This window comes from Pelodiscus sinensis, chromosome 8 (assembly GCF_052426305.1).
Source record: "Pelodiscus sinensis isolate ZL-2025 chromosome 8, ASM5242630v1, whole genome shotgun sequence".
NCBI lineage: Eukaryota > Metazoa > Chordata > Testudines > Trionychidae > Pelodiscus > Pelodiscus sinensis.
The window spans coordinates 71,583,674-71,836,250 of record NC_143059.1 but is presented as its reverse complement, the minus strand read 5'-3'; the positions used below and the strand labels follow the sequence as shown (position 1 = coordinate 71,836,250).

The window sequence follows — 252,577 nt, the reverse complement described above, 5'->3', positions numbered from 1 at the left end:
CAGCTGGCGCTGCCTTTCAGATCCAAGGGTGGCCAATTCATCCGCTCCGGGCTGGAGCAGACTAGGAGATGTGGGGCGCGGGCGTCGGGCGTGTGCCATGGCTCCGCTCAGACCAGCCGACCCGGAGTGCGGCCAGCTCGGATTCTACAAGCCACCAGCCTTCCCTTCCCCCTCTTTGCTGCAGCAGGAAGGTGGGAGAGGCAGGACTTGGCAGGCAGCTGGGGCCTGCGGGTTGAGCCGGGTTCTCTTGGCTTCTGCTGGAGGCCGGCACTAGCCATGGGCCTGGCCCGCCCGGGACCCCAGCCGCCTCCTGGGAGGAACGTTTCAATTGCCCTCCCGGTTAGCTGGGGCCGTGCTCCTTGCGGGGGAGGAAGCAGCCGGGGTCTGGGCTCGCCTGCAAGTCCCAGGGCTTGGGCGGCGCCTGCCCTGACCCAACCAGAACCGGAGCCAGAGCCTGGCTGGGTTTGGACTTGCAGTTCCCGGGGGGGGAGGGGCTTATGGCCCCGCCGGTCCCCGAGTAGCAGGCCAGGGCCTGCAACTGCCTCTTTCCCCATCATCCGCCAGCCATGCGAAGGGGACACTGAGCGCGTAAAGGGGGCACGCGGCCGTCACGTTGAATCTTCCCCCCCCACGGGAGGCGTGTGGCTTGTCCCCATTGGCCAGTAATGGGGAGGAGGGAGGAAAAAGTTCCTACAGCAGGGCGTGGGGGGACAGGGTTATACCACCGGAGTGGGGGGGAGGCTCAGCCGACTGGGGATTGTGGTCGTCTCTCCCCCTGCATTTGAACATGTAGACGTGGGCCACAGGCATTTTCTGCCCCCCCTTGTTGAGCCGGGCCCCCCGCTCCCCAGCCGGGCCTTTCGCCTCTTCCTCTGGCTCCCAGGAGGTCACGTTGCGTAGGGGGAGCTCCCCGAGATCTAATTGTGTCTTACCAGGGCTGGCCCCGGGGTGCTAGGCGCTGTACAGACGCCCACTGAGAATTGGTCCCTTCCCGGCAGAGCTAACCCCCCCACACACACTAGTCAAGGCGGGGAAGGGGGGAAGGCCCCGCTTTGCAGAGCCAGGTGGACCCCAAGTCTCCTGTGTCCCCGTCCTGCCCCAGACGGCCGGTGTCTCGGCAAGCCCTGATTGCCAGCGGGGCAGGAGGGACGTGGCGTGAGACCCCCCGGCAGGGGGCTTGGGGCCAACACTCATGTTTGAAAGGAACAGCCGCGCAGCGCTCCGCGAAGGGGGGTGGGGTGTTGCAACCCATGGCCCGGTGCCTACAGCCTTCACTGCTCTGGCCCGGTGCAATCCACATTCCTCAGCTCTGTGTCATAGGCCCCGTACTGAAAACAGCCCATGGGAGTCCCCTTTTCGCACACGCAGCCGGTGCTGTGCCTGTGAAGGAAAGATCCCCCCCCACCACCACGCACACACACTCCCCAGTGGCTCCCGGACCTTCTGGGTAATCGTAAGGTACAGCACAGAGACCTGGGATGTTCTAAGCCCCCGTGGATTTGCTACAGGGACATTCTACCCATTTTACAGTTGAAAACACTGAAGGACAGAAATTAAGTGACCTGCCCCGGCCTTTGAATCACCTTGGCAGAGTCACCAGGATCTCACCTCTCTGCCTGTTTCTCTTTTGATCAAATACGTCTCCCCCCTTTTTAGCAGCCGGTCACAAGTGGCCACGAGTTTCTTTGAAGTCAGTTCGCAGAGGCTATCGAGAGGAGTTTTGGGGGAGGGGAGGTTTGCTCTGTCCATCGGGTCTCCAGGAGCGACAAAACAGGTGTCTGTCTTGGACAGAGCCACTTTTTGAAGGGTGAAAAGCGGCCGCGGGTAACGCTGCGATAGACCCCGCCAATTAAAAGTGGTATTGGCCATAACGCCTTCCAAGCACTAATGACGACGGATGCTCACGAGGGTCAAAACGCTCGTGCCGGTGGCGTTTCCTTTCCCTGTCGCCCATGGACCGCAGCTTGGCCCCCCCTTTGAATTTTCCGTCCGGGTTTGCTGTGTGCCACTAGCAGGAGTGCGACAGCGGGAACTTGAAACGCGCTAACTTCAAACTGGAACTACGGGGTGACGCAAGATGGTGATACTGGTCCCTTCTGGCCTTTAAAATCCACGGACCAAACATTTCTGGCCAGCCGTGTGGACTGCCTGGGGTTTTGCACAGCTAGTGACAGGGTTGTCTGTATCGACGTGCCCATCCGCGTGAAGACACGGCTAAAAGCCTGATCTGCAGCCCGCCCTCGCTAGGCAGGGACGTGTCGCCTGGGAAGAGCACGTGGAGTTTTGTACAAGTTCCTTACCAAAAAAAAAAAATCTGCCAACGTCTCAAACGGAGGTGTGTGTTTTTCGCCCTCCAGTCTGGGCCTTTATTGCCTCGCAGGCTGGGTTCAGACCGTCCCGCGGGGGGAGGGGGGGGTCTCTGAAATGCACAAGCGAGCCCAGTTGGGTAACCCCGCGGCGACGGAGTCGTCTGCCCTGCGTCACCACAGCTCCGCTTTCCGCTGCCTGGGTTTGCACGCGGGCCGGCTGGGCCTTGGGGAGCCGCTGGAAGGCTGGGAACGCCGCGGCAGCGGGGGGGCAAACCGAACGTCCCAGCCGGGTGGGGCAGCACGCTCCCAGATGCTGGAGTCTACAGCGAAAGCTGCTACCCGTCGTAGACACGGGGTTGGGGGTCGCTACAGCGTAACCACGGCTACAGCCGGACTCCAGGCAGTGTGTCCTCTGGCGGCCTTGGGCCCGAGCCAGGGTGCTCCAGACATGGCTGCTGGTTTGTCTTAGGCCTGTTGGGAAGCAGAGCACGGCCAAAGCCGCTCCAAGGGATCCCAGACCTGCTGGAACGCTGCAGCCGGACCTGGGCGGGAAGCAGTAGGACTCCAAACCGGGAGTGTTGCGCGTCTCCGCCAGCTCCAAGCTCCCTGCCTGGGCGACGGAGGGAACGACGTGTCGGCTTGTCGGCCCAGCTCCAGGAGGGTGCGTCTACACAGCGTCTTTATCCCCTCACAACGGGGTGCGGGTCTGCCCCGGCTTCGGCCACAGCCACGGTCCCGTCAGGACTGACCCATCCTGCTGCGGGTGGGGCTACAGGGGCTGTCCTGCCATGCGGGGAGCAATGGCTAAGCCCCTAGGACAGAAACACCGAGACGGACGCTGGGTAGTGAGCTAGGCTTGGTCCCAAGGGAGGCGGCGGGGGGGCTAACACCCCTCCCCTGACGCCCGTAGCTATGGCGACATATGCCCCTTTGTGGACACGGCTGTGCAGGCAGGAGAAGGCGATGGTGGGCAGAGTTAAGGGTGCTGGGGGAATTGAAAACCCTCTAGCACATGGATTCCCAAACTGGGGGGCATGAAGAAATTCCGGGGGGGGGGGGCGCAAGGTGACCCAGACCCCCTCCCTCCGTCAATCTCCCCCATAAGTTTTGCTGCTATTTTGTTTTTCGTCCCCGGTCAGTTTCTTTCTTTTTTTCCCTCAACAAATTTTGCTGCTACTGGGGAGGGGGGAGTGAGGGTTTCTCAAAAATCGAAAAGGGGGCGTGATGCTGAAAAGTTTGGGAACCCCTGCTCTAGCAGCGTATGCTGTGTGTGCACGAGGGGCCCGGGATGTGGCCCGGCCAGCGATCGCTACGGCAGGAATGAAACGAAGCTCCCCGTGCAGGGAGGACGTGACTCGGGGGTGGAATCGGCCGCGGGTTGTCCTGCCGCCCCATGCCAGAGCGATCGGCCGTGGGACCTTCCTGCCCTGCCCCCGCCCTTCCCAGCGAGCAGCCTGGCATCTCCCGCCAGGCCCATGCCCGCCAGCACCCCACACTCCTATGCACCGTCTGTGCGTTCGGGCTCGGGGGGCCAGAGGGAGGGGAGGCCGCAGTAGCGGCTCGCAATGACCCCTCCTTCCCAGGACCAGAATTCACGGCATGCCGGTCTGGGCGCTGCACCGGTTACTTTAACACAGGCGGGCGGACAGGAGGCACCGAAGACGCTCGTTGCTTTACAGCCAGGGCGCTGGCTGCCCCACGGCTGTGGCGGAACCATCTCTAGGGTGGCTACACCGAAGGCCAGCGATTAACACTCCACCGCACTGCCAGGGCAGCCCCTGAGCCGGCTTCTGCTCTCGTTCACACGGGTCAAGCCGGAGTGACTCCAGTCAAGGCACGTGACTCTGAATGGAAGCCGGGGTGAAGCCGATCCGGAGCTGGCCCTTTGTGGCTGGCGATCCCCGGGGAGATGCAGCTAATTCTGGAGTGGAACGGGACTGTCCTTCCTGCCCTCGAGCCCTCCCTCTCTGTTCTGCCTGGCGCTGGCTTGCGGCGTTGGCTCCCCTTCGCAAGGTTGCTGCAGCTGAAGTCCTCTGTGTCACTGTTGCAAGGTGACTGTGCTGCATTGGCATCGCTTCCTGGCGTGGAACGAGCCAGCCTCACCGGCCAGGCACATCAGTGGGGTGCTGCCACCCAGCCCCAAGCCCTGCCCCCCTGCGCCACAGCCTTTCCTATCTCCAGCTGGGCACAGGGCCGGGCGAGCGCACCGGGGAGAGGAAAGCTGTGGTGCACGGTGCTATTGCTAGAAAGTGCAAATGCCACAGTCCAGCTAGGCCCCTGAGCTGGGCTGCTCTCAAGTTCTAGGGGACTCGCCCCCGCATTCTGCTCTGGGGCCATGGCTGGGCCACGTTCGGGTCAGAGCCGGGACGTGTGCAGCCAACGGCCAGTGCGCGCACCAGTGTCCGTGGGCAGCCAGCGGGGTGCGGCAGGCATGCGAGCTGGCATGACTCATGGACAGTGAAAACACAGTGGCACGGAGACTAGGGGTGCCAAATGGTTTAACCAAAAATACTGACCCCCCCCCCCCCCCAAAAAAAAAGACACCAGGAAAAAATTCAGTTAAGAAAAAGAAAGGGGGAAACCAAAGTTTTTTTTTTTTTTTTAAGACCCCAACAACAGTTATTAAAAAACCAGCATGGCCCCTTTAAGAAGGCGTTTTTGCTGGCGGCCATCTTGTTTTCCTACTCCAACCACAAGACAGCTTCCCTGCGGAACCAGGTAAGCGGGGCGAGTGGGAAGCCAGGGGCTGGACCCAGTTGCTGAGTGTTGTAGGGTTGTCAGGTGTCCAGTATTTTCGCCTCCTGGCTGGGAAAAAAAATCAGAAAATACTGGACATTTTAGGACATTTTAGGTGTCCGGTATTTTCTGAATTCTTTTACCGGACAGGAGGCGAAAATACCGAACTGTCCAGGTCAATACCGGACACCTGGCAATCCTCACGGAGACTAGGGACGCACGCAAGTCCCCCCAGCTCTGGCCAGGCTGGTACGGCTTCTGCTAAAGCCGCCCCTGGAGATCTGCTGTCGTCAGCCCAAGCTGCGCAAAGCTGCCATCGTGCCACCGATGGCACCTGGCCAGGTGGGGTTTTGCCCACAAATGTTTATGCCCAAATCAAGCTCTGAGGTTCCCTAGGACCCCACGTTGTTTTTGAGGATACAGACCAACACGGCTCCCCCTGGGACTTGTCGCCACGCAAGGCCCTGCAGTTAGCCGGCGGCTGTGGGAATCCATCAACTTCGTGGAAAAACTGGCACAGTTACGGACTTAGCACGGGTCTTAGAAGGTAGCTCCCTGCTCGTCATGGGCCAGGGTATTTCTGCCTGCCTCTGGCAGCTCCACACCAGGCCTCTGACAACGTGGGGCGTTTGCCCACGAAGGCTCATGCCCTAATAAATTGGTTAGTCTTTAAGGTGCCGCAGGACTTCTCGCTTTTGCCGACTGCACCATAGCTAGGACCTGTGGTTGGGAACGAGCCAGGGTCGGAGAGCTGAGTCTAAGGCCTTCCTGGCTTGGGAAGCTTTCTGCACTGGAAACTCTCCTCTGTAACCCGAGGGGGGCTGGTCCGAGCCAGCTGGGCGCTGTCTGTTGTGTTATTTCCTTCTGATCCTGGTCAAGCTGCTGTCCTGTCTGGTGAGAGGCCCCACGCTGGATCTCAGCACCATCGACTGAGACCAATGTGAACCTTTGCCTGCCAGCTGGAGGGACTAACGGAGGCACAAGCTGATGGAGGTGGAGAAGGCTGTGGTCTTCCTCCCCAAGCGGTGCCCTCGCAGAGGGAGGGAGGGGCCTGCTGGGCCTGAGGAAAGCCGCACCGCTGAGGCAGAGGAACCGTATCACAGGCAGGGAAGAATTTCTCAGCCTTCCAGGGGACGTGCTCGGGCCCGCTCAGCCCTGCCAAGGAGTTGTGGCTTCGGCGGGCAGGTCTGGCGGGACGGATTTGGGTGCTTCCTGGTGTAGCAGCAGCGAGTGTTCCCGTGCCAAACGAGGGCCGAGCATTTCCCTGCTTAGCACAGAACGTTTCTGTCTCAACTCCTTCCCGATGGAGGGCTGGGTTTTTTGGAGTAAGTGAAACCCACGCATGCCTGCGTTCTGGCGAAATCGTCAGCTTCTCCTCACACCGCCCAAATGCCCCCAGGGCAAAATATTTCCATTGGGGGTTCTGCTCAGCCACCCCACACAATCAATTGTTTGACAACCCTTCTTCCTGTAGGCCCTTCTGCTGAACTACATCTCCCATGATGCCCCACAGCCAGGAACACCACCAGAAGGGAAGACAGGTGCATCGTGGGAGATGTAGTCTAAGCAGGGAGCCCATGAGGTACCCCAATGAAAGGGGAAAATTTCAGTTTTCAGCCAAAATATTTCCGTTTTTCACTGAAAAGTCTAGATTTTCAATAGAACCCTCCCCTTCATTTCTCAACCGGCTTTATCATGTAGGAAAGCTTCGTATGCGGCATCGACCACTAAAGCGTCTGCGCGCTCTACGTAGCGCCAAATCCAGAAAGGTGCCGAACTCCCAGCAATCCTCATCGCCTTTGCTTAATCACTGCCTAAGCCCCAGCACTAGGCTTGCCAGATGCTTTCAACAAAAATCCCGAACATGACAAAATTGGTTGAGCCAAAAAAAAAAAAAAGTTGCTGCACCTTTAAATGGCCCCACGCTCCTGCCCCACCGGATGCGGCAGGGGACAATTGTCCCTGCTGGGCTTCTGTCTGAGGGAAACAGGAAATATCGGACAGGGGGACCTGAATACCGAACTGTCCGGGCAAAAACCAGACACCTGGCATCCCTACCCAGCACCTCTGGGCTTTAAAAACTACGAACGTTTTTAAAAAATTGCTCGAGTTCCAGCACATCTTTCCTGGCCGATTAAGTAAGGCTCATCATGACCTTTCAAGAGGGCACCCACCTTCCCTCTGCCAGGTGGCACAGGAGAAAGAGCCCCGCCTCCTTCCAAAGCCCCGCCTCCTAGCTGCAGGGAAATCCACTGAGCATGCTCAGTAGGACCACCCTGGCTTTAAAAGGGAAGCTACAAGCTCAGAGGGCTCCAGAGAGAAGACGGCTCAGGGAAGGAAGGACAGTGCCTGCCGCTCCACAGCAAGGAAGCTCTGTTTTGTAGGGCCTGGCGTGTGTTTCCCGTAGCTTATACGTGCAGCCCCACGTCTCGGGGAGAAGCCGAAGGAAGGAGGCGAGATGGGAACGAGAAGAGCGATTGGAGACGACACAGCTGGCTTGGGCCCCTCCAGCGTGGAAACTGCTGTCCGGCTGGGGCTACTCGACGGGGGGAGGCCTTGTGGACTAGCTCCCCGTGGGCGCGCTGTTCTGGAACCCCAGGGACTAATTCTATTCCAGCCTGTGTCCTGGCTGAGAAAAGACCCTCCTTTCGGCACTCCCCGCGCCCACGTTTGCTGCTGGTAAGGATGGGGAAGGGCCCAAGGCCTGGGTCCAGCCCCTGAGTCTTGGGGCTCCCTCCCGGCATTGGGGAGCCCATGCTGGTGCTCCAGACCCCCACTATTCCCCCATGGGCCTGGAGCAGACACAATCTACTAGCCTGGCCCCCCTCGGCTCGGGTGTGGGAGGGGAGCGTGGGGAGGGGCTTTCCCCTCAGGCGGGGGACACGTCCGTGGGGGTTTGGTTTGGGGGTTTTTGCTTCTCGCTGGTGTGCGGCCACAGACTGATTTTTCAGTGGGCTGGCAGCCCCCTCCCCCCCCCGGCTGCTGGACAGGGCGTTCCCAGCTAATGCACCCATCCTGCAGAGTCACACCACCCGTCCTCTGGCCAGGCAGGCCTGCCGATGGGGGGAAGGGGACAACCGCCCTGGGGCCCAGCGTTTACACTGCAGTGGGACTCAATAGGGCCCCCCAGCTGTTGCTACAGGGGCATCCGGAGTCCTGGGCCCTTGGAATTGCCACCAGAGCGCCATGTGGCGCGTTCCAGGCAGCGCTGAGCACGGTGGGGGGCAGGCCATGGTCTGGGCGGGGCAGAGGGCTGGCTGCCTGGCCCTGCTCTCTCCACCCGAGGCCACTGTTGCCTCCACTAATTGTTTCCCTTTGTCTGACTCCTCCCTCCTGCGCCCCGAGCAGAGTGACCCTGCTGGCTAAGCGCGGGAGCATGGGAAGGGACGTTCCCGGCCGCAGTGTCGGAATGGGGCTGGGAAAAGGCAAAGTGAGCTGGGTCCAGGGCTCGCAGGGTCTGACTCTGTGGGGGGAAGGGGCTTGGTTCCCAGGGGTTCCACTCCCCGCCCCCCATTCCTCCTCCCCACAGCCGGGGCCAGCAGGCGAGTGAAGATGGCTGCCTGCAGTCGTGGGCCGAATTCTCAGCCGACACAAAGCAGATGAGCTGCACTGATCTCCGTGTGTCGGATCCGTCGGGTTACAGCTGCTGAGAATCTGGCCCCTGGCCTGTGGGGCTTGGATCTCCACAGGCCCTGGGACCAGCGACCAGCTGGAGCCCGGACCCAAGCCATGCCAGCCCAGCAAGCCCCTGTGCCGTGGGGAGTCTCGGGCTGCCATCTCCACCCGGCTCTGACCCGGGCCTCTGATTTCTGGCTACTGACTCCAACCACTAGGTGAGACTGCTCCATGCCCCGGTCACCTGGCACTGGCTCTGGGGGGGAGCCAGGTCTGAAGCAAAGCCCTGGTGCCCGCCAGCTCCTGACGGTGCAGGGGCAGGGCCTGCCGATGGGGGAGGGGAGGAGGGAGAGCATTGTTGGGGGGGAGGGGGAGAGAACCCACCCTGGCCCCTTCCAGCCTGCTACAGCTCCCAGGGGCTGGCCCAGCAGAGAGGAACCCCTCGCCTTCTCGGACCCCCCCCCCCTCGGCTCTGGGGGGCTGGAGACGGGCCCTAAGCCAAACCCCTTTTGGGAGGGGACCCAGGGTGCCAGGCTGGGGGGATGCAGGCTGGCCGGCAGGGCAGAGCACTCGGGGGGGGGGGGGGCCCTGGGGCGCTGGGGATAAGTGTGTGTGTGGGGGGGGGGAGTGTCATATGGGAGAGCAGGGGGAGCTCGTTGGGGGAGGAACACTGGGGTGGGGGGCGGCTGCAGGGCGAAAGCCCACGTTTGGCTTTGGTGGGCGCATTGACGCAGCGAATACGGCTTCCCTCCCTGGGTGGGTGGTTGTGGCCTTGTAGGGACCAGCAGGAAGGGAGATTTCACCCCTCCCCTCACCTGTCCTTGGAGTGTCTCTGTCTAGCTGCCCCCCACCCCCGGGCCCTCTGAGCTGCCAGCTCTCCCCTGCACTGAATGCAGGAGACGGCCATTAGTGTGGCTCTTTGGGGCGCCCGGGGTCCGGCAGGGGCAGGGTCCCTCCCAGAGGTCCCTCCGAGGGCCCGTTGTCTGCAGAGAGCTGGGGGGATCCTGCCTGGCCTCCACGGCTCGGCCACGCACGTCCCTCCAGAGCCCTTGTCCCTTGGTTAGTGCGTCTGTGAACACAGCTGTGTTCAAACCACACCTCGTTCAGCACCCCCTGCCCTGGAGGGGGAGAGGGCCCGGGCTGGGTGCGAGGGGCTCTCGGGGGGGACCCCGTCTCTGACACTTTGGCCCCCGGCAGCAGGAGGGTGGGAGCTGCCCTCCAACAAAGATCTCGGCCCAACCTGACGGACACAGAGCAGGGGAGACCCTGAGGTACGAGGGTTCCGATTCAGCGTTGTCCTTGCTGGACTTGGCGGCCGGGACGCGCTGCCAGGGGCTGGGTTGCCAGACAGTCTCACAAAACAGACCGAACAGGGCGGGGAAAAAACTGGTTGAGCAAACAAAAAATAACCCCAAAAAAAGAGTCACTGTGCCTTTAAATTCCCCCCCTCCGACTCCCACCACATGCGGCAGGGGAAGACTGTCCCGAGAGGCCTTCCAGTCGAGAAAAATAGAAAATATCGGACATTTTACAGGGCTGGTATTTTCTGGGGTTTTTTACCGGACAGAAGCCGCAAATACTGGACTGTTCGGATCAATATCGAACACCTGGCAACCCTAAAAACCTGGCTGCAGGGGTCACTCTGGCTTGGGGGTGAGCCGTGTACACGGTTAGGCTTTCTTCTCCCCGGTGAGCGGGAGCGTGGAATAGTGAATCACACGCCGACGCACCAGGCCCGGCAGGCACCTAGAGAGCCGGGGCTGAGTCCCTGCTTCCCCCCAGCCCGGGCGCTGTCCGTGGATTCACATCGCTTGTGGCACCGCGGCTCTCGAACGCTGCCGACAGACAAGCCCCAGCGCCCCCACCGCCGTCTGGGCGAAGAGACCAGTTCCGGCTGCTCGGGGCGCGGGCTAAAGACGCGCCCCCGGCCCTGGGAACATGGCCCTGCCCCTGTGGCCGCCTCCTGTCACGAGCCTGGTGCGCTGTGGTGCGTCGCAGCGTGCTCGGCGGCTCGACGCACCGCGTCTCGCTTTACGCCACAGGAGCATCTGGGCCTCGTGGCTGCAGAGACCAGCTTGGAAATGTGCCGCGGGGAAGCCTAAAGGCTCAGAACCCAGATGGGCGATAAAGAAAAGAAAGATCTGAATTTTATTTTTGAGGCTCTGAATTATGAGGCTGCCCTGTCACTGCCGTCGGGGCCATGGTGGGGGGCATAGGGTAACACCCCCCCTCCGCAGACCCTGCTCCTTCCCTTCACCCACTCCACCACTTCCCCAAGCCCTGCCCTCGCTCCTGCTCTGCCCGCTTACCTCCTGCCAGGAGCAACACAACCCAGGGGGCTTATGTGGCCTGGTGAAATGGCAGCAGGGCCCCTCCACTATTGACAAGCAGCCTGCTCTGTTCTGCCCTCCCAGCTTTCGGTGCTGGGAGGGAGACAAATTGTTCTCCTTGGTCTCTGAGGATAGAACAAGAAGCAAGGGGCTTAAACTGCAGTGAGGGAGGTTTAGGTTGGACATGAGGAAAAAGTTTCCCGCTGCCAGGGTGGTTAAACACTGGAATCAATTGCCCTGGGGGGTTGTGGAATCCTGGTCATTGGTGAGTTTGAAGAGCAGGTCGGACAGACATCCATCAGGGATGGTCTAACGCTCAGGCCGGGCTTGCAGGGGACTGGACTAGAAGCCCCCTCCAGATCCCTTCCTGGCCCTTGATTCAATGATCTAACGCTGCCCACCGTCCCTGGCGTCTCTCCGGCAGGGAGCGTGGGCTCTGGATTGGGCTGTGTCCGGCCAGCGAGCCCAGTGGGATGCCCGGGGGCGGCTCAGCCCTACACGATGGATTGCAGGAGCACCTCTGGGACGAGGCGCGGCACGAAGCTGCTGCAGAATTGGCGTCGGAAATGTAATTTTTTTTCCCAAGCAACTTTTTTTCAATGGAAAACTTTTGGTTTTAATGGGGGCGGGCGGAAGGGGGGAGGGAAAGACTTGTGGGGGAGGGAGGGTTCAGCACCACCGGGATGCAGTTTTGCAAGGGAAAGTCGTGCCGCGGGTGCTGGATATTGTCCTGGTTTCAGTATGATCTTAATCTCTGCCAGCAAGTGACCCCCCCATACATTATGCCTTGTTGGCAACACTCCCTCCCCACCCCCTTTTGTACCTGGCATCTGCCGCTGCCTTCAGTGCATGAGTGCTTTGAGGGGAACACGGCCCTGGCTGGCCGCCTTCCTGTTTGCACTGGAAATTGCAACCTGGGTCCAAGCCGGTAAGAGCCCGCTGCTTTGACGGATGGCACCTCGTGCTGCCAGGAAGATCGCAGCACATCATAAAGCTGGGCAGAGGCCCTGGGCGTTTAATGGCAGCGCTCAGCGGTGGCAGATGCCAGGCACCCAGAGGCTGTCCAGGGGACGTAACCGAATATGCTCCGTTTGCGTCAAGCACACGTAGACGCTGCCACGAGGCACAAGGTGCCATGACCCCAGCAGTGGGAAATGACCTGTCCACGGGGCACTGGGCTGGCAGGCTGCCTCCCAAACAGCTTCTTTCCGTTGCTCCGTGCGCCGCAGCCCCACTGAGGACGGGGGGGGGAGGGCGTTCGCCGTCTTCCCAGAAGCTCATCAAATCCAGGCTCTTTGGGATCAAGCAAGCCTTCCCTCCTGCCACCCCAGCTCGCTCTTGGAATAGGTGGGAGACATCTGAGCCGGGTGCCGCTGTGGCGTGTAGCCTGGAGAAAGAGATCAGGGCCAGGCCATAACCAACACCTTACCATGCACCCAGAGGCCAATGGGCAGCCGGTGCAGATCACTGCGGGCTCCCAGTGAAATTCCCTGCTCAGCTGCACCAGCTTCAACCTCCAAATGGTTCTAAGATGCAGCATCGTGCACTAGTCTAACCAATGGTCCCTCGAATTTTTTCAATTTGCGTGCAGAATGAATTTTGTTATGTGCCCAGGGGCATGTGCAGATGTGCACCACACATGCTGCTGGCTCCATATGGATGTTGTGGGCACTCTACTAGTCAGCTGGCTGGCATTTGAATTTCTCCTGGGTGGCCGCCCAAGTGCTCAGCTCTCAGGGAACACTAAGTCCGACCCCTGACCAAGGCCGGGATGACGGTGGCCGGGGCTGCAGCCAAAAGCTGAGGTCGCAGCCTCCCAGCCTGAGGCAGAGGGGGAAAGCTGCCTGGGTCACTGCTGTGATGTGAGCTGTACACAGCAACTGGGAGGGCTAGGAGATTCACCGTGGTGACCGATGGAGGCCACATTCCCTCAGTCACTATTACTTCTGCCATCTCCAGCAGCTTCCCAACACACTCGCGTCCCCTCTGTCTTCAGCTTCCTCGTTCTCAGCCGAGCCCCAGTCTCAATGGGACGCCGGCTGAACAGCATCGTCCGAGCCACTCCCGACTGCACGTCCGCATCACCAACCTCTTGAATGCTTCCTACGCGATTAATTCTGCTCAGTCCACGCTGCGTGAGCAGGCCGGAGACAGAACCTTCCGCTCTGCCCATAGCAGGGAATCTTCACCCAACCAGCTTGCTCTCCTCTTGTCCTTTGCACTGTCTCGCTGGCTGACCATCTGTGGGCAAAGAGTGTGATTGCCAGCTGCCTGTGAAAGCTGAACCCCGTATTGCCCTCGCATGGCAGCACAAACAGCCTGAGCCTCCCCAAATCCCCGGACACACCCGGCACCGCCCAGTCACGCCACAACATACACGTCACTCAAAAGAAGGGAAATGAAAAAGCAAACTCCTTCGCTTGTTCTGCTTCTGATTCCAGGGGAAGAGAGCGCCCTGAAAGGAGGCAGCCCAGAGTCAGGAAGGCAGATCCGAGTGGGCCACGAGCAGCCTCTAAAATCTGACCTCAACCAAACATAATTCATTTAGTGCCTCGCTCATCCTGCTGCAGCCCACATCTTGCCAAAGTTTTGATGAATGACCGTGATTTTTTGAAATGCTTCCCCGTCGGCCAATACAACGGACTCTTCCTTCCCCGTTTCTGGCTTTGACTTTGATGCACCCACGCCAGCAAATGGGCAAAAGTTTTGGGCGGAACCAGACATCAAACCAAACAGTTTTGGTTCCCTGCTGCTGCCACGCCGCCCCTGTTCTGAACTCTTTCACACCAGAGATGACTGAGCGGTGCTTTAGTTTTCCCCAGCAGTGTCTGTTTCTAGCTTTGCTGTGATTTTAAAAATCATATTCCCTCGTAGGCTCCACCTCAGGCCTGACATGGCAGCTTAAGAAAGCTGAAAAGTGACATCACAGCCAAGCTGTTTTTCGCTATTTACGCTCTGTGTTCACTTTTGGCATGTCTCCCAGTCAGGTCAATAGGTGAACTGAGTTTAGTCAGTTTCACCTTGTCAGTTTCAGCTCGGGACTCCGGCACTAGCAAAAAGCTGTGGGGTTGGGCTTGTTCACCTGGCAGGGGAAGGTTTATTTGAGCCGGTCCTGAGCCTCTCGTTCCCCTACGCTTTGGTACTGGGGTGCTGATCTGATCCTGGGTAAACACAGCGCAGCAACTGCCTGGGGGCCGCACGCTCTCCAGCGTACCACTGTGCTATTGTACCTTATGCTGGGGAAGGGATTTCGTGAGCTAAGCCGCAGGCCTGAAATACCTAAATGCCTGACAAGCTCCGCCTCAAACCCCCAAAGTCTCCACTGAGCCCTTGCTCTTCCCAAGGTAGAAAACCATGACTAATGAACCCTAGTGTCAGCTGAGACCTGTTGCGTGGCGCCCTTGGTCACCATAGGCTGTTTGGAATGGCTGCTGCACTCCACCCCAGAGACGGCTGCATTTCAGCAGCCCTTGGAAAGCTCGGTGGAAGCCCAGAGGTGAGCCGCATTATCATGGGAACACATCATCCGTGCTCCCTGTAAGCCGAGCGCTTGGGTGGGTGCTCAGGAGAGATTCCAGCGGATCAGCAGCATGCCCACCGCGAGGTTTGTGTGTCTACTGGTGGGTACATTTGCACAGTGCACAAAATTTATTCCGCACATGGGTGGAACAAATCCGCACAGAGGGAACAATGCTCATAATGCTCCTGGGCCACAGGCTTCTTCCCCTGGGGTCAGTGACAGCTGGGGGTGGGGGTCTCTATTTTAGGGACACGTTTCTTCTCTTCCTACGTCACTTTTAGCAGGCAACAGCCAGCGGCCTCCCCTCCCCCTAGTTCATTGATCCCTCTCATCCATCATGGACGTGTCTGTGGGCCCCGCTAGCATCATCCTCCATTCCCACATGGGAGCCGTTCAGCCCGCTGTTGGCTCACAGCACTTTGAGGGCCTCGGTGGTTTTATGATGGCGATGGAGGGTCTCCTGGCTAAAGGGTGGGACGGGTGCAGGACGTCTGCGTTCTATTCCCAACTCTGTTGTCAGACCGTAGTCACGTCCCGCGCTGCCCCGTGCCTCGGTTTCCCCATCTGTGAAATGGGGGTTCTGCTTCCAACCCGCCTCGCCTGGGCAAGGAGAAGCTCAGCAGGGTCTGGAAAGCAGCTGGATGGTGCTAGAGCAGCATTCACTATTGCGTGTGATCGGCCTGCTGGCACCCTGGAGTACAGCGTCTAGCGCCTCCTGGCAGAAATCCGCCCACCCTCCCATGGCTGCCAAGGAAGTCACTGCAGAGCTAAGGCCACCCCTGCCTCCATTGACCCCGGGGGGAGTGTTGCTTTGATCCCAATGGAAGCAGGACCGAGCCCTTAGGTTGCTACTGAACGCAGTGCCTGGCCGGCTGCTGCTGGGAGTGTAGGGAAGGAGCAGAAACAGACTCATGGATGGAAAATGCTCCTGGCTGCCTCCCCAATTCTCTGCTGCAGACACATGTCCGTGGCCCGCCACAGAGCTGGGCTCTCCTTGGGGATGTCACCAGAGAGGGTTTCAGTCCTAAGAACGGCCAGGCTGGGTCAGACCCAAGGTCCATCTAGCTCAGTGTCCTGCCTTATGCCAGTGGCCCATGCCAGGTGCCCCAGAGAGAGTGAACAGAACAGGGAATCCTCAAGTGATCCCTCCCGTCACCCATTCCCTGCTTCTGACAAACAGAAGCTAGGGACACCATTCCCGAACATGTTCTGGCTAATAGCCATTGAGAGACCGAACCTATGTATCTAATGCTTTTTTGAATCCTGTTCAAGTCCTAGTCCTCACAACATCCTCTGGCGAGGAGTTCCGCAGGTTGGCTGTGCGCTGTGTGAAGAAAAACTTCCTTTGGCGTGTTTTAAACCTGCTGCCTGTTCATTTCATTTGGTGACCCCTAGTTCTTATGTTATGGGAACAAGTAAATAACTGTTCCTTATTCACTTTTTCCACACCAGTCATGTTTTTATAGCCCTCGATCACATCCCCTCTTAGGCTCCTCTTTTCGAAGCTGAAAAGTCCCAGTCTTTTGACTCTCTCTTCACATGGCACCTGTTCCAAACCCCTCATCATTTTTGCTGCCCTTTTCTGAACCTTTTCCAATGCCAATGTATCTTTTTTGAGATGAAGTGACCATATCTGTACTCAGGATGTGGGAATATCATGGATTTATACAGAAGCCATAAGACGTTCTCTGTCATATTCTCTACCCCTTTTGTAATGATTCCTAACAGGTTGCAATGTGTTTGGAGGCAGGATAGGAGCAGTCGCGTCGTTGGTTAATGGGTGGGGGCCCAAGCCAGTTCTGTGTGGGTATGTCTACACTTTATTCCTCTCTCGCTCTTGAGGCTTGCAAATACAGACACTTGAAACTGCAAATGAAGCAGGGATTTAAATATCTCACACTTCATTTGCATAATTGCATTATGGCGCTATTTCGAGAAAGAAAACCGGGCTATTTCGAGATAAGCCCTTCCTTCGAAATAACCCTTAAACCTCTTTTTTTTTTTGAGGAGCAAGGGTTACTTCAAGGGAAGGGTTTTATCATGAAATAACCCCTTTTTTCTCTCGAAATAGCGCTATTTCAAAATAGCGCCATAACGTGATTATGCAAATGAAGCACGGGATATTTAAATCCCCGCTTCATTTGCAATTTTGGGTGTCTGCATTTGCATTCCTCTCGAGCGAGAGAGAGAGAGGAATGAAGTGTAGACTTACCCTTTGGTATTGTCAGGAGAAACCCCTAACTACGGAACCCTGTCCTTGTCTATGCCAACTCCACCTGGCAAAAGGACGACGTGGAGATAGCTAGATTAACTTGCTAGCGAGTGTGCCTGAGGCCGGCTGGCAGACAGACAGACAGTCTAGTCAGGGCTATAATGAAGTATTTGGTGACCACTGACTGCATCATTTGGCTAACGATGCTGAGCAGCCTGATCCTGTTTCATCCCCCCTCTTTAAATCTCCCCACCTCAGACTCTCCCGATGCGCTTTAGCTGCTGCCCAGGTTTTCAGGGAAGGGAGCTGCTGTTGCTTTTGTCACCACTCAGGGTACGGCTGTACCAGCGTGAGAGGTGTAATTTCCAGCACACCTGCACCGGCGCTGAGCAAATGTGCTAAAAATAGCCACAGCACTGCAGCTGTCCAGGAAGGAGCTAGCCCCTTCCACTCCTGAGTACGGGCCTAGGGGCTCGGCCAGGATTTGAGGTGGGGGGCTTGTCGGAGGCCCCAGCCCTGCTGCTGTTTTTAATGCACGCGTTGGCTCACAGCTAGCTTTGTACGCCTGCTGGTGCAGGAGTTCCACTGCAGACACATCCTCAGCCTGGCTGCAGCCCATCTGTGCATCTCCAAATACCGCCCCCCCACTTGAATGGTTTAACCCTCCCGATTCTCCCCTCTCCCCGGCAGGTCAGGGGATTCATCCCCATTTCACAGTCAGGCAAACCAAGGTCCCAGGCGAGCACATCTCACAGAGCCATTCCCCAGCCCTACACAAACTCCACCCCACTGCACCGGGGCTTTAGCTTCTGCAGATGTGACCAATTTGTGCCCAGGCTGATCGGCTCTCCCCGTTCTTGGCCTTTGATCTCCTGGGCTCCCCCGGCGGATGGGAAAGCAGGTCTCCCGCGTCCCTGGGACTCTGAGAGGCACTGGCCCGGCCTTGCCAGGAGCTTGTTCTGGCGTCAGGAACGTGACTCAGGCTGGTGGGATCTTCAGTGGGTCCCTCATCTCTCAGCGTTTACAGCGGAGGAGGCTCCGGCCACTCAGGCACTTGTCAGGGGTTGGAATCGAACAGGGGGGAAATGATGAGCACGGTGACTTCCAAAGAGACAGGGTCGGCCAGCTCTGCCCTGGCAATATGGCTCCCACGGAGACAGGGTCACCCGGCCCCGCCCCAGCAACGTGGCTCCCAGGGAGACAGGGTCACCCGGCTCTGCCAGGCCCTGGCAAGGTGATTCCCCGAGCAGATGGGGCTGGTCCCACCCACGGAAGCCCACGGCTGCTCGCTGTGCTGCCCTTAAGCTCTGCCGACACGGAGGATCTCATCTGGGACCAGCTCCGTGGATCCCCCAGGCAGGAGCTTGGCCCAGGGAGGGAGACGGCTCTGAGCAGGGACCAGGGCGTCTCAGCGCCAGCTGGCTCAGCCTAGCGGGAAGCAAGGCCCTCGCGCTGGCCAGGGGCAGACTCCCTCTTGCCTCCCCGGCTCTCGTCCTCAGGCCGGGTCTCAGCGGTGGGGAAGGGATGGACCCAGTGCAGGCTCCGGCCAGCGCATGGAGACTGCGTCTCTAGAGACAGCCAGCTGGCAGGCTCGCCCACCTGCTCTCCGGCAGCTGCCTCTTTCCATCACAGCCCCATCACTAGGGCCCTCAGAGCGGCTGTCGCCCCCACGGCGGCGTCAGGAGCAGCGCTGGCGGCCGGCGGGGGCAGAAGAATGGGATGGGGAGAGTGGGGATTAAAGCAGCTGTTGTCTCCTGCCGACGGATGTGGGGAGGGGAATCTCTCACACCCCCTGTGCCCTGCAGCGTTAACTCACCGGTGCCTTTCTCACTGAGCCACGCGGGCCCCCATGGCCAGTGTCTGCAGCTGCTGCATGTACATGGCAGCCTGGGCTGAGCAGGAGAAGAGGCCAACAGCTGCAGCAGCGAGAACAACTCATCGCCTGGCCTGGCAGTACCTTCCTGGGGGCTCTGACCACGCTGCAGTGCTGAAAAGGGAGCTGCTAAGGCCAGACGGGAGGCTGAAGAGGGATTGTAGGAAAGGCCGGAGGAAGGTGGCAGCAGGAAATTAGGTTGGCAAAAATAACGAGCCCAACATTTTGTGTGTGATGAAAGGGAACTAGGTCCCCCAAGGCAGGGAAAACAGTGCCACAAGCTGTTCAATGAAACGCAAGCTGCAGCCGGTATGGGGAAGCCTCAAAGGCCATGGAGCTCTGTAGACTCAGTCGAAGAAACACTGAACGAGGTGACACATGGAACGGCAGCGGGGGGAGAGGAGATAACTCTCGCTGTGATCAAGGCAGTTGGAGAGCCTGGAGCCCAGGAATTATTAAGAAGGGGAGAGAAAATAAGACCCAGAATATCTTACTGCCCCTGTATAAAACTATGGGACGCCCACATCTGGAATACTGTGTACAGATGTGGTCTCCTCACCTCAAAAAAGATATTTTGGCCTTGGAAAGGGTTCAGAAAAGGGCAACTGAAATGATGAGGGGTTTGGAACGGGTCCCATATGAAGAGAGGTTAAAGCGACTGGGACTTTTCAGTTTAGAAAAGAGGAGACTGAGGGGGGATAGGATAGAGGTCTATAAAATCATGAGTGGTGTGGAGAGGGCCGATAAAGAAAAGTTATTTATTAGTTCCCATAATAGAAGAACTAGAGAACACCAAATGAAATTAATGGGGAGCAGTTTTAAAACTAATAAAACGAGCTTGGGACCCTCAGTGATAAACAGGCTGGGGAGGGCGTGTTTGAGGTGGGCTGGCCATTAGATAAGAATGGGAGAAGAATGGCCAGCAAGGAAAACCAAGCAGGAAGACGGAAGCAAGAAAGGACCCAGACGATGGAGGGTACAATGGAAAGACACTGTTGACCTATTAGTGCTCACACCAGGGCTGAGCTCAGCGTAACAGTAGCTCTCAGCGGTATAACATTTTTCACGCTCCTAAGTGATGGAGCTAGATTGACCTATTTTTTAAGCATAGACCAGACCTAACTCAGATAGATTTTCATTCAGCCCCAGGAACAGAACTCAGTACCTTGTGTTCAATGAGACAGAGGCCCCACCATAGGAGCGAAAGGGAAATCTCCATTCACACTAGCACTGGTTTCAGGGACTATAATGGGCCTTAGGACAACATGCTCTCTCTTTCACACACCCACACATATTGGTTGCCATTCCAGAGAGCTGTGTGGTGCACACAAACACTACATGGCAGCTTGCAATTTCCAAATTCTCTGGTACTCTAGCAGTGCCCGTGGGCTCTGCTCATTGGGTGGGGAACAGCCAATGGCTACACGCCTTGAATGACCTATAAATTCAGGCCACGGAGGCCTTTTCCTTTTTTTTCAAAATGGCTGCCATCGAGACACTTTGCTAGCTCAAAAGGCTGAGGGTACAAAGTAAGTCAGTCATTTTAAAGTGGAAATCTCCAGGTCCTGAAATAAATTGTGTGTGAGAGAGAAACTCACACATCTTCTATTTTGCCACGGTCCACGCCCATGTGGAATCCAGTCCGTTCTGTCTTGGTATCTATAGTTTACTCCACTCCTTCGGTCTAGAATTTAAAATCGCACCACAACCCTAGCCCAAAATTCTGAGCTCATTATGGGTACCTCAGTCCCGTTAGTATGAGATATGATGGGCCAAAGCAGGGGAGGAAACACAGAACTGGGGTCGTGGCAGAGACCTAAAAGAGGGAAGCTGTTTTCTCCAGTATTTTGTGGCTGCTGGGAAGTTCTGAGCACTTTCCAGTCTCTGCTTTTGTCTCTCTGAGCTGGGAGCTACAAAATCTTTGCTTCAGAGGGGGTAGCCAAGTTAATCTATAACTGGAAAAACTTAAAAACAACCAACAGTCCTGCAGCACCGTAGAGACTAACAAAACATGGAGAGGGTATCACGGGCTTTCATGGGCACAGCCCACTTCTTCAGATGAGTGGTGTTATGTAACATCTTTGCTGTTTGATTTAAAAAACAAACAAAACAACTCCTCTGTATTATGCAGGTCAGACGAGGTGTCTGCAAAGTCCTTTCTGGCCTTGGGATCTGTGAAACGAGTGAATGGCTAAATCTCAGCAAATGTGCTTTGAATTTACCTCTCAAACAAATTCCTTTCAGGTCTGCCTTGTGCCAGATCAGCTGTGTCTCCCAGGCCGGTGAGTCGGCTGAGTAAGGCGCTTCCCTGCCAAGGGTAAGTCTTGAGGATTTTCCCCAAACCTACTAGTCAGCAGTTCTCTAAGGCGTTTCCTTTCAATAGCCATACGGTGACACAATGGGTAAGAAGCTGATCCCAGATTTGCACGTGACTGTCTCTGTGAGCTGGGATAAGTCGTTTCACCCAGCTGTGGGGTGGGTGCAGGGTGCTAAGAATGGACCTGTCAATGCAAGTACAGTGTTTTGAAGATGTAGGAGCCGGGTGACAGGATCATGTCTGCATCACTCCCTTCTCCCACAGGCTCCCTCTCGGCGGTGCTCAGGCGTGTACACTCTGTCTCTCTAGGAGCTGCAGCTACACGTTCTAAGTCTTGGCACCGCCGCAGCGAGCGGGGGGTCTCTGTGGAGGCCTGTGCCGCTGAGGTTGAAGGTTGAGAGTTCTCTTCCGGGGTGCTACGCGGAGGCAGGGCAGCAGAGCGGCTGTCTGGCCATGCAGGCAGCAGGTGCTGGTTTGGTCTGTCTTACACTAGTGTACGGTACTAGCAGCTTTACCTGCCGTTGCTTGGATCTGTAACTCAATGAAGCTTTTTTTAAACTTAATTTAAGTTTTGGAAATGAACCATGTGTGCCATTATTGGATTGAAACTACGGTGATTTCAAAACTTTTTCTGGGTTTCTCTTTTCTGTCTACTTCATGTATGTATTTTGAGTTTTCTATTTAATCTGAGGGCCGTACGCAGGAATTTCAGGGTGTGTGTGTGTGTGCTTTTTTAGTAAACGTGGACCACAAGGGTGTGAATGCACCCCCTCTGATCCCCCAAGTAAGCAGGGAAATCAGCCCCAGCCTTCCCCTGGCTGGTCACAACATGGGGGAGGGAGCTTTGAGCAGCAAGTTGCTCCTGCCTTCCCGTCACCAGCCGGAGCATGCTTACTTGGGAGGCCATGGGGGGTGCTTTCACGCCCTTCGCGCACACCCCTGCATATGGGCCTGACTCTACTACATATTTTACAGCAGGGGCGGGGAACCTTTTTTGGGTCAGGGGCCGCTGACCCACAGAAAAATCAGTCGGGGCCCACACACACGTGAGAAGCAACCCCACCCCCACCCCACAAAAAAAATCCATTGACATTGTCCCTGACTGAAAAGGAGAAAGACACTCCCTACATTCCCCTCACACACTAGAGCCTGGGGGGGCCCAGGCTAGTCGATTTTGTGCGCTCCAGCCCTGCAGTGGGGGAAAGGGAGATGGAGCATCCAGACCCGGGGCCTGAGGTTCCTCACTCGTTTTAGAGAGTTTATCTCTTTGATCAAGAACTCTCCTCCTCCATAGTAAGAGCCATTCCAGGGACATCCTGTTTTCCTGGCACCACCAAACCCTTACGTTGCTTTAAGTTATGATGAGAGGAAGCTGCATACGGAATTGGGTGGTCCTAGCTCTCACCCTTTAGGAGGCGTTCTGGATCAGACAGACAGACAGACAAATGTTCTAGAATATGTAATAGATCACAGAATGCCATTTGGAAAGTAGAAACTACCTAAGACTGGATTAAAATGTCAGGGGATATCGCAAGAGGAGCGGATGGATCCGTTCTGGTGTAGCCATTAAAGCTTTGCTTTGGAGTTGTTTAATCATTTGACTTAGGCTTGGCAGAATTCCAGCTTAATTTTTTGTATATAATTTCAGTGGATAATATCAATGTTTACTTCTTTAAGGATTGGTTTTTTATTTTATTAATTTCAATGGTCAGCTGTGCAAAATTTCAGGTGTTCAGCATTTGTTGATATTTCTGTCTAATTAAAGGTTGCAGGACATGAAGGGCAGGTTGGCCAATAATCGTTTAATGACAGTCGATGTGGAGATTCAGAAAGGGGAGAGCGTTATACCCTGTTAAAATACGAACTGTTGACGTCACACATCACATATACAAAGTAAATATCCTGACATCAAATCCTAATAAGATCTCAAGCAGCATCTTTCTTACTTTGCCTACTAGTAAATGATGATATTTTTCTAGGGAAATGTTTTTGGGGGGATTGTGCACGTACAGTGAAATTGACGTTTATTGGCATGTATAGGTAAAAACTGACTCTTCTCAGCCTAATTATACCTTGTACATGTCCCGCTCCTTTTGACCCAAGTATCACAAAGCTCTTAGCAGATAGTAAAGTCCCACAATTTGTTGGGAGGTGAGAATTCTCTCCCTCTCTCAGATCAGACACTGAGTTTACTCCGATTATAAACACTCTTGGGGAGGGACTGCCTTTTATGCTGTGTTTGTACAGCGCCCAGCACAATGGCGTTCTGGACAGGGACTGGGGCTCCTACAAGCTACCACAATACAAATCACAAATAGTCGGGGAATTCGGAATACAGAACCCAGCAGTGCTGGCTGCCGGAACTTACTGCTCTAACCCTTAGATCATGCTGCCCCTCAGTTTGACTCTGTTTTACATAGAGGCAAAATAAGTGTGCAGTGGTGTTGCATTCTCTGTGGGGCTTGCATCCCAGCGGAGAAGAAGTCTTTTCCACTACACCGGTTCGTGAGACCTTTTGCTTGTAAGCGCTCCTCAGCTCTGCTTTACGTTGTGCCTCGGCTACCGTTTTCCCAGGGTGCTGGCAGGAAAAGAGAGGGTTGGCAGGAAACCTGACATGGCATGTTGTTTTATTGATGGGTTACTTTGTCGTGATGGGGCTTGGGGGGAGGGCGGGTTAGAAACAGAGCATCAATAAACGGCTCGCGTTGTGGACGGAGAGAGACGGATTAGGAGCCGGGTGAAAACGTGTCAGAATGCAGAAAGAAAAATGAGCCGCCGGCTGAGCCAAATTGGTGTCCGATGAAGGCTGCAAGGCCTGGTATAAGCAAAGCACTTGGGCCTGGTGACACTGATCGAGAGAGACTGATGAAAAACAGCTGGATCTGGTTGCAAACATCTGGGGAACCAGGGCTGGTGTGAGGGAGAAATCTAATAACTACAGTGGCTCTGGCTGCTACTTCTCTGTGTTTTACTTTGTGGCTTTGATAAGTCGTCATCAGGCGTTTAATTAAAAAGATAAGAACATAAGAACGGCCATACTGGATTGGAACAAAAGTCCATCCAGCCCAATATCCTGTCTCCCAACAGTGGCCAATGCCAGGTGCCCCAGAGGGACTGAACAGAACAGGGAATCCATCCCCCGTCGCCCATTCCCAGGTTCTGACAAACAGAAACTAGGGACACCATTCCTGTCCATCCTGGCTTATTGCCATGGATGGGCCTAATCTCCATCTAGCTCTTTTTTGAACCTTTAAAGACTTCACAACTTCCTTTGGCAAGGAGTTCCGCAGGTTGGCTGTGCGCTTCATGAAGAAAAACTTCCTTTCATTTGTTTTAAGCCTGCTACCTATTAATTTCATTTGGTGACCCCTAGTTCTTGTGTTATGAGAACAAATGAATAACCTTTCTTTCTTTACTTTCTCCATGCCAGCCATGATTTTATAGACCTCTGTTATATCCCCCTTAGTCCCCTCTTTTCTAAGCTGAAAAGTCCCGGTCTTATTTAGCTCCCCTCATACAGCAGCTGTTCCAAACCCCTAATCATTTTGTTGCCCTTTTCTGAACCTTATCTTTTTTGAGATGAGGCGACCACATCGCTACACAATACACAAGACGTGGGTATACCATGAATTTATACAGAGGCAATAAGATATTCTCTCTCTTATTATCTATCCCTTTTTAAATGATTCCTAACATGTTGCAATTTGTGTGCAGGCAGGATTGGAGCAGTCACTTCTTTAGTTAGCGGGGATGTAAGTGTAGTTCTAAGAGACTCTCCCTTTTCCCCTCAATTTGGATTACATGTAAAACTTTGGAGCATTGCGGACAAAGGTAACTTCCTGAAGCTAGTGCCTGAGAAACCGCGCAATTGACGCAGGATTGGTGAAATGCAATTGACGTGGGGCTGGCGGAGTCCAGTCCAGCTCTGAAGCCCAAGCTGATTCAAGTCGGTATAAACCAGATGGGCTGGTGCCGGGAAGGGCATTTTCTTTCTCTGAGCATCTCCAGACTTCGGAACTCACTTCTTCCTCCTACTCCAAAATAACTGGTGTGTGATCATTTCTGATCGGTTTTTTTCAGGTGTTTGAAAATGGGCAGGGGAGGGGATATCATAAGGGTGGAATTGTTGGAAAAGGAGACGAATGTCTGGGTTTCAAGTTGTCTAACTGGTACTGAAATGATCATTAGGGGCGTGTCTAGACTACAGGGTTTTTTTGGGGGGGTTTTTTAAGTGGCCTTTTTTCGAAAAAACTTCCCTTGCGTCTAGACTGCTGCCGTGTTCTTTCGAAAGTAAATCGAAAGAACGCGGCAATTTTTTCGACCGCGGAAAACCTCATTTTACGAGGAAGAACGCCTTTTTTCAAAAGTGCTCTTTCGAAAAAAGGCGTTCTGTAATGCAAACTGTGCTTTTTCGAAAGAGCATCCACACGGCCTGGGTGCTCTCTTTCGAAAAAGCGGCTCGCTTTTTTGAAAGTACAGGTTGTCGTCTAGACGCTCTTTTTCGAAAGAGGCTCTCCAAAAGTATCTTTCGAAAAAGCCTCTTTCGAAAGAGGTTTGCCGTCTAGACGTAGCCTATCTGTATTGCTGCCTGGGGATGTACTTTTAATCTATGGCAAAGGGAATCTGGATAGAAGCCCTTTCACAGCCTTTGAGTGAGTCTAAATAAATCCTTGTTTCTTAAACTGTATTCTGCGGAGAACTCACAAGTGTGCCGCAGGAACTGCTTAGACGCAGCGGGTGGTGCGAAGAGGCGAGCGAGTGGTGACACAGCAGGAAATGAAGCGGGCTACCCACGTTCCTCATATGCTTCTGTGCCCGGCTTGCCACCACCTGGGAAAACTCCGCACCTTGGCTGCGCCCTTGTCAGAAGGAAGGAGTGTTGCAGGCCCAGCAGCAGGGCCGGCTCTAATTAGCTATCTCTGATGCTCGTCTGGGGATCCTGCCTGCCAGGGGACAGAACTGCCCTAAAGCTGCCACCCCGACCGGATCTTTGCACCGCTGCCTTTAACCCTCGCTTGTTACCCAGGACAGCTGAGGGAGGCCAGCACCTTCCACCGTCTCGCACAGACAGGGCCCTTCCCTTCAGTATTCTGTGTCAAAAATAACAGAGCCAGGGGCTAGAACTATTGAAGGACAAAACATTAAGCAGTGAGAGACCCACTGTGAATTGGGGGGCAGTGTAAGGCCCTCAGTGCCCCTAATGCTGGTGTGACTGCTATGGCTGCTGTCAGTCAGCTGCTTGACATTAACCCGTGCTTGATAAGGTGTTGCATTTATAATTTCCACCAATATGAGTAAACAGAGTAAATTACATTTCCCTATTGAAAAGGCAGAAATCTAGAAGGCTTCACAGGGCAGTGAGCAAATATTGTTGTTGTCAGTAAAAGTGTTGTATGGTGTTCAAGGGGCAAGCTTTTTTTTTTCCCCCCTCAACAAAAAATCCTTGGTATTCCTCATAAAAAAAATGATTGTTTGGTGTTCCTCGGTCTTCAAAAGTTTAAGAAACACTGAACTAAACAGTCAGCATAAGGGTGGGGAAAAGACGTTAGATGTAAATCTGATTTCAGTGTCAATCTAGAGCAGGGGTTCTCAAACTTTGTGATACTCTAAGTTGCTCACGACCCCCCTCTAAGTTGCTCGCAACCCCCCAGGGGGTCGGGACCCACAGTCTGAGAAACGCAGACCTAGAGGATAATGTTTGCAGCCCCAGGATGGAATCTTTCCATTCATTTCTAGTCCCTGTCAGTTGTATCGAGTCCTACCATCGTTGGTGGTTTTCTTGAAGCCCCGACGTCTGGAAGCAGGTTATGGCCTGACGTTTTCGGCTTCTGTTAACAAATAAAAGGAAATGCCCAACAGTGACCCCTTGGCCCCTGCTTGTTAGGAGAATTGATGGCGAGTTGGGGTGGATGCAGGTATTACCGGGTGAAAGTCTGTGGCCTGTGTTATCTGAGAGGTAGGAATGTAACCGGGTGACCGTTAACTGGTGAGCATCACCTAGGTGATGCTAACAGGTAACTGGTTAACCAGTGGCCCAGCCAGGCTGGAGAAGGCTCCCTCTCCCCCGTCCAATGTGGGCAGGGGGGCTGCTCCAGACCAGCCAGGCCCACGGCGCCATGGGAGCCCAGTTAAGCAGGTAACTGATTACATGGGATTTTACATCGACTTGGTCTATGAAAATCAGGAACTGAAGGGAGCGCTTTGAAAGCTCCTCGGCAGGCCCCGCTCACGTAGCTCATACAATGCCCTTAACGTGCACGTCGATCCCCGGGGAAGTCGCCCGGCTTTGTTAGAAACGAAACGCCCCGCTGAAATGACGGGGAGCAGATTTAGATGTCACCCCCTTCAGCACTTACATCGTCCTCATCGATATGGGAGCCTGGCTCGGGGAGCTGTTTCGGGGAACCTCCTCGGCTCTTGGAAATGACAAGGGAATATTAATTAGCCAGGGTCTGGGTTGTGTCTCATAATGAATAAATCAAGAGCCTCGCCGCAGAAGATAAATCACTGTCTGGGAGAAAAAACCAGAAAATTCCCCAGATTGTTTAGTGCTTTGTACAGCACCTTTCAAAAGGCTTTGTGGATCTAGAAGGATCACTGCAGCTGCCTCTGGGGGTGGACACCACAGCTGCTTAACAGCTGATAGCCCCACAAATGTGTTCCTATTTAGATTAAGACCCTAGCTAGCGGCCCCAGTGGGGCTCAGGGCCCCACAGCTGTGCACTGACCCGACAATGATACGATCTCAAGGAGAAGCCTTCTCTTTCTGTGCTCCAGGTCCCCCAACGTCCATCTCCTAGCTGTTCAGTGTTTTGCTGTCCCATTCAGCATGCTTACTGGCACGTCTGCTCCCTTCTGGGCTACTGCGATTCCTGTCCTTTGATCCTCTTCTTCCCCCACTTTCCGTTCTGTTTTTCTCCCTCCTCCCTGTCTCTGTGTCACTCCTGTCTTCCTCCTGCATTTCCTCCCTTGCGGGCCTCTTCCCCGCCCGTTCCAACGGCTACACCGAATAGTGACTGTTCACATTGCATGTGTCTTCCTCAGACTTGAGTGTTAACGTTCCACCTGGGGTCTGGCCCATTCACACCTCCCAGAGTTGTGGTTTCAGGCTGCCTGCAGACTCAGGCAGACACAGCTGCGTCCACTGTGCTCTGATCACACGTTCCAGGTTTAACTTGGTGAGCTCAAGTGATCAGCAGTGGGATGGTTAACGAGCTGAGTTTTAAGTGATCGCCAGACAGTTGTTGCCAGGTCGATATCCCTTTAAGACGAATGGAAGAATTTCCCACTTCTTCCACCGGTGGCTCTAGAAACATGGAGCCCGGCCCGGCCCTACAGAATAGGGGCTGGGACTCTGTCCTGGAAAGCAGAGACTCTGAGAAGGGTTAAAGATTTTAGTCAGTGGTTCTCAAACTTTTTGGCCCATGGCCCACCCCGCTCAATGCAGACCTTTCCGCAGGCCACCAGCCAACCGCATGACGAGAAAATGGGAGCAGGAGCAGGCTGGGGGTGGGGGTCTGGCCAGGAGGTTGGGCGGATGGGAGGTAGGGTCAGGGGTGGAGGTACGGGGACTTGGTGGGAGGTGTGTGGGTGAGGGGGCTCAGGGTCCAGGGATGGGGGATCTGGGTATGAGAGAGATGGGGGGGCGCTTAACCTGGTTCCATGTCTCCCACTGCTCCCATTGGCCATGATTCCGGCCAATGGGAGCAGCGGGGAAAGCCTCCAAGTGATCAGTTTCCTGCACAGCTGTTCCCCAGCTGGAGGGAAGGCAGCAGCAGTGCACAACGCCACTTCCTCCCACCCCAGAACGGCTCTGGCTCCTCCTCACTGCCCCCCCCCCAGGAAGCTGGAGCTGGCACCCCAACCTCACAGCCGGGGGCCCTGGGGCCGGAGTGCCGGAACAGGTTCCCTGCTGCAGGGAGGGGGCGAGCCCCAAACCCCATGATGGGCTGAACTTCCACGGAGCAGTAACCCAGCGCTGAATGAATCGGGGGGGGGGGGGGGGGGGCTGCCATTCAAATACAAACATCCTAGACAACAGGCTGGGTGTCACCAGGAGAACAGGTTTGTTGGACAGGAGTCACCTGCTAGGTCTGTGTTTGCGCCGATGCTGCTCAGGGACTCACCTGACAGAGGGGCTGGGAGGTTGTAAGAAGGCAGGAGTCACTTTGCGTGGGGCCTGTGGCCATTTTCATCAGCCCAAGCAGCTGGCACCTGATAAGGGGAGAGGGAGCCCCCCCCCCGAGACTTCCCAAGCAAGGGTGAGCGAGCCACCGGCACGGTGTGATGGGGGTGTGGTTCGCTGCGTGATCTGTTCTCTCCGGCCTTCCTCTCGCTTAAGCAAAGCGCCGTGGTGCGTTCGACCCCTGTGCAGTCTGGGTCCGTGTGCGCACCCGTTACGTGCCACACCAGCTCTGTGCCCAGGGCCCTCAGGCATGGACTCGGGGCAGCACACGGGCCTTGGGCAGTCTCCGGAGGCTGACAGCACACAGGGCTGCCCGTCTGGTGCATGCCAGAGGGTGACGAGCTCCGTGGCCGTTCTGGTGTCCCCGCTTCCAAAGAGATACTGGCATCTGGGGAAAGGGGGCAGAAAAGAGCCCAGGAAAACGATGCTAAGGGCGGAAAAGAAACCCCTCCGAGTGGGAGACTCCACAAGCGCCGTCTGCACGGAGCTGACCCACGCGCAGATGGAGAGGTGACAGGGTGACAGTGAAGTCCCTTCCCAGAGAGGATCTAGCGGAGAAAGGCAGAAGACGACCCACCGGCTGGCCGCGGAAGCCAGAGACGTTCCAGGTAGAAAACCAGGACGTGATGCAGGGGGTTCGCGATGGCTTCCAAGGCAGCCCAGATGCCTTCGGCAAGATGGGCTACAGGGAAACAAGGGACTGGGCTTGCGTCATAACCATGAGGGCTGGCCAGCACCTGGGGACTAAGGGGTTAACTATGTGGCCTGTCTCTAGCCAGGTATCTGGTCAGCCAATAGCAATGCAGGAAGGGATTTCAAACTGGGACAAAGGAATTTTTAACGTTTCCCTCCTTTGTCTGGGTCAGAGCAGTTTCTTCCATGTAACAGGGAGATGGGAAGGCCTGTCTCTCTCCCAAGAATGGACTTCTTCTATGTGTACATAAGAACATAAGAACGGCCGTACTGGGTCAGACCAAAGGTCCATCCAGCCCAGTGTCCTGTCTGCCGACAGTGGCCAGCACCAGGTACGCCAGAGAGGGTGGACCGAAGACAATGATCAAGCGATTTGTCTCCTGCCATCCTTCTCTAGCCTCTGACAAACAGAGGCCAAGGACACCATTTTATCCCCTGGCTAATAGCCTTTTATGGACCTAACCTCTATGAATTTATCCAGCTTCTCTTTAAACTCTGTTATAGTCCTAGCCTTCACAGCCTCCTCTGGCAAGGAGTTCCACAGGTTGACTACACGCTGTGTGAAGAAGAACTTTCTTTTATTCGTTTTAAACCTGCTACCCATTAATTTCATTTGGTGTCCTCTAGTTCTTCTAATTAGGGAACTAATAACTTTTCTTTATTGGCCCTCTCCACACCACTCATGATTTTATAGACCTCCATCATATCCCCCCTCAGTCTCCTCTTTTCTAAACTGAAAAGTTTAGTGTAAGTGTAAGTAGGGCAAAGTTAGCGAACCCGTCAGGTTTTATTTGTTTCCGGGTTTGGGAATGTGGATCTGATGTCTGAGCTGTTAAAAGTGGGTTTTTCCTCTCTAGGATTTGAGCCCATGGCCGGATCCCCCATGAGTATATCCATTGGTGGCCCTTGCCCTCTAGCCACCTTGATTACGCTTGCAACGGTAGCATTGCTTTGATAATAAAAGTTTTTCCCTTTTTCTAATTAACCAGTATTGATTCATTTCCGTGTCCTGGAAAATCTGTCTGTGGGTATCTGCATGCCTCTTTTTTGCTTTTCAAAGAGCTTGAGGTACCCCTGAGGTTTTTAAGGAGGTTTCCCCAGTGATCTCTTCCCTGGTTTTTTTTGGAATACTTGGGTGGCGGCAGCGGGTTTTTTCTCCCAAGTCCGGGTATTAGGATTTTGGGGGAAGTTTTTGTACCAAAGCCTGGAGAGATCAGGTTTTGGGGGTGTTTTTGCAGGTCCCCAGTTTTGCATTTGTCGTGCTAAAGTGGGGAACAGCCTTGACAGCTCGGTCCGGAGGGAAATGGGCTGATTGAACGGCCTTGTCTGCCTTTGATCTCTACGAATCACTTTCTGCTCGAACAACTCCCTCAAGGCCGGTCATTTTCTTCTGCTCCCTCCACCCCAGGGAAGGTTCATCGCTCTGCTGGACGGGGGATTCCAAGGGCTCCGCTTGCAGCCAGTCCTGGACTCCTCTCTGCACCAAAGCATGGAAAATAAAGCCTTGTGCAGCTTAACGGTGCCCATCTCGCTGCTCCTCTCCATGCCGTCACGGTGCGGGAACCCCGCTGCTGGGGTTTGCACCCCTTCTTCCCCTGAGCGCCAAGAGGAAAAGCAAGGTGGCGAAGTTCTGCCTGCGTCTCTGCTCTGGGCAGGCGGCGCGAGGTTCTGGGGAGAAGGGCCCATGGGGTAAGCCAGGCCTGCCCGCTCCAAGGACCGTGACGCAGCAGCTCCGCTCAGTTGCTGGTGAAGCGCCGTCCAGCAGGAACGATGGGGGAGAAAGGAGGGCGGCTTTTCTTGGCTACGTGGCGCCGGCCTGTCAGCGTGATTTATGTTGCAATTTGCATCGCTTTGCATAATGTGCCCATAATGTACTTAGCACTCTGGAGTGTTGTTTGAACACCAGGAAGAAAAAGGCCCGAACTTCGAAGGCCTGATTTTCAAACAGAACTGAGCCAGGCTGCTGACGGGGCCCAGAGACGGATGGATCATAGGGAGGAATTTTATCCCTCCCTGCATTGGCTGGGTGGGCGATGGGGCTCCTGTGTGAGAGAATTGGGTTCTTGATTGTTCATTGCAAGAGCTTTTCCTGTCTTAAGCCTCCATCTCTCCTTGTACTGGCTGCTGTAGACGCAATGTTGTGGACAGATGCTTTGATCTGGCCAGTCCTAGGTCCTCTCCCTATTATTTATTTCTAGTGCCTAGAAGACACGACTGAGATCAGAGCCTCCCACGCTTGGTGCTGCACGAACGCAGAGGAAGAGACAGAGGAAGAGAAAGGAGCTGGCTATTGAAGTAGCAAGACAGACAGAGGATGGGGGCAAGACAGCAGATTGTGGTCCCCCATTCTATAGCTGGATTAACCGAGGCACAGAGAGATTAAGTGATTTGACCAAGGCCAGACTGTGAGTCAGTGGCAGAGTTGGCAATGGGACCCAGGTCCATCGAATCATATAACACTAGAACTGGGGACCCTGAGAGTTCACCTAGTTCAGTCCCCTGCATTCATGCTCCCACAGACGTCCATGCAACCCTGTGGAGTACCAGAGTCAACCGGGGCACCATCAGCGGTCGATTTAGTGGGACCTTACTAGACCAGCTAAATCAAACCCCGGAAGATTGATCTCCGGAACGTTGCTCTCTGGGTAAGTGTAGACCTGACCTGAGTCTCTCTGCAGTGTGGGTAGGACCAGGCAGCTCTGTGTCTGACCAGCACAGGCACCGAACCTGAACAGAAGTTAGAGATGCTTCCTCCATTGCCTGGCCAGAACGAACCCCCAAAATAAGTAGTGCCATCTGTCGACAGCAGAACAGCTCTCCAGAGATGGGCCTCTCTGCACCAACTGCGTTCCGAGAGGAGAGGCTGAAGTCCTATCACGCGGGACCCTGGAGTCCTGTATCTGTTGTACATGAGATGTGTTGAGCCCCCCAGGTCTGTGCTGGCCTGAGAGTGCCAGAGCACCCAGCGTGCAGAGCTAAGATGTCACCTTAGGAATCACATCGGCAGTTATGCCCCCACGCTGACGGGGCCCAGAGACTGCTGCCATAGGGATGGGGAATGCCGGATCTGATCCGCCCGCCCGTATCGGCACAAAGACGCTGTTCGCTCCTGGTGGGACTCATCGCAACAGAGCTCCATCTGGTTAGCGTCACACAGGGCTAAGGGGGACTCGGTCGGTCTGTAAGTGCCTATGGGGGGACCAGATATTGAATCAAGGCTCGTCAACCTCTCCCAGCAAGGCAGCCCCCGAGCCAGAGACTGAATAAATTCAGACTGGAAGTAGCATATCCCTGCAGTGCGGCTGGGAATGGCCCCGGGTCACTGCCCGTGTCTCCTCGGCCTTCTGTGGAGCACACCCCAGGCTCCAGAGACCGACAGGTGAGTGTCTAACCCATCTCGGGGCCATGGCCAGAGAGCAATGGCATCTGTGAATGGATCCCATGCCCTTGGCTCCCACACGATGGCTGCAGAGTTTGGTCAAAGCCTGGAGAATATGTGACTTTTGCATGTGAAATTTCCGAGGCTCTTTCGTGTCTCTGTGAGCTCCAAAGCAGCATACAGAGAAGGACTGGGGGGCATACCTAGAATGCTTGTTATGCACCCCAAACCGTCATTCGTTCGGTTGCAACGCCAAGCCCTCGAATGCTTGGACATGCCCAAGTCAAGGCCGCCTGGATCACCTTAATTCAGCCCCCTGGCGCACGTGCACTCTGACAGTCTGGAATTGCATGATCACAGCGTTTTCCAGGGCTCAGGGTGGCCAGTGCTCCCTCCGTGAGCAGCTCTTCGACATCTGGCCTTTTCCCCATGCGGTGTGTAGCCCCGGCCTGGCCGCACACTGCTAAGCCCTGGCTCTGTCGGTTTGTTTCCTCCTGCACGTTTCTCCGGGGGAAGAAGCGGGGCAGGGGAGGTCCCTGCTGGAATGCCTGGTTTTTTAATATCGCCACGCTGGCATCCCTACCCGAGCGGCTGGGCCGGTAAAGAGGGAGGGTGGGGCCATGGGCTGGGTCAGAGGAACTTAACCTGGCCTATGCTCCCTGCCCCGTCCCTTCCCTCTGTCCCCATCCCAGGCCTGTGCGTGCCCCACAACTAGCTTCTCATCCCAGCTGCATTCTCCTCCCCTAGCCAGTCCTAGCCTTCGGCTTCTCTCCCAGCCCCCTGCCAGTCCCAGCTCCTCCTTCAGTCTCTCCCGACACGGACCTCTAGACCCCCCCCCCAATATCACATCCTCCTCTCCCCACTGGCTGCCTGCCCCATCTTCCCTTGCCCCACTAGCCCCAGGGTCTCCACGCTGGCTCCTTAGCCCATCTCAGTCTCCCCCAGCCTGCCGGCTCCAAGTCACCCTCCTCCATTTTGCTCCCAAGCCTCCCATCCCTGTTTCTTTGCCCAGCCAGTCCCAGTGTGACCCCCTCCCCCAACCTTCATCCAGTTCTTCCTGCCCTCCCCTGCAGGCTCCTCCCAGGGTGCTCCCCTCACCTGCCCTTCACAGGTCCCTCTCCTGCCTCATCTGCCTTCAGATCAGGCCCTTCTTTCTCCTCCTCACAGCCTGGGCACAGCAGGGCCCTGCTCTCCGGATGGTGCCCGGCCCTGGTACAGCCTGCAGCAGCTGCAATTGCAGGGACAGTCTGACCCAGCCCCAGGTCGGGGTGTGCCCAGGGGGACAAAATCATCAGGGAACCAAGCTGCTAAAATCTGAGCCCTACTGGGCATGTGCAAAATGCAGCATTGTCTGCGGCGGGAAACAGGCTTGGCAGAACTCCTTTTTTTTTTTTAAATAATTCCAATGGCAAATACTGGTATTTTAAGCATTTGCCCCCATTTCGGTTGATTTACATTTTCACCGTTGCTCAAAGCGACGGGCTTTAGGCATTTTCATTTTTATATTTACCTGGGTAAATTTCCACTGTGTTGCGATGGCATGGCGTCGGCTTGCCTTTGTGGGGGGATGGACGAGGACAAGCCGGACAGCGTAAATTAGTTAATAACAGGAAGTGTTGCGATTCAAAAAGTGCAAGCTTTCTAACCATCGCATGTCACAAGAGCCCAAGTGAATATCCGGAAATACCTCTCCAGCAAATTTCATCTGAGTAAGTGGGTTTTGCCCACGAAAGCTCATGATACCATCTATATTTTTCTTATTCTCTAAGGTGCAATAGGATTACTCTTTTTTTAAATTACAGACTAACACGGCTACCCCTCTGAGATCCTTAAATCAGCATCCTCAAAGAGCATTTTTCTTACTTTGCCTGTCAGTGAATTTCTATGATTATTAATGGAAATATATTTCTTTTGTTGGTCTGTGCATGTACAATGTAATTGATGTTTATTGACATTTACTGAAAACACCAAATCCTTCCAAACTTCCTATTACTTGGTTAAATTTGGGCAGATGTTCATGGGAATGGTAAAAACACCGCTCTGACCCCTTCCAAAATGTCAAATCCCTGAATCTCTCTAGCATGGGGCACTAGATTTTGTAAAGAAAGATTTCAAGAATTATATCAACCTGGGAGAAGCCCTGAATTTTCCTGTAACTCGGTTCCCAGAAATGACTCGGTTCCCAGAAATGACTAAACCGTTTTAGCTAATCTTAAAATATATAGTTAGACACTAAGCATAGAAAATTTCAGCCTGAATGTTTCCTCTTTGGCAAAGTTATAAGCAATGAGGCAGATACTTAGCATAGAAAATTTCAGCCCAAATTTTGGCAAAGTTATAAGTAACTGAAAACAGGGACTTAGAATGGAAAGTCTCAGGCAGCTTTAACAAAGAGGCGCCCAGGGCTGTCTATAGAAGTGGCATCTGTATATTTGCGATGGTTGGTGCTCTAAAGATCACAGACGGCTGACAGTGCGTTTAGGAAATCCTGTGTTGTTCATAAATCTGTCTGTCCCATATAGCTGCTATTGTGTGTGGTAAATTGTGTATAGCCCTTTAGCTGGAGCTCTTCTGGGATCTTTGGTCTTTCCTTCTAACACACAGAGCATCGGTCATTCAGTACTCATCACAGCATTAGTTTCCCCAAGCTCTTCTATCAGCAGTTGGCATCTCCTGTCCATGTGCTGCAGCATTGCAGTGGCCATTAGGGAAATGCTGAAGTCATACCGAGACAGTATAGAGAGAAAGATTAAGTGGAGTCACGGTAACTTTTGGTGGGAGCGGTGGGATTGAAGAATTTGTATTGTCTAGCTCCCCTCTTGGCTTTGTGGATATTGGGCTCGGCCCATGTTTGGGATGCTTCTGGAGAACAATAGCTCCTGATCCCTGGCCTCCTTTGTCCCTGGCTTGCAGCACTGGGAAATGCCATTCTCCAGAGGCTAAACCCTGACGTGTCAGGTGACTTACATCTGCGCGCACGCTGAAAGACTCTGCAGCTGTGGTGACTTGCGCCAGACAGTGGTGCTCACTGGGTCATTGTTCCTGGGCCAGAGACCTGCTACCATGCCCCTCCCTTTGATCCGGTGCCTTGTGTGTGATCGGATCCCGCACGACTCGTTCCACATCACCCTCACAGGCACGTGGCGGGGGCACGTAATTGCCAGGACTCAAGGGAAAGATGCTCATTTAAAGGACCCGCACCTCCTGTCTTTAGCACGACCCGCCACACAAGCAGCGCGCGGCCGAACCAAAGCATCCTCTGTCTGACGTAGAACATGACACGCAGGGATGTTCTGAGCGGTAGGAAAGAATGGAGGAGGCCAGTCCACCCCCAGGGAAGAGCTGAGCCCAGGGAAAGCTGGGGGCGGCCGAGCTGCAAACACTCCAAGAATTTGGAGCACGGAAGCACTAACTCAGCTTAGCGGAATCCTCCAGCACTGGAGCTGCGGGGAGACGGGTCCCTCAACGAGGGAGCATCGTCTCCACCAGGACCCGGAGCCGGCTACTCCGGAACAAGGAAGGCGCAGCACCGAGAAGCCGGAAACTGATTTTCTTTGCCCTGACCTGCTTTCTCCTCTTCATTCCCCCTGTTTTTGCCTCTCTCCTTCCCCTGGCTGCTTCCTTGGCTACATCTGGGCCTGGAGGTAAACGTCCTGGTTGCCGTAGAAACAGGGATGAAGGACACACTTCAAACAAAGCCAAGGGAAGCTGTTCTGCCGGATGCTGGCCCAGGCGTTCTGCTGCGGGATCCAAGGATTCCAGGGTTTGCTCCCTGCTGCCTAAACAGCTGGCCAGTGGCTGTGTGCTGGCCCCGGACAAAGCGACAACTCCAGGGGGCTGCTTGGCGCAGCCATATCCAGGCAAACAAGGGCTGGGCCTGCATTGAGCCTGCTCCTCCCGGGAATAGAGTAGGAGAATGTGGGACTTTGAGTGGGAGCCCTGTCCACACTGCCTGGGTCCCCGCCCCCTCCCTTCCTTGGGCAGCAGCATGGCCTAGTGGTCAGAGCAAAGGGGCCCTTTGCCCAGGGTTCAGTTCCAGACTTTGGCAAGGCCTTGTGGCAGGGCAAGGGGAGAGGAATGGAGGCACCAAAGGGTTTAAATCCTTCTTTATGAAGCTTCTGGACCAGCCTTGGCCTGAGGTGGCCTTAGCCCAGGCTGCCCTCCAGTAACAGATCAGTCCTGTGCCTGGTCTGGCCTTAGCCGGGTTGCCCTCCAGTAACTGACCAGTCCTGCGCCCGGTCTGGCCTTAGCCGGGCTGCCCTCCAGTAACAGACCAGTCCTGCGCCCGGTCTGGCCTTAGCCGGGCTGCCCTCCAGTAACAGACCAGTCCTGCGCCCGGTCTGGCCTTAGCCGGGCTGCCCTCCAGTAACAGACCAGTCCTGCGCCCGGTCTGGCCTTAGCCGGGCTGCCCTCCAGTAACAGATCAGTCCTGCGCCCGGTCTGGCCTTAGCCGGGCTGCCCTCCAATAACAGATCAGCCGTGTGCCCGGTCTGGCCTTAGCCGGGCTGCCCTCCAGTAACAGATCAGCCGTGTGCCCGGTCTGGCCTTAGCCGGGCTGCCCTCCAGTAACTGACCAGTCCTGCGCCCGGTCTGGCCTTAGCCGGGCTGCCCTCCAATAACTGACCAGTCCTGCGCCCGGTCTGGCCTTAGCCGGGCTGCCCTCCAGTAACAGATCAGCCGTGTGCCCGGTCTGGCCTTAGCCGGGCTGCCCTCCAGTAACAGATCAGCCGTGTGCCCGGTCTGGCCTTAGCCGGGCTGCCCTCCAGTAACTGACCAGTCCTGCGCCCGGTCTGGCCTTAGCCGGGCTGCCCTCCAATAACTGACCAGTCCTGTGCCTGGTCTGGCCTTAGCCGGGGTTGCCCTCCAATAACAGACCAGCCCTGCGCCCGGCCCTGGCACCACCAGCTGTGCTGAACGAGCTGGTGCCCACATGCAATGGACAGCTGGGGCCCCAGACCAGGCTACGCTCCTGCTGCCGGCTAGCCCCTGGCCACAAGCCGGCAGCTGCCAGGCTGCCTGCATCTCTCACCGAGGGCACCGCCGCAGCAGCTGGTGGAAGGTGAACTCCCCGGGGTGCCCCGTCGGGCAGCGTCCGCAAAGCGGTGCCGCTCGCTGCGGGAGCCGCCGTTCTTTGCCTTCGATCAGGACGCTCCGAGCCGGAGTCGAAAGCCCCGACGGGGTAACTCCTCCTGGCACAAAAACTCGTGCCTGCAAACGAGGTCACGCCAGCCGGGCGGGGCGCGCGTGCGGCGGGAAGAAAAGCAGCAGCTGCGCTCTCCAGTGGCGCTGGAGAGGGGGATAAATATAGAGCGCGCCGTGCATGTGTACAGCCGCGGCCAGCTGTTGGGCCGTGTGTTCATTAGGGCCGACTGTTTCGGAGCGAGCGGGAGGGGCGGGCCGGGGGAGGGAGCTGAGCGTTCCATTCAGAGGCAAAAGCGGGGCGAGCAACTGCAGCCGCCCCCAGCCCCGGCAGCTGGGCCTCGCTGATTGCTCCTGAGTCAGCAGCTTTCCCCCGCCTGCCTCCGAGGCGGCTTCAGCTCGGGGCCGGGCTCCCAAGCGGTAGATCCGTGAGCCGGCGCACGAGGAGCTGCGGGTGGCTGGGCCGGCGCTCTCCTGGCACCTGAGACTAACTCTGAACAGCTAGTGCGGAAGAGGACGGGGGGAAGGGAGTGTGGCCTAGGAGTCAAAGCGCCAGGCGGGGATGTGGCCGAACCTGGGCTCTGGGCCTGCCTCTGCCGCTGAGCAGCTTCAGCTCTCTGGAAAATGGCGGCGCCTGGCTGCACGTGCTGTTGGTGGGCTCAGTGCCGAGAAAAAGTGTTTCAAGAGGAGTGAAGGGAGGCAGCACCTGGGCCTTGAATGAACTGGCCCTCTCTAGAGTGGGACTGGAGCGGTGTGTCCTAGCCCCTCTACTGCTAGCAGCTTGTGGAGACTTCCCCCTTAGCTCCAGGGCATTCTGAGGCTGGAGGGCCTGTGGCCAGGGGGTGGCTCCAATCTTGTCTCACGGAGGTGCTGAAGGAGGAAGGGTGATGAACCGTGGGGCCAGCCTGCAAAAAGCGGGGGGCATGGCAGAGCGGGGCTCCAAAGTGACCCTAGACACCTCTGGAGCTCCTAGTTTGAGCGAAGGGTCTGCCCTGCTACAGGCCTGGGAGGGAGCGGGAAGGGAACGGAAGGGAGGGGAGGGAGGGAATCCAATGCACGTTCAGGTCAGCGCCTGGGGACGGGGAGAGCTGAAGAACGATGCTGGCCCAAGAACAGGTGGAGCTACGCTGGCTGTGAGCAAATTCAGGTGGGAAATCAGGAGGGGTGAGGTCTCCTGCACAGGAGCTGGGGGGCAAACGTGATTGGTCAGCAGGACACACCACCGAGCGTGGATGGAGTTGCTTGTGTCGCGGGGGCCTTGTCTTTTATCCCTAATGCTCATAGAATCATAGAATAATAGGACTGGAAGGGACCTCGAGAGGTCATCGAGTCCAGCCCCCCGCCCTCAAGGCAGGACCAAGCTCCGTCTACACCATCCCTGACAGATGTCTATCTAACCTGTTCTTAAATATCTCCAGAGAGGGAGATTCCACCACCTCCCTTGGCAATTTATTCCAATATTTGACCACCCTGACAGTTAGGAATTTTTTCCTAATGTCCAATCTAAACCTCCCTTGCTGCACTTTAAGCCCATTACTCCTTGTCCTGTCCTCAGAAACCAAGAGGAACAAATTTTCTCCTTCCTCCTTGTGACACCCTTTTAGATATTTGAAAACCGCTATCATGTCCCCCCTTAATCTTCTTTTTTCCAAACTAAACAAGCCCAGTTCATGAAGCCTGGCTTCATAGGTCATGTTCTCTAGACCTTTAAGCATTCTTGTCGCTCTTCTCTGTACCCTTTCCAATTTCTCCACATCTTTCTTGAAATGTGGCGCCCAGAACTGGACACAGTACTCCAGCTGAGGCCTAACTAGCGCAGAGTAGAGCGGCAGAATGACTTCACGAGTTTTGCTTACAACACACCTGTTGATACAACCTAGAATCATATTTGCTTTTTTTGCAACAGCATCACACTGTTGACTCATATTCAACTTGTGGTCCACTATGACCCCTAGATCCCTTTCCGCCATGCTCCTTCCTAGACAGTCGCTTCCCATCTTGTATGTATGGAACTGATTGTTCCTTCCTAAGTGGAGCACTTTGCATTTCTCTTTATTAAACCTCATCCTGTTTATTAAACCTTATCCATGCTTCAGGGCTGCAGCCGATCGCCTGCAGGGGTCAGGAAGGGATCTCCTCCCGGCTCCACTGTATCCTGGGTGGATTGTTGGTCTCCTTCCTCGGAAGCACCAGGCTTGGAGATGGAAGATGGGTGGGGAGGGACGTGAGGCGGCACTGAGCAGTCGCGCTTAGGTGCTTGGCTGCCTGGTTCTTGCTCCCATGCTCACAACGCTCTGTAGCGGGGTTGGGAAGGAATGTTCCCCCGGGCCCGACCGGCAGAGCCTTGCTACGTCTCTTGCGGGACGATCGCAGCGTGGCTCATTTAATCATTTCCCTGCTACCATGGGCACCGGGAGTTCTGCTATTCGCTGCCTGTGGCACACGATAGTCTAAGCTCCTGGGAGCTACAGCACTGCGTCTGCGTCCACGCGCTGGGCTGGGCTATACAGGCGGTCAGGACCAGCGGCGTGAGGGGGCACAGGCCTGTGGTCAGCAGGGGAGGACGGCTGCATCCCCAGAATGCCGGCCGGCCTGGGACTGCCAGGCATGGCGAGACTGGGACCATGCCCCGTGTTGCTGTGGCCCACATGGCGCGAGCTTGGGCCGGCCGGCGCGGCTCGGCACCCTCCCCTGCACGATGCAAACTCTCCTCCAGTTTTGTGACCGGACCGGACAGGGGACCCACCCTGAACACCAGGCCTGTCCAGCAAACGGCCGGCCGGGTGGCTGCAGGGGGAGTGGGTAGGCTGGGGAGGGCAAAGCACCCGTCAGCAGCAGTCAAGCACCAGTGCGTTGAGCTGGCCGTTCTTAGCCCCGGCAGCAGCCGGTGGAGGGCTCCACTCCAGATGCTGGGGACAGTGCTGGAGGAAGAGACTCGGCCAAGCAGGGACTCCCTGCTGCAGGTGCCATGGCTGGATCTTGCCCAGAATGGGGGGCTGAGCCCAAAGGGTCAGCCAGGAGGGCAGTTTTCATGCATGGGGTAGGCACAGGCTGTAAGCTCAGGAGCCGCGGGTGAGGGTTATTGGCCAGGCGGGCAGTCCCAGGCAGCGGGCACAGACTGTGGTTCGGCCTGGTGCAGTTGTGCAGCGGGCATGGTCTGCGCCAGGCTCAGGGCTACCAGCCTGGCGCTCACCCATCAGCGGGAAATTCACTTTAAAATGACTGAAATGAACAGCAGAAAATCCACGGGGGCTCTAATCCCCCCCCTCAGCCCTCCGATTGGCCTAATCCCCCGCCTCAAGCCCTCGAGGACGTCACGGAGCTGTGTCTGCCCTCACAGGTGCGGGGGGAGGCGATTTAGGACGTAACACACGGTCTGAGCATGGGACAGCTGTCTGGGGCCAGCGCGTTAGCCACCAGAAGCCCTGCTTTGTAGAGCCCCATTGTAGAGAGGGAGCCGAAACCCTCTTGGGGCAGCACCTGTCTATCTCTGAGGAGACATATGGGGAGAGGGGAGCTGCTCCCTCTTTGTGTGATGGACGTGCCGGCTGTGCCCCAGGGGGCAGAGTCGGGGGCTCGGATGGGGAGACGTCTCTTCTTCTCTCCCCGCTGGTCTCCAGGATGGCTCACGATGGCTTATCAGCAGAGACCTGGGCTTCTGCCCTGCCCGGGTGCGTGACTCTCACTCATGTCAGTGGGCGCGTCCCCGCAGTGGGCGTTGGCCCAGCCACTCGAGCGAAACAAGTCACTCAATGAAGTAGCAGGCTCTCAGCTGGTCCCTAGAGGGGGACAGGGCTCTGCTCACTCAGCCACCGCTGTCCTGCTCTTGCAGCAAACGTCCTCTCTTCCTAAACGCCCTGTTCCTGCAGCCACAGGATTTCAGTGGCGCCAAGGCCCCCGTGTTTCCCCCGTAACGTTGGCGTGCACCACGCCCTGCCAAGGAGCGACACGTAGAACTCTGCCCCGGATAGTCTGGTCTGCCCCCATATCGCCCCAGACGCCCTTTCACGATGGGCGCGTGAATGGATCCTCAAGCGTCTGTAAAGCAAGAGGGTGAATGGGGCAGAGCAAATAGTCAAGGGAGCATGTGTGTTTTACAAAATTATGTGCACTAGGCTCTTGTTTGGGATACTCTCTCCAAAGGTTTTCCTAAGGGGGCCCTTCACCCTGGGACTGGAGAGCCTTCTGCCAGAAGCAAACGTACGAGTCTCTGTCTTCCAGCTTTGTGGGATGGACCAAGCTTAAATCCAAGATTGCCGTGAGGCCAGGAGACTGGACTTGAGCTCTCAAGGTCCCTTCCAGTTCTAGTGTTCTAGGATTGCTGATGCATGCTTGCGGGAATGTTCATGTCTCCCTTCACCCTCGTCCCTCCAAAAGACTGTACCCCCAAAAGTGTTGACCCCCCCAAAAAAGAAGTGCCAGAGACCCCGCAAAATCCACTAGGGACTTGGCTATTGATTTTACATGGAAGACGCCCAGCTGCTGTGGGGATGGGCAATGCTAGAAAGCCAGAGGATCGATGAGTCAAAGAAATGGGTTTGCACGTAGTTGTGAACACGAGGACTGGCTGCCCGCATTTGCCACCATACGTCCTCCCTCTTTCGCCACCAGCTTGATTGCCCCAGCCGAGTGAAGCCATCATGTGCTCTCTTCGCTGCAGATAGTTGGGACCTCCATCTTGGGCAGGCCTCTTGTCACGGAAGAGCCAGCCCAGGGAAAGACAAACTGAGGCAACCTAGACTGCCATGTGAGTGAGCAGGCCAGCTGTTGGATTCCAAAGGCCCCGGTCCCCCCCCCCCCCCCCATGGTTCTGAACACCCCTCCGGAGCACAAGCCAAAATAGCATTTAGTTGACAAGAGCGCCACTGAAGGACAGGGTTCAGATGATGTTCCCTCTGCCGGCTGGCAGTTGCACAGCAAAACATCGTAAGGTCAGGCCTTGAGGGTAAAAACTTTTAAAAAAATCTCTCCGCTGAGACAGTTATTTGCAGAACGTTCCCTGACAGCTTGTGATGTAGATCAGATTTTGGCCCTAAGCTTCTTGACAGCTTTCCTTTCTTTTAGGGGTATTTATACAGCACCATATCTCGTTACCCTCATTTATACTCTGTGCAGGGCTGTCATGTCTGACTGTCATGGAACAGGTCAGGGTGCTTTACAAAGAGAAAACCTAGGGCCAGTGACTCCTCTGTAGGTCAACTTTCATTTTATTATGATGGTCAGGGACAGAGATCTCTACCACCAAGTTAAATGTGACAGCCGCATATGCGTGGGTGTTTGTGTACACACACGTTTATGCTATTCTGAGAACAGAAACCCTTTAAAGCCACACTCCAGCTTTAGTGCATCCTGGCTGCAGATTTTACCAGAGTTTCATTTCCTACCAGAGCTGGAAAGGGAAATCAGTGAACAGATTGCAATAAAAAAAAACCCTCATAACAACCCTAAATGCAGCCAACTCAGCCTTCAACTGTGATTTAGCTGTGAGCCAATCAAAAGCTTCCAGCTTGATCCCATTTCCACTTACCAAAAAACACCCCCCACCCCCTTAATTGCAATTACTTGGTTGGCGTAGCAGCGTGGCAGTTCACTGGGAAAAGCTGTTGGGACCGATTTGAAAGCAGCATCGATGCTCATTACAAACAAACCTTTTGGCTGGTGAGCTTGCCGCGAGTTTTGGATGAAATGAATTAGCGAGGTGTCTGTTTAGTGAGGCTGGGAGAGAGATCTCCAGCACTTGGATCCCAAAAGACTCCCACGTTCTGCTAAAGGTTTTAGTCAAGGAGAGCGGCACGGTATAAACAAGAGAGACATGTTGGCTAAACAGCAATGGAAAACATGTTTTTATTCCTCCTTCAGCCTCTGGGTTGTTGGTTTGCTTTTTTTATTTTTCCCCTCCAATACATTCAGCTGCTTCTAGAGCACTAAATTCGTCTTGTAAATGTCACAGCAAGGTTTCTGGATGTAAGGTAGCTGTGATTCGCTGTATGAGACACATGCAAGGTCACACGCAGACCTGTCGTAAATTACATCAAGGCCTACTGCAAATAGCAACAGGAGACTGGAAAGGCAGAGAATAAGGCTGGGGGGAGACCAATATATAACATTGTGACAGGTCAAACAACTCCTGGAGTGTTCACTTGTCATAGAAATATTTTCACATCCAATCCATTAGGCAAATCGGATGTGAAAGCATTTCCTAGTTTCTTTTAAAAATATCAAGGAATAGTTTAAAAAAAAAAAAAAGGCTAAAAAAATAGTGTGACCAGCTATGGTTGCTTTTTCCAGTGGTATGCCAGTCTGCTAGCTATTCAGAGTGCAGAGGGAAATATATACTCAACTTTTGAGAAAACTTTGATTGCTAAGGTCTCTCCTTTGCCTGGAGTAGTGTCGCAGGAAGAGATAAATTCCAGTTGTTTCACCAAAAAGAGTCAAATTTGGTTTTATTTTAAAGTGTTTGAAACCAAACTATTTTCCGTTTTTCAAAAACATTTTTAATCGTTTTGATTATTCAAACTATTGGTGAAATTGCTAACCTTTTTGATATTTTCAGTAATACTTTTTTAAAGGGCATCTTTGAGGAAAAAAAGCCAACCCCATGAAAGTTCAATGCCAATTTTCTTAAAAAAATGTAGGGTTTTCAGAGGAAGAAGACTACTGGTTTCAAAAATTGTGAGGCAGTCTACTAATACTTAATGTCTAATTCTTTGATGAGAAGAGGCAGAGATGAAATGTTGAAGGTATTCTATAAATAACAGTGTTCTTTACAAGTGAAGCCTTTTGGATTGCCTGAAAAATAAAGACCCAACACAACTCCAGACCCTTGGTTGAAAACAAAATATAACCTCAAAACACTCTTGTTGTTTCTACTAAATTTTTATTTATTGACAAAGACATCTAAATTATACACTGAATTTTACAACATGACCAAATATTGCAAATACTCCTTCTGAGCAAATTCAAAAAAGGAACAAACTATAGAGCACGTATAGGTCAGATTGTACCTGAAATAAGACAGAATAGGACAGCATATCCTGTATGCTGGGGGAAGAAAATGCATTTTTGCATTTGTACGGAGCCAAGCACAATGTGGTGTGATCCTGAATGAGGCTAGCAGGTATTATTGTCGTACAAATATATTTAATGGTGGAAGCAAAGTGATCACTTGCAATTAGAAAGAATACAAATATCCCTAATGTGCAAAGAACAGAGTTAGAAAACGGGTAAAAGGAGAACTTAAGATGTTTCAATCCAGTGTTATCCCAGAACTATTGATGTTCTAGCTGGAGGCTGAAGCACTTTCCCCTTCTAGGAAACCAGACAGAGATAGCAGAAGACTCTAAACTATCAGACAAAAGCTTTAGCATGATCCAATGGCTGGTGCTTGAAGCTGGACAAATTCAAACAAGAAATAAGATACACGCTTTCAACAGGGAAGATAATTAATCATTGGTACAGCCTTCTAAGGTAGGTGGTGGTTTCTCTGTCACCTGGAGTCCTGAAATCAAGGTTTGATGTCATTCTAAGAGAGACAGTCTACTTCAACCACAAGTCATTGAGCCTGATGTAGAAATGACGAGGTGGGAATTCATGACCTGTATACAAAAGATCATCACGGTCTCTTCTGGCCTTGAAATCTAGGAAGCTACAAAATCTCTGACTAAGCTCCACCCATGTCAATGAGACAGATTGTTTCCATAGAAACATACTTAAAAGGGGAAAAAGCAGACAAGAGTCAGAAGGACAAACTCTAAACATCATAATTGGCATAAATTGAATGTGACCCTGGCGAGCGCAATAGAGGGTTTTTTTCCAGCGACAGCAGGTGTTCCGGATGGTTGTAACCAGTCTTATGCTTTGTGTTTGGACAGGTGGTGTGCAGGGAGTAGGAGAGCTTTGCTTAGCTGATCAGGACTGTAAATATGTTAAAAGAAGAGATGGCAGGTGAATTGTGTCTCAAGTACTTTTTAATTCCCATCCGGTGGGTGCATGGGGGCTTGTTTACCACAAAGGAAAGCTGATGGTCACGAGTATGGGATGGTCTCTATAGGGGCAGGGACATAAAACTCTTGTCGTCCCTTACACTCCCGCATTCTCTCCATTATTGCCTCAACGGCTGACTTTTGTCGGCTGGATTTGAGCAGGGGGCATTGTGAGTAGATGCCCGCACCAAAGGTGCAAGTATACCTCTCAACATGCAGGCGCGTCTAATGATCCATAAGCCAAGGACCAATCAAGTCAATGTCCTCCTCAAACTTGGGACTGTAGGAAAAAATTAAGTAGTACAATTTCCAAGTGCTTACGTGCTGGGCTCCCAAAAAGAAGGAAAATCTTTTCAAATGCATGATCGACTGCTCCTTAGATGAAAAGAAACAAGTTTTGTGCTTGTTCAAGACGTGATCAAAGAGAAAGGAAAAGCCTCGCTCAAGGCTTTCTTAAAGCAGCAGGGAGCTACGGTCACAGTACATAGCAGTGTGGGGGTGTTATTAAAACTCTTGACATTTAGGGGTACGGAAGCATTTCAGAAACTCTACACTTACAATGCAGCAAAGGTGACTGATTTCAAGGCTGGGAGCCTGTATTCGAGAGCTTTGCATTTAACCACTTGAACAGCATCAAGTCACTCTTTGTAAGAGAGCTGCGATTGTTTACAGCAGGTGGATGCGCTAACAAAGAGAAGGCGTCCTTTCAGACCCGTGCGATGCATTCCTCTCCGCGGCCCCTGGGAGCGTGGGCTGCAAAGAGTCCTGCAGTTCCGGATAAGGTACAGCTGCTGGAGAATTCCTGAGCAAACAGATCTGCCTCCTGGCGCCTTGCTCACCCTACACAAAGCTGGAACTACGTCCCTTTGCGTATTTAGCTTTCGCTTCGGAATTCACTTGGGCCCGTTTCATTCCCAGTCTTTGGTTTTTAAACCGGGGCTTGATCCCTTCAATCTCCTCGCCATTCTCCTTCCGGGTTTGGAGACAGATGGACTCCGGCTCTCCAGAAAGCAGGATCACCAGGGTACGGGCAGGGCAACCTTTTCCCACACTGTCCGCCAAGCTGTCTCCTAGCAACGAGAGGGCAGGGCTTTGCGGTGGTCATTCTTTGGCCTTTGTGCTCAGACTGTAAGCAGTGCTGCCAATCAGGACAGTGGATTGTTTTGAAACACGCTGTATGTTAGAAACTGGCTGGACTGAGAGCCACCAGCTGCTTTTTGCTCTGGACACAAGAGCTTTCAGGTGCCAATGACTCTCTGTCGGTGTGGGCTGGATTTGAGCTGGGCCCCCATAGGTGAAGAGCAAGCATCCCTTGCTACCAGTTAGCACCCTCCCCCACACACCGATTTGCACTGACCAGGCTGGAGGATTTATACATACATGCTCCTCTCCCACTTCTAGGGAGGGTAGCTGCTGTTGCTGGGTAAGACAAAGGTCCTTTCCAGGGCTTTGGGGGCAGGGGATGACGTGAGAATTCCACCCACACTTGCTACGGAAACACCGGATTTGTCACTGGGGACTAGCTTTGAATGACAGCTGAGAATGACCGGGGGAGGGAGGGGGTCAGGGCGTGCTGTGATCATCTCGACTATACAGAAGCAGAAGCAAAACACAATCCCCCAGATCCACGGGAATCCTCTAACCTCACTCACAAGCTTACTCTTGTTTAAAAGCACGGTCTAATCAGAGACGTGTGGAGACAGTTAATACTATTTATACCAAGGGGTGGGGGGAAGTACAACTCCTTTATTGGGGAACATAACTGCACTAAAGAGCAGGTAAAGGCCCAGTTCCAGCCCCGGCTTTAACTGTTGTTCCCTTTAACAGCTGTCGCTGTGCACGGATGGAAAAAAACATTTGGTCGGAAAGCAGCACATTAGTGCTTCCAGGAGACAATTCAGCTTGCCCGGCTCCTCCATTTCCCTGCCGCTCGGAGGGTTATTTCTTCTTAGCAGTGACGTTTTTACAGACCCAGTTCATGCCGTCCTTCGGACCAAAGGTGAAGACAGAGAAAGGCAACAACGTTAGTCAAGAAAGGGAACGAGGGACTCTCCAACCCTAACAAGCCATTTTTCGGAAAAACACATCGTTTCTCGCTTCCTCCTCCTCCTCCCCTCCCCTCAACTGCTCCACGTAAATTGCAAGTGTGGCCCTGTGCAGGGACTCTTGGAGCAGCTCGGATTTGGTCAGAGAAGGGACTTAGTAAAAAGGGTTGAATTCTCACTCCATTGGTGTGTCTGAGGAAGTTCTGCTACAACGGACCATTACAATTCCCTCAGTCGTCCTGTACATCGATTTCAGAGGACGCTTGCTCTGTCGTTAGTGTGATGTTCAGAGTCAATAACCTGCCGGGCCACAGACTTCCTGTCTCTTTGTATCTCAGTGTACGATGGGGATCCGAGCCCTGCTCTGCCTCACAGGGGCCCGGAGAGGAGAAATACCGTAAAGACTATAAGGCACTCGGATGCAACTGTAATGGAGGCCATACCTTAACTAGACACAAAAAACAGGACTGTGTATCTCCTGGTTTTTGTTTCAGCTGCACCAGACTAACACGGCTACATTTCTACCACTTAACTAGACACATTTGCCCATCTATGCAGTGGGGAGCATAATACTTCTCTATCACGCCAGGCTGCTGGACTCCCTAAGTTACTGCCCACAAAGCCAGCTGGGATCTGTGAAGGGCCTGCATCGTTGGCCCTGCTTGTGCTGCTGTCCTAAAAGCCCTGTCGAGCGAGGAGCGTGTGAGCTGGATTCTCCTCGCCATGTGCACCCTCTTAACTCCCCACTCAAGTCCAAGTGCAGAGTGGTCAGTCAGCATGATGGATGATGCTCAGAGCAGGGAGTAGCCAGCTGGATGTTCAGGCCCTACGACTGAAAACTCATTTTTGGACTCGTCCACTGAGCAGATAGGATCTGGGGGCAGCAGAGGGAGGACAGGGAGCCCCAGAGTCACTTTGCTGGCTAACACTGCTCCTTTACATTCGTTAGACCTTAAAAATACTAGAGCAGCCTACTAGTGACTTTCTGCATTGCCCAGTGGCAGGGCTGTGGGGCATTTCCTGCTCTTTTCTGCCTCAGGCCAGCAGAGTGGGAGTAAGAGGGCAAGACCCTGATCTTCCCAAGCGTGATGTCAGAGAGAGATGGGTGAGGGCTTCTCTTTTAATGTACTGGACCAGCATCAGCTGGGACAGAGAAGCATCTGAGGTGACACAGAGCTCTTCTTCCAGAGGATCTCCGTCTGAAAACAGAAATGTACCCTGGTAGCTGTCTCACTGGTTTTCTAAACTGACCCTTGTTGCAGTTTTAAATTAAAAAACAACCACCCAGCGCTGCATCAATGTACCCTGGATGTGTACGTGCGCGCATGCGCACACACACACTCACTCTCTCTCTCTCCGGGAGGGTCGTTTTCTTTCTTTACCACTACCGCAGAGGTCCGTGTGCTCAATAACTTGCCACAAATCCTCTGCCCAAGTGGGAGAAGTGTAAAGTAGATTCATTGTCAGGCTCAGTAGCGTTGTTTCCCCGTCAGTAACAATGTACGACCTACGTGTAAGACACGTCCTGCTTTAAGCAGTCAGTCGAGAGGTTTAAAACGTGCCACGCTGGAGAGAGCATCTCAAGGTACACGATGCCGTAGGTCTACAATGGCGCTACAAGGAGAAAGGTGGGAGCCCTCGGCCAGGCTGTGTGCTTCAGGACGCGGCAGGATTGCCTGCCAAGGGGAAACAGCGCTCCCAGCCGGCTTTCGGCTTCCCCAGCCTCTGAAGCCATCGTCCCCTTTGCACACTTCATGGCACACCCACCAAGCAGCGCCCCTCATTTACTGTGAATGTGGGTTTATTTGCTGAACCAGAACAGCTGAGACAGCTTAAAATAATAAATATCAGCTGACCCCCTCTGCTATTCAGCCCAGTAATCCCATAAACAATACCGCCCCGCAAAACAACAAACCTGCATCCTATCTCCCGGCTAATCTGTCCAGAACCTGAATTTACAGTGATTACAACTCGGCCCGTTGCCGCGAGGGAGCTCAGGGAGGGGGAATCGGCCCCTTGAAGCAGGGGAGAGGGGAGGGTCATACAGCAGAGGGTAGGAAGGGATTTACCATGGCTGGGGGCTAAGCTGCAGCCACTGTAGAATGACAAAGCACTCAGAGAGGGTAGCTCCAAGAGCATTGGAAATACAAGCCTAGGCCACCTTAATGGATGAGGGTTACCGGGTAAGAGTTAACCAGTTCCTGGGAGCAGCCCTCCAACCTTGGCTCGCCACGGACAGAGGGCTGCTCCAGCCCCATGGAGCTGCTGGCTCCCAGCCCACGCTCAGAGTCGGCAGTCTCAGGGAGGGGGCAGGGAAGTGGCTGCGTGGGGAGGAGAGGGCTGCCAGCTCCCAGCCCATGAACCCACACAGGCTGGAAAGCAGCAGCCCTTCCCCTCCTCCGCCGCTTCTGCCCAACTCAAGCAGGCTGGGAGCCAGAAGTCCCCCTTCCCGCTGCTGCTTCCACCCCTCCCCGAGACTGCCAACACCCAGCTTGTCCTGCCTAAGACACGGGGGCTGCTCCAGCCCGGCAGACTGTAACGCCCCCCCCCCATTTAATCAGTTAACTGATTAAACTTAACAGTTAACCGGTTAATTAATTAAAATGGGATTTTACATCCCCAGTAGATGTTTGATATAGAAGAAGCAATAATAATATAATTATCTGATCTGCAAGCATTCAAGATACCTTAAATGTTTCTAATGCAACTTGATTGTGCCTGGCATCCATGTCTCAGATAGTATCCCAGAATGCTTTGCAGAGAGGTAAATACGGTAGAACCTCACAGTTACAGACACCTGGGGAATGGAAGCTGTTCATAATGTTGTAATTCTGAACAAAACATTATGGTTGTTCTTTCAAAAGCTTACAACCGAACACTGGTTTGGGACCAGTTTTGTTCAGTAGCTTCATCAACGATTTAGATGATGGCATAGAGAATATGATTAAGTTTGCAGATGATGCCAAGCTGGGAGAGGTTGCAAGTACTTTGGAGGACAGGGTCATAATTCAGAATGATTTGGTCAAACTGGAGAAATGGTCTGAGGTCAATAGGATGAAGTTTAATAAGGACAAATGCAAAGTACACCACTTAGGAAGGAACAATCCGTTTCATACATACATAATGGCAAGCGACTGTTTAGGAAGGAGTACTGCTGAAAAGGATTTAGGGGTCATTGTGAACCACAAGCTAAATAAGAGACAACAGTGTGACGCTGTTGCAAAAAAAAGCAAACATGATTCTGAAATGCATTAACAGGAGTGTTGTGAGCAAGACATGAGAAGTCATTCTTCCTCTCTACTCTTCACTGATTAGGTCTCATTTAGAGTATTGTGTCCAGTTCTGGGCACCATATTTCAAGAAAGATGTGGAGAAATTGGAAAAGGTCCAGAGAAGAGCAACAAAAATGATGAAAGGTCTAGAAAACATGAGCCATAAGGGAAGACTGAAAGAATTGGGCTTGTTTAGTTTAGAAAAGAGAAGACTGAGAGGGGATACGATAGCAGTTTTCAGTTATCTAAAAGGATGTTACCAAGAGGAGGGAGAAAAATTGTTCTCCTTGGCCTCTGATGGTAGGACAAGAAGCAATGGGCTTAAACTGCAGCAAGGGAGGTTTAGGTTGGACATTAGGAAAAACTTCCTGTCTGTCAGGGTGGCTAAACACTGGAATCAATTGCCTGGGGGGGGGAGGAGTTGTGGAATCTCCATCACTGGAGATATTTAAGAGCGGGTTGGATAGATATCTATCAGGGATGGTGCTTGGTTCTGCCACGAGGGCAGGGGACTAGACTTGGTGATCTCTCAAGGTTACTTCCAGTTCTGGGTTCTATGACAGACGCACTACAGCTTTGAAATATTACTATGAAGAAGTACACTGCTTTCCCTTTATGCTTAACACTGTACTGTATTTACTTTTTTTTTCTTTGTCTCTACTGCTGCCTTATTGTGTACTTCTGGTTCCAAAAGAGGTGTGTGATTGACTGTTCAGTCCAAAATTCTTGTGTTTGTAATGCTGAGGTTCTACTGTATCATGGAAGGGAAGAGAAAGATTTAGATATGGGACCAAAAAAATTCAGCCAACATTTGAAATGGTAAGGAGAGCTGCTAAGGTGGAGAAATCCAGGGAGGCTGTTACAGATGGGAGGCAGCATGGCTGGAGAAGGCTTTTGCACTAACAATGGAAAAGCAGGTGGGGGTGTGTGGAAGAAATGGGGGTATGAAAACAGAACCAAGTCCATGGAGGATTGAAAAACGAGAAGAGAGCTGGAATCAAATCCTTTGTGACCAAAAGTATCTCATTCCAAAATCCTTAGCATAACTGCAAATGCCAAATCACATTGCTTCAGAAGAGTGAAAAGTTAAAGACCCTTGTGACCAAATACACAAGGCACAAACAACTAACTTTGCCCTCTTCTAAAGCAGTGTGACTTGGCATTAGCAGTTATGCTAAGGATGAACGTGACTACAGTAGGGCTATGTCTACACTGGCGGGTTCTTGGGCAACAACAGCTGTTCTTGCACAAGAACTTATAGAGCGTCCACACTGCCCACCTGCTCTTAGGCAAGAAGAGCTACAGTAGAGTGTAGGTAGACAGGGTTTCTTGTGCAAGAGCTATGCTCTTTTCTAACAAGCATAAGCCCTCTTGCGCAAGAGGGCAGTGTGGACGAACGGCAGGGGTTTCTCGCGCAAGAAAGCCCTATGGCTAAACTGGCCATCAGAGCTTTCTTGCGCAAGAGAGCATCCACACTGCCTTGGATGCTCTTGCACAAAAGCACATGGCAGTGTGGATGTGTTCTTGTGCAATCTGATAGCTTTCTTTGATAGGATAACGAGTCTTGTGGATAAGGGAGAAGCGGTGGATGTGGTATACCTAGACTTTAGTAAAGCGTTTGATACGGTCTCGCATGATATTCTTATCAATAAACTAGGCAAATACAACTTAGATGGGGCTATTATAAGGTGGGTGCATAACTGGCTGGATAACCGTGCTCTTAGTTATTAATGGTTCACAATCCTGCTGGAAAGGTATAACAAGTGGGGTTCCGCAGGGGTCTGTTTTGGGACCGGCTCTGTTCAATATCTTCATCAACGATTTAGATATTGGCATAGAAAGTACGCTTATTAAGTTTGCAGATGATACCAAGCTGGGAGGGGTTGCGACTACTCTGGAGGATAGGGTCATAATTCAAAATGATCTGGACAAATTGGAGAAATGGTCTGAGGTAAACAGGATGAAGTTTAATAAAGACAAATGCAAAGTGCTCCACTTAGGAAGGAACAATCTGTTTCACACACACAGAATGGGAAGCGACTGTCTAGAAAGAAGTACGTCAGAAAGGGATCTAGGGGTTATAGTGGACCACAAGCTGAATATGAGTCAGCAGTGTGATGCTGTTGCAAAAAAAGCAAACATGATTCTGGATGCATTAACAGGTGTGTTGTGAGCAAGACACGAGAAGTCATTCTTCCGCTCTACTCTGCGCTGGTTAGGCCTCAGTTGGAATATTGTGTCCAGTTCTGGGCACCGCATTTCAAGAAAGATGTGGAGAAATTGGAGAGGGTTCAGAGAAGAGCAACAAGAATGATGAAAGGTCTAGAGAACATGGCCTATGAAGGAAGGCTGAAGGAATTGGGTTTGTTTAGTTTAGAAAAGTAAAGACTGAAGGGGGACATGATAGCCGTTTTCAGGTATCTAAAAGGGTGTCATAAGGAGGAAGGAGAATCCACCAGTGTAGACATGGCCTAGTAGTATTCCCTTCCCAAGCAGCTATTACATGTAACGCCATAGAGAGGAGGAATTAGAACCCTTTGGATTTTTCTGTCTCTACTCATTTACCAACACTGAATGAACATCAATAAACAAAGATACTAAACATTGAACTGAAGGGGAAAAAAATCCATGCACCTTATTGAATAATTCCCCTCATACCACAGAGCCCTTGTTACATATTCATGAGGGCTACAATGCTGGAGAAGGTGCACTGCAAAGCATCTCATAGAATGAGAGGGATGAGGCTACTTTCCACATGTGGGCAATGTATCTTGTGCATGGCAGTCACAGGGGAGGGATCCTCTGACGGGGAAATTGGTGGTACTACAGGATTATTAAAGATGCATTTCTCTTCTAGGGTGCATCTACACTACACCCGTAGCTCAAAATAAGCTATGCACAGTGTGACCTACGCAAACTGTGTAGCCTATTTCGAGTCAATTTTGAAACGTTATTCTGTAATTTGGCGATGTCTACACAGAGAAACGTCTATTCCGAAACGTCCCTTACTCCTCATGGAATGAGGTTTACAGGGATGTCAGAACAGTGAGCCCGCTGTATTTCAAAATAACGGGCTTGCTGTTAAGATACAGGATAGCTATTTTCACTATCCCAAAATAGCACTGCCGTGCAGACGTAGCCCTAGACAGCTGGATTCAAATCTTGCGTTTTGGTCACAAGAATGAATGTGACTGGTTCTGTCTGCACTACAATCCGACAACATCAGAAAAGCCAGAGTGGGTCAGACCAATGGTCCATAGCCCAGTGTCCTGTCTGCTGACAGTGGTCAATCCCATCAGGGAATGAGCAGAACAGGCAATCACGTCCCCCACTCCCAGCTGCTGGCAATCAGACTAGAGACACCCGGAACATGGGTTCGCATCCCTGACCATCTTGGCTAAACACCACTGATGGATCAACCCTCCATGAACTTTTCTAGTTCTGTTTTGAACCCTGTTATAGGTTTGGCCTCACCACAGCTCCTAGCAATGAGTTCCACAGGTTAACTGTGTGCAGGTTTGTTTGTTTGTTTGAAACCTGCTGCCTATAAATTTCACGGGGTGACACCCCCCTCCCTGCCAATTCCTGTGTTACATGAAGGAATAACAAACACTTCCTTATTCATTGTCTCTATGCCACACACGAATGTACAGACCTGCCATATCCCCTTAGTTGTCTCTTTTCCAAGCTGAACAGTCCTACTCCTTTTAATCTCTCTTCATGTGGAAGCTGTTCCATATCTGTCATTTTTGTTGCCCTTCTCTAAATCAGTTATAGGACTAGCTCGCTCTGAGAGCAGCAGCATGGGCTAGTCACTGGAGAACAGAGTACACACCCAGGGATCTGGGTGCACTGGTATGGCCCATGCTGCTAGGGCTTCACTGCTGTTGTTACTTGGAGCTAGCAAGATCAAGCAATCTGGGCTACGTCTACCGAGGCTGCAGGCACCCCTCTGACTGCAGAGGAGACAGACACTGCAGCACGGCACAGCGTGGCATGACTGGGAGTCTCTACTCAGGACAGACCAGATGGTGGAAGAGTCATGGGGGGTTTCAGGCCAGAGGTGAGCTGTGTTGGCAGATCTGGAGGGGGGAACAGGACTAGAATAGCCGTAGCTGCTGCAGGCTGGGATTGGCTAAGCTAGATGCACTTGGGATCAGATCCTTAGTTACGAGAGCAAAGTAATAAGACTTCAAATACAAGTGAACAAGTCCCTCCCTCCCTCCTGACATCTGCTCCCCAGTGATCAAACCAGAGATCAGGAACTACTACGAACTTATGATCCCTAGCTATGGTCTGAAGAGCTATGAGGCTACATCCCTTCACATAAAGGTGGGGCTGGCCATAATCAATTAGGTCAGGGGAGTTCAAAATTTGCCATCTTGGATGTTTTCAGCACACTCCTTATTTCAAAGGTCACTTTTTCCTCTGTCCACGCTGCTAAGATTCTGCCCAGTACCTAAGATTTCCAGGCTGCTGCTTCTCCCATCATGTTATAAGAACGGCCATACTGAGTCAGACCAAAGGTCTTTCTAGCACAGTGTCCTGTCTGTCAACAGTGGCCAATGCCAGATGCCCCAGAGAAAGGGAACACAAAAGGTAATCATCACATGATCCCTCTCCTATCATCCATTTCTAGACAACAGGGGCTAGGGATACCATTCCTACCATCCTGGCTAAGAGCCATTGATAGACCTAACCTCCATGAATCTATCTAGCTCTTTTCTGAACCCTGTTAAAGTTCTAGCCTTCACCACATCCTCTGGCAAGGAGTTCCAAAGGTTGACTGTGTGCTGAGTGAAGAAAAACTTCCTTTTGTTTTAAGCCTGCTGCCTATTAACTTCATTTGGTGACCCCTAGTTCTTATTTTATGGGAATAAGTAAATAACTTTTCCTTATTCACTTTTTCCACACCAGTCGTGATTTTATAGACCTCTGTTATATCCCCCCTGAGGCTCCTCTTTTCTAAGCTGAAAAGTCCCAGTCTTTTGAATCTCTTTTCATATGGAACCCATTCCAAGTGAAGCAGCTGTGTATTTTTTGCCTCAATGCAAATGTCTTTTGAGATTCCTGTAACCTTGCATTCCCGACACAGTTCCCTCCTTGCTCCCATATTAAACACCACAAGCTCTCTGCTCCTAGCTCCTCTGTCCCTTCTCCCCTGCAATCCCTATCTTTGTCCACCTGGCATAGCTACTGTTATCCCAAGGGATCTGCAATGCCACTGAAAAGTTAAAGTTGGTTAAAACGTGGCAGTGTCCCTGTGCTCACTGGTCTGCTAAATCATCTTTAAAGCAAATTCAGGGCCTATTTATGCAGCACATTATATTGGCAGGGGCCACTGTATAGTACCCCTTGCCTGTGTGGATAGATCAAACTGCAGTATAAACATGCTGCAGTACTACAGCTCAGCCCCCAGCTATCCAGGAACACAGATGAGGAGGGGTAGAATCCTAGAACACCAGAACTGGTAGGGACCTCGAAAGGTCATCGAATCCAGCCCCCGCCCTCATGGCAGGGCCCCAGTACCATCTCTAGACCATCCCTGACAGGTGTCTGTCCAACCTGCTCTTAAATAGCTCCAGAGATGGCGTTTCTACAACCGCCTCAGGCAATTTATTCCAGTGTTTGACAATGCAGGGTACTTTCACGCACAGACTGCAGCTATATACTCTGTTCTCACAATGTATCTCCTAGAGCATCTAAATGCCAACAGATCACAGTTGTGAGGCCCTGCTTCTCTGGCCCTTCAGGTGTTTTGTCAGCAGAATCAATTACCACCTCTTACTGGATACCGTACATCCTAGATGTTGTCAAGTTCTCCATGGAATATAAACATGTGCTTTCGTGTGCAAACCGGGTGAGACTTTAGGCCAGAACGTGAGACTGAGCCCAAATCGCTTCTGCCTTTGCTAGCTCTGAATGACAGACAAAGCCAGGGCCTGCTTCAAATGCACTCAAGAGTGTAATGGATGTACCTCTTCTTTGAACAATGCCATGAAGTCCCACTGACACAACGAACCATGTGCCCAGAGTTCTGCTCAGCATGGCGAGGAGGTAATGAAACTCGCTCTTTGGAAGAGGAAACAAGCTGGCAGTGTGGGGACTAGGTGCAGAGGGCTTACCTGTGGGTTTCTCTCTAACCTAGTCACCTTTACTCATAGCTTTCCAGGGAACCAGCTGTGACCTCTCTCAAGTCCCAAAAGGTGAATGTGAAAGGACAAGATGACAACGTGCATTCCCTTCTTAATTAACATTTTTATTAAAGAACCTATTTCAAATAATAGTTAAATTCTCTAAATTTATATCATTCCATTAACCATAATCTAATCTCATTAACCTTGAAATCCCCAGTCTTAACTACCCAATTCTATACACCATGGCGCTATCAACTAAACTAATTAAATGACCTTCAAACTGTTTCCCCTTCGGTTACCGACTTTATCCTTCCTCACTGTTCTTCCTTGGGGCCCTCGCACAAACCTTCCCTGGAACTCAGTCCCTGCGCACGCTCATTCCAGTACAAAATCCACTTGTACAATCTTCATTGACAGCAAAGGCAGCTTGTTCTCTTGGGTTCATTCTAAATACCTGATGTTCCTTGGCTTCCAGTATCTTCCTTTCTTTTTCTGTCACTACTCTACTTTCTCAGAGAGAGTCTCAAATAGTGCATAGGGATCTAACACTATCACTCCCTTTATGACAGCGCGGTGCAGAGAGGCTCATGCATTTAATCCCAACTCCTTAAATAGTTCTTCTTTCCTCTCCCCCCATTTTGAGGGTGTGGCCTGCCTCTGTGGTTTTGGGACAAACCCAGAGAGACACGAGGCTAAGGCAGGATAAATAACTCCTCCCCTCGGCTGAGTCAACTGAGGTCTAAAATCCCTGCTCTAGTTATGTTTCCAGAAAAGCTGTCTTGTTCAAAAAGTTTAGTGGCCAATGCGAGAGCCTCGTGCTGCCTGGTCTGATGGAATTTGGGTCTCCATGAAGGTGAAGTGCTGTCTACTTGTCTAGATACCTATCTGAGGTACTTACATGGCCTCCATCATCGTAACTTGTGAGCATCTCATGGTCTTTAGTAGATTTCTCCTCACACCACCCTGTGTGGTAGGGCAGGGCTGTTATTCCCACTGTAGAGGGGAAACTGAGGCACAGAGAGGCTAAAGGATTTGCCAAAGTCACCCATAAAGTCTGTGCTGAAGTAAGAAACTCCCAAATCCGAGGCAAGTGCTCCAACCACTGGGTCCTTCTTCCTCTCTGAGCTGGTGGGGCTGGCTTGTCACTCTACAAGCTCTAGGGCAGGTTATGACTTGCCCACACTCCCTGCTGGATAATCATTGCTGTAATAAACTGCCACCTTTTCGAGTATCAGAAGAAGGGAGTGTCAAAGTAAGACAATTTCATTTTGATTACGATGGTGAACAAAATCTTTAAATCTGCAGATACTTAAGGATTTGGCTCCTGCCCTCTGCTATTCAGATATAAACACAGGAATGGACTTTCCTTCCACGTCCTGGGGTGTATTAGACTTTACAAGATACACACAGGTGCACTGTACATATCTAAAGGCACAATGAGATGCAGTGGACAACTGGAAAGCATTAAATTCTTCCACACCCAATTGTGTTTACAGCTGCTGGGCCGGCATAGCTATGTGCTGGAGAAATGACCAGGAGCACCAAAGTGGGAGAGGGCCGGGAGCAGGGGGTGGGGGTGACACGGGTGCATATAAACATTTGAAATATAAGCTTGTCTCCTTTTTGCTTTATTTCTTTATTTGGGAGTATTTCATGTTTGAATAATAGCTATTGTGGGGCAAAAACTCATTAGGAAGCCGCAAGAAATCCAAGTCACCTACTGAAATAGTATAATGTTATAATAGCTTGTAGCAGCACCACTTCAGAATAAAGATTACAGGGCTGAAATGTCCCACTAGCTTGGCTGCAAACACAGCCAAGTTTATAACTTGGCTAAATAAATACAAGCTCTTAGAAGGCCTATACTTTGGGTACTGTAAAGACAGATTTTGTTTTAATTCTAAGGAGAAGAGACTTGTTGAAATGGAAACATTCTCCTGCAGGGTTTGCAACTCAAACATCAAGCACTGTACTAATGCAGAGGTTCCCAGCCACTGGTCTGCAGACCACTGCCGGTCCACGACCTGCTGGCTGCCGGGCTGCGGCAGCTGCTGGAGCTCAAGCCGGCTGTTAGTGGCAGCTCAGCTCCAGCAGCCTCCCTCTCCGCGCTTGGGTAGGGAGGGGTTGGAAAGGAGGAGGGAGCGTGTGCGTTGCCAATGACTGCTCCCTCTGCCCATGCGGTTGCTTTTGCTGCCTGCAGCGCTGGGGCTGAGGCAGCAGCAAGAGGTGGAGGAGAAGGTCCCTTTCTCCCTCCTCGGTAATGGTGGCCTGGGCAGGGCTCTGTGCAAGACACGCTTGGGGAGGGAGAGGGCCTGCCTACGCAGCAGTAACAGCCACGATCCCTAGGCGGACAGCCTTGCTCTGGGGAATGCTGGGGGCAAAGGAGTGCTCAGTGAGGGCATAGTGGGGTCATGGGGTAAGAAGGTGTTTGCATGGGCTGTAGGGGTCAGAGGTTAAAAAGAGTCAAAGAGCATGGGGTTTAGGGCTGGGGGTCAAAAAGTGTTAGGCACTGGGGAGCAAGGGGTGGATGGAGCTCGGCAGTCAGGTTGCATTTTATTTACATATTTGCATATTCATTATTTGTGCAATGAATATGCAAATAAAATATTACCAGTCTGCCAAAAGTTTGTGAAGGGGTTTGCCAGTCCCTGGCATAGAAAAGGTTGGGAACCACTGTACTAATGCATGAAAACCATGAAACTGACTAAACTTAAGTACATTACCATGTTGTAGGACCTGGTTAGGACAGTAGCACGGACAAAGTTAAAAACACATTTCAGCCTTGAGCCAGGTTAGAACATAAGAACGGCGGTACTGGGTCAGACCAAAGGTCCATCTAGCCCAGTAGCCTGTCTGCCGACAGTGGCCAGCACCAGGTGCCTCAGAGAGGGTGGACTGAAGACAATGATCAAGCGATTTGTCTCCTGCCATCCCTCTCCAGCCTCTGACAAACAGAGGCCAAGGACACCACTTTATCCCCTGGCTAATAGCCTTTTATGGACCTAACCTCCATGAAATTATCTAGCTTCTCTTTAAACTCTGTTATAGTCCTAGCCTTCACAGCCTCCTCTGGCAAGGAGTTCCACAGATTGACTACCACTGTATAAAAGTTCTACCATTACAAGCAGGCCCCACCATCCTGTAGCTCTTCTGCACTGTAGACTGCACTAAAGTGAAACTGACCAGTCTCCCTCCGCTGTCTGAGCAAAATGGCATCGGCAGCAAAGTAAATTTGACTTGGAAAGTTTTGCGCTGTAGTAATCTTGAGGGAACAGCGCAGGCAAGGGAAATGGTTCATGAAACGATTAACCTGACAGTGTCTCTACAATAAATAAGGGCCTTCCTCTGATCCTTTGCTTTCTGAGGAACGTTTGTGATCACTAGCTCCCCACACGAGAGCACAAGCCTCTTCCTGCTCAGTAAGGTGTGCCTCTCTTATCACCTCACCTGCACGCCTTCTCCTGTGAGGGCCGAACAAGACTGGATCTGCCAGATTCTGTCCCGGATAGTGTGTAGGTTCAGACCCTCCGCGATCTCTGAAGCAGGGGCAGCCGTAAGCAAATCTTGCTTGTTAGCAAATATCAGCACAGGGACTCCGCTGAGCTTTTCTTCATCCAAGAGCTCAGCCAGCTCCTAGGTCATTTAAAAGGGAGAGTGGCAGGGGGAGGAGGAATGGGAGGGGAAAAGCATTTAACCACCAGAGGTTGACCATGTCTGTAATTAAAATTATATTTAGGCCAGGGCAAATGTTAGAAGTGAGTGTTCCAGAGAAACTTAGATCCTATTACAAAAAAGCAAGAGAGTATACAATCATCTGTACCCAAGGTTCAGAAACAAGTTCTTTCAATTACAGGTTACATAATTTCAAACTGAGCTGAAGACTTAACAGTCATCTTAGAGGCTACAACTCTCCTTTTTGCCAATCCCTGCACTCTGGCGACCATACAAAATACAGCAAGCACCAGATCAATCGGCAGTCTCTAGCAGTCTGCTTTGAGTTACTGCCTAACTCACCCTTGAAATCAGGTGGCTGTCTCTAATCTCTTTGAATCTCTGTGGTGACGTTCGTAACAAGTTTGGATTTTTGTTCCAAGTTTTATGAACTGTAACTCATAACAGAGAATTCAGAAACAAAAATCGCCCCCCCACATGGAAGCTATGTTTACCAACTTAAGGAATGCTGAAAGCCAGGCTGGATGATAGGTTTTATTGTCCAGAGTTTCATTTCACTTGCATGACATGTTGCAGAGTATTTTGTAAAACACTGGGGAGTGGATGACTTAAGAGGGTGGGAACGAAGGTTTTTACCTCTGTGTCACAGCCTAAATCCCCTGCAGATCCACAGGGATCAAAAGACTTTAACGTCTGATGGTATGAAATGAGGGCAGCTTCGTGTCACTTCTTAACCGACAAGTGACCATGTGACAAGCCCAACAAAGCTGGCACTACCTGGCACCCGATATGGCAGTCTTGGCAGAGAAGCCAAGAACTGAAAGGGTGTGGAATTTAGCAAATCTAAACCACTAGAGACTACCCTTGTTTGAAGGAGGAAGAGAGATTGAGATCTTACACTGCAGTGCAAGAACGAGTTGCATCACAGATCAGATTCTAGGCCAAAAAAGCAAATTGCTTGCTTGTTTTGAAAACCAGGATAAAACAGAATTGAGTTCTAAAGCTTTTTAAATGTTCCTAAGAAATTGATTCTTTGCGGTCTTGTTTTGGCAAGATTCAGAAGGACCTCAAAAGGTTTAGCCTTTCAATGTGGTTCCATTTGTTCTGGTAGAGGATACCCAGGGTAGCCGCTTCATCAAATTAATAATGTGTACTGATGATGAAAGGAAAGCCCCACTTGAAATGCTAATTTTCCCACCCAAACAACAAAAGTACCTTCCTGACTTACATATGCAAGAGGCATTAATTAATGTTACTGCAGAGAGAGTGGGACATAAGTTACTTACCTGACCAGTTTCTTCAAACCTCTTTCTATCTGCACTGTCAATGACGTAGATCTACAAAGGAAGCAGGTAAAGGAGCTACTTTATCTGGAAGACGCTGAAGGTGTAATTAATAGTCTATGTAAAACTGAATTGAACCCAGTACCCAAGAGTAATTCTTACCATTTACACAGACATTTCTTTAAAGGGTTGCGCGAACATTAACTGCCCCTGCCTACACCCCAGCAGGTAGAGAACTATCCCCATTTTACAGGTGGGGAGAAAAGAGTTATGACTTGGCCAAGGCAAGAGAGGGGGTTGCTGGGACCAGAGCTAAGGCGTCTCTGCCTCCCAGCCCTGTGCTCAGTACAGTAATGCCTGCTGCCTCTCAGTGGGGATGTGTCCACTTCAAGATAAACCACTGCTGTAACTGTGCTGACAGCAGAGAGATGAAGTGAATTGGTCATGGAGGCTGAATTTCCTTCCAGGACAGGGCTGAGGCTTTGGGAGAGGGGGCAGTGTGAGGGGAGCATACACCTCTACTGCTTTATCTTCTCCCCGCTTGCTTCATGGAGAGGACAGTCAGCCTGGCACATTTCATCTGCACTGAATTAGTTTCCTTCCTTGCGAGACTAACCTGGTTTTGAATGCTCTGGAGTGACTGCAAAGCGGCATAACCAGGGGAGGAGTTTTTAGCTCCACACAGTCTTGCCGGCTCATGGAAGTTCTTACCAGAAAGGCATTTAGTGAAGCCAGCTGTTCCCATCCCTCTGAACTATGCCCTGTTCATTGCTAATGTGATTGAAACAGCCCAGTTGTTTAAAACAATAGACAGGCCTAAATCAATGTGGAGTCTTAACGTTTCCATATAACGTAACACAGGAAGGATTACACCGACCAAAATCAACCTCACCCAACCAATGACTTTCCAAGGAAAGTGAAAAGAAACTCCTTGGTGGGTCAGATACTGGTAGAGGTGAGTACGTATGACATGAGAGCGGGGGTCCCTGGCTGACTGAGAGTCCTGGCAACGAAACAAGGGGCCTTTCATCTCCAGGTCACTGATATGAATTCGTCCCTAACCAGGAGTGACAGAAAGTGGTTAGCACACCGTCTGATTGCTCTTCACTGGAATGGGGACAGCTGTCCATAGTCTCCCCCCCGCCTCTCCAATCACACCATAAATGATGCTCTTGCTTACAATCTCAGACAGAGACCCCATGCTTTCAGGGCAATTTAGACTAAATATCGGGGGAGGGGATTCCTAAAAGCTAAATTGATTAACTCGTAGAACAGTCTGCTAACATAAAAGCATAAGAACGGCCTTACCGGGTCAGACCAAAGGTCCAGCTAGCCCTGTATCCTGTCTGCCAGGGCTACATCTACATTGGCATGATCTTGCGCAAATACTCTTTAACGCAAGAGTTCTTGCATTAAAGTATTTGTGCAAGAGAACGTCTACATGTACCTTTGCGCAAGAGATGTGCTTTTGCGCAAGAGCATCCGTGCCAGTGTAGACGCTCTCTTGCGCAAGAAAGCCCCGATGACCATTTTAACCATCGGGCTTTCTTGCACAAGAAGGCTTATTCCTGAGCAGGAGCATCATAGTTCTTGCGCAAGAAGCACTGATTTCACACATTAGAACGTCAGTGTTCTTGCACAAGACCTTCCCGCCAGTGTAGACAGGCAGCATGTTTTTGCGCATAAGCGGCCGCTTTGGCACAAGATCGCGCCAATGTAGACACAGCCCAGGTGTTTGAGGAAACAAACAAAATAGGTAATCAAGCAATACATCTCCTGTCTTCCATTCCCAGCTTCTAGCAAACAGAGGCTAGGGACACCGTCCCTGCCCATCTAGCTAATAGCCATTGATAGACCCATTCTGTGAACATATCTAAGGTTGTTTTTTTTAAAACTATTATAGTCTTGACCTTTGCAACATCCTCTGGCAAGGAGTTCCACAGGTTGACTCTGCATTGTGTGAAGAAATACTTCCTTTGTTTTTTAAACCTGCTGCTGATTAGTTTTATTTGGTGACCCCCTGATTCTTATATTTCTAGCCAATTAGCCTGTCATAAGACAGGATTTTCAGGTCTCTCCTCCATGTCGGTCTCCTCTCCTGAGCCTCCGGTCTCTCACTCCATCTCTCTCTCTCTCTCCCCTCCTCCTCCTCCTGCCTCTCTCTCTGTCTCTCTTTCTCTTCTCCTCCCCCTCCTGCCTCTCACTTGGGGGACTGCAGAGTCCAAACAGCTGTTTGGGCTCCGCACTCCCCATGCTACATGGGGAGTGCGGAGCCCAAACGGCCACTTGCGCCACTTGCTCCCACGTGGCGGCCTGGCTGAGCGGTGCGGAAGTCAGCCAAGTGCCTCGGAGGGAGAGGAAGGGGGGGCGGGGCGGTGACGTGCGGCGTGATAGCAGCTCCAGTCCCCGCCCCCTGGCCATGTACATCACCGCCCCGCCCCCCTTCGCCTCCCGCCATGGTGCTCGACTGACTTCTGTGCCGCTCAGCCGAGCCGCCACAGGGGAGCAAGCACTGCAAGCAGCCGTTTGGGCCCTGCGCTCCCCATGCAGCACGGGCCGCGCAAAGGGAACAGCCAGCATTTCAGGCAACACCGCTGCCCAGAGGGAACAGCCAGCATTTCAGGCAATACCGCTGCCCATAGGGAACAGCCAGCATTTCAGCATTACAGACTCACAGACATTGGGCTACTATATATATGATGATGAGTAAATTATACTTCCTGATTTACTTCTTCACACCAGTCATGATTTTAGAGGCTTCCATCATATCCCCCTTAAGTCATCTCTTTTCCAACCTGAAAAGTCCCCATCCGATTAATCTCTCTTCATATGGCAGCTGTTCCATACCCCTAATCAATTTTGCTACCCTTTTCTGTGCCTTTTCCAGTGCCAAGATATCTGTGAGATGGGGTGACCAGAACAGCACGCAGTGTTCAAGGTGAGGGCCGACCATGGATTTATACAAAGCAATATGATATTCTCTGTCCTAGTCTCTATTCTTTTCCTAATGATTCCCAAAGTTCTGTTTGCTTCTTTGCCTGTGGAAGGCTGGAGTTAGTCTGGATTGAATATGCAGTGAGGAAAACGTAGGTGCCTGCCAGGGGAAGAGGTAACTGATGACCTCATATGTTTTTTCTCTCTTTACTGTGGCTTCATGATCCTTACAAATCAGAGCTGATGTACACTGGCAGAAGGCAGCACATGCATAGGCAGCTCGCGGTGCTGCTGCCCATAGGTAATGAGTTTGGGACAGCAATATGGCCACCCTCTGACCCGGAAGAGGAAGTGCCCTCTAAGACCCCTTGGTGGGCGGGTCCAGCCACCCCTAGCCGCACCCACACAATGCCAGTGGGTGGGACTAGCAGTATAAGAGCTGGAAGCTCAGTCAGAGCTGGGCAGCTGACCAGGGCAGACATTTGGCTCTGCCTCCAGCCTTGCAGGACTCGGCTATGCTGCCCCCAGCTGGAGGACTCGGTTGGACTGCCAGGACCCCTGCTCACTCCCGATCCCTGGCGCAGGACCCCTGCTGGCCCCCGAACCGATGGATACTCTGCCAGAACCTCCGTCACCAGCAGACTCACCGGAGCAATGCCAGAGCCTGGTAGGCCCATGGGGGAACTGGGAAGGGGCCCAGGAATAGCTGACCCTAGGATGGCTAAGGGGATGGAGGCTGGGTGGGCAGCGCGTTGTGGCCTGGAATCCTGCGGACTCCTCGACGTAGTTGGTGTGCAACGGCCTGGATCCCCGCCGACTTAGTGGCTGCAAAGCCGCCACCATCAGGGGCCTGGGCCAGGACGCAGTGGTGTGGACAGGCCTGCATCCCCCCTGCCACCTCACCACTGGGGTGGCGGGTTCCCCCTGCGGCCTGAACTTGTGGGCCCTGGAGGGAGTCAGTGAGGTCTCTCGCTGATGGCGGACCCTATACACCGTACTATACTGGTCCAGGCTCAATCGATGAGCTGAGGGATCTGGTGTCATTTCGGTATCGTTCCTAAGCACTAAATGAAACATTATAAATGCTAATAAAGAGCCATTAAAATGTCACTGACTGCTCTCCCCGGGGAGGGGGCCACGTCTTAGCTACTGTTGACGAACTTGTTAAAGTACACAGCAAGGAACAGCAACAGCTGCCACCTAGGATGAAAGGCTAGCTGTTCAGCCATCGCACACGGTAGGACCAATCTCCCGTTTAAGATAGGAAGTGAAGACAACCCTATCCAGCCAACAGTGAGGGAGTTATGGGCTAGAATGTAATTCTCCATACTGAAATGTGGGAAGGGCACTGGGGCTGACACGCCTTGCTCTTGACGAAAGCGTTATGGGATATGTAGCGAGAACGAATGCTCAGGAACCGCGCCTTACATCTCACCTGAAGGTTGACCCCCTCCAGCACCAGAGTGCCTGGCCCTGTGCTAGGGCATTAGCTCGGTGCTCCCTACCCCTCACCAATCCTTTATCCTGCACCACCTGGGTTTTCTCTGGGGGTCCCCTGCCAGCACTTGACTTGTGAGCTCCAATTAGATTAGTGTGCGGTGACAGGACTGCGGGCAGTGCCCCACTGCCCAGCACAACACCAACAAGCTCTGTGCAGAGTGCCTGCGTCCAAAGCAGAAAGCCACATGTGACGTCGCTGCAGGTGCGTCTCTAAATACGCAATCATCCAAATAGATGCACCTTCTTTGACTGGGTTAAGCGTCCAAATATCACAGGTGTGTAGAGCTGGAGTAGCTCCCATTCAAACACACCTGTGCTGATTTGAATGTGCAATCACTTCATGGCTTTCAAACAGCTCTGGAGGGTCCTCTCCCTTGGTGCAATGCAGTTCTGAATGGAGCAGAGGCAGGAGTCCTGGGATAGCACCTTAACTTGGCTCCAGTCCCGGCACTGCCCATCTGAGCTGGTTACTGGAGCGGTAGCAGGGGCTCTGTGGCCCGACTCCAGTTTGAATGGTCTCTGCCAATACGATGCCAGCATGGGCGGAGGGAGAAAGACCCTCACCTGCATTTCAGATGCTTTCTAAAGGCCACGGACCAATATCATGCCTGGTGTAAGTGGGCTGCAACTTCCATGCAAATGGGTCAGGAAGTGGCTGCTACCACCTGCTGTAGGACTCCCACTGTCACACCCAGCAGTGTTAAAACTGGTCCTTCCCCCTACTACAAAGCAGTTTCCCTGTTGTATTGAGTAGGCTGGGGGGGGGGGGTTCTTTCTGCTCCTTCAGGGTTAAAATTCTTTTCTTTTCCCCTCTCCCCTCCCTTGTAGTAAATGCAACTACAAGGTTGTTTATTTGCAGTTACAAGCTCGGCAAGGGAGGACTGGGGACGGCAATACGCCCCTGGAGACTCTGTAGCTATCTTCACTATGCGCAGACTGAGTGTCTGCTGTAGCAGTCAAAAGCTCTCTGGCTGCTGCGTTGTGGTGCTGACTTTTGCCTGCTTGCAGAGTGCTTGTCTCTGTACACCCAGCTTCACAGAGAATCCCTGACTGAGCAGTCGTGATCATTTTATGTCCGCCCTGTCTTGTGCCTTGACTGCCCTTATAGGGGCTCGCTGACTAACTTGGCCCTGCTGGTTTTGAGTGCCCGTAATGGAGAAGGGACCTCCCCCCCGTTCAGCCTTGTGCTGGCAGGTTTCTCTCACAGTTCCCTCCTTGTGAGGTCTTGCCCTCGTGCTTGGGGCAGGCAAACGAGCAAGGCTCTGGTGATGGCTAGCCTAAAATGGAACGACTTCCTTCCCTGCACAGTCGCCTCAGCTCATCCTCCCATGCTTTCAGCAGTTAGTCTCTCTACTCCGAGCTGCCTTTTTATGTCAACGTTGGCCCCCTCACTAGGCCTGAAGTCTGCCCTTGTTACAGTGCTGCTGTGGAGTCTGACTGGTTAGTGTCAGTGTTGTGTATTTCATTGTGCAGTGGCAGTGTGTGTAGCGCCTAGAGCAGGGCACGCCACAGGCGATTAGCAGCCCACTCCTGGCTCTCGTCTTGACTTTGAATTATTATTTTACATTGCGGTAGAATCACTCTTAGGAGCTGCTGTCACCAACCAGGACCCTCCTGTGCCAAACCCATATCTAGACGAGAGCCCCCCAAAACTTTCAGCCTAAGTAATGTACGACGTGGGAGTGTTCACAGGCAGGTCACAGTCAGTTTCCCCATCTGTAAAACCATGATGGTGGCAGCGACTTCCTGTTGAGATGAGTTGCCCTGGCAGAGGGGGGTGAGTTAGAGCTTGGACTCTGATTTAACTAGGGGTAGAAATCACCTACTTGGCAAGTGAGGCTGGAGCTAGTCACTGGTGTGCTGACAGTTCTCCACTGCCTTCCCACCCCCAAGGACTGACAGACAAGTTATCTGGCAACTGATACAGCACACAACCGAGGGACACCCTCTCAGGCCTCTCCAGCTGAATGCAGAAACAATGAGCGCTCAGCAGGGGGGATGCTCACCCCCAGGAGAGACTAACCCAGGTGCGACACCTGAAATAACTGTGCAATGCCAACAGAGGCTCAGAGACCGAAGCACTGGGTTTGGATTTCCTAAACTCACTGGCCCCACAGCTTCTGTTACTGGCTGGGTCAATTCAGCTCTGAACCCTTCTGTGTGCCCTACAGCTGGGCTGTGTTTTTTAGATGTTATCTCAAGATCAACGGCCCCTGCTGATCTGTTCAGACAGATCCTGTGGAACTCTTGGGAAAAGTGAAAGATTTGCCCCAATATGTCTGGCCAATATTCCCCCCCCTCCTCCCCTGTTGTGCAGGGTTGTGTGTGCCAACTGGTCGCCACCCTCCACTCAGAAGTGGCTGTATTTTGTATATATTCTGTACAGCGCTCTAGCATTAAACGTGTCCCAGCCTGCAACTCTAAAGGCCCTTATCTTGACACAGGTAGGGAAGGACAGTCTTCTCATTAACGTTCCAAACTCTTCCTGCTTCGCTTCCACAGAATTCCCTGACTCACCTTGGGCAAGTCATTTAACTTCTCCTGTGCCTGGGTTTTCCCCATCTGTAAAATAAGGATAATGCTGCCCTCCCTCACAATTTGAGGCCTCATTAATTAGTCCCTGTAAAATGCCTTATTAGTCTCTAATAGACGTTGCTACAGATGTGCCATGTATATGTTATTAATAAACATTATGCCATTAACACCAGAGGGACTTGTAACTGAACATGTGTAGCATAATGTGTTGGGAAAGTAAAAAATAAATCTGAATAATTTCTGCCAATTCCACTGTTTTTTTCCCCCAGGGTTAGGACAAAACTAAGCCATCAGTCTTGCCAGTGGGTTTGGAATAATGAATGTTATACCAACAATGGTGTTACTGAGGATTCGGGCATTTAGCACTGCCGATCTTTCTGCCTGAGAACTTGGAAAGCCATTGCATTCGCAAGCATTCAGCCTTGGCCGATACTTACAAGAACATCAGTGTTTTCAAAGTAGTTCCTCCAGTACGGCCTGATTTTCCTCTGTCCACCAATGTCCCACACGTTCAGCTTAAAGCCTTGAGACTGTACACTTTTAATGTTAAAGCCCTGTAACGAGGACAAGGAAAACCACAGACTGAGTTAACCCAAAGCTCGGGATCGTATTCTGGAGCGTGCACCATTAGCAGCGTCTGTCTCCCACTGCTGAAAAGCAGAGGAAGACTGTTCAGATAGATCGGCTATGAGAGAGGTGAAGAGGAAAGAGAACAGCAGCCTCATGCATATCAAGCTTGCATATGTTCCTGGATCAAGAGCTGACACTGTCACCGTGACACAGACATACGCTGGTAATGCCTCTGGAGTGCTCAGAAGGGTGGCTACAGCTAGAGGTGAGAGAGAGATCTGATAAGGAGAAAACAGAGGGCACAGTGAGAAGCAGGCTTGAGCTTGTGGAAGCTGAGCACACAGAACAATTTAACTCCAAGCCAGAGGACTCTGCTTCCTCCGACACAACGCAGCGACTAGCACTCAGCTGAAAAGAGCAACAGCTGCATGTCTGAAGGGGCCGTTTCATGCAGCAAAGCTCCCCCTGAAAGGGTGTTCAACTGGAAAAACAGGATGTGGTGTGGCCTGGCAACGTGCTGCCACAGGACTCAGGGGATCAGAGCTTGGAATCTGAGCGTGGGCTTTTGCTCTGGGGTGTCAGGGGCTGGGAATGCTGCAAGGCAGGGCACTCGGCTCCTCGGGGAGGGGGAGAGAAGAACACCTCGTGCAGCTCTCTAGCAGCCTCCTCTGGTCAAGTCAGGCATGGTGCTCATGGCTTTTTGGTCTGAAGGGACACAACTGTCCCAATAGGGAGCCTTGAAGCGAGGGAGTAAGAGGCAACAACTAGGGATGCTGCGAGCTGTGGGATTTGGGGAATGCCCTGAGAGAAAGGAGGTGCATAGTGCAGCACTTGTACATTTCTCTCTCTCCACAGTTGCTCCCTGTTTGTTCAAACAAACGAGATCAAAACCTGACTTCTGTTACCCAGGTAAAATCCAAGTGATTCCACTGAACAGCCTGGAGTTAGTCCAGATACACAGCAACATGCCTGAGGTCAGAGTGTGGCTCAAAGGATGCAAAACGTACATTCTCCAGCTACATACTGACTGGGGGCTGGATTGCTTTGTGCAGCCAAAAACACACCCATATACAGAGTTCATCCCTTCTAATTCAGTTCTGTGTGCAGCCTTCATAGGCAGCGCTTGTATCTGAACTAGGGGCTAGGATGGCGTGCTGGATGGAAACAGAACACACAGCAGCCTGCAGGCCCACGAAGAGCTGCCTTACCTGTGTCGGTGTGATGTGGCTGATGTCTTCAGATGCTAGCTGTTTCAGGAGTGTGGTCTTGCCCGCATTATCCAGTCCCAGGAGGAGGATTCTCACCTCCTGGTCTGGGGCACTCTTCAGTTTACGCAGAATTGACAGTAAACCCTGCGGCAGCCAGAAATCCGAGAGGTTATTCCCCATGCTGAAACTGGCCTCCTCCCTCTGCTTCACGGTACGTGGCAGCAGATCCCACCACCAGTGCGGACAGGGTCTGAGGACTTATCCCATTTATTTCATTCTTCCGTGTTCTCTCTGTGGCCCATCCCTGCATGCAGCATCACCTTCAGTCTAGGAGCACACTGATATCTCTCAGCATGTCCGCTGAGGAGGTGGGGGCATTCAAAGAACACCACTCAAATCCTGTAGCCCATTTAGTATTCACCATGTCAGGGTGCATGTCCCAAGGATGAGGTACATTAACGAGCTGCAGCCAAGCCACCAGGTGATCTGTATGGTCTTTACCACCAACAAAGCCCCATTAATCCCAATCTCCCTCTTTCTAGGTTGCTTTGAGCTCTTCATGGCTCTCTTAGCCAGGAACACCCCTGATTAGCCAACACCCCATTTACCTGTCCTCTAAAACATGCTGGGCAAATGAAATGTGCAGTTCAGGTTTCTGAGGCTGTAGCGGCTAACAAAGGTATCTCAGATTTCAGTACCTCATGGCCGAGGGAAGCAAAACAGACCTCAGCCCCCCCCCGCCCCCCCCCAAGCTAACACTATCCTTCAGGATTAGGAAATGAAATCGGCACATTGACTTCTTTGCAATGCAAATCACTAAAGTAGCTGTGCACATACATAAGCACAGCCATACTGGGTCAGACCAAAGATCCATCTAGCCTAGTATCCTGTCTGCAAACAGTGGCCAGCACCAGATGCTCCAGAGGGAGGGATCACCACAGGTAATCTTCATGTGATCCCTCCCCTGTTACCCACCTCCAGACAAAGGCTAGGGACACTATTCCTACCCATCCTGGCTAATAGCCATTGATAGACCTAACCTCCATAAATCTACCTAGCTCTTTTTTTAACTCTGTTAAAGTCCTGGACTTCACCACATCCTCTGGCAAGGAGTTCCACTGGTTGACTGTGCGCTGAGTGAAGAAAAAACTTCCTTTTGGTTTTTTAAACCTGTAGCCCATTAATTTCATTTGGTGACCCCTAGTTCTTATATTGTGGGAATAAGTAAATAACTTTTCTCTATTCACTTTTTCCACACTAGTCATGATTTTATAGACCTCAATCATATTCCCCCTTAGTCTCCTCTTTTCTAAGCTGAAAAGTCCCAGTCTTTTTATTCTACATGTACATAACACAAGCCTTTGCTGGTGCCTCTGCTCAGACACCTCTACTGCTATGCATAGCAGTCAGCGGAACAGCATTCAGAGTGCTGGCATATAACTGAGGAACACTAATTACCCTCTTTTGAATCTCTGAGTCAAACAAGCACAGCTAGGGTTGCCAGGTGTCCGGTTTTGAACTTTCAAAGTATTTGAGCTTTCTGTCTGGGAAACAAATTGAGAAAATAGAAATGTCCGGTGTTTTCTAAATAAGATGTAATGTCAATTGTGATGTCATGTCACATGTGTCTGGTATTTTTGTTGAAACCATCTGGCAACCCCATGCACAGCAAGACAATACAGAAGCAGTGAAGCAAGTTTGTATGGGACCTATCACCAAGGAGCCCCTGGGGAATCCTCGTTGCTATCATATAATCAGCAACTCCCCCTCCGGGAAGTATCTGGAGGAAATGTCTCTTCATCCCTTTTGGGTCATCTGGTTTTCAGTCCAGTCTCAACTAGTCAGATGTGCCCATAAAAAACAAACAAACCGAAAGAGGCACCGATTGGCAGCCATGTGTGCTCTGTGCTCAGGCTTATAGGGGCCTGGAGCCAGGAACTCACAGTCCAAATCCCTGCTCAGACCCAGATGCCCTCCAGGCACATCATTGAACCTTACTTTTCAAGAGGGACGTAATGATACTTGCCAAGCTCACGGTGGTGCTAGGAGGATGAATTAGTGAGGTTGTAAAATGCTTGATCGATGGGAAAAGGTCCCAGTTCTCAATACTTTTGTGGAGGAAAAGGACACGATAGGCCACAGAGACTGTTCCTGAAGGTGGCTCCCTCTATGTCAGGGTTGAGCCTTGGTATGCTTATTGGCTAACTGGCCAGCAGGACCCTAGCTGTGGTGGGCTGCCCAGGGCCAGAGCAATCACTGCCGCCCATGGCCACAGCAGGGCTGGGAGAAGAGCAACCCTGCCTCCTGGAGCTGGCAGTTAACCAGTTGAGCAGATCGTTTAATTGGTTAACTATTGGGGGGAGAAGGGGTTCCAAACCTAGTTGAGACATATTGGCTAAGGGCAATGAGAAACTTGCCCTGCTACTGTCTCTGTACTACCATCCTATTCTGTCGAGAGAAGACTTTAGGATCCAGTGAAATTAGCTATCAGCACTTTTCTTTAGCAAGCAGCCTTTTAATATAGCACTCCTGTACCAGTGTAGGTGTATTGGTGTACAGTACTGAACTTCAACCTCTTAAAACACCTTGGCTGAGCACTTCCACCCTCATGCAGGGCAGAGTAGTGTTATTAATAAGCTCCAAAGGAAGATCTCACTACACATCATCCCAACTAAGCTTCTGATAACACTAGAAAACCAATATATATGACAGTACCTCTGCCCACCTTCACTATGGGCATTAATTGAACATCAGTCAGCTAAATTATCTGACAAGTAATAAATGAACATATACCATCCCTTGTGCAGGGGGAGTTTGAGGAGTAATTATTTTAAAGTGTTTTTGGATCCAAGTGGAAAGTTAACAAATGTCAATCCCAATTCTGTGCTTTTAAGAAGTGACAGCATAATGCTAAGGCTGAGCAACAGTCTGGAAAGGCAAATAAGATTGAAATCTCACCCTTAAATGCTACCTTTTTGTGCCTGTGCCGATCCTAAATTGTCAGTTAATAAAGCTGGAAATGTATACTACCCGAAGACTGTGTTATCTGTCTATATAGTTTAGAGTGTGTCTGTGGGTCTATTTGTCTTCCTAAACTGTACGAGCTAGGACCACCAAATGTAGCATGCAGCTTCCTCTTACCCTGACTTAACCCTGACCTTGGTTTTGGTTGTGCCTGGAAAATGGGACTGTTTCCCATAAAATGAAAAGTGAGGGGACAGAGAGGAGGAACACGAAAAGGGGGGGGCACAGAAAGGAGGGATGTGATACTGAGAGTGGCCACGGGGGGCAGATAAAGCATCAAGAGAGTATCTAGCAGAGCTGGAGCTCCACCATCTTGCCAGCCACCAAACTGGGCAAGGGAGGGCCACTGGAGGGGGGGAACCCCTGGAGCCTGACCTGTCTCTCCCCCCCCCCCCCCCCAGACAGCTTGCAGGCTGCAGGAGGAACCTGTGGCTCTTAGTACATTTAAAAGGCAGAGGCAGCACAGCAGGGAACCCCAGACGAGTGGGGGACTTAAAGGCATGTCAAAGGCAGAGGTGGCACAGTGGGGAAGTCCAGGCGAGCAGGGACTACTCACCCCGGGTTCCCACTGCACTGCCTTGGTCTTTGAAATGCCTTTGAGTCCCCCACTCACCTGTGGTTCCCCGCTGCGCTGCCTCTTAAATGTAACAGGCTCTTGCTACATTTACAAGGCAGAAGCACAGCAGTCAGACCGGCATGAGCATTGCTTCAGTCCCCACTCGCCCCATTTCCCGCTGCGCCTCTACCTCCCTTGCCCCCCTACAGAGAAGGTGCTGGGGGGAACCGGCTTTTAACACAGTGTCAGCAAGGGGGCGGGGGGAAGCGACTAGTTGACTCAACTACCCAATAAGCCTATCCTTACATCCCTAGCCTCAACTGGCCATGTTTTCCTGGTGCAGCCGCCCACTCTGGTCATTCTGCATTCTAACCATCCCCCAAATTTGCTGAATCCAGTGGTCACTGCAGAGCATAACTGTCCCTGCTCTCAGACCCCTCCCGTTCTGTGTAGTGGAAAACAATCCGATTCCAGGCACTTCCTGTTTTCCGGGCACAGCCAAACCTTGGCCTTGCTTTAAGTCAGGACAAGAGGGAGTGGCCCTAGATCTTATCGTTTAGGAGGCATTCTTGAACAAATGGACACACACGCACGCACAAACTCTCTAAAATATATATATCTATCTATATTAGATTGTAGCATTAAGATTCTGATAGGACTTCTTTTTACTTGGTGCTGCGCAAACATAAAGATAGACACACTCTAACCCCCAAAGAATTTACAATGTAAGATGACTAGGGTTGCCAGGTGTCCGGTATTGACCCAGATAGTCCAGTAGTTTTGCCTCCTGTCGGGTAAAATTAAAAAAATATCAGACACCTAAAATGTCCCATATTTTCTGATTTTTTTTTTTCCTGGCCATGAGGCAAAAATACCGGGCACCTGGCAACACTACAATATACTTGGCAACTGGGCCCAGCCCCCGGCTTCCTCTCCTCCCCTCCCTCGCAACACCCCCAGCCCTCCTGCTTACCTGGTTCCGCAGGGAAGCTGCATTCTGGCTTGATCAAGAAAACAAAATGGCCACCAGCAAAAAGCCTAAAGACCAAGGGGAAGCAATGCCTCCTCTGGGTCTTAGTGCTCAACCGTTCCCCTGTTCCTATCTCTATTCTGACTTGGCAGGCACTCTGAAAGGGGCTATGCTGTTTTAATGCTGTTTTTTATTTATTTATTTTTGCTAAACTTTGCCCCCCCCCCCGAATTTTTTCCCTGGTGGGGTTTTTTCTGGGGGGGAGGGGTATTTGGTATTTTTGATTAAACCATCTGGCAACCCTAAAGATGACCCGGGCATCAGTACCGGGCAAATTAGTCGAAACAATAGTAAAGAATAAAATTGTGAAGCATGTAGAAGAACGTAATTTGTTGGACAAAAGTCAACATGGTTTCTGTAAAGGGAAATCCTGTCTTACTAATCTATTAGAGTTCTTTGAAGGGGTTAACAAACATGCGGACAAGGGGGATCCAGTAGATATAGTATACTTGGATTTTCAGAAAGCCTTTGACAAGGTCCCTCACCAAAGGCTCTTGTGTAAATTACATTGCCATGGGATAAGAGGGAAGGTCCTTTCTTGGATTGAGAACTGGTTAAAAGACAGGAAACAAAGGGTAGAAATAAATGGTAAATTTTCAGATTGGAGAGGGGTAACTAGTGGTGTACCCCAAGGGTCAGTCCTGGGACCAATCCTTTTCAACTTATTCATAAATGATCTGGAGAAAGGGATAAGCAGTGAGGTAGTAAAGTTTGCAGATGATACCAAACTGTTTAGGATAGTCAAGACAGAAGCAGATTGTGAGGGACTCCAAGAAGATCTCACCAAAATGAGTGATTGGGCAACAAAATGGCAAATGAAATTTAATGTGGATAAGTGTAAAGTAATGCACATCGGGAAAAATAACCCCAACTATGCGTACAGTATGATGGGGGCTAATTTGGCTATGACAAATCAAGAAAGAGATCTTGGAGTTATCGTGGACAGTTCTCTGAAAACTTCCACGCAGTGTGCAGCGGCGGTCAAAAAGGCAAATAGGATGCTAGGAATTATTAGGAAAGGGATAGAAAATAAGACCCAGAATATCTTACTGCCCCTGTATAAAACTATGGAACGCCCACATCTTGAATGCTGTGTACAGATGTGGTCTCCTCACCTCAAAAAAGATATTTTGGCCTTGGAAAGGGTTCAGAAAAGGGCAACTAAAATGATTAGGGGTTTGGGTCCCATATGAGGAAAGGTTAAAGCGACTGGGACTTTTCAGTTTAGAAAAGAGGAGACTGAGGGGGGATATGATAGAGGTCTATAAAATCATGAGTGGTGTGGAGAGGGCTGATAAAGAAAAGTTATTTATTAATTCCCATAATAGAAGAACTAGAGGACACCAAATGAAATTAATGGGTAGCAGGTTTAAAACTAATAAAAGGAAGTTCTTCTTCACACAGCGTGTTGTCAACCTGTGGAACTCCTTGCCAGAGGAGGCTGTGAAGGCTAGGACTATAATAGAGTTTAAAGAGAAGCTGGATAAATTCATGGAGGTTAGGTCCATAAAAGGCTATTAGCCAGGGGATAAAATGGTGTCCTTGGCCTCTGTTTGTCAGAGGCTGGAGAGGGACGGCAGGAGACAAATCGCTTGATCATTGTCTTCGGTCCACCCTCTCTGGGGCACCTGGTGCTGGCCACTGTCGGTAGACAGGATACTGGGCTAGATGGACCTTTGGTCTGACCCAGTAAGGCCATTCTTATGTTCTTATGACCCATGGCAAAGGGTGAGCCAAGTACTCACACTTTCAGATTTATTCATCCACATGCTGATAACTTAAAAAATACATGTTTAATCACATCACTAGTAACAAACGTGTATTGTCCACACTAGAATTTACAATAATGAAACAAAGGCTAAGGCACAAAATGAGTTATACCTACCACGGCAATCAGACACACAACCAGCAATAAGAAGGTTTTCTTAAACACATCAGGAGCAAAATAAAGATGAAAGAAAAGTCCAGGTCCTCTATTTAGCAGAGAGAGAGTGCTAATAACTGACAACATCTAGAAGGCTGTGGTAGTTAATGCTGATTTTTCTACTAACAAAGATGGTGGTGACCAGATGCTCAACACAATTAATATTAAGAACAAGAGGAAGGAATAGAAGCCAAAATAGAGAAAGAAAAGGTTAAAGAATATTTAGATAATTAAATGTAATCAAGTTGGCAGGACCTGATGAAATTCAATCTAGGACCCTTAAGGAATTAGCTGAAGCCATCTTGGAACTGTTAGAAATTATCTTCTAGAACTCAGAGAGAACTGGTGGGATCCCAGAAGACTAAAGGGCAAACATAGGACTTATCTTTGAAAAGGGCATACGATGGGCTTTACTAACTCCACATTGGAGAGCAATGGTTAAGTTTGCAGGGGACATGCCGATACCTTACCCGCATGACCACTAGGCAGCATGTTGGGTGGCGATGCATCTTTTACAGGGGAAGAAAGAGGACACAGGGAATTATAGGTTAGCCTAACTTCAATACCTGGATAGGTACTAGGGAGGTAAAAACCCCTTTAATTGGTTAACTGGTTAAGCAATATGTTTAACCGCTTAACCAATGTAAGGGTGAGGGAACGGGCATGGCCACTTCACCCCAGCAGCAGCCCCTGGTTGTGGTGCGCCCAGATACAGTGGGGACAGAGTCTGCTCCAGATGATCAGAACAGCCCCTGTCCATGGCAGGCCCCCCACAGGGCTGGAGCAGTCCCTGCCCATGGCAGAGAGTAGAGAGCTGCTTCAGCCCCCACCAACTGGTTAAACATTCACATCTCTAATAAATACTGGAACAAATTATTAAACAATTAATTTGAAAGCATCTAGAGAGGATGGTAGGGTTATAAGGCATAATCAGATTCTACAGAATAAATCAACCTCCTTTTCTTCTATGACAGAGCTACTGGCGTACAACAAATACAAAACAATACCTCCTGTCACTGACGTGTTCGTCTGACAGCGGGACCTATGAGATGTGCAGGTAACTCGAGTATTAGCCAGAGTGGATTGCTGGACCTACCACTGTCTTGGTCAAAGTTTGCCCTTGCCAAAAACATGCAAAAACTAGTAAACTAAGTATCTAAATGTTGCTTGGCTGAAAGATCTGTCAACTGCTAAACTGTTCTCCACACAGGTAACTCTTCAAACAATTAGTGATGACTTATCTGCTGAGAGGTTATAGAATCCGTAATGCTGTAGTGGGTCTGCAACATTTAAATGAAATGCTATCCCGTGGACTGACAGGATGATGATGCTGAAATATGGAATCTTTGTGATGCCAAGTACATGACATGCTCTTAGTTGACCCGTTCTTTCAGTCAAAAAAGACCAGATAGAAAGTTGCTTGCAACACAGTCAAAAACAACAATCTCCAAATGTAAAGGATGTGAGTTGACTGCAAAGCAGATGAACAGTGGAGCCTTGCTGAAAAACACGACTGTGTTACTAGCGTTCTAACACACTCATTTCCATTCATGAATGGGGTGAAGCAAGGAGGTGTCCTCACTTCTGGGCTTTTTGGTCTATTTTTCACGGTGATGCTGGAGGAAGCCCTTCATGGCTCTTCAAATGGCGTCTTGATGCACTGGCAAGCTCTTTAATATCTCTTATCTATGAAGGTGACCAAAGCGGTGATCCAAGAACCACAATGACTGTGCCTTGTTGGAACACGCAGAAGGAGCACTAGAAGAGCCTACAAACTACTTTGTGGGAGTAGCTCATAATTTTGGCCTTTGCATCAGCTGGAAAAAATGGACATTATGTACCACACAGCTCCACAGTTATCTTACCGAGATCCATCAATAAGCTTACGAAGTACCACGTTCCAAGCCACTAAATGGTTCACTTGTCTTGACAACACGTTAAACCAGGGGTCTCCAATCTTTTTATGCTTGAGATCCCTTTTTAAATGTAAGTGCAATCCAAGATCTATCTGAAACCCAAATACCCTTGCCCTGCCTCCTTTGTGCCCTTTCTCAGAGACCCCGCCCCTGCTCACTCCATCCTCCCTTTCACTAGGCTGGGGCACAGGGTTGGGGTGCAGGCTCTGGCCTTGGATTTGGTGTGAGAGGGATTCTGAGCTGCAAGCAGTTGAGGTGTCGGAGGGGGTTCTGGGAGGGCATTTAGATGCAGAGGTGCTCGGATCTAGGGTAGGGGCATGGAGTGTAGGAGAGGGTTTATGATTGGGGTAGGGTTTCAGGATGTGGGCTCCAGCTGGGCCCTCTTTACCTCAGGTGGCTCCTGGGTGGTGGTGCAGTCGGGCTAAGGAGGCTCACTCCTGCCTTGGCCCTGTGGGGAGGGGCAGATGAAGAGCCGGCACTTGATTGCATCTTGGCCAAACCAGTCAAGATCACCTGTCAAAGACTCCAAGATCTACCGGTAGATCACGATCTACTGGTTGGTAACCACTGCGTTAAACAATGAAGCCACAATCCATCACGAAGTGGATGTGCAAATTAAGAAAGCCACCACTGCAAAGGTGCACAGAATCTGTCTGCATTCAAAAATCAAAGCATATAGTGCTGTTGTCCTATGACATTGCTTTATGGGTGTGAAACATGGACATGTTATCAATGGCACATTAAAAAACTTGACAGTTACCATCTGACACACCTCCGATGACTGTTGGGCATCAAATAGCAGGCCTGGGTGTCCAACATGGAAGTCCTGGCAAAAACTGTTCAGTCAGTACTGAGGCTCATTTGATTTGGGTCCAGCTTAGATGGACTGAAGATGTAGCTCATACACCTGAGACCCAGCTATCAAAAACACTTCTAGAATATGAATTAAGCTCCAGCAACAGTAAGAACGGAGGGTGGATGAAATGCTTCAAAGATATTCTAAAACAAAATCTGCCCAGGACCGATATTTCTGACTTCATCTTTGAGCAGTTGGTGACTGAGTACCTCAAATGGCACTATGCCATAAGGTGGGTGCATGTGACTTTGAGACAAACCATGTTGCATAGCTGCAAGCACAGCAACTGGTACAGAAACAATGTGTTGCTTAAACAACATAATCAGGCAAATGGTTCTGTGGTCAGTGCATGAAATGTTTTTCCTCAGTTGGTCTACGGTGCCCTGCAAAGAATACCCATGCCCAGACCCTGCACCCTAAACTCCTTCACATACTCCTCTCTCAGCCAGACCCTGAACCCCCACCCCACTCCTGCACCCTCCCTTTTTTTAGACCCTCCACTTCCACCTCACTCACTTCCCATCCAGACCTCCCAACCCTCAGCCCACTGCTGCACCCAATCACCCACAGACACCCCCACGCCTGCTCCTCTACCCAACCTGGCCAGTCCCCCACCCTGCTTCTGGCCAAATGCAGCACCCATTAGGGATGTTAGATAGCGTGTAACTGAATAGTCATGTTACTGCATCAAATTTTAGCAGTTACACAACTATTCGATAGTCCCTGGAGATGGGTCCAGCAGCCAGTGCGCTCCCGGCCCCATTCTCGGGGATCATAGAATCATAGAACACTAGAACTGGAGAGATCATCAAGTCCAGTCCCCCGCCCTCATGACAGGACCAAGCACCATCTAGATCATCCCTGTCTAACCTGCTTTTCAATATCTCCAGTGATGGAGATTCCACAACCTCCCTAAGCAACTTAGTGTTAAACCACCCTGACAGTTAGGAAGTTTTTCCTAATGTCCAATCTAAACCTCCCTTGCTGCAATATAAGCCCTTTGCTTCTTAACCTATCCTCAAAGGGCAAGAAGAACAATTTTCCCCCCTCCTCCTTGTGACACCCTTTTAGATACAGGCAGTCCCCGGGTTACGTACAAGATAGGGACTGTAGTTTTGTTCTTAAGTTGAATTTGTATGTAAGTCGGAACTGGTACATATTTTGGGGGGGGACGGAGAGCTGGAGTTAGGTGGAAAAGACCCTAATTCTCATACAACTTCCTTATTCTAAGAAAAACACATAGGCTGTGTCTACATTGGCACCCTTTTCCGTAAAAGGGATGCTAATGAGACCAGTCGGAATTGCAAATGCCGTGGGGGATATTTAAATATCCCCCGCGGCATTTGCAATTCCGACTGGTCTAATTAACATCCCTTTTACGGAAAAGGGTGCCAATGTAGACACAGCCATACTGCTTTGATATGAAGGCTTTTTGGTTGATATTTTAATTAAAAATTGATCATAAGTTTCAGTGTTTCATGCTATATCCAAATCTTCCTTTTGGGGTACCTGAAAGATCCCAGTTATTCATTTAATAGTCAGAATCTTTGTTTTTTATAACTCAAAAAAGTTTATTCAATGCATATTACTGTTCCAAATAGAATTTGCTACAGATGGTTCAGTGAAATGGGTATTAAGTGTAATCAATAGTCATTGGAGAGCACAGTGAAATATTGATACAATCAAAGCTGTTGTTGTATTCTGCTGAGCAGAAAATGGAAATCCCTTCCTGTGAAGAGTGTGTGTGAATTTATTCACAGGATTAATTTTAAAGAAAAATTCTGTGTTGGGAACAGGAGTTTAGCCACAGGTGGGTCCTCATTGTCCACTCACCCACTTAGCAACCAGACCCATCCCCTCGGGGCTTACCCTGCTCTGCTCCAGCCAGGGTGTGGGGTTGGGGATTATCCCCTCTTCCCTGCTCCTCCCCATTCTTGCCCACCCACACCACTGGGTAATTTTTCAGCTTCACCTCTGCCAGGCTGGAAGGGACTTGTTAATTTCACGTGACGCTAACAAGATACTTGCAGCTCTAGTGCTGAAGAGGGAAAGAGCTGTTGCTCCCAAGGTGGGGACTGTAACACAATGGGTCTCACTGCCTGCTGCTCCTGCTGTTCCCTAGGACATTAATTTTTCCACTCTGGGGTGCCCCCTTTTGGCTGGTGTCTTGTTCCCCCCAGCAGACCCGCGTCCTCCGTGGCGAGAAAAGCCGCTCCGCGTCACCCTGGTCTGCTGGGGGGAAGCGCCCCCCGCGCCGCCAGAGGCGGCGACAGTGGGGGAGGCACCCCACACTAGCTGCGCCCCCCCCATTTGTAACTAGGGATCCGACGTAAGTTGGATTGATGTAACCCGGGGATTGCCTGTACTTGAAAACTGCTATCATGTCCCCTCTCAGTCTTCTCTTTTCCAAACTAAGCCCAATTCCTTCAGCCTTCCCTCATAGGTCATGTTCTCTAGACCTTTCATCATTTTTATTGCTCTTCTCTGGACCTTCTCTAATTTTACTATTTCTTTCTTGAAATGTGGTGCCCAGAACTAGACACAATACTCTAGCTGAGGCCTAATCAGGGCAGAGCAGAGCGGAAGAATGACTTCTCGGTCTTGCTCACAACACTCCAGTTAATGCCTCCCAGAATCATGTTTGCTTTTTTTGCAACAGTGTCACACTGACTCGTATTTAGCTTGTAGTCCACTATGACCCCTAGATTCCTTTCTGCAGGACTCCTTCCTAGAGAGTCGCTTCCCATTCTGTATGTGTGAAATGGAGACAGCAGAGGCAGCAGCGTGGAGTGGCAGCAGCCCCTGTTTACAAGGAGCTCATACCCCCACAGAGGCTGCTACCACGGAGCACCGGCTCCCACTTGACTCCCATCCCACCTCTGTAGGAGGCAGCAAAGTGGGGCAGGCGGGTCCGCAAAGCCAGCACACACAGAGAGCTGGCTTAAAAGCTGGCTCCTCACACATATCGGCTCCCACCTGCCCTCCCCACCCTCTGTGCTGCCGCCTCTCTATCAGAGGCAGCAGCACAGCCGTAGGAGGAGAGCAGCCTTAAAGCCAGCTCCCCAAGGGCACCAGCTCCTGCCTCCCCACCCTGATGCCTCTGATACAGAGGCAGCAGGGACAGGGGGGGAATGTGTGTAGTCGACAGGATTAACCGATAAGCCCAGGCTTATCAGTTAATCATGTAGTCAGCTACACATTGACATCCTTAGCACACACACCCTTTTGTACCCATTTTGCTATCATGGGGGGGAGGGATAGCTCAGTGGTTTGAGCATTGGCCTGCTAAACCCAGGGTTGTGAGTTCAATCCTTGTGGAGGATAGCAGGGTAGCCAGTTTAAAACTAATAAAAGGAAGTTCTTCTTCACACAGCATGTTGTCAACCTGTGGAACTCCTTGCCAGAAGAGGCTGTGAAAGCTAGGACTATAATAGAGTTTAAAGAGAAGTTGGATAAATTCATGGAGGTTAGGTCCATAAAAGGCTATTAGCCAGGGGATAAAATGGTGTCCTTGGCCTCTGTTTGTCAGAGGCTGGAGAGGGATGGCAGGAGACAAATCTCTTGATCATTGTCTTCAGTCCACCCCCTCTGGGGCACCTGGTGCTGGCCACTGTTGGCAGACAGGACACTGGGCTAAATGGACCTTTGGTCTGACCCAGTACGGCCGTTCTTATGTTGAGGCCATTTAGGAATCTGGGGCAAAAATTTGTCAGAGATAGTACTTGGTCCTGCTGTGAAGGCAGGGGACTGGACTCAATGACCTTTCAAGGTCCCTTTCTGTTCTAAGAGAAAGGTAATCTCCATTTTTTTTTTTAATTTTTAAAATTTAGCTGCTGGTCCATGGAAAGGTCTGCACTGAGCAGGGTGGGCCACAGTGCAAAAAGTTTAAGAACCACAGGTCTAGATGAAATTAGGGAGGTTCGATATCAGGTAACTGAATAGTCGTGTAACCACATGAATTCTTATGGGTTACACGACTATTCCATAGTCCCTGGGGCAGGGCCGGCAGCCAGTGCACTCTGGCCCACTCCCAGGGAGCCCCCTGCCACCCTGCACTGCTGCCTCTGTATTAGAGGCAGCAGCGCAGGGTACCAGGCAGGAGCCAGAACGTGAGGGGATCCAGTTTAAAAAACAGCTCCCTGCGCAGATCGGCTACCTGCTGCCCCATGCTGCTGCCTCTGATACAAAGGCAGTAGCGTGGGGTTGGCAGCAGCCCCTGACAACAGAACTCTGAGCTCCAGGCTCGCCGTGGACAGAGGTTGCTCCGTGGGATGTGAAGCAGCCTCTGTTCGCGGGAAGCTCAGGCCTGCCATGGACAGAGGCTGCTCCACAGCAGTCTCCCCTGCCCAGCATGGGGTAGGGACAGGTGGCACTGTGGAGCCAGTGCTGGGGGGAACTGGCTTTAAAGCTGGCTCCCCCAAGCACCAGCACCCCCCTTGTTGCCTTTGTTACAGAGGAAGAAAGGGGCGGGGAGAGAAATGTGTGTAGTTGACAAGATTAACTGATAAGCTTAGGGTTATTGGTTAATTGTATAGCTGAGTACATGTTGACATCCCTAGATGAAATTATTATAAGGTGGGTGCACAAATGGTTAAAAAACCATATTCAAACGGTAGTTATCAAAACTGAAGGGTGTATTTCGTGGGGTCTACCAGGTGTCCGGCATCTGGTATTATTAAATGTTTTCATAGATGACTTGGATAGTGAAGAGAAGAGTAGGCTTATAAAACATGTAGATGACATTAAGCTGAGAGGACTTGCAAGCACTTCAGAAGATAGGATTATAATTAAAAATTACCTTGACAAAGAAAAGAATTGGTATGAAATTAACAAGATGAAATTCAACAAAGACAAGCAGAAAGCACTTCATTAAGAAAGGAAAAATCAAATGCACAACTACAAAGGGGGGAATAACTGGCGTGGTAGTGTTACTGCTGAAAAAGATCTAGGGGTTATAGTGGATCACAAATTGAATACAAATGAATAATGTGATACAGATGCAAAGAAGGCTGATATTCTGGACCGCATTAAAAGGAGTGCTGTACATAAGACATGGGAGCTAATTGTTTTGTCCCTCTCTATTCAGCACTGGGAGGCTTCAGCTGGAGTACTGTGTCAATTCTGTACCCCACACTTTAGGAAGGATGTGGAGAAACTGGAGAGAGTTCAGAGGAGAGCAAAAAAACGATAAAAGGTTGAGAAAACCTGACCTAAGAGGAAACATAAAAAACACTGGGCATGTTTAGTCTTGACAAAATAAGACTTGGGGGTGAGGGGCAATTACAGTCTTGAATATGTCAAGCACCCTAATAAAGAAGATGGAGGTAAATTCTTGATGAATTAGAGAGGATTCAAAGAAGAGCCACAAGAATCAGTAAATAATTAGAAAACCTCCTTTATAGGCTCAAGGAGCACCATCAATTTAGCTTAATAAAGAGGCAGTTCAGGGGGTGACTTAATTATAGTCAATAAGTATCTATGTGGGGATCAAATATTTATGAATGGGTTCTTCAGCCTAGCAGAGAAGGTCTAACAAGATCCAAAGTCTGGAAAAATGAAGCTGGACACATTCAGACTGGAATTAAGGCACACCTTTTTAACAGTGAGAGTAGTTACTGAACTATTTACCAAGGGTTGTGGTGGATTCTCAGTCACTGACCATTTTTAAATCAAAAGTGAATGGTTTTCTAAAAGATGAGCGGTAGGAATATGTGTGTGTTGAATTTAAAGATAGAAAGGTTCCTAATTTAGGCCTGCTCTGGGATTTTGGGGGAAATTCTAGGCCCTGTGTTACAGAGGAGGTAAGACTAGTTGATCACAAGGGTCCCTTATTGCTTTAGAATCTATGAATTGTTCTCTATGACCACTGGAGGCAGGAATAAGAAGTTACGGGTTTAACCTGCAGCAAGGGAGATTGACATTGGATATTAGGAAAAACTTTCTAACTATAAAGGTGGTTAAAGCTTTTCAATAAGTTTCCAAGGGATGTTGTAGAATCCCCTTCATTGGAGGTTTCTAGGAACAAATTAGACAAACACCCGTCAGGGATGGTGTATGTTTACTGGATCCTGCCTCATCATAATGGACCGGACTTGATGATTTCTCAAGGTCCCCTCCAGCCCTATGTTTCTCTGATTCTGTAAATCAGTGTGTTAGTGTACAACTTAAATAAGCATAGATGTACCCAACATGAATGCCAACTCTCTTTTATGCACAAATTCTACTTCCTTAGAAGGATAATGCTGCTAAACAGAGACACACCCACATTTCCCACCATTCTGCTTATTATTTATGGGCTTGATCTGAAGCACACTGAAATCAATGGGAGTACTTACTTTAGGGGGCTTTGAATCAAGTCCTATTATCGTGGTTTACTGCTCAAGCTAATAAGGCTGATAAAACGTTAATCCTGTTCACAATACTGCTTGCTAAGAGTACAGCAATACATTCCCAGAGCAGGCCACAAACTAACTAACTCACTCTCTCTCTCTCTCTCTCTCTCTCTCTCTCTCTCAAAATACTTCTCAGGAGAGGAATGAAAAACAAATGTTAATAGATCCTCTCCTACTGCAGAATGACGAACTTCCAAATTAACACAACAGTCTACAAGAAATAAGATCGGCATCATTCCATATTCTACTCAAGTGACACTTCTTGTTACATGGTTGATCGCAGGATTATCTGGGTTAGCCAATAGAGAGGGGGTTATTTATAGAAATAAAAGTATTCTTTGAGGTATTAAGTAAGCTGATTTAGAAGGCTAGAAGAAAAGCAAACCAATGTATGGCTGTGGACTCTACTTCAGTAGCTCTCTTTGCATATATATTATATGACTCGTGTGCAGTTAAAAATTGCAGTCCAGTTTAAATCAAGACACTAACTCTAGTGTCTACCAATAATTCAAAAACATTACTGTTCTGAAGTTATATCTAATTATTCTGATGCTAGTAAACAGCTATTTAATACCCAGGAAAAGCATCACTCAGTAAAATCCATGGGGATTTTTATAAATTCAGCTTTATAAATATTTGATACATGGACTAAAAAAGTATTAAGTGCTCCTTCATGGTTTAGCAGACTAGAAAAAGTAACAATTAATGTACTAGCTGCATGACTCCAGAATATGGCAATGACACATGCAGATGGACTGATTGTTTTACTTGCAAACAAAATATCTGAATTAACTTTTGAATGGGAAAACCATAAATGTGGGCAGTACACAGCAGTGTTATAGATATTGTAGTAGAGTTATGGATGTTCCAGGAGGCAAAGCAAGGATGTTACAAAAGCAAACTCTGAGTTACATTAGTGCCAGGGCAGCTGGGCTGGTAGCGCAAGAATTGAGATGGGTGATGTGGGAGGTTCCTAGGTTCAGGAGCAGAACAAGTCTTCAACTGGGATCAAAGCACATTGTCCAGAAGAGCTGCACTGACAACTTGTTAGGAGCGTGAGGGTTACATGTAATTTGCATAGAACCGAGCAGATTGCAGCATTTTCAATATGGTGGGCATAATTGTGGAAGCCACTCAGATAGTGAAGCCCTGTGTGCCAGGATATATGGTCTCGACAGGCAACACCCTTGAGATGAGGGTGGCCATACCGGGCAGTTCCAGAAGTGACGATGTGTATTAAGCAAACACAGTAGTCTGTTTTAGTCTTTGATTGAGTTGTACGAGAGACCAAAATACACACTATCTTCCAACAGGAGAGTAACACTCGGAGGCCACCAGTAAAATAGCTACATTTTCTGGAAGCTGGGTGGAGATATTAAAAAAGCAAACAGAAAACCACTCGGCCATTGCCAAGAAATTCAAACCCATTATTAAATACTATATATACTGTTGGGTGGCAAATACACTCAAAAAGCAAATTAGATAAGAAAGAAAAGTTATCCATCAGCATCCTTCAGAGAATACAAATATGTGGTTTTATGAAAACATAAATTTCTAGATTGAAAACCTCCACTGATTTTTGATTATAGCTACGTGCGCTACATTTGTTTTCTTAATTCACAGATATAAAAATACAATGACATTTACAGTCCTAAGTTCTGGCAGGTTTATGAAGCTTTAAATCCAAGCTGTGTGGATTTCCAGAACTAGTTGGTGCACGCAACCACATCCTGTGCCATAGAGGCTGTTGAAAGAAAAATTCACATTTACAGGCCAAATTAGAGGTTGGTTGGGGGGAACCAAGCATTGAAATAAACTGCAAATTTAATATCAGAGTTAACAATACAAACTATGTAACGGAGAGAGCTATTTCACATTATGATATGGACTAGAAATAGCACATGGAGCCTGCCAGACACTCCAGAGGAGAGTCTTGCCCGAATAGGAGGAGAAACAAATATCTGCTCTTTTGTTGTATTAGCCACAAAGCTCGGATGATGAATTTAGATTATAAATACGGTGTAAACTGCCTGCAGATGTTTACCTAGTAAATGTGGCATTTAACAAAAGATCAAATACATTTCTACTGAACTACAGCGCTGCTGAAAAGATAATTCTCCTAGCCAACAGCTTGACCATGCCCCCTCCCTGCCTTTTGTTTGCCTCCCTTCACTGGCATGAAACATACGCTACTCCTCGGTACTTTCAAGACTTTGCAGCATAACCCCATCCTACCTATCGTCGCCCATTCAGTATCAAGATGCTGACTCGATAGGGCCACGATAAGGTGGGTGCATAATTGGCTGGATAACCGTAGTCAGAGAGTTGTTGTTAACGGTGCTAAATCCTGCTGGAAAGGGATAACAAGTGGAGTTTCTCAAGGGTCTGTTTTGGGACCCGTACTGCTCAATATCTTCATCAATGATGTAGATATTGGGATAGAGAGTACCCTTATTAAGTTTGCAGATGATACCAAACTGGGTGGGGTTGCAACTTCTTTGGAGGATAGGGACATAATTCAAAATGACCTTAGCAAGTTAGAGAAATGGTCAGAGGTAAACAGGATGAGGTTTAATAAAGAGAAATGCAAAGTGCTCCACTTAGGAAGGAACAATCAGTTCCATACATACAAGATGGGAAGCAACTGTCTAGGAAGGAGCATGGCGGAAAGGGATCTAGGGGTCATAGTGGACCACAAGTTGAATATGAGTCAACAGTGTGATTCTGTTGCAAAAAAAGCAAATATGATTCTAGGTTGTATCAACAAGTGTGTTGTAAGCAAAACTCGTGAAGTCATTCTGCCACTCTACTCTGCACTAGTTAGGCCTCAGCTGGAGTACTGTGTCCAGTTCTGGGCGCCACATTTCAAGAAAGATGTGGAGAAATTGGAAAGGGTACAGAGAAGAGCGACAAGAATGATTAAAGGTCTAGAGAACATGACCTATGAAGCCAGGCTTCATGAACTGGGCTTGTTTAGTTTGGAAAAAAGAAGATTAAGGGGGGACATGATAGCGGTTTTCAAATATCTAAAAGGGTGTCACAAGGAGGAAGGAGAAAATTTGTTCCTCTTGGTTTCTGAGGACAGGACAAGGAGTAATGGGCTTAAAGTGCAGCAGGGGAGGTTTAGCTTGGACATTAGGAAAAAATTCCTAACTGTCAGGGTGGTCAAATATTGGAATAAATTGCCAAGGGAGGTGGTGGAATCTCCCTCTCTGGAGATATTTAAGAACAGGTTAGATAGACATCTGACAGGGATGGTGTAGACGGAGCTTGGTCCTGCCTTGAGGGCGGGGGGCTGGACTCGATGACCTCTCGAGGTCCCTTCCAGTCCTATTATTCTATGATTCTATGACTCCTGCCTCTGATCAGCCCATGGTACAAGCCTCCATTGTCCATTTGTTAAATTTCAGGACAAGCATTTTTGTGCTTTCTTCTAATCAGACTTAGGAAGATTTCCTGTAAACATCTGCAGAGCTACCTCATTCGCCTTCTTCAAAACCCTCCTTTTCCATTATGTCTACAAAAGTATTGACCACACTTTTAAGTTGTGCCAAGATCACTGCCTTCCATGCTGACCAGCATTGTCTCGTTTCCCTGTACTCTCCCACTGGTCTATCTTCATCTGCGGTCTCTTATTTTAGGCTGTAAGCTCCTAGTTCCTTCCCCTATCTTTTTGTTCTGTGTTTGTACAGTGCCTAGCACAGTGGGGTCCTCACCCATAACTGAGGCTCCTGCACTCTGCAGTAATGAGTAATAATAATTCTAAAATCATTGCTTAAGACAGAGGATGCCAGTAGGAAGGTTTCACTGCATTTATATAGTATTTGCCAGTTCGGATCAAACAAATGGTCTACTGAGTCTAATATGCCATCAGTGGTGGCTAGTAGCTGATGTTTCATTCTTAGTTCATTGTGTAATTCTGTACACAGCGTGTGAGGGTGCACACTTACTGCAGCCGATTAGCTGATGCCCTGAAGAAGTCTGATTACCTTTCTCTTAGCCTGCATAACTATCGCTGTTATATAAAAGCACTAAACTTTTTTCAAAACAATGGAAGCATCTTAATCTATTAAGCACAGGTTATTCAGTACTACTACTAACACAGGCAAAATTAACTCAATTACTTGTTATGCAAACTCTAGTCTATGATATCAATCAATGCATACATTTTCCCCCTTGCATTTGCTGGAGTCAATTCACCTAGAATGTTTTTCCCGCTCAAATCCACAGACATAGTTTTCTTGCAAAAGTGGTCCTACAAAATGTAATTAAATGTCAACACAGATGTTGGAAGCTGTTAATCTTTTTCCTTCATCGTTTGTCAGCATATCCCAAACTTTACAAAGCAGAAGTGCAACTTTGTCAGCAACCACTGCCCAAGTGAAAGTGTAGTTTGTGGAGTGCTACACTGCATTATGTAATTGCCCTCATCTTAAAGCAGATGTATTTCCTGCGATGAACACTGTGTCTAGTATGTAAAGCTGCCCCACCATCAACTAACCAGCAAAGGAGCAGAGTCCCTACCTAATCTTTGTCTCCACACCTTTTATGATAGGTCAGGGTAAAGCATTGCAGGCTAGAATGGGTGAGGAATATAGCATGCAACATCATCACAGTAAAGATGCTGCATGTGCTATGTTCCTAGCGTGCTATCCTTGTAGCTCCACAAATAGGGGAAATATGGTTGCCCCTTGCCCTGGACCAATATGTGCAAAACTAGGCCCACATCTCTATGGACCAGAGGACTGAATGCAGCCCCCTATATGTAGGGTTACTGGAAGCTGTTCATCCCTTTGTCCCATTGTCATAAGCTTGTCCCTTTAGTTTCTGCACACAGCCAGCAAACCCACCATCCTGCCCTAAGGCTAGTCCTCCTGCCCCTGCACACAGTGGGATGGGATGCTTCCCTGCAGCAGTTGTCTCAGCCCCTTCCCACCCTCGCCCCGTATGCCTGAAACTTCTGAGTGCCTGCCTGTCCTTTCCCTTTCAAGAAGGCTCCCAGGCCGGTTCCCCATTCCTCCCTCCCTCCCTCTTCATAGCACTCCAGCACCCATCCTACCCTCTTCATCCAGGCCTGGCTCTCAGAACCCCAGGCCCCAACACTGCTTCCTCCCCACCCAGGCTGACCCCTCCAGTCCCTTCCTCATCTAGACTGGACCCCCATCCCTCTCTCCATAGCACCTTAACCCCCCGCCCCATCTCATCACCACCCATCTCTCCCCAGCCTGGCTGTGACCCTCAGATCCCCACCCTCCCCCCAGGCTCAGTCCCAACACCCCAGTCTCCCCTTCCCACCTCCCCCTGAGGCTCAGTCCCAACACCCCAGCCCCCCCCCTCCCCAGGCTCAGTCCCAACACCCCCTTTTCCCCTTCCAGGCTCAGTCCCAACACCCCAGCCCCCCTCCCCCCAGGCTCGGTCCACACCCCAGCCCCCCTCCCCCCCAGGCTCGACCCCAGCCCCCCCCCAGGCTGGGTACCAACACCCCCTCCCCCCAGGCTCGGTCCACACCCCAGCCCCCCTCCCCCCAGGCTCGACCCCAGCCCCCCCAGGCTCAGTCCACAGCCCCCCCCCCCCAGGCTCGGTCCACACCCCAGCCCCCCTCCCCCCCAGGCTCGACCCCAGCCCCCCAGGCTCAGTCCACACCCCAGCCCCCCTCCCCCCCAGGCTCGACCCCAGCCCCCCCAGGCTCGGTCCACACCCCAGCCCCCCTCCCCCCCCAGGCTCGACCCCCGCCCCCCCAGGCTCGGTCCCACCCCCCCCCCTCCCCCCCAGGCTCGACCCCAGCCCCCCCAGGCTCAGTCCACACCCCAGCCCCCCTCCCCCCCAGGCTCGACCCCAGCCCCCCCAGGCTCGGTCCACACCCCAGCCCCCTCCCCCCCCAGGCTCGGTCCACACCCCAGCCCCCCTCCCCCCCCAGGCTCGACCCCCGCCCCCCCAGGCTCGGTCCACACCCCAACCCCCCCTCCCCCCCAGGCTCGACCCCCGCCCCCCCAGGCTGGGTCCACACCCCCGCCCCCCCTCCCCCCCAGGCTCGACCCCAGCCCCCCCAGGCTGGGTCCACACCCCCGCCCCCCCTCCCCCCCAGGCTCGACCCCCGCCCCCCCAGGCTGGATCCACACCCCAGCCCCTCCCCTCTCCATATCACCCGAGCCCCCCCAGCCAGGCTGCCCCCCGCCCCTCCCCCACACGGAAGGACCCTCCCTGGCCGCACTCACCATCCTCCGCGCGGCTCCCGGGTTACCATGGGCAACTGCGTCATGCGCGCCGCCCCCTTCGTGCAACGTCACTCTTCTCTGCGGCACGCACTAGCGGCAAGGGGGCGGGGACAGACGTAAGCCCCGCCCCCTGGCGATTCCCCCCCCCCCCTTCTCCCCGAGCAGGGCGGCCCCTGTCCGGCGCATGCGTCTTAAACCGCCTTGGCTCCCAGGTCCCATGCTGACGCGAGCAAGGTGGGAGCATGGCTCTGATTGGCTGACAAGGGCCACGCGTTAGGGAGAGGGGCGGTGAAAACCACGTGTGCCGGAGAGAGGGAGAGGGGCGCGTGCCTGGGCTGCGGAGGTAGGGAGCAGGGAAGGAGCCTAATGGGGAGGGGTTTAGAGGGAGAGCGGTGCACTGAGGGGGGGGGGGCAGTGCAGGGCTCAGGGGTACTGCACTGCAAGGGGGGGTTGCAGTGGTGGGCAGTGCAAGGCTGAAGGGGCCTGGGAGGGGGGGGGGGGCTATGCGGGGGGGGGTGGGGGGGCTGCACTGGGGGTGGGGGGGGGCAGTGCAAGCATCAAGGGGCTTGGAAGGCTGCAATGGGGGCTGCAGTGGGGGGCAGTGCAAGCATCAAGGGGCTTGGAAGGCTGTAATGGGGGGGGGCAGTGTAATGGGATAGAGTGCAAGCCCCAGGGAGTCTGAAGGGGGAGGGGAGCCCAATGTCCTGGGGACTGCAGTGTAAACCTCGGGGTCTGAGAGGGAAGTGTGGTGAAATGGGTGGCTGTGTGCCCCGGGGGGGGGGAGGTGCAGCGTGTTGGGTTGTAGTGTATAAATGGAGGGGTCAGAGCAGTGTTTTGGGGGGGGGGCGGTGCTGACTATAGCCCAGAGGGTCTGAGAGGAGAGGGAGGGTGAGCGTGAGCTGCATGCGGAGGGGATGTTGTCGGACAGGGAATGGGGTGTATAAATGGAGGGGTCAGAGCAGTGTTTTTGGGGGGGGGGCGGTGCTGACTATAGCCCAGAGGGTCTGAGAGGAGAGGGAGGGTGAGCGTGAGCTGCATGCGGAGGGGATGTTGTCGGACAGGGAATGGGGTGTATAAATGGAGGGGTCAGAGCAGTGTTTTGGGGGGGGGGTGGTGCTGACTATAGCCCAGAGGGTCTGAGAGGAGAGGGAGGGTGAGCGTGAGCTGCATGCGGAGGGGATGTTGTCGGACAGGGAATGGGGTGTATAAATGGAGGGGTCAGAGCAGTGTTTGGGGGGGGGCGGTGCTGACTATAGCCCAGAGGGTCTGAGAGGAGAGGGAGGGTGAGCGTGAGCTGCATGCGGAGGGGATGTTGTCGGACAGGGAATGGGGTGTATAAATGGAGGGGTCAGAGCAGTGTTTTGGGGGGGGGGTGGTGCTGACTATAGCCCAGAGGGTCTGAGAGGAGAGGGAGGGTGAGCGTGAGCTGCATGCAGAGGGGATGTTGTCGGACAGGGAATGGGGTGTAGCATAACTAGGAGGGGAGCACAGTGCCGAGTCCAGGGTCTCCTGGGAAAAGAGCAGAGCAGTGCAGCCTTCTCCCCTCCCCCCTCCCCCCTCCCCGGAGTGCTCAGAGGCGAGGGTGGTGCAGTCCGATAAGCACATCGTTGGCAGAGGCGAGGGGGAGTGAGAGGTGAGCCCAGACAGATGGGGGGGGGGGTAGAACCCGGCAAGGGAGCCAGGGGGGTGAGCCAAAGGGGTGCGGTGTGATGTGGGCAAAATGAGAGGTGGTGTCCTAGGAAGGTAACTTGGGTCGCTGTGTTTTGGACAGACCAGTGGTGGTGATTAGGGATGTGAAGGCTTAACCAGTAAGACTTAATGAGTGAGGGTTACTGCTTAAGGTTAACTGGTGGGATGGGGGCAGGCTGCAGGCAGGGGCTGCTCTGGCTGGGTTGGAGCAGCCCTGCCTGTGGCTGAGTGGCTGTGATCCAGCCCAGAAGCAGGAGTGACCTGCGGGGGAGGGGTGGTGTCCCCGCTTCTCCCTTTAATTGTCTAATCAGTATATTTAGGACGCATTCAAGGGTTAGGTCTTGGAAATGCAGCAGAGGGAGAAGCTGTACGCTCTACGGTGCTGGGTTTGGCCAGTGCCTGAGTTGATGGGTGGGGCCTAAGTGATTGACAGGGAGCAAGCAGGGATTTCCTCTGACACACTGTACTTGCTGTGGCTTGGGTCATGTCACACTGCCATGGGTGCCCAGCTGCAGCCTCCTGCAAGGAATCGGAGGAAGAGGGAGTGTGCTAGCCTGGGCTAAGCAGTCGGGTGAGGGGGAGCCTGGTTCTGTGGTAGGGACTGAGGGCAAAGACTGGCCCCGAGGCTCCTTGAAACCCTGCAAGCAAAGTCCTCTGTTGCAAGAGCAGGAATCTTTTCAAGCCCAGGCCAGCTGGAAGCATTGACTGCCCTGGGAATATGTGCAACTGGTGACTCTCTAAGCATGCTTGGGGTAATGAAGAGGCATTGGTTGGGAGTGGAGCTGCAAGCTCCAGGATCATCTGAAATATCTCATAAAGTGAGACTCTGATACATTTAAAAGGCAACTCTGCTGTAGAGTTATCTCCCGGGTCTAACTGTGGCTCTGGAATTCCCCCCTTCCCTCCGCCCCTCCATGGTCTACTTGATTTAGCTGACTAAAGGCCATTTAACATCCCTATTTCTGACAGCCTGGCTTTATTTAAATCAGTGTCCTGAAAAGGCAGCCTCCCCTGCACTCCACACAGCTGTTTCAAGCTCTGTTAAGTTAGTGGCATTTTGATCACATCAGCTGCTTGGTGGCATGTTTCTGCTGTGTCTGCCGTAACTTTGCCGCATCTTCGCGGGTGGTGAAATGTTGGTGTGAGCCAGTTTCTCCTTTGGTGGAACTGAAGGGAAACTTCCTTTCCTGGCTTTGGACAATATGTCCCACGGCAGCTGTGAAATCCTCACCTGAGTGCTCTTCCCCCCCCCCCCCCCCCGCCCCCACCCCCGATTCCTCTACTGGGAGCCACCCACTCAACACCCCTTCCTCTCTGCTTGCTGATCTTTTTAATATACAAGAAACCGGATATTGAGTTGGATTATGATGCATCTTCTGTGGCCCACAGAAGGGGAAAGGGGGAATTTCTAACCTCCAGAGGGGAGAAGGCGGCTGCTACCCAGAACTAGGTAAACCTAGACCATCTGTGAAACATGACTTTGCCAACCTGGTCTCTCAAGCCTCCAGTGATGGGTTGTGGAATCCCATCCTTGAAAACCTCTCCCAAAGTTGAACTACTCGTATGGTTAGAAAGCTATTCCTAAAAGCTAACGCAACAAGGACGAATGCAAAGTACTCCACCGAGGAAGGAACAATCCTGTTCACATGTACAAAATGGGAAGTGACTGTCTAGGAAGGGGCAGGAAAGGATGTAGGGGTCATAGACCATAAACTACATATGAATTAGCAGTGCGATAGGGCTGCATAAAAAAACAAACATCAACCTGGGCTGCATTAACAGGAGTGTTGTGAGCAAGACACGAGAAGTCATTCTGCTGCTCGACTCTGCGTTGATTAGGTCTCAACTGGAGTATTGGCCACCATTTTTTGAGAAAAATGTGGCGGAATTGGAGAAGGTCCATAGGAGTAATAAAAATGATTAAAAGTCTAGAAAACCTTACCTATGAGCAAGAATTGAAAGAATTGGGTTTTAGTCTGGAAAAGAGAAGACTGAGGGGACATGATGGCAGTTTTCAGGTATCTAAAAGGGTGTCATGGGGGGGGGGGGATTGTTCTCCTTGGCCTCTGCGGACAGGACAAGAAGCAATGGGCTTAAACTGCAGCAAAGGAGGTTTAGGTTGGACATTAGGAAAAACTTTCTGTGGGGGGTTAAACACTGGAATAAATGGATTAGGGAGGCTGTGGCATCTCCATCTCTGGAGATATTTAAGAGCAGTTTATACAGGCATTTATCAGGGATTATGTAGATGGTGCTTGGTCTTGCCTTGAGGGCAGGGGACTGGACTTGATGACTTCTCAAGGTCCCTTCCAGTTTCAGTATTATGAGTCTAAAGCTCCCTTCCTGCAAATAATGCCAATTACTGTTTGCTCTGCCTTAAGTGGGCTTGGAGAACAACTGATCACTGTCCTTAATGTACTGAAGACTGCACAAGGTCCGGGCTCAGTATTCTTTTCCCAACTTTTGGAACCTTTCCTCACAGGTCAGGTTTTTCCAAACCTTTTATCGCTTCTGTTGCTCTCCTCTGCGTTCTCTCCATCTTTCCTAAAGCGTGTTACCCAGAACTGGATGCAGTACTCTACCTGGGACCTCCCCAGTGCTGGCCAGAGCAGAGCGAAACACTGACCTCCTTTGCACGCAGCCCACAATGTTGCCTTTTTTGCAGCTGAGTCATACTTGAGTTTGTGATCCACTCTAACCCCAGATACTTCTCAGAACGGCCACCACCTAGCTAGTTGTTACTGCCCGCTTTGTAGCTGACTTTCCCCTCTTTGGAAGTGAAGTGCTTTGCGCTTGTCTTTAAGTGAGTGTCACGCTGGTGAATTCAAACCAACTTGTCAAGGTCAATTTAATTGAATCCTGGCCTCCAAACGCCTGCCAGGTGATCTCCGCCTGTTTCGTAAAGATGCTCTCCTCTCCATTAGCCGAGTCATCGGTGAAAATATTAAATCGTGTTGGACCCAGGACTGACCGCAGTGGAATCCCACTAAATACAGCCTCTCGGTTTGACAGCAGACCATTGGTGACTGCTCTGAGTTTGGCCTCTCATAATCCAGGCAGGGAGACGTGGTCTGGAATTCTAGAAGAATGGCATGTGGTACTTTGTACACCCTTCCTTCCCGATGGACCTGAGCCAAACACCATTGAAATGAACATGAGAGCCCTGTTGACTTCAGTGGGCTTTGGATCAGGCTCCTGGGCAATAGAATGCCCAAGGCATGTTGAGAGAGAGATGTCCATTAATAAAGGGAGTTTAATATTTATTCAGAGGCCAAGCACAGCGCTGACCCCTGTAAGCTTGTCTCAGCGTGGCGGGTTGTTTCCTAGCCGTGCAACTGCAAGTCACATTGCCATGCACAGTACAAGGTCCTTGGATTCTCTACGAAGTGCTGATTAATAATTAGGGGCCTTCATGGGCTTTTAACGTGGGTCGCCGTGATAAGCAAGACTGGAAAAACAAAACGTTTCTCCTCCCCCGGCTCGATGTTTCCCCCACTGGGACCAGATTCGGTGCTGCACGTTTTTCGAATGGCTTTTTAATTTTTTCCAGCTGTGCCCAGGGTGCTCAATGATCTTGCCGGGGCCAGGTGCTCAACCTGCTTCCTCCCAGCTCTCTGCTTTGGCCACTGGACTGCATTGCTCCTTCCCCAGGGAGAGTTAGGTGCATCGCATCTCTCCTGCCGTTGCCTTGGCCGAGCCCTGCCACTCAGAGGTGGTTGGCCATTGGTGGCTCTGCAGGAAGAGGAGGTGGGAGGCAGCCTGTAGGTGAGAGATTCTGTAGCTGGCTGGCTGAATCAAAGCCCCTGTAGCAGTGGAAAAAAGAGCCACCGGGTACTTGCCAGTGATGTTCTGGAAAGAAGTCTCGGGCTGTGTTCATCATCCCTTGCTAGTAGCCCGTAGCAGCTGTCTCCTCCCCTTCTGATGCCCTCTTCTGCAAAGCCTCCAGGCTGATCAGGATCCGAGGCAGGACAGCAGCACTGGGCAGCTGCTGGAGTAGTGGATGGTCCCAGTGGCCAGAAGCCTGTCCATTTCAAAAGGCACTTTGGCACCTGGAGAAACAAGCGCTGTGGAGTGCACAGGTCGGGGATGGAGTTGGGATGGCGTGTCCGCTGACGTCAGCCAGATTGCCCGGTTTGGCACTCGTCTGCAAAATCGCTGGTTAGCTCCCATGTGGGAGCGAGGAATCCTATCCGCAACAAGGCCACTTTTTTTGAAAAAACCCTCTAGCTAGACACACCCTCAGTGTCTTAGATTCCGGGTTTTTTTTACTATTTAATACACTTAGGACATTGCTTGTTCCGTCCTCTGGTGAAATGAGCAGGCTGTGCAACGTGCCAGAGTTCATATCGTACCAGCAGCAAGTTGGAGAGTTTGGAGGCCTTTAATCCGATAGCGTCAGTGATGCACGTGGAATGTGGACAGGCCTGTTGAAATGAACGCTAAGCGTTAGCAACCGTAATGTTGCATAAAAGCACGGGGGGGGGGGGAAGGAGTGTGGTGCGCAAATGTGCATTTTGTGGTATCGGGGAAGTAAATATTGTGTCGGTGAAGGCTGCCTTGTGGCTTTACTCCCCTGCTGGGCAGTTGGGAGTCAGCAGGACAAATACAGCTGGTCCCGACTTACAAACGCGTGGACGTATGACCAGCCACACTTACGACCAGTGGCCCCGACTTATGAACGGTGATCCGCTCTTACGAACAGCGCGGTCCCATTGAAATGAATGGGGTCCGACTTACAAACGCATTGAGTTACGAGCAAGTGCGAGGAACGTAACTCATTCGTAAGTCGGGGACCGGCTGTATTTATTTAAGGCAGACTGTATTTTTCAGGGGAACTTCCATCCTCAGGTCCGTAGAAATAGCACGTCTCTGGTGTGGCTGTGGCTCACAGGACACAGGGCTGCGTGTGTGGGCCACAGTGGTAAATACTGAGAAGCGCTGGCGTAGCAACGCGCCTCGGTGGCCCGTTCTCTCGCGGTGCGATAGGGGAGGTCCAACTCTGAGCACGTGACCTCACGCTCCTCTTAGAGAAGGAAGCTGGCTTCTGAATGGCCAGTGGCCACAGAAATGCTGGAGCCAGAATCAGCTAGCAGGGCCTGGCCACCATCGTGGCTTGGAAAGGCAGCGTGGGCTAGTGGTGGGAGCAACCACTGAGGCCTAATCTCACGCTGGCCCCGGGACGAAGGACACACACACACACACACACACACACCCGTGTCTCAGGCCGTTTGGTGACAGTGCGCTGGCTGCGAAGGCAGCTTGCCTGGCAGGACTCGAGGGGGATTGGGAGACGCTTTCCTCTTAAAAATTCTCCCCTTTCTCTGTCCCCTCCAGATCGGCGCTAACATGATGAGCAGCCCGGCCAGCTTTAGCATTGATGCCCCGCGCTGGGACCAGAGCACTTTTGTGGGGCGCCTGAAGCATTTCTTCAACATCACAGACCCGCGGACGGTGCTGGTGTCAGAACAGGAGCTGGACAGGGCGAAGGTGCTGGTGGAAAGCTGCAGGTAAATGGCCGGGCAGCCCCTGGGTCGGAAGGAAGGCGGTAGACTGTTTGCAGCCTGCCCTGGCTCCGTGGGCGCATCGTGCGGTGGAGCTGTTCTCTCGTTCAGCAGTGGTATTGCACCACAAGGGGGAGACACGCTAGCATGTGCTCATCGGTGAACCGTGTCCTCGGGTACCCGTTAACATCCCTTGTAGGCACGTGGCGGTGTGCGCAGGTGATCTGGTAGGCTGGGACTGGCAGGAGTGTGGTGATACTAGGTGGTGAGCAGCCAAACTCCCAGGACCTTGCTCTTTCTCCAACCTGCAGGGCGGGCCTGGTACCCCCAGGCACCAGCCAGGAGCAGCTGTTCTATGCCAAGAAACTCTACGACTCCGCGTTCCACCCCGACTCCGGTGAGAAGATGAACCTGATTGGGAGGATGTCCTTTCAAGTGCCCGGGGGGATGGCCATCACTGGCTTCATGCTGCAGTTTTACAGGTAACAGGTGGGGGGAGGCATCAAGAACCTCTTTCTCAGACCTCTGGGAAAGCTGCCTGTGTTAGGACAGCAGTGAGCTATTTCGGACTGGGTGACATCGCTCCCTCCTGGGGGCAAAGGGCGGGGACAGAGTCATCAGCACCAAAGACCTAGTGTCAACCCACCATCCAGCCACACAGCAGCGTAGCTACCGCAGGAATGGGCGTGGTATCAACGCCTCGACAGACGGGAGATGCGAGGGTTGGGCCAACACTGTGACATCTCTGCCGGAGCCCTTCTGGCCACACGGCTCAGCATCCTTTGTCTTAGACCGTTAACACAAACCTTACAGGCAAGGCAATTTCCCCAGGATTTCCAGGACAGTCCCATGTTTGACCCGACCCCTATCCTGAGACCTCGGTGGCCTTTGTGTGTGGAGACAGATGGGCCAGCGTAGCCCACGTCATCCGTTGCTAGAATGTTATTAACAGGCTGTATTCCTAGCGCTGCGTGCCTGCTCTGACCTTCGGGCTAGCCTCAGTCCTCCACCCGTCCAGTTCTTGCCTGATCTATTGATCCTACATTAATTCTATTGATTACATAAGAATTCCGTAGTAACACACTGTGATTTCTAGGTTCGTGTCCCTCGATCAGGCTCAGGCTTACCAAAACTGCCGTTCAGTTGGGAACCCAGAAGTGCATGGCTGTAACCAGTGCTTTTTTTTGTGTCTTAAAAAATAAATAAAGGCGCCGGTACTTCAGGGGAAAAGTTGTTGAGCTCTGACTGGAGGTGCCGGTACTGTGTACTGGGCAGTACCGTCACCAAAAAAGCACTGGTGGTAACATTCCCACTTAAGAAATATCTTGTGGTTATGTCTACACTCGTGGCTTCTTGCGTGAGATATGCAAATGAGGCTAAGCATGGACTATCACTGAGCCTCATTTGCATACCTAGTGAGCCGCCATTTTTGCAGAAGAGGCTCTTGCGCCAGAAGGAGCTGTCTACACTGCCCCTTCTTGCGCAAGAAAAACCCTCTAGTGCAATGCCAATATTCCTGAAAATAATCGGCGTAGCGGCATTGCGCAAGAGGGTTTTTCTTGCGCAAGAAGGGGCAGTGTAGACAGCTCCTTCTGGCGCACGAGCCTCTTCTGCAAAAACGGTGGCTCACTAGGTATGCAAATGAGGCTCAGTGATAGTCCGTGCTTAGCCTCATTTGTATATTTCTCGCGCAAGAAGCCTGTGTGTCTGTAATCGTCGTATCAATGTAGGAAAGTTGCCAGTGCTCCGGCCTGGCCCAGTAGTGGAAGATGATACTGAATGGCTACGTCTACACTGGCACCTTTTCAGGAAGGGGCATGTAAATTTCACCAGTCGTCGTAGGGAAATCCGCGGGGGATTTAAATATCCCCCGCGGCATTTAAATAAAAATGTCCGCCGCTTTTTTCCGGCTTTTAAAAAAGCCGGAAAAGAGCGTCTAGACTGGCCCCGATCCTCCGGAAAAAGTGCCCTTTTCCGGAGGCTCTTATTCCTACTTTGAAGTAGGAATAAGAGCCTCCGGAAAAGGGCACTTTTTCCGGAGGATCGGGGCCAGTCTAGACGCTCTTTTCCGGCTTTTTTAAAAGCCGGAAAAAAGCGGCGGACATTTTTATTTAAATGCCGCGGGGGATATTTAAATCCCCCGCGGATTTCCCTACGACGACTGGTGAAATTTACATGCCCCTTCCGGAAAAGGGGCCAGTGTAGACGTAGCCAATGTGTCTGAGTCTGTGTGCTTGCACCATCCCATACAGAAGGGCTCAAAGTGTTAATCGTCCTCCCCTCGGATCATCACCAGTGACCGTCGTCCTAGTGTGGGCCCAGAGTTACCTCTCCCTCGGCATGCCGGCCGGATATGACGTTTATAAAGTGCTATGCTGACACCACGGTGCTTAATGTGTGTTCCTAAGCTCTTGTGCTTGACTGATGGCCATCTCGTCAGCCCTCCTTGGTGTAATAGCTTATGGTCTAGGCCTGCTCCTGGTTAGCAGCTTCTGCAAAGTCTTTTGGGTCTCCTGCCTTGTTTCGTTAAGCATGGCACTGAGGCCTGCAAGGTCACCACTTTCCTGCCCTAACTTGTGCCTGTGCTTTGCCCAGCAAACACCTGCAGCGACACAGCCCCGCATTGTGGCTCGCCCTGTTTCTTCCTCCACCATTCCTGTGAATCGCCAGCCCTTCCCTCCTGCCCTCCAACTGACACACAGCAACACACACCTTGCTCTTTCCAGTGACGACAACCGTTTGGTTGTGTGTGTGCTCCTGGGGGCGGCCTGTGAGCCTAGGCAAACTAGCCGGTCGCCTTGGGCGCCGCCGGCCTGGGTGCCCGGTGATGACGTCACGGCCGTGCAGGCGGGCGCGCCGAGCGCGCCTTCCGCGTGGGGCGCCAGCTGCTGCAGCCAGCCTCGGGCCGCTCCTGGCGCTCCCCCTGTGTGTGGCAGTGGCTCTGTGCAGGTGGCCGGCACAGCAGACTGCGAGAGGGCCCCCAAAGACCACAGTCAGATAAGGATCAAAGGCACCAGGCTTATTATTAAATGAAATGGGCTCCAGCTCCCTGGATCAGAGGCCTGTGGTTCTGCTTGTACCTACGTGCCCCCTGACAACAGACCCGGCTCAGTCAATGGGAGGTCCCGCTGCCCCCTAGGCCAGACAAAGACAGCCCCTCCAAGACCCACCGTTATGCACAGGTACAAGCAAGTTACACCTCACTCCAGACGTTTCCTCAGTACCTCCCACCCCCTTGCACCTGGTAGTTTGATCAAATCCTCTCTAGCCAGCGAGCTGTCGTGTTTGACCCTGTCCTGATCCTGGGTCAGTAGGTCCCTGTTACGTGTGGGGCGGCGGGAGGGTACCAAGATGCTTCTTAATGAGATGTTGTTACCGTGTCTCTGGAACGTGCGTACGGCCTGGGACTGGTACCGGTGAGTGTCAGCTCTATCCATGCCAGATTGTGTTAGCAGGGCCTGTCTCTTGCTCACAGCTCCGCTTAGCTTGATAGTAGCCAAGTCTTGACTGTTGTTACCCAGGTGTGATACTCGGGCTTGTTTCAGGCCCTGCTCTTACTACCGTCCCCGTAGAAACCTGGAGCTCATGGAGGGAATGTGTCCTTGCTCTGAGGTTACAGCAAGTGAACTTCCTTGCAGCTGTTTCTGCCGTTCATCTTTTTGTGTTGGGGCTGTTAGTTTCTAAGGGGAGTGAAAGGCAGACTGGTCAGTTTCACTCTCCTGCCTTCTGATCCGTTTCACTGTCCAGTTCCAGCGCCGCATGGCGGGTTAGTGGCCTGCAACCCAGCAAGGAAATGTTAAAATCCAGTGCAAAGGCACCGTTTTAAAGTCCTGCTTACATTTATTTTGTTTGATTTTTAAATCCCTTCTTTCTCCCCCAGATTCTAACACATCCAAATATTTGAGCAAAAAATGAGTCCTTTGCCCAATTAAAACCACTTCTGTCCTTTGCTTCTCTCTCCTTGTTTTTCTTCTTTGTCTTATTAACAGATTCTGTTGTTGATTAAAGTCCTTTAATTATTAACCCAGAGCCAGTCCTGGGTGCTCTCTGCACTTTTTTTTTTTTTTTTTTTAAAACTAGCCCCTCCTGGTTCCTTTGTATCCTCTGAAATCCCAGATCCCACCGCTGCCAGCAAGGGCTAATGTTGAGGAGAGGCCGTTCCTAATCTGTAGCATGTTTCCTTTCTTGCCCTTGAAAAAACCTCCCTGTTCTAGTGTGGTTCAGTGGAATTAAAAAGGTTCCCCCATATTTGCCTTCCTCAGTGTCCCCCGTATCTCATTCGAGGAGAATATTCTAAGAACATACGAACAGCCAGACTGGGTCACTCCAAAGGTCCATCTAGCCAAGTATCCTGTCTTTCCACAGTGGCCGATGCCAGGTGCCCCAGAGGAAATGACAGATCAGGGAATCAAGTGATCCCTCCCCTGTCACCAGTCCCAGTTTCTGACAAAGGCTAGGGACACCATTCCTACGCCTTCTGGCTAATAGCCATTGATGGACCTAACCTCCATGAATCTATCTAGTTCTTCCTGAACCCTGTTAAAGTCCTGGCTTTCACAGCATCCTCCGGCAAGGAGTTCCACAGGTTGACTGCGTTGTGTGAAGAAACACTACCTTTTCTTTGTTTCAAATCTGCTACCAATATTATTTGGTTCCCATACAACAAACTAGGGGTTACAAGTAACTAACTTCCTTATGTCTGGTGTGGAGAAAGATCTATACTATAAGCATTTATTATCACATTCCCCCTCCTTATGCTCCTCTTTTCTGAGCTGAAAAGTCCCAGTCTTATGAATCTCTCCTCGTTCCGAACCCCTCATCGTTATCGTTTTTGTTGCCCTTTTTCTGAACTTTGCCAAGATATCTCTTTGGAGATGAGGCCTCCACATCTGGACTCAGTATTCGAGATGGGGGCATACCAGGGATTTATACAGAGGCAATAAGGTATCCTCTATCCCTTTTTAAATGATTCCTAACATGCTGTTTGCTTTTTTGACGGCTGCTGCACACGGAGTAGCTGGTTTCAGAGAACTATCCCGAGTGACTCCAAGGTCTCTTGCGTGGCTATAGCTAAACTAGTCCCCATGATTTTATACGTATGGGTGGGATTCTGTTTCCGGTGTGCTTTACTCTGCTTTTATCAGCATTCACAGTCACTTGCCGTGTTGTTGCCCAGTCGCCTAGTTTTGCGAGATCCTTTGGAAGCTCGTCGCAGCCTGCTTTGGACTGGCCTGTCTCGAGCAGTGCAGTGTCACGGTGGCAGCCAGCGGTAGCTCCCCGGCCTGTGGAAGGGGCTAGCTCAGCCCTGTGACTTGGGGGGCAGAGGGGGACATGCACGGGCTGAGCTCTGGCGTCTGCCCCCTCAGGACGGTCCCCGCGGTGGTGTTCTGGCAATGGGTGAACCAGTCCTTCAACGCCCTGGTGAACTACACCAACAGGAACGCAGCCAGCCCCATCTCGCTCACGTGAGTATCTGCTCCCGCCTCGCCCCAGAGCCCCCAGGCTTCTCACCCGGGTACCCACCCTGTCACCAGGCGCCTGCTGTCCGCACACTGCCCTGGGAGGTACCCCTGCGGCGCAACCCAGCCCGTTCCCTGCAGGCTGGGTGCGCTGGGCTGCTCTCCGGGCCGTGGCATCGCTCCGCTGTCTGTGCCCTGGCGCAGAGCTGCTGTCGCCATGCCCAGGACCAGCCCCACGGCAGAGTCAAAGGCACGACCTAGATTCCTCTACCTTCAGCGTCGCCTCCCACAGGCCCCTAGACACACCCAGAGGGGCCCCCCCCAAGCTCTGCGTTAGCAGGAGGTCATCAGCTGGGACCAGCAAGGGGGGAACAGTCCTTCCGCCACCCCCATGGAGGGGACCATCGCGCCACCTACTGCTCCCTGAGGTCACTAGCCTGGTTGAACCCTTCTGCTGCCGTGAGAACTACCACGCTGGACGCCCGGTGCCACCAGCCCCTCATCCTGCCTTGTGACACCAGGGCACTGTGGTCCCCCAGGTCCATTCGGCTCTGCAGGGGCAGTGATCTGCCCTCGTGCCCTGTATCGCAGAGCGGCATGTGCCAGGGCTGCTGCCCTCTGGGGGCTGTGGAACGCACCAGCCTTCCTAGCGGAGAAGGCACGAGGGGAAACTGAGGACAGTGGGAGCGACGGGGAGTTGGATTCCCAGCCGGGGCACGTCGTGAGCTGCAGGATTTCAGCTCCTTGGAAGGATGCTCTGGCGTTCACAGAGGGTCGGCAAGCACAGTCCACGCGCTGAGCGGTGTAATATCGACCCATTTCACAGAGGGGGTAGCGGAGGCATGGGAAGATGAATCAAGCTGGGAACTGAACTCCGTTTCCCTGCCTCGCAGTCCTGTGCCTTAACCACTAGGCTGTGCTTCCTGCCTTAGGCTTGGGTCGCGGCCAGGTGGCAACGCTCCATGGGTGGGAACCGCAGCCCTGTGGGAGGGCGCTCCAGTCCTGAGCCTGCCGGGGTGTCCCATCCTCCCCCAGGCTGCGCGCTGGTTCAGGCAGCCTGGGAAATGCTGAGTTCGAGTTTTCCCTCCTGTCAATCGCTGTCTAGGCAAATCGGGGTGGCTTACGTCACCGCCACGGGCACGGCCCTGGCGACCGCCGTGGGACTCAACCTGTACACCAAGGTACTGGGGCGGGGGGCGGGGGGAGGGAGCTGAGGGTGGTGTCGCCATGGAGGGGGGGGTCTCTCTCCTTCTCCGGCAGTGCCAGGGGGCAGGAGATCCGCACCGGCCGACACCCTGTCGCCCCAGTCTCCCCCACAGCCGCTGGCGGGGTAGCGTCCCCAGGTGGCGGGGCAACCGATGGCCCTTGCGATCAAGCCGTCGCGCCCGGGCCGACCCGGTTCCAGAAGCCTATCCTCCCACGGCTTCCTGCAGGAGCGCCCGTTCCCCGTGGACGAGCCGCGGGCCGAGGTCCGGAGAGCTGGCGTTTCCCGCCCCTGCAGGAGCTAAAATCCCCCCCCCCCCCCTCCAAGGCAGCTCTTCTCCATTCCCGTACGAGGCCCTTCCTCCCGTCCAATAGCATGGCCCCGATGCCTCGCCCCACCTGCCCTGGCACTAGTCCCTCGCACGCTGGGAGGCGCTCGCCCCGATGCCTCGCCCCACCTGCCCTGGCACTAGTCCCTCGCACGCTGGGAGGCGCTCGCCCCGATGCCTCGCCCCACCTGCCCTGGCACTAGTCCCTCGCTCGCTAGGAGGCGCTCGCCCCGATGCCTCGCCCCACCTGCCCTGGCACTAGTCCCTCGCACGCTGGGAGGCGCTCGCCCCGATGCCTCGCCTCACCAGCCCTGGCACTAGTCCCTCACTCGCTAGGAGGCGCTCGCCCCGATGCCTCGCCCCACCTGCCCTGGCACTAGTCCCTCACTCGCTAGGAGGCGCTCGCCCCGATGCCTCGCCCCACCTGCCCTGGCACTAGTCCCTCGCTCGCTGGGAGGCGCTCGCCCCGATGCCTCGCCCCACCTGCCCTGGCACTAGTCCCTCGCTCGCTGGGAGGCGCTCGCCCCGATGCCTCGCCCCACCTGCCCTGGCACTAGTCCCTTGCACGCTGGGAGGCGCTCGCCCCGATGCCTCGCCCCACCTGCCCTGGCACTAGTCCCTTGCACGCTGGGAGGCGCTCGCCCCGATGCCTCGCCCCACCTGCCCTGGCACTAGTCCCTCGCTCGCTGGGAGGCGCTCGCCCCGATGCCTCGCCCCACCTGCCCTGGCACTAGTCCCTCGCACGCTGGGAGGCGCTCGCCCCGATGCCTCGCCCCACCTGCCCTGGCACTAGTCCCTCGCACGCTGGGAGGCGCTCGCCCCGATGCCTCGCCCCACCTGCCCTGGCACTAGTCCCTCGCACACAGCCGTGCCACCGCCTCTCCTGAGAGCCTTGCTGTGGAGAGAGCAGCAGGTTTCTCCGGAGATCCCACTACCACACCTGCCCTATTAGGTCTGTCCGGTGCTCCCTGCAAGGCCCTGGCTGTGGATTTCTCCGGCCCTGCTAGCGGCATCTGGCAGCAAGTTACCAGCCCGCGGTAGCAGGGGAAGTGGGTTTAATAAGGCAGTTGGGTCTTGGCTTTTTCCGGCTTTAGCGGCTGGGTCTGATTTGGGTGGATGGCGGCAGCTGACGGCCCTGCAGGGTGGAGGGTTTCGTTGAAGGCCCAGCCTGTGCGGCAGCAAGCAAGCGTCCCCTACGCACGTCTGCTTCTGAGTCCGGGAGGTTCACCGTCTGAGTCACTCCTCCCACTGCGCTGTTGAGGGCACCAGCTCTCCCGCTGCATGTGGCCTGCTGGCTCCCAGCAGGCTGAGGCCTGGCAGCTCGTCTCACATAGGGGCTGGCGAGGCCAGTTCCAGGACTCTTGTGATGGCCGCGCTCACCTCGGTCTCTTTCCTCCCCTAGAGAGCCCCGCCCCTCGTGGCACGCTGGGTCCCGTTCGCAGCCGTAGCCGCTGCCAACTGTGTGAACATCCCCATGATGAGGCAACAGTAAGTCTGTCTCTCGGCTCCGGCCAGCGGGGCCTTACCAGAAACCACACTAGGACGGCGGATCTGGAGCTGCAGGCAGAGATGACTTCCCTGGGCTGGCTCCTGTAATCAGGAGAAGGGCAGTGTTAACAAGTCCTGGCAGCCAGGACTCCTGGGGTATGTCTAGACTACATCTCTCTGGCGCCAGAGGGATGTCAATTAGACATACCGACATTGCTAAGGAAGCGGGGATTTAAAAATCCCGTGCTTCATTAGAATAAAAATGGCCGTTGCTTTTTGCTGCCGCGGCACTTTGTCGCCAAAAAGCGGCAGTCTAGACGGGGATCGGCTGGCAAGGAAAGCCTTTTGCGACCGATCCTTCTGCCTCGTGCAATGAGGTTTACAGGATCAGTCGCACAAAAGGCTTTCCTTGTTGGCCGATCCCTGTCTAGACTGCCGCTTTTTGCCGGCAAAGTGCCGCGGTGGCCATTTTTATTCTAATGAAGCGCGGGATCTTGAAATCCCCACTTCATTAGCATTTTCAGTCTGTCTAATTGACATCCCTCTAGCGCCAGAGGGATGTAGTCTAGACATACCCCTGGGTTCTGGTCTTGTCTCTGTTGCTGGGTGGGCAGGTCGCTTCCCCCTCGCTCCGATAGGGCGGATGGCCCTGAGCTAGCGGGCTAATGTCTGGACAACTCCTGCCATGGTAGGAAGCCTGAGGAACGCGCTCAGCAGCACTCCCAAAAGCCAGCATGTGCCTGCGCCGTGGGGGGAGCTGCCCCCGGGTTCTAAACTCCCAGCAGGACCGAGGAGAGATGAGAGGCCTGGGCAGCATCTGCCTGGCTTTGTGCCCAGGGCTGCGGGGTGGGCGGGATTATTCTGGGCCCCACAGCGGCCCGGGCGTTGAGTAAGGACGGCCGTCACGGGGCCGTTTTGACCACGCTGGCTGCATTCCTGAGACGGGGAGGTGCTATTCCCAGCAGCCCCCCATAGGTGGCAGCAGTGCCCAAGGTGTTAATTTCACCTGCCCCCCCTGTGCATTTCCCGCCTGGAGAAGGGCAGCCTCGGGGGTTGGCAGTAAATCCGCTGGGAACACCAGCCCATCGCCTGACCCCCCTCCAGAGCGGTGGTGCGACACCTCGCCTGACTGGTGTGTTACAACACCGCTGGGTGGGGCTCGCTCGAGGAGGTTGCCGTGGCTTTGTTCTCCTTCCACCACAAAGGGGTGGGCCGGGAGCGGATGAAGCCCAACCCAAGTGAGCTATAGTGAAAGAAACAGCCCAGCACGCTATAGGGGAAGGGCCATGTGGAAGCACCAGGCATTGGCCCGCTGCCTGAGGACGGACCCGGTGGGCCACGGCCTGCGTCGCCAGGGCAGAACTCCACGTCCATCGAATCCTGGAGCTGGAAGAGACCTCAGGAGTCACCAAGTCCAGCGCCCGGCCCAAAGCGGAATCAACCCCAACTCGATCATCCCAGCCAGGGCCTTGTCCAGCCGGGACTGAAACACCTCGGGGGATGGAGATTCCACCCCCTCCCTCGGGAACCCAGCCCAGCGCTTCCCCACCTGCCTAGGGAAATCGTTTGTCCTAATCTCCAACCTCGACCTGCCCCACTGCGACTTGAGCCCATTGCTCCTTGTTCTGCCCCCACTGAGAACAGCCTCTCTCCATCCTCCTTGGAACCCCCTTCAGGAAATTGAAGGCTGCTCTCAAATCCCCCCTCACTCTTCTCTTCTGCAGACTAAACAGACCCGACTCCCTCAGCCTCTCAAGTCACGTGCTCCAGCCCCCTAATCATTTTGGTTGCCCTCAACTGGACCCTCTCCAATGTGCCCACTTCCTTTCTGTAGTGGGGGGCCCAGAACTGGACACAATACTCCAGCTGTGGCCTTCCCAGGACCAAATGGGAACTTTCCTCTGAATTATAGATTCCCAGGCCGGGAGGGGCCTCGTGGAGCTGCAGGCAGGCCCTGCCGTGTAACAGGCCAGGGACTCTCCCAGGAAGAACTGTGCATTAGAGTAGCGCCTTCCAGTTGTGCCGGGCGAGCTGGGTGCAGGCTGTCCGTGCCATGCTCTGCTAGCTCCGTGCCGGCTCGCCGGGGCTGTTGCACTGGGGTTATTGCTGGCACTGCCAGCCGGGGGCACGGTGCCGTCCCAGGGAAGCAGATGATAAATGAGGGGGTCAGAGGTGACGGAGGGGCACCAGGGAGCCCAGTCACGGGCCAGGCCCCCATGTGCGATGCACCGTACAGTGACAGAACAGACAGGGAGACGCGGCAACCTCTCTGTGCCTCGGTTGCCTGCATGGATCTCGGCCGCCTGGCGGAAGGGCCCAAGTCTCTCGCCTCCCCTCACTCGGATCAGACGGCTGCCCTTCCCACAATGCACTGGGCTGCCCGATGGCCCTAGGGGCTGGGGTCAAGGCCTGTAACCCCCCCGGGAGCTGATTTCGGAGGTGTTTTCAGCCCCTTGCGCAAAGGCAGCATGGGTGTGGGAGGGGCCGATGGGCTATTCCGCACTGTGGGGGAGGCCCCCCCTGTTTCCAGGGGGGAGTGGCCCAGGAGGCTGGGTCTGAGGCACTCATGGCTCCCTGTCTGTGTTTAGGGAGCTCATTCATGGGATCGTGGTGACGGACGAGCGGGACTGCGAGCTGGGCCGTTCCAGGGTACGTCTGGGGCGGGGCAGGGGGGCTGTTCCGTCAGCCTCTGCTGTGCTGGCGTGGCCCCGATTCTGCGGCACGCAGCCCGGACTCGCGGCCCCAGGGAGCCTGTTGCAGCGGCTGGGGGGCGAAACCCCGCACGGGTCAGAGATCCCAGGCTTGCTGCCTTGCTGCCCTGGCCGGGCCAAGCCTAACACGTTTGCTCAAAGCACGTTACCCCTTTGGAGGGTTTTGGCTGACTCTCCGTCGTCTTGCGTTCAGGTGGCTGCAGCCAAGGGGATTACCCAGGTGGTGGTCTCCAGGATCGCCATGGCAGCGCCGGGCATGGGTGAGCCCCCACGACACCTCCCCCACAATCCGCCACCGAGACAGCCTGCCCACCAGTCGGGGGGCTGGCGGGAGACGGGACAGGGCTGGGCTGGGAGCCAGCTGGCCGCAGAAAGGCAGTGCCCAGGCAACCGACTGAGGGTGTGCCGGGGGTAGAGCAGAGGTTTGGGAACTGCTGATGTCTGGGGGCTAGTCCCGGCCCTGACCCCAGAACCTCTGCCTCAGTTTCCCCATTAGTACGGTGTGCAGCATACCTTCCCTTCAGGGTGGCCTGTTCCTGTCTGCAGGGCGCCCCGAGCCCCTGTGATGGAAGGCACGGCATAGGCAGTCCAAGTGTTGCCCCGTTGGTCTGGAGGACTATTCCCTTCTCAGACCCCTGGGGAATTCCCCCCCTCTTGTTCCTTAGTTCCCCCCCCACCCCCACCCCACACGCACGACTTGGCCACTGGGGGTGGAAACCTTCCCCTTGTCCCAGCGCCCCTCTGGTCCCTGCCACTGGGGGTGCTGCAGAGCGATGGGAGATGCCCCGTTCCTGTCCCTGCCGTGGTTCGGTGCGGGGTGCTCGGTCGGAAGGCAGGCCGGGGATGTTGGCCCTCCCGGGGCAAGCGCCCGACGGTGGGAGCAGGGGGCTGGTGGGTCTGACACAAAGGGCGGGGAGGCATCGGGACGCCCTCCCGTCACGGCTCTGTCCTGGGGCGTGGCGCTCTCTGGGCAGCCCCTGGCTCTGCTGGCAGCCAGCTGGGCTGACGGGCGCCTCCCCCGCTCTCGTTCTGGCTAGTTCTTTTGCCGATTCTCATGGAGCGGCTGGAGAAGTTCCCCTTCATGCAGGTGAGTGGTTGGCTGGAAGGGGGAGTGGGCTGCGTCTCTCCTCCACTCGTGTCCTGTCCGCCTCCACCCTCGGGTGGCCAGACTGCTCCAGGGCCGTCCCCCCCCTTTCCCTCAGGCCAGCCGGGGGGCTGGGTGCTCATTTGTGCCCTTTCGTAGAATCCCAGGACGGGCAGAGCCCTCTGGAGTCACCGAGTCCAGCCCCCTGCCCAAGGCAGGACCAGCCCAACTCAATCATCCCCCTCCAGGGCTTGGTCCAGCCGAGACTCGCTCACCTCTAGGGATGGAGGTTCCACCCTCTCCCTAGCGAACCCAGCCCTCTGCTTCCCCACCCGCCTGGGGAAATCGTTTGTCCTAATATCCAACCTCGACCTCCCCCACTGCAACTCTTTCCTCAGCATCCCCGCCCCTGCTGAGTGACAGGGGCCCTCTGGGGCTCCGTGTCCCCAAGGGAGCCCCCAAAAGCACGTGGGTCTAAAGGAGATGAACAAAGGACTTGCCAGACTAGATCCAGTTGCAGATTCTCCCTCCCCCCCATGTTGGGCTCCTCGGGGGAGGCAGGACGTGGGCTGATGTTCCAGGCTCACCCCTGGCCTGCTCTCTTGGCAGAGAATTCGGGTCTTCCATGCGCCTCTCCAAGTGCTGCTCGTTGGGGGCTTGTAAGTATCGCTCTGCTCAAGCCGCCGCCCTTCCTCCGTTCCGGCCTGGCGGCGGCGGGGTCTAGCCTCTACGTGAGGCAGCGCTGGGGGACAGAACCCAGCAATCCTGAAGCCGCCCCTTGCTCTAACCACTAGCCGACACTTCCTCTGTAACGCAGGCCCCAGTAGCAGGGGAGGAGAGGCTGTTCACGCCGGCGGTGCTGAGTGGCAGGGGTGCAGCGCCCCACTTCACTCCAGCACGGGACCTTCTCCTTGGGGTGGAAGTAGAGTCCAAGGGCCCTGCTGTGCCCGACCGTCCCTCCCCCGTGCTCTGCTCTCTCCGCTGCTGGGGAGCATACCGGGGTCTCTGGAGCTCCGCAGGGCCCAAGCAAGGCCCACTGCTCTGGACGCTCCCAAGGGGTGTCTGGGGTCAGCCCCCGGTGCTCCCCAGCAGAGCCTCCGAGCTGCCCTAGCTCCGGGGGTTGCCAGCACTCGGGCGGGCCGGGCCTGCGGTAATTGACAGAAGCGTCTGCCATTGGGGCGGAGGCGTGAGCCGGATTTGCCGGCGGTCGCATCCCGCTGGGAGTGACTCCGGGAGCACGTCCCCGCCGGAGCCTCTGTGCTAACCGTGGACGCCTTCAGCCCAGGCGCGAACAGAACTTGCCCCCACACCGAAGTGCTGTTCTCCTGGGACACCCCCCCCCCCCCCCGCGCTCTACGGGGGGTGGCCTCGCTGGATTGCCCACCCAGCACCAAATCGCCCAGCCTCCTGGCGTGCCACAACCCCACACGGGCCCTTTGAAGGGAGAGCGGAGTCGGGTTTCCCCGGGCTCCTCGCCTCCTGAGAGCTCAGCTGACCCACGGGGTCTGGCGCTCGGCCACGGGCCCCCAGGGGAGGTTGCGGGGCTGTCGGTGTCCCCGTGGGCTGGCGCTCGCTACGAGAGCAGATGTTGAGTTTTCGCCGGTAACTCGTGGCTTTCTCTGTCCTGCAGCCTCCTGTTCATGGTGCCGGTTGCCTGCTCGCTGTTCCCACAGAGATGGTACCGGCTACGTTGTTCCCTCCTCACTTAGAACCCCAGAACCCTTCCCTTGCTCCCCTCCGCGCTCCCCAGGGTCATGGGAAAGGCCCTACCTCTCCCCAGGAGCTCAGCCTCCGCTGCCCTGCCTTGCCAGCGGGTTCGACCTGTGCACAGCGGCTGATCACCGCTCGCTGTCCTGAGTGGGGCGGGGGGAGCCGAGTCCCCATCACTCGGTGCTCTGCCCCGGGGGGGGCTGGACTCCCTGGGTCTGTGAGCTCTGCCTGGGGGGGGGCGGGATGGGGCTGGACTCCCCGGGTCTGTGAGCTCTGCCTGGGGGGGGGGGGGGAGCGGGATGGGGCTGGACTCCCCGGGTCTGTGAGCTCTGCCCAGAGGGGGCGGGATGGGGCTGGACTCCCCGGGTCTGTGAGCTCTGCCTTGGCTCAGCTGGTGACTTGGTCCCATGGCCTGTTGAGATCTGGCTGCGGAAGGCCCGGCCCAGCCGCAGGGCCGGGAGGACTGGTGCAGAGCCGTTGCCAGCCTGACACTCCATCTCCTCTCCTTGCAGCTCCCTGGCGCTGTCTACCCTGGAGCCGGAGCTCCGAGCCTCCATACTGGCCAGGCGCGGGGACAACGTGCCTTACGTCTATTTTAACAAGGGACTGTAAAGGGAGCCGCCCCGCCCTGCCCTGCCCCGCGCTCCCTGGGGCCCCCTGCAACTGGAGACGAGCTCGGGACGTACCAATCGGACCCGGATCCCCACACACATGCGCGCGTGCCACTGCCAAAATATCCAGGGGGCAGATCTGGGGCTGGCTTCCAGCTCCTCTTTGATCTAACCCTGTAGCTCCTGCCACCCCCCCCCCCCCCAACTAGATTTGGGGCCTGCCTCGGAGTGACGGACGCCTGCTCAGGGCACTGCCCCTGCTGTGCTGGTCCTGGGGAGCAGACACAGAAAATCTCCCTCTTCAGCACAGCTGCCTCTGGGCAGCCCTTCCGCACCGCTGGCTAATCTAGGGCAGAGCGCTCCTGCTGCCTTACCCCTCCCCCGGGCCTGACTCATAGACTTTAAGGTCAGAAGGGACCATTATGATCATCTAGTCTGACCCCCTGCACAACGCAGGCCACAGGATCTCACCCACCCCTCCTAGAATAATCCTCTCACCTAGATCTCTGATATTGAAGCCTTCAAATACTTTGAAGGCCCCAAGCTGCAGAGAATCCTCCAGCTGTGACCTGTACCCCATGCTGTGCCATGTGTCACCGAGTGTCTGGGTCTGATGGCTGCCGGGCTTCCAGCCTGGGGCACAGCACATGGCTGAAGGCTCTTGCAGCTCTCGGCCCTTCTCTCTGTTCCCTCCCCTGCCCGTGCGCCCCCAGTCGCTGGGCGACCCACACATGGTGCTATCTCCCTGGTGTTCCAGGAGGCAGGAGGGGCCCTGCCCTTCCTGTCGTGGGTCAGCTACAGCACAATCGCCCCAGCGTCGGTCCCGCTGCTGTTACATGTGGTCAGAATTTGGCCCCCATCTTTACCCACCTGCCTCCGCCAGCCCCCAGCCTCTTCTGACCAAATAACTAGCGAGTAACCAAACGAGGTTGCAGCCTTAATCAACTGTCCTGGCCTTTGTCTAACGACGTCAGGCCAGATTCTCAGCGTGCGAGCAGTGCACGCAGATACCTGCCCACGCACAGCGAGCACTTGCACACGCACAGGGACCAGCGTGTCTGGAAGTATTCTAGGTTCCAGATTTGTTACTTTACAAGCCATATAACGGACAATGAAATGCCCTGACGTTTACATGCTCTGGTTCTTTTAAATCCACCGGGCTATTGCCTGTAACTGGAAGAACAGACAATCCCCATTGTTTGTGTAGGTCCTACCAGCACTCGACACAAGCTACTCTTGGCTCTGTGCAGCTGGAAGTACGGATTGGGGGCAAGGTGCAATTGGTGTCCATTTCCGCTCCTTTTAAGATGTGGGAGGGAAAATTCAGGAATCACAAGAAAATGGAAGAGTGAGGACATCTGAATTTTAGCTTTTGAAAGGGAGAAGCGGTTACAAGTAATGGAGAGCTGGGAAAAATAAAATCCGATGATTGTTAAAATCGCCGCCAACCCTGCTGTTGTGTTTGCCATGGACAACAGCCTGAGCGCCTTTCAGTTTGGAGTATTTTGAAGATCTAATGTTGGGCATCCAAATTCTGCCCTGTCGTCCGTGGGAGCCGCAGGGTTTGAGTTGGGTCTTGGCGAAGCCAATGGAGTCACTGAAGGGGTGCTGTTTTGATCGTGCTTCCCACCCCAAAGCACTTTACTAACCGATCCAGAAAGACATCCAGGAGCGTATGCCTATATCCTAATGTTTCACTTCACCCAGCACTGAAATGCAGCCACCTCTGGGGTGGAGCATGGCAACTGTTCAGTAGCAAGGAGCAGCCCTCCACCACAGGAACTGAAAAATGATGCCGTGTTGAAACCAATCAGCAGGAGACAACGTCAGCGCCTCTGGGTGGAGTTGAGCTCTCGCTGGGGGAGACTTGTCTGTGCTAGGCCTCCTTGGTGAATGTCTGTTACCATAGTGGCTAGGAGCTCCGCTTGGGGACCAGCATGGTGGGGTGCTAGGCCCTGTACAGCCACAGTCTAAAAAGACGTCCCTGCTGCCTTCTGGTGGTGCCAGGCAACACGCACATGATTATAATTAAGACATTTTGATTTGGCCTCCCTGTTCTGCGTTCCCCTTGTGGGGTTCGAGTCTCCCCCACTCTTGTCTGTCCCCAAACCCCAGTTTACCCCTTTGCACCCAGTAGTAGTTGCGCAGTTTATTTTTATTTTTTATTATACGGGCACCCCGGATGGGTGCCTAACCGTACAAGGCCGGTTTAGCTTCCGGGGTACCAGGGAAAGGGGTTCGGGCCCTCCCTCTCTCCAAACCCCAGCCCAGGGCCCTGAGGTAAGGACCTAGGTGCCCACTCAGTGAAGGGGGCTGTAACTCCTAAACTCCCCCACTCACGGGTCCAGGACCCTGCCCTGAGCCACTTCCCCAGTTCCGAGTCCACGTCCGCCCGGTGGACACGGGTTTAAGCTCACCCTGGTTGTCCACGCATCGCTTGCTCTGGCGTCCGCCTCCCTCGGTCTCCGGTCTCGTCGCTCCTCTCCTGCAGCTCCTCCCCCGCTCGGGCTTCCTTAGCCCCTTTTAAATATCCCGCCATGGCGCCCGGGACTCTGCTCCCCCAACGTCCACGCTCCCCCCTCCTGACGCATTTGGATGACATCCTGAGTGACGTCATCCCCGGACAGCTGATGGGCCATGTCCCCCTCTTGGCCACCCGTGCTTCCTCCCACAGGGCCCCAGCTAGGCTTCCTCGCGGGTTCCTATCCCTGCTCCACAGCTCCCCAGACTCCCCGATTGGGCGTTCGGGGCGGGGTTCTAGTGCGGGGCGGAGGCGCCTCGTCACACTCCCAAAATTAGATGCAATTGCTAGGTAGGATTTTTGTTCTTTTCCTTCTTAAAAAGAGAAAACTTGTTCTCCTTGGCCTCTGAGGCTAGGACAAGCAGCAATGGGCTTAAACTGCAGCAAGGGAGGTTCAGGTTGGACATTAGGAAAAAGTTCCTACCTGTCAGGATGGTTAAACACTGGAATAAATTGCCTAGGGAGGTTGTGGAATCTCCATCACTGGAGATATTGAAGAGCAGGCTGGGGTTGCGTAGGCAGGAGGGGTATCTGCCATGACGACTGTTTGATAGTTCGGTTATTGTACATGGGTGAGGGCTTAAATCCCTCCTAGGGACCACTTGCGAAGTGCGCCTGTCCCTGTGTTGAACCAGGCTGTGTCTCCGACACACAAACGCGGCCTGGAGTTCTGGCTGCCAGGAGAGACCCAGACCGGCCTTTTCTGCTCATCGGTAGAACTCTCCAGGTGGCACTGGAGCCTCGGAGCTAATAATCGGGCTGTCCTGGCCCGAGTGGCGCAGGGTCTCGGCCACGGCTGTGCGAGCTGATCTCTTGCCGAGTGCAGACCGGACTCCCCAGGACGTGAGAGCAACACGCCCTTCTGACTAGCCTGGCACAGCAGTCCGGGCGGGCCGTTGGCGATGCCCCCAGCCTGTTGGGAGATGAAAGCTGAAACGGCCGCGTGGAAGCAGTAGCTTCCCTCCGCAGTTGGGGACTTGACCACCAGCGACCGGGCTGTTGCCGAGGGTGATCAGCCGGCAGGCCCGTGTGCTGGAGATCAGGGTGAACGGAAAAAGGCTGAACTCAGCAGTTAAGAGCGTTAAGAGTTACCCTCCCTGTGTCAGTAACGGTCCCTCCCCCTGCTCTGAAAGCCTCCCGCCCAGGCTGACCCCCCAGGCCGACTGAAGAATCCCCGTCCCTTTCCCTCTTGGCACAATTGCCCATCTCTTCCCTCCTCGGTTTGTCGGCATCCTCCCCCTTCCCCTTCCCACCTGCCTCACTCACCGCTTCCCTAGTGGAGCCAGGTGTAACGGCGAGCTGACCTCTAGCCGAGTGAAGACTGGCCACACACATTCCCCCACCCTCCTGCCTTAGTGTGACCAGCTCCCCTTGGCTCCCCATTGTCCTAGGCAGAAAGACCAACCCGCCGGGCCTGCTTGGAAGGCCTTTAGCTCATTCACCTCGATCTCTCTGCCCTGGTTTTCTTTTGCCTCCTTTCCCCTCCCCTCTGCCACCGTCTCCAGGCTCAGGGCCTCCTCCCCCTACCTGCCTGTGACCATTGTCTTTCCCCCTGCAAATCAGCCCCCAAGCTCCCGCATCCCCGACAAACACCCTGGTGAAGTCATTAGGGTTGCCAGATGGTTTAACCCAAAATATCAAACTCTTCCCCCCCCAAAAAAAGAAAAAAAAACAACACTGGGGAAAAAATTCTGATGGGGGGAAAAAAGGAGGGGATCAAAGTTGCTGAGCCAAAAAAAAAGGACCCTGAGAGTTATTTTATAAAAAAAATTTAAAAACAGCGTGGCCCCTTTAAGAAATGGTTTTGAGGCTTTTTGGTTGCAGGCAGCCACCTGCCATCTTGTCTCCCTGCTCTGGGCCAGACAGCTAGTCTGCCCTGCTGTATAACACAGGCTGGAGCGTTTAACCCAGTCGCCCTGAGAGTGCAGAATTATTTGTGCTCAGCAAACGCCCGTCTCCCAGCAGGCCAGAGCTGAAGACAGCGAGAGCCGGGGAGTCGCTGCTTCTCTTGCTCGTTTGTTCCAATGCTTCTAACTCCTGCTTCTCATTTTATCCAGTGCCCAGAGATTTGGAACAAGAGGCACTTTCCGGCTAATCCGTGGCTGGACTCAGACTCAGGCATGATGTAACTTGTGAGTCCCTCATGGAGGTTGTGCTTGTAGGTGAACCTGTGAGTCATTGTCGGCTGTTCTCCACACTCAAACTGCCCTTTAGCAACTGCGGTAAACTTATCCTCCCCTGGGAAAGCCATGTATGTTGTTTTTTAATTGATGGAAAGGGCCCACGTTAAGGAAACTGAGTAAGTAAACTTAGATTTGGAAAAATTAGTTTTTTATTGCTCAGTGTCAGCAAACGTCAATTTCATTGTAGACACACAAAGAAACAGTATTTCCATCAATAATACTACAAAGTCCCAGAGAGGGATAGTAAGAAAAATGCTGTTTGAGATCTTAGCTGTCAACTCCAGTGATTTAGAATTTGAATTAGGTTTGGTGCAAATGGACGGACTAGTAAAAACAAGCATGACTTTCTGACGTAAGAATATTCCCTTTGGATATTTTGACGTGCTCTTGATAGTTTGTTTTAACTGTCATGAAGCTTTAACTTTTTGAACAGGCAGCAGCTTTAAAACAAAAGGAATTTTTTTCTTTACTCAGTTCACAGTCAATCTGTGGAACTCCTTGCCAGAGGATGTGGTGAAGGCTAGAACTTTAACAGGGTTCAAAAAAGAGCTTGATAGATTCATGGAGGTGAGGTCCATCAATGGCTATTAGCCAGGATGGGTAGGAATGGTGCCCCTAGCCTCTGGAAGTGGGTGACAGGGGAAGGGATCACATGGGGATTACTTGATGTCCCTTTTGGGCATCTGGCACTGGCCACTGTCGGCAGGCAGGATGCTGGGCTAGATGGACTTTTGGTCTGATCCAGTATGGCTGTTTTTATGTTCTTATGAATCTCTGTGTCACCTGTCATTAAGTAGTCATCTCTCCCCTGCACCCCAGAAGACTGCAAATAGAAATTTAAACAAGTGAAAACAGAAGAAATTGCTTAACCCGCACTCTCACACAACTGCAATAATTTACATTTATACAAATAAACCAGTGATATCTGTTGACATTATCAACAAAAACTGAATTCTACCAAGCCCCAGTTAAATGCATCTAATACATTCTCTGGGGCGTGCACAGCTCCCTCACCAAGGATTCCCCTCCTGCTTTTACAAAGAACTTTGCCGCACTCAAAACCTCTCATGTCTTCCCAAGACTGATCATTTGTTCACACGCTAACAAAAACACAGAAGACTGTGTCTGACAGCGCCACCTGGTGGTGCCGGCCCTAAGAGTATGTGTGTGTGTGTTCTGGATGGGCTCTTGTTACCGAACTCTTCAGCATGTTCAGGTTGCGTTATGCAGGGGCTAGTCTAGCATGGCTACAGGGAGCTAGCTGGTTCTTTGCCATGACAGGACACTGGGAATATCCACCCATGCTCAGGTGCTGTCCAATGTTCCCTCTGACTTTTTACATTCACGTGCAGAATGCATTTTGCTATGAACACCAGCATGGAGGCGATGGGGCGTGGGGTGGGGCTCAGGGCTGGGCTAGAGGGTTGGGATGGGGGAGTAAGTAACTGAAATCATAGCATTGAGGGCTCTGGCTGGAAGTGCAGGCTCAGGGCTACAGCTGGGGATGAGTAATTTGGGGTGCAGGAAGGGCCTCAGGGTTAGGGCAGAGGGAGGGTGGGGTGCTGGATCAGCCAGGCCCCAGCACTGCCTGGAGCACACCACGCCTCAGTCCCCCGCCCCCCTGGCAGTCCTCAGAGCTGCCTGATGCTACAGCAGCTATTTAAAGAGCTTGTGTACACACACACACACACACACCCACACACACTCACACACACACCCCCAGCAGGCCTGTGCATGGCCGCACACACCGGGCTTTGGAGGGTGCCTGCTCAGTGACCACGAGACTGACGTGCCGAGGCAAAGCGAGAGATGCTGCCGCAGGCCTGATTCTGCCCAGGCTGAAGACAATGCCAGTTTTTCCATTGGTGTCAATGGGACTCAAACGACACCCCCTACCCGCCTGATACCGCCCTTGAGACATCTAAGGACTCCCTCTCTCCAGCACAGGAAGGCCCCCCTGTTCAGAAAAATGGGGCTTTCGGGGCTCTCATCCTGTTGGTGCAGAGTCTCTCAAGGCATGTCCACACTGCGGCACTATTTCGGGAGACTTCCGGTATCCCAAAATAGTGTTTTCTGCTTCTCGACAACATGCCCGTTATTTCGAAGTATCTTTCGAAATAACGGGCGCGCTATTCCAACATCCCGGTAAACCTCGTTCCACGAGGATTAAGACCCATTTCGGAACAGCGGTCTATTTTGGAACCACGCCAAAGTTCGAAACAGACTGTTTTGAAATAAGCTTGAAAGAAGCAACGCAACTTGCATAGCTTAAACTGAGTAGCTTATTTCGAGCGAAGGGAGCTGTCCAGATGTACCCTCAGCTACCCCGAGCCAGGGTCCTCCACCACAGACTGGCCTCTCTGAGGCTATGGCTATCCTGCTGGTTTTGTTGCGGAAGAGGATATGCAAACTGTGCTTTGCGTATCTTCCGATTCTTTTTGCGGAAGAGGTTTTGCCGATAAAAAGCCCCGGGGTCTCAGAGAGGAGCGAGGAGCAGGCCTGAGGCAGAGGGACAAGAAAGCCGACTGGACTAGAGAATGCAAAAGATACCGAGGTAGGCACCATTTTGGCTCCTCCGGTTGCTTCAGCCCAGCCCCTGTCCCGGCAGTGAGCCCTGGCACGCCGGGCAGGCGCGCTGTACCCGACTCGAGGGATGCGCACTGTTTGTTTTGCTGCTCTGCTAGCGATAAGCAGAGCAAACACCGCTGCCTCGCGAGGGCCAGAGGGCGGCGGGGGGGAGGGGGAGTTTTGTTTTGCAAAGCAGCGATACTTCTCTACTGAGCCACTGTGAGCACAAGGCCCGAGAGAACAAATGGCCAAAAATGGGTTGGCTGTGTCTAGACTGGCCAGTTTTTCTGGAAAATCAGCCGCTTTTCTGGAAAATTTGCCCGCTGTCTACACTGTCCGCTTGAATTTCCACAAAAGCACTGACTTCCTACTGTAAGAACATAAGAACATAACATAAGAACGGCCGTACTGGGTCAGACCAAAGGTCCATCTAGCCCAGTATCCTGTCTACCGACAGTGGCCAGCACCAGGTACCCCAGAGAGGGTTGACCGAAGACAATGATCAAGCGATTTGTCTCCTGCCATCCCTCTCCAGCCTCTGACAAACAGAGGCCAAGGACACCATTTTATCCCCTGGCTAATAGCCTTTTATGGACCTAACCTCCATGAATTTATCCAGCTTCTCTATTATAGTCCTAGCCTTCACCGCCTCCTCTGGCAAGGAGTTCCACAGGTTGACAACACGCTGTGTGAAGAAGAACTTCCTTTTATTAGTTTTAAACCTGCTACCCATTAATTTCATTTGGTGTCCTCTAGTTCTTCTATTATGGGAACTAATAAATAACTTTTCTTTATCAGCCCTCTCCACACCACTCATGATTTTATAGACCTCTATCATATCCCCCCTCAGTCTCCTCTTTTCTAAACTGAAAGACTCAGTGCTTCTTGCGGTAATACTATTCTGCTCCCGATCAGGCAAAAGTCCCTTTTGTGCAAAGCTTTTGGCCAGTGTAGACAGCTCAGATTTGTTTTCCGCAAAAAAGCCCCATTTGCGAAAATGGCGATCGGGGCTTTTTTGTGGAAAAGCACGTCTAGATTGGCACAGACACTTTTCCGCAAAAAGTCCTTTTGTGGAAAAACATCCGTGCCAATCTAGACGCTCTGTTCCGAAAAGGCTTTTAACGGAAAACTTTTCCGTTAAAAGTATTTCCAGAAAATCATGCCAGTCTAGACACAGCTGTTGTGTCTTGAAAAGAAGGAATGCAATCAAAGGGGAATTGCATGCAGAAACGTCCCCAGGCATGAGAGCAAAGAGCCGGGCCGGACACACTGCTCACCCCAAAGCCCAGGCTCCGCTCTCTACCCCCCTTCCTTTAACGCTGTCGTCGTGTTTGTGTCTTGGGCGCTGAAGAGGCAGCAGGTGTAACATGGTGAGAGCAGCAACCTTACACCTCCACCATGGGCCTGTGTCCACACCCCAGTCATGCTGATCCCCTTCCCCCACTCGCATTCTGCCCCTCCCCTGCCCCTGATCAGGAGGGGGGGTGGGAATCAGCTTGTGGGGTCTCAGCTCCTTTGGTGGGCACAAGCAGAATCTGCTCTGCTCAGGAAAAAGCAAAGGCAATTTGGGGGTGAAGCCCACCCCACATGGAGCATCCTGTGGCCCCGCACCTGCTTCCCCAGCATGGCCCTGCCCCCCTCTGGGATGGTAGAAGCAGGGGTGCGTGCATCAGAGAGGTTTACCGGGCTGGGAGGGGGCCGCCCATTGCTCCTCTTCGGGAAGATTAGGCCACTTGCCAACTCCTTGTGCCACTGCTCCGTCTCAGGTGCTACGTTCCCACTAAGCCGCACAGCGGCCTAGCAAACCCCGCACGGGCTCAGGGCTGCAGTGAGAAGAGAAGTCTCCCCTAAGTGCTGGACCAGCTGATGGGAGGGAGGCTCTTCTCCCCACCAACCCCAGCACTTAACTGCCGGAGAGAGGCGCTGGAGCTGCTGCGGCCATGGAGAGGCACGTCTCACCTGGCCCCAAGCTTCTGTGCTGAGAGAGGGCCGGGAGTGATCCTCTCTCCCATGTACCTGTAACGGCAGCAGGCAGAATCAAACCTGGGACCTCCAGAGTTTAGTGCGTGAGCCTTTTCCGCATGAGCTAAAAGCCAGCTGGCTCTCTGCCAGGAGCAGCCTGAGGCCAGCTGCGGCAGCTGGCACCCCAGGCAGAAGGCGCAATCGGCGCCCCCGCCTGCACGGCCGTCAATGGCCGTGACGTCATCATCGGGCGCCTGGGCCGGCAGCACCCTGGGCGACTGCCTAGGCTCACAGGCTGCCCCTGCTCTCTGCTAAGGCTGTACAGCCGGTCCCCGACTTACAAACGAGTTACGCTCCAAACACTAGGTCGTAACTCGATCTGTTCGTAAGTTGGATTACATTCACTTATGTACACAAGCGCTGTTCGTAAGTGCAGATTTCGTTCGTGACTCAGGTTCTGGTTGTATAGCAGGTTGGTCGTAAATACGAACAGTCGTACCTCGGGGACCGGCTGTACATTATTCTCTCTGTAAATGGTCTTGGTGCCACCTGATGGGACAGTGCCCCACACCTGGAAGGTGTGTAGATTAAACACCCCCTCCAAGCCCCTCATTCTCAGCCCCACCTAGATCCTGTACCCCCCTCTGGAGCACTCCCTCCCTCTTCCCTGCCCCCCCCCCCCCAGTGTCCCAGCCCTGAGCCCCTGCCTGTACCTCAAACCCTGCATCCCTGGCCCCATCTCAAAGCCTGCACCCCCAGCCAGAGCTCACACCCCAACATTCTGCCCCACTGTCAGAATAGCGAGCCCGTGATATTTCGAAATAACAGGTGTGCTCAATAGATGCAGAGTTGCTATTTCGGGATCCCATTGGCCAACTCCCACTATCCACCTTTCATGTGCACTGGAAAGAGTTTTGTGATGTGCCCTAGTATGGCTGTTATGTGTCACACATTGCCTCAATTTCGGTGTACTTAACAAAATTCATCCCGCATGTGGACATAAATATTCGAATGAACACTGTCAGGCAGGCTCAGGCCTGCCCTGGAAGAGGAAGGACTCAGTCCCTCCCCAGCTGAACAGAGGATTGTGTGGGGTGGTAGGAAACCTTTTAAAGTAGCTTTTAAAGTAAAGATGAATGGAGTTGTCCAGCCTTTGTACTGCTTGGGGCTGGCTGCACACCCGGCAGCCGCTGATTCAAGCTTTTCTTCACACCTGTGAAGGGTAGAAACATAATATCCGATGAAGGCCGTGATTCCAGGGACCTTCACCGCCCTTTCGTGGCTTTAGGACGTTGAAAAGAAAGGACCTGGCCCAGAGTTGTTAGCGTCAGCCAGTGTTTGTTACACAGCATTCTAACTCTATCGACAAAGCAGGACACGAGAGCCAGCCACGTGCCATGTCACAGGTCAAGTCTAGGGGTGTGTCTACACTGCAGCCGGTGCGCGAAATAGCTTATTTCGAAATTTGGCGCTGTCTGCACGGCACTTATTTCACAATAGATCGCCGTTCTGAAACGTCCCTTACTCCTCAAGGAATGAGGTTTACCGGGATGTCGGAATGGCGAGCCTGTGAGATTTCGAAATAACAGGTGTGCTCAGAAGATGCAGAGTAGCTATTTCGGGATCCCGCAATAGCGCTGCAGTATAGACGTAGTCTAGGACTCCCAGTCCCCAACCCGAGTGCAGCATCCTGCCAGGAGAATAGGAGAAGCCCTAAGACAGCAGGTTTAATGCCGATGCTAATGGGAGCACAGTTTTTCCCTTTAGGTTTCACAGGCAGATTCCAGTGACGCTTTCAAATCAAGCATTTGGTAACAGTCGGGAGCATGTGCTCTGCGGGCGGCGCATGCAGGATGGCAGCAGCAAGCTCAGTGGAGAATATGCTGAGAGGAGGTTGTCTTTTTAGGCAAACCTATTGGACATTCTGTGGGGGTCTGTCAAAATCACAGTCCGTTTTGGTCAATTTCATGGTCATGGGATTTTAAAGACCCTAAATGCCATGATTTCAGTTACTTACATCTGAATTTCACAATGGTTTAATTGTAGGGTCCTGACCCAAAAAGGAGATGTGTGGGGGTTGCAAGGTTATCGTAGGGAGGGGTTGCAGTACTGCTGCCCAGGCCTGCTGACAGAGATGGGGAGAGGGAAACGAAGATTGAAACCGCCCCAGAACTTTTAAATTGCTGCGGGAGTGCTGCACAGTGCATTTGGGAGGCTCTAAGGTCGGGGGGGGGAGGGGCTGGTGTGCTCCAGGCAGCACTGAGGGCTAACTGCCCTTCCCCTTCCCCGCTGCGGACAGGCTGATGGCCACACAGCTCTCAGAGCTGGGCAGCTGGAGAGGGGTTGCTGCTAGCCGGGAGAGCCCATCTCTGAACGTAGAGGCTCCCCCAGCAGCAGCAGCAGCAGCATCATCATCATCATCATCATCATCATCATCATCATCAGCATCATCATCATCATCATCATCTGTCAAAGTGGGTTTTTTCCCATGAAAGCTCATTCCCAGATCAGTGTGTCAGTCTAAGGTGCCACAAGGCTTTTCGTTGTTCTTATGGCAGGGTATGGCCACCCTTATTGCCTTGTGCCAACAGCAGCCACCTCTCTGGCCACCCCGCTCTGAAGGCAGCGCAGAAGGGTAGCAATCCTGCTACCTCCCCCTAAAAAACCCTTGTGACCCCCCCCTTCCCCGCATCTTCCTTTTGGATCAGGACCCTCACATTGCGACATGCTGGTCTGCGCTGGTGGAATTTGTGTAGCAGAGGGTAAGAGCACACGGAGCAGCCCCAACGGCCCGGCCACGAGGGCCTCACGACCCTAGCAGGATGGGCGCTGGGCAGCCTGGCTCCGCGGCCAGGGCGGGCAGCGGGTGCTGGTAGCAGTCCCGCCGACTGGGGAGGAGTCAGTGGGGCGGAGGGGGCAGGGGAGCAGTGGAGGGAGGGACAGGACCATGGGGGATGGGCACATGGTGCAGGCCACATGGCTGTGCTGGTGGACATGGCTCTGGGCTCACTTCCTCCCGCCCCTTTCCTGTGCTTCCGCCACTCTCAAGATGGCGGCCGAGCCGGGGTGGAAAAAAAAAAAAAAAAAAAAAAAGCTCTTCCAGGGGGCCGCACTCCAGATGGCGGCTCCCGCCGTCGCCCCGCCCCTGGAGGGGGGTTGTCACGAGCGGCAGCGGCGCCAGCCAATGATGGGCGGAGCGGGGCGTGGGCGGCCCAATGGCAGCGCGAGGTGGGCGGGGCCGCAGCCGGGGCGCCGCTCTGCTCCCGTCCCGTCCCGTCCCGGGCCGCGGCAGGGTTAGGCAGGCGGGGGGCGGGGGGGATGGAGAGCGGGTTGCTCGGCGCCATGGCCCTGCTGCTCTTCCAGGCCCTGCCCCAGGCGCTGCCGGCCAGCGTGGAGCCCGCCCAGGTAGGGGCTGGGGGGCGAGCCCGGGGGGGCGGGGAGCTGGGGGGGGGGCAACGGGGTGGGGGGGCAGGTCTCTGAGGGAGGGGGCCGGGCCGGGGGGGGTTGGCCTGAGTGGGGGGTGCGGGGTGTGGCCTAGGTGCTGCTCTGTGGGGGTGGGGGGTGTTTTGGGGAGTGGGGGTGTTTTGGGGGGGCGGTGCCCCCCCGCCTCTGCCCCCCCAGCCCTGGGAGAGGGGTGTAACCAGGTTACCGCTTTCCCCTCCTTTCTGGGGGGGTGTTCCCATCCTGCGCGGCCCAGGGGCGCCCCCCTCCCGCCCAGCTCCCCGGGGCAGGAGCAGACCCTCATGGGTCACCCCTCCTTTCCTGCCCAGCTTTCACCCCTCTTTCTGCCTCTGTGTTTTCATTTTCTCCTGCCTCTCCCCCTTGCCCTATGCCAGTCCCACCCCTTGATCCCCTGCCAGTCTCAGTGTGTGTGTGGGGGGGGGGTCTGTCTGAAGGGCCCTGGTTTAAAAGGGGGGAAAAATAACTAGCCAAGCCCCAGACCTGTAAATTAATTCAACAGAGAGTTGAATTAAAGTCCAGAGCAGGTTATTACGATCCTACTACGTTCTGACTTCCCGGGTAACCCAGGCCGCAGACTGTCACCCAAACATTTTTGTGGTAAGCTCAAAACTCAAACAACGCACCCGCTCTTGACCGACTGTGACCACAACATTGATGACCCTCCTCCTGATTTTATATATTTGCCAAAGTGGTTAAAAAAATCATTCTTGGCTGAGTGGCATGAAGGCTGCAGGCTTGGAGTGTTGAAATTTTCAAATACAGCAGGCAGTGGTCTCTTCTGCACCTCTCTGTGACTGTAGGAAACTATAGATCTGTTACATCTTCATGCTCTTTCCTATGGGAGCTAGTGAAGAATTGTACCCTATTGTGTTTTCTATGCTATGTCTACACTTGGCCTTTTAATGACCTAAGTGATAGTACTTCTGCCCCTTCCTTTAGGAAATAATATAAATAAATATTTTAGCTTCATGGAAACCACGTATCTCAGCAGTGTGTCATTGAAGGAGAGGTATTATTTCTCAAAAATCGTGGATCTCCGTGTTCCCTTATGCACAAAGATGTGATAAAGTGAGTAAACAGATGTCTCTGGATAACAGGTGCCTCAAACAAAAGGGGATTGATGAGGGAGTAAATGGCAACTGGAATACAAGCACGTTTTTTCCTAGATTACCCGTGTAAGCAATTTGTAGGTCTCATCTTTTAAATCAGTATAACAGCAAAATAGACCTTGGTGGATATGAGAGGTGGGAGTAGCGGAAAGAAGACAGCGAGACAATGGATAGACTGCTTAAAAAAGTTAATGTATTTCATGGTGAAGATAACATTGTTCTTGATAGTATGTATTTCTGATGGAGACCAGATAGAGGCGAGAAGATATTTTGCAAGTTTCCTTTGTATAGTTTTTGTTTCTATATATAAAATTTGCTTATGTTGCTTATTTTAGATCTTAGGTTACCTCTGCATTCTCAAACACCTATGTAATTCCACTGCCTATGATGAGTTGTCATCAGAAACGTGAAATCTTGAAAATAAAAGTTACGACAACATTTTATTCATGTACATCTGCATCCATGTCATGTCTGATTCCTTCCAATCTTACAAAGAGATTGTGTGAAGCTGGCATGGGGCAGCACCTGGACTGGGAGACCAAACGAATGTTGAGCTATTGCAGAGAATGTATTTTGTAATTCAGTAGATGCAGCGCTTAATGATGAGCCTGTACCAAATGCATGTTCCCGAGAGCATGCTCTGTTGCAGGAAGTTCTGCTTTTTAGCGTAATAATAGTTCAGGCTGCTGGTAGTCTTTACCCAACAAATTCCTATAGTTACCCTTACTATATTGCTTTATACTATCTGGACTCCAGTGTGCTTAATTTATCTGTCTCCTTGACCTTTCCTTGTAATTTCAGATGTGTCCAGTAAACTGGAATTTAAATTTGAGATTGTGGATTAGTAAATTAAGGGTTTAAATGTTGCAATTATCTTTAATAATGACTGCTACAGATCAAGAAATTCAGAGTTAAGGTTGATTGGGTGCTTTACCTGCCCTCTGTAGTGACATCAGAAGAGGAAAGTGGAAAGAATAAATCTCTCTGAAATTCAGCTCTGTCAAATCTTGATCCATAATCTCTAAAATGGATTAATCATAATTCTGTGATTGTTGTCTCATACCATTGCAGGGCTGAATAAACGTTGTGGGTGCTTGTTTGGATTTCTTAGTTTAATTACAGCTATATTCTGTGAAGTGTAGCCTGTGCACAAATTTCAGTGAAGTATAATTCATATGAAAAGTATGAAGAGCCTGTTTACTTTTAAGATCATTTTGAGGCAAAATAGTCTGACAGACCGTAAAGGGCATATTTTACAGATCTTCTCAGTGCGATGGATTCACTTGTAAAATGTCTCGGAACACTGATTTTTGAACTTGGCCTAATTTTGGTGGTGATGCCCTTTACTCTTTGTACATAAGGAGGCTGAATGCCTGCTTTAAGTGCAAAATGCAGCTTTAGCTATGGAGCTTTGTCAAGCATTATCATAGTCTGGCATGTCTACGTAATGTTCCAAACTTTTGTATAACATTGCTGCAGGCTTTTAAACAGAGGCCACCTTTCACCTGAGGTGAGTCTGCATCTAGCACCTGCCTCTAGGCAGAAGTATCAGAGGAAAGTAAAAACTACGTAATTCCCCGATGGACGTCGGGGCAGGCACAGGGCCTTTTTAAGCCACATCTAAGGTAGAGTCCTTATAGTGACACAGCTGTATCCATGCAACTGCACATCTGTACTATTGAAGGGAGAGCGCTTTCCTGTTGACATAATTAAGCCAGCCCTGACAAGTGGAGGTAGCTATATGGGTAGGTTCCTGCTGATATGGTGCTGTCCACACAGGGCCTTTTGTTGGTGTAACTTATATGACTTGGGGTGACTTATGTGACTTGGGGGTATTTTTTTTCACATCCCATGAGCAATGTAAGTTATACTGATAAAAATGCTAGTGTAGAAATAGTTTTAGACTGCAGAAGAGCTTTGTTGGCCTAGACACTTTTATTCAATGGGTGAAGTTATTCCTGTATCTTTAAAAGTGCATTGAGAGCCTCCAGGATGAAATCTGTTGTGTATATAATCATGGGTTGTGTTGCACCTCTGCTACAAGATCTTTGGCGTTGGTTTTGACTCACTGATTTCTGCAGCTTTTGGCGGGAGACAGTGAGGATCCAAGTACATGCTGTACTTTCTCCAAATGGGAACCTCAAAGTAACTCGGCAAGTTGGACGAAGGACTCTTTGTACTGTGATAGTTGCTCCATAATTGAGCTGTTTGCAAAGGCTGACCACCTGTGCGTAGCGTGTGTTCCTATCAATTCAAGCTCTTGTTTTGTACATGGCTGCAAGCTCAGAATCCTGTGCAAGTGTTACGCAATTGTCACTGATACCTTTGCTGAGGAGTAGATCGATCTGTGTGCAGCAAATGTAAAATCTGGTTTGAAAATGTTAAATGTATCCTGTTTAAAACCCTGGTGGTGGTTTTTTGGAGGGGCTGGGCAAGGGAGTATCTCGGGCTGCTTTTAACTTGGACTCATAATTATCTTTCTGAGAATCTAGTACAATGAAAAAAACCTTGGTTTTTAATTAACCAAAGCCAAACCAAACCAACTTATTTAAAAATACAACCCAGACATTTCTTATAAGGCCAGTGTGGCTGGTTATAACTAACTATGGCTGGCAGCCATAATGCCATGTTCTTTGATCCTGTCCTTACAAGCCAAACAGGGTTGGGTGAGGTCAGCAGTTGAATCTAAATATCATCATCCAGTAGATGGCATTCTTCCCTCCGAGTCGCTTCTGAACCAATGGCTTGGTATAGTGTTGCTGGATATGTGTCTTATCTGGGCCAAATTCCAACAAAGGATATTTATCTGGCTTGCCTACAATCTCCTCCCAAATTTATTCTGCTCAAAATTCTTCTTTTCCTAAACATCCCACTTTAGTCCATTACAGTGGTCTCTGGATGTTTATTGTAAAGTATTGCTTGGCGTTATTAAACCAGGGTTACGTTTAACGTGAGTGGCAGGCGTGTCAGTGGGCTGCAGTGTTTCTTGTATGTCATAGTTTATTTCAACTTACTCAGAGACATTTTGGGATCCTTTTTGTGGCAGGAGGTATTACATATGTAAAGTGACATTATTCGCCTTGTGCTGTTTGTTATATTGGACAGAAAACGGAGTAGGATTAAGTAGTCAACTTTCATCCTGGTGTAGGATAGTAGAGTGGCTCTTGATTTCATACCAGATCCAGTGTTGTCTAATTATGTTTGTTAGCGATCCGGAAAGGATGAGTAGTAAGGAAGCAAAAGGTGCAAATGAGACACAATGACTTGGGCTAGTTGGAACCAGACAGAACTGTGGGGAACTCGGAGAGAGCGAGGTGAACGGGTAACAGAATAGCAAGTGAAGCTCAGTGTTGATAAATGCAAGGTAATGAACTTTGGAGGAAAACATTTAACTACTTGTCTCCCTCGGAGTTTTAAATTAACAGAATCTCTACAGGAAAGAGAGCGGGGAATCATTGCAGACAGCTCTGTGAAAACCTTTGCTCAGTGTGCAGCTGTAGTCAGGAAAGCAAGCAAGACGTTAAGATGTATAAGGAATGGTATGAAGCCTATTAGCACGTCTTTCTCGATCAGCACTATCTAACCTGGAATATTGTGTACAGTACAGATTACTGCTCTCAAAAAGGCGCGCTCAGATTTAGGTGAGGTTCAGAGAAGGGTGACAAGAACAGTCCAGGATGTAGACAACTGGTGTGAAGAGAGACTGAAAAGACGAGGTTGTTTGTTTTAGAAAGGTGACTGACGGGGTGGAAACCGCCCCCAGTGGTCCAGCGGAGGTAAACTGCATGCTGTGGGCCAAAGAGGCTCTGCCCACTCACCCTGATGGGCATGCTCTGCGTGGTGACAGGATATAAAAGGGAGTGGCCCAGCTCAGTTGGGCTGGCTGACAGGGAGAGCAGAGGCACGTTGTGGGCTTCTGCCAGGAGGTTGCTGGAGCCACAGACTATGGAGGCCAAGCCAGTTGAGATTGATGGTGGAATCTCTGCTGATCGTGGGGGACGAAAGTGAGCCAGAAGGCCCACACCTCAGACGAGCAGGAACCAAGGATAGGGAGCTACCCAGCGAATACAACAGTAAAAAGAGGAAACCAAGTCAAATCATGGACTACTGGCTTCTTGGGACCCTAAATCGGGACCCCGTGGAGAATGGTGAGCCCAGATCCCCCTACCTTGCCCTACTTCTGTGTTGAAGGTGTGAGCTAGGGATGTTAAATATCGGTTAATTGAGTAGTCGAGTAACCTCATGAATTTTTATCAGTCGACTATTCTATAGTCCTTGGGGGCGGGGCCAGACGTATCAGAGGCAGCAGCCCTGAGTAACAGGCAGCTGGTCCACAAGGGGAACTGGCTCCCTTCATGGACCAGCTCCCTCCTGGCACCCTGTCCTGCTGCCTCTGATAGAGGCAGCAGCACTGGGAGGCAACAGTCCCTGTCTAAGGGGGGGGTCTGAGCTCCTGGACCCAGCGTGAGCTGGAACTGAGCCAGGCTGGCTCCTAATACATTTTAAATGCAGACCAGCAGCTGGGGTAGATCCCAGACACGGCCTGGCTGGGCTGCTAAAAAATGTTCTGGCAAGGGTGCAGGGAGGGAAATGCGTAGTCTATAGAATTAACCTGTAAGCTTTTGCTTATCAGTTAATTGGTTAATCGACTACACTATTGCCACACTAGTGTGAACACTGCTCCAGGACTCTAGCCATTAGGCCATGCTGCCCAGAGAGCAAGGGCAACCTCAAGGACTCCTGTTGCTATGCCACAGCGCCTAAGAAAGCAGTATCTACTCTAGCCACTTGAGGCATAACCCCCTATTTGGCGCACGTGACCTGCAACCCCTGAACGGGATGTGCCTACAACGCGACACAGAGAAATAAGAAGGGTAATGGTGAAAGTATATAAAATACCAAAGGTCTAAAAGTACATCAAGGACTTCTGCTGGTCTCAGTAACACAAGGATAAGGAATAGTCTGTGAAATTAGAATGTGGAAAATGCAAAATTAATAACGTATTTGTACACGATGCATAATTAGCACTGGAGCGTGTCACCAAAAGATGAGGCCAGGAATTGAGTAACATTCAAAAAGGGACTCGACACTTCTGTGGCTATCATGACTCTCCGATGCTTCTGATTAATGGTAATGAGTTATGGAATCCATTCTCTAAGATTAATAGACCAGAAGAGACCATTGTGATCTAGCCTGAACTCCAGTATGTCATAGATCATTGGACTTCCCTGAATTAATTCCTGTTTGAACTACAACATTTCTCTTAAAAAAACATCCAGTCTTGGTGTTGAAAATTGCCGGTGATGGAGAATCCAGCACAACCCCAGTAGGTTGTTCCCATAGTACTGGTACACCATTAGCTTGGCTCCTGTCATCCAGAACCATCCATTGTTCCAAGAGGTCTCATCTCACAGATCAGGCTGAGCACTAGGGTGGGGGGGGGGGGCAGATTATACCAAATCTGCTATGCAGGGTTCTCACACCCTCCGTAGAAGTATCTGATACCTGTCACTGTCAGATATAGGGCACTGAACTAGATGGCGCTTGGATCGGAGCCAGTCTGGCAATACCTAGGATCTTGTCGTGTAACAGGCTGCTAAATGTTTGAAGATAGATTAGACACAATTCTTTAAGTAGTAACCTCTTCAGTGGCATGGGCCGTGTCTCACTGTGTGTTTGGAAGGCATCTAGTGCTTTTTGGCTACTCAGTCATGTCTTTGTGTCTGCATGGGAGCCAAGGATTGTGACAAATGTCTCCATCTATAGCATGAGTTCCTTTCATTGCTGGCGTGGTGTCTCACTGCCCGTCCAGAAAGCAGTCTGCACACAGGTAACCCCGTGGGAAGAGGGCTGGATTCATATAATGCTTTCTCTAAACTATCTTTCCATAGACACTTCGGATCTAAATGTTAGATAAAATGGCCTTTGCAGACGTTCTGTCACCAGTGATTCCGTTCCATGTGTCAGGACTTAGCATTTCATCTGTGAGACCCTAAGTTTTGGCGCCCAAACCCAGTTTTGGGGACACAACCCAGAGAGCTTCCACATTTCCACACAACAAAAGGCATGCCAAACACCCAATTTTGGCAACAAAAAACTTCCACTTCAGCACGAGACTTTTCTCTTCTCTGGCCTTTGTCGACCAGCACGTAGTGTGTGCTACGGTAGGTTTTTAGTCGAGTTTATTGACCTCAACCATGTTTCCCACAAAGCCCAGTTACCCACTCTGGCCAGCACTTAGAACTCTGCTGCTCTGCAGCCACGTAAACAAACGCGCCCCTCCCACCTGCAAACCTCGGGAACTTTAAAATCCATTTCCTGTGAAGTGGTCCTCATGGCGTCTTCTCAGGGAACCAGGGATTAGGGATGTGAATGGCTACCCAACAAGCATCACTTTTTATGTTTAACCAGTGGGGGCTGGAGCCAGCCCACCTGTCCGCTGCAGACAGGGGCTGCTCCAGCCTTGCAGGGTCCGCCACGGGCAGAGAGCACCCCAACTTGGCTGGAGCAGCCCCTGTCTACTCCCATTTAATCGGTTAACTAATTAATAGGATTTTACATCCCTACCAGGGGTGGGTATCGCTCAAAAACACTCTCCTGCTTGGAGCAATGCAGAGCTTTTGGATCTTATCGCTGTGTGGGATGAAGAATCGGTGCAATCACAGCTATGAGTGACCTGTAGGAACTGGGACATGTGCAGTCACGAGCCCTGTGTGAGAAGGGGTGTGAGCAAGACATCCTGCAATGCAGAGCCAAGATATAGGGTCTCCCAGCAGGCCTACCAGAAGGCCAACAGCTGGTCTGGTGCTGCACCCGCAGCATGCCGTTCTTTATAAAGAACTGGAAGCAATTCTGGGAGGGGCCCCATTTCCACACCCAAGGGGAGTGTGAATACTTCCCATAGCACAGTCAGAAGCGCTTGTCCCAGGGACAGAAATTGTTGATGAAGAGCTAGAAGATGACAAAGGGGTTAGGGTCAATCCGGTGACAATCTGTGCCCCAGGCAGGGAGGCATTGTTCTCAGGTCCTAGTGGTGGTGAGGACTCTCCGCAGCTGTACACGGAGCATGAAGGTACATTGTTCTGCAGGAGGGGGAGGGCTGGGCCAGTTGATGGTCACGTGGAGCGCAAAGTTGCTCTAGCACGGCCGGGGGAGGGAGGCGTGGCAGCCCACGACACTAAGAGGCCCTGCCTGAGTCTATGTACACGCAGGTATCAATAAAACCTTGCTAGGAGATGGTATGGAAGCGTTGCCTGATGTACTGATCAATTTTCTCATGGAGAGTCCACGGCCGGGCTGCCGTTTCCCCACCACTGTGATGCATCACTCTCCCAAACCATTCCTCTTACTGCGCTGCTGGCGGCACGGTGTTTGGCCGCAGAAGGAGCGGGGCACCCCTGTTCGCACGCAGAAGCTGAACCGGGGTTTGCCTGTTAACTGTCAGCAGGGATGTGTCAGCCAGAGTACTCTCATTCTGGGGACGAGTGTAGGATTATTACAAATTGTTTCCAAGCGCAGCTGCTACACAAAGCTAGCCTGTACTTTCTTGGGGCCCCGTGCCCAGTACTCATTTCCCCCCTTCTACTCCCATTGAAAACTCACCATGGTCAGAGAGTCTGGAGAGGTCCGTGTGCACCTCCAGGGTAACAATAAAAGTGACAAGTTTTGTTCAGAGGGGTGTGTTAGTGAAATGTTGCAATCTTTGTCATGAATAGTACCAGGGATGTAAAATCCCATTTCATTGGCTTAAACCTTCACATCCCTAAATGGCATGTGGCAGATCAAAACGAGATGCCCAAGTGTCTTATCAAGATGTAGAGGGAACACCACCAGAGGTCCCCCCTCAACACATGCAGAACTCTTTAAACAGCATCCACCCTTCCGTGCCCACCTGCAGCAGCTGTGGCTTAAACAGCTGGATGGTAACACAGTTATGAGGCTTCCTAATGTCCCTTACCACCAAGCATCCTGATTGAAAGACATCAATAAAGACAAATGTGATGGGTTTATTTTGTGTGATACTGTTACCTGCACAAATTTCTCTAAGCCTTCCACACTGTAGGGGGACACACCTTTAGCCAGTTCCTAGGGCTCAAGGTGCAACCCTTTTAATTTACACACCGACCCTTACCCAATTCCTAGGGCTCAGGGTGTAACTTCCTGCTGGTTTTGCAGGATCTTTAGCCACTGAAAGAGCCTCACACAGTAATATCCTTCTCCTCTGTGTATTGACAATTCCCAAACAAGCAGAATGCACATGCTAAGCACACAGTGTCATGCTCACCAATCCTGATAAAGGTAGGCAGGCTTCCCTGTTGGCCAGGCAAGGTCAGTCTTTCTCGATCTTAGCTGCTGCACGTCATGGTTGTGCAGGAGAGTCCTGACAGCTCTTATCTTAGGCTGGGTCTTGGAGGTGAGTTCTTTTTCTCAGGATTCCTTGTCTCCCTTTGGTCTTCTTCCAGCCTTTTGCTTCCTTCTTTCTGCTTGTTACTTCCGATCTTCTTTTTGATCTCCTTCTTGTACCCCAGTTTATATAATGAACCCTGAGTCTTGCTTAGCTATACCTTATAATTTTACTAACCAATCATAACAAAATTACCTAACCAATCATACCCCACCATCTTAACTGATTTACACCTAGCAAAATTAATTATACAACAGACAGAAACAGTTACAAACCAGACCGCGATCACACAGACAAAGAATAGGAAAGTGTAATGACCGTGATCATAGAATGAGGATTGCACAACATTCTCTATGGATAAGGAGTTTCTTGCCAGACAGATTGGTGTGACTTACGTTTTCTTTACCCATCTTGAGATTTGTTTCTTTATCTGGTGGCAGTGGGGGAGCTATGAGGACAAAGCCCCCTCCTCATAGCGTGGTGTGACACTTTTGAATACAACATAGATGGAATGTGAGTATGAGACTCCAGGCCTTACATTTAATGGCTGCTGCTCTTCAGTCTGTCTGCGAAGGTGGCTTTGGTTCAGGCCTTCCAACATGGCTACAGAAAAGCCATATTGTTACAATACAACCCACACCAGTGTCTCTGACCCTGGTGGAAGCCTGAAATATCCCTTGGATTTCATGGGAATGTGTCACTCGGGATGAGCAGTGGGATGAGGCAGGGAAGCAACCCTTTTCCCCTCTCCCCCACAGAAAAGTCAGCGCCCCATACTGTTAAATTGGTTCCTTCGAGCCTCCCTGATATTGATGGCTCTTCTGACTGCACGAGTGTCTGGCTGTTCAAACTGCATTCGGGCACTGACCCGTTGTTCCACCCGTGGCCAAACGTTTCACTCTTACACTCGCAAATTATGACAGCATGTGGCTACCAGGCATGTAAAATCCCATGTAATTGGTTAAACATTAAAGGGGTGTGGGCAGACTGCAGCGGCCCCCTACTTCCAGGGCTGCTGTTTTCGGCCGGCAGGGGGCAGGGCTCTCTGTGGATGGTGGTTAAGGGTGATACTGGTTAACCAGTTATCTGTTAACATCCCTAGTGCCCACCACCTGAGGGATAAGATCCTCCAGCCTGCCATAGAGACCCCCCTATCTAGCTTTCAATCTCCCAAAGGCACATTCAACAGCCGTGTGGCATCCGCTTAGCCTGTTGTTGAACTGCTTTTTAGTGCTGTCTAGGTGCCCTGCGTAAGGCTTCAGGATCCAGGGGTAAGCTGCATACTCTAGGATCTCTAAGGCATTTGCATATCCCTCACTATAAATTTCCCAGCATGCAGCTCTCTGAACAGGCCACTGAACTTAGGCTACATCATGCACCTTTCCAGGCCACCCACTGTTTGTGGCTGTGAAACGCCCACAGTGATCCACAAGCGCCTGGCGCACCATGGAGAGGTGCCCCTTACGCCTGATGTACTCCGAGGCAAGGCGGGGTGGCGCTACAGTGTGAACGTGCATGCCATCGATTGCCCCGCCACAGTTTGGAAAGCCAGCAACTGTATCATCCGCACTTCCCAGAGTCACAGTCCTAGGCGCAATACATTGTCCGGCACACTTGCATAAGTGCTGCGCTGATGGTAGACATCCCAACTGATTTGCAACTGAACGGTAGCAAGTGGGCGTCACCAGCTTCCACACAGCAATGGCCACATACTTCTCTGCCGAGCGAGTCACTCTCATTTGGGTGTCCTTGTACTGTAGTTCAGGGGCCAGCTTGGCACATGGCTCCAGGAAAGTTGCTTTACGCATCCTATAGTTCCGTAGCCACAGCTCTTCAACTCATACCGGCATGACCATGGGATCCCACTACTTGGTTTTGGGTTCCCTTGCCCAAAAGCGACAGTCTACAGAGCACTGTTGATCTGTGACGGCCCAATTCAAAGCCAATTTGGTGGTGTCCTTTTCCCCACTGTGGGATCCATGATTTCTCTCAGCAGATGCTGGAGTTCTCAGCAAGGATTGTCATTCAAGTGGCATGAAAGTAAGCCAGCTTCCCACCGAGGGCTGGGAAGCAGAGGTGGCGGACAGGACGTTTACCACGTTCCAAAAAAGCACAACGCTACATTACTCATTTCCACCATGCTTAGCGACCAAAGGTGACGCCAGGTACTGTGGGATATTTACCCACATTGCTTTGTGCTGACAATGTGGCCATGAAATGTCAACAAAAGGAGGGAGAAAGACAAGTTTGTTCGGTTTTCACCTGGCGACTTTTGCGTGTTGACAGCACTTTACACTGGGAAGGTTTGGCAACCAGACCTAGCCTAAGTCGGTTTCAAGTGGCGGTGTCAAAAGTATAGTAAGCGCTTAGCTTATTTTCTTAATTTCTTATTCTTCCACCTACTTCATCAGCCCAAGATCTTGATCTTTCCTGTTAGTCTCCTCTAGAATTTTCTTGCATCTCCTGTGAGTGTGTTGTCAGAAAAGCAAAAGCATAGCCTGTCCTCGTAGTCTGGTCTTTGCTCTGGCTGGCGGAATGTAGGTAGGCCAAGAGACTAGACATCAGGCGTTCTGGGTAGGGATGTTAAATATCGGTTAATTTAATAGTCGAGTAACCTCATGAATTTTTATCAGTTACTTGACTATTCTATAGTCATCGGGGGCGGGGCTGGAAGCCACTGTATCAGAGGCAGCAACGCAGGGTGCCAGCAGGAGTTGGTCCATGAAGGAAGCTAGTTCCCCTTGTGGACCGGCTGCCTGTCACTCAGTGCTGCTGTGTCTGATAGAGGCAGCAGCCCCTTTCTAAGGGGGTGTCTGAGCTCTTGCACCTGGCATGAGCCAGAACTGAGCTGGGCTGCCTGCCTGCCTGGCTCCTAATACACTTTAAATGCAGCAAGGGTAGGTCCGTGACTCGGCCTGAGCTAAAAAATTTACTCGCAAGGGTGGGGGAAGGGAGATGCATGTAGTCTATAGCAGTGTTTCTCAACCTTTTTAATAAAGTACCCCTTTAAAAAGTAAATTATAAGTACCCCCAGGACCTACAGTTTTCAGACACACAACATTCTTTTCTACCATTGCAAAACAGTTGTTTAAACAACTTAACTGTAGCCGGGCAGGCAATAAAACTTTGGGGTGTAAAAAGTACACAAATAATAAAGTGCTGTAAAACTTAAACATTCAGTTTTCTCCAAATTTCAGTTGTGTTGACGTACCCCCCCAGACTCCTCTCGAGTACCCCTGTGGATACTCATACTAATGGTTGAGAAACACTGGTCTGTAGCATTAACATGTAAGCTTTTGCTTATCAGTTAATCGACTACACTATTGCATCCCTAGTTCTGGGTTCTAATCCTGCCTTCACCACAGACTCGTTCCATGTCTTGAGGCAAGTCCTTTAACCTCTGGTGACTATTTTCTCTATTTGTGAAATGAATTTACTTGCCTGTCTCACCAGGGTGAATGCGAGTCACTGGTGCAATCCAAAACTGTTTTCCTTCCCATCATTCTCTACACTTGAAAACACTGTGGGCAGCTTTCACCTAATGGAATGACTGAAGGGGAGACCCTCCTTAACCGTGCGCGTGCTGAATCTTGAAAAATGCCTCACAAAAATAAGTTTTTTAGATTGGAGGAGGTAAGAGGCTAGTTATGTGTGGGGTTGCTCTTTCCTGCCTTATCTCATCTCTGTTGCCACATAGCTTTGGGCTGATAGAGGCTTGTGTGGTGATTGCTAATCAACTGAGGGAACACAGCCTTGAAATCTTAACAAATCACAGCTCAAACTCACCTGTGTTCGTTGGCCTGTAACAAAGCAGATACACTTTGCAGGAGCAAAATATGTAATGGAGACTTCAATATCCATAATGCAATGGAATGTCTTGAAACAAAACTCTTCCTATTGTGTACTCCAGTCACACATGTTTTAGAAAATGGGAACCCAAGACATTAATTGGCTCTGAGTCCCTGTGAAACTTGGATACATTTGTATTCATAAAAAATGTTTTCTCTGTGAAGTGTTTAGGACTTGGAACCTGGAAAGTAATATCGGTAGAAGTGTATTTAGAAAATGAATGTCCTACTTCACTGCCGTCAAGGATCCTGGGAACCTTGGTTATGAGTAGTGTCTTCGTCAGTGAGACAATGCTCAGGTTTCTATTCTGTACAGTAATTTAGGGTTACCTTTTTGAAGAAGGGACACTAAAGCCATTTACTGTCTGCGGGAGGAATTTTCAAAAGCACCTAATTGGTAGGTTTGCTGTTTTGGCCCCAGGACATGAGGCCACAGGTCACAAGTCTCTCTTTTTTTTTTTTTTTTTTTTCAGTGCAGTTTAGGTGCTTTGAAAAATCCACCTTACTAGTACAGTATATTATACTCCATATACAGGAATTGATGCAGATATCTCTGAGGAGGAACACAGAGGCGCTTTTAAAATTGCACAACAGCTTAGCACTGGATTGGAAGGACTGTTTTGTCCATCTGAAATGTTGTGGGAAATCAGGGAGGCGGAATGTAAATAGGTTAGAATTTGGCAAAAACGTGGGATTTAACACCAGTATACTTGCACAACATACGAGGGTATCTTTTAATGATCGGATGATAATACATCTAGGACAAAACCCAGAGCTTCTGTGAGAGCGCACCTCTGCTGTTGCTTTAGTGCTGCTTAGAAAGAAATGTAATGGAAGAAGGGGTAGCGCAGGATTAAAGATAAGCTTCATACCTCACCAATGCTCTAATGCAGTGTTTTCCATCTTTTTTGATAACAGGGACTGGCTTGCTGCCTTCCTAAACTGAGTCAGGGCGATCTTGGGGACCAATGCTGGTTTGTGAACTAGTGGTTAAGAAATATTACTCTAAAGCCTTGAAGTCCATTGTGGGTTTAAAAAGAGAACAGCATAGTCAGGACTGTACTCGTCCTGGGGAACTCATTGCAACAGTGGCTCATGGTCAAATACTGTAGAGGCTAATTTTTTTGAGCAACAAATTCATTTTGAATACTAAGCAGTAATCAAATATCATGCCTAGCGGGCAGTGTTCCTTATAAGCCAAGCGCTTGGGCAGTCACCCGGGAGTGTGTCAAATGCTGCCCAGCTGATCAGCAGAGTGCCCACCGCTAGGTTTGTTTCTGTTGTTGGTGCACATTTGCACATGCCTTGGTGTACTTAACAAAACTTATTCCACACACGGATGGAAAAAATCAGAGGGAACATTGCTAGGAGGTAAACCAGAGCTCTTGAGCATCCACGCTTTGGTGCACTTTCTGCATTCTGGCTGATTTGGCTTCCCCAAGCTTTGGCAGCTCCTCCTCTCTCTGCTTCCCTTTCCCCTTTTAAAGCAGACAAGAGACACGTCTGAGGAAGGGGGCCCACTGTGGATTTTGGGCAGGGGAGCAGCTGATGCCTAAAATGCCTTTCAGAGCTAGAGAAAAATGAAGAGGCCCTTAGCTGTTGTGTTCTGATGTCTGTCCCTTCCTGTGAAACATGCACTGGGGCCCCAGTTTTCTTCCTTCCCTTTCCCCTACCTAATAACCATTGTTCTCTGAGAGTTCTCCGCCCCCCCCCCCCTTTAGAGTGGAGGTGTAGAGAGAGGAGGGGCCTACAGCTGCTGGAGGAGGAGAGCTGAGGTCCTTCTGGGCCCTTGGTCAGGTGGTGGCCACATCCCTCCAGCAGCAATGCAGTCCAGCTAAGGGGAGTCTGTCTTCCATGTAATGAATTTGGGGACAGCCTGGTCAGGGATCTCCCTTCGTGTCCCAGGAAAACTCTCCCTAAACTCTTGAGTAAGGAACCTCCTCTCCTGCAATTTGCTGCAGGTTAACTTGCATTCTTTTGTGTGAAAGGGCATTCCACAGTCAAACCTTTTTGCTGCTGGTGTGTTTTTTCCAAGTGGTTTGAATAATACATGTTAAGGCAGGTTTACTGAGAGATGTGAGTTGACCCGACCCGATCCGAACTGTTGTGCCTCTGTCGGGTCCTCCAGCTGGGATCCCACAAGCTTTGCTGGCTATGGCCTATCTAACTAGGTCTGGGGTCATCCTCGCGGGGAGCCGCCTCCCTGTTGAAATTCTGGTGCAGGTGCCGTGGTTTGCCGCTCGCTCTAGCTTTCAAGGCCGTCACAAAGCTGCTGTATTTCCTTAGTGCTGATCAGTCCGGACTCGTACTGCAGTGTGGCCCCCAGCTGGGGTCAAAGGCTTCATGGCGTGTGGGGAGAGGAGCACGTACAGGTCCCTCGGCGTTCCAGCCGCCGAAATGCACAGATATGCAAGCAGCTGTCCAAACAAAGGCAAGAGGGGGAGGTACACCTGGGCCCGAAGCCAGTGCGACAGGAAAGGAAAGGAACTCTGACTGGGTTATGAGAGTATGAAGCGCGATAATAGGCCGTCTGGGAGAGCTCGCTGCGTCTCCAGACTCTCGATTGAACAGGCGTGTGGATTTGCTGACAATCTCACCAGCCAGTCCCATGGTTGGAGGACACCTTCCACCCGTATCCACCAAGGTGCAGCGACGGATGATGAACTCTCTGAAATCGTTGACTTGCAGATCAAAGGCCCACGTCTACACCAGAATCCTTACAGCAGCGCAGTGGTCCCGGAGAGCTCTCTGCTGTCAGCACAATTCCTCCACCTCTCTGACCGGCAGTAGCGACATTGGCGGGAGAGCGTCTCCAACTGACCGCTTGTGTGACTCGGGGGTGGCTTTTTCACACCCCCCCCCCCGGGGCTACAGTTTATCAAAACACACGCTAGTGTGTACAAGCCCTAGTTGGGAAACGCTGTCTCAGAGACCTGGCGAGTTCAGTCAAAAGATCCATCTCGGTCACAGGAACATACCTGAGCTGGGGAAGGGATGACTAGCGGTAAGTATTGCACAATCTCTTACACTACAGCTGTACTTAGGTGTTGTCAAATCGGTCTATCTTTTCTCCTCTTCTTGCATTTTCACCCCCCACCATGTTTGTATAGGATTTCTCTTGTATCATCTGGGCTTTTGACCTCTACCCATTGCTCATGGGGCTGTCAGTGCTGGAGAGTGTATACGTTCTACAACCTTTTTCTGCTGATGCACATAAGAACAGCCAGACTGGGTCAGACCAAAGGTCCATCTAGCCCAGTGTCCTGTCTGCCAATAGTGGTCAATACCAAATGCCCCAGAGGGAGGGATCACAACAGGGAATCCTCATATGATCCTTCTTCTGTCATCCATTTCCAGACAGAGGCTAGGGACACCATGCCTACCCATCCTGGCTAATAGCCATTGATGGACCTAACCTCTATGAATCTGTCTAGCTCTTTTTTTAAACCCTGTTAAAACCCTAGTCTACACCACATCCTCTGGCAAGGAGTTCTACAAGTTGACTGTGCTGAGTGATGAAAAACTTCCTTTTGTTTCTTTTAAACCTGCTACCTGTTAATTTCATGTGGTGACCCCTAGTTCTTATATTGTGTGAATAAGTAAATAACTTTTCCTTATTCACTTTTTCCACACCACTCGTGATTTTATTAGATCTCTATCATATCTCCCCCTTAGTCTCCTCTTTTCTAAGCTGAAAAGTCTGTCTGTTTAATTTCTCTTCATATGGGACCCGTTCCAAACCCCTCATCAGTTTTGTTGCCTTTTTCTGAACCTTTTCTAATGCCAATATATCTTTTTTGAGATGAGGCGACCATATCCGTACGCAGTATTCAAGATGTGGGCATCCCATGGTTTTATAGAGGCAGTAAGATATTCTCTGTCTTGTTCTCTGTCCCCTTTTTCATTCTGTTTGCTTTTTTGCCTGCTGCTGCACCGAGTGGATGGTTTGAGAGAACTGTCCACAGTGACTCCAAGATCTCTCTCTTGAGAGATCTCATAGCTTGAGCTTGCTTTGTCATAACTAACCCCCTCCCCTGGTGTTACCTTTTGGCCTTTCACTCCCGCCTACCCAGCTGCATGGTGTGGTTTAACCGCGAGGTTTTAAATAAAGACACTTCTACTGTAGCCACAGTGGCAGAAAATAGAAAGCACAGAGCATTGCTTTGGTGTATGTTTTCATGAGTGCCCTGTTTTCGGTCGGTGTGGGGGATTGGGAGCTACAGTAGAAAAGTCAGGCATGGGACACAGACACATTTTGAGAGAGAACCCATAAGGCACTGTAACTCCAGGGAGGAAGCCTAGTTTTCTGTATGCCCCTTGGCTCTTTGATCGTAACCCTTTGCCTTTTGAACAGACGGGTCCTCCAAAGGAAGGACAGCATTCCTGCACCCTCTTTCGATAGCCCCTATTCCTGTCACCGACAGCGTCTACCTCAATTTGTTATCCCGTTGCCCAAGTTAGCAGAACGACCACCCACCACCGGCCCTGGGCTTCTATGTAAACAAAGATGATTGTGAAAAGTCTTTCCCATCTTCAGGCTCACCCAAGCCTGGGAAGAGCTGTGGGAACAGAATTCCAAAATCAAGGAGAAAGTAGCATTTTATCTCTGCTGCCGTGGAGACTTCCATTTAGACAGTCGCTAGTTCTTTTTCTTTTCCTCTCCCCTCTCTCGTGCCTCACCTTCCCCGAGCAGCTGGTACCTTGTAGCAGCCAAGGGGATGGGGTGCTAACATTAAGGGAACAACAGTTGAATCTCTGTAGGAGAAAGAGGAAAGAACATGCTCAAAGAACTCTGAGGTGCACCCCAAGAGAGGGTAAAAAGACAGAAGTGGAGGGAAGCATTCCTGGAGCACGGCAGAGAAGGAAAGTGCTTGGTTCTCCCAGACACAGCTGCTGGGGATGGAAAGGCAAACAACCCTCCTGGAAAATATGGTAGCTCTTTCTGGTCAAGGATTGCTTCACAGGCTCTGTCTCCCCTGCGGTCCCTTCTGCCTTGGAGGCCTGTCCTTTCTGGATCACACCGTTCACTGCAGCAGTGCTCAGAAACAGGTACTTCACCAGGCATCGTGTGCCATGGGACCCCAAAGAAACTGGTTGAGGATAGGAGATAGCCACAAGGGAGTGCCCTCTTGTGTCCAAGGTACACAGGACTGTGCTGAGCAGCCCACGGCTATGTCTAGATTACAGGATTTTTTTTTTTTTTTGAAAAAACTTCACCTGCATCTAGACTGCCATCACATACTTTTGAAATTAATTCAAAAGAACGTGGCATTTTCTTCGACAGTGGTAAACCTCATTTTACGAGGAGAACACCTTTTTTCGAAAGCGCTCTTTCAAAAAAAGGCGTTCTTGACCCCAAACAGGGCTTTTTCGGAAGAGAGCATCCAGATTGTGCATCCAGTTCCAAAAGAGAGCATCCAGTTGTGGCTGTCTAGACGATCTCTTTCAAAAGAAGCATGTAGTCTAGACGTACCGTATGTGTGCACCTTTAAAAGCAGAAACCTGTCTGCATGCTCCTCTTGAACTGTGATAAAACTTAAACAACGAAAAGTCCAGCAGTCCCTTCAAGAGTAACAAAACGTGGCGATGGTATCATGAGCTTTTGTGGGCACAACCCACTTCTTCAGATGCCTGGAGTTAAAGGGTTCAGAGTACAAATAAATAGAGAAAGAGAGGGGATGGGGAGGGAAAGAGAAGGAAAAAATCTTGTCAATTAGAGTGTCTGTACTAAATGAGGCTAATAGAACTTTTGAACAGTGGAGCTTTTCTTTTACTCTTTGTACACTGGTATGTAAGTGACTATTTTTTACTGATCTAAACATTTACATCCGCGCGCGCGTGTGTGTTAAAAGCACATTCAGAATGTTTTTGTAGTCCAGGCTGTGCATTTACAACTTGTGCAAACTGCTACCCTCACTGCATCTTCACATATGCTAGAGTAAGATGCATCTACTGTTAACCCCCTCCCCCCCATAAAGAATAATAGAATCACAACTTGTAGCATTACCGAGCTGTGCATGCTGATATGCGTGTGGTAATCCTGACTTAAACCTTAAACAAAATTTTCTCCAAGTGACCCCCAGCCTCAAAGTTGGAGTGCAGCATATGCCAGACACAGTGTCCCTGAATAGCTGTGACATGGTCCAGAGGCATCTTCTCTAGCTGGACTAAACGTTCAGCAAACCTCCCAACATCTATAAGGCTAGCCCCTTGCTCTTGTAAAAGCTGTCTAAAACAGCAGCAAATTAGCTGTCCTAAGAGGGGATTTCTCATCCGCCTCCACATCAGGCTCCTTCATCTACCTTTCCGTTTCCTGAATGCACGTTCCACTGTTATTCTGGAGCTTCTCTTTCTCCCAGCCAGTGGCCTGATAAACGGCTTTCCCCATCAGGGAAGCCGAGGGTGGTAAGCAGGCTCTCCCCAAATGACTGGGAAGTGGCACTGCCCCCATGTCCACAAAGAGTTTTGAAGCAAAAGTTTGATTCTCCCCCCCCCCCCCCAACGGAGAAAACTCTTGGCTTTCGAAAGATCCTAGCACAGGAGTGGTGGATGGGCCTCCCTCCTTCACATCAGTGGGCCACAGTAGCCCGCAGCCCACTGGTTCCACGTGCAGTCCAGTGGCTCCCCTGTCTGCCCCCTCTCCTGTGTGCCTCTCGTGCACTGGGGCACCCTACTCCTCCCCCCTCCCTCCCAGCACTTCTGGAGCACCTGAATCTCCCGATTCACACTCCATCCCTATTCCCCCCTCCTTCACAGAGCTGGAAGGCTGTGAACAGCTGATTTGCAGTGAGCCAGCTCTGGGAGGGAGGAGGAGAAACGGACACAGAGCGCAAATCTGGCAATTCATGTGCTCCAGAAGTGCTGGGGGGAGTGGGAAGGAGTAGGAAGGGCCGGGATCCAGTGCCCTGGTGTGCAAGAGGCATACGGGGGAGTGGAGTGGCCCATCACTGTCCTGGCATCAAGGACATTCCCAGAACACCTTGCATGAATATTGGTAATCAGCCCAGCCTTGCAGCCCCAGGATGAAATAACTTTGAACTCCATGGCCTAGTGCGGGAAAGTGACAATGTAAAGAATAGACCTGGATCCCATCAATAGCCCCCGTGCAATATGGGAATTCCCAACAGTACAAAACCATTCCCCCCCTCCCCCATGCCTTGCCTAGTACTCTCTTGATAGCTGCACACGCCTTGGCGACCACAGCCCGGGGTGGATTTCCAACACCAAACGTATTAGTTACTGATCAGTAGCATTGGGGGGGAGGCAGCTTCCAGATTGTGTTGTCTGGATTCTTCTCCACACTAAGGGCATCTTGCATGTGGGTGTCCTGTCACTGTAGGCCAGGCATGAGCTCTGCACAGTGGCTTTTGACATCCCAAAATTCTGCCAGCACTGCCAGTCATCCCAGGGATACAGCACTATTGCGTTGCTCTAGTCAGTGCTAGTCGTCCAGTCCAAAACTGGCGTCCCCAGGTGCTTCTAGAAAAGGCTTAAAAGTGTTTCCTGGATAAATCACCTGGTTTTCAGGTGGATTGCTGCTGAAGTCATTGTACGGCTGGACACATGCTTGGGGATGTCTGTTTTTATTAGCCACCCGATGGACCACAGGGCTTGCTAATGTTTCTTCCATGCTGCCTGGCAGCACTTTGAAAGTGGCATTGGTTTGCCAAGCCCAGACGGACAATGGGATTGAAAGAGAGCGCTCCTGGGAATGTAGTTTGATGCCTCCCCGCAAACTCTGGAATTCCATTGCCTTGCAGTAGAGCTCCTATAAAGTGCAGGCAGGAAAATGCCAATATGCATACGCTGGAGCAGTGCACTATGGGATATTGAATTAGAATTCTGAGCCCTTGTTTTTGAACGATCACTGTTGTGTGATAGCAATTATATGAGGCAAAAGTCCCTTAACTACAGGATAACTGTGCCTAAACACCACTCAGCGCTTGTTGCAGATCACTTGATGCAGATACACCAAACCCTGAAACTTGCTGTCTCACAATACCACTGCAATATTTGTACAGCATGAGGCACATAAAACACATGTTCATCTTTTGCTATCAAGTCCAGTGATTGGTGCAGAGGCAGCAACGGCTCTCACAGTCAGCAGTGTGCGCCATCAGCCCGCACCTCACTTCCCGTACCCTGGCTTTACATACATGTCACTTTTTTAGTTTTTTCCTACTAGTATTATTACGTGGATGCAAACCAGCAGAATCTGGCAACCCTGAGCGCAGGCAACAGGAATCAAAATGTCTTGCGGGCCACACATGGAACCCTGATGTGTTGCAAGCTGCTCACCGCTGCTCTGCGAGCGCCATGTGGCACGTTTCACATCTGGTAGAGAAGAATTCAAAGCAAAAGGTTTTCCTCTTCATAGCTCTTATTTAATTTGATCCGGTATTGACGTTAAGAGTTGATTTCTTGTGTCAAATTCACCCTTTCAAAGCAACAGATTGTGAAGTCACAAAATCGGGACTAAACCACCGGGTTAGATCAGAAGGAGAGTAAAATGAGGAAGAGATCTCTCTCAAAAAAAAAAAAAAAAATACAGACGCTGAACTGGCAACATAAACTGCTTTGTCAGTCAGATTTTTTTTTTTAACCTTAACAGTGCCTCTAACATCTAGAGCAAACAATTTTGTCTGATAGATTTTCGCTTATAGAGTGGATCACTTATCGCATGCACCCTTCCTGGGAGGTGAGAGGAGAGCATTCCTGAGATGTGTTTCAGGCCACTGCCCATTTTCATGCTTAAAAATCCAATTCTCTCTCAACCTGGAATTTCAAAAGCAAATATTCCTTTGCTAGATGACATTTGGACTTTCACTGGGTCTGGACCGTGAAACTAGACTGCCTTACATTCTACTTTTTATTTGCTAGTGTGCTGAACTGCGGTTGTATTTTGGCTTCCAATACTGTCCCTGAGAACTCTATGTGCTCCACATATCCTCTTTGCTGTCTTTAATCCATCTCAGAACTCTCTACTACTACCTGGACTTCCATGGTGGATATCTGCTTAAAAATACCAACATTTATATGATTCTCTTGTTATGTGTAATAACATGGTGTAATTTTTTTAAAAGTTAAAATTTACCATCTATGGGGCAGCGATGCCTCTTTTATTAAATAGGCGCACAGTTGTGGTGCTACATCATGTTGAATATAAGCATATGAAAACTAAATTTTGTCCTGAACTACCTAAACAATATCTGATTTTTCTCAGACACAATTCACCATGTTACTATGTGCATTGAATATAATTGACAGGTGACTGACTTTGTGTGAACTTGTTCTATGTAAGTAGCATATCAAATCAGTGGTTTGAGGATTCATCTACAAGTCAACAGTGGGGTATTAGAAGTTTCTTGTTTAAGACAAAGCATTTTGAGTCAAAAGGTCACTTTGAGTTTTTGTGCAGCTGACTTCAATATGTAATTTCTTAGCAAGTGAGGTCAGATTGGAGATGCTGTAATAAATGTCCTTTTCTCAACAGAAAAATGCACCTGAAATAAACATTCCCAGCTAAGGATCATTTCTAGCAAAGTAAAGCAATTTTTACAGTCGTGTTTCATTCTTCCAGATAAGGTGGAATGCAGTTGGGAGACGGGTCCTTTTAATATGCTCTATCATCCATAAATGCTTTTTCTGAGCTGTCTTAACTTATGTTTTTAGGTAACTGCCTCAGTATAACTCTTACGAGTAAGGTTTCTCACCCACTGTTGAAATAATCAGGTTCCTCACAGCACTCTTTGTATGGAGGTGATTTCTTTGAGCAAACCCATCCATAACCGAATTCAGGACAGTTAATGTTCTACCACCTTGCTGTCCAGACATAGTGGATGCCAGTTATTAACAATCGTGATATAGTAGGTCAAGACAGCAATGTAGTAAATTCAAGATTCACTGGTGTGGCATGCTGACAGGTCTCCTGCTCCGTCAGTGATGATAAACGTTCGGCAGCGTGCATTTTCGTAGTCTCCCTCCGTATATCGTGCCAGCTGTGTGCAGATAGTGGACTTCACAGGAGCCCCCAAAGACCACAGACTCAAATAAGATATTAAAGCACCCGAGACAGGTTTATTGTTGAACGAAGTACAGGAATAGTTGTTGGTAGACAACCCCTGAGCCACTATGCATATATACCCGTGACAATGGACTAAGGATGTTACATTGCGGTTCTCTAACTAATCATGTAGTCGATACAGTTTGTATAGACTATGTGACTAGTCGATAAGGACCGCTAGGCAGAGCCGCAGAGGGGGTAGCTCCAGGAGCTTGCTTGAGCTGGCACTGAGCAGTCCCGGCTCGTGCTGGCTCCGGGAGCCACCCATGCAACAACTCTGCATTTTAAACGTGCAGAGCCTGGTGGCTCTTACCGCATTTTAAATGCAGAAGTGCAGAGTCCAGACCAGCGTGAGCTGGGACTGCTCGGTCCCAGCTCTCACTGAGACCAGTAGCCCCTGTTCACGGTGACCAGCCCTGCCTGCTGCGAACAGGGACTGCTGCCAGAGCAGCACCTGCCTGCAGTGTGCCTCAGCCTGCCACAGGCAGAAGCTGCTTCACAACAGCTTCCCTTAGCTCCCTCCCCCTCCACTCCCCCCCCAGCACCAGCTCCTGTTTCCACTCCCACCATGCTGCCTCTCCTAGAGGCAGCAAGAGCGGGGGCGAAGCGAATAGCTGATCCTCGCTTAGACCTACAATGGACACGGTTTAGTCTATAGTATGGGTTCGCTATTGCTCCCTATGCCAGCCAAAGAGCTATTTATAGATGGAGACAATCTGATACACAGTAAAGATGTTAAATAACGATTAATTTACTAGTCGAGTAGTCGATGGCATTTCCATCGAGTACTCGACTATTCAGTAGGCACTTTCGCATTCCTCCATTGAAATGTACAAGAACCCCAGTGGGGGCTCTTGTGCTTTTCAAAGTGGAAGCGCCCGCATGGAGCCTGGGGTCAGCAGGGACTCAGAGTCCCCCGCTGAGCTTGGCCTCCGTGCGGCGCTGCTGCTTTGAAATGCCTCACGGAGCCCATGGTTAGCTGGGGACTCCCTGGCTGATTCCGGGTTCCACGGAAATGCCGCAGGGATCCTGGGGTCAGCTAGGGAGTCCCGAGCTAACCCCCAAGCTCCATGCGGTGCTGCCTCTTTGAAATGCTATGGCAATGTTTCAAAGGGTCAGCACCGCATAGCTGATCCTGGACTGTGTGCGGCACTACCCCTCTAAAACGTTGCTGCGGCGTTTCAAAGGGGCAGCACCACATGGAGCACGGGGTCAGCTCTGATACACCATCTGATAAACAGTGGCATTGAGTTTTAGCAGTGTTTTCCCAGGAGCCCAACCCATGCCAATGACTTTAATAACTGAATTTAGATATTGTCATGCTGCTGGATAACTTTATTGGAAGAGGTTTCACTTGCAGTGAATTTGCTGGCTCTGAAGCAAGAAAGGGGATGCTTCAAAGTGTCAGCACCGCATGGAGCCTGAGGTCTGCTGCTTTGAAATGCCGCGTGCAGCCCAGGGTCAGCTGAGTCCCCAGGCTGCACGTGGCCATTCAAAGTGGCAGCACCGCGTGGAGCCCGTGGCCAGCTGGGGACTCCTCCACTGACCCTGGGCTCCATGCAGCTCTGCTGCTTCGAAACGCCATGGGGTGCACAGGGCCAACAGGGACTGCTCGAGTCCTCCGCTGGCCCCGTGCTCCCTGCAGCGCTTTTGCATTTGAAGTGTAGCAACAGCCCTGGGGCAATTGCTACACTTCAAAGGCTGAGGCGCCCTTATTGACTAACCAAATAGTCGATGGACATTGCATCGACTAGTCAATTAGCCGATTAATCTAAATTTAACATCCCTAGTCAGCCGTTTGATTGTTCCAGGAAAATGGGATGTGCCTGGAATTCAGCTGTTTTCCAGAACATGGAAGGGAGGGGCAGGAAGAGAAGGGACGCTATACTCGGTCACCACTGGGGGCAGCGAGGGCAGGGGACAGCTAAACTGTAAAGTAACCACTAGGAGTAGCTGCACCACCAAGGGAGTGGCCAGCTGGGGACGGGGCTTGCCCTCTTGCCTGGCTCAGGTAAGTGGCTCCCCTGCTCCAAACCCCTAGCCCCAGCACCAGACCAAGGGGGAGGGGAGCTTCGCCAGTCCCTCTGCCGTGGCCCACTGCTGTGGCCAGGCAGCACAGTCCTGGCCTCTGCCACAGGAGCCACAGCCTGACCCCTCCTACCCCCAGCATCAGTGGGCTGCCTACTTCCCTTCCCCCTTCTGGATGGGGACCTGGGAGTCCTGGTGTGAGGCCAGCACACCCCCTCCCTGCCCCTGGGCCGGACCCAGGCAATGCTGGGTAAGTCTTCTAGTTACAGTTGTACTGATACGTGCAATATGTGCACTTGAAAAAAATCATTTCTTGGCAACTCTCAGCTAATATCAGCTTTTTACTGGAAACCAAGAAGTCGTGCACACAGGTATGTGTGGCTCTTTCACTCCCTGGGGGTATGCAGCGAGGGGCAGTAGCAAAATGCCTCTATGGGCTTTTTTAATCCTCAGAACGCACAGTAGTAATGGCTGGTGTAGGGCAAGAGGTTTTATTGTTGAGCTTCTAAGGAAGGATTCAATGACACCGACCCTTCTCCCCCCCCACACACACACTTTCTGCTTGATGCTCACAAAATATAGTGCAGCTAGGGTTGCCAGGTGTCCAGTTTTGAACCAAACAGTCCAGTATTTGAGCTTTCTGTTTGGGAAACAAATTGAGACAGTATAATTGAGTCACTATAACTGTCCAGTATTTTCTCAATCAGCTGGAATGTCGATTGTGATGTCATGTCAAGTGTGTCCAGTATTTTTGTTGAAACCATCTGGCAACCCTAAGTGCAGATAATGGTATCCTCCCACTTCCTGGAGTGTTTGACCCTGGTCTGCCTCAGACTGTGCCACTCACCAGTGGTCTGATGAGAAGCTCACCAGAGGTTGCATATCCATGCAGTTCCCTTTGTATCCGTCAACCGCAGCCTGATCTGGCCAACCCTGAAAGTCTTGTTGACTCTCTAGTGGATCCTGATGGATGTATACTGGGTTGCTTTTGATTGGTTCCTTTTTTTCTCCGGGAGGTGCTAAATGCTAGCTAGTGTTATATATTTGCTCATGTCATTGTCATGAGGGATGGCCAGCAGCCTGGGGACTAAGGGATTAACTGTTCCTAGCCAGGGAGCAGTCAGCCAATAGAAATGCAGGTAGGAATTTCAAACTGGGATAAAAGAATTTTGGGGTTTTCCCTCCTTTGTCTCTGGGCAGTTGACTCTCCAGATACTGAGTGGGACAGACAACATGTCCCTCTCCAAGAAAAAACTCTTTACCATTTGTAAGCAGGGCAAAGTCTAGATAAATCGGTTAGGCTTTATTGTTTTATGGCTTGGCAATGGGACTCTGATTTCTGTGCATTTAGAAATGGGTTTTCTTTTCTTTTGTATCTAAGTTTTGTTCCCATGGAAAAATTCCCCATGAGTTGGTGGTTCCTACCATCTAGCCAATCCAACTCTGCTTGTAACAGGGGTATTGTGATGGTCAAAGTTCTCTCTTTTTTATGAACCTGGTATTGGTTCAGTTGTGTGTCCTGGACAATCTGTCTGTGGGATCTGCATGTCTCTGGCTAAGGGATAGCAGCCACTGACTGCAGTTTGCATTGTCTCTTTTCTTCTGCAAGCTCTTTGGGGAAAAGAGCTTGGGGGTCCCGGGGGCTGGTTTCAAGTGTCCACCCCTGTTTGTGGGTTCAGTGGATTTTTATCCCCAAAATCTAGGTTTTTAGGATTTTGGGGGGAAGTTTTATACCAAAGCCTGGAGAGACGGTTTTGGGGCACTTTTGTGGGCCCCCACTTCTGCATTCATCGTGCCAGAGTGGGGAATCAGCCTTGACAGCTCGTTACTACGAGAGCTGTGCTGATTTGAATGTCTGGGCCTGTGAGCTCTCAGGCCCTTTGGTCAGGCCTTGTCCTCCCCCAGTCTATCAGCCAGAGATGCTACCGTATTTTCCGGCGTATAAGGCGACTGGGTGTATAAGACGACCCCCTAATTTTCTAGTTAAAAGATAGGTTTTCGTCTTATACTCGCCTTATAAGACTACCCCCCCTTAAGAGGCCAACCGGCAGCGCCCCAGCGCCCCTCTGCCTCCCCGGCTTTGCTCCCGGTGTCCCTGGTCTGCTGGGGACCGTCTCCAGCAGACCAGAGACACCGGGAGCAAAGCCGGGGAGGCAGAGGGGCGCTGGGGCGCTGCCAGTTGGCCTTTTAAAGGGGGCGTCCTCAGAGGCTTTGCTCCCGATGTCCCTGGTCTGCTGGAGACGGTCCTCAGCAGACCAGAGGCACCGGGAGCAAAGCCGAAGCGGCGGCGGGGTGCCACGCTTCTGAGGCTTTGCTCTGGCTTCTGAGGCTTTGCTTCGGCTTTGCTCCCGGTGCCTCTGGTCTGCTGGGGACCGTCTCCAGCAGACCAGGGACACCGGGAGCAAAGCCTCTGAGGATGCCGGCAGCGGGGCAGGCCAGGCGCACCTGGGCTGCCCCGCTGCCGGAGCCCCTCCGCGGCTTTGCTCCGCGTCTTCCTGGTCTGCAGACCAGGGAGACGCAGAGCAGCTTTTCTCGCCCCGGAGTACACGGGCGGCAGGACCGCGAGGTCCCGCAGTGTGTGTCCTCCGGGGCGAGAAAAGCCCTGGCGTATAAGATGACCCCCGATTTTTGGGGGATGTTTTTTAGCATCTAAAGTAGTCTTATACGCCGGAAAATACGGTAGGTCTGTTTTCTTGCCTTTCTAAATCCTACTGTTTTTCTCTGTCTTTTAAGTGAGGAGTGGTTATGGATGGAGTTACCATATGATTATAACACCGATCAATAAGCAGTGTGTCATTTTAAAAGTATCCATAAAACACAAGCTACACTAGCTACCTTTTATACGTTCTGGCTCTCTTCTAGCCTCTTTCTCTTGACAGTAATTATTCTTTTTAAGAATTGCTTCAGACTTTGGAGATGGTTGTGGGATGGTTCCTAACTTGCCTAGTGCCTGTTTGTTTTAGAACGTTTGATCCCTTTTTCTGTGACCAAGATCAGTTGCATGGAATCTCCTCTGGGGATTAGGGTTTATTGCTTTAGGTGCGTCATTGTGCATGTGAGGTTGCTCATGCTTTCTTTGGAAGGTGGGGGCAGATGTTCGTAGCAACAGCAAGGGTCAGAGGTTAGCATGAGCCACAAAAGAGTTAACCAGAAATGTGTTAGCAAAACAAGGCTGCTTGCAAGAACATTGATGTGATCTGCACTTCCTCTTCCAAACGAGTCATCACTGCCTGTTTGAGTCTTCTGATTGTTTTGTTTGTCTAACTTACGTTTTTCATTCCTTCCCTCAAACTATTTTTAATGTGAGCTTTGGTATGTAGAATTTCATCAGTCGACCTAAAATGCTCATCGTGTGGATAGCCACGTCCTCTCATTCTCCTTAATAGAGAGTTTGGTTCTTTTCTGCTGGAATGTTTTGCAGGTGAGTGAGATGGAGGGGTTAAGGAAAGGTGCCTATATCTTGGCGAGATCTGCTGAGCTATAACAAAAAGCAACAAATTGTTGTTGTTTTTTATTCCCATAGAACTTAGGAGCCCTAGTCAGAGACCAGGAACCTGTTGTTAGAGCCCTACACAAACACAAAACGTGTATCCACGTCTATAGCTGCTAAAGCGAGTCTCAGATTCTGCAGGCATCTCCACAGATGTAAAGCGGGGATCTGCAACTTTGCAGGGTCTAGATATAAAATCTGTATCCACATCTGCAAACATGAGCCGCGGATGTCTGCATCCATATCTGCAGGTTGCAGATATCCATGGATTTGCAGGGCTCTACCCTTTGTGATTCACACCCTCCAGACATGGGGAAAAAAATGCGCCAGGGCAGGTGAATGGTTCTTTCCCTACATGTAGTCCAGCGTAAACTGAGCACTTGGGCAGCCACTAAGAGATTCAGATGCTGCTGAGCTGATGAGCAGAGCACCCACAGCTCGGGTGTTTTGTTTCTCTTGCTGGTACCCTTTGGCACGTGCGCCGAGAGCCATGCCCCTCATCGAGGAGGGTTCTCTCCCAGCTTTAACCTGGTACATGAAGACGAAGCCTAGGTGGCGTAGCTCTTATGAAATCCTGCTTGTCTCTTGCATCGAGTCACGGTTTGGATGGGACGGTGAGTGTTTAAGCGGAGACTAAAAGTCTCTTGCCTCAGTTTAGAACACTGGGACTGGTTTGTTTGGGGTTTTTATGGTGGCATGTGCCTGTGGAATAAGGAACTCTGGTCTCTCTTAGCCGTGCTGGAGATACAAAGAATTATATTGCACCTTTAAAATCTCTGGAGTCCACTTTTCTTTGGGTTCAGTCCTTCGCTGTTTGATGTATTTGCATAAACCCATGGTCTTTGTTTCTAAGGACTCATCTGCCCCTCCTGCTATTCCCAGGTGGTGTAATGACATGTAATTTCAGTGTTTGCTATTTGGAATCAGTACAGGTCAAGGAATTTGGTAATGAAAGAGGGAGCTTTTCACCTCCAGCTTAGCCCTTCCAATCCAGTCTAGGCTGGTAACCGCTATAGGGCTTGCAGAGGTAACACCGTCCACCAAGATTGAGGGCTAACGTCACTTAAAGCCAATGCTTTTTTTGTGACAGTACGCACCTTTTTGGGGGAGCACTCGCACCACACCGCTTTCCCCCAGCACAGCCCCCAGCTAACCCTGGGCACATTTGCACCGTGCCAGTATTTTCTAATTAAGGAAGTTTTCTGCTTTTCTCGGGCCCGGCTTGGCGCCTGCTCAGGACAGGTGGCAATTAAAGGGTCCGTGACCGCATTTCGGCCCTGACCTCCCAAATCCCCCTCTCCCAGGTCTCCTTGGTTACTCCCCAGTGCTGCTTTTTTTTTTCCTCGAGAAATTATCAAATTTTTGTCTGGTATTTTTTTTTTTTTAAACCATCTGGCAACCCTAGTACCAGCACCTTTTTTTGTTTAAAAAAAAAAAAAGGCACTGCTTAAAGCCATTTGCTTGCTGTAAAGAGAAATTTGACTTCTGGTAGGGAATAAAGGGCAACTTGGACGGGGCTGAAATAGGGGTCTGTGTGTCATCAAAAGCTAGGGGGACCTGATTTTCCTGTAGGGAAACCAGGACACTACACGGGGCTCTCCTGAGACATTTACATCCCGAGACCCTCCCTGCCTCTTGTCCTTGCACTCCTGTCTTGAGGGCCCTTCTCTTTTCTGTCTGCTGCCCACGTGGCAGGGGCGAGTCCTGCCCAGCTGGAGTAGCCCTGCAATACGGTGTGGCGGGCAAGCCCAGCCTGGCTGGAGCAGTTCCCAGCCCGTGACATGGTTAACCAGTTTTTTATTTATTCTCTCACTCACTCACTCACTCACTCACACACTCTCTCACACACACTTTAACCAGTTAACATTTTAAATGGGATTTTACATGGCACACTGGGATACCTCCCCATAGTGCAGCACAACAACCCCTGTGAGGATGTGTCGCACTGATGCATGCAACCAAGTGTGCACGCATACAAGTGGTGAATTTCGGCAGCTGTAGGCTGGCGTAACTTGCATTGACCAAAGTCTGTCAGTAGACGAGGCCTCAGGCCCCTTTGCTTGTTCAGTCCTCGTCCTGGTTTTCCCACTGTCCTAGAACACAGAGAAAACACAGGCAATTGGATTCAGTTCTCAAACTCTCTGAAGTTTGCTTAGTTCCTTAGGGTTATTCTTTGTCCTAATGACGGGGATGACTTTCTACCAATGTCAGGTTTTCCATGGCGAAGGGAAGCCGATAAACCACAGGCTTGAAAGGTTGGCATGTTCGAATTGGTGAGTGGCCAAATCTAACAGCAAGGAAAGTTACCGCCTTTACCCAGAATTACTGGAAGTCATAACATTTACATGCAACTACATACCAATTTGTTAATATGTCTAATTCAGCATAAGAATATATAATAGTACATTTGTAGTGCCGGGTATATGAAGATTTTGAAGTGCTTTACAAGCTGTAATGAATTCAGCTGCTTCCACCTCTGAGATATGCAAGTAACTAGAAGACTTACCCAGCATTGCCTGGGTCAGGCCCAGCCTGGAGCAGGTGTGGGGCTGTGCACCTTGGCTACTGGCTTCTCCGCAGGTCTGAGGGGGGCATGCACCCTGGCCTCTGGCTTGTTCCTGTCTTGGGGGCGGGGAGGGTGATGCACCTTTGCCACCAGCTTTGTCCAGGGTACAGGGTGATGCAGAGGCTACCTGCCAGCACTCCCCGGGGCTGGAGGGAGAGAGGCCACTGCCCAAGCCTGGCAGTGCTCCCCAGGCCTGGCCTAAGAAGGGGGGCAGCCACGGGTGGCCACGCAGCAGTTGGCAGCTGCTTCCCTAGTTAAGGCGGGGTGTGGGCTGCTGCTGGCTTGCGGCTTCCCACTGGAATGCTTGCTGCCCTCCATGGTCATTCCACAGTATATCTCCCTGCTACCAGACCCCTCCCTTTCCATTTTATGGGAAACAATCGAATTCCAGGCACATCCCATTGTCCTGGCACAACCAAGCCCTGACTAGGGATGTTGAATATCGGTTAATTGAATGGTTGAGTAACCTCATGAATTTTTATCGGTTAGTCGACTACTCTATGGTGCTCGAAGGCGGGGTTGGCAGACACTGTATCAGAGGCAGCAGCCCCTGTCTAAGTGGGAGGTCTGAGCTCCTGGACCTGACATGAGCCCGAACTGAGCTGGGCTGCCTGCCTGCCTGGCTCCTAATACACTTTAAATGCAGACCAGCAGCAGGGGGTAGATCCCAGACCTGGCCTAAGCCAGGCTGCTGGCTGGGCTGCTAAACAATTTACTGGCAAGGGTGGGGGAGAGAAATGCGTGTAGTCTATAGCGTTAACCTGTAAACTTTTGCATATTGGTTACTCGGTTAACCAACTACAGTATTACAACCCTAGCCCTGGCCTTGCTTTAAGTTAGGATAAAAGGAAGCTGCATGTGGTCCTGCCTTTTATTGTTTAGGAGTTGTTCTCGGACAATCAGACTCCCAGGCAGACACACAGCTATCCCCATTCTGCTAACTGAGAAATAGGAAAGCAGTGACTTGGCCCCAGTTAGTCTGCTGTGAAACTGAGACTAGGACTCAGCTCGCTCGACTCCATGTTCTTTTCTCTGGAGACCAGCCTTCGTTTTAAGAAGAGAGAGATTTGTGCAAAATCCTTTTCCAACCCGCTTTACCCTAGAGAATAAAAAGGGGACCGACAACGGTAATACAGTATCAGTAGAAAACAGCGTGATGCTTCTGGGGTGTTCCTGTGACCCGTGTGACTGAGCCAGACGTACTGAGCACAAATGGAACTACTTCCCCTGTAGGCTTCATTTAAAATGCCTGTGATGATCTATTCGTGGGTTGGGTTAGTCACCCAAATAGAGGGAAGGGATTTCAAGGTGATTCCCGCTAAGGATGTCAAGGACTAGTCTGTCTGAGAGGCAAAAGCTTATCAGATAGTCGAGTCGACTAGTCGCTCCTCCCCTCCCCATGCTGCCTCTATCAGATAGAAGCAGCAAAGCGGGGCGGGGAAGGGGACGCCAGGGTTATGGGTGTGCAGGGGTGATGTTGCGACCCAGGTCCGGCTGAAGGAGATTAGAAGGAGGGTAGCAGAGATAATAGGCTTTGGAAGAAAGAGAGTATCTGTGTCCTTGGTAACTCTTGTGCAGACAGTCTAAAATATCTGCTTTATTGAGGAGTGGAAGGTGGTTTAGGGTGGAAAATGCACCTTGCCCGCCTCCAAGAACAGTCATAACACTTCTGCGGAGGCTATTCTCTGCTTTTCTAGGTTCCTTGCTTCTTATCCTCTCCCTCCATGGGGCGGAGAGGGAGGCATGTTTCTCCATATCATTTACAAAACCCTGACGTTCCTTTCAGTTGACCTCCCAATTCTGCCTTAATTTTGCCATTCTCCAGTTACCCACGACAGCCAGTTCTTCAGGCCCTGGAGGACTGGACAGGACAGGACTCCCTTTGGGGCCAGTTAAAACTTCTTAACACCTTAAGAGGTTACTGAGTAATATTGAGGCACTTCCTTAACCAGCCCCTCCTCCTTACAGGTGGGTTAAGTGCGCTGCTTTTGTGTCTGCTTCTGGCTCTGGTTGGCCTAGTGGAGAATTTGGGAATCTTGTCTTTCTCTGAGCATTTGTATCATGCAGGAGCTAAATAGAATTGAATGAACACAGGCGGCGCTAACGTGCACGTGGGTAGAAGACATTGCTCCTTTATACTCAAGAAACTTTTTTTTAACTTTTCAGTTGACATCTCTTTAAATCTGACTGTAAAGCTCATGAATTTCATTCCCGCGTTCCTCCTCCCCACATCGCTTCTGATGTGGTTGTACTGCCAAATAAAGGATATTAATGAAGTCCCTATTTTTGGTGTTCCATAATTTGGTCTTAAAAATTCTCTAGGCTAACATGTGGCAAACAGTGTCTCAGTATGGAAGAAGTTTGGAGGAGGTGGGGAATCAGCTTGGTTCAAAATTACATACATCTCTTTCTACTTGAGTTTTTGACAGTTGCTGTATTTATAATTCTGGAAATGCGTTTTTCTATTTTGAAAAAGTTAAAAGGCTGAAATAGAGGCTTTGTAACATCAAAGAGGGAGTGAACTTTTTTATGTTTTCGAGTCCAAGCAGTAACTCCACAGGCTGTAATGCTCATCTTTTTAAATGTGAAGTGGAAAACATACAGGATATGTAACCTGGGCAAAATAACATCGCTTTGGGAACCTGAACTCTTCAGTTTTTAACTGCTCTGCCTCAAGCTTGCATTGTTAAGGTAGCTAAGTTAAAATTGATACGAATGTAATTTTATTTCCAGTCTCTGTGAAGTGGATGAGTTAATACAGGCAGTCCCTGGGTTACATGGATCCGACTTACATCGGATCCCTACTTACAAACGGGGTGAGGCAACCCCGCACTAGCTGCTTCCCCCCTGCAGAGTAGGGAGACGCGAAGCTAGCGCTCCCCCCCCCCCCCCAGCAGACCAGGGAGACGTGGAGCAGCTTCTCTCAGCAGACACCTCAGCTTGAGAATAAAGGACTGAGGGAAGTGAGGTGTGGGAGAATAAAACTGAGCTCTGGAGAAATGTTTGGCTAGAGTTTCCCCTACACTATGTACCAGTTCCGACTTACATACAAATCAACTTAAGAACAAACCTAGTCCCTATCTTGTACGTAACCCAGGGACTGCCTGTATTGCAATTCAAACCTGAATCTTTTCACTTCTGGATTTTCTACGTTTAAAATTTTAATATTGCAGCAAAGTCTTTTGCGCTAATATTTCATTTTCCTTGCCCACAATACTACTGATAATGCAGCATTTAAGTTGAGAAAACCATACAGTCAAGTCAAACAATGCAGAACTGAGAGTTTGTGATTCATCTTTGGCTGTGTCCTATGAACAAATGTCTCCAGGTAGTGGCCTTTTCTATCGTTGTACTAGCCAAATGATAAACTAGACTATATTAAACAACTTTACTAAACACACATACTGGGCCAGATTCTTGTTTTACTGGAGTCGGTCTAGCATAATTAATTGTAGTCTTTGGAATTAGCCTAAAATGAGAGAGATCAGATTTGATCCTCTACACACATGGTATTCCACTCCCATTAGGGTGATCAGCGAGTATTCTGATTAATTTGCAGATTAGTATTTGCTAACTTGAAAAGTGAAATATTACTGTCTAAAACTTTGCTGCTTGTGCATTTCATATTTGTGGTCATATTATAATGAAGATCAAAACTTTTATGAAACAAAAAAGTAAGGTAACATTTTCAGTTTAAAACTTATTGGAAATTTTCTAAGTGACTTATCTTCAATAGTCTTCATAAAGAAACTATTAAAACAATTCGTTCCAGTATGTGTGAGCAAAAAATTGGGATTGAAATTTATGGGAAAAGTAGCTGGTTGGCATATCTTTCTTCTGGGAGTTCAAGTAAAACTAAGTACCTGTGATGGCCATTGGTTATCAGTAGAGATATAAATTTATTATTCTCAAGTAATTTTTCTAACCCAAATTTAGTAAACCTATCTTGCCCCACTCAAGAATGCCCTTAAGTCCAGCACTGTTAGGAAGAGGCATAGTAGGGGGAAAAAATCTCTTCCTTTGCTTCTAAACTACTTGGTAAAGAAAAGAGAAGTGGTTTTATTCCTGTTTCGCCTTGAGAGACAGGAAAAAGCTCAAGACCCATCCTGGATTGCTTACCTGGTAAAAGTTCCAACTCTCTCTGGGAACATGTCTGTGTGCAGCGACGGTGATGGCTGGTTCTCTGCTCCAGGAGTGGCAGACATTAATTTGCATGTGAAGATGGACCTGGAGAAGTGCCTTGTGATTGTGCTATTGCTTTCTGGACTGACGCTGGCACTGCATGTATTTACTAATCCCTTGGTGATCATAATGGTGTATCCACATGGGGCGTGCATTGTCTCCCTATTTGGACAGTTGACTCATCAAAAGCAGCACTTTGAAATGGATCAACGCAGCCCCACCACTAGTTTGCCCCTTAGAAATAATTGTCTTTCCTTAGATTCTTCCTTTCCCTGCAAGGACCAGAACATAATGGATCTGGGAAAATGACTCTCTCAGGACCAGGAGGTTTCAGTGAGACCTATATTGCCAGTGTTGGACCTTGTGGCTATAATAATGTGGCTATAGTACCAGGGGAATGTGTTAATTTCTCCAGGGATGCGTTCAGATGAATGTCTGGAGATGGGGGCGGCACTGCATGCCTTGTAGGCTTTTGGAGCTTTGGTGTCCCAGAAGGGAGTGCTAGCGCTAGTTGTAGGAAATTGGGCTGCTGTGTTCGACATGTATAAGAAAGGAACAGGACTGTGCTTCCCGTTGCCTGGCTTGAAGAGAGAATGTTGCAGGCAGGCTCTGCTGATCAGTATTAGACAGCGGTGGGTAGTTAGGATATGCATGATGACGGTGCAGATCCTTACGGTGTTTGTGTGAGAGATGTATTTACCTCTCCTCCAAGGAGAAAATGTATCTTCTGGAGAAGACACTAAGTGCGATGCTGACAGTGGACCAATTTTCCATTCTTCGGTTAAAGGGGCAGGAGTTCACATGTATCTTTCTCCAGCTGCCTTTGTGAAGATGCTGGCTCAGTCTCTGCTCCTGCGGGTCATTGGTCAGCCCGCATAACCTCCCCTGCTGTTGCTCTGCATTACAAAGGGCTGGGCAGCTGGCATCTTCATGCGCCGGCTCACCTGTCGCTTGTAATGTAGAGCGGCAGCGGGGGAGGTTATGCTGGGACCCGCAAGCCAGACTGAACGCTGTAATGGCGATCCTTATTGACTACTGGATTAGGAAAGTAACCACATTTTAACACCCTTACATTGGATCCAAATTCTGCTCGGATAGGTGCACATCTTGCACTGCAGTGTCTGAGCAAGTGGGATGAATTTTAGGATATAATTTGGTCCTTCCAAGAAAATGCCTGGAAACACAAGGGACTGTCAGTGTTCTAAGTAGGGACACATACATACTTGGTTAAGAACATAAGAATGACCACAGTGGGTCAGATCAATGGTCCATCTAGTCCAGTATCCTGTCTGCCGACAGTGGCCAATGCCAGATGCTTCGAAGGGAATGACTAGAACAGAGCGAACATCAAGTGATCCATTTCTTGTTGTCCATTCCCAGCATCCAGCAGTCAGAGGCCTAGGAACCCCGAGAGCATAGTGTTGCCAAAGATTTCAGTGAAGGGAATCCTATCCGTCATGTTGCCAACCCAGTATCGATGCCACCTTCAGCAAAATGATCATAGAGATTAGGGCTGCCTGGTCCATTCACTGCCTCCTGTGTTTTGCTCCCATTGCAGTAAGATCACTGGGCTTTCTCCACCTTCAGTAGCCTGGGGCTACATCTAGACTACAGGCTTCTTTCAGAAGAAGCTTTTTTCAGAAGGGATCTTCCAAAAAAACTTCTTCTGAAAGAGACGTCCTCACCACAAAAGTGCATCGAAAAAGCAATCTGTTTTTTCAGAAGAGAGTGTCCACACTGAATAGACACTCTCTCGCATGTAAGCTGTGATTGCTATGGATGGAATGGCCACCAGAGCACCTGTGCTTTTTCCTCTTTCCTCTTCTTCTGAAAGAACTCCCTCTTCCCCGTCTACACATGCCTTTTTGCGAAAGGCTTCTTCCTCGTAGAATGAGGATTACCAGTGCCGGAAAAACCCCTCTGTTCTTTCGATTTTCTTGCGGAAGAATGCAATTGCAGTGCAGACATTCCTCAAGTTTTGTCAGAAAAATGGCCGTTTTTCCAACAATACTCTGTAGTGTAGACATACCCCCAGAGAGAGAATGAGCTCTAATAAAACAGAGTAGTCAGCAAAGGAAGGTGAAACCTATTCACATATACTAATGAAGGAAGTTTTCCTAGTGAGCCCTTTCCTTTTAGATAAAAAGCGCACTTGCAAGTTAATCCTAGAACTCTTCAGTGTATAAAATGAGTGTTACCCAACAAACCGAGCATAGCTTCTCCAAGTAGTGATGCAGAGGGGGTTGGGAGCTGCAGAACCAGTAGCCTGCTGGGATGCTGCTTGTAACAAAATACAGAGATGGGAATATTTGGGCAACTTGTGCCGCTGCTTTAAATGGGTCATTGTCAGGATTGCTGGGCGTATAAATAACGCTGCTTACCTCTTGCATAGCACCCTTCGCTGTAGGTCTTGGAGTGTTTTACAGAAGGAGGGTACCGTTCTTCCCATGTGTCTTATTTCCCCAAAGAAGTGAAGCTTCTTGTGGCTCAGTGGAAAAACCAGGCACAGAACCCAGGTCTCTTGCTTTCTGGCCCTGTGTCCTATGCACTGGCTCTAACTTTCTCCAGCTGTGTGTACACATCTAAATCTGGCTGCTGACCTGTACCATTCATGGGCCCAAGCGGGTTTATGTAACAGAGCACATTTGGAGGCTGTTTTCCATATGCCGACTACTTTCGGTAATCTCTGTAGTTTGAATGAGCTGCTTGTGTATTGCCCAGCAGAGAAGATGAACTTTGAATGGCAGCTTTTGTTTGGGTAAACGAATAGATTTTCTGAGTCTAGGGGACAGCTGAGGGGAGGGAGGAGGTGCATAGCGGGGAAAGGAAGATGTCTCATTTGACTTTTGGGGTAGGCTTTAAGGCAGGAGAGGGCACACTTTTTTTTTGCAGGGGGTGGGGCCACAATGAATTTTGGTACTGGTCATGGGCCAGCTCTAATCTCAGAAGGGGTGAAGTCTGGGGACTGGCCTCCCTCCAGATTTGTTTGGGTCCAGAGGCTTTGAAGTAAAAATAGAGCAAAGGGCTCAGGGCTTCTGGCCCCACTATTTCCTCATAGCCACAGCAACGTGGATGCCTGCCAGGCAATTTAAAAGGTTTGTGGCTCCAGCCCCTTCTGGGGTAGCACTACGACCGTGAGCCAGAAGCCATTTAAATAGAATCTGTTGCCTGAACCACCACCTGAAAATTCGGTGGCTTGGGCAACAGGGTATAAATAGAAAGCAGCCAGATGTAGTCCGCGAGCCGGCTCAAAGTGTTAGGCGGGCTGGATCTGGCCCCCAGGTCGCATCTTGCCCAGACCTGGCTTAAGGATTCAGTAGGTACAAACATATTTTCTTTCCCCATCCTCCAAATAGCATGTTGCCTTCCTCTTCTGCTACTGAACTGACTTAGAATGTCTTATAGAATAATTCATGTTTGTCTTCCACATGTCCTACAAATTGTGTCCTGCAGTGCTTTGCACAGTTGCATACTGGGCATCATGCAAGAAATGGTGTCTTTTACTCAGACATAGTTGGATTAAACTAAAGCAGTGTTTTTTAAACTTTTTAAGACCAAGGAACACCAAACAATATTTTTTTGAGGAACACCAAGGATTTTTTGTTGACCCCACCCCTCTAAAAAAGGGGGGGGAGGGCAAGGGGGACAGTTATTGAGGGGGGGAAAAAAGGGTCAGGGGAAAGTTGGGCCAAAAAAAAGATAAAAAGGTCACCTGCCCCTTTAAGGGCGGCCATTTTGAATTCTGTTGTTCTCCCCGGTATACCTCCGACTGCCTCGTGGCACACCGGTATGCTGCGGAACACGGTTTAAGAAACACTGAACTAAAGCATTCAGCTGCAAGGCCAGTAATGAATCAGTAGATAAATCACAAGGCAGAGAAACAAGAGAAAAGAGAATTTAAGAGTTAGAATCGGAGGGTGGATCATGTTCTGTTCAACTTGATGGTTTATTATAGTTGTTCTGCACAGTGAGTTGAGCTACTGTGGGAATCCAACCTTTCAGGACTAGAAGGAAGTAGGAAAGCTGTGTAGGTATTCAGTCCTGTGAAGAGAGTGCCTCATTTTCTAGGTGTCCTTCTGACTGACAACAAGCCCCGAGCTTGGTGGGACTAGGGAGCTGCTGTCCAGTCACCCTTTGCACCACCAATAACCTTGGTTAGATTTGGAGGGAAATACATCCAGCAGCCGCTACTAGAAAGAAAGGGCTTGCTCATTCTTTAGGAAGGGAGGGGAGCCGTGGGGTATTTCTCATATTCCCGGCTTTTGCAAAAATATGAGCCAGAGTAGAAACAAGGAATATACTAAATGTGACATTCGCTGTAAGATCTTTACATGTTTCTCACTGTTTCCTGTACGCAGTTCTGCTAAATCAGTCCAGATCTGTACTTGCAACAACACTCACGTCAGTTCCTCACTCCTGCCTAATTTGTAATAGATGTTCTAACCTTTCAAAACGGAGCAGCTCAGAGTTTGGAAAAAACAGATCACATTTCTTCTCCCAAGTATTCCAAGGTATCATACGTACATTATAGGAAATGCTACACAGGCCATTTGGAAAACTTTTAAAATAAGTGTATATTTAAGGCTGAGCTTTCTGGACGTATTTTTCCCTGGTGTTTTGTATTTAAAAACAAAATCACTGTAATGGAGAATGGAAGTTAAGCCTGGATTGCTCTGTTTCTATGAGTCAGACTTTTGTACAGTCATTTAGAAGTGCAGTGTGTTAAAAGTACATGTGTTCAGAAACTGCTGTTCTTTTGAATACCTGGCCTTGAGCTCTCCTGATCATGGAAATTGTCGTTTCCGTTTACTCTTTTACACTTTGCTTCGGTTCTTTGAAGAGCTTCTCTTTTCAGAACCTGCTCCGTACTGGTCAGGGAATGCTAATTTTTTGCGGAGGTGCTCTCCTCACAATTGATGCAGGAGCTCTGTCAGTATTTCTGGTTTCCTACAGCCGCCTAGTTGCACAGGTGTTTGGTTTCTTCTTCTTATGGCAAGAGAAAGCTCAGAGAACCTTAGGGGCTAGGTAGCCCAACAGATGACCTGGCTAGTTTGATTTGATGGTGTCACCTGAGCCTTTCTCAGCATTTGTCTCTGAGCTGTAACACAACCCTTCCTGTTTGAGACACCCAGGACTGGAATAATGGCAGGTGGGAAAAGTCCAGATGGGGAGCGGTGTCCAGGAGAGGAGGGTATTTCAGGGTGGATTGAGTTGTGATATGTTAGTTAAAGCTCTTCAAGGAGCTTTTTCTATGCTTAGCTCTAGCCTGTGCTGTTTTACACCTTGAAAACAATACTGTGAAGAGTAACACAAAGCGCGATGGTGCTGTGGAAGAGGCAGTTACTGGGAGATGACACACATACAAAGTAGCCAGCAGCAAGTCACAATTTTCAGTTTTCTTCAAAGTATCCCGCGTGCAGAATTGATACTTGGCTAGAAACAAATTCCTGCTGAGTCTCCGGGCCAGTACAAAAGGAAGGAAAGCCTCCCTCTTTCTTGTAAAAGTGAATGGTAAGAACAAACCTTAACCATTCTCTTCTGGATTTCCTGCTGCTTTGCTAAATGTGCAGATAGCGTATCAAATTGTCCAGCCTAGAGGAGACGGAGGCACTTCAGAGGGACCTCAGCTAAGCGAGCGAGCAATACAATGGCACATGCAATTCAGTGTTGATAAATGTAAAGTAACGGACACTGGAAGGAATTAAAGTACTTTATGGGAATCTAAATTAATTGGGTCTGCTCCGGACCATCACTGTGGAATAGCGATGTTAAAATTAGATTAATCAAATAGTTGATGGAGGTGCTTCCGCTTTGAAATGTGGCAAGAACCCGCCCGGCTGTTGCACGGTGTTCTGCCTTTGAAATGTACAAGAGCCCAAGCGGGTACTCTTGTACGTTTCATAAACTGAAAGCCATGTGGAGCCCAGGGCCAATGGGCACTGGCCCCATGCTCCATGCCGCGCTTCCTCTTTGAAATCTACAAGAGCTCCAGCGGGGGCTCTTGTGCATTTCAAAGACTGAAACTTCATGTGGATTCTGGGGGCAGGAGGGGGACTCTCTGGCCCCAGGCTCCATGCAGTGATTCTGCTTTGAAATTTACAAGAGCCCCAATGGGGACTCTTGTACATTTCAAAGGTGGAACTCCGCTGCTGCGCCCTGCCTCCTCCCACGGAGCCGGAGCTGGGGGGAACCAGCTTTTAAGCCAGCTCCCCCCAGCACCCTCATCTCTTCTCCCCCTTGCTGCCTCTTTCTGATAGAGGGGGAAACAACTAGTCGATTAGTCGCTTACATCCCTACTGTGGACAGTTCAGTGAGGATCTCTGAGGTCAGATGAACACAATGTCAGGGTGCGTGACAAGTGCGATGGAGAGGAAAATAGAAAATACTCTTGTGTCATATGAAATCATTGGCACTCCATTACCTGGACTCCTGTGTTCTCCAGCAGTGTGGGTCAGCGTGGCTCCCAGGGTGGCATGTCAGTGCCTCTGAGATGGCATCTTTGTGAGCTGCAGTGTCCATCGCGGCCAAGGGGGTCACTCCATCCTTCTGTGCCAGCGCAGAAAAGACTGGCTTTAACCCTCCCTTTTTTCCCATTAATTGCCCCTTCATCTTGCAAGTATCTCGCTGTTGACCTGTTTCAGACGCTGTCAAGGCTTATTCCCCAGTCTGGCATGATAAATGCAGAAGTGGGGGCCCATAAAAGTACCCCAAAACCTTAACTTTTCCAGGCTTTGGTATAAAACTTCCCCCCAAAATCTTAAAAACTAGATTTTGGGATAAAAATCCACTGCCACCACCCAAGTGATAAGAAACCAGGGAAGAGATCACTTGGGAAATCTCAGCCCTAAAGTAAAACCAGGACACACAAAACTTAACCAAAACCAGGTTAATAAAAGTGAAAGAGAGAGAACTTTTATTATCAGCACCATACTCCTGTTACAAGCCTAATGACTAGATGGAAAAGTCACCAGTTAATACACTCATGGGGGGACCCCCGCCCCCATGGGCCAAGAGCTTAGTTACAAAGGAGAGGAAAACCCATTTTTAAATGCACAGACATCAGATTCCCATTCCCAAACCATAAAACAATAAACCTAACCGATTTATCGAAACTTTACCTTACTCACAGATAGTGACGAATCTTTTCTTGGAGGGAGACATAGTGTCTGTCCCCCTCAGTAGCTGGAGAGAAACTGCCCAGAGACAAAGGAGGGAAAAACCCCAAAATTCCTTTGTCCCAGTTTGAAATCCCTCTCTGCATTTCTATTGGCTGAGCAGATACCTGGCTAGGTAAAGTTAACCCCCTAGTCCCCAGGCTACTGCCTGTCCCTCATAGTCATGACAGACACCTCTTCTAGATGTAATTAGGGGAACAAATATTCCTTCACCCCCCTTCCCTTGGATTGTCTGCTTGGGACATTTCCTAAAACTGGAACAAAACAGCCACCTCTTCCCTTACGCGCCCCTGCACAGTGGAACAAGGTGTGTACTGCTGCGGCAGACACTGAACCTTTAGGATGTAAGCCTTGCCTGACTTGCTGTGGACTCAGCCCTCAGTAGGGGCAATGCCTGGTCTGTCTAGGGGGGAGCCACGTCCCTGAGAGGACAATATGATTTTCACTCTGAGTGCTTGTCAAGTACTCGCAAATTGAGGGACATGCTGCTGCAGCTCCACGTGGCTGGCTGATCAGCGTGCCTGTCTCCAGCCTGGAGGAGCCATCTACATGTGCCCCTTCAAGCAGATGCAACCCACCCCCTGTCTGTGGGTGCAAAAAAGCCAGGGAAGGAAAAGGGCATTGAATTGGACAGCTGTCCCATTGATTGCAATCAGCCCAGTGCCAGGACCCTGAGCGCTGGCTGTCGCTCTCAGTACCATGGCCCCCAGGTACCACCCTGGCACAGGCTTCAGCATCAGCTTCTCTGGCACTCCCACCACCTGCATGGTGAGTACAGGGGGGACAGCCACCACACCAGGCCCCCATAACCCCTGGGCCATGTTGCTCAGGGGAGGGGCAAGGAGGCTGGGCAGAGCAGGGGCAGGGTTTGAGGAAGTGGTAGGTGAGAAGGAGCCTGCGGGGGCGGGGGGGGGGGAGTTTGCCCCAGGCTCTGTGCTGGGGGGGGGGATTGCCCCAGGCCCTGCCCCCCCTTGAGACGGCCCTGTCCTCAGGTCATTGTTTGCAGATACAGATGTAGATAAAATGTATATCTGCGCAGGACTCTGGAGACCTCTCCAGTCCAGTGATAGCGCATGGAGATTTCTGCTGAGGGAGTGGTGCGAAGTGAGCTGAGAAGCCATTCCTTTTAAGATCGGTTACTTCCTTTGCTACTATTGTGTATCTGGTCCCTGGATCGTGAGTCACTGTGTTTACTGCTGAGCTCTTGCCTTTTGAATGTGTGCTGGAGACTCTTGTTTGCTAAAGGCAGGGAAAATTGGCTGAAGCTGCCAGTTTGTTAGAGGATGCCAACTTTTGAAACTGGAACATAAGAATTGCCAGACTGGATCAGGCTGGAAGTCCACATAGTCCGGAGTCCTGTCTCCTGCAATGGTCAGGACCAGATGCTTCACATGTTGGCAAAAGAACCCATATCGACCCGTGACCAAAACAGGAACACAGAATCAAGGCCATCCTTAGGGGTTCATAGGGCCCAGGGTACTCCTCCCCCCCCCGAGGCTCTGCCCTGCCTCTTCCCACCCCTGCGCCACCCCCACTCCATCCTCCAGTGAAGCAGAGAACAGTGGGCCGAGAGATGGGTTCCCTCTGCCGTGGTGAGTGTGGGGGCCCCGACCCCTTCTGCCATGGGTCCGGTCCATCGGATGATTGAGGCAGCCAAGGCATGGGGTTTGGAGTACCTGCCCTGAACCGTCCTATGGACAGACAGCCATTCTATGGCTCTGCTAAGAATCATAGGACTGGAAGGGACCTCATAGGGTCAGTCCCCTGCACTCATGGCAGGTCCGAGTATTATCTAGGCCAGGGGTGAGCAATCATTTTGGACCAGGAGCCAATTCAGAAATTTTTGAAGTGGCCTTGGGCTGCCCTGGAAGGGGCGGGGCTTCAGGCACAAGAGGCGGGGCCAGGACACTTCTGTGCTTCCCTCTACAGACCCTGATTGGTCTGGGGGATTGGGGGGTGCATGAAGTCGTTGTCCCCGCCCTCCCAAAAAGACCCTCTTTGTCCCTCTAGGCACCCGCGCCCCTGCGGCGGGAGGAGACTTCGCGCACTCCCCCCACCCTCAGGTGTGAAGTCTCCTCCCACCCTGCCCCCATCTAAGTGCCACCCACTCCTTGCAGGGCAGGGGCAGGCTGGGAGGAGACTTTGCGTGCTCTCTCCTGCCCCCAGGCACTGATTGGCCTAGAGGTGGGGGAGTGGCAGGCTCTCCATGGGCTGGATGTTGCCCGCGAGGGCTCTTTTGTCCACCCCGGCAGGTATTTGTCTAGCCTGTTGTTAAAAATCTCCAATGGTGGCGTGACAGGGCGTCTGCCCTGCACTGGCTCTTTCAGGGTAAAAACCCAGCCCTGGAACGGTGGGGGAGCTGCAGCTGCTAGCAGCCTGTTAGGGCCCAGTGGAGGGCAGTATAAATAAAGGCTCCTGGAGGGGAGGAGGCAGGCTCACTCTTGCTGTGGAGCAGGAGGGACCTGGCTGCCAGGGAAGCTGGGGGCTGCCTGACTTAGGGCGGGGCTGGGGAAAGGCAGGCAGAACTGGGGAAGCTCCGGCCAGGCAAGCGCCCAGGCTGCAGGTCCTGAAGCAAGGTCTGAGGCTACTAGAGCTGCAGGAAGGCAGCCAGGGTAGGCCAAGGCAGCAGGTCCACACCCCCTTGCCAATGCTGAGTGGCCATGTCAGACTGCAGTTTTCCCCTGAGGTAGGGGCTAGATGACGACTGGCAGTGGGTCACTGAGGCAAGGTGGGTATAGGGGGCTGGGGATTCCCAGAGGGGGAGGACCCCAGAGTGTGGAGGCCCTGTGACAGGGCAGTACCTAGAGGGAGTGCACCGTGGTCTGGGAGGGACGTGGGTCCTAACACAGAAGTAGAGAAGAATAGGTAACAACAGCTGTGACCCCAGCCAGAAGGGGGTGCTCCTGCACCAAAGAGCTAACTCTCTGAGTGACCAGTAGGTGGCGCCCATGGCGGTGAGGCCTGCCGTGTTACAGATGGAGACTCCACAGCCTCCCTAGGCAGACGTATTCCCATGGCTAACCACCCTGAAGGAAGTTTTCCCTAATGTCCAGCCTAAACCTCCCTTGCTGCAGTTTAAGCCCATTGCTGCTTCCTAGCCTTAGAGGTTAAGGAGAACATTTTTTTCTCCCTCCTCAACCAGCTCCTGTGTATCACTGGTGTTATCCACTTGCTTGAGGTGGTTTGAATGTGTCACGCGTGAGTTTATAGCAGGGGTGGGCAAAAGGGCCTCCACGGGCCGGATCCGGCCCACCTAGCGGGCAGATCTGGCCCACGGAGGCCCTGCCGCTCCCCTGCCCCCAGCTTTGCACTTCAAAGTTTCCTCTGCCCTCTCCCCACCAGCCCTGCGAGGAGTGCATGGCACTTCAAAGTGCCGTACCTTTGCACAGGGTGGGGGCAGAGTGAAGAAAGCTTCATGCAGCTCCCCCACCCCCATGCCCTGATTGGCACTTTGAAGTGTCGTGTGCTCCTTGTAGGGCGGGAGGAGGCTTTGGGTGCCCCCCCCCAGCCCAGAAGCATCCTGGCCCCTCCCCTTCTGGTTTAGGCTCTGCCCCTTCTGGGCAACCTGGGGGCACTTCAAACATTTTTGAAGTGGCCCTGGCCAAAAATTATTGCCCACCCCTGGTTTATAGCCACAGGAAGTCAATATTGTCCAGCAGCATTACCAACATGTCCACTGCCTACTGGGCTCTTGGAAGACAGTTGGGGGTAAATTAGAGCTAAAAAACAGCACAGAACACTGAGAGCCAGGGCTGGTGGCTGTCGACAAACTTTGAGACTGCAGGAAACTTGGTCACACCCATGATAAGTGGACATCTGCTAACTAAAGTCATGCTGGGCTACGGATGTTGTCGGACCAGAGCAGTTCAACCTGTACTAACTTCTGTGCTTGGGTTTCCATGTTGATGAAATGAAGGTGGGATTACTTAACATTGAAATGTGTGTGGAGAGGATTCGTTAGGGTTTGGAGAATGCTTTCTATTGCGTCCAAGTATTAAGGACACTTACTAGGTTCCCCAACCTGTTTTGGGTTCAGAGAGCCCCCAGAGCTATCTGTTCATTTGGGAAATGGTTCATGAACTTCTAAGAGAATGTGGTAACGGTGGCTCAGGAATCTTTGAAAAGGGGATAAATGTCTCTGGCTAGTTCTCACCAAACTTGTTTCTGAATGGGCTGGCTGTTGGTTAAGGCTTTTTAAAAATGTGATGCAATTGAAAATCAGAATTTGTAAGAACTGTAGTTTTCTTCAAGCGCTGAAATGCTTTAAAAACCAGTAATTCCCAGTAAGGGATTTAATAGGCTTCTGTATAGAAAGAACTCTTAACTCTCATCCTTCCCAAATTCCTTTTATTTGATCTTCTTGGCCTCTAGTCTGCTACAAATTAAAGCTAAGTTTGCCTTCTTAGTTGCTGCCTGTGCACATGGGAGTAGTAAGTCATCCCCTCCTTTGGCGTATGACAGATGAGAGCAGCTGTTAATTTAAGAAGAAACAAACACACAGAGAAAGAGGGCGCTGAACTTTCAAAGTGGGAGGTATAGACAGTTTAAATTTAGATCACCTTCTGCTGTGTCATCTCTCGGGCTGCTGTGGAGCTGGCTGTACCAGTTGCTTGAGAGAACAAACAAGGCCGACATTCTTGGTGGCTAGAGATAATCTTGTTTACAAGGTACAACCTCCCATTGGTCACAAAGCGTGGAGATGGTTAATGCGCAGAAGTAGGGCTCTGTATTGGGATAGCAGTGGGACAGCTTTCACTGTATGGCCAGGATAAAAATGGCTTTCGCGGGGCCTGATTCTGCGCCCACAGAAATAAATGGAACCTCTTCCATGTAGTAAGTGTAGTGTTCTCATGGTGGGCAATTGTGAGACATGCAGTTGAGAAGGGGAGGGGGCTTTTTTTTGGGTCGGGGGCTGCTGACCCACAGAAAAATCTGTTGGGGGGCCACACACAAGTGTGAAGTTAAAAAAAAAAAAAATCCCTCACTGAGGAGGCCCCCGACTGAGGAGAAAGACACGCCCCACATTCCCCTTGCACAGCAGAGCCTGGGAGGTCCAGCCTAGTAGATTGTTTGCTCCAGCCCAGCTATTGGAAAGCCCGGACGGCTGGAGCACCAGTGTGGCTCCCCAATCCTGGCGGGCGGAGGGCCGAGCCTTGGGGGGCCGGATCCAGGCAAGACATTTCCCATCCCTGATTGAAAGAAAAACCCAGGTGGGCAAAACCAAGGGAGTGGGTTAGATCAGTGTTCCCTTTTTAGTCAACACTCCCAGTTTGGAGGTGTTTCTGTTTCTGGGGACCCACCTTCCCCATGGTGCTGCTCGAAGGAGCTATAGCCAAATGAGACAGCCATTTCTGTGAAGAAAAGTAGGTGTTTTTGTTTCGGGAATTTTAATTGAATGTCATTGAAGCTCTGCTCTTTAATACGGGGTTTTATTCCATTCGGCATATTTGGTTAGAGCCAAGATGGTTTTCCTTGTTCCCCCAAAATGCAGTTCAAGGTCTCTCCATAGAGCAGGGTTGCTAAATACCTTGCATCAAAGTTTGTAGCAAGTCTTTTACTTGTTCAGCAGCAGCTGTCTGAAGTTTTTTGCAGTGCTTGAACTGATGTCATTTCCCCCTTGCAAACACGCTACAGCTCTGCTGCTTCTGATGTCTCAGAGGGTGTGGGAGGAGAAAGAGGGAAGGGCGGAGAGAGGGAGAGCCAGCGAGTTGCATGCTGCGTCCGGGGGGACCCTGTTTACTCAACATTCCCAGCTGAGGAAGCCCTGGCTGAAATCGGATTGGAGACGCACCCTGTGCACATCAGATGAGGAAATGGCTGTGGTGGTACTTTAACACTCTTTTGTTCCCAAGCGTTAGTGTGGATGATGAGAATGCAGGATGCCTTTCCTCTTGGGTCTGAGACAGGTAACTTGTTTTGGTTGGTTTGGTTACTGCCGGTTCCGGTAGAGAATGTAGTTTTTAAGAAAATGTTTCCTAACTTCCCGAGAAGTAAGCGTGTGTGTGTGTGTGTGTGTGTTGGGGGTGCTGTTGTTAAGAACTTTTCTTTTGATTAGCAGAGATGAACAAAACAACAATCCGGGAGAACACCCTTTTTGTGGTTGCAAGATTCATAACAAAGAGGGATTCCAACTGCTCTTCCCCCACCTGCTTATTTTTTTAAAGCTACTTTCCACAGGACCTAATACAGAAACATGTTTACACTGCTTTAAAACTTGTCAGCTTGTGAAGAGTTTTTAATCAATGTGAAATATGTATTCTCCGAAGTCATGCCTTTTAGTCAAGTGACTTGCCAAAAAGACAGAACAGAAAACAACAAGGTGTTAAGGTGTATGATGCCCGTTTTAGCAAGGCACTGATTCTGCTTTGGGTGGATTATTAAATAGCCTTTGAAAGTTGGCCATTTAACAAGAAATGGTCAACTTATATTCAGTAAGGTTGCAAGGAATGAGAAACAGTAGCAACTGATCGGCTGCTCCCTGGCTGGAACACATTGCCAACTGTTTGTTCTTAAGCTTCTGAGCGTTCAGAACTTTGTTTATAAGGAGGCATATCCTTATAGAAACTATTTGTAAACTGTCTTCAACATTTCTGATGTCTGTAATGTACTAAGAAATAGCTACAGGGGGCTCTTATAGCTGTTAATATTAAAATACCAGATGAATGTGAGGCATTTTAAACTAGGTTCAATCCTGTGCTTAAAACTACAGCAGAATGTAACTTTTAGCAAATTGTTGCCTCCGTCCTGTCACTTCGCTTATCGGTTACCAGTGTATTTTTCTCCAAAGTGAGGGCTTTTTCATTGTTGTTTCACTGATTCCAAAGCAGTTTTACATAAGAATCTGCGTCTAACTCATTGACTTTTTGCAGTTGAACAATAATGGTTCATTTGTGAGCCCATCAGATCCAGATAGAATCAGCTTGAAAACAGGACTTGAAGAGGGAGTATGAGGCTGACACAGCTTTGTGGAAGGAAAGCACTTTGTGGTTCAAAGTTTTATGGGCAGTAGATGTGGACTCACTGCTCAGCCTTTGAAACGATCATTCTAAGGATTTAAAGTAATTCTTCCAATAAAATTTTGCAATACCAGTTCAGCTTTTTAAGTGGGGTCAGCATTAGCTGTTGTGTCTTACTTTTAAGATTATTTTTCTAAATCTATGAAGCGAATTCTTCCCCTCCCCCCAAAAAATTGGGGGAGACTTTTGCATGGTAGCCCAGTAGCATGCAGAACCAAAGTTTAGGAGATCTGTCTAGCTCAACATGGGACACTTTAATGTCTGAGATCAGACTGCTTGTCTGTCTTTGTTCCGCTTACAGTATGCATTAAAAGACACACCACACCACCCCCGCGACAATAATACACAAAAGCAACGAGAGTTGTTTTTAAAGTTACCAACTAACACGGCTACCCCTCTGAGACTTTTTTAAAATTCATAAAAGGGAAGTGGAAACAGCTGGTGGTGTCTCGAACAGTTTTCTACATATTTTGATTGTCCTTCATGTGTGAATAAAAACAGTGTTGGGGAAATACGAAATGAAAAAATGAGTAGGGAAAATATTGACTGGAGTTCTGTGCATTTCTAGGTGACAATCAAATGCTTTGGATGAACTTCCTGTATATAAACAATGTGCAGGAATCACTTCACACACCACTGACGTGGAATTGTCTGTGCTATGAAATTGAGCAACTATTTTCCTGGCCATGATGGGCACTACAGGACAATTGCTGGGAAACAAAGTGAAAAATGAGATGGATATCAAACTTTAGAGGGAAGTAATTACAAGTACCCCAGAAGGCCTCTGGCCTGGACACTTACAGTTGCTATGGAGATCAAAATGGCCACAGGCAGTTACAGACCCTTGTTAGCAAAGAGAGGGCCCCTCCTCTCACAGATTTTACATTGCCTTGACACCTGATCCGAGTTTGATTCGCTATTGGTCTGAATCCACTAAGCTTGTGCCTTAAGGACATCACAGCACGTTGGCTGCATAATGCGAACAATAAAATGTAAAGTGCCATTTGCGTAATTCAACTTGTTAAGATCAAAGCCCGGACCACCTTTGCTAGGTCACTTTGGCTACATCTACACTGCACAGTTATTTCCGAATAAGCTATTCTGGAATAGTTATTCCAAAATAGCTTATTTTGAAATAGCACGTCTATACTGCAGGGAAGCCTCAAAATGAGTCCGAGGCAGGTTTCTCTAATGTAGACGTGCTATCTCCATTTAGAGCAGCAGGAGGCACTGGGGACGAATAACTTAGAATGGCCCTGGTGAGGGGCTATTTCGAAATAGCAGAAGTGGAGCATCTACACACGCCTTATTTTGAAATAGCTATTTCAGAAGAGGCATTATTCTTCATAGAATGAGGTTTACAGAAGTCGGAATAAGCCGTCCGTTATTTCGAAATTATTTTGAAATAATGGAATTGCTGTGTACACACACCCTTTAAGTGTTAAGTCCTGTAACTAGCAAATGTGAAATGTCTGCTAGAAGCCTCTAATCCATGAAAATTCAACAGCGTGGTGTTCTGAGTGATTAGTACGGAAGTATCCAGATTTTTGTTTAGTCCTCTGCTTATCTGTGCTTGAGGCTTATGAGGGCTGCTTGCTGATAGAATTTGCTGTTGTAGTGTCTTGGCCTTGTTCTCATTCTCTTCATTCCTGGGACTCAAGTAGGGCTGTGTCTGAGTCGTGGGAATCGTTCCATTGACATCAGCGGGCTTTGCATCAGGTTTGAAGAGACGAAGCATCTTAGTTTTGAGTAACCAATAATTAACAGCAGTGAAAATGTTTAAATTTTGAGTCCAGTCTGGAATTGAAGATCCCCCTGACCACCACCCTCGCAAAGGCCTTTCCAGAACTGGGCAAGATTTTTTTGATAAGCAAGTAAAATGTCAGGTTTTCATTATCAAAAATCTCAATGTAAAGAAGGTGGTGTAAGATTTTCTGTCTGAGCTGTCAAATCTTGCAGCTCTTTGCACTTTATCTAGTCCATATGAGACTGCTCTTGGAAAATATCATTGTCTTCTCATTGCTGTGTAGAAATTTAAATCCAGACTTTCATTATTGTTCTTCCAAAAAAGGTTTTGGGTTTTCACATTTTTTTTCTACTTTGACGTATTTATTGTAGTGAAGAAAAATTGAAGTGTGTTAAGTTAAGGTTAAGTCAGCTACAGTCTTCTCAAGCACTTGTGCTCCTTACTGGCCGAAGGGTGGTGTTCTGCACTGCTGCGTAACATAGCAGGGCTCAATTAAGTTTATTTTTTGAAAGGGTCAGAACTTCCTTAGTGTTGGGGGCTAGCAGGGCACCTTAATAATTCCCAAGGCCTTGTTTCCACTGGAAAACTCTGTGTATCTGCTTTCCAGCAACATTGTGCTCAGCTGGGCCTGGCTGCAGTGTAAAAGCATAGCGTAGACATGCTTTTCGTGATACAGGGCTGCAAATTCCAGATCCTAGTCAGCAAGCGCTGGTGTGAGCAGGACCGTCCCTAGGAAGGTGCAGGGCACAGGACTGTATTTCTAATCTGCCTGGGGACGGGGTGTTCCCCATCTAGACCCTGCCCCCATTCCACATCTTCTCCCCAACACCCCGCCTCTTCCTGTACCTTCCCCTCAGCACCTCCTGACGCTATGAAACTCACAGCTGATCCGTGAGAGGTGCTGGGAGGGAAGGGGAGGTGCTGACCTGCAGTGGGCAGGAGTCACTCTGGGGAGGGAGGCGCTGCCTGTAGGGGCTGAACAGCCACTATTTTTGCCTGTGTATGCTCCAGCCCGGGAGCCTATGGCTGCTGCTGCCAGAAACTGAGCTCAAGTCCCACGTGCCACCTTCTCAAAGAACAGGGCAGGAGGCTCATTTTGCAGTACCCAAGGGGTGGCTCTGTGTACGTATAATGGTGCACTTGTATCACTGCTGGACATTTGACAGAAAACACGGCCACATAGTGTAAAACACCCAGAAAAGACGTTTGTGTTGCTCTGATTCAAAGCTCTCTACAAATTAGAAAAATCCAGTGGGGCAATCCCTTTATCCACTGATCCTTTGTGCCTCGATGAATTTTCAACTGTTGGTGAGTGACAGCCTTGATCTGTGTGGTTAAAGAAGGTTCAAATTTCACGTTTGAAATTCCCAATTAAAAAGGATGATTTATAAGAGGATCCTATTTCAGCTCACTCCTTTAAACTTAATGTACAAAGGTAGGAGGCTCCAGATTTATTTGAGAGCCTCATGTAAATGTTCACTTGAATATCAGGGTCATAGATCTCTGCAAATCATTTGATCGTGCCCTTTAAAAGGCATGTATAATTCCTCAGCCTCTGATTCTTAAAAACATTTTGATCTGCGCAAAAACATCAAGTTCTGCTCCATTGTTTTGAACCCATTACATGCAGGGATGTGAATAGTTAACCAGTTAACCGGCAAGCCAACCGATGCTTACCAGTTAGTTAACCAGCAACCCAGCTAGGCTGGAACAGCCCCTCCCCCCCATCCCTGTTTAAGCGGTTACCCGATTAAACATAACATGTAACCAGTTAACTGATTACTCGGGATTTTACATCCCCAGTTACATGCTTTATTGAATGTAACCTCTTCCAAATCTAAGGCTATATCTAAGGTTCTACACTCCAGGGGGAGATGGATCTAAATTATGCACTTACAGCTACTTGTATAGCATAGTTGAAGTCAACATGTTTCGGTCCACTTACCATGGTGTCTTTACTGTGCTGTGTTGATGGGAGAGTTTTCCGTCGGCTTCCCTTCTGCTTCTCAGGTAGGTGGAGTACGCAGATTGATGGAAGAGTGTTTTCCCAGCAGTTTAGTGTGTCTTCACTAGGCTTGATAAATGAGTCACCAAAGGGTCGATTGCGATTGACTAGTGGTTCCTGGGGAATCTCCCAGTTGATCGTGGTCGGCAGGCTCCCTGCCCGCCCTGGCCCCACAACTCCAGCCTGTTCCCAAAAGCGACCAGCATGGCCCTGCCTATGTGGACGGGGGTACATGGATTCGGAGTCTTGAGGCACTGCTGTTTGGAAGCACCGCCCACCACAGCTCCCATTGTGCCTTGTCCCCTTCTGGGAGTGCTATGGGGCTGGGGGCAGGCCAGGTAGCCTGCCTCAGCTGTGCTGTGCTGCCAGCTGGGAGCCTCAGGTGGTAAGTGTGGGCCAGTTGGAGGCCACAGAGCAACTCCCAGAGCGTTCCCATAGCCAGTTCCTCATACCCCTGCACCCAGCACCCCTGCCCCAGCCCTAATCCCCTCCCAGGGCCAGTACCCCATGTCCTCTCCTGAGCCCAAAGACCCTGACTCTGAGCCAGAACCTCATGCCCCCTCTTGCAATTCAACCCCTTCCCTCAACCCTAAGACTCCTCCTAGAGCCAGCTCTCATATCCCCTCCTGCACCTCAGCCTCCTGCCCCTCTGAGCCAGCACCCATACTCCGTCCTGCATCCCGCACCCCCTCTGAGCCCCAACCCCCTACTCTAGCCCAGTAAAAGTGAATGAGGATGGGGGGGAAAGCAAGCGAAGGAAAAAGGGGGGATGGAGTGAGTGGAGCAGGGTCTTGGGGAAGGGACAGAGTAGATCTTGGGTTGCCCTTAAGTTCAGAAAGTGATCTTGGGCATAAAAGACCACTGTGGTAAATGGCACAGCCGCAGTGCGTGTCGAATCTAGCAGCAAGCGTAGCTGTACCCAGAACGGGGTCTAACAAAAGCACTAAATGTGCATGAAAGGAGTCACAAGATTTTGAGTGGGAAATGAGCATGTGGATTCTCCTTTCTGGCTGCACTCATTTCAAGCCTTAATAAACGGGTCTAGTTGCTTCTTTTGGGAAGAAATCGAGTGGCTATGTATTCTTTGGCCCCACATTTCCTAGTGAAAGTGCTTTTGCTGGGGAAGACCTGCTGTGAAGGAAAATTGAAATCTAGTATACTAGCAACAAGGGGCAACACCAATTAAGACAACTTGATAGAAAAAGCAATTAAGATGAAATATTTACTTCCTCTTAAAATATAAAAGAATGTCAGGACTCTGTCAGAGAGACAAGGTAGGGAGGGTAATAGCATAGAACTGGAAGGAACCTCAAGAAGTCTTCAGATCCAGTCCCCTGGACTCATGGGAGAGACAAGCAACATCTCTAGACCATCCCTGGCAGGTGTTTGGCTAACCCGCTCTTAAAAATCTCCAAAGATGGCGATTCCACAACCTCCCTAGGCAATTTATTCCAGTGTTTAACCACCCTGACAGCTGGAAAGATTTTCCTAATGTCCAACCTAAACCTCCCTTGCTGCAAGTTAAGCCCATTGCTGCTTGTCCTATCAGGAGGAATTTAAAGAGAATAATTTTTCTTCCTCCTCCTTGTAGCAGTCTTTTAGAAACTTGAAAGCTGTTATGTCCCCTCTGTCTTCTTTTTTTCCACACTAAAGAAGCCCAATTCTTTCTGTCTTCCCTCATAGCTCATGTTTTCTAGACCTTTAATAATTTGTGTTGCTCTTCTCTGGACCCTCTCCAATTTCTCCACATCTTTCCAGAAATGTGGTGCCCAGAATTAGACACAACACTCCAGTTGAGGCCTAATCTGCATGGAGCAGAGTGTAAAAATTACTACTTGTTTCCATCTTATAGCATTCCTGCTAATACATTCCAGGATGGTGTTTGCATGGTTGTTTGTGTGGGTGGTGTTTGTTAAATTGTTGACTCCTATTTGGCTTGTGGTTCACAGTGATCCCTAGACCTCTTTCTGCAGTTCTCCTTCCTAAGTGGAGTACTTTGCACTTGTCCTTGTTGAATTTCAGCCTGTTTACCTCAGACAGTTTGTCCAGGTCACTTTGGATTACAACCCTTTCCTCCACCGCCCTTGCCACCCAGCTTGGTGGTATCTGAAGACTTTATAAGAGTACTTTCTATATGCCGTTATCTTAACTATCATTGAAGATATTGAACATAACTGGACCCAGAATTGATCCCTGTCAAAAACAAAGCATCATTTATTGGTGCAACTGCTGTTGGTGACACCAGTTTTCAAAGGTATACAGTTCTCTTTTTCTAGTCTGATGCTGTGGTATGAAAACTGTCAACTTAAAAAACAATTCTGAAAACTCCCTAGCTCTTTCCTGGAAATATCATCATCCATGCGGAGGTGTCAGGACACCCCTAGGCGGATTCCTTCAAGGTACAAAAGAGTTGTTAAACCAGTAAATATTTCCAGGTAATGTTTACAGCCAGACATTGCAGTACTAAATACCTGAAAGTGAAGCTTACTATAGACAAAAGTGAAACTGATTTTCATATTAGATAAAAATGTATCGAGTGATTTTTAAAGTGACTGGGTGCCTTTTGAATAGCTCTCTCTCTCAAACATAGAAGTGAATTAATGAGTCAACTTGTTCATGCAGATGAACTGTGGATTCTTTAAAACCACTAAGGCTCTGCTTTGAAGGCTAAGGTTGGGTCCACCGTGGCCAATTAATTTTAGTGATTAAATGTTTGTTAAATGTTCTCATTATGCCAGCATTAGCAAAATAGCAAGCAGTTTATTTTGGCGCTCTTGGTTGGGGCCCTTCTCTTGTTTGGAGCAGTGTTGGTGTGTTTTCTCTGCACTTTATTACACTTTCAACATTTGGGAGTCTCAAAATATGCCTTTTATCTGGCATTTTTTCACATATCAAAGATAAAATTTAACACGTTTTCATTTGTAATAAAGGTGTAGCATGGAGAAGAGTTGATCAGACTTCTCTGTTTCCAGACCCCAGTCTCCTGACTGGTCTCGGGATTACAAGAGACAAGTCTGCTGTGGCAGAGATCAGTATTCACAGATTCCAGTCCCCTGCTTAAGCTGTGATACTCCCAGCAAGCCAGATTGCCTAAACAGACCGGTAGCATTGCTTTCTTTTTGAAGGCTTACAATCAGCAAGAATGAAGTCAGGCTAAGATATAGTCACAGGTATTTTTAGTAACAGTCATGGACAGGTGATGGGCCGAAAACAAAAATTCACAGCCCATCCATGACTTTGACTATATACCCCTGACTGAAACTGGGGGAGCATGGCTCATGGAGATGGTGCTGGAGTGCAGACCTGTGGGGTTGTGGGAGGGCGTGGCTCGCGGAGCAGTTGGCAGGGCTGGGGCAGGCTTCTTACCTTTTTCCTAAGAAATGGCTACTCTAACTCCTAGCTTCACATGCTGCCTTTTCTTGCCCCATCCCTGCAGCTCCCATTGGCTGAGAAGCATGGCCAATGGGAGCTGAGAAGGCCGCATGTGGATCCAGGAGCTTAGCCCCCAAGTAAGCACCACCCTGCACTGCACCTCACCCTCAACCCAGCCACCTGCCAGTGCGCCTGATCCGGGAGGCTGCACAAGTCATGGAAAGTCAAGGAATCCGTGGCCACCATGACAAACACACAGCCTTAGTGACAAGTTCTCTCACAGCCCTATATCCACAATCGCATTTCTTCATTAAAAACAATACAAGTATTTACAAGCACCCTCGTAAGTTTGCAATCAGCCCATCAAACTCTACCAGGGGAGTTCTCTAGGTCTGCCACTCCCATTGGCTGAGAACTAGAGAACTGGTTTGTTGCAGTGGTGTCCTTTCTACCAGCAGAAGTTGGTCCAATAAGATATTAGCTCACTCATCTTGTCTAGCTGCAGGTTCGTAACAGGCCAAGCTCCAAACTAGCAGATCTATGCCTAGATGAGTCTTTCCTTTATACAGCTTGGGCCTTTGATACTGAGAAACTCTGGGGCAGGTTCTTAGAGATAAAGATCTTCTCAAGCTGTAGCCTCAAAAGGCTGGATGTTTACATAATCAGGGTGGAAATGCATCCACCTTGCCCAATGGCTTCCCAGGCAACCCCCTTGGCACAGTTTGCCCCACAAATCCCATTCTTTAGCCTAGGGGTGAGTGTCACGTTGGCTTGCTGGAGGAAGTCCTGAGTCTCCCTCCCTCCCCCACAGGGCTGGAGTGCAAACCTCCATGCCCCCCACTTGTTGGGAGCAGCTCAGTGAGGTTGTTTAGTTGGTTCTCATTCACGTGTAGCTTCTGAGTTGTTTTCCTGTAGGCCCCAGGGCCCCTGACTAGAGAACAGTTCCACACCCCTGCTTTAGCACATGGGTCAGTGCCCTTCTTCGAAGCTCATACACCTTCCCAGCAATCGTATCCCCATTTCCTGCTCAGAGAGAAGTTCCACACAGTGCCAGGCTACAATAATAAGAAAACCACTCAGTCTTCAGTGGGCCCGAAACGTACTCAAACTTAATTCAATAAGCTCTCCTAAGGCTATTGCAGGACATTGCCATATCTGTCAGTGTCTGTTACACTCCATCGAGCGGATGTAGATTGATGCCAAAGGATGAAAAACCAGTGAAATTTGCAGGATCTTAGAAAGGAGTAATCAATCAAAAAAAAATGAGAAATGACAGCTGAGGAAGGGGTCAGAGTGGATCACAGACTACTATGAGTCAACAGGGTAACACTGTGGGGCAAAAATTGGACCTCGTTCTGGACGTTTTAGCAGGAGTGTGGTACACAAGCCATAAGAAGTAAATTTTCCGCTCAAATCTGTGTTGCTTATGCCTCAACTGGAGTATTGTGTCCATTTCTGGGCACCATACTTTGGGAACATCGTGGAGAAATTGGAGAACGTTCAGAGGAGCACAACAAAAAATTATAACGGGCCTAGAAACATGCCCTGTGATGAAGCACCGAAAAAACTGGATTTGTTTCATTTGCAGAAGAGAAGGCTGAGTGGGGGCCCTGAACAGTCTTCAGGTACATAAAAAATTGTAATAAAGACGACAGGACAAGAAGTAATGAATTTCAATTGCACCAAAGGAGATTCATGTTAGACATTAGAAAACCATCCAAATTCTATGGGTAGTTCAGCACTAGAAGAAATTGCCTAGGAAGGTTATGGAATCTCCATCTTTGAAGAAGTTAGATGAACAGCTATTAGTGATGGACTAGATAATTTTTAGCTCTGCCTCAGTGCAGGAGACTGGATTAAATGACCGATTGAGGTCCCTTTCTGTCCTACATTTCTATGATTCTGTGTCAGCAGCTAGGGATTGGTGACCACAACTAATGAAATCTTCATACTGAGAAAAGAATGTGGCCATAATTAATGTAGTCACTGTCTTTCCTGAGATCTGTGAAATCACATGGAAACTGGAGAGCAGCCAGCCATTTTTGTGTATTCATGAGTTTTGGAGGGATTCGTGAATCACTTTAAATCAATAGCAACTAGCACCAAATGATTTTGGGAGCAGATACCATACATTAATCAACCTTCTTTGTTTGCACAGTGTTGTTCTATGTTAGTGGATAGTGCAGCAAAAAGGGTAGTCAAACTAGAGGTGGTAGTTGAAGATTTGGCCTTTGTTGCTCAACCTCTGAAATGTCCTGTTGAGTCTGAGCTGGAATCCATTGGTTCTGGCATCGTCCCTTAACAATTCTCAAGTGTTTGCTGAGTGGTGATTTATCTTGAGCCACCTTTTTCCCTTTCTTTCCAGTCAGAATCCTGAGTTAAAACCACAAAGTCATACAAAAAACACCCCAATAACGAGAGCCCTGCACTGATTCAACATTTTGTATGCGCATCTGTATCCACAAAAATAAGTCACGGACACCCTCATCCACATCCATGGTTGCAGATACCCATGGATAGCCGCAGACTTGCAGGGCTCTATCGAGAACTAGTTCAACGTACAGTATTCCTACATTATTACAGAGCTGCTCCAAATCCGCGAGTTTGCTTTTTATGTGAATGCCAATGGTTAAGCTTTGATTTCTCATCTAACCCTCAGCAGCTTGTTTCACAATCTCTCTTTGGTGGCCAGTAGTCCGAAAAAAGAACCGTGATGTTGGTTGAGTCTGAGAGGGACAGTGGTTAGAAGGAAGGGGTTACTTCTCTGTACTGTTTTTGCTATAACTAAAATAAATCCTGTGGCTGAAAGTAAAAGAAATGTTGACAGCAAAATGACTAGCACATTACACTTACAGATGCAAGGTGCTTTTATTTAGACTGACACAGCCAGGAACATTGGTGGATGTGATTGCATAGCCATTGACCGTTGTCTTAGAAAATTCATGATGATCGGGGAGGTCCTGGATGATTGGAAAAAGGCAAACTGTAATGCCTGTCTTTAAAAAAGGGAAGGAGAAGAATCCAGGGAACTACAGATTGGTCAGCCTCACCTCAGTCCCTGGAAGAATCATGGAGCTGATCCTCAAGGAATCCATTTTGAAACACTTGGAAGAGTGGAAGGTGATGGGGAAGAGTTAACATGTATTCACCAAGGGCAAGTCATGCCTGATCAACCTGATAGCCTTCTATGATGACATAACTGGTTCTGAATATGGGAAAAGTGGTGGACAGCAGATATCTTGACTTTAGCAAAGCTTTTGATATGGTTTCCCACAGAATTCTTGCCAGCAAGTTAAAGAAGTATGACTTGGATTAATGGACTAGAAGGTGGATAGAAAGCTGGCCAGATCATCAGGCTCAATAGGCAGTGACCAACAGCTTACCTTATTGTCAGCCGGTATCAAGCAGAGTGCCCCAGGGTCAGTCCAGGGGCTGGTTTTGTTCAACATCTTCATTAACAGTCTGGATGATGAGATGGGTTGCGCCCTCAGCAAGTTCATGGATGATATCTCGGGGGAGAGAGGTAGATATGCTGGAGGGCAGGGATAGGGTCCAGTTACCTATATAAATTGGAAGATTGGGCCAAAATAAATCTGATGAGGTTCAAGTAGGACAAGTGCAGAATCCACTGCACTGCTACAGGCTGGGGACCGACTGGTTAAGCAGCAATTCTGCAGAAAAGGACCTGGGGCTTACAGTAGACAAGAAGTTGGGTAAGAGTCAACAATGTGCCCGTGTAGCCAACAACATATTGTGCTGCATTAGGAGGAGCATTGCCAGCAGGTCGCGGGAAGTGATGCTTCCCCTCTATTCAGCTCTGGTGAGGCCACATCTCAAGTATTATATCCAGTTTTGGGCTCCCCACTAAAGAATGGATGTGGACATGTTGGAGCGAGTCTAGCAGATGGCAATGAAAATGACTAGGGGACGGGGATAGCTAACTTATGAGGAGAGGTTGAGGGAACTAGGCCTATTTAGTCTGCAGAAGGGAAGAATGAGGAGGGATTTGATAGCAGCCTTCAGCTCCCTGAAGGGGGGTTCCAAAGAGGCTGGAGAGAGGCTGTTCTCAGTGGTGGCAGACAACAGAACAAGGAGCAATGGTCTCAAGTTGCAATGGGGAAGGTCTAGGTTGGATATTAGGTAAAACGACTTCACTAGGAGGGTGGTGAAGCACTGAGATGGGTTACTGGGGGGGCGGGGATGGAATCTCCATCCGTAGATGTTTTAAGACCTGGTTTGACAAAGCCCTGGCTGGAATTATTTAGTTCGAGTTGGTCCCACTTGGAGCAGAGGCTGGACTTAACCTCCTGAGGTCTCTTCCAACCCTACTATGACTGTCATGAAAAGACATGCATCTGACGAAGTGGGTCTTTGCCCACGAAAGCTTATGCTCCTACACCTCAGTTAGTCTATAAGGTGCCACAGGACTCCTCGTCGCTTTTGCAGATTCAGACTGACACGGCTACCCCTCTGATACTTGTCATGAAAAGAGTAAATGAAGTTAATATCCATTCGAGCCTTTCACGACCAGTGCCATTAACAGTTGCTGTTTCATTTCCCAGGTAATGCCAGCTGAAGAGTCCCCCCCCCCCTTTTTTTTTTGTAGCTAATCCACCGTCAGAGAAGCACTTTTGGGGCATGGGCTAAACTGTTCACTGCCATGACTGTCCATACTTGTTTTGGAGACTAGTTTGATAGGAATACGCAAATTCCAAACTGAACTGACTCTAGCAAACCAAGAAAGCAAAAGAGCCCTAACAGAGGGGTCACTCACACTTTGTCTTAAAAGCTCATATTTCATGGCTTCAAACAGCTGCCAGCAAGGGTCAGGAAAGGGTTCCTCCCGCCGCTCATGTTCTGGGAAGCTATTCATTTATTTATGTATTTATTTCCTCCCACTCTCCCTCCTTCTCTCCTGAAGCATCAGGGATACCCACAAACGAAGCTGGGACATTTGATGGGTTGGAGGGCTTCAGCGCATTGAGATGACATGAAGCAGTTTCTCTTGCTGCTTGGTTGGCTGGTTTGTGTTCAGATGTGTAGGATCTAATAGGTTGCCACATGTGGGCACGGGAAAAACAATTTCCCATGTCAGATTGGCTGTGATGTGGGGGTGAATTTAGTTTCACTGTTGTGTGTAGGCACAAGTCACTTGCCAGGATTATCTCAATCATCTCTCTGCCTTTGTGAGGACACTGGTACACTTTCATCCCTCCTTGTCTTTGCCTGTGGGATATAGTAGTCTAGTCTCCTGGGGGCTTTAGTCTAATTTCAGGTGCTGGGTGTGCCCGTGCTGGGTGGTGTTGATGGCCTAAGCTATACACGTGGTCATACTAGATGATTTGCAGATCCCTCCTGGCCTTAAACTCTCCAACTACAACAATAATCTAGAAACAAATCGGATTGTGTGGCCATTTTTTGTGTCCCATATTGCTGAGCTGTCTCCACATGTTCATCTCATCATCAGTCCCACGGGGTAGGGCAACAGTTCCTTTTGAGGAAAAATCCGAAAAGTTTGGGCGTTGAGTGGTTTGGTTTGGAGTAGGGATGTGATCGACTAGCCAACCAACCAATAAGCAAATGCTTAACGGACAGTCAACACACTAGTCGACTAGTTGCTTCCCTCCCTTGCTGCCTCTTTCTAATAGAGGCAGCAAGGGGGGGAAGAGGAGAGGGTGTTTCAAAGCAGCAGCACCACATGGAGCCCACGCTGCTGCTTTGAAATGCCGCGTGCAGCACGGGGCCTGCTGGGAGCCCGGGGTCTGCCGCTTTGAAATGCTGCGCGCTGACCCCAGGTTGCCGCTTTGAAATGCCGCATGGAGCCTGACGATTAGCTAATTAATCAAAATTTTACATCCCTAGTTTGGAGTCCCTTGATCCCTATAGCTATAGAGGTATTTCACTGTCAGAATCAATTCCTCTCCTCCCCCTTGGTCCCAGGAATGATAACGAGGGTTTGTCAGTTTAAAAAAAAAAATCAAGTTGATTGAAAACTCTGCTAATGGTAGAATGGGGGGGTCCAATTCTGTGTTGTCAAGCTAATTGTCAACTCTCCCATACCACCTACCATACAGAACATGTTACCCAGCCCTACAAGGCACCGAGGAATTGTATCAGATCTTTTCCCAGCAACCCACAGAGAAATTCTGCAGTCTCATCCCCTAGGAATCCACCTCAGGGACCTTCTACATGCTTCCCCAGATACACTTGAGAAACAAGGGAACTCCAGCAGGCACGTTGTATCTGGTCCTGGCGCTCTTCCTGAAGGAATGCTGTGACTCAGAGACACTATCCTCAAACCACCCCCACACACAGGGCTCCATTCCTCCAGATCACAATCACCTTCCTCCTAGAAGCTGCGCAACCTTAACAACCTCGCTCAGAGCACCATCTTTGCCATGCCACCCCCCTGTACGCTAGCATCCCTCCTAATGACAGCATTGTTGGCTGCCGCCAAGATTTAAAGACAGTGGACAACATTCAGCTCTCCACCCCAAACGTTGCCAATTCTTCTGTACGTTCAGTTTTACAGCAACTTTGTATCCAAACCATGGGAATAGCCATGGGACTAGGATGGCTCCTCAGGACATAGGTGCTGAGTACCCATGGGGGAAAATGAATGGGTGCTTAGCAGCGGGCAAGATCCCTCTCTGCCTTCCTTCCCCCCCCCCCCCCCGCCTCCATGTCTCTTGCCCACTGGAGGCTCTGCCAAACTACTCCTCCCCCGCCCTCCCAGTGCCTCTAGAGTGCTGCAAACAGCTAATCATGGCATTCAGAAAGCCCCAGGAGAACAGGGGGGAATAGGGGTGAGGGATACTCGGGGTGGGAAGAGGGGGCCAAGCATCGGCCGTCACTTATCTCCTAGGACAGGGGTGGGCAAATACCTGCCCACAGGCTGGATCCAGTCCCCCGGGTTAGCTCCTGGCAAGCCCATTTTTACCTGCACAGCTGCAGCTCCCAGCAATCTCAGGTCCTGTTGGCCGTGGATCGCTGTTCCCGGCCAATGGGAGCAGCGGGAGGTGATGTCCCCGGTCCACACTGCTTCCCGCTGTTCCCATTGGTGGGGAACAGTGGTCCATGGCCAGCAGGAGCTGCGATCGCTAGTAAATGGAGCGGCAGCGGCCCAGGAGTGGCTAATGCTGGCGAACCACTGCTGTGTTATTGCCCACCACTGCCCTAGGATGTGCCAACTTCTTCATGGGCCATCTTGAGGGAGAATTTCTGTACAATGTGTCACAAAATCGAGGATACACTTGAGATATCAATATATCTTCATCATCCTCTGGACAGATTACCTGAACGCTCTCAGTGCTTTCGACCGCCACCTGTCCATTAAACTCCATCTGAAACACTCCCGCACCATCCTCAACTTTCAGTATCCCACGATGAGTTTCAGCAATGGATCCGATGGATGACTAAGTACAAGAACCCTACCGTTACAGATCTAGTAACCACCCCAAACACACCAAGAAATCTGTTATCTACAAATAGGCCAAGAAAGCATGCTTCTGTACAGGAGAATAAGTGCCCCTCCTCATCCTCCAAGGAACACCTTCTGAAATCAAGCCTAGGAACTTAAATTCATGACTCAGCTAGACACCAAAGATCATGGACTTAATAAAAACGCTGGATTTATAGCTCATTAGATCAGTCTGTCACCCTCTCCGACCCTCCTCTGTTCTGTGGCTGTAATGTGTTCCTGCCCAGTTCATTTTAACAGGTCTCTTGCAGCGTGTTAACTCCTTATCTGTTTCCCAGACCTGAAAAGGGCCTCTGTGTAAACTCAAAAGCTTCTCTCTCTCTCTCACCTGCAGAAGGTGGTCCAATAAGAGATATTCCCTTACTTTGTCTCTCTAATTCTGTAGTTACACACAATGTAATATCATGTATTGCTCATCTGTGACCGACAGGTTAGGTAGCAGATGGGTGAAGGTTAGAGACATTGAGTAGCTTAATCTCAGAGTTGACCTACCTTCAAGTTTATGGCTTGGATACACCCTGAGGTCTGAGTACAGAACTAGGAGCAAGAAATTCCTAATCCCAGTGTTCTCTGTGGTTTTAAACAAATCGCTTAGCGGGGCTGTTTCAGGTTCACCATATGCCCACCTCCAGATGGGTATCAAAAGGATTGTTTGTAAAGCATTCTCAATAGGAAGAGTTTTTATAGAAATCCTAATGAGCAGATTATTAATACAGTTTGGAAAGTACAGGTTGAACCTCTCTAGTCCAGCACTCCGGGGAGCTGACCGGTGCCGAACCAGAGAATTTGCCAGACCATGGGAGGTCAGTATTGTCTAGCAGCATCACCAACACTTCCACTGCTTGCTGGATTCTTAGAAGACATTTAGGAGTAAATTAGAGCTAAATAACAGCTCAGAACACTGACAGCCAGGACTGGTAGCTATGAACAAACTTTATGGGAAACTTGGCCACGTCTGGCTAACTAAAATCATGCCGGACCACGGATGTTACCAGATCAGAGAGTGCCGGTCCACAGAGATTCAATCTGTAGTGTGCTATCAAATTGTAAATCGCTATTTATAAAATAAATAGCAAACAAAACTAGTGTTGCACTTCCCCTGTTAGTTGTGGGGCTGTCAGTATGGCTAATCCAGATTAACGTCCCAGTAATACAAAAAGAATCTTACTCTACCGACTCCCCCTCAGAAAAATAGCAATCGCTGGGCCTTTCAGCATGCCCATCAGCTTACTGCTCTGGCTCTGGTGTTCCCAGAGGGTGGAGGAACTGCGAAGCTTGAGGACCTGCCATTGAAAAAGCCTGCTGTCAAAACACTACGCAGCCACATTTTAGCAGCTCATCTGTAAGGATGGCATTAGACTTGGTGGGGCTCAGGGCAGAAAGTAAGGCGTGCGTGTTGTCCGCCCCCATGCTGCTCTCTCACTGGATTGCTGCAGTATTTCTAGTGTTGGAGGCCCAGCCCTGCAGCTCAAGCTGAAGCCCAAGTCCTGCTATGCAGGGTCCCTTGGGGTTTGGGGCCCTGGGCAATTGCTCTGCTTGCTACCCCATAATGCTGGCCCTGCTCATGTGTCCCAGGTACTCTTGGCTCTTGGAGGACAGCCTGAAAAACAGGCAGGCTGCAATGTACCTGGAACCCAGAGTATACAGGGCTTGATAGGGGGAAGCCAACACTTCGACTTGTGCCTAGAAGCTAGCTGGGGCCCAGTCAGTCTTTGCAGAAAAGATGGAATGGGTTGCTAAATAAACAGACTTGGGATGTTAAAAAGTGATTTGGTAATCGTGTAACCACTGAAAATGTCAGCAGTTACATGAAGCCCGCAGAGCAGCCGGCTCCCCGGGATACAGAGGCAGCAGCGTGGGTGGCAGCCAGCTCCGCGGGAGCGGGAGCCTGCATGTAACCATTAACGGTGGGCTTATCGGTTAACTTTTAACGGTTATCCTATTACAGTAAACTTCCGATAATCCGGCACCTTTAGGACCCAGGGGGTGCCGGATTATCAGATATGCCGGACTATAGGAAGGGGGGCTATGAGGGGTCTGGGGTGGAGTGGGAGGGATGCGCCCCTCGGCGCTGCGGGACCAACCCAGCAGCACCCTAACTGCTCTGCCCCAGACTTCCCCAAGTCAGCCACTGGTCAGTTTCAGCAGCAGCTGACATGGGGAAGTCTGGGGCAGAGCAGCTGGGGTGCTGCCGTGTTGGTCCTACAGCGCCAGCGCCGAGCAACGACGCTATGGGACCAACCCGGCAGCACCCCAGCTGCTCTACCCCCGGCTTCCCCGAGTCAGCCCCTGGTCAGTTTCAGCAGCGGCTGAATCGGGGAAGCCGGGGACAGAGCAGCTCCAATTGTCCCACTGCCTTGAGCACTTCCGGGTTCCAGTTGGTGCCAGACCATTGGATGCCGGACTGCTGGAGTTTTACTGTATATCCCTAAAACACACTGGCACATTCTGCCCCAAGCGGAAGTTTGAATGTCCATCAGGAGTAGCCCCATGTAGACTCCACCAAGGAATCTAGCCTGGAGGTGGCAATAAATGGAAACTCTGCAAGGTTACCAGCCAAGGAAAGGGTTGCCAGTAGCCAAGTGAAGTGGGAGAGGCCTGCTTGCCTGTTGTTGCTATTTGACAATCAGACACAGCCAGTGAAATCCGAAAGGACCCCAGCATTGCCGCTCGAATACCCTGGGCCGGAATAATAGCTTAATGAAGCAGGAGGAGGAAAAAATGGGTCAGGTAAGAGATTGTTCCAATTTCTGACCCAACTTCCAGGGAGCGCAAAGCCAAACCAGCAAAGCAGCATTTGTCTAGATCCTTTTTAAACCTGCAACTATCTGATGGCTCTGCTCTTCTTAGCCCAGAAAATTCTTCCTCTGATGAAAGTGACCTTTACAGCTACTCATCTAAAAATAGCTGCTAGACACAAAAGCAATTGAGCACAATGCATTAATCCTTTAATTTTTGCCTCCACAAGACAATTTTCTGCATGTGTGCATTCTCGTATTATAAAAATAGTCTTCCTGTGCTTTGTATTGCCTGCCCGTGTTTGTTTTCTTTCGTGCCTCTCACTTTAATTAAGAAGAAAGATGCCTGGTGTTTGCCCAGGAGACATTTGAAATGTAAGAGATTCACATTGTTTGGAGTATCTTGGTGCCTAATAATTCAATGGCTACGATTTAGCAAAAACGAATAATTGAAAAGGACTGCAATTGAAGGCTGTGTTTATAGGTAAGTACAATGTATTTAATAATAATAGACTAAAGCAGTGTGTCTCAAATGGTGTTCTGTGGAATCTCGGGGTTCCGCAAAGTGAAAATAAGGATTCCGCAAGAAAATTCCATTCAATAACAATTATTTTTTAAAAATAATATTTAAGCATGTATGAATTTTATTGAAAACAATTTTCATTGGTGTTCGCTTCAGACGGCCAATTAATACAAAAATTAAAGATGTTTCTCTGATTACATTTTGGGACGGCTTATGTCAAGAATATTCGGCTTTATCAAGATGTGCAGTTCATCATTAGTTACCCTTCACCAGCACATACTTGTGCGAAACTGGGTTCTTGAATTACGCAGCAACAAAAACCAAATCCAGAAATCGACTGAATGCCGCGCCAGATATGCGAATCCAACTTTCCAGTATTAAACCAAATATAAAGAGAATTTGCCAAGAAAAGAAGAAAACCCACTCTTTGCATTGAAAACTGCCAACATAATGTATATTAGTTTTTGAGCTTTATTTTTAAATGTGATTTTTGTTTTTAAATGTGTGCAATTAAACTAAATGTTGATCTCATGACCTTGTTTAGTGTTTGTTTATTATTATGCTTACTTATTTGTGGTCTACTTTTTCAGCTCCATAAATAAGACTTATTAGGGGTTCCACAAAATTCTTTCAAGTTTAAAAAGGTTCCTTGGCCAAATAAAATTGGGAAACACTGGTCTAAAGGGTGTTTACAAATGCTAAATAAAGATATGGTCCTTGCCTGAATGCCCTAAATCACATAATTCCAACAAGAGTACGTTCAGAGATTTGGCATGGCGGTCGCTTAAATCTTTCATCTGACAGAGGAAAGGAATGGGACTGGCACGTTACTGAAATGAGTTATGTGCAGGCCTTGTGGAAATGAGGGTTTTCAGACTGAGAGATTCAGTTCAGCTGCTGGCAGATGGGCATTCTTACATGGCTGTTTGCTGACCACTTGCTCTGAATTTTGATGTCGTTTGGCTCTTCGGTTTGAAATGGTTGCCGACCTCTGGACTAGGTGATCATGACTTGGAAGTCTGGGTCTTTCATCCTGTCCGCTCATGCAGTAACGGTACAGATGCATCTGAGGCAGGCTGTGGGACCTGCTGCCAAGGGCTGACGGTCTGTGAAGTTTGGAACTAGTGGGGGTCCAGATCGCTGGAACTAGCGACTGTGGTGTAGGCTCTGAAATCTTTTTTTATTTCAGGTGATAGGACAACCTGTCAAGGTCCTAAGAGTCTATGCCACCTCTGTGTACTACCTAAGCAAGAAGGTGGGGGCGGCTCCTTCTCAGACCCTTTGTGAGGAAGCAACAACCGTTTGGACTCGGTTCACAGAGTACTGCACTTATCTCGTAGCCCCAGGCTGCGTGGGAACACACACAATGCCATGAATGATGCTCCCGTCTGTTGGGGGATATATTTCGCTAGTAGGGGCCACCTCAGTCTGCCACCAGGTGCCCCCTGTCAGTAGAGTCCTGCATGGATATAAAATTGGTATCCACATTTGCAAAAATGATCTCAAATATCTACATTCAGGGATGCGGCTATAAAGCGGATATTTGCTAATCTGCAGCGTTCTATATACAAAATTTGTATCTACATCTATATTCGCAAAAATGAGCCCCTAGATTGCTGAGTCAGGATGTGGCTACCCATGGACTTAAAGTGGATTTGCAAGGCTGTACCTGTACGTACATGTAAGCAAGGAAATAGCATTGTGCAGAGCGGGGTTAGAATTAAACTTGATTTTCATAGGCAAGGGGGAGCCAGTGCAGGAATTCAGCGGATGATGATGTGGTTTGAACAACTTATGACAAAATCCCCCAAAATAAAATTGAGCTTTGAGTACGTTTGGCCACTTCAAACTCTTAAGCAAGTGGGAGAATCCAGGGAAGTTTATATCTTTGTTACAGGTTGTGGCTGCAAATTCTTAATCTTTGCTCTTTTGAAATGTTATCCTTTCAACAGAAGAGATCTGTTGGAATAAATGCTGTTGAATTCCTTGAAATGTACATCCTGGTGCAAAGTAAATCTTAAAATGACACGGACCACTCGTTGTTTTTAAAGTTACAGACTAACACTCTGAGACTCTTAAAATAACTGTGTGAGATTCCAGCTCCTGCCTGTCTGACAGTTGCTCCGTTGGCAATGTTGCTTTAGAGTTTGTCACGGTTGCGAATTTGTGATCTGAAAATCAAGTGCATCAGCAGTTTCTGTTGGTATGAGTCTGAAAAGAATCTAGGTCGTTCTCCAATAGCATTGTTGCTGCATGGCTAATAAGAGAAAGAAAGTGAGTGAGGAGGACAGATATGGCTTGGGATGCATGAAGAGTTGAGACCTCAGGATACGGAAGGAGCAGAGATGTGTCATTTCTAGTTATTTCCTTGACCATAATTGCATTTGGGGATGAATGCTATAGTCAAAGAAATGTAAATGTAAAATGCTGGTAGCTCAGCAGAGTAACTTGCACATTCAACTATCACCTTCGAAATTACAGGTGGAGAAGTCCTGTCATCCTGTCAAGGCATGGAATATCTACAGCCCATCCAATCCAGAACATAAAACACACAGCGCTGTGTGACACTGCTCAGTTGTATTAGTACCTGATGATTGAAAGAACTTGGTTTCAAAAAGTGGCCAGCAGCAGGGTTGAAAGTGGAGAAAGCAATGACTTGCAGCCAAGCTGCTTGGGAGGTCTGTCTGGCAGAAGGTCCTGCTGCCTTGGAAAGCTAGCAAGACAAGCAGCCCTCTCTCTTTCTGTTAAGTGTAGGTAGAGCCCTGTAAATCCACCAAGATCCACTTTATATCCCTGGGTATTCATGTCCGCGGGTGTAGGTATCTGCGACTCGTTTTTGCAGCTAGGGACGCAGATGCGAATGCGAAGTTTTGTATCCGTTCAGAGCTGTACAGCTGGGCTGCTCTTCTCTTTTCATAGCTTCTGCTCCGGTTCAGATTGAGGGAGAGTAGCTTGCTGGTCTGAGTTTCCATGAAGCTGTGCTCCGCTGTGTTTTGTATTTCAGCACATGCGTAAAAATCCCTTTACAGGACACACAACTTCTGGGATCTCTTCTTATGGAAGAAACAGAGTGGGGCTCTTTCTGCTGCATTTGGCGCCCCAGAAAGCTTTTCTTTTAGACACGACATTGCTCCGTGGACACGGGTGCTTGAGGATTTGAAGCAAGAAGTATGGCTTTTGTGGTGGGTGCTGACTTTGACTGGATTGGTAGGAGGTGTGGAAATACTTTAATACTGATACTCACCTGTTCCTTGAATCCAGAATAGACTGTCGTCTTTAAGAGAAAATAGCTCACAGGGTTTCCTTGACACACACTCGATTTGGTCCAAGTGGTGTGTTCAAAGAAATTAAAATATCACCTGGTTTAAAAAAACAAAACGAAATGAAGGAATAGAAAATACAGCGTATCCAGTGAACCGGTTAGCCTCAATAAATACCAAGAATGTGTCTGGTGTTTTACCTCTTATGCTGCATATTTGAAAACACATCACTTACTGGTGTAGTTCTATTTTTAGTAACACATCAACAAATTGGTTAGTTTTACCTTCTGTTAATATGTGCTGCTGGTGTAGTGCCCTTTTACTGGTTAGGTTTTGTGGGTGTTTTGTTTCTGCACTAACCTTGACAGTTTCCTTTTTTTCCTTCCTCACTTAAACTTCTTTGGTGGGGTTCCTTGTGAGAGTACAGCTGCATTCTACACCATGTTTGATGGCAGGCATGTTTCTGAAAATTAGTGCCATAGTCTACCAGCTAGACTGTGGTAGTGTGGTTTTGGACAGAGTTGTTGAATCTACAGGTGAACTGTACAATAGAAGTGCAAAGTATTTCTTTTAAATTTAGGATGAAAAAAATGCACAGGGGGATTATTGGCTTGAATTGCTCTTAGGTTATTTTAAAGGCAGCATATTTTTATTTTAAAGAGACATTTAAATTTTGCTGTAGTTTCTTCAGTGCAGACTTCTCCTCCGAGTCTACTTTGCCTAATTTAGCTAAAAGGGAATTTATTAAATGAAAATCTCAGGTTCTGTGCTGCAAATGTCAAAATTTCAATATGTATGTGTTTCAGAGGGGTTTTTTTTAAGTCATTTAACTCTCCTTTTACTTTCATTTCCATGTTCGATCTTCATCTGTAATTCTGGAGTTGTGATTCACAGCAGCCTGTAAAAATGGATCTGTTTTCATTTCGTAGTGCCCCCACCCCCATGCTGTTAGATCTTGCAAACGTGACTGGACAAAGCACTAGAAAACATATGGCAAGTTGTGAAATAGTGCTGCCCTGCTTCCTGTATGGGAACTGGACTAGGAGTAGGTGATTTCATACCATCTCTTAACTATCCAGTGCACTGGCCTTCTGGGAGGGACTGCAGGATGATAAAGGACAGCTGATTTGGCTCTACTCCTAGAATGCTGACGCTTCCAGGAAAACGTTTTACTGGAAGACTGATTTTATATAAACTGCGCTGCTAGTTATAAGAATTATTTCAGGGTGACTGTTACAGGAATATACTGTAATTGCCACTTGGGTTTACATAAACTCAAGGAGGTCTCACTCCAGATTACAACTTTCTCTATTTCTCAAGTGTTTCCTCGGCTTGACATGCAGCCTCAGCAGTTCAGTAAAGTAAAACGTGGAACAAAATCTCTCTGTCCTATGTACAAAATGTTCCAAGTGCAAAACACGATGCCTTCAAATGAACTGGAGGGTGTATAATAAAAAGCAGCATGGCCTAATCATTAAAGCATAGGACCCTACAGTTGATAGAGGCCCCCAGTTCTTATCTCAACTATGGAATAGATTTGGGCAGCAAACTTAATCTCCTTATGTGTAATTCAGAGTTAAAATTTACATAGCTCGCTAATGTCTTGAGAAATCGAATGGTTTTGTTTTAAATGCTTGGACAGCCTCGTGTGGAAGAGGTTAATCATTAATGTTGTGTGCGCCATGGAAGCTAACTTGTGTGCCTCTGGTTTTAATTTTAGGACAAGGAAACCTGCATGGGCGTCAACAATCAAAGTTATACCTGTGAAACGGGCCACTGTTGTGGACAGTCGCAGTGTTGCAACTACTACTATGAACTCTGGTGTAAGTCTCTTCATTTTTTTTATAGCCTCCCTTCATAACCGCCGTGACCACAAGCCTTTTTCTGGAAAGTTTCTTTTGTGTGTTTCTACAACAGTGGCCACCGCGGGATCCCTGTTTTGGGCAGGACTTGAATGCTAGGGGCAAGTAGGACCTGGTTAGCCTGGCATCTTCGGGGGTATAATGACAGTGGTACATCCCCTAACTCCCTCCTCACCCCCAAAATCCCACTTCTATGACTGCGTACTAGGGGTCTGCAGTGAAAAACCTTCCCCATTTGGCCTAGGCAGCTGTGCTTGGCTTCAGAGACAAACAGCCAAGTTGGTTCTTGTTGGAATAGAACATTTCATACTTTTTTGTAAGCGTGGATTCTGTTCTCATTAAAGGCCAGATGCTCTCTTAACAATTTGTATTTGCCTTTTGGCCCTAAACTCAACTGAAGGATTCATGAAAGTCATTTTATCTTTCAATTATTTTAGACTGTCTGCAAACAGAAGCACTACACTAGGTTGCTTTACATTTGATTCACTTTGTTTACAAGGTTGTTGTTTTTTTAAAGCATCAGGACTAGAAATTTCATCTTTAAAACCAATTCCGATGTAGTGCACAATTCCCCTGTTGAGGAAGGAGCTCGGGGAAGATTCTGTGGATGTAGAGTAGATATGTGGGGCCCTGATTAACGAACACTGTTATCTACTCTCCTTGCTAGCTCCTTTTTTTTCCCTCTAGCCTCTAAGGTAGTGGCTTTCAACCTTTCCAAACTACTGTACCCCTTTCAGGAGTCTGATTTGTCTTGCGTGCCTGTCTTCTCCCTGCCCCCAAGTTTCACCTCACTTAAAAACTTTTGGCTTACAAAATAAGACACAAAATACAAAAGAGCTGGTTAAGCAAGTCGTCATATGAAATTTTAGTTTGTACTGTATTGGCTTGGCTAGTGCTTTTTATGTAGCCTGTTGTAAAACCAGGCAAAAGTATCTAGATGAGATGATGTATCCCTGGAAGACCTCTGCATACCTCCAGGGATCCTTGTACCCTGACTGAGAACTTCTGCTCCAACGACTAAGATTGCCCATATTTTGTTTTCTAATTAATCCAGAGGATGGGATTCCTTTATGTTGCAGATACATCTGCTGACCCAGAAGTACTGGAGATGTCCCAGAGAGTATGTTTTCTTTTAAACCACTGCAGTGATGCATATCACTTCGGTGTAAGCACTGTCTATGCTGGGGTGGCCAAGCCATTACAGATAAAGAGCCAAAATAGTGGTGGATACAGCGCAAAGAGCCGAGGGAAAGAAGTTGTTGGGGGGGGAAGCTGTCCCTTTAAGAGCCACATGTGGCCCAAGCAGGCTTCCGTTGGCCACAGCATCAGCTCTCGCTGCTCCAACTGGAGCCCTGACCAGACAAGGAAAAAAAGTCAGAGCAGGGGAACGCAGAACAGCCGCGGGTGCCGAGCCACAGGTGCCGGAACCGCAATTTTTCCTTTGAAGATCCACATGCGGCTCGCGAGCTGTGGGTTGGCCACTCTGGTCTATGCCAAGAGGAGGGAGTCACCCTTCGTCTTAGGTAATCCACCTCCCGAAGCGGCAGTGCTAGATTGACAGAAGAATTCTCCCGTCGATCTAGTGCTTTTTAACCCCAGGGTTAGAACAGCATAGCTGCATCTCTCGGGGGTGGATTTTTTCACTCCTCTGGGACTTAGGCTACTACAGCAGGGATCAGTGCTCTGAGATCAGTCCACCTGCGCTCTAGCTGGAGCTACATCAACTTTCTTCAGTAGTGTAGACCTAGGCATAGTTATCCTGGTGTTAGGTCTCACTCTAGACTAGCCCATTTCTTGATGGCACCCAAGAGAGAGAAGTTGATTTCAGATAGCAGGATTCTTATCAGTGGTGTAGGGGAAAAGGGAGGCTCAGATAATCTCCCTCCACCTTATGCAATCCAGGAAGTGGGGTGGTGATAGTGTATTTCTATAATACAACCGGTTGTGTAGAGAGGAGGGGTGAGCACAAGAGCCTTGGAGTAGTTGTGAACTGGTCACCCATCTCTAATGTGCGGATACTATTTATCACCGCAGCCCGTTGTCTCGTGGCTTTTATTTAGCTGTTCTACCTGCTCTTAACCCCTCTGATGCTGGCAGTCTCCTTTTCCCACAGTGCTTTCCTTATGGATAATGTAGGAACGCGAACATCAGGCGCTCCGCTCGCCCCAGATCCAACGGCAGTGATTCCTGATGCTTTGCCCTTTGTCTGGAAATTTGCTGGACCTAAATTTTGCAGCGTGACCCTTGCATGCAGCAGCTCTTTGAATATGGAAATCAGGAGGCAGCTGCCTGCAGATTTTAAACCAGATAGTGCAGGGATGTGAAAGCGAGCTATGCACTCAGCACTGTAGGCCGTGTTTTTAAAGAATAAACTCAGTTGATTTTACCCTGTGCCCACAGAACGCAACAGTTCTTTGCATTGACAGTGCTTTGCTGCTCATCTAAGCAGTCAGGGGAACTGGAGATTTTGGTAGCTGGGAACCAAACGTTTGGGTGTGTGGCTGGGCAGATGAGGAAGGCAGTTGGATATTATGGCATGAGTAACTGGATATATGTGCAAGTGTTGTAGGAGAACAGCTAACGGAATAGGGATTCAAGCTGTCTTTAGATTGGAGTCCTAGCCCAGTGTATCTCAATGGGACAAGTCTGACCTCAGCTGTTACTTCAAGCCGGCGGAAGGCCCAAGCAAATACACTGCCAAAAGTGCAGAACTGGGGTGAAAGACTGGCCAGTGGAGGGCGGGGCCCTGGATTCTCCTGCAACCAGGCAGCGTGGTCTCCAACACCCTAGCCAGGATCAGGTAGCCCAGGCAGTAGGGAGGCCAAGCTCCCCCAGTCACCTGCCCCGAACCACCCCACAATCCAAGCTCTCCCCATACCCCCTAATTCTCTGCCCCAGAGCCCCCTGCATCCCCCAGTTCCCTGCTCTGACTCCTGTACCCCCCCCACTCTGAGCCCCCAACCCCTGCTGTGATTCCCCCCTCCCACCTGGGGGTTTGCTGTAGGACAGTACCAGGGTTCCCTGTAAGTGGGGTGCTTGTGCGGAGAGTTTTGATGCTGCCCGGTTGATTAGCAGAGCACCCGCCTTCAGGGTTTGTGTTTCTTTGGGTGGTGCACATTCACACATGCCTCAGTGCACACACAACTTTATTCCTCACATGGGTGGAAAAGATTCAAAGGAACATTGGACAGTACCTGTAAAAAAAAAATGTAAGTTACATTTACCCCAATCCCTGCAGTTTACATTTCCCAGGGTTTCTTTGCCTCCATGAGAACTAGAAACAGTTTTCATGTAAAAATTCAGCTTCTGGAACCCGAATTTGCATGTACAGACCTCACCACCCATTGCACGGAAAACAGACCATGCAGCACCCTGTGTGTATGTATCCGGGGAGCACTTCGAGATCCTTCATGTTGTGTTAAGAGTAAAATCATTAGTAAATCGTATTCACCCTGCATTGTGGTTCCTTCTTTATGCTCATTGCGAATTCTGATACAGCTTTTTATGGTAAGGAGTGCAATCTCTCTGCTAAACTTGCTGGAGAAAAGTTGCAATTCATCTTGACCTTTTCAGGACCCCTTGTTCCAATCCCAGGCCTCTTTTCCAGTCTTGCTGAGACAGATCCTTGATTGATTTACCACAGTGCCTTCGGGGAGGGGTGGCAGGAGAGGATGTTGTTGGAATGGAAAGAAACTTGTCCCTGGCCAGACATGCCTCCTGTAACAGGATCCCGTCTTGTGGGCCGGGGGAGTGGTTCTGTAAACAGGTTCTTTTTCCCCTTTCAGGACTTGGAGGAAGCCTTGTGGATTTAGCAGTGGAAGGGTCTGAAAGATTCTGAAAGTAACTGGGAGGGAGAGGTCTGTAATATTCTGAACCAATTAAAGGAGATGAGGGCATGTGGAGGGAGGCAGGGGCAGATGGGGAAGCAAAATCATTGTATTATTTTGTTAAGAGGCGGAGTGGAGGACTAAAGAACATGATATCTCAAGCAGGTGGATGGGCTGTGTTTAAAATTAGGTAACTGCGTGGTCCAGATTCCCCACCCGCCCCTTATTAAAATAAAATTTGAACCCCTTGGTGCCAAAAAAATACAGCCCCAAGGCCTGAATTCTCCGTTGCTAAGCACAAACTGCGATCCGGCTGGAAAGCTGAGAGGGGAACATGAAACGGAGACCACAACCTTCCTTTCTTGCGGGTGGGAGTTTGAAGTGGAACGAACACCTACGTGGCAGAGAGGTTGAGTTGCTTTAATCCACGTTTTCAGAAGTGGTTTGGGAATCCCCAAAGGGGGGCACGTTCAAGGTGGTGACTATTATAAATAGGTTAATTATTTCCGTACTAATCCCATTTTCTCTTGCTTGTAATTTGCTGGAAATCTGAGTTTGCCCCTGTCCAAAGGTGACATTTTTGAATGTTTAAGGTGAAATGGTGGTTGTTTCTGAGCATGGAGAAAGTAGGATGTTGATACACATCAGGTCCTTCCCGCCATTTCACAGATGAGGAAACTGAGGATCAGAAGTTGAGAGAGGTGCAAAGTAAGGGAAATGCAGAGCCACTGTGGGAATCCAAGTTAGGTCTCCTGATACCTGTTCTTGTGCTTTTACCACAAGACCATCCTCGGTAGTGGCTGGCCATTGAGTCAGTCAAGTCAAATGCTCTATTGGTCTTTGGACCAATCTATTTTAACACTTTCATTAATGACCTTGACACACAAAATGGGGGGTTGCTAATGATATCTGCAGATGACGAAGTTGGGAAGTATCGCCAATACACAGGCAGACCAGAATATCTTATAAGATTTGGGTAGCCTTAAACAGGAAGATTAGAAATGGGATTAAATTTAATAACGCAAAGTGCGAGGTCACGAATTCAGGGACTAAGCCCAAGAATTTTGCTTCCAGTTGGAAATGAGAAGGGGGAAATCCTGGCTGTATTGGTTGATCACAGGGTGACTGGGAGCCACTATGAGAGGAGACTAAAAGAGCTTGGCTGAGGGGAGCTCTGATTGCTCTCTATAAATACACCCGAGGGATAAACAACAGGGAGGGAGAGGAGTTACTTAAGTTAAGAAGCAATCTTGGCGCAATAACAAAAGGGTAAAAACTGGCCATCGACCAGGTTACACTTGAAATTAGACAAGGGTTTTTAATCGTCAGAGGAGTAAAGTTCTAGACCAGACTCCCAAGGGGAGCAGAAGGGCAAAATCCCTAGCTTGTTTCAAGCCTGGGTTTGAGGTTTATGGAGGTTCCATACAATGGCATAAGCCCGCCGTACCTATTAGCAAATATTTCCAGCCACCAGAGAGGGGACGCTGGATGGGGAGGGTTCTGAGATACTACAGAGAATTCTTTGCCGTGTGGGAGTCGTTCCTTACCCCCATGCTCAGGGTCTAACATATTTTAGATTGGGAAGGAATTTCCCCCGGGTGAGGCCGACAGAAACCCTGCAGTGCTTTTTACCTTCCTAGGCAGTGTGGGTAGAGGTCACATGCTGGTATTTGAACAAAAGGAAACGGTGAAATTGCTGTCACCCGCAGTCTTTAAATCAAGAGTTGAGGACTTCAGTAACTCAGCCAGAGGTCAGGCGCCTGTTGCAGGGGGCGGTGGGTGAGGTTCTGTGGCCTGCAGTGACATGAGGCAGGCTGATCACAGTCATCTCTTCTGGCCATAATGTTTGAGTCTGATGCTGGACGAGGCAAACAAGTCTCTACAACAGGGCTACTCAACACGTGGCCCGTGGACCGTTTGTTTGCAGCCCACAATACGGTTTGGGTTTCCACGGGGCTCAACATGCAGCCTGTGGGTGGGAGCCAAAACAAAAAAGCAGGCAATAGAATGGTCTTCTGTTGATGGCGTTCTGGTAGTTAAATTCCTGGACTGTCATTGCTCATTAAAAATGCCGTCATATGGGTGGAAATCGGGTCAATATTGCATTTTATTACTATCAACAGAACAGGCTGAAATGGGGCCTGCGTGTTGTGTAGTCTTGCCTTAATCTTTGTATTCATGCCCATCAGTGAAAGAGAAGCTATTTGCATATATTTGCATGTCTATGCAACCACACTTAAGTTGTGGCCCTTGGCATGTGCTGTGAGTATCATTGTGGCCCCTGGGGCTTCCATAGTTGAGTAGCCCTGATCTACATGGTGTTTAACCAAAAAAAGGTGTGGGGGGGGGGAACCAACTTCTTGGGGCTATAGGAAAATACTGTACATAGGAATAATAACCTGTCATTGACTCATAACACATTTTGGCAGTCCCTGGTTTTTGAGTGCTCTGCTGAGTAGCCAGTGTTTTACTGGCGGTTTTATTCTATGGAACTTTTATACAGATACTTTTATATTCAGTGAGTAAGACTGCTTGGCTGTTAGGATTATTTCTAGATCTACGTTTCCCCTCTGAGTTGCCTCAGCTGCTTTTGTCCCTGAGCAACGATGCTGGTCACCCCAGTTCTGAAAGAGAAACTTTCATGTGCAAGTACGGGGGGAAGAATTGTAAAAGAAAAACATTTCTCCATTTGCAGACAGCACGGTTTATATTATTGATGTCCTGAACCATACTCTCACTAATTCTCTGCACGCATTCCTTGGGACCTCGAAAGTGTTTTTCCCCCAAAAAAATCCTCAGTCAGAATATTTATACTGAGAACCCTGTGAGTTTCCAAAACCTTTGCAACCTGTGTTCCCTGTAATCTGAGCGCTTGTGTGGCCAATCAGCAGAGGTTCAAATGCCTCTCAGCTGATTTGTAGTGCACCCACAGCTAGCTTTTGGATCCAACTGATGATGCGCATTCGCACATGCTTTGGTGCACGTGAAAAAATTCATTCTGCACTAGAGTCATGAATAGTTAACTGGGAAGCATCACGATTACCAGGGGATTCTTACCAGGTATGGTTAACCAGCGCAGCCCGTGCTTAGACTAAAATAGGGAGAGAAATTAAGAACAACCTTGTCACTGTTAATGTTTCAGAAATGTTGTCACTTATTTCTCCGCCATTTATAGCCAATTTCAGGAGTTAAGTTGAGCAAAATCATCTTACAATGGCGTAGGCCGATCCATAACTATTCAGTGTAGCTTGGTAAGAGTCACAGAGAGAAGGGGAAAGGAGGTGAGACAGTACAGAGCTCTTGGCCCTCTTTACTGGTTGCTTTGTTAAGTGGGAGCAGCAACAGTCTTGCCTAGTCTGAGCTGTGATGATCTAGTGCCTCCGCAGCACCAAAGAAAGGCAGGAGAGTTCCTTAGGGATGCGTCCTCGGGGGTATCTACACTGCGTTGGACACCTCTGGCTGCTGACTTTGGCTAAGGGGGTGTTGAATTGTGGTGTAGACAAGGGAGGGGGTGTTTGAATTGTGGGACCCTCCCACCTTGCAGAGTCCTGGAGTCGAGATTCTAACGCAACCGTCTAAACGGCAGTTAAATATCCCCTTAGCTGAGTCTGGCTAGTCTGAGTCAGCAGGCCCGGGCCAGCACATAGTGTAGTCATCTAGCCCTCAGCAGCCATTTGCCCTTCCACCCTCTTGCCGCTTGGGGCTGCTTGTGTCTTGGACTAAGTTCCTGCGAAGCTGTGCGGCCACCCAGGTGCACAGCAGGGAGAGTTGTCCTCTCCCCCACCACAGCCCTGGGCCATCCTGCACCCCAAAACCCTCATCCCCAGCCAGGGCCCTCCCCTCCCCCCCACGCACCACTCAGCCCCACTCCTGTCGCACATCATCTCCATATTGGTGCACATAACAAAATTAATTCTGCACGTGGGTGTAAAAAATGAGAGGGAGCGTTGCTCTGAGAGCTGGCTCTCCAGTGGCCGGGATGTGTTCTGAATCTTGGTGTTCATCTTGGATTTGAGGCCGCTGTTTCAACTCGCCACTTGTGTTCGCAGAGCAGCACCAGGGGTTCATTGGCTGGTCTTCGCCGGGCCTCTAGCGTTGTTACTTCCTCTGGCGCACAAAGGAGTGCTATATCTCTCAATGGCTTTCCCCAGGATGGAGACAGAGTTACGTAGCACTGCTGCCTCTATTGACTGGAGCTGAAAGACAGCGAGGCCTCAAGCAGGAATGTTCCCAGCTGGTTATTCCTGGTCTTTTGGAGTGTTAAGCAGTAGTAGCCTCGTATGGCTGGAGGCTCAGCATTAGTTGCACTTAATCTCCATCGTCACAAGCTCTGAGGACGAATAAACAGGGGTTGGAGTTTTGACCCTTCTGCTCTACAGACATTTGTTGTATTGGGCAGCTGCTACTATTGTATGGTAACTTACATAGTCAGTAGCCTCACAGTCTGGCATGGAACAGCCTCGTCTCGCATCAAGCAGCGTGGACCTGGCCTTTGAGATCAGACTGGTCTCTTCCCAATGCTACTTGGAGGACTCCAGTGCCCCAAGATTGCAACGCTGATTAAAAGGGGCTGCCCATTCTTGAGTGACAAAAACATTGATCCCGGAACTCGCTTCTATTCAAGCATCTTTGGGCAGGACGCTGCTACCCGCAAGGATGCCTGTCAGTTAGTGAAACGGCCCCACTCCCAGCACTCGATGTTACACAACAGGCCTGAGAGACAGACGCCCACTGCAGTGTCTTTTGGCTTGGCCTACGGGAGGTTCCTGCCAACAGAACAGTGGCATTTACCCAAGTTTACCGTGATCTCTAGGGCAGATTATTCTGTTCCTGCCCTTGCAACGTGAACACGAATGAAAACATGTTTTCCATCGTGCAGTGGATAAAAGAAGCGTCCCTCGGTGTGAGCTTTGAAACGTTGCCCTTGGTGAGCATGGCCGTTATGCCTCCTGCTATCAGACAGAAAATGACCCTTCCCCATTTTGGTGACATGTTGTTCAGGTGAGGCTTAAAAAAAAATCTGGGCAATTCCACGGTTCTACTGGGAAGGGGGACTCAGTAGTAATTAGGGATGTAAGCGACTGCTTGAGTAGTTGACTACCTGGTAAGCTTAGTCTTATTGGGTAGTCAAGTCACTACTTGAAATTCCATCAGCGACTCGATTGGCTAATTCACCGCTACTTAACATCCCTAGTAGTAATTCGACATGGTTACTGTTTCCATCCCATCCCTGCTTTCTGTCTCCAAAGGCAGATGTGTGACAGAAAAGGGGTTGATTGTACTGGGAACAGAACCACCAGCCATGGGATAAGGCCTGTTTTGGCTGCGTTCAGCTCCGTCTTCTGCTCTTACTGGGACAGTGCGTTTGAGGCTGTGCATGGAGCTGACGTCATGGTCTCGAGTGTCTTACAAGACAAGCTTTTGACGTGTTACGGCACAGAGCCCTGGTGCAAAAGCCAAACTCCCTGGCTTTGAGTCTGATGCAATAGACACTTTGCAATTGCAGCACTACTGCTTTATCCTCCACAGAACTTGCTCTTGATCCCAGGGTGTTCTGAGCGAGGTCTTTTTTGAGCTGGGGGTGACCTCTGCTTTTGACAGAACTGTGTAGTAAACTGATCAATATTCAGAAACCTCCGTACATTTGATCGTTGTCCTGTATGGCCTTTTCACCAGCAACACGAGCCTTTCTGTCCTAGGGATGTAACATCCTGGTAAAAAAGTTGACTGGTTTAATCAGCTCATGGTGATCCTGCATCGCGGGCTGCTCCAGGCTGGCCAGGCGCTTTGCAGCACGGGTGGGAACTGCTCCCACCGAGCCTACCACGCTGCAATGTGGTACGATTGGTCCGGCCAGCCTGGAGCAGCCCCCTAACTGTTAACCGGTTACCCCAGTAAGCAAGCCGGTAAGGGGCATGCTTACCAGTTAACCCTACAATGTCATTTCTGTTTGTCTGAGGGAGCTTGGTGCCATGCACCAGCAAGCCAAGAAGTGATCTTTCTTCCAAAGAAGGCACTTTACATCGCAGGGTAGCAGGACACCTGCCTGTCCTTGTATCACCTTCCCTGGAAGGGATCATTTTGCTCCAACCCATATGAAGCCAGCAGTTACCTTCCAAGTGGGAGCGAGAAAGTTGTTGATACACATCAGGGAAAGATTTTTCAAAGGCACAGAGGGCTCTTTCGGGGGGGGGGAGCACCAAACTTCTGTTTTGCCTCTGGGATATCTCCCCAGTTGTTTGTCTGAGGGAATTTGCTCTTTGCTTTCTTCGTCTTTGAAACAACTCCGGCAAGGCTTTTCCTTAGTTCCTGCTGAAGAACAGTTTATCCTGTGCCACAAGGAAACCGTCTTTTCTTTTGTGCTCATGCTCCAAGGGTGGGAAACCAAACGCAGAGCGTACTTACAGGGTGGGAGGCTGTTCTGAAAGCCCTGCCCAGGGAATTATTCTGGAGACATTCTGTTGCCTCTGGTACACAGGAAGTCGGACTAAATCGGAGTGGGCAGCCCGAAATGGAGGATGGGCTGCATGAGCAGCCCTCCTCCACCTCAGTGTGTCACAGCAGCCCGCGGGAGGGATGTTAAAATCAGATTAATCAACTCATCCGATAGCCAATGGAATCTCCATCGACTATTTGATCGATTGATAAGGGCGCCTCCGCTTTGAGATGTGGCAAGAGCCCACCCAGCTGTGGCTACGTTTCAAAGGTGGAAGTGCCGCTGTGTCCCCCGCTGGCCCCAGGCTCCACGCGGCGCTTCCGCTTTGAAATGTACAAGAGCCCCCGCAGTTGCCGTAGAATCCCGTTTACTCTCCTGAACCGTTGTGTAGCGTTGCCGTCTGTGCCGCAGCTGCCACACTTCACCGCGAGGTGCTTGTCTATCAGTTTGGGCTCCTTTGGGATAAGATACACGTCGGATTCATCTGCATAATCTGGAATCCTAAGTCGTGGGTGGGCGCTATCTCTATCACAGAGCTCTGCTGGCGCAGCTGCGATGGCTTACCAGCGGCATCTCTCCAGCCCTGGTTAACGCGCACACTTACCAGGACGCAAATAATTCCTGGGGAAATGAACCGATGAAATGGACGAGAGTGAGCCGCTCTGGTGTTCCGTTTAACCGCCCTGTCCTAGTTGGGAAGGGGGGGGTGTAATTCACAGCTGTTCTTGCAGTGTGGCTGTGGGTGACTTGTCTCCACATTTCAGTTGGGATTCAAGTGGGAAAGTTGATTAAATGAGATCTGAACCTGTCTTGGGGTTGACTCCATAGTGAGGAAGGACCTGGTTTCACTTCCTAGCCTAGCAAGGGCCTGAGCGAGTGGAGAGCGTCTCTTTCAAGGGGAGGTTCTGGGCATTCACAGCAGCCAGAAAAGGGCAGATCGGTCCCTCGGGGTGGTGCTGGCGATTGGAGGGGGGCGGCCCTCCGTACAGCGCTCTGGATAAAGGCCTCTTGGGTGTGGGAGGGATGGGGGAGAAATAGCAGCGTTCTGACACCTGGATGGAACTTGCGTGCAGCTCTTGGGACTCAGACATTCACCTTGGTTTCCGTGACCCTCGCAGGACGCCGGGCAGAGTGGACTGGCTGGAAAATCTGACTTAACTACCGAGGCGTGCTGCTCCTGCTGGGATGCTCCGCTGTGGGAGGAGGGGGGCCCACGCCCAGTCTGGCTAAGGGGCTCTCCTGCAGGCTGCCACGCTAAGCAGCGGGCAGAAGAAGGGGGCTGGCTGGAAGTGCACCCCACACCGGTCTGGGGCTGTCCCTCCTTAGGGAAGGGGGGCTGAATCCCCCATTCCTACCGACGCTGCTGGTTGCTCGCTGTTCCCCTGCTGTCACTGTCAGGGAGTGAGAGGAAAGAACACGTCGTCCCTGCCTTCTTCCCTCCTGGCTGGGGCAGGGAGGGGGCAGAGGAGTGTGTGACCCACCCTGTGAGTTTTCCTCTCGCCTCCGGACAGTGACCGAAGGAGAAGAGCAAGCAACAAGCAGCGTCGGTAGGAACCAGGCGGGGCGGAGGGGTCAGCCTCACTGCCCTTCCTAAAGGGCGCCCTTGCTCCCTCTGTCCTGAGTAGGGTTGCCAGGTGTCCGGGATTAACCCGGACAGTCCAGTATTTTCGCCTCCTGTCCAGTAAAAAAATTCAGAAAATACCGGACACCTGAAATGTCTGGTATTTCCTGGGTGTTTTTTTTCCCCTGCCAGGAGGTGAAAATACAGGACACCTGACAACCCTACGACACACTCCGCAACCGGACCCAGCCTCCCTCCCAAACCCCCACCTCTATCCCAGCTTATCTGGGTCCTCTGGGGCTTGTCTTACGGCTAGTCCTGAGTCCTGCACTACCTTGTCCTCAGCCCTCTTGTTCTGATTCCTGCACCTCCCTACACACACCTCAGCCCTCCTGTTCTGATTCCTGCACACGCGCACACGCACACACACCTCAGCCCTCCTGTTCTGATTCCTGCACACACCCCTACCTACCTCAGCCCCCTGTTCTGATTCCTGCACCCCACACACACACCTCAGCCCTCCTGTTCTGATTCCTGTACACACACACACACACACACACACACACCCCTACCTCCTATCCTGCACTCCACCCCTGCACACCTAAATTTCTTAGAAGTTTCTGCACCCCTTATTCTCTTCCCCCTGTCCCTAACCCAAGGATATGATACTATAGTACCTGTAAGAAATGTAAGGCCTCGTTCTGCGAGCTTGGCAGCACAGTAAATTGTAGTTGTGTGTGATGGGTACAGTGAAATTATTCAAGGTTAGTGCTGGTGCATTGCTTTCGGTCCTGAGTTCGGAATGAAATATTTCTCATTCCCGAGATTCCTACGTTCTGCATCCTCTCTCTCCGCACCTTCTAAAAATAAACAGGCTTCTTTTTCTCAGGAGGGGACCTCTTGAATTTCACTTTATTTCAATTAATGCTATTTTATACGCAGAGGAAACACTTTTGCTATCATGTATAATACCAGCATTGGAAATGGGCATTTATCTAGTTAGTGTGTAGGAGCAGAATAGAAAATTGTAAATGTCCCATTTAAAAGGAAAATCTTATTGCAGCCTTAATGAGGGAGAAGCTGTCAGCCGCTGCATAATATATGTGTTTTAAAGGGATGCTTCTAAGTGAGTTAGGCCAAAAATTAGGTTTAAAAAGAATAAACCAGAGATTAATCTGAACCAAACACTCCTAAGCATTGTGGCTAGAGGAGGCGGTATCCTACGGCAATGAGTATTTCTAGAAAGATCATCCTGGGATGAGGTGGTTGGGGTTGGTTTTGATTTTTGGAAAGAATTGGATAAAAAGCGTTTTATGTTGTAAAATTTCCTTGTGAAAAAGCATTGCACCATTGTGCGAACATGCACAAACCGACGAGTTTGAACGGCTGACTTCATGCTCTCCAAAATGAGAGAAATGAAAGCAGTGACCTTAAAGAGTGGAAAACACTGATGAGTTTTGGTTTCTTTAAACTTTCCTTTTGGATGATCAAAGGTGCTGGACTCCAAAAGGAAATTTTGTGTTTGAGATGTGTGTATAAAACTATAATTTTTCACCGGAAACACTGTTACTTCACTGTTTTAAGCACACGCATGGGAACGCAAACAAAGACGATAATTGACAAAAACAAATTCTTGCTGCAGGGTCCTTTACCTGCCAGTAGGGGATGGATAACCTCTTTCCCACCCTACCCCCGTTCCTCCTAACCCCAGGAGAGATCTAGCCCAGAGTTTAACTTCTAGTTAGGTCTTTAGAGACATGGGTACAGGATCAGTCTTTTCTAAATTCAGAGCTACTCGTTCAGCCTGTGCAATTAAAGGAATACAAAATCAAGTTAGGATGCTCCACGCCGGGGTTCTGTGGCCTTCTCTCTGCTTGCTTCTGTCACAGGGAAAGATCTGTTTTTTGTGAACAACTCAATTCCCTCCGGTTCCATCCAGTCTGATCCCTGCACTCTAGAGCTGGCTCCAGCTCAGAGAGCCCACAAGACCCTGAGGGGGGCAGACACTGCTGTCCCATCCCTCCCCTCTCCTACCCCGTTCCAGCCCCCTGCCATGCAGGAGAACAAGTTAAAAATCACTTAGAAAAGTTAGATGTCGTCTGCAAGACACCAAGGCTGATGGAATGCATCCTGCAGTACGCAAGGAGCTGATAGGTAAAGGCTCAGATACCTCCTCTATCAACTTTGAAAAATTATGGAAGTCAGGAGAGACTAATTGAGGCCTAATCAGCACAGAGTAGAGCGGAAGAATGACTTCTCGGTCTTGCTCACAACACACCTGTTAATGCATCCCAGAATCAGGTTTGCTTTTTTCCCAAAGCTCTTGCCACCTCTCCCAGCTTGGTATCATCTGCAAACTTTATAAGCGTACTCTCTCTGCCAATATCTAAATCGTTGATGAAGCTATTGAACAGAACCGATCACAAAACAGAGCCCTGCAAAACCCCTCTTGTTACACCCTTCCAGCATGATTGTGAACCCATTAATTACTCCTCTCTGAGAACGGTTAGTTACACATCCACCTTATAGTAGCCCCCTCTAAGTTGTATTTGCCTAGTTTATTGATAAGAAGATCATGCAAAACCGTATCAAATGCCTTACTAAAGTTTAGGTATACCACATCCACCGCTTCCCCTTTATCCATAAGATTCGTTATCCTATGAGTCAGGTCGATATCAGACTTGTTTTCTATCCCTAAATGTTAAACTTGCTTTGTAATCTGCCAGAGTCCTTCCTATACAGTCCCAGGCACCGACTCCAGGGGTTTGGAGGTGCTCCCGATTAGCTGATTGCAGGCTGGGGCAGGGCTTGAGAGAGGGTAGCAAGCAGTCCGGGAAGGGGACGGAGTGGGGGTGGGGAGAGCAGAATGAGGGCGGGGCTGTGGCAGAGGGAGTGGCCTGGGGGCAGCGCGGGGTTGGCACACCCCTGGGGAAAAGAGAAATCCCGCGCCTGTGTACACTGCTGCTCGGGTGAGATCTATGCTGTGAAGGTGACGTGTCCTTCTGGTCTGCAGTGACCTGGTTTGCCATCGTCCCCTCTGCACAGCCCTGTCCATTTTGGCTAGGACAAACACTTGCGATGGGTGAGATTTTAAGGGGCTACACGGTGCCTAGACACCTGGCAGTTCTTCGTCGTCTCTCCCAGCGCTCTGCTCTTTCAGGTGCCGAAGCGCATGTAACATTTCCCAGGTTGCGTTTCGTGCCAATGTATCCCTGAGTCTGGTTGTAACCTGTATGTTTTTGAGCCCAAGTACAGCATATGTAGGGCCCTACCATAGTCATGGCCATGAAAAAGAAGGCACCGACTGAAATCTGGCTGTGCATGTGCTTTTACCCCTACGCTCCAGATTTCACGGGGGAGACCAGCGTTTCTCAAATTAGGGGTCCTGATCCAAAAGGGCATTTCAGGGGGGTCGCAAGGTTATTGTAGGGGGGCTGATGGTATTGCCACCCTTACCTCTGCTTTGCTGGCAGCCAGAGTGTGGCAGCTGTTTGCCAGACACCTGTCCAACATTGCGTCTGCATTGCAGCAGGCCACAGCTCTGCCTTGCGAGCTGGACTCCCGGCCAGCAGCCGCCACTTTCCAGAGGCGAAGACAGCACCGCTGCCAGCAGCAGCACAGACATAAAGGCAGCAGCTCTACAAACCTATAGCTGTGAAATTGACCAAAGGAGACCATGAATTTGGTAGGGCCCTAAGCAGAACATCTGTGGAAATTGAAGCTTTAGGTTTGCACCTTGCTGCTTTTAAATATTATCCTCTAGGGATGGGAAAGTGGAACTGTGTAAACGGTTAACAGGTGAGCCAGGGCTCATCAGTTAACGTACGTGGTTACACACAGGCTCCCAGTACGCAGGGAGTGAGCTGGCTTAAGAGCCGGTTCCTGGTGTGCACTAGCTTCTGCGGAGCAATCTGGCACCCTGTGCTGCTGCCTCTATCAAAGGCAGTTACGCATGGTGGCAGGTGGGAGCCGGCACACGTGGGAAGTTGCCTGTCACCCCACGCATAACCGTGTAATTGCTGACATTTTACTTAAGTTACTTAATTACATCCCTGTTCTCTAACCTTTTCCACTGCATCTTCCGTCCTCCCCTCGCCCCGTCCCAAGGAAGTAAATTGCATTGTTGAGAACTGTTTCTTTTCTTCCTCTTCGTTCCCAGGGTTCTGGCTGGTGTGGACTGTCATCATCATATTAAGCTGCTGTTGCGTTTGCCATCACCGGCGCGCCAAACACCGCCTCCAAGCCCAACAGCGGCAACACGAGATTAACCTGATCGCTTACCGGGAAGCCCATAACTACTCGGCCCTGCCGTTTTATTTCCGTAGGTACTTCCTACAGAGGGTCTGAATGTAACGGGGGGCAGGCTGGCTTTTGGAAAAGTGAAAGCCAGTGAATTGGTGAAGGTGGGGAGAAGCAGCTGGGTCAGAGCAGGAGGTTGGGAGCTGCTCCCACCCTGCTTGTGGTCCGTGGCAAGGAGGAAGTAAATTCTAGCTGCTGGGAACTCGAGGCCCTACTGACTCCGGAAGCAGATCTGTGCCAGCACCAGGACCTAATTGCTGGCCTTGTTCTGCTCCTGGATTATCTGGTCCTGCCTATGGAGAAGGTTTAAACAGACCCTGTTCAGGAGAGCTTGGGGGTTTCTGTGCTACTCCTGCCATCTCACCTCTTTTTACAGCTGCTTTGACTGGGCTAGAGGAAGTAGCTTGACAGAGGTTGGTCACCCGGGGCCTGGTGGGAACAGAGCCTCACCTGGGAGCCTTCTGGTTCCCAACCCTTCTCTGCACACTAGACATGTGAGGTTCCCAGGGAGCTGGCCAGTTCATTGTTACTGCAGCCGCAGGAGCCGTATTGGCGGGAAGAGGAGAGCAGTTGCCCTGACGTGTGCTCATATAAGGACGTGTCACCAGGAGTTTCACCTCTTAAAGAAAGTTTTGATCGGTTGCTTAATTCCATCCACTTGAGCCAGTTTTGCCTCCTTAAGAAAATCTTTCATTGACTTGTGGACCCCTTATAAGCATAAATAGAAAAGTGATAGAGATGCAGCCGTGTTAGTCTGGTCTAGCTGAAACAAAAAACAGGACCATGTAGCACTTTAAAGACTAACAAGGTGGTTTATTAGGTGATAAGCTTTCGTGGGCCAGACCCACTTCCTCAGATCAAATAGTGGAAGAAAATTGTCATTGTCCTTTTCATATGTGTTCATTTTTTTAAATTGTATCCTTTGGTATATATGGTTGTGACAATTTTCTTCCACTATTTGATCTGAGGAAGTGGGTCTGGCCCACGAAAGCTCATCACCTAATAAACCATCTTGTTAGTCTTTAAAGTGCTACATAGTCCTGTATTTTGTTTCATAAATAGAAAGTTCCCCTTGGGACTCCTGGGGCAGCATTACTGTAGCCACACCAGAAATCCTGAATCCAAGGTTAAAATATGGACAAGTGTCTTATATTCCATGTCACTGGCCCCCCCTTACATATGCAAAAAGCTTCAGGAGGTGAAATCTTTGTTTTTTTAATTGAACCGTGTATGCCTATAGAACCCCAGCCTCATAATCACCTAATCCATTTCTTGCCTCCAAGGCAGGACTGTCATATTTAGTGCTATGCCCAGGGTGGTCCTGTAGCTACCGCATGGGACTGGGAGTCTAGAGATCTGGATTTTATTCCCAGCTCTGTACAGACTCCCTCTGACCTTGATCTAGTCATGCCTGCTTTCTGTGCCTCAGTTTCCCCTTCTCTGAAATGTGACTACTAATACACCCTGGATGGCATAGGGACTGGTGCTAACTCCTCATTGCTTGGTTTGGAAGCCGCTAGAGATGGGCCAGGAATTATTACCTTTGGTGAATGACATTGACCGATTGTTAAATAACAAATGTCGGGAAAGTTGCATGTGAAATAACTTCTCCTACTTCCCCATTTTAGGATTTTTGCCAAATTATTTACTGCCTCCCTATGAGGAAGTGGTGAACCGACCTCCAACCCCTCCCCCACCGTACAGTGCCTTACATCAGCAGGGTGTCCAAGCAGGCAGCAATAGCACGATCCCGGATACACCCCGAAATCTACAGCCAGCCCAGACAAGCTCTCCTCCAGCTCCAGGTGGCAGTCACAGCAGCACGGACAACACTGGGTCCCTCAGTGTCCGGGAGCCAGAACCCTCCATGACATTGGTTGAACGCACAGTCGCCAAAGGGCAGGGTACGGAGCCAGGCCACTCCAGCACTGCAGCGGAGCTGGAGGAAATGGCCGATCCCGTACCCTTCCCCGATAAGGAGTCAGAGTGCAAGGAGGAACTGCTGAAAGACTTCAGCTGTGAAAGCCTAGACCAGAACACCGCGCTGCCCGATGCCAAGGACAAGTCCCCCGGCAGGCACCGCCGTTTCACCGGCGACTCAGGCATCGAAGTCTGCATCTGCAACCGGGGCCACCCCGACGACGACCTCAAGGAGCTCAACGGGCTGATGGACGATGCTTTGGAGGGGCCCCTGGACTTCTGTGACAGCTGCAGCGGGCGCCCCCACGGGGATGAGGAAGAAGGGCTTTTTAATGCCTCCGAAGAGCAGCCCCGTGAACACAACCACCACCATCTGCCTCGGCACCCGGCGTGTGTCCTCCTGAACACAATAAACGAGCAGGACTCCCCCAACTCTCAGACCAGTCACTCGCCCAGCTAAAGTGGCTGAGTCCAAAGGGAGCCCAGAACAGGCTTAAGAACAACTTAAAAAAAGGTGACACAACCTTCCCCCCCACCCCCCAGATGTGCTTTTGGGGACATTCCCAAAACTCCTGCTTAGGAGGGTGGACAACTGTTCTTGCTTTGTTTTGTTTTTTAAATCACACCCCTCCTCCTACATAGGGTAGGGACTGCAGGTTCCAAATGAGACTTCCCTAACGATGATTTGGGTGATGGATTATTGTTGGTCTTCGTTTTCCAAAACCTGCTTGATCTTGCAAGTAAAGCTCAGCAAGTCTAACCCTGCGAGGATGAGAAATGCAGTATGGCTGCACCCTCCAGGTGTCTTCCCCAGAAACGCACAGCTTCCGATCGCCCTGGCAAGCTGCAGCCCACCAGTTCTGGTTTGAGTCGTGCTCTCGAAGGAGTAGAGCTAATCCAGGTTTTCCCCCACACCGCTAAGTCACTAGGTCAGAACAGCGCTGTCCCGCTGGTGCTTCAGGAACAGGTAGGGGGAGGAGATTGCCCACGCGAAGCTGGTTACGGACAGACCAGTTTCTTCCAGGTAGAGTGTTAGTCTAGACCGTACACGTCGCAGAAAAGGTTGCAGGTTTTGCCTGCACCTCTCTCTATTTTAAAGGCAAGTAGATGGCTTTCATCGATGCCTCTCAGAGCACGCCTCTGAGTTAGAATCCGGGCAGCTGGGCTGCCTTTCCAAGTACTGTGGTCGCTACGTGACATTCAACTTTGTGTGCTGCATCCAGTTTGGCCTTTTTTTTTTTATTTTATGTTTCATTTTATTATTTGTACCCTTAGGGCAGCACTTTAGTTGAGAGGACAAAACAAAAAACAGGGCTGTCTTCGGCCAGTGTGCCTTCAAGTTCCAGTGATGCATGTTGAACAAATGGGAGACAAAAGCTCCATCCATTGCAAAAATATTACTCGCAGTGGAGACCTGGGCAGTATTCTTTTTGTTTTTATCCAGACATTTGGTGTGATTCTGATGCTGACCACTGAAGAAATGAATGTCTAAGGGTTTTTTTTTAAGGTGCCAAGTGGCTACTGTATGACGGCTGGGGGTGTGTGTGTGTGACTGCAATACATGCATGTCCTACTGGTAATACGAATCCTGCTGTAAGACTGCAAGACAATTTACTGTAGCTTTGCTTTAATAAACAGTAGAGTTTTTGTTAGTATAACCCAAAGGGGGGAAAAAACAAACAGCTGAACCTAACATTCCCTGGAGCATTCCTGTGGATGAGGGCAGGACTCAATCTGTGTATGACGTGTACTTGGGTGTCCCTCTAGCTTCCCTTCACTTTTCGGTCATTTCAGCCGTTACTGTTACGGGGGGAACAGAAACCTTAGCACAGGCATTCAGATCTGATCGATCGAAACCAAAATCAGTTTACAATAACGTGGAAACCAAATACATTGCCTTTTCTGTAACTCAGTCGCGTGCGTGTCATTTTGTGATCCGAGAACAAACGTCTGGTTCAATTTTACTGGACATACACGAGGTTCTACTGGTAACGAATGTGGGTTGTTCAAGGTGTTTCGTTTAAGTACGTGACAGGGCGTCCCTGCTACAAGTTGCCCGGTTTACATCCGTTCCGCACTAAAGTCATTGATGCTTTTAGGAACTGATGCGTTATAAGTCCTCCAATTCCCCGCTCTTAAGTCACGCCAAAAAAACACCCCAGTTGGCGCCAGTGGAAGTCAGCTGTGGGAAAAGAATTCCCCGCTTTAAGTTGTTTTACTAAGTCCATGTTTTTTGGAACGTACCTTGGACTTGCAGCCAGGCCGGCCTGTCCATCTCTGCCGAAGAGAGCACATTTTAGTATGTGCTTGTTCGTCTGAAATGGGCAACTTTTTAAAGGGCAGCCCTTTCTCTCTCCTCCCCCCAGCTTCTGCCCAGCCGCCTGTCCTGGGCTTTTCTCTGTGTCCACTGTGGGGGTTGCTGTGGTGGACAGGACCCTGGAGTCCCAGGGACTGTTGTGCCGGTTTTGTGGTGGAGGTGGGGCAGGCTTTCAACGTCGGCACTTGCTCCACAAAAGGCCGGACCTGGCCGTTCCTCAGCATGTACCCGAGGTGGATGCTTTCTCCTTCCCCGTTTTGCACTTTGCTGGGTTTGCTGTGAATCCACTGGTCTTCTGGGTACCTGAGGGTGGCCACCCCAAGAATCAAGCGGCTCCTCCCCCCATTGTCGTGCAAGGTTGGAACGCTCCCCCACGTTAAGAGGGTTGATTCTCGCAGAGGGCACCCTTGGCTCCTCACCTGCTTGGGAGCCCCCTGCTGGCCCGGCCTCTTCATCTACACCAGGGTTTCTTAAACTGTGTTCTGCAGCACACCGGTGTGCTGCGGAGAACAGAATTCAAAATGGCCGCTCTTAAAGAGGCAGGTGACCTTTTTTCTCAATAACTTTCCCCGGACCCTTTTTTTTCCTCAACAAAAAATCCTTGGTGTTCCTCATTAAAAAAATGTTTTGGTCTTCCTCAGTCTTCAAAAGTTTAAGAAACACTGATCTGCACCTTTCCAGCCTGCTGGGTTCCTGGCCCCCATGTGCTGAGGCAGCCTGGCTTGGAGCACAGGGGTTCTCCAAATCTCTTCCATTCTCCCCAGAGCGCTGCCCAGCCTGAATCAGTGGGCAGGGGACCCGTGTGTTCCTGTCGGGCCAGTTGGGCCTGTCCACTGGGTGGAGTTGTGCATTCCTGTGGCTGTAAACCTACAATCTGCCCCGGGGGCCCTGACCTCGACTGAGTGAGCCTGGAAAAGAATTTGGCTGCACCCTGCACCAACCAGTTCTATGGCCTCAGTCCCTTGGATCGGGGTAGCTGTGGCCCAGATCAGCTTGTGTTTCTGGCTTTCTGCTGCCTGCAGCTGCCCTCCCGCTACCGGCAGTGTCTGTGTGAGAGCCGAGAGCAGCCCTTCGGCCCTTGGCAGACGCGGATAGGAACGGTGGGGCTCTGTTCTGGTCCTGCCACCTGCCGAAGTGGCACCTTGCGGTGGACCAGCCCGAGAGCCCCTTCTGAAGGCAGGAGAGCTGCTCTGCAGAGCTCCCCGGTCATGGGACGCCAATTCCGTTTCCTCCTTACGCGTCACCGTCGGTTTCCTGCCTTCCCATCTCTCCACTAGCTCACCTGGGGAGAAGTCGCTGCCATCCATGGAGACCTGAGAGCCAGGTCCCTCGCTATGCCCTCAGACAGGGCTGCCAGCTTGGCTCCCTCCTCCCTCGGAGCAGGGGAGACGCCTGAAGGAGGGAGTGTCTGTCTCCAGACATCTCTGCACATCCCCAGCCACCTGATCCAAGCCGCTATGGGGAGGTGGCCCCCAGAGGCTGGTGGCGGCGACTCAAGGGGCCGGATCTGGGTGATGCCCATGTGCCAGGCCTGCTGCTGCTAGGGCTGCCTCTGCCCGTCCCTCGCGCGCTGCACGGCTCCGGACTCTCCCTCGCACAGGGCCAGGTCGCGGCCTGCGTCCCCCGCCCCAGCTCGGCACAAACCCAAAGGGGATCACTTGGCTGTCGCCCCCTTCAGGCAGCTCCCCCCCTCCCCCCCGGCGACAGTTTTACCTCACGGCAGCAGACAAGATGCTAGGAGCGAACACATCCTACATCAGGCTTCAGGGAGGCCCGGATAGGCAGCAGGTGCCGGCAGAGTGCCAGCTGGAGCTCTGCTCTCCTTCCCCGCCAGCCCCCCCAGCTGTGCTCTCCCCTTTCCGGCCCTTCCTCTGAGCCTGGCGGGGGCAGTGTGGCGGAGCTGAGGGGGCCCACTGCAGCTCCTTAACCCTTTCCTGGCCGCGGTGGGGTGGGGGTGCCCCGCTGCAGTTCCACTCAGCATGAGGAGGGGGACGGTCAACCACGGCCTTGAGCTCAGACTTTGAGACTCGCTTTTCCATGCCCTGAGCAAAGACACTGAAGTGCTGCGGGTGGCCCAGGACTGCGGCATGCACGGGCCGCGCCAGACTCCATGCGCCATCCCGCCCCGTCCTTTCCCATCACGGGGTGCCTTTCTGGAGGTGTTTCCCCTCGTCGCTCTGAGGCTGGGCTTTCACTTGGTCTTACATGTGCAAACCCTTGTGCTCTGGCTCCAGAAAACCACCCCAGGGCGAATCTGCAGGTTGGGAGCCAGGAAACCAACGCTCTACCCAGCCGTATCTTCTGCGGCAGAGCAGGAAAGCTAAATCAAGGCATGAAGAAAGGGGGTAGGGAGGTGCCTGGGTGTAACTCAGTGTGTCCTATGGCCAGCTTGTGGTTATTGTGTCAAAAGCATTATGCAGACAACCCGGGCGCTAGTCACCCCTCGCCACAGGCGCTGGTGCTCGTAATGAGAGAGAGACGCAGTCACCGCTTTCTTCTGAAGGACCCTATGGGATTACACAGCGATCTGCTCACTCGCTATGGAACTGCGGTGGTCTCAGGGGTAAAACCCAGGAACTTTTTAACAGCGCCTGGCAGTCCTCAGCGCCGCCGCACACGAGCACAGGGAGGGAAGAGCTCTTGGGAGCTGCAGGAGGAGTCTGCTAGGCAGAACGTCATCTGCATGGAGCCAGCTGGGGGTGCGCTGCCTGGGAGGTGCCATGGCTAGATCGTGGGGGGTCAGCCCTGAGCACTTGCTGGGTGCTTGGGACTCTGGCAGAGCCTGTGTTCGCACACACACTCGCCGTAAGGCTGTTGTGTAGCTGCTTGTGATGTGGTTACTGGCTAATTGCATGTTGTGTTCAGCTTGACCCACCTGGGAGAGAGCGAACCCACAGCGCGCACACGAGTCAGGAGCTGGAAATCTCTTCCAGCCGATGATCTGAAACCTAAAGCCAAAGAGCGGTTTTGAGCCTCGTCCAGAATTTCCTCCCTAATCCATCAACTTTCTTGGTGCGTCTGCGCCTCCCTCCCCTATCGCTTCTGACCTGCACTCCAGTCCTCTGCGGTGCTGAAGGTCTCCTGTGTCAACGCTCTGTGCCGGTGGGCCTACGTCTAGACTACAAGCCTCTTTCGAAAAAGAGCGTCTAGACTACAACCAGTACTTTCGAAAAAGCGAGCCAGGCAGTCTGGATGCTCCCTTTCGAAAAAGCCCTGTTTGCATTACATAGCGCCTTTTTTCGAAAGAGCACTTTCAAAAAAAAGGCGTTCTTCCTCGTAAAACGAGGTTTTCCGCAGTCAAAAAAACTGCCGCGTTCTTTCGATATCCTTTTGAAAGAATGTGGCTGCAGTCTAGACACAGGTAAAGATTTTTCGACAAAAAGGCCCCTTTTTTCGAGAAATCCCTGTAGTCTAGACACACCCTGGGAGAGCTCTCCTGTCGCTCCAATGAAACCACTCCCATTAGCCGTCGTCGCATCTCCCGCTGGCGGCGCGTCCACACCGGCCTGTCTGCGGTGAACCTTGCGTCCCGCGGGGGGTCTGCGTTACTGACAAGTGCTAATGCAGACGTCCCCGTGGTGTTGGATGCTCATGTCTGCAGAATTCCAGGCCTGAGCCAGGGTGAGGGGGGCGTAGTCCAGCTCCGACCAGCTTCTCAAGTACCGGGTCAGCTTGCTCAGAAACCGGAGAAACGGGATCATTGTTGTGACCGAGGTGAAATGCGCAGCCGCCACTAAATCTGTTCGCAAGTGGCGTCTGGAGCGGCCAGCCATCCCCTGCCGTGACCTCTCATTCCGGAACAGGAGCCAAGAGGCTGCTGCCTGGCTCTCCGTACCGCTGCCCTTGGGTGCGTCGTTCGTCTGCCCGCTCTCGAACGGCCCGCAGGCTTCAGGAGTTGTGTAAGGACGCGAGCGAGTCTCGCGCACTCTCGGCCGCTCCACGGGGTGTGCAAGTTTTGCAGGAGGGCGAAGCGAGTGTGTGTGTGGGGGGGGGGCAAACACCAGCCTCGAGGGACGGTGCCGGCTGCTTTTCAAGCCTGCGTCGTGGCCAGTGAGATGGGGAGACTCTGAGATGGGATTTCAAGAAACTCGCCCCCCTCTTCCTCCGTTGTGGGTAACATCCCCTGCCCCCAGCTCCTCCTCCGCTCAGTTCTGCTCCAGTGTTCATGCCTCACATCAGGGTCTTACCCACTTTCCCTTGGTCCCCTTTTCTTGTGCCGAAGCGGGTGGCGGGACATTGGAGATGCAACTTGTGCGCCGGCCCCCAGATGTTCTCAAGTCCTTCTCCCACTGTCTCCCTCCCACTTCCCCCCTAATGAGCCAGATCCTGGGGGGATAAAGCCCAAGAGCGGAGCCCTGCAAGGAGCAGCCGTGAGCTGCAAAAGGGGGGAAGCTCGGAGCAGCTGGCTTGAGGAAGCAGCTCCAGGCACCAAGTCCGGCTCTTGGAGTGACACTGAGCTGTGACCTAGCCCTGTGACATAGGCCTGGGACCCCCAGGAGGGGAGAGGGGCGCAGCCTGGGGGGTGGAGGCCTGGGAGGCCGGTGTGCACGTGAGGAAGGATCCCTTTGGCCCGGGGAGGGGGGAAGTTTCCTTTGGGCTGAGTTTGTGGAGGAGCTGGGTGGCAGGGGAAGGCCGGCCACGAGGGGATCCCTGGGTAGCAGGCACCCCCTATTCCAGGGGCTCCATGTGGCTCTGATCCCCACTCCCATTCTGGGTCAGGCCGGGCAGCCGCCGCCCCGCCGAAGGCCGCGAGAAATGAACGACGCAGCATGTCTTCTGCCGGTTGGGTTTGGTCGGAGAACAGCTGTGTCCTGAGGGCTGGGGCTGGCCAGGTTCAGCTGGCCGGGTGCCTGGGCCGGAGCGGCCGCAGGTATTTGGATGGCATCTCCCACCCCGCCTGGCAAGGGCTCGGTCTGCGGCAGGAAAACAGCTCCCTGCTCTCGCTTGCCCTGGGAGCCGTGTGACCTTGGGGTGAGCAGGACCGGAGAGAGGGGAGGTACACGCCTGAGGAATGTCTGACTGCAGCCGCCAAAGGGCAGAGCCAGGCCCGGCTGGTGCCAGCTGCAGACCTGGGGCTGGGTGGAGCCGCAGGGCCAGCAGACGGGAGAGCTGAACTTTTCTTTCTTCGCTGACGTTTTGGATCAGCTCTATGCGGGGTCTTAAACTCCCGGCACCGGAGGCCCTGAGGGGGTGTCCGTATCCAAGCGCTGCTCTGTCCCTGCCTGACTCCCGCCCCGTCTCTTCCCACCCCTGCTCTATCCTCTCCCCCATTGCCCCCTTCCCTCAGGGACGTGACCTGGGGGATTCCCAGGGGCCTGGCGGGGGGTAGCAGCAGGGGTCAGGGCCCATCACACTCGCTGCCGCAGGGCCTGGGATGGCTCTGCCCAAACCTCCCCCGGCCACAGAGATGGAAGTTTTCCGGAAGGCCAGAAGTCGCTGTAGCCCCGCTGTGCTACTGGTGGTGGGGTGGCAGGCGGGGCTGGGCGATGGGGGGGGGGGATGTACAGAGACCCCCCAAGCGCTGCCACAGGGGGGTGCCCACTGACCCACGAGGAGCATTTGAGGGCTGGCACGGGAAACTGAGTACGAGACCCCTGCACTACCTTGGCCTCGTCCCTCGGGGAACCTTTCCCTCAGGGCGGCGCTGCTGACTGAGCTCAGCTGGGTGCTCATTGAAAATACCGGCAGCGTTAACGGGTTCTCTGCCCGCGCCACCCTTGGGACCCACGCCTGGGGGGGGCTGGCCTGGGGTCCCTCGAGGGGCCCGCTCCCTGGGGTACCAAGGGCCATAGCAAGAGCGATGGCGGCCTTGCTTCTCCCACGGGGATGGGTCTGCCACAGACTCGGTGCAGCCAGTCGAGGCCCCCACCTCTGCACAATGGACAACAGCATTTCCCATCTTCCCTGGAAGGGGGGGGCAAGGAAGTCGCATTCTCAGGCGCTCGTTACCGTTTCTGTCCTTTCGGTGGCGCTTCCGAAACGTTCAGCAGCTCCCTGGCTCGCGCTGCCGTCAGGAATTCACAGAGCGCGCCAGTGGGCGGGGCCTGGCTCACGTCTAACGCTGTGGACGTCCGAGAACGTTTAGAATCCGAGATTATCCCCGTTGGCCCCTTGCACGGGCTGGCTGGGTTCCTGGCTCCTCCCTCGCGTCTCTCGGCTAAAGCAGCCGCGTGGCGCTGTCGTGACTTTTGGTTCCAAGCCGTTTACGTTCCCGGGGCCGCCGTGAGTGCCGTTTAATCGGCCACATCTTGCCGCGAGCGCTGTGTTGGCGGCTCAGGGGATGAGCTAAGGAGGGAGGCTGCAGGCGCTGCAGAAAATTCATCTTTCTCGGTGGCGTGGGAACGGCGGAGGCTTTGGGAGCATCCTGGCTTGACAATTTTCACGTTACCCAGCACATGCACAAGTGAAGGGCCTGACACTTCTGCTAACTTGGCCACGTTGCGCCTTCTCCCTTGGTGCCATCTGAGGAGCTCTCTCCCCCAGGGGAAAAGTATTAAACCTGCGATGCCACATACAGGCTGAAAGCCGGGGCAGCATGAACCTTGCTGCAGGAGCCTTCGCCTTTGCATCGTCTTTCCCTATGCACGCCGAGGCCTTTGCGTTTCATTTCCTAGGTTTTCCGCGGGAACAAGGACTGGAGCTTGAGAGGAGAGGCCGTCGGCAGGCCCTTGGGAGGCTTGCTTTGGGAGGGCTGCATTATGTTGCCTGCACAGTACAGCCTCGACTCCAGCATTCGTTAGGGCTCATTTCAAGGAAAACCGGCTTGCGGTGGGCTTGGCTTGATTCTCTTACATTCTCCCTTCATGTGGGGCCAAGTACAGCTTGTGGCAGAGCCTCTGTTCCGATGCCTCCCAGAAAAAGCCCCGAGCTTTCCGCCGTCATACACACGTTTTCCGTGGGTTTCTCTCCTCTGACGAGCCTCGTGGGTTACTGGCATGTGCAGAAAGCAGACGCCTCTTGTGTTTCTTCACCTCCCTGCCTGCTCTCCATCTGAACCCTGCAGAGACGCACACTCATGTCCTGTTTTCTCCCCTCTCCGCCCGCCCGTGAAAAGACCCCGAGCGGCCCGGGGAAAACACGCAACACGACGGTGATGACGCACGCAGCCTGATTTCAAAATCAGAGGCTGCAGCATTCTCATCAGCTGGTTTCTAAGCAGCCAGCTGCCCTCCTGTTCCCACAACCACAGTTAGCGGAACTGAAGGGGGTAGCAACTTCCAGGACGGTCCGTGGATTTGCTGCACTTGGGCGTGTTACCCGCCAGCCCTTGGGGCTGGTGTGCTGGGCTCTTTGGGGTCGGGGGAAGTGCCGGCTCTTCTGGGAAGTTCTGAGCTGTGCTAGCCCCAGCCGGGGCCAAGGGAGTAAAAGGGGAATTAGGAGCCTTTGTAAACCCCCGCTGCTTTCTGCTTTTAACCCGGCCAGGAGTGGCGGCGAGGTGGGGTGAGGCCTCCGCGCATGGAGGGGAGCGTGTTAGTGCCAGCGGTGGGATCTCAGACTCCTTGCTCTGGGTTTGTACTCCTCACGAAACGCTCCTCTTCTGGGGGAGCCATCCAGCTCCTCCCCTCTGCTTCCCCCACCCCACCTCACCTGCACCCCGCCGGGACTCTGGAACCAGCCTGCTGGCAATGCTACCTGTGGGCAGTTAGGGGTGTGGGAGCAGAGGAGGCCTAGTTGTGCTGCTTCCACTAGCATCCCCTGAAATGATCCCTCGAATGCAGCAGGAGCTGGGCTGTTGTCCCTGGGTTGCCCAACCACGCCTGCGCCTGGCAGGGGGTTAGACTGGCTGACCCGGGCGGCCCCTTCTAACCCGCTGGTCCGTGGAGCCCGGAGCTGGCCCCGCACTGACTTCAGGGGCAGGCTTTCAGTGCTGGGGCCTAAGTTCTCCTGAGGCTGATCCAGCCCCGGTTCTGCAGGACGCTCCAGTCTGGAAGCATGTTCTGAGGCCACCGCCTCTCTCGGTGCCTGGGCAGCGAACGGGTTTGACTCCCTGGTGCCACACGCGAGTCTCTTCGGAAACTAGGGCACAGACACCCTCTCCCACCGCAGCCGGGGGCTGTGATCTGTCCCAGCGCTTAATGGCTTGCACATGTTTCCACTTGCAGCTGTGGAATTGGGCTTGTGTGAAGAGTTGCTGACACCCCCCCCCCCCCCCGCAAATGGCGAGAGAATAGGGCCTGCTGCGTTCTCACCCGTCCTCCTCAAGTGTCTCTCCCTCGGCTTTATCTGCGTGGGGCTGTTACATCCCAGGACATCTGCCGGGGTGCTACCGGCTCCAGGAGAGGCAAGTTGAACCTGGGACCCCTGGAGCTTAGTGTTGCAGTTGTCACAGCTTGAGCGCTAAAGTCAGCCGGCTCTTAGCTTAGGCGGTAGAGCTCCCTTGGTCTTTCTCTCACTGTCAGTGGGGTAAGTGCCACGCCATGGGACACGGAACCACGCTGTGCGTGTGGGTTACCCTCACGTGCGAAAACCAGGCTGCAGTCACCAGGCACAGCTCTGTCCAGGCACCCCTCCGTGCTTGCGCCCATGTGGGGATGGGGACGGAAGCCACCGGAGCGGGGAGACGCCGCTCGGCCCACGACAGCAGCTTCCATCGCCCACTCGTGGCACCTTCGTGCTTTCTCCTGTGCGCTCCCTTGGGCCTGGGAGACGCGACCTGGCAAACACTCTCCAACCAAACTCTCCGTCAGAATCCTGGACCGCTCACACCACAGCCTAGCCTGCTGCCCAGTATTGTCTCCATAGCAGCAGGTGGAGGCCCCGCCCTTTGCCCCAAGCCCTGCCCCTTCTTCCCAAGACCCCGCCCCTTCAGCAACCTCTCCCCGGTGGAGACAAGCCCCATCCAACCCCAGCCCTGAAGTCCAGTCTTTTGGCTGGCCAGGAAGCCGGGCTGTTGTGACCTCAGCCCTTCTGGGTGGCCAGGGAGCGCAGGGAGTTCTGGGAAGGCAATGCCTTCCCTTGCCTCCACTACCCGCCGCCCAGGAGTGTTTTCTTGTGCTCTCTCCTCTCTCCGTGTGCTGCCCGCTGTCTGTGTTCTTAGGCTCAGATTCCACGTGCCCCCCACAGGTTGACAGTCTGTGCTTGTTCTGCACCCCGCACAACGGGGCCCTGCTGCTGGTCATGTCTGCAGGGAGCGTGGGAAGGGGGGGGGGTTAAGCTGCTGGGAGGGGCCAGGGAGCTGGGGAACAGTCCAAAGGGATGGGATGGGCAGCTGGATTCTAGCTAAGCTAGGAGCAGGGGTGAGGGGGATGAGGGATGGATTTTTGTACTCCGTGAGGGAGCTGAAGGGGTGGCTGCAAGGAGGAGTAGAAAAACTGGAAGCTGTGTAAGGCGTTAACGCCTCCCCTCCCTCTGGCCACCCTGTGTGTGTTTAGGACCCGGTCCAGCGCCCCGTGGAGAGGGAGCTGGATCAGGCAGCTGTACTGTGGTTTGGAGGCCAGGGCTTCCCCTCCGGCACGTAAAGCGCGTGCGAGGGAAGGAAACGTTTCCTCTGAGAGGCAGCCGCAGGGAGTTACCATAGGAACGGGTGCCGGAGTCCGTGTTGGCTGCCCCCCTGGATCTGTGGGGCTGGTGCTGCTCCACCACAGTGGGAAGAGCCTCTTGGAGCACCCCCTTTGTGCCAGGTCTCGCTCTTCCGTCAGGGCAGCCCTGTGGCCTCGCCGCCTGCAGAGCCTGAATCTCTGGGCTTGCGGGCGCTGGGCCTTCCCGTCGTGGGGCTCAGTGCAGCAAGTCCCCCTCAGCCGACCTGGGCTCAGAACTCATCCCTCCTCCGGGCATCTGCCGTGACGCTCGAGCAGCATTTCCCACGGTTGGTTAGCCAGGCCGCTGGCCGGGCCGGCCTTGGGTTAGCCCGAAGAAAGGGGGTGATGGCAGGGCCCATCTGGGCAGCCAGAGCCCAGGCAAGCTGTAGCCAGACGCCCTCTTCCCTCTGCCTCCCTGCCTAGTCGGTTCCCAGGCGAGACAGCTCCCAGCTTCCACCAGATCCAGCACCTTACACCCCGCCCCATCCCCTTCCCACTGATCAGCCGTCCCTCTGACTCCGGGCTGCGTTCAGCTGCTTCCTTAAGGACCCCCATTCTGCGCAGAAAGGGAGGTGACATCCCCGGTGTATTTTAGTTTGCCCTAAGAGCAAACTGAATCCCCCTCCAAACTGGGTAACAATGCAACAGATGGGGAAACTGAGGCACATAGTCATTTTTTTTTTAAATGGCCATAATTCTCCTTCCTCCCAGGCTGCATATCAGCTGGTAACAGGTCTGAGCACTTGGCGGGTTGATGCCAAGGGCGTTGTAGCGTCACTTCTCCCACTCGAGATTGGGAGGAGAACCAGCCGGCAGGAAGCAGGGCTGCTCAGGAGGGGTCGGGGTGAGCAGGGCTGGCTGTGGGTGGGGGAGAATCGGCCAGCAGAGAGCAGGACTGACCCAGGCCCATGCAGATCCCAGGGCGCTGCCTGTCCTGTGCCCGGTCCCGGTGAAGCACAAGCGAGTCCAGCTACGGCTCCGCAACGCGCTCCAGCAGCGCTCAGGGTTACGGACAGGCGGGCGGCCTGTGAGCCTAGGCTAACGAGGCAGTTCCTAGGGCGCTGCCGGCCCGGGCGCCCGATGATGACGTCACGGCTATTGACGGCTGTGCAGGCGGAGGCGCCGATCGCGCCTTCTACCTGGGGCGCCAGCTGCAGCAGCCGGCCTTGGGCCACTCCTGTGGACGGGGCTTCTCCTCCTCCCCAAGGCGTCGCTCCTACGTCAGACGCAACCAGAGGCTCCCAGCGCCAATCGCGCCTCCCAGCCACTCTCCCCGCCCCCGCCAGGCTCCGTCCGGCGCCTACCCGGAAAACCAGAAAATACCGGACGTTGCGCCTGTCCAGTATTTTCTGAATTTTCTCACCAGACAGAGGAGAGGGCCCAAAAACCAGAGTGTCGGGTTGAGTTTGGAAAGCTGGTGACTCTAGGGCAAGGGTGGGCAATCATTTTTTGCCAGGGACCACTTCAAAAATTTTGAGTGGCCCAGGCCACATGGGAAGGGGGCGGGGCCTAAAAAGGAAGGGGTGGGGCCTAAAAAGGAAGGGGCGGGGCCAGGGTGTTTCGGGCTTCCCTACCCCCAGATGGTGAATCTGGGTCTGGGGGTGGGGTAGCAGGCGGATCCTCCTCCCACCCTGCCAGGCGCGTGGGGCACTTAGGGCGGTGGTAGGGCGGAGGAAACTTCGTGTGCACCTCCTGCCCCCAGGCCAATCAGGGATTGGAGGCGGGGGAGTGTGCGAAGTCTCCTCCCATTTGGCCCAGGCTCTAACGTTCCCTAGGCAAAGAGTGACCGATCCATTTTAAGTTCCTGGCATATTGCCACTCCCCTCTTTCTCCTTCGCTTTGTGGATTCGTGACGTCTGGCTCAGTAAGCAGCTAGCTGCATGTGCAGCCCGAGATGTGGTGAGCTCGTCTTGGCGAACCAGAAGACAAAGCGGGAACTCAAGCGGTTCGCAAGCTGGTTTGTGGCTGTGGACGTAGCTTGGTTCAGTCACTTTCTGCTCACAAACCCAGCGGCTGCTCCGTCGGATGCACACGCTAGACTGTCTCCGAACAATTGTATCATGAGACCTGACGCAAAAGGGATCCATGATCGCCCCTCACGGCAAGAAACCAGAGGTGAGTTCCTCCTTCCGTTGTACGGTGGGGAACGATTAACATTGTGAGGAAGGCGGCTATCCCAGTGAGGCTAAACACGCTTCCTTGTCTCCCTCCAGTAGCCCACCCCTGAAGATCAAACTTGCTGCTTACCAAGAATTCCTGACTTAGCACCGCTAGTTCGTGCCCGGGGCTCAGGTGCGGAGTTTGATCCGTTCCACCTTAGTGTTGGCGCCCCCCGTTCACTCAGATGCAGGGACTGTTTTCCCCCCTTGTCTCACTCCTCGCCGGTTCACTTCCCCTGCGGCTTTGGGGGGCTGAGAAAACTTGCCAAACTCAGGGCCAAATCCAGAGGTTGGCTGGGCCCTTGGGCTGCTGCGGAGAGGGGGGGCGGGCCCATTCACGCTGGGGCGTCTGGCTCACGTTTTTCTGGACAGCAGCAACTAGCCTAGATCCTTGCAAACTAGGTCACTGTATTGCCTGTGGCTGACCTTGTTCTGCAGGAGCAAGGCAAGGGGCTGGAAAGGCCTCGTTACCAGACGGGCACTGACCGAGAGAAAGGGGAGGAGCCTCCCGCACTGGGTTTTATTAACCTACCAGTGAAGTCCACAGCAGGGAGCGTTTCCTAGTGGCTGGAGCCCGGATTCTGTGTCTGACTCTCTCACTGACTCTGGGCTGGAAGGCTGAGGGGGGAGACCTCATGATGTTTGGTGGGTTTTTGTCAATCCCCAGCTCCTGGAGTCAGGGGATCCTGGGAGATTCTTGGCTGGTTTTTAAACCCACACCGAGCCCCAGACGTGTTTCATGCCGCTGGGGCCCTGGAGAAAAGCTGGACGTTGTGGTGCCCACAGGTGCAACCACTTGCTTTTTTTTTTTTTTTTTTCCCCCCCAAGCCAATCTCCTGACTACTGGGGCCTGTCTCCTGGCTTGGGAATTCCTGGGGCTGGCCACGCGGGGGGAATTGTCAGGGCTGCTCAGTCGGGATGTAAACATGTGGTGGAAAAGCGAACCGTGGGACCGCTAAAAATCCAAGTGCCCAGACTGCCGACCCCCAACCAGCTCCTGCGCCTTCCCCCCCCGCTCAGACCCGCCAGCCCCCAATCGGCTCCTGCGCCTTCCCCCCCCCCCCCGCTCGGACCCGCCGACCCCCAACCCACTCCTGTGCCCTTCGTCCCGCCCAGCCCTCCAACCTGCTCCTGCCACCCATCCCAACCCTTTCTGGAACGGAAGTGGCCATAGATACAACCAAGGAGCTTGGAAGCCAGAAGGGTTTTGTGTTTTTAAAACCCTTTTACACACCTCAGGACCAGGAACATGCCACATGTCCCCTCCCATCCCCTCCCCTCCCATCCCTCTGTCCTGAGCTGGGGAGGTTACCTGGGTGAAATACCCAGCAGCTGGTTAAAAAGTGGCCCAGGCCGGGAAGGGTTTAACCAGCCAGAGGCTGACTGATGCGGGGCCGACTGTTAAAGCCCTGTCGGGGGGATGCCAGGTGATGGGGGGCTGCTCCGAGGCCAGACCAGAACGTGGACGGGCGAAGGGGCACTGTTAGCGTCCTAGGGTTTGCTCAGGGCTGGGAGGCAAAGCGCCCGTGTCTGGTCCTAGAGCTTCCGTTCAGGATCGGAAGGGAACCGTCAAGCCTTGGCCGGTGTGAGCCTGGGCAGCTTGGGGAGAATGGTACAGGAACGGATTGTGGGTGAATCCCCGGGTGCTAATTGCTCCGAGTGCGGGAGACAGACGGCTGCAGCCGAGGCCCGTTGTGCTGTCCCGGGCCGGGAGGCTGCTGCAAAGGTAGAAAGTCCCTTTGGACAGGGTCCATTTTTGTCTCCCAGCGGCGGGGAGGCCCCTGGGGAAAGCTGCAAGCCCTAAGAAATGGGATCCCGGCACGTCCTGGTGCCCATTAGTGGGGACGGACGTAGGGCGGGAACCCTGCCTTGGATTGGGGGTCACTCACCCCCAGGAAAATCAGTCGGGGGCCACACAAGTGAGAAATAAACCAACAACCCCCACCTCACGGGTGTGGTCCCCAACTGGGAAGCAGAAAGACTCCCCACATGCTCCTCCCACACCAGAGCCGAGGGGGGCCCAGGCTAGTAGACTTTGTGGGCCCCAAGCCCCTGGGGTGGGGCCAAAAATGAGGGTTCAGTGTGTGGGGAGGAGCTGCTGGGAAGTAGGTTGGAATGTGGGGTCTGGGCGGGAAGGAGGGCGCAGGGGCGGGTTGGGGGTTGGCGGGAGGGAGGGTGCAGGAGGTGGTTGGAGGGCTGGGTGGGTCTGGATGGGAGGGAGGGCGCAGGGGCGGGTTGGGGGTTGGCGGGAGGGAGGGCCCAGGAGCAGGTTGGGGGTGGGCGGGTTCGGGTGGGGGGGAGGGCCCAGGAGCGGGTTGGGGGTGGGCGGGTTCGGGTGGGGGGAGGGCACAGGGGCAGGTTGGGGGTTGGCGGGAGGGAGGGTGCAGGAGGTGGTTGGGGGGCTGGGTGGGTCTGGATGGGAGGGAAGGCCCAGGAGCAGGTTGGGGGTGGGCGGGTTCGGGTGGGGGGGAGGGCGCAGGGGCGGGTTGGGGGTTGGCGGGTCCGGGTGGGGGGGAGGGGGCAGGGGTAGGGGGGAGGGCCCAGGAGCGGGTTGGGGGTGGGCGGGTCCGGGTGGGGGGGAGGGCGCATGGGCGGGTTGGGGGTTGGCGGGAGGGAGGGTGCAGGAGGTGGTTGGAGGGCTGGGTGGGTCTGGATGGGAGGGCGGGCCCAGGAGCAGGTTGGGGGTGGGCGGGTAATGGTGGTCCAGACTTACTAGCCAGCCCATCAGTTCCCCAGCTGTCCCTGGCGGTGACTGGATTTTTGGGGTTCCGCCTTACGGATGAAACAACTAACGGTGTCGTCGAGGCTTTTCCCTCATCTGATGGAAACTGTTAGCAAACCGCTCGGCTTACAGGCCGGGTTGTTTTCAGCGCTGACGCTGCAGCTCCTAACTCCCAACGGCACCGTGTTCTGGGCCACTTAGCCCCTCCGCCAGCTCTGGAGGGGAACATCTCTGTTTGCGAGGGTGACAAGGCTGAGGGGCTGAAGAGCCCATAGGGGGGGGGTGCGGTCCCAACAAAAATTGTCCAGCAACGTATGAGCCTGGCGCCATCTAGCGAACGCCTGAGGTAAGTCGCATCGCTGGATAGGCCAAGGCTAAGTCTGAAAATGCTTTAGGGTCCCCTCCCTCCTACCGTGGGAAATGTCCTGCCTCCCTCTCCTGGGGCACAGGACTGGTTGGTAGGAGACAGGAGCTATGCCGGGGTCCTAGGAAGCATAGAAAGCGAGGGCCTGGTTTTCCAGAGGTGCTGAACACTGGAATTCCCCCGGGCCCCAAACTTTCAGTGATCCCCTTGCTCATAGACTTCAGTGACGCCAAGAACCCCATCCACTTCTGGCATGGAGACAATGGTCTCCTAAGGGCCTCTTGGCTGGTGAATAATAATCCCTCGTTACTCTAGGGTGCTTTGCACCAGATCTGAAAGGGCTTCACTTAGGGTATGTCTACACTAGAAAGTTAGTTCGAACTAACGGACGTTAGTTCGAACTAACTTTCCTATGCGCTACACTAGCGCTCCGCTAGTTCGAATTTGAATCGAACTAGCGGAGCGCTTAGTTCGAACTAGGTAAACCTCATTTTACGAGGACTAACGCCTAGTTCGAACTAGCTAGTTCGAACTAAGGGCTGTGTAGCCCTTTAGTTCGAACTAGTGGGAGGCTAGCCCTCCCCAGGTTTCCCTGGTGGCCACTCTGGCCAACACCAGGGAAACTCTATGCCCCCCTCCCGGCCCCGGACCCCTTAAAGGGGCACGGGCTGGCTACGGTGCCCGTGCCAGGTGCAAGCCTGCCAGCACCCAGCCAGCAGACCCTGCACCTGGCACGGCACAGAGCCACCCACCCGATGCCCCCCAGCCCACCCCCTCTTGCCGGGACCAGGCTGGCGGCTCCCGGGAGCTTGCCCTGGACCGCAAGAGGCGGGCACCTTCCTGGGCTAGTGCGGACATCGTGGACCTCGTCCACGATCTCCGCACTAGGCACAGGAAAGTGGCCGTCTAGGGCAGGAGAGCTGCCAGCCTGGCCACCCAGGACCAGGTGTGCATGAAAATCAAGGGGGTCCACTGAGACCCCCGACACTGAGCCCTGAGCTTACAATGGCCGTCCTGGGTCAGACCAAAGGTCCATCTAGCCCAGTAGCCTGTCTGCCAACAGCGGCCAACCCTAGGGACCCTGGAGGGGATGGACCGAAGACAATGACCAAGCCATTTGTCTCGTGCCATCCCTCTCCAGCCTTCCACAAACTTTGGGCAGGGACACCACTCCTACCCTCTGGCTAATAGGACTCCATGGACCCAACCTCCATCACTTGATCTCACTTCCCTTTAAACTCTGTTCTAGTTCTAGCCTTCACAGCCTCCTGCAGCAAGGAGTTCCACAGGTTAACTATTTGCTTTGTCAACAACAACAACAACTTTCTCTTACTAGTTTCAAGCCTGCTACCCATTCCTTTCCTTTGGTGTCCTCTAGTCCTTCTTTATGGGAACTCAGGAAGAACTTTTCTGAATGCACCCTCTCCGCCCAACCCCTGCTTTTAGAGACCTCTATCCTGTCCCCCCTCCGTCTCCTCTTTTCTAAGCTGAACAGTCCCAGTCTCTGTAGCCTTTCTTCATCTGGGACCTGTTCCCAACCCCTGATCATGTTAGTTGCCCTCCCCTCTCCCAGCCTCTCTCTTCCCCTCTCCCACCTCCTTTTCCCAGTCTCCCCCAGTTTTTTTCAATAAAGACAGAGTCAATGTTGGAAGAAACGTTATCTTTATTTTGTACATCAATAAGAAGGGGGGCTAGGGAAGGGTAAGTGGAAGGAGGTGAGGGAGGAATGGGGTACGAGCCCCCGATGGGGAGGACTGGGCTGGCTCTGCGGGCTTCTGGGGGTGGAAGCTCTCCTGCAGCCCCCCAATTACTCCCTCTCCCCAGATGGCAGCCTGCGGCAAGTGCAGCCGGGCTGATGGCCGAGTGGTGTGATGTGCCCAGTGTGGGCACTCAGGGCACTCCAAGCCAGAACTTCTTTGCAAGCGGGGCACCCCTTAGAACTGTGTGTCCGGGGTGGGGGTCGGGACCCTTTAAGCGCAGCCCTCGGCTAGCCTGAGACAGCATCTCCATGCTCTAAGTCCTCCTTTTATGCCCTGCCGGCACTGCTTCCGGCCATCATTAAGCCCTGTTCAGAGTCCACTCAATGTGGACTTACTAGTTCGAACTAGCAAAACGCTAGTTCGAACTAGTTTTTAGTTCTAGATGCGTTAGTTCGAACTAGCTTAGTTCGAATTAACTAATTCGAACTAAGTTAGTTCGAACTAGCGCTGTAGTGTAGACGTACCCTTAAGGAGTTCAGTATCATTCACCCCATGGAGAAACTGATGGGCACGGAGTGGAAACAGTCACTTATCCCAGTCCCTTGATGGGTGGGGGTGTGGGTGGGTGGGTGTGAGATTAAAAACCTCATCATCAATAGAAATGTTTCCTGACCTTTTCCAGACCACAAATTAAATGTAACTTAAAACAAGATTTCTTTCCTTCTTTAGTGACAGTTCTCCTGTTGCTCGTTCTAACAAATTCATTCTGGTTTTACTGGTGTAACACGGTGTCAGCAACACCCATACGAAGGGATCCTAACAAACAGTGTATTGTGTCTACATATAAAAACGTTTTATCTGGGGAGTGCAGGGGGGCGGAAGGAGAATCTTTCGAGGGCTTATTTCACCCCAGTTCCTGTTTCTGGCTACAGGGGAAAGTCTCTGTTCTTTCTACGGCCCCGCTCCTGCAGCTGCATTTTTGACTTTTTTTTTAGGTCTAAGCTGTTGCTTTGTTGCTATTTAGTTAAATATTAAAAGCTCAAGTAATGCGGGGGAGGATCTAATTGCACGGCTCCCTCTTGTACAGTCTGTTTTTTATGGCAACGGCAAACACAGACTCTTTACTCTGCTAAAAGGTTAGCCGGATCGCTGAGGAGATGCTGTGATGCAGCCAGATGGCTGAAGAGCTGTGGTTCATAAAGCCAGCGAGAGTGAAAATGCCAGAGCACGGCCAGGTAAATAGCTGAAAATCCCCTTTATTAATACAGCAGTGCACTTCGCAGGACATGCAGGAGCGGAAGGCCTTGCGGCAAAAGCTCTCAGCAGAGATGGCTTTGATTGCCAGCCCAGCCCCACACTTGCACTGCCCACTGCCTTAGTCACCCAGGTGGAAACTGGGGCTAATGCTGCCAGAGGGAAAAATCCAGGGTCTCTCCGTTCCCTGTCTAGCTCCACGGGGCCCTGATCCCCGCTGCAGCCGCTGGGCGTGACTGTCGTGTGAATGACACGGACAAAAGTCAGGCTCCAACAACGGAAAGGACCAGCCTTTGAGTGGAAGGGGGTGGATGGCTCCCAGCACACAGCAACGTTACCTGGCTAATTTGGCTGGGAAGTGAAACAGCTGGGGAAACAGAGGCCCAGAACGTAATGCCCCGTGTTGGAACCCTCTGTGGTCCTTAATGGCTGCAAGCTGTAGGAGAAAGGAAGGCTTGCCTAGTGGTTAAGGTTAAGTGCCTTGGTCTCCCCGTGCCTCAGTTTTCCCATCTGCGAATTGGGGACAATAGCGACTGTGAGAACAAAGACAGGGAGGCTGGTGAGGTGCTCTGTGACTGCGCCGTGAGCGAGAGAGGCCCGAGGTCTCTTTCAAAGAGCCATGTGGTGTTCCCAGTGACAGGTACAGGCTGAGCCAAGCTCCCACCCCCAGACGTCACAGGAGTTAGGACCTCTCAGGTCACCAGGTCCAGTCTCAGGCTAGCGAGCCCCACGACACCCACTTACAGCCGGCTCCGGTGTTTGCTCCCTGCAGTGAGGCTGTTCCAGACCCTCATCCTGCTGTGGGTGGAGGGCTGCTTCAACCTGGCCAGGCCCTGCGTGGGGCTGGGAGCCCACCCCACACTGCTGCCGGCAGCCAGCCCTGCACAGGGCTGGGGGCAGGGGAGTCCCGTGGGCTAGGGGCTATTCCAGGGTCTGCCTGGGCCAGCTCCCCCCATCCCTCCAGCTCAGCCGCCTGACACGGCGGGTTCCCGGAGCTGTGTCACCGGCCCCGGCCGCGCTGGGAATAGGGTCCGGCCAGCCTGCCAGGCGGTGGGGGAAGCTGCAGTATCGTAGGCTCTGGGCGGGGGTGACAAACTTCAGCCCCACTGAGGAGCCGAGCTGGGTCTCTGAGGCCCCTGCCTGGCGGACTTCCCCGACCTGCTCCGTGGAACAGGAAACCTGCTTCTGCTAGTGCCCAGGCCCTGCACTGCCCCCCGCCACACGCTGCCTCCCTCCACCCCCCGCATGGCAGAGCAACGAGAGCAAGCTGTGCACTGTAGCCTGGCCCGTGCAGCCAGGGCCTAGCCTTTGACTGGCGTGACAGGGCGCGGCTGTCCTGGCACCCGCCGTTTCCCTGGGGTGTTGACCCTGCCCAAATAACAACCCAAGCAGCTCTCCTTCCCTCGTCCATGGGCCAGACACACCCCTGGGCTGGCCAGGGCCCGTGAGGGGCAGATGGGCAGAGCCAGGCAGTGAATTGCCATCCCCTGTGGTCCCAGTCAGGCAGGTCAGGATGTCAGTCGTCCAGTGCAAAGGAGCCGGATTCCAGGCCTCCCCAAACTCCCAAGCATCCACCATCCTGTACAGAGACACAGTGTCCCTGGAGCGGCCAGCCCGGTCCGAGGCGAGGGGAGAGCGGGGTTACAAGCCGTTCTGCCAGGCCGCCCGCTGCCTGGCCTGCACCTGGAAGGGGTATATCTGGAGCACCACGCCGAACTTGCCCTCCAAGGTGGGCAGCGGCTGGCCCGGGGGGTTCTCCAGGGTGAACCTCTGCAGGATCCAGGCCAGGATAAGGAAGATCTCCATCTTGGCGAGGGCTTTGCCCATGCACACCCGGATCCCGGCTCCGAAGGGCAGGTAACTCGGCGAGGGGGGCAGGCAATTGCCCTGCGCGTCCAGGAAGCGTTCTGCAGGGGCGCAGCAGTCTGGTTAAAGGGCAGGCCGGAAGCCGGGGCGAGACCGCGGTGTCCTACGGACGGGGCACCTGGGAGTGGGGAGGGGGGTGGGGCGGGGCTACAGCCAGCTCGCCCCCTTCCTTGGTGGTCGGCTGCAGGCCAAAGGGGCCGGACCGTGGGGGAAGGGAGGCTCCATTCTGAAGCCGGCACAGGCACTGGCGTCCACGCCCAGTCACTCCTTACACGGGGGGCCTCTCCTAAGGAGCTGAGCCCTGTCAAACTCGTGTGTCCCTCCACGGGCTGTGCCGAGGGCCAAGCCAGCGGGCCCAGTTCGTAGCCGTGGCCAGACGGCACTGAGACCCGGTCTCCTGCCCCCCCCCCCCCCCCGGCTGTGTCCAGGCTCCACGTGAAGGAGCGAGACGATGCCTCTGTATTTGGAGCCTCTCGGGTTCATCCCCTGCCCCCGGATCCCGACAGCTTGTGCCCCCTGGGAAGAAGCCCCCGGCTGGCCAACCTGGGGCAGGTCTCCGGTGGGCCCGCGCGGCCGGACAGAGGGCAGCTGGACCCCTTGCTCATCAGCACCCCCTTCTGGATGCTTGCAGAGCAGCAGTGTGAGGCTCCACCCAGCCCCCCATTGGCCTCCGCCTGGGACGTGGCCCAGGGACTCCAGGGAGGGCAGCACCTCCCCCCCTCCCCCCCGCAGGAGAGCTGGGCTGCAGCCAGCTCCAACCTTTCATGCCGGTAACCCCTGCCCTCTCAGCCTGGTCTGGCTCAGCACTGACCCCCGGCCCAGGGGCAGAGACAGGCAGGGGCTGATTCCAAGCCCAAGGCTTCCTCCAGGAGGGGCAGAGAAAAGGACCCACCTGGCCTGAAGTCCCCGGGCTGGTCCCACTCCTCCTCGTCGTGGTGGAGGGCCCAGAGGTTGACGATGACCTGGGTGCCCTTTGGGATGGTGTATTTCCCGATGCTGCAAGGGGGGGCGAGAGAGCCATTCAGCACCTCGCTCTGCCACCCCCCGCCCACAGAGACAGGGCCGGGCCGGGAGCGGGATGGGCCCGGAGAAGTCTCACCTGGCATCCGCAAGGGCCACGTGTGGGATCAGCAGGGGGGAGACCGGCCGGATGCGCAGGACCTCGCAGATCGTGGCCTCCAGGTAGGGCAGCTGCTCTCTGTCGCTGAGCTGGGGGCGTCTCGCAAAGCCGATCGTCCGATCCAGTTCTGCCTGGATCTTCCTCTGCACCTGGGGGCACGGGTCAGCGTTAGCCCAGGGAGGGGCGTGGCTCCATAGGGCAGTGGTTCTCACGCCCACCCCGCTCAACACAAACCTGAGTAGATTTTCGAGGGCCCCCCCCCCCAGACTCTGCAGTGGGGCCAAAAATGAGGGGTTGAGTGTGTGGGAGGGGGCTGCCAGGGAGTGAGATGGGGGGGTGCCAGGAGGGACGAGGGGGAGGGGAGCGGCAGTGCATGAAGCCGCTTGCTCCCCCTGGGGAGGGGAAGACGGGGGGCAGCTGGAGCACCAGTGCTAGCTCCCCCCTGCAGGAGGGCTGAGCCTCAAGCTGCGGCCACTGCCCTATGGCGATGCTCGGCCCTTTTTTCCAGCTCCTGCAATGACCTGGCTCAGGTACCTATTCCACTGCCCCCAGTGGATCAAATCAGGACTCTCTACTGTGTATCCTGGGCCCAGTAACGTCAAGAGCTAATGGGGAGTCTCTGTGGGAACCCCAGGGCTAACCAAGCAAAGGCCTGCAGGAGGGGACGCCCGAGAGGGGGACTTGTGGGTGCCCGTCTCAGTGGTTGGGAGTGGGCGGCCGGGGCGGCCGTGCCTACCTCCGGGTAGTGGAGCAGGTAGAGCACGGCCCACCGGAGCACGGTGGTGGTGGTCTCCACGCCTGCCCCGAAGATGTCGCCCACGGTCATGAGGAGATGCTCGTCTGTCAGCACCAGCGGCGGGGCCAGCTGCCCGTTGTTGTTCTCCAAGTTGAGCTGGGCGCGCAGCAACGTGTCCATCAGGTCGTTAACTGAGCTGCTGCCCAGCGCTTCCTGGAAGGGGGGCAGGAGGGTGGGGGTCAGAGGCAGCACACAGGGTGGGGGCTGGGGTGCTGGGCCTGTCCTGGCTCCCCCATGCGCAGTGTGAGTTCATGCGCCAGGGAGATCGGATGAGCCTGGGGTAGTTGTCCCCTCCCCTCTCCATCTATAAAGGGCCCCCGCCCTGTGGAGACGATCATTCGAAAGGGAGGTGAGCTGCTCCTTTGCCCCCGCCCATGGCTAACCCTCCAGGCGGGGCTGAGGGACTGAGGCAACGTTTGACCCGGCCTGGGACATGACTGAGTAACAAGACTAACCCTGGATAGTGACACCTCACTCTCAGCAGTAGGTTTCACAGCGCTTCGCAACAGAGGAGTCCGTACCATTGGCCCCATTTCACAGATGGAGAAACTGAGGCCGAGGCGGGGCCGTGACCTGCCCACAGCACTCATCAAGCTAACGCCAGATCCCAGTTGCCCTGGTCACAAGGCCTCTCAGTGGGGCTGGGACGTGGCATTTGCCTCAAGTGCCAGATGGGGAAACTGAGGCACCGGGCAGCCCCGTGACTTGGTTGGGAATTGGACCTAGATCTGACCTGTCATGGGAATGTTCTCATGTACCTGCATCAGCGTGCGGTAAGTGGCAGAGCTGAGGGTGAGGTGCCCAGGGCTGGGGGGCGCACTTCAGGGCTGGGGCAGGCAATCCCATGCTGTCACCCCCTCCCCACTGCGCAGCAAGCACGAAGGGGGTGGGAAGAGACTTCCTTGGGGAAGGGGAAGGGAGCTCGTGGGCGAGGGCGCGGGGCACGTCTCCCTGACACTTGCAAGCCCCGCCCTTCGTACGGTCATGGCAGACGCCCCGTGGGCCTGGGAATGGATCCGCCAGGGGAGGTACCGGCCCAGCCCCACGACTGGGGAGCAGCACACCCAGCTGCCTACCTTGTGTTCCTCTAACTTCTTCTGCAGCAGCTGGTCTCTGACCTTGAGGGACCTCTTCAGCAACGCCAGGGTCTTGCTGGGGAACACCTGCAGGAGGAAAGCCCAGCACTGACGCCCTTTCGCCCCGCTTCATCCCAGTCCCACCCGGGCCCTGTGATCGGGGCCAGATAATCCATTAGACACAACAGGCACAGTGCCTGGGTGCGACGGCGCGTTGGGGTTTTCCCGTCTCCTGCACCCCCATAGTGGCACGGACAGACTCCACCAGCCAGTAGGACAGGGGGAGTTTATTGCTTCTCCAGGATACAGCACAGCACAGATGTCATCTGGTTCCAGGGCAGGCCTAGGATGCCTCAGCCCCCCTTGAGATGGGGGAGACTGCGCCCCTAAATCCCAGCCCCTTTCCCTAGGCTGCTTCCTCCATGATACCAGCCAGAAGCTAACTCCCCCACTTCCAGCCCTGCCCCCAGCCAGGGCTCCACTCCCCTTCTTCCCATTGTTCCGCTCCCTGGGAGATCACTGGTCAGACAGGTTTGACACTCCCTTGCATAATGACTCATCCCCTGCCCTGCTGGGCCGTGCTGCAGCCAGCAGCCAGTGGGGGTCACTCACAACCCACTGCCCAGCACAGCAACCAGCAAGGTACCCCCACTACCTCACACTGGGGCCTACGAGAAAATTCAGAGCCTACAAAATATCTTAAGTGACTTGAAAAGAAGATCACTGCTAAATCAAACGTAATCATTTGCGCGCTTCACTCAGCAAACCACAGGCAGGTGTAACATGCAATTGAATATTAGGTCTCTAGCCTGCGATAGGGCATTTCTCTCTTATGTATTTACATATAATCTAATGCAGAGGCCTAGGGCCTACGAAGACCTGAATCCAGCCCTGCCTGCGATGTCTCAAGCAGGTGACGCTCTGTGCTCCCCAGAGCAAATCCCCCTTTTTCCCCTGGTTCCCAAACTAGCCCTTGTCCTCCAGCGCTCTGGCTCTGCCAGCAGGACCCGCCAAGGGGGCGCGGGGGACCCTGCCAGACTCCACAGGGGTCTTGTTTGGGCAGCAAACCCCCGTGGGTCCAAGGCACCCATTGACTGCGGTGGATTCACGCCTGGTGCTGGCCAAGCCAGGGAGTGAGCGGCCAGGCTGCGTGGAGAGTCCCAGCCAAATCAACCCCCCAGCCCACCCCTTAGGTCCAGGTCACAAGTGACTGTCCGTCTCTTTTCCCCATCCCGTCCAGCCCTCACCTTCAGCCAGGGGAAGATGTCTACCAAGTGCTGCTGGGCCACCGTGTCCACGATGCCCTGGCTGTACTTCAGCATAGCCTCGAACTCGGGGTCCCCTCGCCTGTAGCTGGAGCTGAAGCACAGCGCGCACACCACGTTGGTGATGGCACGGGAGAGCTCCGGCCCCATGTCCAGGAGGACGTCCTGCGAAGCACCGAGCGTCTCACACAGGGAGGCCGCTTCCTGGCAGACTAGAAGAGGGGGAAGAGCCGGTGGAGAGGCTGGTGAGCACCGGGGGGGCAGCAAGTGGGGCGTAGGGGAGGGGGACTGCATGTAGCCTGGCCTGAGTCAGTGCAATGAGGGTTGGGGGTAGCCCAGACGGGTATGTTGGGGGAATTCAAATCAGGAATGTGGGTCAGGATTGAGGGGGACTGGTGGAGCTGGGGGGGAGCCCATGACTGGAACAGCTGGGGTCTGGGGGTGAGGACCGAGGGGGCCCGAACCGGAGCGGGGGGGCAGGACCGGACAAGCAGGGGGCTTGCACCTTGCAGATCAGGAGTGAGGTGTAGAGCCTTGTGCAGCCCTTGGAGTGCTCGGCTGCCCGGCGCCGCACTGTAACCCGGAGGGCTGGGATCTGTGGGGCTGCAGCGTGTCCACATGGGGCGGACTCGCGGGGGCCGGTAGCTAGGGCGCTCTGTGCTGGCTGACCCTGCTGCCTGCTGGGGGCGCTCTGCTAGTCAGCTGGGCAGCATTTGAATCTGTCCTGTGCGGCCGCCCCATGCCCAGTTTCCAAGGCTCGCTGGTGGATGTGGCGGGATCAGGTCTCTGCAGCAGGTGTTGACCAGCTGGTGGGTTAACTCAAACTCAGGCGCGTCACCATCCCCTCTCACACTGATGAAGAGGCAGCGCGTGTCACACTGCAAATATCCTCCGGTGACGATGACCCTTTGCTCTGCCACAGCCCCTCTCCCGAACCTCCCTAGGTGAGGGCTTCAAACATGTGTGATAGGTCAGCAACACAGATGGGGAAACTGAGGCACGGAGCCCCATGCCGAGCTGCCCAAGGAATCTGTGGCAGAGCTAGCCCGCCCATCCCCTCTTGCGGTTGGTCGGCTGGCCTGCAGGAGAGACGGGCCGGGGAGCGACACTTACTGATTTTCTCCAGGGCCAGCGCCCCTTTTCCGCACAGGGCCAGTGCCGCGTGCACCAGCTTGCGCTGGAGTTTCCAGAGCGGGCTGTAGGTGGCGAAGGCGATGTCTTTGCCGTCCCAGGTCAGCATGTCCGTCGTCACCTGTGGGCGAAGAGGAGGACGTAGCAGTCTCCGCCCAGGACCGCGAGCCGGGGAAGCGCCTGGCTCCGTGCCCCTTCCGCCGCGCCCTGCGTGAGCCCAGCGCCGCCGCCCGGTGCTGGCGGAGTTCTTCTCATGCTGCACTGGAGCGGGCCTGGGTGGGCCATGCAGGGCCCAGCTGCTCCCGGGCCCAGGGCTTTGTGCTCTGCATGGCCATGGGGCTGCCCCCCTGTCCAGGGTGCCGCTGGTGAACAGGGACCACACCTGGAACCTGCCTGGTGCACGGGAGCACCTTGTGTGGGGCACTGGTGCCCCCTTCTGGCTGTTGACAGAACAGCATGGCTAGGGCAGGGCAGTCATGGGCCACCCTGAGCAGCTGGCATGCTTCCGACCATGCCCCCTTGGAGCCAGTCGGTGGGGCTAGGGCTGGGGCGGGCTGGGAGCTACAGCAGCGTTTCAGCTCCCCAGGGCCCTCTTCCTTCCACCCCTGTCCCCCTGTAGCACCCTCCTGTGATGAGCTTCAGAGTATGGCTGGGCCCCACGAGGAGATGGGGGAGCCCCTGCGGTAATGCTGTTGCTGAAGCATGCGCCCCCTTTCTGGGCCCCCGTGATGCAGTGCCGGGGGGCTGGCAGAGTTGCACTGCTGGGCCTGATGGCAAATTTGCCCCTTCGGGGCTGTGTAAAGCCCTCACATGGGCCATGAGCCATCCCGAGAGCATATTTCAGTCCAGAGCATCCACACGCCCTTTGCAGGTTATGCAGGGACCAAAGCAACTTACCCCAGCACCTAATTGCAGCCACTTCTGGGCTGGAACGTAACCCCGCTTTAACAGCACATGCCGGTACCGCCTAATAATTAGGCCAAGAAGTGATGTGCTGGCCTCCCATTGAAACCAGAAGGGGAACGTAGCCGGGGGGAAAGCTGAGTGGCCGGTAGGCGCCAGCTCTGAGTAGAGACCCTACCACGGTGGAGTCATCACCCTCACACCCTGAAGTAACCCTTTTGTGACTCAGTGGTCAGCAACCTGCTGCCCGAGGGCCCCATGCAGCCACTGCAGGTACGTGTGTGACCCACGAGACATTTTGCCAGATTCTAGGGGTGTTGCCAGATTCTGCTGGGTTTCATTTTTTCCTATCGCTATTACTGAAGTGACGCGCACGTCAAGGCAGGGAAGGGCCGTGCGGGCCAATTGCACACAACACAGCCCTGTGCTCCCTCTGCATCCAACCACAGCACTGCTACAATTCAATCAGCACACACACACACACACACACACCACAGCACTGCTACAATTCAATCAGCACACACACACACACACACACCACAGCACTGCTACAATTCAATCAGCACACACACACACACACCACAGCACTGCTACAATTCAATCAGCACACACACACACACACCACAGCACTGCTACAATTCAATCAGCACACACACACACACACACCACAGCACTGCTACAATTCAATCAGCACACACACACACACACACACACACACACCACAGCACTGCTACAATTCAATCAGCACACACACACACACACCACAGCACTGCTACAATTCAATCAGCACACACACACACACACACACACACACCACAGCACTGCTACAATTCAATCAGCACACACACACACACACCACAGCACTGCTACAATTCAATCAGCACACACACACACACACCACAGCACTGCTACAATTCAATCAGCACACACACACACACACACACACACACACACCACAGCACTGCTACAATTCAATCAGCACACACACACACACACCACAGCACTGCTACAATTCAATCAGCACACACACACACACACACACACACACCACAGCACTGCTACAATTCAATCAGCACACACACACACACACCACAGCACTGCTACAATTCAATCAGCACACACACACACACACACCACAGCACTGCTACAATTCAATCAGCACACACACACACACACACACACCACAGCACTGCTACAATTCAATCAGCACACACACACACACACACACACACCACAGCACTGCTACAATTCAATCAGCACACACACACACACACACACCACAGCACTGCTACAATTCAATCAGCACACACACACACACACACACCACAGCACTGCTACAATTCAATCAGCACACACACACACACACACCACAGCACTGCTACAATTCAATCAGCACACACACACACACACACCACAGCACTGCTACAATTCAATCAGCACACACACACACACACACCACAGCACTGCTACAATTCAATCAGCACACACACACCCTCCCCCCCCATAGGCTAAGCACGCAAACACAGTCAGCAAAACAACCCTACCCCAGGGGACTGTCTTGGTCATGCCAATCTTGCAGCTCCCTGAGTGGAAGGTGGCCTGCTCGTGAAGCCCACGCCCTAGAGTAACTCGCCCCTCACTGCTCAAGACCCTCTCCACGCCAGCTGACAAAGGGATTCCAGGAGCCCCCCGATTCTGGGCTGTACACTCTGGGTCACCAAAGAGTCCAGTGAGTTCTTAAGCCGGGGTCACACTGGGGAAGTCGGGGTTACACTGGTCATCAGTGTCCTCAAGATATGTCTGGACAGCTACTACGTGAGGCACAGAGATGGGAAATACCTGTTAATGTCTGTTGTAAGGCAGAGTTGCTCAGACAGCTTTTCTCTCGGAGAAAGGGTAATTATTTCCCTGTCCCTGTGTAACTAACGCATGGGAAGCTAACACAGCAAGTGCAAATCTATACACCCTGTCAACAGAGAGCCACAACCGGGAAGAACACACAGTAACAAACGGTGATGACAGGGGATGCTGAGGTCAGCTAATGAACTTGGGGGGGCTGTCCGAAGAAGGCAAAGAGGACACCCCTTGCCCTGCCCCTAGGAAGTAAATGGATTGTTCCTTTATACCTGTGACAACTGGATCACAACCTGCCTTGCCCAAAATTTGGGATGCGAGAAACTGCTGTGAGCAGGAGGTGGATCTATGAGTTGTGTAGTCTCTAGAAGCGGTAGATTTCTGTTTGCTGCTGTTATCTTTCCTCGCTAGCTCCTGGAGCTCAACACTTGGATAGCAAACAGTGTCGTGTGTATCACTGGGCTGAGGTGTTAAATCCAGCGCAGGTGTGGGGCTGATTCTGACAAGCCGGCGCAGATGCTCGGCCTTTGGGGACAGCTGGCCTGCGATTGCTGAGAGCAGCCAGTAGCAGGAGCTGGCTAGCTAGGGCAACACTTCAAAGGCGCTCGGGAAGTGAGATGCACCAACTGCTGCCCTGCAAGACAACGCCCAGAGGAGAGTCCTTGGGTGGCTTGCCAGGGTAACAAGGGAACGAGCACACCTTAGTTGCAAGGGGGCTGCCCGCATGAATAAAGAGACTTTGGTTCCTGCAGAGAAACCAGGGGATAACAGGAGCATGGTTTGCCCCGTGCATCACGCCTCAACCAGGGGGCTGAGCATCGGTCGGAGGGACAGGGGGTGGGCGGGTCTCACCCCTCCCTTTCTTTCTGGTGTGGTAATGTGGGGGGCATCTTGGTGCACGACCACCCGGTACTGGGAGCCCAGCTGCAGGGAGAAGATGCTGCCGTATTTCTTCTGCCCCACTGCCCTAGCATATTTAGCACCTGACATTCAACTCTCCCAAAGCGCACAAGGTGGGGTATTAGCCCCCTGCTTTTAGGGATGGGGAAACTGAGGCAGGGGGTGAGGTCCCCCAGCCCTGTGCTCTACTCGGTAGGCTTTGCTGCCGTTCTCGCCCAGGCTAGAGGGATGTGGCCGGGTGGGTACTTACGGTATGAGGCCGGCCGGCAAAGGTCTTTCCCTTCTTCAGTAGCACCTCCTTGGCGTGCAGGTAGTGGTTCACGACCACCATATACTGGGAGCCCAGCTGCAGGGAGAAGACGCTGCCGTATTTCTTCTGCAGGCTGTGGAAGAAGAGGTGGAGCTGGGAGTTGCCGGCCAGGTGCAGGAGGCTGCCGATGATGGGCAGGGAGGGCAGGCTGGGGGGGTACTTGGCTCTGGGCTGCGCGTCCCCCTTTGCCAGTCTCCAGAAGCAGAGAAGCACCAGCAGCACCAGCAGCAGCGTGACCAGGAGTGGGACCATCCTGCTCTGTGCCTGCCGGCTTGTCCCGGAGCCCGTGAGGCGTGGTCCTTTATAAGGCTCTTGCTGGCATTGCCTTGGAGAGGGGTTGTGTCTTGCCTTGCGGAGAGCTGTGTTATCAGTCCCCTGCGGAGATAACGGCTCACTGGGGATGGACCTTGGCCAGCTGGCGCCTGCCAGCACTGCGAAGAAGAATCCCCATGGAGGAAGTCTGACTAAGCTGGTCTTTGTCAGCTCCTAAAACTCCTGGCAAATCCCCAGCAATGGCAATATTGGCTGTGGGCCTGGCAGGCCGGGCTCAGCCGTGCTTTGTGGAGTCAAAGCAAACCGAGGACGAGTGCCCCCTGCCACAGTGCATGGCAATCACCACGTCCCTCTCTCGCTCCTGTCTTCCCTTTCCAGACAAACGGAGGCTAGGGACACTATTCCTGCCCATGCTGCCTAATAGCTATTGCAGGACCTAACCTCCATGAACTTAGCTAGCTCTTTTTTGAACCCTATTAAAGTCCAAGCCTTCACAACATCCTCTGGCAAGGAGTTCCACAGGTTGACTGTGCGCTGAGTGAAGAAAAACTTCCTTTTGTTTGTTTTAAACCTGCTGCCTATTAATTTCATGTGGTGACCCCTAGTTCTTATATTATGGGAACAAGTAAATAACTTTTCCTTCTTCACTTTTTCCATACCAGTCATGATTGTATAGACCTCTAGCATATCCCCCCTTGGACTTTTCTGCTTAGAAAAAAGGAGACCAAGTCTTTTTAATCTCTCTTCATATGCGACCCATTCCAAACCCCGAATCACTTTTGTTGCCCTTCTCTGAACCTTTTCCAGTGCCAGTATATCTTTTTTTGAGATGAGGTGACCACACCTGTACGCAATATTCAAGGTGTGGACTTCCCATGGATTCATACAGAGGCAATAAGAGATTCTGTTTTAGTCTCTATCCCTTTAAAAGTGATTCCTAACATTCTGTTTGCTTCTTTGACTGCCGCTGCAAGACGTCCTTACGGTGCTGTGCCTTAGGGTAGCAGCTAAAGGCCTCCCTGTCCTTCCCCAGAGATTGTGCCTAACTGGAGCAGGGGCTGAACAGGAGCCTTGTGAGAGCCCGCTTGGGAACCTAACCATTTCCAATCCAATTAGACAAAGGAAAATTGTGACACCCCCCCTCCCCTTTGACATATGGGGACCATTCAAGGAGACTGGCCAAAGTAGGGTGACCTGATGCCCTGGTTTCCTTGGGAGAGCCTTGGTACATGGGGCTTTGTCTTATATAGGCACCTATTACCCCTCCCCCTGTTCTGATATTTCACGCCTGTTGCCTGGTCACACAGGCCAAAGGTGGGACTTGAGTTCAGGATTTCAGCAACCTAATCCCGGGCCTTAATAATCCCAAACCCTTCTGCAGTGACTCCCGGAGGGTCTCCCTGCTTGTGCAGGGATGCGAGCGGCTCTCGGGAGCTAAGCAGTCTTGGGTTGGGTCAGCACCTTGCTGGGAGTACCACGAAGAGCTGTAGGACGTGATGTGTGAAATTCAGTAGGGGGCTGTCTTCCCTCTGAGTCTGCATGAGCCAACGCCACTGTCCCGCCTCCCAAAACCCACCTGGACAGCCGCCCTCCCCTGTGAAATTCTCACCCAATTTGGTGCGAACTCTGGGAGCAGGGGGCTAGGGAGGGGGCTGCGCATCCGAGCTGAGAGCAGGGCCCACAGCTGGGTGTTGATCCAGCTAGACTAGCTGTGTGTTAGTTGTGGAGAACACCCAGAGGAACTCAATAGCAAACAACTGGTTTTTGTGGCTGACCACAAAACACACAGGAACAGTGTCCATTGCCCAAGTGGGAAGTTATGGAATCTCCATCTCTAGAGATATTTACGAGCGGGTTAAACAGACACCTGTCAGGGATGATCTAGACGGTGCTGGGTCCTGCCGTGCGGGCAGGAAACTGGACTTGGTGACCTCGCGAGGTCCCTTCCAGTCTTAGTGTTCTAGGAGTCTGTGACGTATAAAACAGGAGTGAATTCAGAGAATACTCATGGCCTGGTTGAAATAGAACAGGTCTTTTTGAACACCAGCCATTCGTGGTTTCACATTGTCCAGCCATTGGAAAATCCTCCACAACCCTGGGTAAGTTTGTTCCCATGTTTCATTTCCCTCAGGCTACATCTATATTGGCAAGATGTTGCGCAAATACTTTTAACGCAAGAGTTTTTGCATTAAAGTATTTGCGCAAGAGAGCGTCTACTCTGGCATGTGCTTTTGCGCAAAGGCATCCGTGCTCGACGGAGCCATGTAGTTTAGACACACCCTCAGTGTTAAGTCAGAG

The 252,577-nt window shown here is 51.6% G+C and overlaps 4 protein-coding genes and 2 long non-coding RNA genes across 10 annotated transcripts; 3 read left to right on the top strand and 3 right to left on the bottom strand.

The window, feature by feature from the left end:
- Window positions 1–20,067: 20,067 nt before the first annotated feature.
- Window positions 20,068–116,587, top strand: SFXN2 (sideroflexin 2). Of its 3 annotated transcripts, XM_075935570.2 has the most exons (13): window positions 20,068–20,124; window positions 20,840–20,912; window positions 100,383–100,555; window positions 100,861–101,031; window positions 105,916–106,014; window positions 107,114–107,189; window positions 108,943–109,028; window positions 111,617–111,677; window positions 111,933–111,999; window positions 112,777–112,826; window positions 113,433–113,482; window positions 114,454–114,501; window positions 115,046–116,587. In XM_075935570.2, exons 3-13 carry the CDS (start codon window positions 100,395–100,397, stop codon window positions 115,143–115,145), a joined length of 969 nt encoding a protein of 322 aa, XP_075791685.1. In that variant the 5' UTR covers window positions 20,068–20,124; window positions 20,840–20,912; window positions 100,383–100,394; the 3' UTR covers window positions 115,146–116,587. The 3 variants fall into 3 exon arrangements, with proteins under 3 accessions (XP_075791685.1, XP_075791684.1, XP_075791686.1); XM_075935569.2 differs by lacking the exons at window positions 20,068–20,124; window positions 20,840–20,912 and adding an exon at window positions 93,563–93,702; XM_075935571.2 differs by lacking the exons at window positions 20,068–20,124; window positions 20,840–20,912 and adding an exon at window positions 94,870–94,992.
- ARL3 (ARF like GTPase 3) lies at window positions 48,017–93,505 on the bottom strand. Its single transcript, XM_075935572.2, has 6 exons — window positions 93,360–93,505; window positions 71,447–71,590; window positions 70,106–70,222; window positions 62,703–62,753; window positions 61,192–61,377; window positions 48,017–48,276 (listed from the first exon to the last, which is right to left on the bottom strand). Exons 1-6 carry the CDS (start codon window positions 93,360–93,362, stop codon window positions 48,229–48,231), a joined length of 549 nt encoding a protein of 182 aa, XP_075791687.1. The 5' UTR covers window positions 93,363–93,505; the 3' UTR covers window positions 48,017–48,228.
- A 10,991-nt stretch (window positions 116,588–127,578) lies between the features above and the next one.
- WBP1L (WW domain binding protein 1 like) lies at window positions 127,579–220,659 on the top strand. 3 transcript variants are annotated; one of them, XM_075935565.2, is made up of 4 exons: window positions 127,618–127,783; window positions 200,567–200,669; window positions 216,692–216,853; window positions 218,460–220,659. In XM_075935565.2, exons 1-4 carry the CDS (start codon window positions 127,697–127,699, stop codon window positions 219,209–219,211), a joined length of 1,104 nt encoding a protein of 367 aa, XP_075791680.1. In that variant the 5' UTR covers window positions 127,618–127,696; the 3' UTR covers window positions 219,212–220,659. The 3 variants fall into 3 exon arrangements, with proteins under 3 accessions (XP_075791681.1, XP_075791680.1, XP_075791682.1); XM_075935567.2 differs by lacking the exon at window positions 127,618–127,783 and adding an exon at window positions 176,385–176,611; XM_075935566.2 differs by lacking the exon at window positions 200,567–200,669 and having other exon boundaries at window positions 127,579–127,783.
- On the bottom strand, window positions 158,747–170,727 carry LOC106731843 (uncharacterized). The gene is made up of 3 exons (XR_001368088.4): window positions 170,658–170,727; window positions 169,952–170,076; window positions 158,747–158,875 (listed from the first exon to the last, which is right to left on the bottom strand). It is a non-coding gene; the product is annotated as an uncharacterized LOC106731843 (long non-coding RNA).
- An 11,493-nt stretch (window positions 220,660–232,152) lies between the features above and the next one.
- LOC142830462 (uncharacterized) lies at window positions 232,153–245,020 on the top strand. The gene is made up of 3 exons (XR_012905739.2): window positions 232,153–232,701; window positions 238,668–238,766; window positions 244,884–245,020. It is a non-coding gene; the product is annotated as an uncharacterized LOC142830462 (long non-coding RNA).
- On the bottom strand, window positions 238,772–250,273 carry CYP17A1 (cytochrome P450 family 17 subfamily A member 1). Its single transcript, XM_075935564.2, has 8 exons — window positions 249,947–250,273; window positions 246,022–246,160; window positions 244,891–245,120; window positions 243,644–243,730; window positions 242,508–242,720; window positions 241,751–241,920; window positions 241,544–241,647; window positions 238,772–240,692 (listed from the first exon to the last, which is right to left on the bottom strand). Exons 1-8 carry the CDS (start codon window positions 250,256–250,258, stop codon window positions 240,427–240,429), a joined length of 1,521 nt encoding a protein of 506 aa, XP_075791679.2. The 5' UTR covers window positions 250,259–250,273; the 3' UTR covers window positions 238,772–240,426.
- Window positions 250,274–252,577: the final 2,304 nt, after the last annotated feature.

What these genes read in the sequence shown, in the direction of transcription:
- CYP17A1 (XM_075935564.2), bottom strand. Translation starts at nt 250,258, where the DNA reads ATGGTCCCACTCCTGGTCACGCTGCTGCTGGTGCTGCTGGTGCTTCTC. An exon ending in AGAAGTTAGAGGAACACAAG is followed by an intron (nt 242,721 to 243,643) that starts GTAGGCAGCTGG and finishes CCCCCCTTCCAG; the next exon opens with GAAGCGCTGGGCAGCAGCTC. An exon ending in GCCCGGGGACTTCAGGCCAG is followed by an intron (nt 240,693 to 241,543) that starts GTGGGTCCTTTT and finishes GCGCCCCTGCAG; the next exon opens with AACGCTTCCTGGACGCGCAG.
- ARL3 (XM_075935572.2), bottom strand. An exon ending in GCCACATCACACCGACACAG is followed by an intron (nt 70,223 to 71,446) that starts GTAAGGCAGCTC and finishes TCCTCGTTACAG; the next exon opens with GGCTTTAACATTAAAAGTGT. An exon ending in GGTTTGAAGAAACTGGTCAG is followed by an intron (nt 61,378 to 62,702) that starts GTAAGTAACTTA and finishes TAAATGACCTAG; the next exon opens with GAGCTGGCTGAGCTCTTGGA.
- SFXN2 (XM_075935570.2), top strand. Translation starts at nt 100,395, where the DNA reads ATGATGAGCAGCCCGGCCAGCTTTAGCATTGATGCCCCGCGCTGGGAC. An exon ending in GTGCTGGTGGAAAGCTGCAG is followed by an intron (nt 100,556 to 100,860) that starts GTAAATGGCCGG and finishes TCCAACCTGCAG; the next exon opens with GGCGGGCCTGGTACCCCCAG. An exon ending in TCGCTGTTCCCACAGAGATG is followed by an intron (nt 114,502 to 115,045) that starts GTACCGGCTACG and finishes CTCTCCTTGCAG; the next exon opens with CTCCCTGGCGCTGTCTACCC.
- WBP1L (XM_075935566.2), top strand. Translation starts at nt 127,594, where the DNA reads ATGGCAGCGCGAGGTGGGCGGGGCCGCAGCCGGGGCGCCGCTCTGCTC. An exon ending in CCAGCGTGGAGCCCGCCCAG is followed by an intron (nt 127,784 to 216,691) that starts GTAGGGGCTGGG and finishes CTTCGTTCCCAG; the next exon opens with GGTTCTGGCTGGTGTGGACT. An exon ending in GGCCCTGCCGTTTTATTTCC is followed by an intron (nt 216,854 to 218,459) that starts GTAGGTACTTCC and finishes TCCCCATTTTAG; the next exon opens with GATTTTTGCCAAATTATTTA.